Source organism: Balaenoptera acutorostrata, chromosome 2, assembly GCF_949987535.1.
Source record: "Balaenoptera acutorostrata chromosome 2, mBalAcu1.1, whole genome shotgun sequence".
NCBI lineage: Eukaryota > Metazoa > Chordata > Mammalia > Artiodactyla > Balaenopteridae > Balaenoptera > Balaenoptera acutorostrata.
The window spans coordinates 120,614,306-120,902,663 of record NC_080065.1 but is presented as its reverse complement, the minus strand read 5'-3'; the positions used below and the strand labels follow the sequence as shown (position 1 = coordinate 120,902,663).

At 47.2% G+C, this 288,358-nt stretch overlaps 4 protein-coding genes and 1 pseudogene across 7 annotated transcripts; 2 read left to right on the top strand and 3 right to left on the bottom strand.

The window, feature by feature from the left end:
* Window positions 1-129,619: 129,619 nt before the first annotated feature.
* PITX1 (paired like homeodomain 1) lies at window positions 129,620-136,126 on the top strand. The gene is made up of 3 exons (XM_057541025.1): window positions 129,620-130,023; window positions 132,355-132,587; window positions 134,615-136,126. Exons 1-3 carry the CDS (start codon window positions 129,855-129,857, stop codon window positions 135,155-135,157), a joined length of 945 nt encoding a protein of 314 aa, XP_057397008.1. The 5' UTR covers window positions 129,620-129,854; the 3' UTR covers window positions 135,158-136,126.
* A 15,522-nt stretch (window positions 136,127-151,648) lies between these two features.
* Window positions 151,649-194,780, bottom strand: CATSPER3 (cation channel sperm associated 3). Its single transcript, XM_057540853.1, has 10 exons — window positions 194,730-194,780; window positions 193,698-193,982; window positions 189,443-191,761; window positions 187,634-187,787; window positions 167,222-167,461; window positions 154,997-155,179; window positions 154,149-154,289; window positions 153,664-153,783; window positions 152,636-152,793; window positions 151,649-151,790 (listed from the first exon to the last, which is right to left on the bottom strand). The coding sequence occupies exons 3-10, from the start codon at window positions 189,541-189,543 to the stop codon at window positions 151,685-151,687; spliced, it is 1,203 nt and encodes a 400-aa protein (XP_057396836.1). The 5' UTR covers window positions 189,544-191,761; window positions 193,698-193,982; window positions 194,730-194,780; the 3' UTR covers window positions 151,649-151,684.
* A 372-nt stretch (window positions 194,781-195,152) lies between these two features.
* PCBD2 (pterin-4 alpha-carbinolamine dehydratase 2) lies at window positions 195,153-244,224 on the bottom strand. 4 transcript variants are annotated; one of them, XM_057540705.1, is made up of 4 exons: window positions 243,624-244,224; window positions 240,142-240,273; window positions 196,588-196,668; window positions 195,153-195,405 (listed from the first exon to the last, which is right to left on the bottom strand). In XM_057540705.1, the coding sequence occupies exons 1-4, from the start codon at window positions 243,672-243,674 to the stop codon at window positions 195,310-195,312; spliced, it is 360 nt and encodes a 119-aa protein (XP_057396688.1). In that variant the 5' UTR covers window positions 243,675-244,224; the 3' UTR covers window positions 195,153-195,309. The 4 variants fall into 4 exon arrangements, with proteins under 4 accessions (XP_057396688.1, XP_007172231.2, XP_007172232.1 ...); XM_007172169.2 differs by lacking the exon at window positions 243,624-244,224 and adding an exon at window positions 243,403-243,617; XM_007172170.2 differs by lacking the exon at window positions 243,624-244,224 and adding an exon at window positions 231,069-231,123 and having other exon boundaries at window positions 240,142-240,230.
* Window positions 227,353-227,775, top strand: LOC130707040 (40S ribosomal protein S15a-like; annotated as a pseudogene).
* A 2,859-nt stretch (window positions 244,225-247,083) lies between the features above and the next one.
* TXNDC15 (thioredoxin domain containing 15) lies at window positions 247,084-269,707 on the bottom strand. Its single transcript, XM_007172168.3, has 5 exons — window positions 269,539-269,707; window positions 260,760-261,247; window positions 251,582-251,745; window positions 249,506-249,636; window positions 247,084-247,826 (listed from the first exon to the last, which is right to left on the bottom strand). Exons 1-5 carry the CDS (start codon window positions 269,603-269,605, stop codon window positions 247,630-247,632), a joined length of 1,047 nt encoding a protein of 348 aa, XP_007172230.2. The 5' UTR covers window positions 269,606-269,707; the 3' UTR covers window positions 247,084-247,629.
* Window positions 269,708-288,358: the final 18,651 nt, after the last annotated feature.

Below are 288,358 nucleotides of genomic sequence, written 5' to 3'. Positions count from 1 at the left end.
CCAGGCCACAAGAAGAAGGAGTCAACACAGCAAGCATGCACCAGCCATGAGCAGAGGTGTGTGCCTATCTGCAGCAGCTCCCCTTTGTCCCCCAGACCTGGGCAGTCCAGCAGACTCTGGACATGGGTGGAAGAGAGAAGCAGCCTCATCTCTCCCCTGGGTGCCCCCTGTCACCACAAGCCAAGAAGGCCCAGCAGCACAGAACACTCCCTCTTTTATGTCAGAGGAGTGGAGTCAGGGCTTGGCGATGCCACGTGACCTGCATGTGGTGGGTCCAGAAAACGGAGCCGCGTGTGCAGCAGCATTTATACCTGTGTTTAATTTCTGCTTAATAAGACAAGCAAAATGCCCTACCTAAAAGCCCACTGACTGCAGGACACACATTTCCGGATTAACAGCTCTGTTAGAGATGTTTCCAGCAAGCAAATGACCTCTCTGTGATGTCTATAATTATAGCCACATAACATGTAAATCTCAATACACTTAATAAGCAGTTAATACTCTGATATAAAATATTTACATCTCAACCAAATTCATCCTGCATGGAGTAGCCCTGGTTGAGCGAGTTATTAAATCCGTGGCCATCAATCAGTCACCCCCGCTAAACAGAGAACTGAGGGAGCTACACTGAGCTTCCATCCCCCTCTCAGCACAGGCTAATGCCTCCCTGGCCTGGGAGTTTAAATATCACCAAATGCCTTCTGCCCATTGTTCTCCTGGGGGTGGCAGGACCTCTGTCGCGCTGAAGTCATCCCTCCTAGCACCACAGCCAGAAGCCTGAGCGTGCCCATGGATCTGCCCTCCACCTGCACCCCACCTTTGGACTGATACATCTTGAGGACCTACAATGGGTCCTAGGCAAGCTGCCAGGGCTGCCAGGGTGGGAGACGACAGTACACAGGCCCTGCAGGACTCACAACAACACAGCCAACACCACCTTCTAACCCAGCTCAAATGTCACCTCCCCTGAAACCGTCCTGAGCAGCTAGACCACTGCAGCCAGGCATCCCTGATGCCTCTCTCACGCTCCCCACATCCTATCCAGCTGCAATTCCTCTTGGCCTTCCCTTCACAGTGCATCCAGGTTTACCCCCTTTTCATGACCTCCACTGCCTCCCCGCTGGCCTGAGCCTTCACCGTCTCCAGCCAGGATGACTGTAGCCACTTCGCCCCGATCCCGCCAGTCTTGGTGCAACAGAGCAGCCAGAATCTCGGTTTACATTTTAAAAGGATGATTCTGTGTTCAACAACCTGCAATGGCTTCTCATTGCACTCGAAGTTCTTAAGGTGCGTTCAGACTCCGCACCAGAGCTTCTTTGCGGTCTCTGTGCCATGACCCTTAGCAGGCCGGTGATGCCAGAGGACTCATCTTTGGGAAAGGTTTTGCATGCATAAAAAGTACAGAGGGGCTTCCCTGGTGGCGCAGTGGTTGAGAATCTGCCTGCTAATGCAGGGGACACGGGTTCGAGCCCTGGTCTGGGAAGATCCCACATGCCACGGAGCAGCTGGGCCCGTGAGCCACAACTACTGAGCCTGCGCGTCTGGAGCCTGTGCTCCGCAACAGAAGAGGCCGCGATAATGAGAGGCCGGCGCACCGCGATGAAGAGTGGCCCCCGCTTGCCGCAACTAGAGAAAGCCCTCGCACAGAAACAAAGACCCAACACAGCCAAAAATAAATAAATAAATAAATAAATAATAAATAAATAAATAAATAAAGTAGCTATAAAATTAAAAAAAAAAAAAAAAAAAAGTACAGAGCATTGGGCTTCCCTGGTGGCGCAGTGGTTGAGAATCTGCCTGCCAATGCAGGGGACACGGGTTGGAGCCCTGGTCTGGGAAGATCCCACATGCCGCGGAGCAACTGGGCCCGTGAGCCACAACTACTGAGCCTGCGCGTCTGGAGCCTGTGCTCCGCAACAGAAGAGGCCGCGATAATGAGAGGCCGGCGCACCGCGATGAAGAGTGGCCCCCGCTTGCCGCAACTAGAGAAAGCCCTCGCACAGAAACAAAGACCCAACACAGCCAAAAATAAATAAATAAATAAATAAAAAATAAAAATAAAAGAATTCCTTTTAAAAAAAAAAGTACAGAGCATTACAAATGAAACCAATTCCATTGAAATAGTTCATTTTTAAAATGTGTGATACTGTGATATGTATGCATTAAATCATAGGATCTGTGGCTACTGTAAGTTTGAACTAAGGGTGAGAAGAAATATTTCAAGGTATCTGAAACAGTTTTCATGTAGAATAAAAATATCTGTAATTTGCATTGTTGAGAAAGTCACAGGTGGGTTTTTTGCCTGCAATCATAATCGAAAGGTATGCTAAATTTTAGTTAAAGGTTAAGGAAAACAAAGGTGTCCAATTTTTTTGCCATTTAAGCTCAAAGACCCCATGAACTCTATCCATGAGCTCTTCCAGGGTCCAAGCATACTAGGATAAAACCTCTCTCCACATGATCTGCACCACCTCACCTTCTCTCTACCCCAGGGCTCCTCTCCGCTGTGGCCATTCCACTCCAGGCACCCTGTCCTCCAGCTGTTCCTTAAACACATCAGATACATCCTTGCCTTAGGGTTGCCCTTATCTATCAATACACGGATAACTTCTGATAACTTCTTCGTCTCCAAGGCACTGCTCAAATCTTACCCTCTCATGAGAGGTACTCTCTCTGCCCTCAGCATTTCCCAAACCTTGAGTCCTGCTCTGTTTTTTCTGTTTTCTGTAGCATTTATTACCTTCTAACATGCTACATTGTTCACTCATTTATTATAGCTGTTATGTATCCTATTCCCTCCTCTCCTTCTCTCTTCCTCCCCCTTCCCTCTCCACCTCTCTCTTCTCTCTCCTAGAAATGTAAGCTCCTTGAGGATAGAGGTTTTTGTCTATTTTGTTTGGTGATTCACCCCTAGTTCCTAGAATAGGGCCTGGCAGATAATAGGAACCCAAATATGTGCTGGATAAAATATGAATGAATGAATGAATGAATGAACAAACGGCCTCCTCAGTGGTCTCACTCTGCACTAGCCAGTATCCTCTAATCCATCCTTCTCACATCTGATCCCATCACTCCTCTCCTAAGACTCGTCAGGAGCCTCCATCACAGCTGGAACAGAGGCTGACTTCCTACCAAAACTCCCAAGGCCCTCCACATGTGTTGGTCCCTGCCCACCTCTCCAGCCTCATCTCAGCCTTTTATCCTGAACACCCCAGCTCTCCGTACCTACCTTTGTTTTACCATTTTGCAGTCTTCCATTGGTCTCTGTCTCTGTGAGACCGCATGTGGTTCGGTTCACCTTCGGGCCCCCAGAATCCAGCTCTGGGCCTGGTGCCCAGCTAGTGCCCAGGGACTGAGTGATGGATGCGTGAACAAGTGAATAAACTAGTGGATGAACCAGGAGCAGAAGCCGCCTGGCTGCCATGCAGGCAGCAGGCTCACTGACGCCAGGCACACACCCCGGGTGGGGCCAGTCACCCTGACTCCTGACTGAGCATTTCACAGGGGACCCACAGAAGCTGGTTCTCAGTTGGAAGAGATAATCTGGCTAATAACATGTTTAGTTCAGGCACATCCCCTAAACCATATACTTGAAACCTCTGCCTGGGCAAACGTTTATAGCCGGCCTCTGCCCGGATCCCACCTTCACCAACCACAGGCCGGTCCCATCATCCATGGCTCTGTAGCTCTGCCAAGCCAGCCACGGGGCCACAGGCAGGGGCTCAGAGAGGAGCAGCCTCCAGGAGGCCCTGGTGTCCCCAGAGCCACGAGCCCCCACGGCACAGCCCTGCCAACCTCCACCCCTGTGACACCACCTGCTCTTACTTGTGCCAAGAAAGGCGGTTATGCGGGCACAGCAGAAAAGGAGACCCCAAGAAGGCAAACACCAGTCGCTCGCAACTGACAAGTGACATACGGCAGCACCTGGGGAAGCAGGCTCCAGGACCGTGCCAAGCCCATGTGGGGTGATGGTGCTGCGATGACATCTCAGGTGCCACCATCCAGAGGCTCTGTCTGACAGGGTACCAGCCTGGGTGACTCTGGCTTCTGCTACCCCAGACATACCCCCCTCTCTTACTGGCTCCCTTAAAACCATGAACTGACTATAGAAGTTCCCAACTCCAGGGGGACAACCGTGGAGGAGTTATAGACAAGGCTTAGGGCTTCCCTGGTGGCGCAGTGGTTGAGAATCTGCCTGCTAATGCAGGGGACACGGGTTCGAGCCCTGGTCTGGGAAGATCCCACATGCCGCGGAGCAACTAGGCCCGTGTGTCACAACTACTGAGCCTGCACGTCTGGAGCCTGTGCTCCGCAACAAGAGAGGCCACGATAGTGAGAGCCCCGCGCACCGCGATGAAGAGTGGCCCCCACTTGCCGCAGCTAGAGGAAGCCCTCGCACAGAAATGAAGACCCAACACAGCCAAATAAATAAATAAATAAATAAATAAATAAAAAGACAAGGCTTAGAGGGTTGGTGTCAGCCAATGGCCAGACAGCAGAGGGAGCTGAATTGTTCAAGGCTGGGGCTAGGGTCAGGGAGAAGCAGTCACACAAAGGCAAGTCACAGGAAGTGTGATGAGACAGGACTGCCCAACTCCAAACCCCTTTCTCATTACTGTCCTAATTCTGCCACAGTAAGACCTCAGACATCTTAACCTATCAGAGCTGTGCAGTCTGATATGGTAGCTGCTAGTCACATGTAGCTGTGTAAATGAACATTAATTAAAATTAAATAAAATCAAAGTTTAGTTCTTCAGTCATACTAACCACATTTCAAATGCTTAGTAGTCACATGTGGCTAGTGGCTACCATATTGGACAGCCCAGAATAGAGTACTTCCTTCATCGCAGATGAACTTAAATAATGTAATTGCTGTGGAAAAAAGCCCAGTGCAGCGCCTAGCAGATAGTAGATGTTTAATACCCTTCACCCTTCCCATAAACTCCAGTCACTCCTGCGACCCATCACTGCTCATGCTGCCTCCTTGAAGCCCTCTTGGGTAGCAGCTGCCCAGCCCTCACAGCACGCCTCCCTCAGGGCTGAGAGATGGATCACCATCCTCTTTGCTCTGCACTGCCACTTAGCAGCTGTGATGCTGTCACCCTAAATGGAAGCCCTCAGAGGGTAAGGAATTTACTTATAGTTAGGAAATTGGATGCTAACAAACTCATTGAAAGGGCTAGAAAAATTAGCGGTAGATGGGCCTCCAGGAAGACTTCCCAACCCCATTGAGCCTATCTGCCAATCTGAAGGGAGGTGTGGCTGGCAGAGTAACGGCCTCCCAAGTATATCCATGTCTTAAACGCTGAGAACCTGTGAATGTTTTACATTCCATGGCAAAGGGGAATTAAGGTAGTAGATGAAATTATGGTTGCAAATTGGCTGACTTTAAGATAGGGAGAGTATCCTGGATTATCTGGATGGGCCCAATGTGATCACAAGGGCCCTTAAATGTGGTAGATGGAGGCAGAATAGTCAGTGTCAGAATGATGCAGTATGAGAAAGTCATGACCAGCTATTGCTGGCTTTGAAGATGGAAGGGTCCGTGAGCCGAGGCATGGGGTCAGCCTCCAGAAGCTGGAAAAGGCAAGAAAATGGATTCTCACCTAGAGCCTCCAGAAAGGAATGAAGCCCTGATGACAACCTTGATTTTAGCCCAGTGGGACACTTCAGATTGCTGACCTCCAGAACTATAAAATAATAAATCGGTGGTGTGATAATTTGTTACAGCAGCCATGGGAAACTAATACATATTTTGGTACCAAAAGTGGGGAGGGGGGTGTCTCTAACAAATACTTAAAAAAGTGGAAGTGACTTTGGAATTGGGCAGTTACAGAGACTGGAATAATTTTGAGGAGTATGACAGAAAGCCTAGCTTGCCTTGACTTTACTAAACTATTCGTAGAAATACGGACATTAACAGCTCTACTAGAAAGGACTCACAAGGGATGAGAAACATGGTAGGAAAACCTAAATCACCTTAGAGAATACTTAAATTGTTGTGAACAGACTGTTAGTAGAAATATGGATGTTAAAAGTGCTGCAAGTGAGGGCTCAGAAGGAAATTGAGGAAATGTTAGTGGGAACTGGAAGAAAGAGGGTCCTTTGTTATAGAGTGGCAGGAAACTTAGTGGAATTATGCCCTGCAGTTATGTGGAAAGCAGAACTTGCAAGTGACGAACTTGGATATTTGGCTGAGGAGAATTCCAAGAAAAATGTCTAAGGTGTGACCAGGTTTCTTTTTGCTTGCTGCTTGTGGTAAAATGCAAAAGGAAAGAGGTAAACTGAAGGAAGAACTGGTAAACGAGAAGGAACCAGGACTTGATGATTTGAGAAATTCTCGGCCTATCTAGATTCCAAGACACTAAAATTAAGAGATTCAATGTCAGGAAAGCAGGTTCTAGGGTAAAAACTGAGGGTGTGGCTGGACAATCTTTTGCTAGTACCTCAGAAAGGTCAAAAGGTCAGAGTATTCAGTCATACAAAAGGCTCTTTGAAAAGATTAAGTGTGTGACTCATAGATCCCGTCAGCTGTCTCAGCAGAAGCCAAAATAGAGATGAGATTGTCTAGCAAAGACCTGTGGAGGAGGAGACCTACAAAGTTCTTGAGAATGTTATACCAGCAGAAACACTGCCAGTTTGCAATGAAAGGGAAAGAGAGCAGACAAAATGAAAGAAGGCTGTATGAACTCCAAAACTCTCCACACAAGAAACAGGCTGATCAAACTCCTCAGAGGCAAATGTTCCTCAGATGCTACCTTTAATGAAAAAGAAAGGATGACTCAGAGGGTAGAGGCTTGAGCCAAGAGGTTGGAGCCAAGAATCACAGAAGAGGCTTTGAAACCAAAGGGAGTTTGCCCAGCTCAATTTCAAAATTGCTTGGGACCAGTGACCTTTTTTTTTTCTTTAAATTTTCTCCCTTGCTTAACAGAAATTTCTATGACTGTTATCATATGCCTGTACCACCACTGTGTTTGGAGCAGAAAACTTGTTAATTGAATTTCACAGGTTCATAGGTGAAATGGAACTGTGCCTCAGGATGGATTATGGCCAGAGCCTCACTCATATTTGATTTAGTAGGGTATCAGGAAACTGCCACTGGAACTAGTGACTTCAAGAACACACTTCCATAGCTTCAATCCAGGGATGTAAAAGTGCTGTCACTGCCACAAGTGCCTCTTAGCACCCCAAAAAACTGGTGAACAGACACTGGAATTCTGACATGGAAGAATCAACAGCAACATGGCCATGTTTGCTGTTGCCAGGCTTGCTGCCAAGGCAGCAAGAAGATAACCTCCACTTCATCTCTGCCTTCCAAATCTTGTACAAATGTACCTACTTGCATCCAGACTTTAGCTGTAAGAGAATCTGAGACATACAGTTTTTGCTTTATCAACATTTGTATATAGGAAGGTACACTAGAAGGAAGTTGGATGGAGGCCTAGTGCCAATCTACTTCACCCACCAAAGTCAACCATTATGCTAAGTATCGTTTCATTTAATCATCAAGGCAACCCAACAAAATAGACACAAATGTTATTCTCAATTTACAAATGAAGAAATTGAAGCTCAGAGAAGTTAACAGACTCACATAAGACCATACAGCTAGGAAGGAACATGGATAAAACCCAGGATTCTCTGAATTTAAAGTTTATGTTCTTAATCATCACATGCATGTCAGGGTCAACCTGGTCTTTGAAGGATCCAAAATGTAAGGTAGGACATAATGGAGTTGCATATTCACAGTAACAGCAAAAAGTTGCACAAAAACAAACATGATGGACCAAGTGAAGGAAGTAGAAGTCATAAGTCATTACAAACATAAATAGTCCTTAAGAACATGAGACATATCAGGCACTGTTCTAGGTAGTGGGGATACAGTGGTAACCAAAACAGACATGTCTCCTGCTCCTGACTGAATAGATTTACAGTCTGGAGGTGAGAGAGGTGTTAGTCAAATAACCACACAATGAACTCCTATGTACAACCATTTTGAGAACTAGGGAGGAGAGAGGCTCATTGTACTAGTAGAGGGTACAATATGGGGGACCCAGGCCCATGCTGAAAGTCAGAGAAGGCTGCCTTGGAGAAATGACAATTATACCAGGACACTTCTGTCCTCCTAAGCAGAGCTACTGAATTTTAATTGACTTCTCACAGAGGACACCTTAAAAACCCTAATGATAAGTCTTGGGGATGTAATGTACAGTGTGGTGACTATAATAATATTGGATTGGCCAAAAGGTTCCTTTGGTTTTTAAAGTAAAAATAAAAGACACATTTTTCATTTTCACCGAGAAATTTATTGAACAACATATCCATCGTTTTGTTCCCCTACCTTCTGTCATTTTTCAGGCAGCTTCATAATTCCATCTTCCCAAATCTTTTTACCTTTTTTGAGCAAAGAACTCTTCCAGGTGCCTTTTACAGTCTTCCAGGGAATTGAAATTTTTTCCATTAAGAGAATTTGGTAAAGGCCGAAATAAATGGAAATCCTAAGGTGCAGTGTCTGGTGAATATGGCGGATGATTCGGAACTCCCAAGCCAAGCTGTAACAGTTTTTGCCTGGTCATCAAAGAAACATGCAATCTTGAATTACCCGAATGGAAGATTATGCGTTTTCTGTTGATTAATTCCAGACGATTTTCTTTCAGTGCTGCTTTCAGTTGGTCTAAATGGGAGCAGTACTTGTTGGAATTAATCATTTGGTTTTCCGGAAAAAGCTTATAATATAGGACTCCCTTCCAATCCCACCAAATACACAACATCACCTTCTTTGGATGAAGACCGGCCTTTGGTGTGGTTGGTGGTGGTTCATTTAGCTTGCCCCACGATCTCTTCTGTTCCACATTATTGTACAGTATCCGCTTTTCATTGCCCATCACAATTTGTTTTAAAAACAGAACGTTTTCCTTAGTTTAAGTAGAGAATCACATGTGGAAATATGGTCAAGAAGGTTTTTTTCACTTAACTTATGAGGAACCTGAACACCAGAGCGAAGAACATAACCAAGCCAGTGCAAATGATTTTCAACGTTTGATTTGGGTATTTTGAGTATGTTGGCTATCTCCTGCGTGGTATAACGTTGATTACTCTCAATTAATGTCTCGATTTGATCTCTGTCAACTTCAACTGGTCTACCTGACCCTGGAGTGTTATCCAGCAAGAAACTTCCAGCACGAAACTTCACAAACCACTTTTGACACATTCGATCAGTCACAGCACCTTCTCCATACACTGCACAAATCTTTTTTTGTGCTTCAGTTGCGTTTTTACCTTTCTTGAAATAATAAAGCATAATATGCGGAAAATGTTGCTTTTTTTCTTCCTTCAGTATTAAAATGGCTACGCAAAAATTTACCAATTTTGCTAAGTTTTTCTTGTAAAATGCACACTGATATGAGAGCTGTCACAATACAATCTAATAAAATTATTTTTAATGAAGTTAAAGACAACTAAGTACTACTGGAGCCATCTTATGGAAAAAACCAAACGAAATTTTGGCCAACCCAATACTATATCGCATATTTGAAAGTTGCTAAGAGAGTAGATCTTAAAAGTTCTCATCACAAGAAAAGAGTTTTTGTAATTATGCATGGTGATGCATGTTAAGTGGACTTATTACGGTGCTCATTTCACAATATATACAAATATCAAATCATATGTTGTACACCTGAAACTAATATAATGTTGTATGTCCACTATACCTCATTAAAAATTAATAAAACAAAATAAAAACCCTGAATAAAATATTTTTTAATCTTCTCAAAAAAATAGTGAAGAACCACCAGGCCAAAATCTACAGAAAGGAAAGGACATAGAAAGACAAGGCAAACATTCAAAGCTACTTTTGCCCTGAAGTCAATTTCTGATCTAGAAGAAACAGATGCAAAGTTGAACTATAGCTGTGGTGACCTCCTAGGGTGAGAGGGACAAAAGTCAAAGCCTAGTTCCCACCCATGGTGGGTTATTTAATTCCCCACTTACAGTAAGCTGAGTCTCTAAAGAGCTTCACTCAGAGGATAAAACAGAAATAAACTAGCCCTCTTGTGGCTCTGCAGCTTATGTTTCAAATAACCTGAGAGTTCAAGGAATCTCAAGTTTGAATTAACTGGTAGTACCCTCAAAGCCCAGCAGAAGCAAATGAAAATCCTGAAAGAACTGTCCCTAAAATATATTTTCAAAATTAACGATCAGCACACAGTCAAAAGTAATCAGGCACATAAGGACATAAGACACCATGAACCAGACAACTGAAACAGAGTCACAAAAACACTTCAGATAGTAGAATCCTCTCACAATCTGTATCTATAACAATTATGGTCACAAGGTAAATAGTAAAGAAATAAAAAACAGGATGGAAAATATCTACAAGGACAAATGCTCAAAGAACTGAAGGACTGGTAGGAATTAACTAGGTGGGAAGGGCAGGAGAGAGGGGATATGAGCGGAAAGGCATTCCCAGCAAAAGGGCCAGTGCGCTCCATGCTTTATCCAACCATAAGGCCTCTGTATATTAGATACTGTGGGAAGAGGAAGAAAATGAGCAGTAAGGGCAAAGTATGATGTTGAAGAACCAAGATGGGTGGAGGCTGGATTCTGATAAGCACTGTGGTCTCTATCCTGAGAACAACAACTGAAATTTACCATTGAAGGAGCCTTGAGATGTTTCAAATAGAAAGTGAAATGGACAAACTTGGGATTTGGAAGATCTTTCTATTTTCCTGCTCAGCTCCAAAAGGATCCTTTCTCCCTTTGCTGTCTGAGAGCACACAACAATCCTGAGATCCACACTGAGACAGCACTACCGCCCTCGTGAGAACATGGTAACACTGAGGCCCTTTGGGGGACAATGGCCTATCTTGAGGGGCCTATTGAGTCACTTCAGTCTGTCTGGGTTCATTTCATCTGAGGATACAACACACGCATGCACACAAAGTAGGTGGGGTAGTCCCTGTTGGCAAAGTCAACTGGGGTCTCATCACCTAGGCCTCAACGTCCACATCTGTAGGAAGAGTCTCCCAGCACCATGGCCTTGGGCCGTCTGAGCTCCCAGCTGACATGAGTCATGCATCGTCAGCAGGCAAGGCAGTGTGTGTGTGTGTGTGTGTGTGTGTGTGTAGGAGAAGGGGATGGGGCAAGAGGAAGAAGAAGGGCCAAGATTTTCACCCTCCATGCTGAACTGAGCACAGAAGTGCAGTGTGGCTGAGGTTTCAGGGGAGCATTTGCAACTCCCACAAGGTGAGCCACATTTTCTGGGAGGACAAACAAATCTCCCCAGCAGCTCATGAAGCTCCTCCCTCCTCACTCCAGGTGGGAGGCACGGTGGATACATCACACACCCAGAGCCCAGCCACTCCCCCCATACAGCATTCATCACCCCCAGGCCACCAGGCCTTTGTTCCTGCGTGCCAAGGAGCCACCAGCCTGCCCCTCCCCCCCCACAGCAGGCCCCCAGAGGCTCAGGGACAAGTCGTGACCTCATCAGGGACCAATACGCACTCCTGTCCCCTGCTCTGAGCCTGCCAGGGGAGCCCCCAAGGTGCAGCAGGCAGACCACTGTCAGCCCGGGCAGTCCTGGTAGTGGTGGGGCCTTTGAGGGAAAAGTTAATTTCATCAATCAGCCATTGTTGGCCTGCCAAGTGCAGGCTCGTCCTCCCCCCGCTGTGTCACTGGGCACTGTTGACACAGATGTCAACTGTCAAGGGTGCCCTCCGCCTCCCTCCTGCGGCATCCTGCAGGCCCGGCACAAGGGCCTCTGTCGCAATGCTCCCCACTGGCCCCTTGCAAGAACCAAGATTGCCACACCTTCAAAATTGCCAAAACTTGACTGGATACTTCATCATGCGGATGGGCCGTGGAGGCTGCAGCTGACACGGACAGGTATGGCAGATACTTGACTGTTTGCCAGATGACAAATCCCAACTGAGTGAAACCTGCAGACTTCACAGTATCTGCGGTGCATGCTTCCTCCTGCCCTCCCAACAGAAGAGGCCAGTGGTAGCTTTCTGGAGCCCATTTCCAGCATGGGAAGAAAAGGGCCACGTCTCCATAATCTGTGCATCCGTGGGCCCAGCCAGCAGCCTGGAACCATAGCACTGGCTGAGCTGCCCCCATCCCCTTCAGACCCACCCCAAACCTGTTTCTGGGAAAGACTGAGAAACAATGGGTACCATGGGAAACTATGCAGTGAGCCCCCACTGGCCTCCATCCCCATTCCTGCCCTTCACTAGTCCCAGTGGACCTCAGGATAGAGGACAGCTACCCCATGACAATCCATGGATGGACAAGACCATACAATTGCCAGAACATGACAAAGATTCCTGAAACTCACTTAATGCTGGGTCCCAAGGAAAGCTGTTAGAAAATATATGATCCATGGGAAATTTCACTCCATAGGTCACAGCGATTCTGCTGAGTTATTTGTCTTGTTTGTGGTCTCAAAAAAAATCCACAAACCATGGCCAAGGCCATGGGAAAGATACAAGAAGGGAAAGAATTGAGGTCCATTCCTAGTGAGCTCCTAGTCTAGATGGGGACACACGCACACACACACACACACACAGATTGTAGCACAGGTAAGGTATGTCCCCAGTGAATGGGTCAGCGGGGGCCCTGGGGAAGGGAGAGCCCAGTGTGCTGAAGTGGACAAGGCAGGCAGGCTCACCAGGGTAGTTAGGTTTGTTCCAATTTAGCCAGGTGCCATCCAGGAAGAATAACGCCTTAATAAACTGGATGGGAGGAGCACAGTGCCATGTGAGGACATTCAGCCTGGACACACAGACCAGTGGAGACCTCCTGGCATAAGCCACCAGCCACCACTACTGCTCAGAGACCGAGGCCTGCGGGGAAAGGCACTTCTCCAAGAGCAGTCAGCCAAGTGGGAACCAGTGTCCAAGGCTCGGTTGGCTCCAAGGCGTGTCCCTGCCACCACCAAAGGACACTGCACCAATACACCCTGGGCTCTCTCTCACGACACACTATTCTGTGCAGCCCGTGATGCCTTCCCAAGATCAGGCAAGATTTCATCCCTGGAGCCCAATCCCACAGAGCTGTAGCAAGAGGCTGGGGAGAGGGGCAGGAGTGAAGAGCCGAGCGGTGTCCTGGCCTAGCCCAGGCCAGGAGAGGTTGACAGTATAGGTTTGGGGTCTTCTAATTTTGAAACATCAGTGAAAGAAGTATTTCGAAATCTCATTCAATTCTGAAATTTCCTCAAGATAAAACCAAATCTGATTCGGATGAGTTGACACCTTGAACACGGGCACAGGATGTGCCAACCAGTCTCCCCTGTTCTCGCGACCCTGCGGGCTGGCTCCACGGGCCCTACCGTACGGCCTGTCAGAAAACCAGGCTGGCAGTGTGGGGCTCTGCCCAGGGAGAACTCTGCGGGCAGGAGGCAGCTCACACTGGGTAGCAGGCAAGGCTGCTCATGTCCCGGAGTCCTGTGTCTGGCACACGGCAGCATCCAAGGGATGAATATGTGATGCTCTTGCCATCCTGACGCTGTAATTCTAAAAGCCCTTCAGGTGCCTAGTGCCTCAGTTTACCTCTCAAGTGAAGTCAGCCCATGGTTTCCTCCCTCTGAGAAGCTTTACCAGTTGAACCAAAGTATTGCTAAGGAAGACCTCTGAGCTCCACAGACTACACAGCTTTGACCCATGACCAGATCTACACATGTAAAACAAGTCTAGGAGAGGCACAGGCCCAGAGACACTTAAGCAGCTTTCTTTTTCACTGCAAGGAGCAGGTGCTCCGGCAGCTCCCACAGCAAATTGCGGAAGAGCATGCGGAAAGCTACAGAATTGTGGCCACTGACCCTTTGATCCAGAAGGTCCTTCAGAGGGCACGTCCCCCCAGCCCATGGTACTCTGAATACCTGGCTGACACCAAGAACAGTGCCCAGAGGAGGACAGCGGTAGTAGTCTGCTCTGCAGTTGCAGTGAAGAACATTCTGGAAGGCCAGATATTTTCTAAGTCAGGATTTCTTCCCTGGGACAGAGAGACAAGAAATTCAAAGATAACGATCTACAGAGGCAAGGTAGGGTGAGATCCTCCAGGGCTGGCGTAGATTACTTGGGGGTAGCCGCGGTAGGTCCCATCTTAAGATGCCTCCGTTGACAGTACTTGTCTTTATTTTCTAACCGGATGGACATTTAACCATTTTCACACTATGGCAGAACACACGGCTCTACCGGTTGTGCAGCTCAGTCATGACCCAAGTTCCACGTCCATTGAGCAGTTCCACCACGTTTGAGAAATACCTCCCAGCACTGTCCCCTTGTTCAGTGAACTTCTCCTGAGTGCTCGCTGAGCATGGAAGCAGAGGAGCTCCCAGCCCAGTGGGGGCAGGCAGAGCCCTTTCCACTGGAAAATGGGACACTCTCAGGCTGTGCCGCCTCCAGCCCTCTGGCGCTGCTCCCCATCATGGCCGTGAACCCCGCTAAGGCCAACCTGAGGAAGATCTGTGAGACCTCAGCACAGTCAGGAGACCATGGGCTCTGACCCTGAGTCAGCCATGCAAGCAGCTTCACCTCGCTAGGCTTCAGGCATCCCATGTGTAGGATGGGGATACAAGGAGCTGCCCTGGATATTTCCAAGAGTGAGTAAGAGGAGGACCTAAAAGCGATCCCCTTATTACGACTGTTCAGTTCCTCCTACAAAGGAAGGAGGGGGAGCAAGGGGCAAAGGTCCCTTCCTTAGGAAAGCTTCTCAAATCTGTCATCACGTCAATCCAAAGCTGCTCTACGGAGGTTTCCCAGCTGGGCCACCACCGCCTCCTCTCACCAGAGCTGTGCCACAGCCCGAGCTCAGAGCAAGTCACCCCTCCCACCCCAGCAGGAGGCAGGAGAATGACACAACTCAACACCCTGATTAGTCCTGCTCAACTTCTATGCAAGCAGAGTTGGGGCAAAGAGGCAGGTCTCTGCTGTGACTCACCTGCAAACAAGGTCACTATCCGCAAGACCAGGGCTGGTCTGACCTGGAGGTGACCCTGAGGGTTTGAAGGCAGGCCCTCTCTCCACCTGAAAAATCTCTCTCCCAACATTTTTCATAGCTCCAGTTCTCACCATTAGAGTGAATTTTTTTGGATGCTGGAGCTCAAGAAGTCCCATTTAATAACTGTTAATTGTTTTAGTACATGTGCTGGTCATTGTTTTAAACACTCTACATGGATTAACTAATTTAATCTGTATTACAAACCTGTGAGTTAGTATGACCATTTTACAGATGAGGAAAGGACACTTAGAGAGATTAAGAAACATGCCCAAGGTCACAATAGCTAGCAAGTGGCAGATGCAAGAATGAACCCAGGCAGCCTGATTTTAGAGCCCATTACATTCATCTTCACACCACCTAGAGGGGACCTTGCTTGGGAAAGTGGCTTATAAAGCATTTTTCAAAGAGCCCTAGAGTTGCACGGTGTTACCTGGAGAGCCACCAAAGCAAGTAGAAGGATAAGGTGCTGGTCCCCTCCCCCATTTTAATCAATGCAGCTTCCTTAAGCAGAATCTCAATTTTAAAGAGACAGTCTAATTTCACTTGTAAAACGGATCACACCACCAAAAACAGTTCTAAAATTTTCTTCTTTAGGGAATTCCCAGCTTATACTTTAGAGAGCTTCATTCCCATGGGGCCCTCTGATCTAGGGGAGGAGATACAAGGGAAGAGGTCAAGAAGAACTTGGAAACTTCAGAATCCGGCCGAGAACCATCTAACTTGGAGTCTTAGAAACCAAGGGTCCCTTCTTCCTCCCTAACCATCTTGGGCCCAGAAAACACATGGTCACAGGTCCAGAAATGTAAATGGTACCAGCAAATGGGTCAGGGTACACAACCACACACATTCACACACATTCTGTCTGTCTATCTCTCTCTCTCCCTCTCTCTCCGCCCCTCCCCCGGACTCTCTCTCTCCCCTGCCCCTTCTCCCTCCCCCTCTCCCTCCCCCACACACTCCATTTTAGCCTGTCCTCAGCAATGGAGCCAGATGGATGATCCCTGAGAGGTCTTTGGTGTCTGGTCAGCCACACCCTCACAGCGTCCATCCTGGGGCCTCCACCTGGGAGCCGTGAGCCAGGCTCTGACTCAGTGACTGTGTGGCCTGTGGCTCTCCACCTGTCCTCTGTGCTGCAGGGGCCCCATCTGTAAAGGAAGTGTTTGCAGTGGGCTGGAGCTGTCCTGCAGGCCCCAGCCCGCTCCGCCTCAGGAAGGGGCTCAGGTATGTGTGCCCTCTCCCCACTGACCAGCAAGCTCCTGAGGAGCAGTGGGCCACTCTCTGACGCCCTGGGGAGGAGCATGCGGCCTCGAGTGCAACATCCACTGGGCCAATGTGTGCGGCGGGGCTACAGACAGCCTCCCGCAGCAGCTGATCTGGGAGCAGGGGGCCACACGGGGCTTAGCACCAGGTGAGCTGGGGCAGTGAAGCGCAGCAGGTGGACAACGTCCTCAGTCTCTGCTTTCTGGCCATCCGCGTGGACAGCTGTTTCTGCCTCCCTACAGGACCCTCAACTGGCAATGAGCCTGGGTAGACACAGCACCATGGCTGTGATGGGGCCAAATCTCTTCTCCCTTCCTGGGGATAGGGATGACCATGAAGACAAGGAAGGGCTGAGAGGGGTCTAGGGAGAGGAAGTCCAGACCGCCTCTCCCTTCTCAGCCCACTGCTGGGAGCACAGAGAATCCAGGAGCACTGAGAACAAAATCCTGGGAGACTTTCCACTGTTCCCAACTGGGCCCCATCCCCCTTCTCTCTCCTGCTCTTCCTATTCCCCCAGCGAGCCTCCACAAACCACTCAGCCACGACCTCTTGAAGAAGAGCCAAGTTCCTTCTTGCTTTCCCACCTCAAACCACCCACCCCAGGAAGGAGGCATCCAAACCCAGGAAAGCAGGCAACGTCTGTGGCCAGTGATTGAGCAGGAAGAAGACGTGGGAGCAGCTTGCCCAGTGGCCACAACACAGTGTTCCCAAGATGCCTCCAGTGCCACGTGACCCTTCACCTCCTGCGGGGCTGAGGGTCTCCCTCCCTGTACCCCGGGTCCCCACTGATGAGCGCGAGTGTGGTCTGAAGGGCGTTTGTGCAGTGGCAGCTGGAACACACAAGATCCAGAGTGTGGTTTGGTTTGAAATCAAGGAGTGCTGGTTGGAAGAGCTACACCCCATGGAAGGTGAGCCCTCCTACACCAACTACTCTCCAGCCTGCCCAGCAGAGAACTTCAGTCTCACCTGACCAAAGCTGTCGCAGCAGGAAGCTCAGGGGGACTGAGGGGCGTGGTCGGACCCCCTGCCCTGAAAGTGAAGCAGCGGCTGCCAGGGAGTAGAAGGGGCCAAGAGGTCTGTGACGCCGAGCCTTGCTGTCCCCAGAGAGTCAGCTTTGCCCCCGTCTCCCTCAACACCTGCAGCACCCTCAAAGCAAGCCCACGTTCCCCCTCAGATGATGCCCAGGTAAAGATGCTCAGGACACACCCCTCCTGTCCGCATGAAGGAGCCCCCCGGCTCAGCCTGCTCTGCCTCCTAGTAACAACGGTTCAAACCAGGCCCCCAGCCCCACCCCCCCACCGCCCAAATGAGTACCTTTCTCCAACCCCACACTGGCAATTACTCCCAATTACATGATGTGACAAGGCACTGGGACCTTAGCACTTAACTCGGGTCCTGCATTATGCAATGCTTTTAATCCTCTTACTTAAGGTGGAAAACCGATATGACGCTCTGAGTTCACGTGAATGACTGGAAAAAATAATTCTAAGAAATAAAAACATTGCCATCAATATCACCTTACTGGCTCCCTGAAAGGATTAAAAGGATGCATAGTTTGAATTTTCAAATGCCCTCTGCTGAACTCTCCTTGCAAAGGCTCCCTAGGGGGAGAGGGACCGTGCAGGGATTCCCTGGACAGGAGAGTGGTTCCCCTGTGGCTTTGGTGTGAGCTCTATCAGCTAGAATCCGAGGGCCCTCCTCCCTGTGCCCTCAGCCACAGCCAGGACTCTCTGAGTGCCCCCATCCCCTAGAGCACCCAGGGTGCAAAGGCTGGTGCTCCCCCATTCATAAAAAGCCACCCAGAGCCAAAGCCCCATCCCTCCCTCATCCCTAAGGCAGGTCCTACCTTACAAGACTAAGATCCTCAACTGCCCTGTCTTCCGTAATGTCCAGACTTTCTGGAGACGCTCGCAGCACCCACAGGCCACAGAGAACCTCCACAAGAAGGATAGACATTTCTGGGGCTGCTCAGGTCCTGATAAGGTAGGGAGGCCCTCACGGCCCCCATCAGAAGGTCCTAGCACACAACGGGCTCCCCGCTTTCTCCATGATGAGCTGCCAGGCTGCCACACTGCACTGAGTTTACCTATAGCCACTGAACACTCCAATTACCACCCAGCACTAGGTGGGCAGGTGGGCAAGCAACAGGGCCTGCCCTCTGGTATCCACACCCCAGCCCAAGGCCTGGCCTTTGGATGGGAGGGAGCAGCCTGACACCAGCAGGTACAATTACAGTGGCTGGGTCCATTAAACCTTGGGAATAAAGAGCTGGCCAGGTAATTACCCCTAATCCCCTTCGAGCCTTTGTCTGCGAGCGGCACTGCCGTAAGCCTAATGGTGTGAGATAAGTGGCCAGACTCCCCGGCCCTCCCCAGAGCTGCCTCAGGCGGGTCTAGAGTGCGGGCACTCAGTCAGCTCAAGCCCACCAGGATGCCATTCCTAAGAGTCTCCTTTGACAGGACCCTCCACGAAGAGGTAGTCCCCAAGGCCCCCCCAGGACGATGAGGTCCCTGGGGCTACAAGATGGCGGCAGCGTGGCAGTGGAGGAGGAGGAGGAGGATTCCAGGTCCTGGTGGGACCTGGTGTTTGGCCAGGAGGTTTGAGCGAGGAGATTCATGCCACATGGACCCCACAGCCATTTCCATAACCATATTCTGGTCATGTTCAGTCATAATTCCTGCACTCCAGGAGCCATGCACAGGATGGAGATTGTGGTACAAAGCAACTCACCAATAGAATGGCTGGCCCTCAACACTGATGCATGAATGACCTGTCTGCTACAAAGGACTAAGAGGCTTCCGCAGGTGTCGGCCAGCCCCTCCGCTCTTTATAACAACCCTAAGAAGTAGAGGGGCCTCCTAGGACCCTGGATATATATAGCATGCCCTTCATCCTCTGGATCCCATGGCCCCATTCAGCATTTGCATCCTGAGCGGCAGGGGTCACAAACTCAGGAGTCCCCAGGCTGTACCTCAACAGGAGGAGACAGGTCCTACCTGCGCTCTCTCTTATTTTTCTGAAAAGACAGTCCTCCCAGCCCTCTCTCTTTCTCTCTAAACAGAGACACGGGTCCTTACTCATTTAAAAAGCAAAGCTCCTGGTAACTACTGCCACATATTCCTGTTTCTCTAGAGAAGTCTGAAATCCAAATTTTTAGGTAAAAGCCCTCAATTTTCAAATATCAGCAACTAATGCCAACAATTTAAAACACTGGATGAACCAAGCAAATGCGTCCGTTTGCAAGCTCTGCTGTCCTGGATTTGTCTGTTCGGGGGCCCCTCTATCCCACCTCAAATGAAGCTCCTTGAGAACAAGAACCACATCACGCTCTCTGGAGACCCAGCAGCCAGCACAGAGCCTGGCACACAATCAGCGCTCATTAAATGCTGGGTAAAGGAGTCAGTGACTTAATGGTGAAGAAGCCGAGGGCAGAAAGGTTAAGTCCCCTGTACAAGGTGACCCAGCTGGCGAGGACCAAGCAAAGATGAGCAGCCAGGCTCAGGCTCCTGGCTAAGTTCCTGCCACAGCTCGTGTTGCTGTCCTCAGCCCCACTCTACGACATTCACAAAAATAGCCCATCCTGGATTTCACAGGGCTTATTATCCACCAGTGGAATTTAAATTCCAGTGTTTCAAGTTAAATTTTGCAAAGCGTTCCACAACCATCGACCCAGAAGATCATAGACAGCTGGGCTGCAGACCCCTTCCAAGCTTGACATAGTCCATGAGTTGGGTGCAAAGGCCTCAGCAACTCCACAATGCAGGAAGAATGGGCCCACATGAGGAGGAAGGAGACCCCCCTGAATCTATGAGACCCTCTTCTTGTCCAGTCTTCTGGAACCACCAGTAGGAAATGTACATGGAGCCTTTAGGCAACGGCATCCTGACCTGGAGCTCCAGGCGCCAGAGGCTGAATACTCAGCTCCTCACGGCTACCAGACCATGAGGCCAAAGCACAGGAGTTAAACTTCCAGTTCAACATAGCAGCTCGAAGACTGCCTGCATTAGTTACTGTGGGCATAACAACATCACAAAGCTACAAAAAAGGTGTCCACCGGGACTGCAATTTCATCTCAAGTCTCAAATGGGGAAGGACTGAGCTCTTCCAGTCTTATGCCGTTGCTGGCATAATTCAGTTCCTTGCAGCCTGCTGGACTAGGGGTTTCTTGCTGGCTTGCAGCCAGAGGCCACCCTCAGTTCCTAGCTGGTTGTTGGCTGGAGACTGCCCTCAGCTCCCTGCCATGCGGGCTTCCCACATCGCTTCATCAAAGCCAGCTAGGGAGAGAGCCTTCAAGCAAGACTGATGTTACAATCTTATGTAAGATACGGACATGACATCCCATCACCTTTGCCACATTCTGTTAGTCAGAAGGAAGTCACAGGTCCCGAACACACTCAAGGCTGGGGGGATGGAATAAGACATGAGTACCAGGAGGAGGAGATAAATAGGACCATTATATAGTGTCCCACACACTGCCTAACACAAAGCAAAGTATTTTTTTATTGCATCAATCCAAGAGGACCAAGAGAAAAGAAAACAACAGAAGAGCGATGTCAACGCTATTTTGGAAGCCAGCAAATAAATGGATGAGTGATGCGGACAAAGGCTGCAGCATTCCACAGTCTGCTAAGCTAAGGCAGTCCAGGCCAGCCTTCAGAAGCAAGCTGCTGCGGACAGAACCTCAGAAATGCAAGCGACTTAGAGGCGATAGTTGCCTCTGAAAGCAAACAGACTGGTTAAAGTCTTTAAAAGCGGCAAACAGATATGCCCTCCTCGATCCTCATCATCCACGTAAACATTTCTCTTCCAAACTTTCAGAACACAGTAGGTCTATCCTCTGAATCCAGGGACACAAAGCAAAACTGAGGAAAGTGGTGAGGTGCCATTCTGAAAATGGGGATTCTATGAACATTAATGTACTAAATAGCAAAATCCCCCAGTGCCCTTTCTCCTTTTGGCTCCAAGAGTTACATGTATCAGGCTGGAAAATTCCCCCTTGAAACTAACCAGCTCATGAAAACAACTCCCAAAGATACCACTATTTGAGGGTCTCCATGCCCAGAGGACTTCCAACCAGCATGTTCGTGCCTCATCTTAAATATGAGCCAAGAATCACCAGCATCCACCAAAAAGACAGGACAACCAAAAGGAAACAAAAGTAACCCAGAGAAAAAATACAATATAAACAGCAAAGGAAAACTCCAGAGAAAAATACAACACTCTCAGTGAAAGAAGAGAACATAAAGCACATATAAAGTAAAAATTGAAAGCTGTAAAGACGTACAAAGCAAGAGCTCTAAGAAATTTAAAAAAGGAAAACAAGAGTAAAAAATCCAGTAGATGTTTGTAAGATAAAGTTGAAAACATACAGTTTAGAGCAGCAGCTCTCAAAGTGTGGTCCTCAGATACCTAAGGGTTCCTGCAGCCCTTTCAAGGGGCCCATGAAACCAAAATTATTTTTATAATAATACTCAGCCATTAGTCACCTTTTCCACTGAGTTGACGTTTGATGGTACAAGAGCAATTGTGGGTAAAACTCCTGGGGCCTTAACAGAAATCAAGGGGGTGGCAGCAAACTGTACTAGTAGTCACTCTATTCTTCACTGCCACACACTCAAAGTAAAAACTTAATGTCAAGAAATCTTTTCTCAAATATTAACGAAGTAAGTCTTTCAATTCAAGGAAAACAACTGGTAATCTTTGTTACTAACAATAAAATTTGAGCTTTCAAGCAAAATTAGAATTTTAGGAAGCTCATCTAATACCATAAGCTTGAGAGCATACTTTTCTGTTGCGATCAGTGACATTTACAAATCGAAATGTTTGATATTGTATAAAGCAATGTGTCAACATTTCAAAAATCTATAATTCAGTGCACCAGTATTTGCCAAATGATCAATGAATAAGGTTACAAAATCAGGCATAAGGAAAATCCACTCCACGTACGAGATAGACCAATGGATTTTAATGTAACAGAGAACAAGAAGTTTACTGATAAGGTTTCAGATTCTACACTGACACTAACCTTTGAGAACTCACCATGGTAGAGTTTTGTTGTAATATCAAAGAAGATATCCGCAATTATCCGCAAGGGCAATTAGAAATACTCTTCTCTTTTCCAGTACACATCTGAATGAAACCAGACTTTCTTCATATACTTCAATCAAAAAACATATCACAACAGATCCAATGAAGAAACAGGTGAGAATATAGCTATCGCTCTTAAGCCATATAGTTGAAAGAACGGCAAAAATATGAAACAATGTCACGCTTTTTACTAAATTTTTTGCTTTGAAAAATGTATTTATATTTTCATAAATTATGCTATTTATGTTAACATGTAAATGGGTTTATTTATATGAATTAATATTTTTTTAATTTCTGTTTTAAGTTCTAATATGGTGAATATCAATAGGTATAATCTACGTAAATAAAAGGTCTTGGTGATTCTCAATGATCTTTACGACTGTGAATAGATCCTGAGACTAAAAAAGGAATCTGAGGCCAAAAGGTTTGAGAACTACTGCTCTAGAATGTAAAACAATTAAAAAATGGAAATTAGGAGAAAAGGTTAATCAGTGGATCAGTTCAGGAGATTCAACATTTAAAAAAAAAAAAAAAATTCCAGAAAGGAGAAAATGAATGGAGGGTGGAAATTTTTATCAAATAAATCATATAAGGCAAATCCCTACAGCTAAAGTTTCTAGATTTAAAAGTATCCAGCAAGCGCCCAAAACAATGTATTTTTAAAAATTCATATGAAGTGATGGAAATGCGACATTTCTGGACCCTGGTGATAAAGGGATGAGTCTCAAAGCTTCTGGGTGGAGGGAAGGGGAGGAGAAGGAAGGAGTGGTGAGAAACAGTCACCTTCTAAGGGTGGGGACACAGAATAGCACGTGACTTCTCAGGAGAAATGGTAAGCTAGAAGACAATGCAACACTACCTCCAAGTTTCTAAGGAAAAGCAATTTCAACCTAGAATTTTATATTCAACCAAACAACTCATCAACTATAAAAGTCAAACGAAGATACTTTCCGACATGCAAAGCCTCCAAGTTTTTGCCTCCCATGTGCCTTTTCTCAGGAAGATACTGGAAGGTATGCTCCTTGAAAGTGAGAGAGTAAATGGAGAAAGAGAAAGGCATGGAACTCAGGAGACAAGCGATCCAGCAGGAGGCCCTGCATGAGGGTAAAGGGTGAACTCAGATTAGCAGTGGTGCCTACAGAGCCACTATCCAGACTGAAGGAAAAAACAAAACACAGATTAGCTGATGCATTTGAACATATTCAGAAAATACTTAGAGTTTAATCAGAGAATTGGAGGATAAATGGTAATAGAAAACCAAGCAAATGAAAAAGCATGTTGGTTACTATGTACCTAACTTCAAGAAAAACAGAAAGTCTATCAGGAGAAAAGTGATCACAGTACATTACATGGATGTTTACACCACGGTGGGTATAAACACCATCATAACCTGGGTGCTGCCATGTTTCATAAAGACTGGGGAAGGGGAAGTTAATGTGCATCTATTTGATCAGAGGAGAACTGATGTAGGAAATCTTAACCCCCATCTTCCATAATTGAAAATCAAAAATAATAACTAAAAAAAAAAAATCAAGAAAAAGGTAACATAAGTACATTATCTAGAAATATGGTAACTACCAAAAGAAACAACTAAAAGAATTAAAAACAGTTACTTCTAGAAAGCAGAAACCAGAGGTAGGGGGCAGTGGGCTGCTTTTCATTGTAAGCTTATTACTGCTTGGCTATGAATATGTATTCCTTTGATAAAAATAAAAGTCAAATTAAAAAATTACCCAGGCACCAGAAGAGCCAAACTCCCCTCTTCATAGTCTCATTCATAAACATTCCTTGAACTTTTACTTGCCTTTATCCCATAACCACAAGCCAGCCAGTTGTGAGTAGCAAGCATGGCATGATTTGGGGGTACAGGAAATCCAAAGATGTTCCCTCACTCTCCTGTGGCTGACACTGAAGCCACCCCAATAAGCCCTGTCATGGTCATCACCATTCACTGGACCTTAGTACAGAGCATAACATCACCCAGTAAGCTACACACTCTTATTTATCTCCTTTTTTCCAGGTGAGACTGAAGCTCAAACAGCCTAAGAGGCAGGGCCTACTCCCTAGGGTTAGTAGATGGCCGAGGGGGATGTGAATCTAGGTGCTCAGTTTGTCTCTCAAACCCATGCTGTACTTCCAAGCTAACCTTCGCCCCTTGCCGGTGAGGCTTCCGCACCGCCCCCCCCAAACCTCAAGATGGTCACCTGCTCCCCTCAGGACAGTTTTACAGGTCGGCCTATCACCCCTGATACGCTCAATAATTTGCACATGTTTGGAGAAAGTGGCGATATCACTATGAGAGGAGAGGTGGCAGGACAGGCATTATCACACCTCATCTGATAGAGGAGGAAACTGAGACCAGGGAGAAGAAGGGGCCGCCCCGAAGTCACACGACAGGAGGCCAGGTGGCCTGACTCACCTTCTGGTACCCCTTCAGCTATACTGCCAGTAGGCCCCTTCCTTGTCCTCATTCAAGCTTTGGAGTTGGCCTATTTGTAAGGAGGAAGAACTATTCATGGGTTTCCTCAGTCCAGCTTTGGGTTTATTCTTCAGTGAAAATGGTGGCAAGTGGGTGCAAAACAGACACAATGACACCTGGTGTGTTCTCAAGAGAAGAGGTCAGAACACAGTGGGGCTTGGCTGAAGGGGTGGGGGTGACAGGGCTGAGGTCCAGGTGCCAAGACATTCAGGTCTGGGTGTCTGCTGGGAAGCCCAAGAGGATAGAGACACACCTGGATGTCAAAGTGACCCACAGCCTTTAAAGAAAACACTTGGCTTCCCAGAGGGGTCCAGAGCTGTTACTGGGGACCAAAATGGAGCCAAGGGCATGGGGAGGGCATAGAGGATGATCAGCGTCCCCACGGCAATTACTACATCATCTCTCCTCCAGCTCCCAATAGGGCAGCCCAGCTGGGCACAAGGAAGTGTTCTCCCCCCGGCATTTGTTAGATTGAACTGTGCTGGCAACATCCTGCCCGAGTCTTTCCTGATACTGATGACAGGTCACACACAGGGCTGGGCGTAGAGTGGACACTGGTGAATCCCTGCTGAAAGAATCTGTAAACCCACAAAGCCAGTCGCTGCTCTGTGTGGCAGCAAGCCGGCACCACCCACAATATAGGAGGTTCTGGCCTCTTTCTAAAAACAAGGAAATGGTTCCGTGGATACCCACGAGTCTTCTTTCATTCCATCAAAAGGCACACATGTTAAGTTCTCAGACCCGAGGAAGTCCTATAAAGAATCCGTCATCTCCCACCAAAGCCCATACCCTTCTCTCTCTAGACCAGTGCTCCTCAAAGTGTGGTCCCCCAGTTAACAGCAGCAGCAGCACAGGGGCACTTGTTAAAAATGCCAATTTCTAGGACCCACCCCAGACCTAATGAATCAAACTCTAAAGGTCGGTGGGACCCAGAAATCTCTTGTATCAAGCTATGCAGGTGATTCTGACACAAGCTAGTTTGAGAACCACTGCTTGGGATAAAATCCCCCCAATTAAAATCCCTATACAAAGCAGGCTTCTTCCCCTGAATGAGAAAAAGATAGCTGATGTCATCGATCACTCACGATTAACATCCAACTCCTCCAAAATCATTTATTCAGCATCTGTTCTACATATATCTAAGATACCTTCACAGATATGTACGTGTATATAATTATAGAAGAAAAGGGGGAAATATATCTCATATAACTTATTACAATTATGTGTGTGTGTGCTTATGTTTGTGTGTTTTTCCCACCTTCTCCCTAAGATCCTCCAACTTGCTGAGCATGGGACTCAGCTTTCCCTGGATTTTGCCCTCAGGGTTGTTCAGACCCCTCTCAGTGAGCCGGGAGCTAAGCCAGCCACCATCGGCTGAGAGTTCACACCCAGCCCAGCCTCTGGGACTTACGGTCCAAGACTTGTCTGAAAACTCCTAAGGACACGCAGTCCTTCCTTCCTGCACATTTCTTGCTTCCTTCCTTGCCCTCTTCCTGCTCGAGAGTCATATCACATACGTTATGAAATGTACACATTTCAGCACATTTCTCCTGCCTCCCTATCATCCAGCGCCGCTAATTGGGCCTCCACATCTGGCTCCTCCCTCTCTTTTTCCCTGACTAACCTCGCCCCGTCACCTTTCAGAGAGACTCGCGGCTCGGGGCGGCTCACTGTTCAGGGTGCAGCACTGTGTTTCCCTGTTCCCACGTCGCATATGAATCAGGGCCCATGGGAATTTAAGGACAAGTCTGTGTCCTTCCAGCCTGTGTATTCCAGCGGGGTCCCCCTAGGAGCATGCCACAGGCAAGCCCAGCTGGAGACCCGGGCCTGCAACATGGACCCCTCTGAAAGCCTCATGAAAGCATTCCAGGATGTAATAAACCCGTCAAGCCCTGGCTAATTTATATCTAAGTGGATGATTTCCCATTTTTCAGAATGTAAATGTTTAGATTGCAGCATTCCCCTGCCTCGGCATCCGGGGTCCTGGCACGTAAGTGGTGAAATCAGCCCGCTTTTCCACAGGGATCCTTAGATGGAAGAGCTACAATGCCAGCATCCTCCAACTGGGAAGAACTTCCTGCTCTCAATCCGCACGTGTGCAAACCCCACCCCAGAGGCAGTACACCAGCGTTTGCTTAGTGTTGAGAAGTCTCACTCTCACTTTTACAGGGAATGGGAGGAGAAACGGAGTTTTCAAAGGCAGGACCTCAGAGCCGAGAGAGCAACTCAGATTAGCTAGGTATTCCAAGACAGTGTTCCTTTTATACTTCTTTCCAAAATGTTCTTCATTTGCTGTAGCCTCAAATACATTTTATTACATCTTTTCATTGTATAAACAGGCAAGAGAAGTAGATTAGTGGGAATAAATATAACAAAACAATCCAAGGAAACTGTCCAGTTTGGCTGACCGAGCCCCAAGCAGCCCACTGCCCGCTCTGTCCAGGGCTGCATGCACTAACCCATGAGACCCTGCCAGCCAAAACTCTGGGTGGTCCATCAGCAAGGGCAGTCCCCAGCAAAGAGAAGCCCCATAAAGAAAGCCATGAGCCTAGGGAACCACTAATGTCTCTTTGGGTTCTAGACACAGAACCACCAGCTCCCCAAGACCAAGGGAACTCCAGGCAAGAGGCCCCATGATACACTACTGGCATCCAAGGACTTTCACGAGTTCAACCAAACACACCCATCATCCTGGCGCGTTCCATAAAAGGGCATCAAGTAAGTGTTAGCCCTACCAGCCACCAGCAGTTTCCTCACTGGCAAAGTGAGGCTGAGAATGTCTGACCCTCCCCACCTGCAAAGACTGATGTGAGAAGTCCTGAAATGCTGCAGGGGAAGGCTTGAGAGTCCTCGAAGGAAGGCTGCTTCACCTATCCAAGAAGGCAGCATAATGCTGCACCTCAGAGCACTGGCTCTGACGTGAGTCACACTGTCCAGTTTCAGTCCACCAGCTCCTGGCTGTGTGTCCTTGGGGAAGTCACTTCACCTCTCTGAGCCTCAGCTTCTTTTCCAGTAAGATGGAGATGATATAGTATCAATCTCCTAGTATAGTATCAATGATGTTACTGATCATTAACATGGATTGAGTATTTACTAGCCTAAGCCAAAGGGCAGCCAGGTGAGATCACCTGAGAGTGGATTGTGGACCTGGCTGAATGGGCCACTCCCTTGAGTGCACACTGGCTGGATGGTAGCAGACGGTACTCAGGCAGCATTTGTGAAAATGAGTCCCAACAGGAGAGACCTGCAGAGAATGGCTGGGTGGAATGCTGCCACGAGCCAGACCTGCTCCCTGGCACAAATGGGCTCTGACCCACCCGAAGGACCAGACTCATCCATGGCTCTCAGCTCGAGCCAACACCACCCCCTCGGAGCAGCAGAGATGGTTGGTGTAATCATCACTAGGGCCTGCACCTATCCTCAGGACCCACGGGAGAAAGGAGTCAAGTCCATGCGGGGCCCCCCTTCGCAGTCACAGTGCCTGAGCTTTGCCAAGTCACCCGAGGACAAGGTTTTCAGGGAAATGCTCAAAAGTGAGCCCAAGTTCCATCCCAGCTTTGCCCCAGGTCTGAAGCTCAGGGGCAGCGCACAGCTCCACGTCACCTCTGCACCTCTCCAAATCCAACATCCCCTTCAGCCCTGGAGGCTGACCAGGGCACCAAGGGGCCTCCTCCTGTATCAGGGCTCTGCAAACCCAGCCTTGTCCAGCTTCCTGCTCAGCCCCATTTCCCTTCCTGGTCCGGGCTAAGGGGACCAAGCTGTGAGCATTAGCAAGGACCCCCACTCCCAGCCCAATCATTAGCAGACAGCCCGTGCTTCCCCCCTTGGCTTGCCGTGTGACTGCCCCAACACTTCCTGGCCAATCCTGGCCATGCAGCAAAAGCTTTCCCTGGTCCACCATTGGGCAGCCTGGCTAGAGGTTTTATTCCATTAATTTTCATCCTGAGAATTGGAAGCAGCTCTCCTCAGTGCTCCTGTAGGATTTAATGAGCTACCCAACATCACATTTCCCACTGAGGCAGCTTAAACCTGCATTTCACCCCAGGGGTGCTGCCACTCCATCCTGCCCCATGGACACCAGCCTGCGCCAGGCGAGCCCCAGGCTGCACCCAGAGCCAGCATCTCCTCCTCCCTGGGGTCCAGCCTGCTCAAAGCACGGCCAGCAGCTCCAGCCTCCACAGGGGTCTCCGCCAATCCCCTTGGCAGAAAGCAAAGTACAATCTTCTTTGGACCCACGTCCACATCATAGGCACATAAAGGCCTTTATTACCCATAAAGCAAAATTCCTGCAAAGCCTTTCCATCTCGACATGCCACATGCTATAAAATGACTGCTGCTCACACACAGCCCTTGTGCGTGTCAGGGTCTACCCACACACGCTGCAACCAGGGCACGCCCACACCCACCTGACCTGGGAAGGCATGGGGGTCCAAATCCCACCCCTGGCACCCACCAGCTGAGTAATATGGGCCCATCACTTCATCTCATCGAGGCTTATCTCCTTCCTCTGGAACATGGGAGAGCAACAGCGCCTAATTCACCTGACTTGTGTGAAATCCAATTTGCAGTTTATTCATTCATTCAATCACTGATCAAATAGCAAGTCCCCTACCCTGTGCCGGGCCTGCCCTGAGCACAGGAGACACAACACTGACCAGAATCATCCACACCCTCATGGTGGTTCCATTCTAGCAGCAAGTAATGAATGGACTTAAATTTCAGATAATGCGGAGTGCCATGAGCGCAAGGAGACAGGGCGCTCTAGGAGTGCTGGGGGGCGGCTAGTCCAGACTGAGGGTTAGGGAGAGACCAGCTCACGCACACAGGAGCACCACATAGCTAGAAAATGTGTCTACTGTAATAGTATACCATATTAACACATTAAGAATTACACACTATAATGTATAATTATATGTATGATGCAGTATTACCCTGCAGCACAGCGCAGCTGGGCTCCCTGAACTGTGAGGTACCTGCCAAAGCCAAAAGCCTAGGCAGCCTCACGGGAGTGGCCAGGATCTCCGGGGCTTTGCTGCTGCCGCTTCACTATCAGGGATGACTTCTAGGCTCACCCCACAGATAATTATACCTCTCTCGTCCCTACCCCTGCCACCCAAGTCCCCCCGCCCCTCCTCAGACCGAGTCTGCATGACCCCCCAAGAGGGCCGGGACCTCATCTGTCCTGCACAGGGACCAGCACCCAGCAGGTGCTCTGAAAGGCCGAAGGAACTAAGCAGGACTCAGGAGATGCTGCAAGTGCTGCCCAGCCCCCAGAACAGACCCACCTCCCCACGCCCCCAGCCCCAGAGCCAGAGGGAAGGAGCCCCATTTGCCCAGATTGACTGTAACGCTCAGATAGGGCAAGGGACTCCTCCAGCGCCTCTCCATTTCCTGCTCTGCTGGGACTTGCGCTCACCTCAATAACCGGCCCAGAGAGCCCTTCAGCTCACCACGCCTCAGCAACCGGGGTGCCGGGCCAGACCCACTGACCCCATCCAGCAGCCAAGCCCACAGAGGGGCAGTGAGGTCACCCAGAGGTCACACTGGTGTACATCCTGTCCCAAGAGAGACACCATGACCCATCCATGGCTCACCTCCTGCAGGGCCAGACAGGTCTGTCGAGCCCAGGGTGTGTGACAGGCCTTGTACTGCGTGCTTGGCCTGAGGCTGAGCCGATCAGCTGGCATGGGGTCAGAGCAGCACTGGCCCTGTCATCATAGGGGCGAGGGCGACACGTGCCTTCTGCAAACATCCGCCGCACACGCCCTAGGTCGCTATCACAGGGTCCCCTCTGCGAGGAGCAGTCGTGCGCAGCAAGGGTCTGTTGCAAGCGCCCTGACTGAGCAAAATCTCACGGGCGAAAAGAGGGCCATCGTTAGGGGGCTGAGGCGGCCAGGCTGCGGGGGAGGAGGAACAGAAGCCAGGAAGGGTTGAGGCAGGAGACGGAGGTCCTGGGGCCAAGGCTTAATGATACTGACAAGGGCTGAGCTGGGCATGGTGGGTCAGGACACCTGCATCCAGCAGTAGCCAGAGCGAACAGTCAGGGACAACACAGTGAGAGGGGAGTGCCCTTTCCTGAAGCCACAGTCAGGAGAGCCCCCAGGACCAAGAAGAGCAGCCTTCCCGTAAAGCTGGAGGCATGTGGCTCATGGAGACACTTAGCCAAAGGTTCCCCATTATATACCAGAAACCTGCCATCTGCAGATGCCTCTTCCTCCTCCTGCCCTAGGGACCACTTGGAAACCCAGGGCCAGGTGTAAGATCATCCAACTGCCAAGGGGTCATCCTTCTGCCAGGGGGGACCCTGAGCTCTTCGAGGAGAACAGGGTGGTGCTTCCCTCAGGAAACCCCACCAGGACACAGGAGAGTGAAGTCTCCAAAGGGCGTGGGGTCAGGGATGGCACAGCCCCACCCAGCTTACCCGACCTGCTGCAGAGGCCATGGAACAAGGGTTGTCACACATGGCGTGAGCCGGGCACCCTTCCTCTTCCCTCTCCAGTGCTCCGGGCAGTTTGACAAAGCTGCTCAGCCCCACCTTTCAGTGAGGTCAGGGAATGAGCATCCAGCAGGGCTGGGACCCTTAGACCACACCCTTGTCACCTGGGAAACACCTGGGGCCAAAACACTTCAACTCAGCCTCTTGGCAGCTGCCTGATGACACATCAGCTCCAGACCCCAAACTGCAGGGCCAGTAAGATCTCTGACAGGGAGCTGGAAAATCTAACGTTTCCACTTCTTTTCTGGAATGGAAAGGGGTGAGGGTCATGCTACCTCTGCTCACACACCTCCAGAGATGGGACGTGGCCTCAAGGTGGCTGGGCCCCTAAATGACCGCTCTGATAGGAAGTTCCTCCTCCTAGTGAGCTGACAACTGTCTGTTACTTCTGCGGCCCAGCCTCAGACCTGCCCACCGAGGGCATGCCATCAGACAGCCCGTCAGCTACCTAAAGATGCCATGTCCCTCATCATTAATAATCACTGACAGGGTGGTGGCCACGTGCCAGGCGGCGAGCGAGGAGACAGAGAAGTAAGATAAGAGCCCTGCCCTGCCATCTGGTGGGGGAGGAAGCTCTCACAGAGGTGAGCCAAGAACTGTGCAAGCACATGGGGTGCCGCCACCTCTCAGCAGTCAAAGAAGGCTTCACAGAGGAGGCCATGCTCTGAGTGGACCTCCGGTCACCACGTGGGAAAGAACGTCCCAGGTACAGAGAAGAGCAGGTACCCAGCAAGGCCCAGGACTGGTGGGTTCTGAGAAACACAAAGGCCAGAGGCCAGACTAGGACAGGCCTGGGAGCCACTCCCCTACTGTCACCCCCACCAAGTCACCTGCTCCAAGTTCCTGGCCCTTTCTCCAGGGCTCCTAGCTTCTCCCAGCCTCCTGGGCAGCAGAGGATCCTCTGGGGTAGAGAGTTTGCAAAGGTGGCCCTGGTGATGCCCGGCATTCATTCATTCACTCATTCATATTCTCTCTCCCACACACGTACACACTCAATCTCTCTCACCTGCTAGAACCGTCACTAGGCTCAGCTTTGCAGCCTGGGAGGCTTGTCCAGCCACTCACACTCCTCCCTCAGCTCACTGGACTGGTACCAAGTGAACTGAGGTGGGTGGCAGGGGGTGACCCAAGGCGGAGAGCTCAGAGTCTTCTCCCACATTCTGAAACGGCAACCCCCCACCCCCTCGCTACCAGAGCTCATTCACTCAGCAAATATTCATCAAGCTCCTATTCCTCTGTCAACACGGAACAAGTATATTTAAAAATTTCCACCATTAGGTCACCACCATGAATCCCGGCACCCCTCAGACCTCCCAATCCATGGACTCATTGAATACGTGTGGGCCTGCCATCCTGGACCAGCACCACTGTACACACTGGCTACACAGACATAAACCTGAGGCTTGGGGTCCTGGCCTTCACCAAGCTGACTCCCTAGAGGGGAGACAGATAATAAACAAGCAAACAGACAGGATAAGTGTTATGAAGATAAATACGGTGATGTAATAAAGTGAGAGTGGGGGTGGGGAGTGCTTTAGATTGGACGTCAGGCAAAATCTCTCTGAGAGGTGATGTCTGAGCTGAGACCTGAATGACGAGGAGCTTTTCCAAGCAAAAAATCTGGGGAAAGAGTGCTTCCATCAGAGGAAACAGGAAGTGCAAAGGCCCTGAGGTTACTGTTCCAGTAACAGAAAGGCCAGCACTGTTGGTGCTTAGTGAGCAAAGAGGAGCTCTGAAAAGCCATTTACTACCTTTATAAGCTCTTAGGTTTTGATTCTAGGTTAGGCCCGGGGTTTTTCCCTTCACTTTCCCCCTTTAGTACCATCGGGATGGGCTAGGTTGTGCTGCAGTAACTTCTTCCTTTACACCACACACCCACTCCTGGTCAGCTGGGGTTTCTGCCCTGCCTTGTCTTCACTCTGGGGCCTGAGCAGACAGACCAGCTACTCTCTGGAATTCTGTGCCAGAGGGAAGGAGAAAGTAAGACTAATCACACGCCAGGTTTTTACATGGTCACCCTGAACATTAGGGGACAGGGATCCCAGTCCTACCCCGTGGCCAGAAGGAGAAACAGAAACGTGGGAGGCAGGACCTAGGACTACCAGGGCAAATGCTTGTTCACTGGTTGGAATCCTGGGGTCAGCGCTGAAACAGGCCTGTGATCTCCAACAGCATCATCACTGACGGACAGGTGGCAATGTCGCTCCTGAAAGCAGAGACTCATTTTGGCAACGGCAGAGGAAGTGGGTCCTACACCAGGCATCTCCTCTCTCTGTGCCCTGCAGTGGGCCTTTCCTCTGACCAGGTCTCCTGCTAGGTGTACACCCATCATGAGTACCCACCTACGCAGCCCCGCACAGGTGAGCCTCACGTCCTCCTGCCCCTCCTCCTCCTCGCCCAGAGCAGCGCCCAGACACATCATGTTAATCCCTTCATGGGGCAGAAGGTGGTCTGAAGCAGCAGCCTGGAATTAGAAAGGGGTCTTATTTCCCCCATCCTTCCTCAGACTCCAGATTCGCTCCCTTTGCTCTTCTCTCCCACTGCATGGGCCACCGAGCAGAGGACCTCCAGCTCTGATGCAGCCATGCCTCCTCTGGGTGAGGCCAAGAAACTCCCAAAACCATAAAGATGTCCAAACATTGGCCCGGCTTCCTCCAAACAGGCATAAACCGCCTCGCTCACATCCGGGCCCACCGCGCCCCTCCTCTGGGCCTCAGGCACCATCTGGCACCTCCACCCTCCGGCAGGCAGCCCGCAGCTCCATGGTGGCGGAAGTGGGGATGGGAGAGAGACTCGGCCACACCCAACCCCAGCTCCCCCATGGCTCCGGGGGTCGGGGTGCCCTTGACGGTGCCTACCTTCACCCCTCGGCTGAGCAGTGACAGCCTGCACACTGGATTCCGTGCCAAGCCGCCCCAAATCCATTTATTTTTAGTCTGTTTGTTTATCTCATTTCAAGCTAACTCTGTGTCATCACTTGTTATCATAACAGAGAGCACCTGGAAGTGTCTTGGAAAAGCAACAGATAAGCTTTGGAGAGTGCCAGGGATTGCCAGGAACACCAACTGTGTTTCCAGCCTGATGCCCCAGTTGCGACAAAGCAGATTCCTTTCTTCCCTTCACATGAAAAGTCTAATCAAGGTAAGCCAGCCAAGAACGGCTGCCTGGACTCCCAAGACCTTCCTTCCCCCTCATCACCCCTGTGCCTGGTGACGGGACTCACACTCGGTGACGTCAGCCTTGCAGGGGGCTGAGTGCAGGTCCTGGCCAAGCACCAGGTCCCCAGAGTGTCAGCGGTTTCCCTCCACTCCCCATGCCAGCCTTGAGCCAACCCGTCTACCAAGAGCCAGGGCCGCAAGGGATCAGGACAGTCTTGAGGGCTGGACCACACAGTCATCTATTTGGACAGGCCAGGAGGGCACAGGAATAATCATCCTTACCGAGTCCTGCCGAGCCCGTCACCTGAGAGGCCGCAGACAATGGCGGCAGGGCCAGCCTTCTGCTACCACAGCTGGGTGTTGCAGGCCACACAGCAGTCCCCAGGGGGGCTGACCCAGCGTGTCGCCCTCATTCTGATCTGCCTCCCGCAGGGTTCCGAGACCCAAGCCCTCTCTCAGCCTGGCTTCTATCACCACCGTCACCACCATCACAATGGCTCCCCTGGCTAAGCACCTGCTGTACCCGGACCCTGCGCTAGGCTCTTTCCAGACAGCGAGCCTCGTGGCAACCCTCCTCCTCATCACATTAGACCAGTTAAACAGCTTGCCTTGGTCACCATGCAAGTAGCTGCGGAAGCCGAAGCCATCATCTACGTCTTGCTCTGTCTGGCCCTCATCCCTGGTTGTAAAGAAGAAAGGGTGACAGAGAGCCCATTGAGAATGCCTCTCCACCTAGATTCCACCAGGATTCAGGGGCCCAGGTCCAACCTCAGCCAGCGCCTCCCCAGTGGGCACCTACTGCGTGCTAGCCACGTGCGAGGGCCATGCCAGAGACGTGCAAGGAGGAAGCAGCCGTCCCTGCTCTCCAGAGGGCCCAGCCTGGTGGGCAGACCTGTGCCCGGCTCCCAGAGAGAGCGCCAGAACACTTCCGACAGAGTGGGGGCCCCTTCCCTCCCCCTGTCCTCCCTGACCCAGGCTCTCATCACCTCAGACTCCCAACGGCCTTTGGAATCGTCTCCTCTTTTCAGTCCATTGACACATGACCAGGCGGCTCTGACTGTCACTCTCCTGCTCGCTGGAGAACCTTCAGCGGTTCTCATCCCCTTACCCACTCACTCACCAGGTACGGAGCGCCCACCACCTGCTGGGCACTGTGCCGGGAGCCGGGGCTGCAGCGACAGGCAAGACGACAATGCTTGTGTCCTAGCTGAGGGGGCAGCTCGTGCTCTCCAGGGCAAGGCTAGATCTCCAGCGTCCAAGGGCACGAGCTCTGCGCTCAGACCCACAACCTCAAGTCTCACGCCTGCTACCCACTGTGCATGTGGGCTGTGATTATTACCACAACTACCACTGCCACTCTAGTCCCTTGGACCCTGGAGACTGACCCCGAAGTGGCCCCTGGGCAGAGAGAGCCGGTCGCCGTGGCCGGAGAATGACTCCTGGGCGGCGCCTTTGACCTCAGTCTCAGGGGATGTGAGTGTGGAGTAAAGAAACAAGACGATCCCAGGCCCGAGGAGTAGATCTGACAGAGGGCAAAAGGCACAGCGTGTGTCTGGGGAGGGTGGGTTGGCAGATCTGGATGGAGATGGAGTTTGGAGAGGAGAGCTGGAGGCTGGGGCCGGTCAGAGGGGGACTCTGTTCTTATCCATGGAGGCTTCTAGGCGAGCAGTGCCACACCCAGAACTGCCATGAAGGGGAGAAAGTTTGCTAAGGAGCCACAGTGGTCAAGACAGAGAGCTGGGGAGAGACCGGAGTCAGGCGGGAACCAGGCGAGAAGTGCGGAGGGGCCGCCCTTGCGCTGGGGCCCGAGGCACGGAGGGGAGAAGGCAGAGCGTGGAGAACAGGCCTTAAAAACGGAGAGCTCACAAGGGCAGGGGGCGGGAGCAGGTCCACACACTAGACGGACACGTGCGGGGCTCACCCACCATGTAGGCCCTGCAGTACAGAAAGCTCCGGGCAGCGAGGATGCCCTGGCCTGGAGCCTGACAGCTCGGCGAGGAGCAGGGTGTCCCACAGCAGCTGCCCTGGCTCTAAATCCCAAGGGTGGGAAAGCTCTTGACACAACATAGCATCTGCCTCCCTGCCTCCTGATGGATGGGACTGGCCACCAGGCCAGATAGGGAGAGGGCTGGCCCCGACTCTTCCCTTGGCCTAAAGAGTCCAAGTTCTCTTCTCCATCGCCAGAGAGAAATGAAATCAATGCCCTGTCCCCCCAGTACTCCAGACAGGCAGCCCCCTCCTCACCCGACCCTTGGCAGAGTGGCCCTGCCAACCCCGTCCCAGGTCCCCTTTGCCCCTTCCCGACCGGCGTGTGTCACTGAGTGAGCATTCGTTAATGGGCTCTGGAGAGAGCCGACCTGCCAGTGAAGGGACAGGCATGCCACCACTCACATGGCCCTCTGCTTAAACCTGCCCGGGAGCTACGCGTGGCTTTCAACACATGTAAAAGAGCTCAGTCATCCACAACCATATCAACACAGATCAAAACTGCAATGAGATACCACTTTTCATCAATCGGATTGGCAAAGATCAGCACAACTGATACTGCTCCACGTAGGTGGAGATGTGGGGAAGCAAGCCACTCACACCTCATTGGAAAGACAGGAAAGTGGAACGGGGCAACATGGCAGAATCAAGCAAACTTAAAAATGCATATCTGCTTCGATCAGCACTTCCCCTGTAGGGATTTCTCCTGTAGGTGCACATGTTAACTAAGACATTGGCTGTAGCAGCATCTCTTATTATAGCAAAGACAGGAAGCAGCCACAAAGCCCATCCATGGGGCACTGGTCCAAGAATGTATGGTCTGGCTACATAACGGAATAACATGCAGCCAGTAAAAAGAATGAGGCAGCTCTGTGTGAGCTGATACAGGATGAGTGTTGAGATATGCCAAGTATTAAAAGGAAAAAGAACAATCAGGCAGCTCGGCGTATGGAGTACACTGCTATTCAGAAAGAAAAAGTTTGGAGGTATCAGATACATGCACAAGCACTGACCCCTGTATGCTTGACTGAGCACACCTCTGGGAGGGCATAAAGGATGCCCTGGAAACACTGGTTGCCTCTGGGGAAGGGAACTGATGGCTGGAAACAGGCAGAGGGATGCAGATATCACTGTCTACCCTTTTGCACCATATACCCTACACGAGTATCACCCAGTGTCCATATTACCTTAAGGAAATCAACAAGGAACTCTCTTATGGGATAGCATTTCTCATGCCTGCACCCATCTATGTTAGATTTCCCACCCCTACCCCAGGAGATCTCACACAACTGTACCCATGTGCTGTTTTCACCAAATCCCCAGTGCCTGACACTATGCCCAGCACACAGGTGCTCAGCAAAGGGGTTGAGCGCCGGCCCCTCCAGTTCCAGGGTCTCCATCTCTTCCTGGAAGCCAGCAGAGGCCAGAGCTTGCTCTCCTCCGTCAGAAGGATGGGGGGAGGCCGTTGGGCAGTGGACCGGGCCATCAGCCTCCAACTGTATTGCTCCCCCAAAAACACATCCATGAAGCCAGTGCTCCGTATCCTGGAAGGACCCTTGAGGCAGGCAAGGCGCCAGCAGAGCGCCCACAGCGAGCTGCCTGTGGTCCGGGGAATGGCCTCTGTTGACTAATGTCTGTACATAATTCCACCCAGGATGAGTCAACAACAGGGCAGACAGGAGTCTCCACAGGCCGGCCCCAAACCTGTTGAGAAGGTGGGAAGGCAGAGCGTGGGGAGTCCAGACACTGAGAGAGGCCCCCCAGTCCCCTCAGATCAGGATACCTCCACCTGCAGGTACGGACCTTGCTTCCGTGAGGGTCCCCCAGGCCCTGCCACAGGGTCGACTACCCAGGATGGGGAAGGGGCCCTGCCCCTCAGCAGCACCCAGACAGGCCCCTCACTGCAGTGGGCCTCTGATCCATCAGCTGGGCTGGGCCAGCCCACTCCACCAGATTCCACCTAACCACCCTGCAGAGGCGGCCACTGATTATGCAACACCACCATTTATCAAGCCCGTGTCCCGCAGCAAGTCACCGTGACCTGGCAGTGGGCCGAGGGGCTGACCCTTCTTACCCCACTGGGTACCCGCCTGAACAGGCAGGCTTTTCCAGACACTCAGATTCTACCACACCGCTTACTGCCTGGGTCATCTGGGGCCAGCCCTTTTGTTTCTGGTGCCTCAGTTTCCTTGCCTGTCAAATGGGCTCCTGACACCCCCCCTCTCAGGGTTGTTATGAGGACTGAATGGGCTCTTAAGCCCAGTGTACTTAGCACATGGTAAGAGCTCAGTAACTGGCCACTGCCATCAGAATTCCCAGGAAATCCATTCTGTTCTACCTCCCAGGGCCTTCCCTGCAGCATGTAGGTCTGGGCAGGGAGGGGCAAGAGGAGGTCTAAGGAGAGGAAGGCCACTCCCGCCTGGCCTTGGTGCTTTGCAAAGACCAGTAGCAGCACCTCCATCCGTACCTTTGTTTGCTCTCACATCTCGGCTCCCCTGCGCTGGCCTTCCCATCTCCAGCCCCTGCTCCTGGAGCAGCAGCAAATCCTTGTCAGCAAACAGCATGATAATTGCTTCTTGGCAGGGTTTCAAATGATATCACAGGACTGGGCTGCTCAATTTGAGCGAATGGAAAGGGGGAAGGAGGGGCACCCAGCAACTCTCGCAAGAGCCCGGGGTGATGGGTAGCTCCAATTACTAATTAATTGACTGCTCAGATGGAACAAATCTGAAACCCCAACAGGTTGGGCAAGCGAGTCCTGGGCTCCCCGCCAGCCCCTTTCATCAAAAGAGATCAGAGCTCTGGTCCTGACCACCTTCGGGATGGGGAGCCCTGGAGTCCTGCCACCCAGTGTCCAGAGAAGCCAACAGAGCCCATGACCTTGTCCTGGCCAGGAGGCCTCCTGGACCATTCACTCAATCACTTGTCCAGCCAGCATGTGTTGAGCTCCCAGTATTCATTACTGGACTGTAGGCTTCGGGGGGTTGGAGACTCATCTGTAGTACTCCCTGATGCACCCCAGTCCTAGCACAGTGCCTGGCATAAAACAAGAACGAAATGAAATACTGAATACTAAGTATGGTACTAGGTTCTTAGGATACAGTACTGAACAAATGCAGATTCTGGTGCCAGGATCGCTGTCAACCAAATAAACAATTAGAAGCAATACTGCAATCACAGTAAGTGCCATGAAGAGGCCCGCAGAGGCAAGGGAAAGATAATAGTGGAACATGTCCCCAGCTGGGAGGTCAGGGACCCAGACACTAGAGTGAGGAGGGGTCTGGGGTGACTTCTCCCAGCCCCACTCTCCCTGAGCTTCCCCAGCATGGGCACTGGCACCACCCTTCCACCACAGAAGACCACCCACTCAGTGGTCTCACCAGCCAGCAGGTGGGGTAGGGTGTTGGCTGGGAGGATTTCCTGGAGAAATCGTGCCTCCAGGGCACTGCCTGCTGCAGTGGCGGTAACAAGCATGAACAGACACACGGGACCCTGAGACCATATGGGACCCCCAATTCCCCAGGCACTTTGCTTCAGAGACAGGTCATGGTGACATTCGCAGAAGACCCAGACCACCATTCTCAGGGCCTGAATGTCAAAGTGTAGCATCCTCCTCCCCATTTACCTTGTGCTCCTGGGAACTGACAAGGGCATGCTTCTAAAAGAGCATATTTGGGGAGGGTGGGGCACAGGCCTGCATTTGAGTCTCAGGTCTGCTTCTCCTGGCTGTGAGATGCGGGATGAATGACCAAGCTACATTTTCTGTAAGACGGAGTCAAACTGTCAGCAGAGGCCCTGCCACCACGTCACACAGACGAAAAGACAGGCACACAGACCCCTGAGGCTGACCAGTGGTGACTTCCAGCACCCTGTCTTCCTTTTCTGATCATTATTGGGGTATGGTATGGGAAACCAGCCTGGGCCCCAATTTCTGCTTCTCTCTACCCGTCTTTCCACCTGTCCCACATTTTACCATCCCAGGTGTGCATGCCTCCTCTCTGAACCAGGAATCATGCACCTGGGTCCGGGGTCCTTTCACACCCAGAGCTGCCTAATATTTGGAAAGTGGTGAATCTTTTTAAACTATTACCTGTATCAATATTAGTCAGAATTTCTACCAAACAGGAGCTTAAAGGGGGTCATCTGCTTAGAAGGGGGAGGGGGGCTAGGAACTTGTCTAGAAACACAGTATTTTTACATAGATTTTGTGTTTATTTGGGGTCTTTTGGGAGGTGCTGATGGAGGCAGGGGGCAGGGCACCCTTGACACCAGCACTGTTGTTAATAGTAACAACAAAAACCACTTCCGTTGATGCTAGCAAAGCACTGTGCCAAGAGCTTTACATACGACTTCTCACTTAATTCTCTTAATATCCAATTAGGTATTATGCCCATTTTACAGATAAGTAAACCGAGGTTTAGAGAGGCTAAGTAACTTGCCCAAGTTTTTGCAGCTGACTCAGAACGAGAGGCAAGACTTGAACCCAGGTCTGCCAGATGGCAAATCCACCACTGCTGTTAAATGCAACTGCTACCTTCCTGGCCATGCTCCACTCTCCTTCCACTCGAGGACACCCGTCCCACCCGCTCGACCACCCAGGCCGCCAGGCTGCAGCTGGAGGGCTTCAAACTTCAAACTTCCCACAAATGCATTTCTGAGCAGGATCTTTTTTTTTTTTTTTTTTTTTTCCTGGCGGGAGGCTGAAAAGGCTGTTCCTCTTGGTTGCTGCTATCTAGGACTTTTGAAAACATTACAGGGACTCAAAACAACTCAGAAGGTTGGTGGATGCTCGCTCAGGTCTGAGCCCCTGGCTGGGGATCCTCCCCCAAATGAGGAAGTGTGGGAGCTCCTCCAAATTCCCCTCTGAGGACTGTGCTCCCTCCCTGACACACCTGACAGATTCTCTTCCACAGATGCCGGCCCAGCCCCTGGGACCTCACCGCACAATGAGGCCCACACCTGCGAGGAATGTCTGTAAATCCTGGGGCTCTGCACAGGGCAGCCGGAGCACAGGGAACGGCAGCAAATCCCAGGATAAAAGCAGAAGCCATCCTGTTGACAATTCATTCGTCTTTCTCCCCCAAATCCATCCACAACAGAACTGTTAAGCTCATGTTTCCTCTCCTGTTGCAAACAATTGTAAAAATGACTGGTATCTGCCCTCAGTGTAGAGCCTGTCTGCTTCTTCCCCAGGCTAAAGCTTTCTGGAAGGGCTGCATGTGTGAAAAACATGCATTCCCAAGGCACACAGATAATGGTTACTCTTAGAGACCCTAATCACTCAGCTCAGAGATGACAAACGCAAAGGCTGCCAACATAACTGCTGACTTTCTGGAGACTGGAGGCCAGCTGCAGACCCGGGGTTGGGGACCCAAGGGCAGGCAGGCTCAGGGCTGCATCTGGAGACAGGGTTGTTCTACAAGGCATTGTTCTGGCACTCAACCTCCTATAATGAGTCGTCTAGACTCCTGCCTGAGTCTCTCCTGCATCTGTGGCTCTAAAATCTCATCTCAAAGTAGAAATGGTATCTGGGGGAATGGAAGGAGAGTGTAAGGAAGAAAGCTCAGATGGGGCCAGGACAGCTGGTTCTGATCCTGGCTTTGACACTGGCTAAGCTATGCCTTCACCTCTCTGGGCTTTGGTCTTCTCATCTGGCAGTTTGGAACAAAGACCTCTAGGGTCCCACCCAGTCAACATCCCATGAGCGAGACATGCAGATTGAGAGACATTTAAGTCAGAAAGCACACAAGAGCCCAGTGCCGGCAGCCAGTCCCCAGCTAAGCCGGGGGCCGGCGTCTATGGGGCAACTGGGCCCTTGCTAAATATGTACACACAGGGGCTGATGCAGATAACTGAAGAGGAAAACATCTTTTCAGCTTTAAGGGGCCCAAAATTGGTGCACTAATGCACAGATCTTTTTTTTAAACATCAGATGCTACCTATGATGAAAATACCTTCTATTTCTCCCATATCCATTTCCCCTTCTGCCAGCAACAGCCTTAATTTTATTGGAGGATCCATCCTTCCCACACTCTCATTCCACCTAGGGTGGAGCAAAAGTCCCATCTAAGTTCATCAGCGCATGGCCTTCCCCTGGCCAGTAACTGGTTCAGGAGAGGGCACGTGACCGAAGCCAGTCCGATCAGAGTTCTGAGCCCCAGGACCTCCTAGGAATGCTGGGACAAAGATTCCCCATCTCTCCCACTGCACCAAGTAAGAGAGGATGTGGGGAAAGAGCTGCTGCAGTCATCTTTTCACCATGTGGGGCCTGAGAATAGGACTAGCTTCACTGAAAGGAACCAAGGAATGGGGAGGAAGACCCCCTGTCATGGAGACAGTCTGGGTACTGGATCAAGCCACACATGATCTACCCACAGACTACTCAGAGAATATTAAGGAAACATCACATCTGATTGATTCCTCACTTTCCTAATCTTTCTTTGAAGAAGTTCTTTGCCAACTGAGAGAACAGAACGGACTCACAAGCATATCCAGCCAGTTCCCCCAGTTGGAAATGGATTCATTCAATCATCTATTGATTCTACAAATATTTACTGAGTGTCAGCTCTGTGCCATCGATGGTGATCAAGGCACAGTCCCTTCCCTCAAGAACTCTCAGACTGGGGGGACACAACCCCACAGATTGGCAGTTTTGCTGCAGTGTGATGACAATTCTAACAGAGGACATATGGGGGCTGGGGACACACAGCCTCTAACCCAATGGGTGGGTCAAGGAAGGCTTCCCAGGGGGTATCTAAAGGCAACCACATACCCTCTTAGATTTAGAGCAGACAAACCCTTCACTAACTAACCTCAGCAGTCCTCAAAGTGACCCTGTGTCCGTGGCTGGACAGGGATCTCCATCCCCACTTTACAGAGAAAGAGGCAGACACCCAAGAAATGAGGGGGTAGGAATGACCGGTTCAGCCTCACACAGGAAGTTGGGGGCTCATCAGAGAGGAGAACCAAACCTCACTCTATCACGTACGTCACAACATCCTCTCTGACTTGATGACTGTACAGGACTCCAGAATTGGTATCAAAGGGACAAAGACCAGCCATATGCCCCCAGAGGTTGTCTGGGGTCTCTCAGGAAGGTGCCACAGGGAATCACATTAGGCCACGCTGCTGGCCAGGGAGACAGCCCCGCGTGCCCGCTGCCACGACAGCAGCCTTTCTAGACACCTCATCACAGACCCAGGCCAGGTTCCGGGCAGGGCTTTATCATCACGGGGGTCCCGTCGGCAGAGGGAAAGCTTCAGCAGAGCCCTGACCAGCCGCTGCATTTGACCTGGCCTACGAGGATGGCAACGGGTTTGTGGCCACTGACCCGAGGGGAAGGGGTAAGTGCCAGAATCATCCCAACACACAGTCCTTGTGCTGAGGACAATCAGGTCCAGAATAAAAATGAAATTTAATCCTCCCTGCCTTTGTTTCACCACGATATGATGAAGACCAAAAGAAAAGCTATTAAAAGAGATTAAGAGATGGACTTTGGAATCAGAAAGTCCTGAGTTTGAGTCCATTTACTAAGCTGTATATTATGGTTCCTTTAAATAATATTAACAACTAATAAAAAAGTCAGTTAGGGCTTCTGCAACTCAGTTTCCTCATCTGTAAAATGGAGCTGGCACCTACCTGCCATGGCTCACAGGTAGCACAGGTAAAGCACAGAGGGGAGTTTAGTAAATGCTGAATTAACAGTAGTAGTAGTAATACAACTAGCAATACCATCGTTTGATTGTTACTACTATTCCCACATAGAGATGGCCACTCTCCATCCACTTGAGAGAATATACTGGGATAAAACTGGGGACACACTAAATGAAAACAAGAAAGTATCAGGGTCTAGAATAATCCCTTCCCACAAAGCACACTGTGAGGGCAAAAAGTATAATTTCACAAGCACATCCCATGGACCCCCCAGAGCCCCAGAGTGATGGCTACAACAGTGTGGCCTGGCCCCTTCTTGAGTTTTCCTGCACAGCCATATGGGGACCTCTGCCATCAGCAGTCTCAAGGCCAGGGATCAGAACCCTCACTTTCTCTGCCTGTGAGGGGGGCTCTGGACCACTCAAAAGCAGCCTCTCAACATGCTCAGGTCACTAGAGTCCCAAGGCCACCAGCTCTAGGACACCAGAGTGTAACTGTCCCCTCAGTTGCCCCCAACCCTACAGCCCACATTCCCTCAGGCCAAGGGTCAGGAGACCTGGTAGTTTTTTCCCCATCAGGCCTTCAGGAGCCTCCTCTTTCTCCTGTCAGCCTTCTAGAACTCATGCCAGCTGGCCATGGTGCCAGCCTCCTGGAGACTCCTACTGAGGGCCGTCACAGCCCAGGTGACTCCAGCGGCTGGAGGAGGACAGACCAAAGCCACCCTGGTCCCACTGGGAACAAAGAACTCAGCTGTGAGGCCCTGGGCAGGGTGGGAGGGCAGGCCCTGCAGAGATTCACAGATCACATGTCACCAGGCCCCGGGAGGGCAGGCCGCAAACTTCGTGGCCCAGTAGGGGTAAGGAGGAGCCTCGGTCACGTTAAACACCCTCCTTGCCTTGTCTCTTTCCACGCTTTCCCCCGAACAGGCAGCCTCAGGCTCCACGCAGCCTGAAATCCCAACGTCATCCTTCTCCTGGTCCGCCCTTGGGTGTCTCTCCCTGAAGCAACCTGAGCTCCTCAGGCAGCAGCTCCCCGCTGCCTTGCACTCACCGTTAGGTGCCTGTTCCTCAGCTCAGAACAGATCCCTGTTGAGTCTGTTTAGCACCTTCCCCATGCTGGGCACATCTAGCACCCACGATGACCAAGTACGGTCCCTTCCCTCAGGGGCTCATGGGGTAGTTGTAGCAGCACAAACAATGCCAATGGCATCACAATAGCTGCCCCTGAGTGCCTCCTGTGTGCCAGTCACTATGCCAGAGAGGTCTCCTATTCTTAACCTCGCAACTCTGCAAGGTAAGCATTTCATTCCCCATTGCACCGATGAATCAACTGAGGAGTTGGAGAGTTACAGCATCTTCCCCAGGACACATAGAGAGCAAGTGCAGAGCTGAAATAGGAATCCAGGATTGTCTACACAGAAAGAACGTTGACTTTGGGGTTGGCTATTTGCATACCACCTTCACTATTATTTGTTCAATATTATTTCTTTAAATAATATTAACACCAACAGCGTATGTATTATCTGTTGAGCACTTTCTAAATGCTTCACATGCATTAACTCACTTAATTCTCATAACAACCCTAGAGGGAGGGTCTATTATGATATCCCAATTAGACAGGAAGACTGAGCAAAAGTCCAAGGTCTCACAGTCTGTATGGGGCAGAGCCAGGATTTGAACCAGGCAGTCTGGCCCCAAAGCCCCGCTCTTACCAGTGTACTCTGCTGCCACCCACAGACTTCTGGTCTCATCCTTGGTTCTAATACCTGAGAAATCCAGTATCTGAAATCACATATGTTGGTGAACATTTTCTAATAGACATCAAACACAACCATAACTATCAACTTCAATAAAAGTACCCCAAGGGGCCTTCTAGAGTCATTGTGAGTACCACTGGTTGTGTACAGACCACACTCCAGGAAACCTTGTCTTGGGGAGGAGAGGGCCCAGGTAAGAGAACAAGAACCTGAAAGGTCCGCAGCTGTCCCAGAGCCCCCGTCACTCTGACTCTGGGTGGACAATGGCCTGAGGCTTGGGGATCCAGGGCCACCCAGAGGAGGCAGAGATGATGGAGCTCGGACCAATAGCTCAGAAGGAAAGCAGGTCATCAAAGCACTCACACTCTACGCCCGGTGTGTTCTGCCCCATGGAGGCCCGAGGGGGACTGGCCCTGCAGAGGCCAAGTCCCGGAAAGAGTACAGAGGGATCAGAGATGACAGGGCCACCCTTCAGCTCCGCCCTTGGCACCTCCCCCAGAGGAAGTCCCATCACCACACACCCTCCACACACCCTCCTCTCCAGCCAACTCACTCCTTCCTTCTAGCTCTTTCCACAGCAACAGAAGATGATTCTCTTGGTAAACAAAAAACTACTTTTCTTTCTCTCAAATGTCACCTACAATAGGACACTCCCTGCCTGTCGTTTATCCAGGTATTGTTCAAGCCTTGAAGGCCGGTGACCACATCAACCAAGCAGACCTCTCCACCCCCATAGCTGAGACATGGTGTCACTTCACACCACGAAAGACACCGCCTATGTCCTTCCCCAGCTCCAACATGGCAACACCAATGGGTCCATTTCAGGGAAACAAGATATGAGACACTTCAGCCAATGTGCCTGCTTTTTCTTCCTCCCCCACTGTTTCCCAGCTCAGAAACGGCACTGGGTGGTCCCTCCAGTCATTCCTTAGGTGGCAGAGAGCTACCGGACACATGACACATATTGGGCTGCTCCTAGAGACCAAAACCCCATCAAGAAGTAGGAGAATGTACCAGAGGTGGATAACGTTTTGCATAAAGCTCTACCGTTTTCATCATCCCTGGACACTCCAAGGGCCTCGTGTGATGCTGTAGTCTTCAGCTTCGACCACTGTTCTCACTCAACATGCCCAGGGAAAGCCTTGTTCCCGAAGCCCTCCACGCACCAGTTCTCACAAGGACTCGGTTTCCCCAACATCTCTTCCTGCAGCCCCGGCCCCCCAGGCCGAATGTTCCCAGACTATGGAGGAATCAATCAGTCCACTTTGGCCAAATGGTTCCCAAACCACACACCTTCTAAAGATCTACAAGTTTCCTGGGCGATGCCTTAAAGTAGAAGATGCTCCAAACAGGTGTCTCGCCTGAACAGCACCACCACCACTTCTTCCTCCATCACACACCTCTGCAGCCATCCGTCCCCCTCCCCTACCCTGGTCGCGCCTGGGGATCCATTCTGTGTCTTGCTCACTGGGATCTCACATCACACATGCAGCCAGTGTGTGCAAAGGGTTTTCAACCCATTGCTTCTCAGACCCAAATCAGCAATATTGTTGTCTGCTTTCAAGGCGGGAGCAGATAATAATGGTAGTGGCAGGGGTGCCAGGTAAGAGCCTGACACGTGAGAACCTTGCCGTGTTTGACAGCGGAGTCAGCAGGCTCCAGGGAGGAATGTCCTATGGTGTTTCCTTCCTGGGAAGTAGCCCCTGGAAACAGCCAGGAGGGGAGGCCCGGCGCGGCCTCAGCTCAGTCACATTGGGCTGAGGCTCTCAGCTTTGGAGGGCAGAGTCGGCGCCACCCTCTCCTCAGCTGGCAAGCGGAACCGAAGAGCAGCAAAGCTCGGAGTCCCAGACTCCATGAGAGACAGAAGGCTGTGAAGCCCTGGGTTTGGACAGTGGGCAGCCACGTGCGACCCGCTCGCTCCTCTCAGCACCAGGCCCCATCGTGCCCATCCCTGGGCACAGAGAGAAAACGTCCGGGTCAGGGTCGTCAGCCAAACACCAAGTCCCCAGGGAAAAGGCTGCAGCAGAAATACGCTCAGCACCAGTGCCTGCTTCTTTCCACTTGCACATGGCTAAAGGCACACGCCCCGGAGCTGGATGGCCTGGGGCCAGAACCCAGCACTGCAACTCTGGCTGTTTAACCCTGGACAAGGTGTTATTACCCACAGCTGTAAAACGTGGTTAATAATATCCATCTCAGAGACTGGTCGTGAGGGTTAAATGAATTAACATCCATAAGGCACCTAAAACAGTTTTTGGCATACGTATAAGCACTTTTATCAGCCCTATCATTTTTAATTTTCAATTTAATTATCACTACAAGTAGCTCGCAGAGCCCCTGAAACAAATGGCCTCTGAATTTCCGAAGTAAAGTCCCAACTTCTGTCCTACTCATGTGGCACCTTAGGAATCACAGATGACCTAGCTTTGCCTCCCTCTCTGCCCTGCTATCCCCGCCCAGCACATCACACAGCTCCGGGCACACAGCTGGTGCCTGGTCAGCGTCTGCTGAATTGAACCAATGAGATTCCAGGTCTCCCCCTAAGCCCCCTCCCCATGAACTTCTTCTGGGTGTCACTAATCTCTGTCCCCTGGAAAGTGGAGCACAAAGGCTTACATGGTCCTGCCTTTTCAGGAGGCCCATACAAATACAAAGCGCAGCCAGTAAGAAAATGAAACTTTGGGAAACGGGATGGTGACCATGAACAGAGCCAGGGGGACAAGTCCAAAGTGTCCTTTCTTCACCTGTAGAAGTCCCATGGCTGTCTCATATATAGATGACAGGAAAGACATATACAGAAGGGAAACTAAAGCCCCAGGAAGCAGCGTATACAGCATCACAAAGCCCCTCCACCTCTACAGACCTGACGAGTCATCCCAGGGGCATGGGGCTAGGGCTGGGGCTGTGCAGGCGTCACCCCCAGAACTGCTTCCCCAACCAGACACACAGGCTGGAGAATTCCAGAAGGAACGGCGAGTGCCCACATGTCCACACCCTGCAGTGGTAACAGAAATGGAGCCTGCCAGTGTCAAGGCCCCACATTTGCACAGACAGGCACCTGGGTGTTTACATAAGGCCTGCAAGCCCTTCTTGCTTGATGTCAGATGCCAGCAGCACCCGGGGTTTCCATTGCCTAAGAATTCCTAGAGTGAAAACACAGGGCCTGCGCCTCTCTTTTCCACACAGGGGATGCTACGGGGAGGGTGAGCCTTTGGACTGAGTGAGACTCTTGTAAAGCAGCCAGAAGGCAACTGCCCTTAACAAGGAGCCGCGCTCCCCTTCCCACGTGCCTTTATAAGGGCTCCTGCCGCTAATGAGCATTGGAGTAGAAGCAAAGATGGAGAGAGAGAAAAAGGAGCTGCACTGAACTTCCCAGAGCCACAGACCAGCATCTAGATCAGGGAGCGCCCAGCAATGCCAGAAACATGGACTCGTGGGCTAGGGTTCTGAGAGGCATTCCTGGTAACAAGAACTTGACCTTAACCCTGCTGAGCCCTCAGACGTGCCAGTTAAATATGTTCAACTGAGAAACTGCAACTAGAACCCAAGTCTTTGCCATTTTATTCAAAAATGTTTACTTCATGTTTCCCTATTAAATATAAGCAATTTCCCCCTTGTATATATTTGCACCACATTCACACAATGTGTTCCCCATCAACATTTGAATTATGGGCACAGGCCCTGAAATGTTAGTTTTGTGCTAAGATAAATATTGGAATCATTCGCTCTGCTTTTTTGAAGTAGTCAACATCACAATTCGTGATTGAAGAGCGAAGGCACCGTTTGCTTTGTTAAGTAACAAAAGGCTAACAAGCAAGGCTCTTGGAGGGAAAGGGATCACAATGGCCTCCTAGAACCTTCTCACTGCCTTTGTGACTCTTTTATCTGCTGACAATAGACTGGCACAGCTTCTCTGTTGGCATTGGGCAAATCCCCTGAGCCTCTGAACCTGGCCCTGGGAGGATGATTGTGTTCGTGGTGTGCCCGGCACCTGCCACTACTAGCACCGAGGTACAGGTGAAGCCCCAGCACCATCGCCACACCCAGCCCAGGTTTCCTGATGACCTTACATGGAGCCCTAGAAAGAAAAAGCAAGAAAGAGGACGGAGGAAAGGGAGGGAGGCAAGGGAGGGCTCACACACGACCCTGGGAATCAGACCCCTCTCCGATTCCTAAGGGGGCCACGTTGGCTGGAAAAGCACTGGCCCTCTGTTCACGCGCCCCTGCTCCTCCACAGGTGGCTCACCTGAAAGGCCTGCCTCTGTGGGTTGACGAAAGCAAGGGGGCAGCTCAGAAATGCAGTGCACTCCTCTCTGCCACACACGATCTTCCCAAGGGCCATATCTGGGGAAAGCCACAGGGCTCAAATCCAGGCCACCCACAGTCAGCAGCCCACCCCTGGTTCTGGCAATTCCAGTCATTCTGGTCATTTCAAGCTCAAAATGATGCCTGGGCTGGGTCAGGAAGCTTCTCCCTCTGCAGGTGAGGGCACTCTGGGGGTGAAAATTCAAAGAATCTGGCAGCACTTTGCTGAGCCCCCTCCCCTGGACTATTTCTCACAGGTGTCATACACCAATGCTATGAGGGAATCATGGCAGGTGGTAAGAGTCCCGTTTTACAGATGTGAAAACTGAGGCTGAGAGAAGCTTACCCAAGATCAGGTAGCTGGTAAGGGATAGCTCCTCATGCACCCTCCAGAGTCTGTGCATCATATCTGTTCAAGGGATCTGTGTCTATGAATCGCATCATTGGAACTTTCCTCTGTGCTCTAGGAGCTCTGAAAAACTGGTTCGAGGGTCTGTCATCAGTATCAGGTCCTTATAACCTCAGGACCTCAGTTCCCTCAACCGTACAATAAGGGGGCACACTTATCTATCCATAATCATCATTATGTTTAATTATGTCCACAATCATCATTAGGATTGCTGCTACCACCGAAAGTATTAGCACTCCATGGGCTCTTCCAGCTCTAGCTTTCTTACCCTGATCATCCTTTAAAATTATTCAGAGAGCCATGCCCAGCTGAGAGCTGCGCATCACCTAGGGAGCACCTACTACCCCGGTGCCCTTCCCCTCAAAGCTCCTCAAGGTCCCAGCTCAGTAACCGTCACCCCCAGAAACTCAACCAACGAGGCACTGCAGAGCAGAGCTGCGAACGTGCAGCCCTTGAGGCTGGCAGCCTCCCCCCAGCCCTGCCTCACATACTTGCTTCCTGGTAGGAAAAATATGACGCGGTTGGATCTGCCTCAGAGAGCATTAGGTTATGATAATTTGAACTCCATTCAATTATTTCTATTAAATGCATGAGCAGAACACTGTAGCTGGTGGGCTGGATTCTTGGTAAGAAAAGAAAGTGGGTTTATATTTCAAACTGGAAGACATCTCTAACCAAGGGATCCAATGAATGAAGTAACTTTAGACCTCTTCCTCTTTGGCGGTGCTTCACGCAGAAGAGAAATGAGCCTCGGTGACCAGGATTCCGGGTCCATTCTGGGGATGTGCTCGGCTTACACCCAGCTAATTAAATTAAGCCACAGCCACCTCACTCTTACCCGGTCTAGAGAGGGCCCATGAATTATGCTGCCCTGAGCTCCCCACAAATTGCCTCTCCCCGAAGAGGGCTTCACCACTTGAGAAAACACATCCAAGGCGGTGCATGGCGGTGAGGCCGCGGTAATTGGCCCTCCCCTTGGTGCGACCTCTCCCACTTGCCCGCCAGTGGAGAGATAATGAGCAGCCAAAGCACGGGGAGGCTCAGCAAACAGGGTGAGGGAAAGGACTTTGCTCCGGAACCCAGGCCAGCCGGCCAGTCTTGCTCCAGCTAAGCCACAGTGGCAGGAAGCCGTGGGGCAGGGATGAACGGAACCTTCTCCTGGGTGTGGCCTCGCTGCTCCATCCTGGACAAGCTTCTCATAGACCACAAGCCACACTGGCAGGTAGTGACCTGGACGGTGGGCAGTCAGTAGGTCTGCACGTGACACAACCCCTGGGGTGCCATGTGTGAATAGTTGTGTCTGTTACTGGGAGCCCCAGAGTGGAGGCCCCAACTCTGCAGAGTAAGTAAACCAGGCAGGACTTCCTGGAGGAGGAGGAGGAGGAAAGGAATTCCCCATGGGACTCCCACACAGTTATCTCGAGAGGGTCCTTCGCCAGGGCACCTTCCCACGCCACACAGGGCAGGGCACCAGGCAGGGGGAGTTGTTCCAGAGAGTGTCTCTGCCTCTCTGTGTTCCTATTTTTTAATAGTTCCAAGTAACTATTTTTCTGCACAAAGCAAAGAAAAACGTCTCCATCACTGTAGCAATGGAAGTGGCCTCCATTATGTGTGGGAAATCCCCCCGGAGAACAAAGGGAGGAAGATCAGCAAGAGATGTGCAGCAAGGAAAGTAAAGATGCAGACAGGCCTGGGATGGGAAGTTTGCAGAGCGCTAATCCGCCCCGCACCAAGGGACTGATTTTAACAAGGCAGGCTGTTTGCGAGGCGCTGTGGGTTGACTCACACGGGCTGTTGTGTCAGTCTCTTCTGCTTCGTTCTGCATTCAGAATTCTCTTATTCCAGGCTTTCTTATCCAAAAATGACTGTGCCGTGAAAACCAACCCCATTTTGGACAACTCCTGAATCGAAGGGACATTTCTTTACGCGTCACTTCTCTGCAGTGTGCTGCCACTCAGAGAGGCAGGGCGGAGAGGGTGATTTCAGGCTAACTCCCCATCCACATCTGCCTCTGCTCCTCGCTGAGCTGGGGTGAGGACCCTGGGGAAGAGGCTGTGCTCCTCGGCTGAGGGGAAGGCTGGGTAATTGGGCTCTGCAGCTACGAAAAGCCAGCAGCCCACAGGAGAGGCAGGTTCCTCCCTACGATGCTTTCTCCAATGGCTCTCGCCGGATTTGGACAATAGCTATAATAGCAAACATTACTGAGCACCAGGCACTGTGCCAGGCACTTTACATGCACCATTTCATTCTCACAGCAACTCTGAGGAGGGCACCTTTATCCCCTCTTACAGACAAAGAAACGGAGACTTGAAGGACTAGAAAGTGAGTCGAGGTGTCACGGCTGACCCCTGATGGAGCCGGGTTTCCAACACAGTGCTGGCTCCCAAACGCCTATCCTTCTGCCCTCCTGCCTCACAGGCTGTACTTCCATCTGCTCTGTCCCATGGCTGGGCTTTGGGAGGCAGTAGTGCAGGGAGCAGGACTGCGAAGAACTGGTGAGCACAGAGAAAGAAACCCAAGTCTGCTGGGTCTCCCCACTTTCCTGGTAAGCCAGTCCCGGCATGTTCCTGGGAGGGTGGATTCCCAAGTGTGCCAGGGACAAAGCTGCCACAGTCTGTCAACAGAACCCATGTCGGGGAGCAACGCAAGACCTCCCGTGGAGCCTGAGGGGCAGTGTCTGGGAAGCAGCTGGGACATCAGAAACTCGCCCCTCTCTGTACCATCCGATCTGGAGCAGGAGGCAGCCGGCTGGGCCGCTTTCTGAGTCACAGGGGTGTGGGTGATGCCAGGAAGCCAAGCCGAAAACTGACCTTCTCCCTGAGGTCACTGGCTACACAGTGATGGTCACATGGCAAGGATTTGCCAGTGGCTTAACCCACTTCAAAGGGGGCAAGGGCAACCGGATGGGCACGTGATGTGACCAGCATTGGAAAATCCACCAATCCCTTCCTCCAGCAAGGAGGGCCAGCGGACAAGGTCCCCAGCAAAGCCAGCACCACGTGACAAAGGCCAACCGCACACCGGGCACCCATCCACCGGCTCTCAGTCACTGGCATAGGGGATGAGGCAGCCGCACCCTCCTCAGCCGGCATCACTTCTCTCAACTCCCCCAGGTAAACACACGCCTGATTGGCCCTCACTTTGAAATCTGAATCTCCGAGATGGAAACCCAGGGTTGCAAGCGATCAGACTTTGTTAATTTTGCCAGGCATCACCCACGGGACTGAGCACGGCTCTCAGGGTGTGGCCGCCATCAGCCAAACCAGCCACATCTGCTTGCATTTCATTACCAACATGGTAAAGCTTGACTTTCAGCTGACCTTGAAATGCACAAACTCCAGCAGGGGAGGGGGTGGCAGTGGGGGAGAGGAGCCAAGTGAAAGCCGCTAAAAGGAAGCAGAAATAAAACAAGCTGGGGCTGCCCTGTGTCCCCCCAAATTAAAACCAAATGAACATATCAAAGGGCACTTTTCCCAGCTATTTTGGCTCCAACACTACTCAGCTTTAATCAAGTCCCTGGGAGAGAAAGCCTCAAGTGGCTGTAATTTCCTACCTGCCTTCTTCACCTGTGCAGCTCGGGCCTGAATCTGGGAGTTATTTGGGCTGATTTTCCCCTAATGCACAAACCCTGCCACAATGCCTTCTCCCTAAGCCAGGCCTGGCTCCCTAGGCCCTGACAGAGGACGTCAGCCGGCCTGGGCTTTCCAGACCCTGAGGAAGGCAGCAGGCTGGCAGGGAGGGTTCATTCCCCTCTGGGGTGTCTGCTCCAGAGAGGACCTCCACGTAGGCCCCGGCTCTGGCAGACCAGCTCCCGCAGACCAAGAGGACCTATTCACCACTGGCAGGGACAGGATGTCGGAAGCCAAGGATGCTGACCGACAGCTGTGGCCACACCTTTGCCTTCTACCGCGTGGTGCTTCCCGAGCATGGAGGCAAGAGGGCACCCGGGGCCTGCCTCTCAGCCCAAGGCCCAGCTCCCTCCCCCTCGCTGTGGGACAACACGTGAGCCCCGTCCCTTTCTGAGCCCCAGGTGCCCCCTCAGCAGAATAAGAAGACTGGACAAGATCATGAGTGACACAGCTTTTCCTAACACCATTCCCACGTTAATAATAAATACACATACAGCTTCTCTGCAAAGACCCTTCATTCTGGCCTCACAAGAGCCCCCAAAGACAGGAGTTGTTGTGGAAGCCGGAGAGAGGAGGAGGTGGGCTGCCGCAGGCCACCCAGCTGGTAGGCAGTAGAGCTCTCCATCTGTGCCATTCTGCGGTTCCATGATGCCTCTAGGGACCTATCCAGCTCTGGCATTCAGACAGCTACTCAAAGACTCCCGTGATGTTTGCTCCTGGGGAATCTCCCCTAGAGAGATTACAATGTCTTGTGTTCTAGAGCAAGGCCTCAGAGTTCCGGAGCAGAGGAAAAGCAGATGAGAGAGAGAGGAAGCTAGAACAAACAAGAGGCACCATGAGAGCGGCCAGGTGCCAAGCTCCCCCAACCCCACCTACAAAAAGAAGAGCTTCGAGCACTTAGTTAGTGCCTACTGCATACCACGTGCTTTCCATGCTTCATCTCATTCCACCCCCTACGAGCCTCTGAGATAGGAACTATTATCATTCCCATTTGACAGAATCATTTGACAACTATGATTGCTCACCATGTGTCGGGCACTGGATGAGACAGCTGGGGCTCAGAGAGAATCGGTGAGGTGCCCAAGGTCCCGCTTCAAGATGGAGAACAACCTCACATACCAATGGCATTTATGGGAAGAACCCCATAAATATTCCACTTTTTCTTTCTGGGCTTGGCATCCCTCACCACAGAGGCTGCCTTTTTGATGGCGTATTCTAGGAAGCACGGATTACGTACAAGGAAATCCAGCTGTCTGGCTTCAACTGGCCTCCGTGGCCAGCTGCGTCTGGGCCGGCAGTGGGGATGCTATCCTGCCACGCAGCGCGGAGGGATCCACAGCAGGTCTCCCTGATGTGCAGCTGGGCCAGAGATGGTGGCACAGCCCCTGCAGGGCATTGCATATTAGGCACTGGCGGCTCCATAGGCCGGCTCATAGCCACAGCCCGGGGCCCTGTCAGCGGGCAAACCCAGCCCCAGCCCAGCATCCCTACAGGCTGAGGCAAGAGCAGCAAGCCCCGCCCCCATCAAAAATGGGAGCCTCCACACCCCCTGCTCTGAAGGCCCTCCTCCTCCTCCTCCTGTCTATCCTCTCACCCTATCCCCAGGCAGCTCGGAGCCGTGGCCAGATGAGGCATCTTAGACCCTCTTCACAGAAGAGTCAACACCCAGAACAGCCGAGTGATGTGGACTCCCAAGTTTGGCAAGACCTCTAAGCCCAAACTTCTGCCACCACCAACACGCAGCCCTTCCAAGAGTAAAAACGCTGACTTTGGAGTCAGAACGCCCGGGTGCAAATCCTGCTCTGACCTTAACCTCTCTGAGAGTCAGTTTCCTCACTTGTAAAATGAGGATACTAATGGGGCAGGTAGGGCTGAGTCAGCCAAGCAGACTCAGAGAGGAGCTGACTGCAACAGGTGAGGAAGGAAATAGGGGCTAAGCACGTGGAGGGTTGGACCTGCCAACGAGGCATGGTATTGGCACACACTCGGTGCCCCATCAGCATTGGTAGGTGTCTAAGAGAGGTCCCAAAGGGGTGAGGATGACGCCAGGGAACAGAAGGGTATGGGGCAGGCTACCAGCAAGCTTGACTTGAGCACCCACCCAAAACATGTGAGAGGACAGGGGAGCCACCAAACATGCAAAGAGCAACGCCCGGCCCTGTGGCACCCCCAGCTCAGTGGGGCCTCCCTGCCGCAGACAGTTGCCCAACCTGTCCCCGCAGGGCCTTGACTCCTACCCTGAGGTTTATTTCCAAGACCCCAAGGCATGATCTGGCTTCCAGTCAAGGAAGGCCCTTGACCTCTGCCCTCCTTGGCCAGTTCTGGCCTCCAGGCCATAGCACAGGTCCAGCAGGTGTCTCCATGTACCGGAGTCACCTCTGCCCAGCTCAAGGACAAACTCCTGCCGCCACCTTCGTGGGACACTTCTGTGCACTCCAGGCCCTGCTCTGGGGTCCCACAGCCTTGAGGCAGCGTGGGGTGGGGGTGGAGTGGAGGTGAGGACACGGTGGGGAACAGGGATCCCGCTGATCACGAGAACTCGTGGGGACCTGGGATCCTCAACATACACACCCAAGTAAGACTCCCACACCCCAGTCAGGAGTCAGGGCAGGCCCCTCGAGGTGGCTCGACAGCCTGGGTCCACAGGGGTGTGACACTGGGGAACAACCCAGAGGAGATGAAAGCTACTTCTCCCTGCCTGTGAATCCTCTACCCGGCATGGTCCCGAGCTGAGCCATGCAGGAAATGCCACAGTCCTGTCCCAGGTTCAAGTTCAAAGTCCGGCACTTGCCAGCTGTCGGGGAAGCCCTGGGCCACAGCTTCCTCACCTGTGAAATTGGAGGGAGGGGTGCTCAGGGGAGTGAGGAGCTGAAGGGAGCTTCTGGTGGGGTCCCTTCTGCACTCGAGTCCTCTTACCGCCTAGAGTCTTCCTGGGGGCAGAAATCCCCAGGACACCGAGTGTCAAACTGAATGGTCCCAGAGCGAGGGCAGTTCCCCTTTGTAGGGTAAACAAGAGTCAAACCAAAGACCCTTATGGGATCCCTAACGGTGGGAGCCAAGTGTGGTGAGATTCCTGGGCAGGAAGGAGACCCATGGCTCCCTCTAGGATGAGGGCTGGGGTGGGGAAGCATCTCTACCCTGTGCCCCCAAGACAGGTTCCCACTTTGACTAAATTCCCTTTGGGGAGGCAATGACCCCTCTCCCCTGGGTCACAGCAAACACAGCTGCACCAGCCAGGACCGGCTTCCCCATCCTGCAAAGCGGGGCCGACCTGCCACAGAGCAGGCGTGCTGCCCGCAGCTCCACTCGTGTGGGCACAGCTCCGCAGCTGGACGGCTTCTTGACAGTTATTGGCAGGGCCCCCGCTACTGGAGGACGAGCTGGGGGAGGGGAAGCAGGAAGAAAAGCCAATTTTGTTTCCCGGGGAGAACCGATTGCTGCTGACAGCTGTCCATAGGAAAGCAGAGGCACGTGCCCAAGTAATCTAAACTCGAGCGGCCCAGGTCTCCCCTCAACCCAGAAATGAGCTTGTTAGAAGAGCCTGGATCCCGGCCGTTTCCCTTGACAGCTTCCTTCCCCTAATACACGCAGCAAATTGGCAACCTGTCCTCAGGCATTTGCATCCCGTGTCCCTGGAGGGAGATATCTCTATTATTCTGTTTTGGATAAAGGAGGCCGTTTGAGATGACAGGTAGCAAACGCCTCTTTAATAAAGCACGCAAGCGGCCAAAGAGAGCCAGGCTGTGGAGAGGGACTTGACAAATAGGTAGATTTGCAACTCAGGAGCATTAGCAGGGCCAGCAGGAGCAGTGAGCAAGGGAATGTTGGGGCTGTGAGAGAAATCACCCCTTGTTATTCTGATTTAACCGTCTCACTGCTGGAGCCCCCGTCTGCCCCCTCCCAAAGGCAGACTCAGGAAACTACACGGTCTGGCCCAGGACTGCAAGCTGCAGCTTGGTTCTCTGAGCTCGTCACCAGCATGGTGGGTCAAAACTTCCCAATCAGTCTGCAGATCTTTCAAGAATGGTCCCTGCCCTTCCCTCATCTCCATCCCAGTCTGTGCTATTTTTTTTTTTTCGATAATCCCAATTTTAGGGGACTTCCCTGGTGGTTTAGTGGTTAAGACTCCACACTTCCACTGCAGGGAGCGTGGGTTCAATCCCTGGTCGGGGAACTAAGATCCCGCATGCCCCGTGGCGCAGCCAAAAAAAAAAAAAGAATCCCAATTTAAAGAGAAATTAACATTTACTCAGCACTCACCATGTTTCTCCACCGTATTGCCCTAAGTCAGGGAAGCACGTTTGCCTCTTTCGTTTCATTTCCCTTGATGGAACTACTTACTCCATTGCACAAACAGCTTCGCCTCCACTTCTCCCTCCCTGGCCTCTAGCTTCTCCCCCAGCCTTAATCCAAGCCTCTAGCGTCTCCCCCTAGCCTTAATCCAATGGCGCTGGGTTTAAGAAGTTGGGTTCTATCCAGTGAGGAGCTGGCCAATGTATAACAGCCAGCTCTCCCAGAAAATAAGTAAACAAAAACCTGATTTGTAGTGTCTGTCAATTTCTATGGTGTAAATACTCACACTGGCTGATGTTAAGCTTCCAGCGGGATGTCACTGAACTCAGTTGGGCAGAAACAGGCCCAGCCAGCTGTGACGCTTGTGCGAGCTGGCTCCAGCACCCCGCTGATGCAGCTCCCCCCCAGGCTCAGCCCAAGGGAAACACTTGCAACCCTGAATTCGGTGAACACGCACGCACACGCGCGCACACACACACACACACACACACACACACACACACACACACAGCCTCTTCCCCCAGCTCCAGTCATGCCACCCCTCTCACTGCTCCTGCCTGAGCGAACTACAAGAAGGCTTTTCACCAGCGCCACACCAAGGACTCTTCACCTCGGATGATTCAAATCACTGCTCCATCACTTCAGAACACCTGTGTGACTGTGGGCGCCTTTCATAACCACTCTGTGCCTTCGTTTCCACATCTATAAATAGGAATTGTAGCTCACGGGGAACGTGACAGTTAACTGAGGCAACGCGCGGTACAGTACCTGGCCCACGGCAGAGGCTCCGTAATGCTGGCGATCCTCCTCCCCATCGCCCACCGGACAAAGGCGTCTCTGATGTAAACACAACGGGATGCTTGCTCTTCCTCACCCAGGGACTGGCCACGCTGCTCAGGGCTGCCTGCGCAGGACCGGGCGGTCGTCGGGTTCTTGGTGCAGTCGTGGTTGAGCCCAGAGTAGCGCCGTGAACTCCTACCTCTCTTCCTACCCCACCAGCTCTCCTGACGAGGCTCCGGCGTGGCTGCCCTCCACCTCCGTGGTGGCGGCACATTGGAAGCACCTGCGGAGCTCGACCACCTATTGAAGCCAGGTCTCTTATCCACCCAAGATTCTGATTTAACAAATTCAGGGTGCTGACTCAGCATCAGAATTTTTTTAAATCTCTCCAGGTGATTCTCGTGTGCAGGCAAGACTGAGAACCACGTGAAGACTGATAAGCAGGGCTACTCAAAGTAGCAGCTGAGCACCAAATGTGAGTGCTCAGCTCTTGTTCCAAGCAGGCTTGGCCTCAGAGCACATTTGAATGCATCCTTCCTGATGCCGGAAGTTCCCGGCCCAGAGAATTCCTGTGGCTGGAGTGACCCACAGAGACCATGTTACAGAAGGGATTCCAGCAACAAATGGGGCACAGGACTGGGCAGGCTGTAAGGGCTCCCTGACCCGGAATGCCGTGTCTCCATGCAGTCCCCCCGTGCCTGCCTCTAATGCCTGGACTCTTTCCTGCTCCAAGAACCAGCAAGGCTGTGGTCATGTGAAAAGCATTCTTGGGGGTTGTGTGTGCACAGCCAGCATGACTGTACACAGGGGCCTTGACCAAAAGCAGCACACACAATGTCTAGGTGGGTGGCCAAAACCCGAACTGCCCCCTGAAAAAAAAAAAAAAGGGAGTGGAATTGCTGTTTCCCAACGTGCTTCTACAGAATGCTAGTTCTTTGGGCTATCCATCAGGATTAGGGACGGAGATGCTTAGATCAGATACATCTGAAGGGAGCTGGATTAGACAAAGCTAAATCCATCTCTTTACTGTAGGACTTCTTGGAGTCTCGGTGGAATAATGAGCATAGGGCATCTCCAAGAGAAAAGAGGCAGTGCTTCCCAAACTTATTAGACCCTGGAAACTCTTCCCCATATAGTACCTCTCAGGACCAGCAATCCACAACACGTGTTCGGCAAAGGCTCAGGAAGACCCCATGCTAACAGGCCCCGCCATGACATCAGGCAGAAGGGAAGCCTGCCTGTCCCCGTCCTCACTAAAGGATGGTCACCAACAGGAGAAGCTGCTCTAGAAGCACAGGAGGAAGATCCTCAGCCCAGATTTACTCCAGATCCCACAAATAGGCTTGATCAGGCTTGGGCAAAAAGTGGATTATGTAAATACGTATTAGGGGACTTTTTAAACACAGGTTATTCACCCAATTAACTCTAATGGCCCCTCAGAGCTGAGACTATTGTGTAAACACGTGGGGCTGAATGTGGCCTCAGCCCTAAGATTTCCTCAAAAGACGGGGTTTACGAGTCCCCCATAAGGGTTCCCTCTGGGCCCCAACTTGGCAGATAAGTTCATTGCCCGGAAGGGAATTCTTGCCTTAAGTTTGAAAAGGGTAAGAGTAAAAAGAAGGATCCAGCTCCCTTTCGGCAAGTAGGGAACTCTCTGGGTACAGATTTTATATATATCTTCATTGGCCATAAAACATACATTATATGACACAGAACATCTGGTAGCCTCTGGTAGCCTAGCTCTTTCCCAATAATAGGAGAAATTGTAGATTTCTCTCCAGCAGCCACTTACATTCACATATTCTAAATGTTTCCCACTGGATACAACACAACCAGGAGGGCGGCCAAACCCAGACCTGCCTCAGTGAGGCGATGGGAGACCCACCCCAGCTGGCCCTGCTGAGAGCAAGGAGGCCAGGCACACCAGCCCCAGCATGGAGCCCCCAGGAGGATCTGGGCCTCCTCCAGGAGATGAGGCCAGGGTCGACTCCCCAACATAGAGAGCCTTGGAGTCCAAGGGGATGTGTCCATGGTCAAGTCTGCTGACCGATGGTGGTTAGGGGCTAATTTTCTAACCCCAACCAGGAACAAGTCTTCTGAAATCTTCTGGGGCACTAAGGGGCCATGGGAGAGACCTAGAGTCCAAGGGCCCATCCCTGCTGCAGGGAGCTTACACATCTGGGGGGAAACAAGCTGAGGGCTGATCTTCCCTTGGCCACCAACCTACTCTCCATACATACACACATCCAGTCAGAAGAGCCAGAAACGTGGGAGTCACTGTTTCCTCCCCTCCCTCGCTGCCCATGTCCTACCCAATGCCACACCTACTAACCTGACCTCCAGAATATCTCCATGGCCACAGCCTCCACCCCACCAGCCACGTCTCTCCCTTGCCCATCCTCACTGGTCTCCCAGCTTCCTCTCTGGTCCTTCTCTGTCCATTTTTTGCTTTGGGGGATGCAAAAGTGACCAAGTCCCAGTTTGGCATAGAATCCTTCCTACTACTCTTAGGATAAATACCTCACACAGCTCATGACTAATTGGGTCCCACTCACCCTTTTGCCTCCCTCTGCCTAGAACTCTCTTCCCTCCTGTCTCCTCCAAGTTACCTCTCCCTTTGCCTCCAGCATTCAGATCAAGTGTCGTTTCCCCCAGGAACTCAGTATGGGCTCTCACAACTCCTTGGTAGCAGATGACCAAACAAAAATTACTCCCAGTGCCCCGCACTTGGCCCACAGTGGTGTTCAGTAGCTATTTGTTGAATAAAAGGACTTTACTGAGACCAACAAGCAGGGGGACGAGGCATCTACAGGCCTAGCACTGAGAATGGTGGGAGAAGCAGGGAGAGAAGAAAGGGCAGGCACATGCTCCCTTGATTTAGCCCTCCCAGCAATGCTGTGAGGTCAGTGCTATTAAGCGTATAGTAAACAGGCCCAGGGAAGTAACATGCAGAGCCAGGAAGGTGAAGGCAGGATTTGAATCCACCTCTAGCTGACTCCAAAGCCCATGCTCTTTCCCCTACAGGCTTCTACTCAGGGCTCTGTTTAGGGTGCCCGGGGCTCATTCATACTGACAGTGGAAGAGGCCTGGAGGGTCCAAGCAGAGGAATCAGCATGAGCAGAGGCACGGTGGCGTGAGGCAGCCAGTGTGTCTGGGAATTGGGAGAGGGCAGCAGGGCTGAAGGAAGTTCTAGAGAACATAGAACCAAGAGCCAGAGCAGTCTGCAGAGCTGGGTAAGGAGGCCACGACATGCCAGCCTGAGGAGCCTGAGTGTTATCCTGGATGACAGAGAGCATGACCTGAACTTCTCCCCCACGCAGGAGACAGTCACCAGCTGATTCAGCGTTGTAAGCAGGGGAGCCCCATTCAGACCTTTTATCAGATCAGCATCACATCATCAGGCCCAGCACAAAATGAATAAACAAATACATTACTGTTTTTGTTACAATACACTAATGAATGTTTTATTGAATGAATAATACATTCATTCAATAATACATGAATGAATGAATGGCAAATACATTATACTTCTCTCTCAAAAAACGTGCTCTCAATTAGCAGTTAGTATCCCTTTAGGATCTGAGGGGAAATTTTCTCCTGCGCTCAGGACAGTCTTCTGAGAGCCCCCAGGACTGGCTAGGAGGAAGATTTGGGCCCAGAGAGAGTGTTTGAGAATGAACTACATCCCACCACTGCATTCCAAACTCCTCACCCCCCTGCGCTAGGAAGCTACCAGGTAGAGAGCAGTTAGGTTCTCCTGACTATGCTTCGTTTGAGGTGCACTCCCACACCCTCCCCTCTCACCTGCTGCCCAAATGCCCTTTTCCCACTTCACAGGAGACTAAAGCACTGCCAGACTTTTAACACCAGATCTGTATTATCACCCTAACCAGTAGATCTCGGCACGTCTCTTTGGTCCATCGTCACCACAGCTCTCTGTTGGATTACAACCTCCCGCAGGACTGAACAAGCCCGTTTCACGCCTTCGACTGGCAGCCAGCAAGTGCGGGTAAGTACCTAACACCCACTGAGGCCTGAAAGCATCTCCGTTTGTGTTTACATATTGGCTCATTCCCAATCCACCAGGCAACCAACATTTCCTGAGGGCCTACTATGTGCCAGACACTGATGAGAATACAAAATGGTGTGAAATACAAGATTACTGCCTCATTGGATCAACAAGATTTCATCTCATGAAAACTTATAACAACACAAGCTGTAAGGAAAAGTTCTAGAGAAACAGTGTCCCAGGGCAGTTAGTGCTCCAGTACCATGTGAGTGACACAGAAGAACGCTATCAGCATTCAGAAGAGGGAGAGTGCCAGAACTCTGGATGAGGCTGGGGAAGGAAGACTTCACAGAAGAGCCAGAGAAAGATTTGAGCTGAGCCTTAAATCCCAACCAGAGTTTTGATACGTGGATGAAAAGGAGACATCAGTACAGCTGGGCAGAGGGGCCAAGGCAAAAGCACTAAAGAGAGGACTGCCCAGGACTCTGATGGAAAATTGCACCCACAGACCCTGGACAAGGGACACTGTGATTTGGTCCAGACAGCACTGTGGGGACACAATCATTCCAAAGACTAACATCTCTGTGTTATACATGTTTGTATGTGTGTGTGTGTGTGTGTGTGTGTGTGTGTGTGTGTGCGCGCGCGCCCATGCACACACTGCATCTCTGGCCAAGGTGATTATGCAGATCTGAAGCTGAGCCACTTCTCCCACGGGAAGCAGCCAGCAGGCAATACTTAGGGCATGGAAAGCACTACCAGGAGGTGCCAATCTCAACAGCGATGCTTACCAGGCTCTTGTACAACTCCCCTGGCGTCAGCCATGAAGACCATAGGATCAGGGAAGGCCTGACTGGGGCCCCCGCACACCACCCTACAGCACTTCTACAGGGTTTACTGAGGCCTATCTTCAGGGCCATCCCAGGGTTCCAGGAGGTGAGGCTGGGGTTTGACTTGACAGCTTCCTACCACTGTACCTGAGAGCCAAGAGCAGTTCCAGCTGCAGTTCTTACTCACCAGGCCTCATCACAGGGTGTGGATTTTGGAATGTGCCCAAGATGCCCATGCAGGGGGACTTTGGGCAAGTTCTGTCCCTTCTCTGGGCATCAGCTTCTTGATCTAAACATGGCAGGGGTGGACTGTGTGACTTCTTAGGACCCCTCTAGTCTACAACTCTAAGATGCAAAGGAATCATGTAATTCCCCTCTGTTCAGCATTGCGCTGGAGTTCCCGTGGGCACCACTTGACCCACTTACTTCTACAAGGGAGACCGCCCGCCAGCTGTGTCTGCAGTGGAATCTTGTGTTTAACAGCTTGCAGGGGTGTGGGGCACGGGCACAGAGAATCCCATGACCATGCCAACAGGTCAGCTCTGTTATGACCCTGGTTTGGGGATACAAGGTCAGTGAGCTGAGAGTCCCAGACCCGGCTCCCTCTAACTAGGCCTCAGTTTGGGACGAACCTCCACTCCCCATGGCCTCCATTTTCAGTGGTATGAAGTGAGGGCAGTGACCTTCCAGCTGCTATTCTCTAAGCTGCCTCTCCCACATGCCCCGAAGGGTGGGGAGTAGGGTCACCCGGGGCAGGACAGAGTGGTGGGAAGGGCCGGGCTTAGAGGCAAGCATTCCTCGGTCTGATTCCTGGCTGATCCACTTACTACCTTTTTGACCTTGTGTGGCTCATTTATCCTGCAAGCCTTGGCTACACTAGGAACATCGTACCTACACCCTGCAGGGTGTTGGGACAGCTTGGAGATTAAGTATGTCAAGTACCTGAAACATAGCAGGAACTCAATGATTGGTAGTTATTATCAAAAGCACTTTTAAAACCAGGAATACAAGCAGACCAATGGAACAGGAGAAAACTCCATAAACAGACACAAGCACATATGGAAATTTAGTATATGAATCAGGTAGTATTTCCACTTAGTGGAGTTGAAATGGATTATTTAGTAAATGGTGTCAGGACAACTGATTGCTAATTTTTGTTGGTGGCAAGGGAAGGCATAGTCAAATCCATACCTTTCTCCCTGAACTATAACAAATTCTAGATGAAACAGAGATTCAGACGTAAATAATAAAATCTTATAAGTTCTAGAAGAAAACATGGGTGAACAGTTTTTAAATCTTGCAAGGGGGAGGGATGCCTTCTAAGCATGTTATGTGAAAAATTAAAAGTCATAAAGGAGAAAAGTTCAACCACATAAAAACCTAAAACTTCTAATTAACAAAAAATGTTAAATAAGATGTTTTCAAGATATACAACAAAGAGTTACTTGTCAACAAACTTTTATGAACTGGTCTACTGAGTACCAGTTGCTGCATTTCTAACATTCAAAGAGCTCTCACCATTCAGTTCTTTAAAATGAGCCTCCAGTAGAAATATGAGCAAAGGACATGAATAAGCAATTTGTAAAAGAAGCCATAAAAGAGAATGAAATATTGCCATCTGCAGCAACATGGATGGACCTAGAGATTATCATACTAAGTGAAGTAAGTCAGACAAATAGTATATGATGTCACTTATGTGTGGAATCTAAAAATATAATACAAACCAACTTATTTACAAAACAGAAACAGACTCACAGACAGAGAAAACAAACTTATGGTTACCAAAGGGGAAAGGGGAGGGGGAGGGATAAATTAGGAGTATGAGATTCGCAGATACACACTACTATATATAAAATAGGGGCTTCCCTGGTGGCGCAGTGGTTGAGAGTCTGCCTGCCAATGCAGGGGACACGGGTTCGAGCCCTGGTCTGGGAAGATCCCACATGCCGCGGAGCAACTAGGCCCGTGAGCCACAATTACTGAGCCTGCGCATCTGGAGCCTGTCCTCCAAAACAAGAGAGGCCGCGATAGTGAGAGGCCCGCGCACCGTGATGAAGAGTGGCCCCCACTTGCTGCAACTAGAGAAAGCCCTTGCACAGAAACGGAGACCCAACACAGCCATAAATAAATAAATAAATAAATAAAATTAAAAAAAAAAAATCCATGGACTCCCATATGCGTATGTAATAATCCACGAGCTCATTCTATAAAATAGATAACCAGTAAGGATTTACTATATAGCACAGGGAACTATATTCAATATCTTGTAATAACCTATAATGGAAAAGAATCTGAAGCTGTACACGTGAACTAACACAATATTGTAAATCAACTATAGCTAAATTTTAAAAAAAAAGAAATTCAAAACAGCCACTAAGAATCAAATAAATGCAAATAGGCACAATGTATAATTTTTCTACTTCCATATAGGCAAAAAATGAATACACAAACAAAACTGAGGTTGTCTGGGGGTGTCGGGAAACACCTTCTCATGCAGTATGAGTGTCCTTTGAGAGGGACAATTTGGCATCATGTAACAACATAATAAATGTACATACCCTTTGGCCCTACAAAGACATAGACCTACAAAGATGTTCCTTGAAGTTTGTTTATAATAAAGAAAAATTGGAAACAGCAACCTAAATATACATGAAGGGAAGACTAGCCACGTTAAGTTGTGATAGTCACAGAACACTCTGTAACTATGGAAACCAGCCAGAGAGCTGGAAAGCTCAAGGCTCCATCACAAGAGTGGCAGCAAGATGCCATCTGGGAGGTGCGGATGCGGTTGAGCACGGCCCTTGGAAAACAATGGAATGGCTCCACCTTGCCCACTGTGTGAGGGACGGGGTGATATGGCTGGGGTTCTGAGGACCAATCCAGAGAAGAGGCTGCACACACCCAGAGGAGATGACCTTCATGCTCTGGGATGGAGGGCAGGGGGCTTGTGAATCACACCCTGGCCACCTCCCCTCCCCAGGGTGGGGAGGGGAGAGGGTGGCTATACTGTGATTTCCTCCAACATCTCGGGCAGGAAGGCCCCCCATGTTAACAGGTGGGCACGGAGGCCCCAGCATCTGGGTGGAGATATGATAGCTCAGGAGCCAGGCCAACCCCTGGGCAGAGTTTTCCATCCAGGACCCACACGCTGGTCCCAACACATGCAGGGTCCACCTGCTAGATTGGCCACGCCTAAGATCTAGAGGCCTCCTCGGCCCAGGCTTTGGTTCAGAATCCACCCCCTATGTGCACATGGACATGGGTCACGAGGCATCAAAACTAAGGGCCCCATGCAGGTCAGGGAGAAGGCAGGCAAGAAGTACCCAGGGCATAGGAGAATCTGATAAGGCAATTTGAGAGATCAGATCAACTAGCCCAGAGGTTCTCAGGTCTTCCCTGAAGAAGGTCTTAGCATAGAAATCTCTGCTCAAACAAAGGTTAAAATGGAACCCCAGGTAGAAGAGACCCGTGCCCACCCCCAAGGAGGCAGCTGCATGGGCAGGAAGGCTCAGGGGCCGAGGGCTGTGTGCCAGCTCTGTGCTTGCTCCTCTCTGAGAGGAGATGAGGAGGAGAGAGTCCTGCCCTCCAGAAGCACACGACCAGGTGGGGAGAAGGGACTCCACAGAGGCAGGTCAGAGGGGCAGGCACTCACATCGGCCAGCTGAAGGTCAGAGTGGCGCCTGGGACAGGGGCTGCAGACAGTTCAGGAAGGTCTGAAGGTCCAATCTGGGAAACAGGTAAAGTCAACCTTGGAATCCAGGGAAGAAACACCCATAGGACAAGCCCAAAAAGAGGTCCCTGCCAAGAGGTGTCTGAGTCTGTTCTGGCCAGAACATGAGCGGTGATGGGAGAGAGTGTGTGAAAGGGAGCAGGGACAGAACTGGGGAGCCGCCAAGAACTCAAGGAGATAATCATTTAGTAATTTTGCTCTGCCTGGTGAAAGCCAGGGCTGGAACACGGTGGGTCACTCAGCCCACGCTCCCGTGGCAGCCTCTGCACCCTCCAGCCTTCCCTCCCCAGGAGGCAGCACCAGGTAGGATCCTGTGGGGCTGGGCTCTCAGCAAACAGGAGGAAAGGAGGTCAACAGTCACAGGGCTCGCGCTTGGGGCCGTCCCCAGGCAGCGGAGGCTGAGGCTGCAGGAGCACCGTAAGACCTGGCCGCAGATGATGGGAAACCTCTGAAGAGCTTTACCCAGGCCTGGTCTGACGTTGACCAGGTGAGGCCAGAGGATGAGCTAGAGGAAGTGGAAGAGGCTTTACAGAGAGATCACAGGGGTAGAGGAACCGTGGTGAGGCCAGACCCAGGCAGGGGCCGTGGCCATGGAGAGGAGATAAAGACTCAAGAAATACTTCAGAAGCAGAATGGGTGGCAGCAACCTCCACCCAGGCTGGAAACCTGGACGTTTCTTGTCTCTTTCTCATGCCCTTGGCCTAATTAACCCCCACGAGGGTACTGTTCGTGGAAGAGGCAGCAGACCTGGAAAGAGGGTGGGGACAAAGACCGCCAGCCTGAGTGTGGGGTTGGGGGGCACCAGCTACCTGGCGGGACACACACTGCAGTGGCTGGTCATGTCCTGGACTACGACTTCCTCAATGCCACATCCCCTGCTGAGTGCCAAGCACGTGATGGCACACGGCAGGAGCTCAGCCTGACTCGTTCCTGTCAGGAGTGGTGGTCAGGGCAAAGATGGCATCTAGTGAGAGAACTGGGTGTCATCAGCAAACAACGGCAGTGCCTAAGCTTTCTGAGCACTGACCTGCTGTTGGGCAGTGTTCAAGGAGCTTTATAGAGATTAACTCAGTCGGTCCTCATAACCACCCTAGAAGAAAGCACCATTATCATCCCCAGTTTACAGGTGAGGAAACTATGTCTCAGAGAAGTTGAGTGACTTGTTAAAGGTCACGCAGCTTGGAAATTTTAGAGCCAGGACTGGCCCCAGGCAGACTGGTCCCTCTTAACCACAATGCTGTGAAAATAGGCCAAGAGGAGACAGGAGAGTGCACAGAGGGAGAAAAGAAAAGGACCAAGGACAGAGCCCAGGGCAATAGCCATGAACCAGGAGCAGCCAGAAGAAGAGCAAAGCCACCAGCGAGGAGGAAAAAGGAGCAGGAGGAAGTCAGGAGCACTGCCTGGCAGGGTGAGCGCTCAGTAGGTGCTTGAGTGAGTCAATGAACGAATGAGTAAGTGATGGCTAAGGAATGGAGGTGATGCAGACACCAAGAAGCAGACAGTTGCAGGAAAGAGAGTGGGAGCCCCGCTGCAGAGAGGCCAGAAGGGCCCCAGATTTAAAATTGATGAGAAGCTGTCACCACAGCCTGTCCCAGCCCACAGGGCTTGGTGTTCAGTCTGGGGATGGCTGGGCCACAGAAGGCCTCAATCTGCTCTGCATGCCTGAAAAACAGTGCTTTCTCTCCACGCATGGGGACTCTTGCTCTATGCCAAGTTCTTTCAAGTATGCAAAGGATTTGCTCCCCAAACAGTTCGCCGCTATTTCTAAAGCTCACCCTGAAAAATGTTGCCTATTTATAACCAGAAATCACTCCATAACCGAACTGGACAAAGAAGAGTGGCAATTCCATATTGTCTTTGATTTTGTTTTAAATAAGAACTCAGAATTGCGTCCTTGACCACATCCAAGTTACTCCTTTTCCCCATATATGGCCGGATCCACTGATTGCCAGGACAAGCCATGTTTTCCTTATTAAGCAATATACAAAGTTAGCAAACAGAGCCCGCTCACTGCCCCACATCCCAATCCCAACTGTCATCACTGGAGCAAGGGCCTGACCAGGCTGAGAGCATCAGGGGGCCCCAGCAGCAGCAGGCCACAGACCAGAACACTGGACTGGGGGTCGGGGAGCCGGTCCCAGTCTAGCCACCACTGACCCAGGCTCTGGGTATCAACAGCAGTAATGTCTAGCGGGTGCCAAGCTCTGAAAAAAGTGATGCTGAATCCTGATAACAAAGCCTAAGGTGTGAGTATTATTATTCCATCATACAGAGGAGCAGAGTGAGGCATAGAGAGGCCACATGATCTGTTCAAGGTCATCCAGCTGGGATGGCAGAGGTGGAGAAGGACCCATTTCTGTCTGATTTCATAGCCTATTGTCCTTTCAGTTCCCCATGGGTCATCTCTCCTCTCTAGGCTTTGGTTTACCTCTCTGTACCTGAGATGGCTGATAAAATGATTTCTTAACCCCCTCCAACTCTCACGTCAGCACTTGTTCTGTTACAGGGTATCGGAACCTTCCAACGTACCCTCTGGTCAGGGTCCGGAATAGACGAAGAGTAACGGGTATGTGGAGCTACAGCCCCCTGCAGAGTCCTGAGGCAGCAGCGTAGAGCAGCGTGGGACCTCCGCCGCCCATCTGGAACTGAGGACAGTCTCACTCCTCCCCGCTCAGTGCCTCTTGGTTCCCAGGATTTTCCCAGCCCTTCAAGGCCTCCCCCTCCAGGAGCCATTCTGCCCTGCAGAGCCCACAGCATGTCCACGGCCTGCTGTCTGGCCCTCACAAGCCTGCCTTTGACTCCCAGGCCTCTGGAATTGGACACCTAGAACATACAAAGCTGAAGGAATGACTGTGGGATTGGATGGTGGGGTCTGAAAGCTCCATCCTCCCAAGTGGACGAATCCAGTGTGGCCCTGAAACAGAAGGGACTCATGCCCCACTAGGCATCTTTGGAAAGTGCAAGATTGGGGCTGCCTTCTCTGGGTCACGGCTCCTCCTCAGAACCTCCTGGGTGGACAACTGGTTAAACCTGTGGGCTGCGGGGCTCCAGACCAGGTTTCCGGATGTGAATCTCTGGAGGTGGGCATCCAACCTGCATGCTTCACCAGCACCCCGGATTTTACGATGGCATCACTGTCGGAGGACAATGCCTGCTGGTTTCTCCCCTGCCCCTCCTACCTCACATCTTTGGTCCCACCTCCCGCCTCTTCCTCCCCTGTATACGTGAGCCCAAGACATGCAGCCCCCGTAAAATGTGGGGGTCCCCATAAAACGCCACACACTGTGACTTTTCCTTTATAAGTGGCATTTTTTTAGTGTTTTTCACATTAATCTGACAATAATAAACATAAGAATAAACCTGCACTTCAAGATGCTTTTCAAACTCCCAGGAACTACAGCATCTTAATCCACATGGGTTAAAAAGTGAAACTTTTTAGCTCCCACTTTCTTGGGGACCCACCTTCTTTACCTTGCCTTCTGGTTCTGCAGGGGTTACTATCAGTGGATCAGTTCAATGAATCAATTAAATATCAGTTAAGTGAATACACGAATGAATACCTAACCTTTAAGAAGCCAGTCTCAAGCAGTTGATCTGTTTCACATTGCTAAAATTTTTTAAAGATTAGCAAATGTTCTAAGAAATGACTGTTACTCTTGGATTGCAGAAGTGTTTTGTTTTGTTTTGTTTTAAAGATTTATTGATTGATTGAGTGAGTGAGTGATTGCTATGTTGGGTCTTCGTTTCTGTGCTAGGGCTTTCTCTAGTTGTGGCAAGCGGGGGCCACTCTTCATCGCGGTGCACGGGCCTCTCACTATCACGGCCTCTTTTGTTGCGGAGCACAGGCTCCAGACACACAGGCTCAGTAATTGTGGCTCACGGGCCTAGTTGCTCCGCAGCATGTGGGATCTTTCCAGACCAGGGCTCGAACCCGTGTCCCCTGCATTGGCAGGCAGACTCTCAACCACTGCGCCACCAGGGAAGCCCCTTGCAGAAGTGTTTTAATCCATGATGACAGTTTGTCTTGTATCATAACCTGACATCCTTTTTCCAACCAGGCACTGACCGGGTGCAATGGCTTTCTAAAGACACCTCATCTCACCCTGCAACCAGATACCCTTGACCCACTACAGTTCAAAACTATTTCATAGAGGTCAGCTCCCTGGATCCCATCACCACTCAGATTACTTCAGGCATCCTGTCCTTTCTTGTTTTGAGTTAGAACAAAGTGTTCATCATTTTAATTGGTAGGTATGTATTTTTTGTAAAAATTTCAAATGATACAAAAGTGTCTAAAGTAAAACAGGGAAGCCTGATCCCAGCCTGGGTAGATGGGGTGACACCCTCTCCTCTTCTCGGGAGACCCCATAGTCTGCAACACTCTGCTGGCTCCTTTGAAGTCACTGGGTACAGCTCCCACAATTTCATTCCATCTGTGATTCCTGAGACCCAGGCAGGGGTCACCAGGTGCTGGGGGCCCTCACTCTCCTCAACACCAAAACATCTCTGCCTGGCCCCCCACTGTCACTTCTCTCCACTCCAAACTATCTTCCTTATGGTGCCTGATCACCTTTCTTTAACTTTTTTATGTTGACTTATCAAAATTAGCAACACACCTCACTACTCAATACCAGCAAGTGTTCTCCATCCCCAGAGGGAGTTCTTCCATTCCCTCAAGATCCAGACCCTGACTACTTTTCCAGACATAGTCTCCTATCTCACTTCCATGCATCAGCTGAACACCCACACGCCCTCTACACGCCCCTACTCTCCTGTCTTCTTAAATTTGCTCAAGGCTGTCCCACCTGGAAGTCTTCTCTACCCCAACTTCATAGGACCAAACCCCTTCCTCATATGCCATGACTCAACCCATAGGCTCCTTCCTCCATGAAGCCCTGCTCGATGCTCCCAGCTAGAATCCATGGTCAATTGCTCCCTTTCTGACCTGTATAATACCATGAGGAGCCATTCCTCCCATGTCTCCACTCCTCAGGTAGACCATGAACCTCACAGGGTCAGAGACCAGGTCTTATGCCCTTGACTCCTCCATAGACCCTGGCAGCAACAAGGACTTTAGTTGTCTGTTAGACTCACAAATAAACAAAGAACTAAAGGACACTGTGTGGACGGATGGAGCATGAAGTCACTTGAATTGCAAGATACATGCAGCTGAGGAACAGTACGAAAGATGCAAAATGTGCAGGTGCTAAAAATCACGATTCCAACGGAAGCTGGAAAGATTCAGGCTTTCAAGACATGTGCCCTGAGAAACAGCATCCTGGGCAAGGGCAGCAATCCGAGCAAAGTCGGAGGCAAGAAGTAGCAGAAAATGAAGGTGGGGAGCCAGGTCACATTCAGAGGGAACTAAGCTCAAGAAAGAAGTTTGAAGTCAGACTACTGACAGTTTAGAGCCATCAAATTGGATACTGGGGTGATGACTTAACGGGTTGAGTTGAAAAAGAATACATCTCACCTTCTCACATTAGCTCAAGACTTTCTCTCTGCCTGAAATGACCTTCTCTACTTTATCTTCTCAGGATCAAACCTTCCCATCCTCTAGGTTCACAAGCCACCTTCTCCATGAAACCAGAGACTGAAAATCAAAACACAAAATCTCACCATCAGAAGAATCCAAATATCAGGAAAAGTGTCTGATAAGAAGGCTCTAATAGAGGTTCACTGGTTTTTCTCAGTATGGAAAGATAACATTACTCAACTTAATTCAACAATATTTGCCGACATGCAGCATGTGACAGATGCTGTTCCCCACAACCCCGGGATACAGAGTCTGGCCAAATGAACACATATTTACACTTACTAACAAAGAGTGTGGGTGCACCATAAAATAAGAAGGGGAGTAAGAGAAGACTGCCTTATGAAATGACAGTCAAGGGCAAAAGGATTCAATTCACATTAATTTTATTTATTCATTTGAGAAACATACGAATAACCAATACATGCCAGGTATTGAATGCCCAGAAATCGGCCATGCAGAGAGGAGTGAGGTAGAGGGATGGGAACATTCTAGGTAAAAGAAACAGAATCTCCAAAGAGGTCAAAGATAAGAGTCACAGGATCAGGTCCAGCTGCCAAGGAGGTTCAGCCGGATCAGAGAAAGTGGAGATTTGTGAGAGATGATGAAGGCTTGAACTAGAGCAGTGGCAGTGGCTCAGGGGGAGAGAAGTAGACACATTTGGGAGAAAGTATAGAGGCAGAGTCTATAGACCTGGGTTATGGATGCAGAGAGAGGAAACCACAAGCATCCTAAGCAAACCTGACCCTGGGGCTAGATTTCCTGAGACAGCCGTGCTCATGCATCTGACTCCACTATGTACCTGGCCAAGTCAGGGGCCCTGGCTGGTTGCCCAGGATAAGGCCACAGACCAAGATTATTGATCCCCTTACAGCTCCCCCTGTGGGCTGGGTCCTCACCATCAATGTGGACTCTCCAGCTGTCACTGCTGAAGATCAGGACAAAATGAGTCTAAAATCTGAGCCCAGAGTCCCATCCAAGAGACTCAATAGAACATGCTAGCCTGGTATCACATGGCCAGTTTCTGTACCTGTGAATACCAAATGCATACATTCCCTACCAAAAGCAGGAGCCAAGTCCAGACTGCCCACAGACTGGCAAGGACGAGGGGCTGGCAGTGGGGGATAGCTAAGTTGGAACACACCCTGTAGGGCCCAAGAACACCATCCATACCTAAATGGCTCAAATTGGGTTTGGCATGTACTGAATTTCAGTTTGTATGCCAAGGTTCTGGTCCCCCAGGGACACTGGTATAATTAGGCAACCCACGGGCTGGTGGTCAGAGCATAATCCCCAAGAAAATGAGTCTGTCACACAATCCAGTCAGGAGACAGAGTGTAGGGGCTGACACAACTCTTCTCCCATCAGCCAATGCCCAGAGCCCCCAGGATCAGCGGGCATCCATGAGGAGAGCCCAACCCCGCACAGCAAAATTCATCTTTCCGGGACAAGCTGCACTTTGCACCTTCTTGCTCCTCCCTCCTCTACCCCCAGCCCCCTTCACCCTAATTTGTATGCAAAAGCCCCCACTACACACAGGTACAGACAGGCGCCCACACAGACGCATCCCAAGTAGACATCAGTGAGCTATGGCCACACCCTGGTCAGGACCACACTTTCCCCAGGCTGGGCTGGTCCAGGGCACCTTGAGAGTGACAGCTTAGGGGGCAGAACCAGAGGTGAGCAGACCCATGATGGTGGACCCCAGGCCGGTGACGCTCTCAGTTCTGTCCCCAGCCCAGAAGTCTCCAGTAGCCCCAGACTCCTCCATCCAAAGACCTACTGGGTGGCCCTGAGGAATCTCAAGCCCAGCTCACCCGAATGGAACTCAACATTTTCCCCTGCACACCTGCTCCTCCAGCAGGACTGCCCAGCTCCAGGGGTGGCTCCTCCTCACCCGTGTTGTCAAGCAAGAAGCTTGAGGGAGTCAAGCTCACGTCCCCTCCTTTTCCCTCCCCCTCAGCATCCACTCCATCAGCAAGTCGTGCCGATTCCGCCTCCAGTTCTGTCCCTCCCACCTGCTGCCACTGCCTCCCGCCAGGATGACCACAGCAGCTTCCTACCTGGTCCCTCCCTCCAGACCCTTCTCCTTCCCCACAGCGGCCAGGGCGCTCTTCTTAAAGTGCAGATCTTCCCCTGTCAGGTCCGTAACCAAATGCCCGTGCAGGTAAAGCCCTCTGTGTGACTCACCGGTTCTCCCCCTGCCCACCTCTCCCAGTGCCCACCGCCACCCCTCTCCTGGGCCCTCCCTTGCACCCCCCCCCCCCACCGGCGGTGCTGCCCTTCCATCCATTCAGCAGTGCGGACCGTCCCTGCTCACCACACCTTTGCACGTGCCGTTCCCGCCACCTTGACCTCACTTCCTGGCCCCTCTGCTAGGCTTGCCATGAGGACTAGCTTGTGCAGGAAGCCTTCCCCGGCCAGCACTGCTGCATGCTGAGCCCTGTGCCCCCAACAGCCCTGAGGTTCCCACTTCCTTCTCTCCATCTCCTCCCTGCACCACCCAGCGCCAGAGGGAACACTCCATCACAGACAAGTCTACTGGACAGCGCTGCCCTGGACCATTAGCCCCACAAGGGCAGGGACGGAGTCTGTCCTGCCCCTCACTGCCACCCAGTGCCTGGAAGACAGTGGGAAGCTCCATGTGGGCTGAACAGGTGAGGGGGCGGCCGAGAGGGAAAGAAGCAGAGGCAGGCAAGTGGGTCGAGGCCCTTCTCCCGTGTGTAAGGGCTGCGCTTTAATGGGTGAGGGCCTTCCACTTGGGGGCTGGCCATTGGGGGAAGACATCCCATCTAGAGAAGAACCACAGGGCTGGTACAGCAAAGGGAAGGCGGCCACCAGGGACAGGAATGCTCTTCAGCTGGCCCACCCCAGAGTACCAAGCACACAGTGCCCGTCTTCCCTCCCAGTCCAATCCAGAGGGGCAATCTCTCACATGGTGGGCAATCCCCGCCAAACCCTCCCCAGTGAGAGGGAGGCTGCACCCACCCTACCCGGCCTTTCTCCCTGTCAGGCTAGGCAGGAGGGCCAGGCTCCGCCGCGGAGGGTCAATGCTTCGTGGCTAGACCCACAACCCCGAGCCAGCCAGACCTGGCCTTCAGGCCTGCCCAGGGCTTCACACTCCGGATCTCTGGACTCCTCTAGCTCCCTGGGTTCCACCCAAATTCCTGAGGTCTGAATGTTCCCTGAGTCTGTCAGGACACAGGTCAGTGATGGGGAGCTGAGAGAGGAAACACAAGTCACAGACCCATCCTCCCCCCACCAGCCAGACTCCAGCGCCCTACTCCAGAGCTGCCACACCTGAGGGGTCCTCCGACGGCCAGGGGCAGCCCCGCCCTGGCTCCGAGACCTGGGGTGGGCCGGAGGGGCACGGACAGCCCAACAGTCGAGGGGCAAGGTGCCAGCTCCAGTTACCACAGTGTCGTTAAAAGTCAACTGTCTCCCAGGGAGGTGGTTACACGGCTGTTTGCTTTATAATAATTTGTTAAACTGAACATTTTCTATATGTGTTGCATTTCACAATTCCTTAAAGGTTAAAAAAAGAAAAGAAAAGGTAACCGTCTTTGTGGAATGTAAACCCTGGCGAATGCCAAACCTCAGACCGGTGCCAGAATCACCACCCAGGACTTGGCTGCTCACCGGGCCCGGTGCAGAGCAGCCCCATGAGTCAAGCAGCCCAGAGGGTCACGCTGCCCCTGGGACCTGTCAGCGGCAGGCCTGTGCTGATGGGGGACAAGGCTGTGCCCATCTCCAATTAAGTGCTTTTGTCGGGGGAGAGGGGAGAACCTGGGGAGGGCACACTGCTCTCTGGACCACCCACCCCCGACCAGCACTGTGCCTCTTCCCACCGCCACACAGCCTGCCAGCCTCTGGACCCCGGGAACCCACGACGTCCAGGTAGCAAAACTGGGGATGAACCGGGGTGTGAGGACTTCCTTCAGAAGAGAAAATAAAACACCACACAGAAAGCAAGCAGTTCACACAATGGCCACGACACACAGAAAGGCTCAGCCTTACTCTTCAAAGAAATGCAAATCAAAGCAGCAATAAGATACCCTTTTCACCCAACCTACTGGCAACAGTTAAAGGGTGATAAGACAGGAGCAGGTAAAGAGGCAAGGAAAAAAGTCCCTCACTTACCTAGGAGCAGAGTATAAATTGCACATGCCTCTGGAGGGCAATCTGGCACTATCTGCCAGTATCTTATCAGTGCATGTCCATTTGGCAATTCATTTCAAGGAAATACCTAAGGAGACAAAAACACAGGCATGCAAAGATTTGGGTACACTGATAATCAGAGCAGCTCTCTTTACAGTAACAAAAAATTGGAAACATTCTAACTGTCCATTAATAACGGCCTGGATTTACAAGTTATAGTATAACAGAACACGATGCAGCTTGGTAAAGAGAAAGCAGTAGCTCCTAATTTATGAGTGAAAGATGTCCAAGATCTAGTAAGGGGGGGGGGGGAAGGACGGGTTACAGAATAGTACAGTATAGCATGGTTTCACGTATATGTGAAGTGTGTGTGTGTGTTTATACATGTGAGTATTTTGGCATACACACGCGCATAATTCACAAAGGCAAAACTATTGGAAGGATAAATACTTGAGCAGCTATGGATGGAGAAGGCAGACTATGAGGGAGTTTCGGTGACTTTGGATTGCTTCAAATTTTTATAACAATTATGCATTATCAAAGAGGTAATAACGATATCCCATTCCAATAAAGCACTATGTAAGAAAAAAACAGGCCTACACCCCCGTGGACAGGAAGAACAAGAGAAGAAACGACAGCAACAAAATTCTGGAAACTAGAAAGCAGATGGATGAGAGGAACTGACTTCACAGACCTAAGTAAACTAAATCCTACGTCAGCAGTGAAGAAAGCCAAAAAGCTAACTGATGTTCACCCTAGAATTATACAAAGCCTTAGGAATTAGAGGCACCAGGGGCCTGTGAAAGGTAGGGCTGAGAGCAGGACGGCTGGCTGAAAGCCCTTATAACCCACTTTTGGGTGTACAGATCCCCTCTCCAGCTCCCTGCAGCCAGGTGACTGCACTCTCCTTGCTGGCAGAAGACGGGGGGATTCTTTTCTGTGAAGGGTTTAGCACAGGGACTCCGGCTTAGGGACACCAAGCACGGGTGAGAGCAGGAATACCATACCAAAAACAGAGGAATTAAGTGACAGTTTACACTCTGAATGCTGAGACCCCTTCCCTTCTTCCCCCATCAGATTCCCAGAATGCTGGGAGACTGGCAGACATCCTCAAAGCTGCAGAATGGAGGTGGCTTCCCTGGGTCATCCCTCTAGCTCTAGAGAAAAGAGTCAGAAGTCCTACAAAAGGACTGCTGTTCTGTGAACAACACATGTACACAGCTTCCAACCTGCTTTTTAGTGAGTATGAGTGGACAGGCAAGGATTATGAGACATGAGAGGAAATTCTCTGCTATCAAAGATAGAGGACAGGGACTTCCCTGGTGGTGCAGTGGCTAAGAATCCGCCTGCCAATGCAGGGGACACAGGTTCGAGCCCTGGTCCAGGAAGATCCCACACGCCATGGAGCAACTAAGCCCGTGCACCACAACTACTGAGCCTGTGCTCTAGAGCCCACGAGCCACAACTACTGAGCCCACACACCACAACTACTGAAGCCCACGCACCTAGAGCCTGTGCTCCACAACAAGAGAAGCCACCGCAATGAGAAGCCCGTGCACCACAACAAAGAGTAGCTCCCGCTCGCCGCAACTAGAGAAAGCCCACACACAGCAACAAAGACCCAACGCAGCCAAAAATAAATACATAAATAAACAGATTTATTTTAAAAGAAAAGATAGAGGACAAAATAAACAGAATAAAAAAGCAACTTGGAAGAAAGACACAATGCAAGGAGAGTAAAACTTTAAAGAATAATAGTTAATGCAATAAGAAATGATGCTTCCATGAAACCAGAATAGGATGCAACAAAGCAACAGCATGCAGAGAACCAAAGAGTTCTTGGAAATTAAAAATATGACAGCAGAAATGAAAAACTCAGTAGAAGGGATGAGAGATATTGTTGAGAGAATCTCCCAGAAAGAACAGTAAAAAGAAAAGTAAAGGGCTACGCTAAGAGGTTCAGCATCTAAATAATCAGATGTATCAGTTATTACCACAACAACGCTCAATAATAAACAACTGTGATACCTCAGTAGCACACAAGAATAAGCATTTTTTTGCTCATGCACCTGGGATGGTTGCTGATGTTGGCTGAGGGTTGGCTCTGCTGCACATGTCTCTCATCCTCCTCCTGGAACCAGTGGCTAACCTGGGTGTGTTCTTCTCATGGTGATGGCAGCAAGCAAAAGCAAGCAATCTCAGTCCCACAGATGGCTTTCAGTCCTTTGCCTGTATCATGATTACCATCATCCCACTGGCCCAAAGTGAGCCATATGTCTCAGTCCAGAATCAGAGAAGGAAGAACCACAAATTTACATGGCAAGGAACATGGATACAAGGAAGAAGCTATTTCTGCAACTGACCGCATAAGAGATCAAAAAAAAAAAAAAAGAATCAGAAAGGATAGGAAGATATCATAAAATAAATAATTCTCATAGATTTCCTAAAAGTAAAGGACAAAAGTTTCTAGATTAAATAGCCCACTGAGCATCCAGCAGATGAAAGGAAATAGAAGCATACCAAAAATCACAACAAATATCAATTCCAAATCACTGGGAACCAAAAGTTCCTAGGGACTCCCCTGGTGGTCCAATGGCTAAGACTCCACACTCCCAATGCAGGGGGCCCGGGTTCAATCCCTGGTCAGGGAACTAGATCCCACATGTCGCAACTAAAGACCCTGCATGTCCCAACTAAAGATCCTGCATGCCACAACTAAAAAAAAAGATCCCACATGCCGCAACTAAAGATCCCGCATGCCACAATGCAGATCCCGCACACAGCAACGAAGATCCCACTTGTCGCAACAAAGACCCAACACCAAATAAATAAATAAATAACTTTTTTTAAAAAAAAAGAAGTTCTGGGACTTCCCTGGTAGCGCAGTGGTTAAGAATCCGCCTGCCAATGCAGGGGACACGGGTTCGAGCCCTGGTGCAGGAAGATCCCACATGCCGTGGAGCAACTAAGCCCATGAGCCACAACTACTTAGCCTGCACTCTAGAGTCCGCGAGCCACAACTACTGAGCCCACGTGCCACAACTACTGAAGCCCGTGCGCCTAGAGCCCGTGCTCTGCAACAAGAGAAGCCACCACAATGAGAAGCCCATGAACTGCAACAAAGAGTAGCCCCCACTTGCTGCAACTAGAGAAAGCCCGCACACAGCAACAAAGACCCAATGCAGCCATAAATAAATAAATACATAAATAAATTTATTTTTTAAAAAAAAGTTCCTAGAAGCATCTAGAGAGGAAATAGCAACAGGTTTCACACGAAAGATGTGGAGCACCAAAATGGCATCAGAATTTTCAACAGCAACTTCAGAAGCTAAAAGGCAATGGGCAAAGGCTTCAAAATTCTTAAGGAAAATTATTTCCAAATTAGAGTTCTATACCCAGCCAAACTATCAAGCTAAGTGTGAAGGGAAAATAAAGAGTTTGTAACATGTACAAGGTTTAAAAAACCTTACCTCCACCACACACTTTATCAGGAAGCCACAGAGACTGTGCTCTGCCAAAGGCATGGGATACGAGAGACAGGAAATCCTACTTAGAAGAGAAGTGCAACCAATTCCCATGGTGATGGTGAAGGAAAAGCTCAGGATGTATACCAAACACAGAGGAGAGCCAGTCCAGACCACGGCAAGTCAGAAGGCTCCAGGGGAGACTTTCTCAGGGAGATGAACCTCGTAAAATACTCATGTGTCTGAATATACTAAGGAGATTTACATAACTAGGGTATAGTGTACAGACAAAATAGTGATGAATGCATAGAAAATTACACAAATAAAAACAACAATTATTAATTGTGGTGAAACACAAAACATTGTGTAGCCAACGGAAAATACTCATAGTTTCATATGACATAGGCCAAATAGTGTAAACACTGAATGCTGATCTATCAAACATACAATGTAACTCTCCTGGGAGCATGTGGGGCACTATAAGAGGACACGTGTGTAACAAGTGAACAAGAAGTATAAATGCTCACCTTCCACGGTGAGAAGTCAATAGACAAAGCTTAAAACTGAAAAAAGTTAAAGTAGCAATACAAACATGTTTGGTAGAGTTACGGAAGTCAATACCCAAAAAACTCAGATAAAAGGTTGAAATTGGCTGTCCCTAGGAAGTGGAAATGAGGATAGATGAGTATGTAGGGTAAGGGGAGCTTCTTTTTCATAACAAGTGTTGTGTAAGTATTTAATTCATGTTGAACTTCAGTAACAAATGAAAACTAAATTTAAAAAGCAAAAACAAATTCCACCACCACCACCAAAAAAGGAAAAGAAGGATAGAGAAAGCAGCGAGCTTGCCACTGTTGACAGCTCAGACGCCTAGCCATGCCAGGCTGTGGAACAAGTAGAGGGTAAAGAAGCAAGTCATGGGCAGTAGGACCCAGGAGACAGGGACTGAATTCCGAGTGGCTGGATCAGCAAAGGCTTCTGAAAAGCAGGTGATCAATCATTTCTAGTAGAGAGTTAACATGCTCCAGAATTTTTCTATTCATTTCGGAGACCATTCAAAATATTATACCATTTGCAACATTGTTTGAAAAAATGAAAAGTTGGAAACATCCCAGTGTTCATCAATAAAGGACTTACATAAATTGTAAGCCATCCATACAGCGAAACACAAAACAGGTATCTGCAAGGAGGTGGAGCTTTGTGTGCAGATGATGTAGAAAGATGCCCAAGGTGTTACCAAATGAATGCGGAACAATATGTGTCATATGAGTCCATTCGTGTAAATAACAAGTATATATAATATATCCTAGAAAAAATGTTGAACTTTATTCAACCAGCTACTGACAATGGTTGTTTCTGGGAGAGAGACCAAGGCAACTTACACTTTCTATATTACATTCATTTGTTCTTCAAGTATTTATTGAACACCTAAATATGTTATGTACTCTATTGTTTGGACTTCTTATACCGAGTATCAGCAGAAAAAAACCAAAGATTTAGAAATAAGAAAAAAATAAATACTAAAATAATTCAAACTTGTTTTCATTTTTAGAAATAAAATATCATCCAGAGAATATAGGAGAGTGTGGGGGGCCCAGTCAACACGGGCTAGGGAGGGACCACTCCAGAAAGCTGGGAGCCTGTGAGTGGATCCCTCCCCCTGCTTCCTGAGCTGGGAGCCTCGGCCACAGTCGCTGGCAGGCTGTGCTGGCCCTGAAGTGTCTGTCCCGTTGGGAGCAGGACTCTATCTCCCTGGCACCACATGACTGCACCCCAGAGGCCCACTTTGGAACACTTGGCTGGGACCTGGAGAGAGGGACCTAGCTGGCCTGGACCTAGTGAGGCTGGGGTGATGGTCACCATTGCAGTTAAGTGGGGGAGTTCTGTCCCTTGCCTGGGACCTGTCCTTTGCAGCCTGCATGAGGCCCAAGCATCCTTCCGGTCTTGACTAACAGAGTTCCCCTGGTGGTGGGGTTCCAGACTCCTAATAGGCATAAGCTGGGGACCCACCGGTCCTCAGCAGCGTGCAGTGACCGAAGGAGCACAGGCTCTGGGCTCCGCTGCCAACTAGCTGTGTGACTCTGGGAAAGTCCGTGACCACTCTAAACCTCTGTGAACGAAGATAATAACGTCCTCATGGCAGGCCTTCCAGAAGGAGTCATTGGAATAAGCCATGTTAAGTAGCCAGCACAGTGCCCGGTGCCTGGTAGGCGCTCAGCAAAGCCCTATCCTGTTTTCAGAAAGGGGTCCTAAGACTTGCCCACCACAAGGTAGCTCATGTCCCCACTCCCCTTCAAAACGAGCCAAAGCTAAAGTGATCCTGGGGCCTCAGGCACCAGGGGAGGGGGGAGGCCGGGGAGGTGATTGGAGGAGCTGACAACTTGAAAGAATGACAACGTTGGGTAAAAACACAACACCAGAAGGCACCTCACCAGAAAGGCACAGGGCTGTTACCAGGATGACCTTCCGAAGGCAGAGGCAAACCACAGGCTCACATGTAGAAGTGGGGACCATTCCTTGGACTGCACAAGGTGACCCTTCCTGTCAGGAAGGCAGGACGAAGCATTCACAAGATGTTTGCTCCGCAACCCTGAGAGGTAGATATCATTATCCCCATTTTGCAGATAAGGAAACTGACGTTCAATGTAATTTGCCCCAAGCTACCCAGTTAGCAAATGAATTTAGCCTTTAAAAAAAAAAAAAAAAAAAGTTTGCTCTTAAGCACTATCTCAGCTATAAGGAGGACGTCATGCTAATAACGGAGGAATACAAATCAATGTACTAATATTAAATCCCTTCTTTTTTACCTAATAAATAGACATTTTTTAAATTGATAATCCACAGTTAGTGAAAGATGTTGGGAAACAGACATTCTTAGACTCTGCTGATAAGAGTGTAAACAGATAGAGCCTTTCTGGAAAATGATTAGCAATACATGTGACAATTTCAAACATGCGCATTGATTTAGCAACAGCTGTAAAAATTATAAATGGGCATAGCTCTCCAACGCAGCAATTCTACTTCTAGCATTTCTCCTACAGTTATACTTGCACAACTAAACCAAGACATAAGAATGTTCATTGAGGCATGCTCTGTAATAAAAAAAAAAAAAGTCCATTGATAAGAGACTGATACAGCTATGCCATGAAGCTGCCATGCTGATGTCATGCTGTGAAGTTGCCCAGGACACATTATTAAGTAGAACAATCACTGTTCATGCTGTTATAAAAGTAATTAATCAATTTACATTAAAAAGGATACCACATACACACACAAGGATACCTAGAAACTGTTAACAGTGGTTATTTTGAGAGAGCAGAGGTTGAGGGTCTTCAAGTTTTCACTCTATTCCTTCTTGCACTCTTTAAACTTTTCACTCATAAAAAAATAAATATAAATAAATAAATAAATAAAAATAAATAAAAGCACTCATATGATTTAACTCAGAAAACCCACTTCTAAGAATTTATCTCAACAACAAAAAAAATGTGCCTTGCGCTCAACAAATATTTGTTGAATAATAAATGTAAGCAGAGTCTTAACCATCCTTAGCCATAAGGATGTTCACTCATGTTGAGAACACAAACGTAAAAGCAGCCTATACATATCCATCCACAAAATACGGTTCCAGCCAACGAGAGGATGGTCTGCAGCCCTAGAGAAGATGTTCAGGAATATCCAATGGCAGTCACAAACATTCACAATTAAATAAGAGGAAAATCCAGGTTACAAAATGTCATGTAGTTAGCACGATCTCATCTTATATACCAAGGTGGTGCGATCACTAAAAATTTTTCTCTCTCTGAATTTTCTAACTTTCCACAATAATCATATACTGCTTTTTAATAAGGAAAAAATCAGTTTTTTCTTACACATAGATGATAAATTTAGTACAAAGGCTTGGATGAGATGCTTGCCTCCGTATAAAACTAATGGTTTCCATAATCTCAGTAGTGATAAAAAGACTCAGTCATGGGACTTCCCTGGTGGTCCAGTGGTTAAGAATCAGCCTTCCAACGCAGGGGATGTCGGTTCGATCCCTGGTCAGGGAACTAAGATCCCACATGCTGCGGGGCAACTAAGCCTGTGCGCCACAACTACTGAGCTCGCACCTCAACTAGAGCCCACGTGCCGCAAACTACAGAGCCCACGCGCTCTGGAGCCCGTGCCACAACTAGAGAAGAGAAAACCCGCACGCCACAACTAGAGAGAAGCCCACGCACTGCAACGAAATATCCCACGTGCCGCAACTAAGACCCGACACAGCCAAAAATAAAAAAATAAAAATAAATAAATAATACTGAATTTGCCTGTCTGTAAGATGCTTATTGTTATCTAACAAAAACCTGAGGCTGTATAAATCACTCGGTCTGCTTCTGAACTAAGACAGCTTAAGGAATTTCCTGAACAAGGTAAAATAAAGCAATAATATATCATGGATTTATTAAAAAATAAAAGACTCAGTTGTGGAATGCAGTCAGATTTGAATTACTATAAGCATGTTCCAAAGCACCAAGGGACAGGACGATGCCCTAGCTTTGACAAAAGGGCTTGCCCACACATGGATGTGTTCTCAAAATAACAGGTTCCGCATCTCAGGAGTCCCTCTCTCTCTCTGCCCCTGGGTCTCCAGGAGGCCATTAGGGCAGAGGGCCACGTGCCAGGCCAGGAAGGTGGCAGCAGGGGCATGGCCCTGAAATGCCCTGGACCAGGATTCCAGGCCAGTTCTGCTCTGGCAGGCTGGGGGACCTTGCAAGGGTCACATCCCCTCTCCGACTCTGTTATCTTTACGCGTGACAATAACTCCTGCCCTGCCTACCTTACAATAGGCTGATGGAAGGAGCATATGAGAGGCCTACTGCGTGCCCGGCACTGGGGGAGTGTTGTGTGAGCGTGAGTTTATTCCCTGTGGATTCCACGCCCGACTCACGGAGCCAAGACAGACAGCTGGAGATGATCCCAGGAATGCACCGAGGTGGGTTTCCAGCCCAGCCCCACCCTGCACCCATCCCCCCACCACCACCTCTCAGAGCACTCAGCCACACACACCTGCTGTCCCCTCCCTGACACGTCTTTCAGGAAGTCAGTGTCCCAGAGAAAAGCAAACCTCTTGGGTAGCTGCTGGAAGCAACAGTAGCCTTACTGTCCCAGTTATAAGAATCCCTTTGCAAAGAAAGTTTTGACAAAGAGAAAGGCAAAGAGAAAAGGGGGGTTATGACAACAGAAGGGCAGAGCAAACCATTTCAAGTCCTGACACAGGCAAACTGGTTCTTAAAGTCACCTGTCTCTAAACAGGAACGCAAGGCCCTGTCCTGTCACGCCACACAGCTGGGGCACTGTGCGTTGCCAACTGACTTATATAAGCTCGTGAAAACCCCATTCATTTGAGTTCCCTGTTTGCGCAAATAGTGTCAGGGGTGCATCCGAGAACCCTGGCCATCCATCAACGCCGCTGCATTTCCCGGGCTGGCGCTGATTCACCTGGGCCCGAACCCTCACTGTGTACACTCCACCCGAGCTGTGCATCCTGCAGGCAGCTTCTGTCACCACGAGACCTTTCAGACTGCTGGTGCCTCTTTCCCATTTATCAGGCCCACAATAGCTGTATTAATGCAGATGAAACCCTTAGCATTCAGAGCGATAGGAAAAGGGCCCCACTGACTGATAGGATGTGTTGGGTGTTTATTCTGATCAATCGGCCCAACCAAAGCCTGGGGGTTCAGAAACCAATCCTCTGCCAGCATGTCTGCCCTGGAGAGAAGAGAGCCAAGGGTCTTGAGATACCCTTGCAGGAAGCACCCATGCCAGTCCAGAGCAAGAACCTCAAAGTGGGAGAAGGCTGGGGGCCTTAACTCTGCTCCGTGGGTACATGGGGTAGTGAGACCCTAAGAACCCAGGGTCAGCAGCTCCCAGCTAGCTTCAAGCTGCCCCCCTGGTGAATGTGAGGCTCAGGGAGGCTGGCTCAAAACCTCTCAGAGACTCCCATGTCCACACCTAGGGTCAACCACACCCACAGAAGACCTAGTCTGTCCCGATCAATGCCAAGTCATTTACTGAACCCTCAAACAGAAATTCTTCTCTAGAAGTCCATTTAAAAAAGAAAAATACACACATATTCATTTGCAGCCTCAGAGCACAAGTCCCATGGGGCAAGAAGGGTGCAACTGCACACGCACACCGTAGCCAGGATTCAAGGGTATGATTTACAGCTGTGTGATCCAATGCCTTGGACCTACAGAGGAACAAACAACAGGCAAGCCCCATTTGCATACCTGGAAATGAGTTATATTTACTCAGTTACATATCTGACATGAGCTCAGATGAGCAGACAGTACAACACAATCTACTATGATACTTATAAAATTAATGCTTTAAATTCTCAGTCTATATTGATCTTTGCTATCTATGTACATAAATAAATACAGACATATTTAGACATACATGACTACGGTACAAACTCTGACTGAGGTTTACATTAGACAACTGATACTAACACTACCCAAAGAGGCTGGGGAGTGTTAAACAAAAATCTGCAGCGTGGTTCTCACTAAAGCAGCACCCTTAAAAATCAACAGCTGTTGCTTCTGCGATTCCTGGGCAACAAGACCTGGAAGGTCCACTTGGTGAACACAGGCACTTCGGTCCTTTCTCTTTCCCTCCAAAGGAAGTATTTTCCACGGGACCTTGGACCCTAACCACAAATGCGTATCCATGCTGCACGTCTCATTCTGACAGGGAAGACTTAAAGTAAGCCCAATTATTCTTAAGGATGTTCGTTCTTATTTATTAAGCATTTATACGATCTAAATACTGTTCCAAGGGCTGGAGAAGCAGCAGTGAACAGACAGAACAGGCAGGTGCTTAACCTCACAGAGCTCACATTCTAATAAGGAATTTTGCTTTTGCTGATTTGTTTCTTAATCAAGGTGGCAAAGTCCTTTTAACTTCACACTTTTGTCAAGAGTCTGATTTTTCTCGAATACTTAAACCTTGGTTCCAATCAATATACCTATTAAAAAAGCCACATGACCCTGAATTTGGTTCTATAATGAGAAAAGTGACCCATGAATTCTAACACTGGGTCCTATCTTCTGTCTCTGTGTTACCCCAGGCAGGTCAGATGTCAGTCCATGTTCAACATATCTGAATTCCTACCATGCAGCCGTGGGAAAACTTTGAGTGTCAGACCACCCACCAGGAATCCAGAGAGGTCTCAAGACATCTAGCAAGTCCTGAGATGTTTCGGTGATGCCCTCAAAAAAGTTGTACCGGGAGTTAAAACTGTCTCTTAGAAAAACACATCCCTGGATAAAGAGAACTCATTTTGTGGGCTCTAATTGTGGGTTCTAGAGTATATTCCAAAAGGGGAAACAAGAAAGGAGTGCCATGCTCTCCTGGGCATGTGTCACCAGCAGGAGATCTGATCTGGCAGAGCCCAGTGGAGGCTCCAAATGCAGGGCAGCTCTGACACTCAAGGACAAAACTCAACCAGTTCAGCAGGGAGGGGGGCAGGCTACACACCTGGCCCTCCTGTGGGGCGCAGGTTGAGGAGAGGCAATTGGAGGGCAGAGCAGGTAACTGCCTCCCTGCTGGCTTTGGCTCCCAGTCTTTCAGCCCCTCACCTGCCTGACTTCCGGGGGACATCCCTGCTCATCTATGAAAGTGTCAGCCTCTTGCTCCCTCCTCCAGGCGGAGATGGAGCTTTTCAGACTTTTAATCGTTCTTGGATTCAGCTCCCAAGAACCCAGGGACAGGAGGCCCAGCAGAGTTTGCTCAGAACTGAGATAATGTATTTTCTAACCAAAGAACACATCTCAGCTAGTTACTGCCTCATTCACTTTTCTAGAGCGGTTATAATTATAGTATTTGTTTCATAATTGCAGCCTACTTGCACATACAAAATCCCTGAATCTTAAAGTAAATTACAGCTCTCTTTTTGATTTAACAGCCATTGTGCTGCTAGTTTACAAAGAGGAGGTGATCCCTCCAGTTATTATTATAATAATAAGCCTAAGGTGAGCAAAGCTTGAGTTTTCAGCAGGTGACGTGACTTATTAGTACAAAAGAGAATTATCAAAAATGATTTTATTGAACAGCTTAATTACAGATTTCTCAATTCTCGGCTCAAGGGCCGGCGAGAACAACATTTGATCTGCCCTTTTTCTGGCTTGCTGCTGACCTCGGCGTGCATGATGAGGAAATCCACCCTGACTGTGGTCAGTGTCCCTTGCAGGGCATTTGGTATAATGATTTAACCTGGTGACACTAACTTTTCAAGTCCTGTTTAAAGAGGGCTCTGGACTTCTCTGGAGAAAAGAGTGCATGACACACGAGGTTATTCTTTGTCTGGGGCCTATCAAGGAACGTGTGATGGGCTGGGCCTTGGACACCGGTGCTAAGGCAAGCAGAGAGGACAGACATGCGGCAGGGGCCGGGGCAGCAGGACTCGGGCAGGCAGGAAGGCTGCAGGCTGCAGGTTGAAACCTCGTTTTCAACGTGCCTTTCACCTCTGAGTGAGGCCAGAAGCTGACACAGCTGTCAGAGCCCAGACGAGAATGTCTGAAATGACTCCGTGCTGCTATGCAGGGCAGAGGGACTGACAGAGTCACTCCCATCCTGTGAGATGTTTGAGCCAGGTGTGCCCAACAAAAGACCACACCACCGCGCATCTACCTGCAGCGCCCGTGTTTGCTCACCGCCAGCGGGAGGGGCCTCCAGGCCTATGGGGAGTTCACAAATGTCTCTTCACTCCAGGCTACCCGGAAAACAAAACCTTACCTTCTGAGACAGGCACCTCCTTTCCTGCTGGGGGCTGCTAAGAAAGTCTCCAGCCCCAGATCCCTGCGGGCATTCCCAGATAGCGATGCTCTCAGACAAAGGTGAACTCAGGTCCCGCCAGAAGGAAAGCCCCGCACAAGGCCGGAAGCAGAAGCGTGGGTCTTCCCTCCACCTCAGACCCCTGCACCATGGCCCCTGCCTGCCTGCCAAGTCCAAGGCCATTCATCCGACAGCCTTCGACCCAAAACACCTCTTTGCAGAGGCTCCCAATCAGGAGGCCCACTTCCCAGCGCTGGGAGTACAGATGTAACTGACAGGTTGTCATCCCTAGAGATGAGCCCCTTCTATGCCCCAGACTCCAAGCCAGAAGCTGGTGACACATAGAAGGAGAAAGTGGTCTGAGTTCCTGCCCTCAGGAGCTTGTGGTCCAGGGTGGGCTGGAGTTACCCTGCTACTCACTGCCAGTAACATGATCTTAGCCAAGCCCCTTCACCCTGAGCCTCAGCCCTTATCTGGAGAGGTGGACAGAACTATTCTGTTGAATGATGAGATATTGATCAAATGTCTCCAGATGCCACCCATGGGAGGCAGCCTGGCATGTGGTTAAGAGGACAGTAGTCATGGGTTTGGATCCCAGCTCCAGTCCTTACTAGCTGTACCACTGTGGGCAAGTTAGAGACCTCACGCCTGTTTCCTTATGTGCCAAATGGAGATAAGAAGAGTACCTGCCTCCCGGGGGTGATGTGAGAAGTAAACATCTGTCAAACGCTGAGAACAGTGCCTGGCACAGAGCTGACGTTTATGGAGTGCTTATGATCGTTATTGTTGCAACTGTCACTTGTTCTTACAATCACACGACAAACTCGGGATCCAACAGTGAAGACGAGACAGTCCTTGTCACCTAGAGGGGGGAACCGCCCACTTAGGCTTTGCACTGGGTCCTTGAGAGCCCAGGGGAGGGGCCCGATCCAGACTTAGTGGGGATCAGAGAAAGCCCTGGGAGGAAGAGACACCCCAGTTGAGACCTGAAGTCCAGGTAGGTGATAACCAGCCCAGGTCAAGGAGCAGGGATGGGAAGGCAGTCCAGGCAGAGGGAATGGCGTGTGCAAAGGTGCAGAGGTCTGAGGAGCTGGTGAGGGGCGTGTAAGTTGAGGTACTCTCGCCAGACCCCTGTGAGGATGAGGACGATCTGCCCACCAAAGGGCACTGAGAACTTGGCCCCTATACAAGTGCAGGGATTATCTCGTTTGCTTTTCATTAAACCCCAAAATAAACATCTAGAAACAAGTGTTTACTGAGACCCAAGGCAGCTCTGGGCTGGGTCCCGTGGGGCACACAAACTGAATTAGACCCTCCGCCTGGCTCAGGAATCCCAGAGTCCCCGCCCAGACCATGGGACTCGGGCAGAGCCTGCCTGCTTCAGCCAAGGTGTTCACGGCTGCGGGCCCAGAGTTCAGGGGGCTCCCTGGCGAGGCCGGCCCTCTGCCTGGACAGCTCTTCCCTGCCACACACACAGCTGCTCACTGTGGCTGTGTCGCCTGGCACAGGGGCCGGCTGCGCCGTAAGCAGGAGCACCAGCTGCACCTGTAAGGGTCCAGCTGCTCTCTGTTGGACTGAGGTTCGCGTTCATACTTTTAAAGCACAGTTAGTTTCTAGTCTAAAGCCTTTCTCAGAATAGGTGAACTGTCCTCCTGCACCTGGTTTTGTAAGAGGCAGGCAGCCAGGGGACAGGACAGGAGAGCTGGGCCTGGTTACTCGAGGATCTCAGGGCACAGAGGTGTAGAGACCGTACAAGGGTCTCTGCTTGGGCCTTTGTCAGTGGGGCCACCGACAGCCATCCTGGAGCTCGGCTCCGTGGAGCTCGGGGAACCAGGATAACCCAGGTAAGGATGTTGCTCAGCCCTGCCTTGTGGAGACCGTCTGGCAACTGACAGCCCACCTCCCAATCCTGGACCACTATTTCCTTACTATGTGATCTGAGGCATGTCACTTCCCCTCTCTGTGCCTCAGCCGCCTCGCCTGATAGCCCCTACCTCAAGATGTTGTCTTGAGGATTAAAATAAGGAACGTCGAGAGCCCAGGAGGTCCTGGCACAGTCTGGCTCTCAGTAGTGTTAGCTGTCATGACTCCAGTACTCCTCAGGGGGCGAAATGCCAATGGAGAATGTCATGGGCCCCCCAAGCAGCACTGCTTATCTGCCACCACTCCAGGCAAACTCAGGAGCCAATAGAAACAACCATGAACGTGTCTCGCTTATTGGTGGGGTAGCTCTGGGAGGAAAACATTTCATTCAAATTTTATGGACACTTTATTTAAGAGACTTGAGCCAGGCAGACCATCCCTCAAATCTATTCTAAAATCTAAGGCAAGTAAGACAGTAGGGAATGTGGAGTGTAATGCACGTGACAACTAATGTTCATTCAGAACCAAGTCCAGGAGCCGGGGGAGCTGTTCTTGGTGCCCCGTGCACACGCACAGTACCCAGGCTCCCTGTGTACGATCGACCCCTGGGATTCACCACGACAGGGGTTTGATGGGCTCTTCCCCCGTGATATGCTGTGATCGTGAGTCCAATGTTCTACTCCCTCTGCGCCTGCCTCTGGGAAGAAAGGAGTCCCCTCCACAAAGCCCCAAACAGAGAGGCTCAGCCAGGCAGGGTCACTTCTGGGAACCACCCCACGGTCACCAGAGAGCCCGCCTCCCCAGGATGCACTTCCTCACATCCCCAGCGCCCCGGCAGGAGCTCTGCCCCTGCTCTGCCCCTGCTCTGCCCCTGCTCTGCCTTCCTTCTTCCCCTTGGACCGCTGCAGCCCACCCCACAGGCCAGCCCAACCAGCTCGTGCATGGGAGAATTCATACATCTCCCCCAGCGATGACCCCCCAACCTGGGCTCCCACACCCCCCTCCCCAGGGCAGATCCACACGTCCATCACGGAGGTCGCCCCCAGCAGGTGGGCCACGGCCCCTCCCAGCACAGCCAGCGCAGCACCCGGGAGCAGGCACGACTCAGCGCGGCCGGCCAGGCCACTGAACCGCCCCAGAGCCCACACCTTGTAATTAGTCCGTGGGCCTGGGCCGGGGACAAAGGACTGGAAAAGCCAGCAAATGGGATACGTGCGTTAAAACCGGCTCTCCGTGCCAAGTGTGCGACTTAATTACATAGCCCAGGTACTCTCTTCTCTTGTGAACTCTCATGTCAGCCTGTGACGACACAAAAGAAGGATTAAAGACTGCCTGACACAGGCCAGCGAGGCCAAGTCTGCGTCCTGAAAGTGGAGGCCGCCACAAGCCACACCCAGGGCCGGGAGGAGCGTCCCTCCAGAGGCCCCCACGAGAAGAGGTGGCCAGGTACGCGGCAGCCAGGACCTGCGAGAAATTCTGAGTCTACTGCACAACGCCTCGCAACGAGGAAGGCCGTCTAGTACCAAGAAGAAGCCGGACCTCCAGACGGTCCCAGCACCTGCCATCCTCTTGCCTACTCAAGGCTTCTTACACGGTGGCCACCGTCCCAGAAGGCAGTCACACACCTCACGTTACCACCTTCTCTGCAGCAAAGGCCCGCTCACCTGGGCAGAGTAAGCCACCTGGCTGAGATGGCGGAGGCAGAGCCAGGCGTGGTGAACCAAAGGGGTCTCGTCTGGGCCTCTGCCTGAGACCACGACCTGATGGGGGTGCCTCTCACCCTAAAGCCAATCATCCCCACCCCCGCCCCTGTCATGGCCCTCCCAAACCACAACTGGAAAAACCCATGATCACCTCCTAAAGATACCGGGCAGCGAGCCTCAGAGAATCCCAGGGCAAGCCCCAGCACTGCTTCTGCTAAGGTGTGCGCCGGCCCCGGGGAAGGGCAGCTGGCAAAGGCTACTGTTACTATGGACCAGGTATTCTGTTTGGGCAATTTCACCCCAATGCTCTAGAATGCCCCCCAATCCCATCCCACGTGCGTAGAGGGAAAGACAGGGATCCCAGCTTCCCAGGATCTGGCCTAGTTTGGGGGCTAAGATTCATGGCCAAGACTCACAATACTAGAAGCACAATTTCTCCGACTGAAATGGGTGGTTCCAAAGGCGTGGGCTAGCAGAGGGGAGGGAGCAAAACAGGACAGACGAGTCAAGGAAGGGTCTGCCAAGGGGAAGGGTCTCCCAGCTTTGCCCCTGCCCTGCCATGAAGAAGCAGATTAGACCAGGAAGATGCAGGGTCTGACACACATCCCATCCACCCTGTCCTGCAGCCCCTACAAACCTGGGGGTCCTGCACACCCACCGGCCTCAAGGATGGACAGCAGCACAGCCTGGACTGCAGACCTGAGCAAGGGGCCTCTGGAACAGTGGCAGGGGAGCACCCCCATGTGGAGGAGGCCCAGACCCCTCAGCCCCTAAGCCCTACTTGAGGCCCTCGCCATGCCGCCTTTGATGTGCCCGCCAACCCAGCAGCCCTGAGACCCTCTGCATTCCTGGCCCTTCTGAGGTCCCAGCACTGCACCTGTACCATCTGTCCTGGTGGTCAGTGCCTGGTGGGTGCCCCCAGCCAGACCCCCTCAGGCTGTGATGGGCACACCAAGCCCAAGGGGCAGAGACTCGCCAGGACTACACAGCCAGCACTTCTCACTGCCCCAGTGTCTACACAGCTAGCCCTGCTGGTGGACACCACAGCAGGGAGGGGAGCTCTGGGCTGGCAACCTGTTGCCTGGGGTCCAGGCCATGCTGAGAGCCAAGGAAACACCGGAAACACCAAATTAGCTCCATCCGTTGGAGAGCATGGCAAAGCATCATTCCACCTGTTGTAACAACAGCAATAAAATAACGTCCTCAGGGCCTCAGTTTCCTCACCTGTGAAATGGTCACAGCTGTAAGCCCCACCTCAAAGGTAAAGGAAGAGACAGTGCAGGGGAGTGACAGCACACCGCTCAGAATACACGTGCGGCTCTCCCTCTGGGGCTCCTTCTTATTAGTAGGTTCTGATTCTCATGGATGTGTGTCCAGCCTGTGGCTAAGATTAAGTACCCAAATTTGGGAACAACTTACTGTTTCTGTAGATTTAGAGCAGAGTTAAGGAAGTTCCTATAACATCCCTTTCATCACTGGCTTTCCAATTTGCTTTCCTGGGTGGCAAGGAAAAGGTAGAGCATCAAAGGAGTAGGGATGGTGGGAGGCTTGGCCACGCCTGGGAAGGGCGGAGCACCGGGGAAAATAGCCCTGAAGCTGCACTTCCTGGAGTGGGGCAGCCTCCACCTCACCGGCAAACAGGCAAGCAGCCCTGTGATAAGGAGCCTGGTCTAGGCTCAGAGTACCTGGCTTCAAATTTCAGTCCCACAGCCTTCCCTGCTACAAGTTACCAAACCTCCCTGCCTCAGTGTTCACATCTCTAAAATGGGAATCACAATAGCACCTGCCTCTCCGAGTTGCATGTGTGTAAAGGGAGAGTGTGTAAAGGCTGTGGCATAGAGCCTGGCTCATGCCCAGCCCAGTGCAGGCTGGCTGTCACAAAGCCTCCCCATCCCACCATCCCCACTCTACCCACAGAAGGGCCTGTGCTGGGACAGCCAGCCTTCACGGGGCGGCCATAGGGAGGCTGGCGCTCTGCAGTCCTCTTTCCACCCCACCCCTGGGCCTAGGGGCGTAGCCCCACTGTCAGGTGGGGTTGAGGGTGCTGTCTCCACTCTTCACTACCCCACTCCCAATCCTAACCAATCCCCGCACAGGGCTCTTTTGAGGGTTAGGACAGGCAGAGACAGGGAAGTCAGGGAAAACAGGGACGAAACCCAGTCACAAGTGAGAGTCCTAGAATTGTCCCTGTCCAAATGGTAGCAGGTCCAGGGTTCTGGGGGACCTCAACAGAAGGGGCCAAGGCCGGTGGGAAAAGAATCCACAGTCCCAAGGTGGGGTTGTCCTGAGTTAGAGCAGCATCCAAGCACGTCCCTGAGTCCCTCTGCCCAGCCAGGAAGCAGCTGTCCTAAAGGAAAGGTCCTGAGTTTCCCAGCTGAAGACTCTACCCTAAACAGACCCCAGAAACAGTCATACCCCAGGCCTCAGTTTCCTCATCTACAAAATGGGGCAACAGCCACTCTTTATCCCCTCCCCCAGGGCAGTAGGTCCCATCAAAGGAGGTGACAAGTAGCAAAGACCTTGAGACCCACCCAGTCAGCATCCCGACTACAGGGCCATTTCTCTGCAGCCACTGGTGGCCTGGGCGCCAACTGAGGCCAGGCACCAACTGAGGCCAGGGCCCCTGAGCAGAGCTGCAGGAGTGAAGGCTCCAGTCCTGCCCCAGCTCTTCAAGCAGCACAGAATGGACGCAGGAGCCCAGCAGAGAAACTGGGGAGAGAAGGAGAGTGACCAGCCACCCAGAGCATTCAGAGCCAAGGCTCAGCAGGCACTGGGAGTGATGGTGAGGCCACAGCCATGCTCAGAAACAATCCTCAGGCCCCACTGGCCAGCCTCTTGAGGATGACCCTGGACCATGTGGTCCCTCCACCTGATGGGACAAGAGCAAACATGAGACACACTTCTAAAGTGAATTCAAAGAAAATTCTAAAGTTTCCACTCTGAAGACCCTTTTTTAAGAGGACGTCCATGCTATATGGTCCTCACCAAATTGCTGACATGAGCATCTTCACTGTGCCACAACTATTTATTGAGTGCTCGCTGTGTGCCAGGAGCACATCATTTCATTTAGCTAGCACTAGAAGGCAGGTATTAGTATTACCCTCATTTTACAAAGAAAGAAGACAAGGCTCAGAGAGGTGAAGTGAATTACCCTGAGTCACACAGCCAAGAAGTGGCAATGCCCTGACTCCAGAGTCTGTACCAAGGCCACCAAGGCCACCTGGACCACCTAGGCCAGCCCTTCCCTCACTGTAGCCATGAGGACCAGAAGGGCAAGGGGCCCTCAGCAGGTGAGTGGGCGAGACAGACGGTAGGTTAGCATGAGCTGAAATCCAAGCACAAGCCTTAAAACGAAACAGATTGAGATCTAAATTTTAAGTCCGCCACCTACTAGCTCTCCATTTCCTCCTCTCTAAAGTGGAGATGCTCTCGTCCCAAGCTCTTGTGGGGCTGTTGTGAGGTTTAGAACAGCTTACAGGCCTAGCATGTGTCAGCGTGCAGTAAATGCGGGGTCTCACCACTACTCAGAAACCTCTCTCCAACTACCTTGCCTCGTACCCAAGCAGCAGTGGGCTCTCAGGGAGGCGGGGCACCTCCGAGAGGCAGCACCAGTCCATCTGTGCTCCATCAGGCCAATGAGCCACCTGTCTTTCTCTCAGTCCCCATCGTGCAGCTGTGTGCCCCTAAACATGCCCGGAATTCACCAAACACCACAGACGTCATTTAACAAAGCTGCAAACACACATTTGTCAGAACTCCCTGGATCTAATTTTCCCAACAACCAGAAGAGGGAAGGAGCAAGGCAAACAATCACCATCTCTCCGAGATCCAAGGTGTCTTGACTTGTGCGCGTTGGTAGCACAGCGGCGAGCATAGCTCCGAGCATAGCTGCCTTCCAAAGCGTCTTGAGTTGTGGAGCAGCTTTGACCCCAAACAGTGGTGACTTCAGGGACGTCACTGCCCTCTGTAGCTTGTGGCTCCCTTTCTAGAACAACAGTGGCTGGGCTGGGATAGGACATGAGAGTCCAAGGGCTTCAGGCCTGCCCAGCGCAGAGAAAGGCAGAGCTGTCCAACTGAAATACAACACAGGCCACCAGTATAAGCCACATATATAATTTTACATTTCCTACTAGCCACGTTTAAAAAAAAAAAGTAAAAAGAAACATGTGAAATTAAATTTAATAATATATCTCATTTAACCCAAGATACAGAGCATACCAAGTCAACATATAATCAATATTTTTAAATTATTAATGAGATATTTTAGAGCATTTTTTTCACACCAAGTATTTGGAAGTTTGGGTATGTCTCACTGTACATCTCAACCTGGACCAGCTACATCTTAAGTGCTCAGTGGCCATCATGTGGCTAGTGGCTACTGAACTGGATAGTGCTGGTCTGACAGAAGCAGCAGGCATCCTCCTCCTTACACCTAATTTTCCAAGTTTAAAACTGTGAATGCCTTGCTCTCTATTAAAAATAATTATAATTATCGAGCATAAGGGTACTAATTATGGCCTTTTATTGGGTCCTTCCTATGCCCAGGCAAATGCCTCACAATAATCATGTGAGATAGGATTTTACAAAGGAGAAAACTGAGGCACAGAGAGGGCAAGTCATCTGCCCAAGCTCACACAGCTACTAGGTGGTAGAAATGGGATTGGAACCCAGGCAGTCTGAACCCAGAGCCCTTGCTCCTAATCGCTGCTCTACACTGCCTTCTCAGTCCCACCCTTTCCACCTATCCCTTTGGCTACATCTCAAACTGTCTAGGAGGGCAGGGAGGTGCCAGGAGAACAGCTTTAACTGGCTCCCTTCCTCCTCCCCTCAGCTGCCCAGACTGCCACAGCCCAACCTAGGACCCAGGCTCCACTCCAGCCCACTCTCACCCACCACCACCTGGGAGAGTTGGCAGGCTCAGCCCAGGGAGGAGCGACTTCATTCACAGGCTGGTAAAGGGGGTAATTAAACACCCGGCCCACGTCCCCAGCCCCCAGGACCAAGAAACCCAGCCACCTCATCGCCCTGCTGCCAGCCAACAGGCTCAGAGGAATGCCACACAGAATGCGGCAGTGGGCAGAGCAGGGCAAAATCCCCCTTTATAGAGTTATTTTTGCTGTGGAATTTTCACTGGCCTGTAAAATATTTTTATATTTATTACATGTTTAATGGGAACTCCTAGAATCAACAGGGTGTAAATAATGAAAACTAGGACAGTAAAGGTCCCAATAAACCTCGCAACAGCCCTTTGATGCTCCCTGGGAGCTCCAGTTTCTCCTTCCTCCCCAGACCCCATCCTCTGGCTCCGGAGCAAGCCCAGAAGCCCGGGGACACTCAGCAAGCCCATCTTTGGCTCCCAGAAGTTAGGCTCACCTGTCAGCAGGGAGGGCTATGCCACTGGTAGAACCCACTGAACACGCTAAGCGAGAAAGGGCCTATTATGCACTCGGCCAACGCCAGCGCTCAAGGGATCTCGGCCAAGAGAAGACTTGATGAGGGCTTCCTCCTCCCCCACCCCGCGGCCTCTGACAGCTCTCCCAGTCCTGGGTCCCGACGCCAGCCCCGACGGTACAGACTCATGATGGACCATCGTGTTCCCAAGGCCACAGCATCCCGAGGTCTCACTGGGGAATCACAAGTCTTAGGAGAAAGTGTTCCATCCACAAACCCTGACCTCCATGGCTCTGCGGCACCCTGGCCCAGTGTGCCCACGAAAGCTCCCAGTGCCCCTGTCAGCACCCCACTGCCCACATCCCCCTGACACCATGCACAGGACAAAGCCAAGGGGAAGCAGGACCTTACTTCTGTCCCAGGCAGGAGCACAGAGGCACAGAGAAGGGAAGAAACAAACCCAGAGAGTGGGTACCAGTTAGTGGCAGAGCCAAGCTTAGCCTCAGGGCTAGAGACCCCATGGTCAGGGAATGAGACTCAGCCTGAGGCTCTGCCCTACCCAGGCAGGAGCTGTTCTCTCCACACGTCAACAGCAGCCACCCTACCTCTGCCTACCAGGGACCCCGATGAATGGGGACTCCAGCCCTGACAACCCAACCCTCTCCATCCTGGGTCACCACAATGAATGCTGAGCCCAAACCTTCCTCTCCAGAGCCAAGCCCTGCGACCTGCTGCTTCCTCCTCCTGTGTGCCCTTCACACACCTGAACACAGGTAAGCATCCTTTCCCCAGATCCCAGAGCATTCCCATACGGCGAGGTGCCCATCTCCTCACGGCACCAAGCTGCCCAGGCCTCTTACAATGAGGCACCACCCCCAGGAGGACCCGCTGTCCCCTCAACCAATCAGGACACTGAACGTCTATCCATGCGTTTAGAGGTGGCCTTCAGAGATGTTGATTAAGCAACCATAAAATGTGACACAAGTTGACACCAGCTTTGTAGCCAGAATCTCTGCTGCTGAGTCTACTCTGTCCCACGGTGGACAGAATTCAAAAACTGATCTCCTAAACCTAAACACAGCACTTCACACTTCTCCCAGGTAAAGTCCTGCTCGCTAGCTGTGGCCCCAGGGTGCCCACCCGGCCTCCTCAGCACCCATGTGGTCGAGCGCTGCCCCTTCCCAGCCCAGCAGCCTCACCGGCCCGTCAACAAGTCCACACAAGCTGCCCGGCCCCGCTCAGACACTCCCAGCCACACTCGACCCAATAACATCCACGTGTCGGCCCCACCGCGAGGCCGTGGGGACCTACGGGGGAGGAATCCCCGCGGGGCCACCGACAGACAAGCTGGAGGGCGAAGGGCGCGCACCCAGCAGCTCCTCAGACACAAGTCAGGTTGCAGGGGCTCCTCCCCGGGGACAGGTCAGGCGGTGCTCCCGTCTGCAGCGGCTACACCAACAGGAGATTCTTGTCTCTCAACCCCTATAATTATAGTCCCCGGTGTTCGGTTAACACCCGTGTCATTGCAGGGTGTTGGAACAAGCAGACTCTGAGCGAGAAAAATTAAACAAGAGCGTTTGACGAGTGGCCCGTCCCCTGCAGCACCACACTGAGCCAGGCCAAGGGGGACGTGGCTGGGCCTCGTGGGGCCACCTGGAAGGAGCCCTCACTCAGGGCAGGAGGCAGGAGTCTGCGGTAAGGAGGACAACGCCCTGTTTGCGAGAAGAGGTCCCACAAGGGCCTTGGATGGGGGGAGGCTGGGCAGGCCATTGGATGTCTGCTCCCTGAGACTCCCTCATCCGGTGCAGCAGCCGGACGGCAGATGCGGGGCGCAGTGAGGCACCCTCTGGGAGAGGCCTGAGCAGGTGGAGAAACGCAGCAGCCCGCTTCCTCCCGCTCCTACGGTGAGCCTCCAGCGCCTCCCCACCTCCTGAGGAAGCAGGCCACGGAGACAATGGGGGACGTGGGGGTCTGTGCCCAGGGCCTTCTCCAGCCCCACCGTCTCAGCCCAACTCAGCTTTCCCAGACCCCGAGGAGCTGCAACTCAAGACGTCGGCATTGAGCCCCACGTGCAGGGGCTGCCGCGGGGACTTCATCCCTGCCACCCAGTCCCCAGCGGGCTTCAACACCAAGCACTCGACCTCCAGCCCCTGCCCCGCGAAAGCTCGCAATCTGCCAACAAACAGTAATTTGTTGCACTCGTGCACTGGAGCACCCTGCCGCAGACACAGGGTCTGCAGCGTTCTCCCCACCAGCCACTCAGCCCCGCAATTCCCATGGTCCCCAGGTCTCCCCCCATGGGACCAAACTCAGGCCTCACACTAAGGACCAGAGACACGGCCGACTGAGCTAGAACACCGACAACGCTCCCCACTGATCCGTTGCCGTCCCCGTGTAAGCACTTTGTAGCCACTCTCGCTCTCGTGATCCCCACCTAACAGTTGCTGTAACCGTCCCATTTTACAAGTGAGAAAACCAAGGAGGCCCTGAGAGGTTAAGTGACTTGTCTAAAGTGGTAGATCCAGGATTTAAACCCAAGTTTGATCATCTCTAAATCCCAGAGGATATCTGAAGGCAGTCTGGGCTCTTTACAAAGGGCAATTCAGGGAGACCCCCCCAGAGAAGTCTCCCTGAGCTCCCAGGTCCCAGTGCAGGCCCCAGCTGCTTGCTCACCCTCCTCCCGTGCTAAGCCGCGGGGGGCGTGAGGACGGCTCCCCCCCCCACATCCCGCTCAAAGAGAGGCACTGAACAGACTTTGGCTTCCCAGCCCCCGCCATGAGAGAGAACACATGTTTCCTGTGTTCCTTCTCTCCTTGGGCTCTCCCCACATGCTGGAGATATTATTATTATTTATTATTTGCTGAGTGCTGACAGCGTGCTGAGCATCAGGCCTGGGAGCCCAGGCCCTGCCAACACGGCTTACAGTCAGACAGCCTGCATGACACGGTTCCTCGGCCACCAAGATACACACCCAGCTGCCGGGGCTGGCTGCTGGGGACCCAGCCTCCGAGACCCCCCTCTCCTGTCCTCAGCCGCAGCAGCCCATGCCCCTGGGCCTCTCGCACATCCCAGGGGGACGACATCTTTAGTCTGGGCAGCCAGACATTCCAGGGGCTGGGCCTCCAACCCCACGAGGTTGGGGGAGGATTTGCTCAGGGCTGGGCTGGGACGGACCCAGGAGAAAGCCCTGCCGGCAGGGCCTCCTGGGCTCAGCCCGTACTCACACCTGCTGGTAGCTGTGGCAGATCCTAAAAACGCAAGATGGCCATGGCACAAGCCCCTTCTCTCCTGAGCACCCAGCTCACTCTCACCTTCTTCCTCAGAAGAGAGGACTAGAGGCCAGAGTGAGCTCCCGGGGACAGGGAGAACCCCAGGGCCCTGTCCTAGAAGCAGGGCCAGGACTAGGGGGAGGTGAGTGAGGCCCAAATTTCTAGGGGCACAAAATGTAAGCGGGTCCCAAAAAACTCAGCAATCAAGATTAACAATGTTTCCATGCAATATTTTTCATTTAGTTGTTTTTCTGGGGTTTTTATCTTGTTCCTTCATCTGGTACATAGTCCTCTGCCTTTTCATTTTGCCTATCTTTCTGTGAACGTGGTCTTCGTTCCACAGGCTGCAGAACTGTAGTTCTTGCTTCTGCTGTCTGCCCTCTGGTGGATGAGGCTATCTGAGAGGCTTGAGCAAGCTTCCTGGTGGGAGGGACTGGTGGTGGGTAGAGCTGGGTGTTGCTCTGGTGGGCAGAGCTCAGTAACACTTTAAACCACTTGTCTGATAATGGGTGGGGCTGGGTTCCCTCCCTGTTGGTTGTTTGGCCTGAGGCGACCCAGCACTGGAGCCTATCTGGGTCTTTGGTGGGGCTAATGGCAGATTCCGGGAGGGATCACACCAAGAAGTACTCCCCAGAACTTCTGCTGCCAGTGTCCTTGTCCCCACGGTGAGCCACAGCCACCCCTGCCTCTGCAGGAGACCCTCCAACCCTAGCAGGTAGGTCTGGTTCAGTCTCCCCTGAGGTCACTGCTCCTTCCCCTGGGTCCCGATGCACACACTACTTTGTGTGTGCCCTCCAAGAGTGGAGTCTGTGTTTCCCCCAGTCCTGTCGAAGTCCTGCAATCAAATCCCACTAGCCTTCAAAGTCTGATTCTCTAGGAATTCCTCCTCCCGTTGCCGGACCCCCAGGTTGGGAAGCCTGACATGGGGCTCAGAACCTTCACTCCAGTGGGTGGACTTCTGTGGTGTAAGTGTTCTCCAGTTTGCGAGTCACCCACCCAGCAGTTATGGGATTTGATTTTACTGTGATTGCACCCCTCCTACCGTCTCATTGTGGCTTCTCCTTTGTCTTTGGATGTGGGGTATCTTTTTTGGTGAGTTCCAGTGTCTTCCTGTCAGTGATTGTTCAGTTAGTTGTGATTCCGGTGCTCTCACAAGAGGGAGTGAGCGCACGTCCTTCTACTCTGCCATCTTGAACCAATCTCTTCCATGCAATGTTTTTAAAAATCAAAATTAAGGTCAAGAAAAAAATAATTAAGGCCAAAATCCATGATGAATAGAATACCAATATTCTAAGTAAATACAAGATCAGTACTGCTGATTTTTCCTTTGCCTTAGGTTCCAATATGGCTTAACATGGCATTGCTAAGAAGGCCACGTGGGCTGGGGTTGTCGGGGGGGTGGGAGGTGGCTCCCCCAGCCCATCCTCTGCACTGGAGGAATCTCCGTCACCCCTTAGCAATGTCTCCCCGAGTGAGGACTCACAGAGAAGGTCATCGTCCATCCCTGAGGGCCTTCCTGGAGAAAGAAGTACCCAGAGGTCAATGCAGCCTATCGGTATCTAGGGGTGGGATAAGGAGAAGATGTACCTTGGAGCACCTATGCTTCTCTCCCACTCAGATATGGGTGCCCAGCCTCATGCATCTGGAAGGACCACGCGTGAACCAGCCATTGGCCCTGCCCTGGGCAGCTGGGGGGGACCCACCCACATTCCCCCATCGTTATTCCGGACACCCTGGCTTCATTCCAGGCCTTTCTTTCCCCTCAGCTGAATCACTCTTTTACTCATTTCTTTCACAAGGGTCATGTTCACGGTCTCAGGGCCAGACCCCAGGCTGGCCTCAGAGACGGAGCAGTCCTGCTCCACCTTCAGAAGCTCACAGTCAGATGCAGGAGGCGAAGACAAGCTCAGGCCTTGAGGCCACAGCGAGGGGGGCGTGGGAGCCACCTAACCCAGCCAGAAGCAGCGGAGGGCAGGCAAGGGGGCAGGGAGGCCCTCCAGGAGGCTAACCGGGGACAAGCAGGTTTTCACCAGTTTGGGGTGAGGGTAGGATGGAAGGGAGAGGGGGTTCCAGAAGCAAGAGGGAGCCTGGCACGTTTAGGGAACTGCAGGTACCAGGGTCCAGGCACGGGGGAGGCAGGTGAGGCATAGTAAGGTGGCCACCTGAGAAGAGGCTTCTCCACACCCGTTTCTGGTTAGCAGAGTTTCCACGGTTGCAAGTCTTGTGGGGACCTCCACCTTGGAAGCCAAAGAGAAACCCACGCTCCTTTGTTTCTGGCTATGGAGATCCCTGGGACTCTGTGGTGGGCACAGTGATGAACCCCTCCCACCCTGCCACCTGCCCCAAAGATGCCCATATCCTAATCCCCAGAACTTTCCATTATGTAAGTTACATGGCAAAGGGGGGTTTCTGCAAATGTGATTAAGTTCAACAGTCTTGAAATGGGGAAATTAGCCTGGATTGCCTGGTGGGACCCAATCTAATGACACCAGTCCTTAAAAGTGGGGAGCATCTCCCTGCTGTGGTGAGAGAGAAGAGTGATGATGAAAGGACTGTCAGAGAAATGCAATGTTGCTGGCTTTGAAGGTGGAGGAAGGGGCCATGAGCCAAGAAATGCAAGCAGCCTCCGGAAGCTGGAAAAGGCAGGAAAACAGACTGTCCCCTAGAGCCTCCAGATGGAGCACAGCCCTGCCAACACCTTGATCTTAACACAGTGAGACCCTGTCAGCCTCTGACTTACAGAACTGTAAGATGATAAATTTGTGTTGCTTTAAGCCCCTGAATCTCTTGTAATGTATTACAGCAACAATAGAAAACTAATACTGCCCCAGAGCCCTCAGCCGCCCTGCCCTTCCGCCTCCTCATGCTTCTCGACAGAAGGGCCTCCCCATGGGAAGCTGCTGAAAGAGCTCAGCTCTGTGGCTGCTGCAGCCTCTGCTCTCTGAGTAAGCACCTAAGTCTATGCTTAGAGTAGTCCAAGCCCACAGGTAGCCCCAGCCTCCCACCCCTTCCCCAGGGGCCCCGACAGGCCCGTGCTCCACAGCAGAACCTTCTCCCATCAGCCAGCTCAGTCTCCTCGTATCTGGCATGGGCCCGGGCCCAGTCATCCTTCCACAGGGGTCTGGACCACCCAGCCTCTCATCATGGGCACAGTTAATCTCACATCACCCTGCCACGTGCATCTTCCTGAAACAGCAATTTCAACACCTCACTGCCCTGCTGCAAGACTTTCCCTAGCTCCCCAAGGCCTAGAGCAGTGACATGCAAACTGTGTTTCCCAGAACCCTGAGGTCCCTGGGGAGGGGGATGGGGACGGCCTGAAGGGCAGGTGGATGGGGATCAGAAATGCCCCCAGCTGTTCTACAGTCGCGTACAAGCAAGAGTTCACTTTAACAAAGGGGTCTTCATATAGAGAAGAAGTGTAAATATGGTGGCATGCAGGAAAAAGTCACAAACCAGTGACAAAACTCAGCACAGAGTCCCCTCCCCTCACGCCTCACCTCCCCCAGCAGCATCAGTACTTTTGCATCTATAGGTGTGATTGTGGGAATCACATCTGTCCCCCTCTATAGACTGTGAGCTCCATGACAGCGGGGACCAGGTCAGTTTTGTTCCTACCTCGGAACCCCAGAATCAAACATGATGACCGGCACTTTTGAATGGATAATTGAATGACTGAATACTTCCTACCTACCTACACTCACACACACACACACACACACACACAGTAGCCCCAGATCACCTCCTTAGCCTCTCAGCACACTGCCCATAGCACACCTCTGAGATCCACACTTTCTAGGGCCCCTCGACACCCACACTGGAAGTGTTTGGGGGCAGGAGTGGAGTGAAGAGGCTCTCACTCATCTCCTCTCCTCAGATCCTGCCCAGCTCAGGGCTGGACCTGTCCGAGGTGCTAGCAACACCTACCAGCCATCGGCCACCAAAGCCAATGAATGGGGTGGGGTGCAGGTCAGGGGCTCCCCAGTGTCTGTGTGTCTGTAAGCCCTTTCTCAGCTTCCTCTCTGTTCTCTGCTGCCTGCCTATCTGACTGCTGTCAAAGCATTCTCTTTCAGCCCACAGGTTCAGCTCAGGGTAAGGGATCCAAATACAGTAGCACAAGCATGGGGCCACAGGCATTTACAACAGAAAGGTCTCCCCTAGGTCCCCACACCCACCCAGCACCATCCTGGGCAAAGGATCCCCCATGAGCTCAGAGCTGCTTGCACCCTCTAAGCCACTGTGAGGGGCACTGAGGAAAGCACTGGGCAGAGGTGGGGGGCTCGTGTGGGTTTGGTCTAAGTGTCCGAGGCTCCTACCCTCATCTTTCCACGCTCCCATTCAACAGACATCTATCAAACACCTACTATGCACCAAGCATTCTCTGTCCAGCCCCTGGCACAGTGCCCATGCACAGTAGGCACTCAATTCTACTGCCTGCTGCAGCAGTTGCTCCCCAGAAAACTTCCCTGGGCCAGGAAGCTGCATCTGGGCATCCTGACAACCAGCTCAACTCAAGCCTTCACATGCATGTGTGTCTTTATGCGGCAGCAAGAGGCTCCAAGGTCCTGGGAGATACCATCAGAGAGACACTCGGATCTGTGTAGTGTGCAGTGATTCACAGCCGGAGACATCCCTCCCCAGGCTACCGCTGAATTATCAGCACCACCATCTTCAATTACGAGGCTTGTCACTCATCTCCAGCCATCAGAAGGAAGTGAGTGAGGAGATTAATGTCTTTTTAAAAACTGCTTTCATCCCTTAAAAGGATTCCTCCACAGATGCCATTTACAATTCTAAGAGGAAAAGCTTCCCACCCCCTCAGTCATCTTTGATCATATTGCCTCTCCCAAGGCCTTCTCAGGGTTGTAAGGCCACGCAGGAAGCAAGCATGTAGAGCTTGAGAGCCTGTCTGCATAGGTTCAAATCCTAGCTTGGCTGCTTACTGGCTGTATGACCCTGAACAAGTGATTTACCTTTCCCATGCCTCAGTTTCCTCATCTGTAAGATGAAGGGGTAACCACACCTATCTCTCAGACTGTGGGAGGATTCAATGGGCTAATACATGGTAAGCACTCAGTACAGTGCCTGGTACATGGTACATGCTTGGTAAGTATAAGCTGACACTATTTGCTTTCATTATTCCATATCCTTACAACTCCAGGGAATGGATGGATCCTCCCACTTGCTTTGTTGGCATTCACTAATGGCTTTTCTCTGTATGACAATACTCAACAGCTATTTACAGAGAATTAAGCCTTGTGCCAGGAATACAAAGGAAAGTTACGAAGGCCCAGTGGGAAAAGCAGATACAACACTCTAAGAATATGAAACACAAGACATCATCATCAGTGGAGAAAGAGTGACCTGGGAAATCATGCTGGTACAGGTATATCAGACGATAAGACGTTTGGGCTTTGAGGGTTGAATAGGAGTTTATCAGTTGGATCTTACCCTGTCCGAAGCAGGTGTTCCATAAATAGCTAGCGCTTAAATGAGGCAGAGTAGGTGAAGGGCATTCCAGCCCAAGGAAACTGAGGATTTACAGTGTGTTCAAGGATAGAGAAGTGACAGGACATAGTTTAGCCAGAGCAGGAAGTTTACAAGCAGAAAAATAAGTCGAGGCCAAGTTGGGGAAAGGTCTTGAATGCCATACTCAGGGGTCTTGGCTTTATTCCAGGCTCTACAGGGCCATGTCAGAGGAGAAGTGACAAATCAGAGCTGGGTTTAGAAAAATGGCTTGATTTGCAAAGCAGGTGACACAAGACTGAAGACAGCAGACCAGGGAGGAGGTCATGGAAGCTCTGTCTTCACTCATCAACTGAGCCCTGCTCTCCATTTGCCCTTGAACTTTCTTCCTGGTAGAGATGTTCTCAAGTTCACACCCCCAGAGACCCCACACTCCCAGCTATTCTGGTGAAGGACACGGTGCCCACAGCTGCCTGCTATCAGAAGGGGCCCTCAGCCAAGACCTTTTGGGGGGAAATGTTCACGTCTCCATGCAAGTCCCCAGCTGACAGATGGAACTGGCTGAGAGACAAGTTTTAGCCATACATTGGAAAAACCTATGGCAGGCTGGCTTCTGGAATTCCAGAGAACTGACTTTTCAGCACTTAGGGCCTGTGGCTCTTCCTTCTCCCTCCCCCCTCCTAGGTGCCCCCTTCCTTCCCACTCAGCCCAGCTTATCCTGGCTAGTACATTTCTTCCTAAATGCAGGTTGTGATGTTCTGCGTCACGGACACTTGAGAACCCGCCACAGATCAAGCTGTGCTCCTACCTCACCAGCCTGGCAGAGGTGCTGCCAACACTGCCAACACCATCCTGACCATCTGCCCGGAGGCTGGGCCACACTGAGGCAGCTGCCCCAGCAGGCACTAAAATTAGGTGACCCATCAGACCCAGGACATGGTGATCACGGGCAGGCTGCCAAAGCTGCCCAGAGGGTCACTCCTCCCAGCGCAGGACCCGAGGCAGGGCAGAACAAGGGCAGCCCCGTGTCCTTTTACACCCAGGGAAACTGAGGCCTGGAGAAGAGCAGGAATCACTGAAGGGGTGAGAACTTGGATTTTTGTTTATTCCTTTAGGAATTGTCCTTGAGGATGAAAAGTAATACATACCCCTAGTAGAAATGTAAAATATATTCCATGAAGAGATGAGAATTTGAAAACCACAATCCCATCACCTGAGCTAACTTCCACTTATTCTAATATATCTCCCTCCTTCTTTGCAGACTGTTTTACACAACAGAAAACACACTTTACAGCTTATAAAATGTTCCCTTCCTCTACCTAGAATCATTCTGACAAATCATTAAAAATTCTTCATATGCATCAATTTGAATCAATGTACAGTATTCCATTTTATTAATATGCCAAAGAAATCCCCTATCGTTGAAGTTATTTCCCCTTTTGCGCTATTATAAAAAAACACTGCAGTAAACACCTAGGCACATGAATCTTTGTCCACATCTATGCTGATCTCCTCAGGGTGGATTGCCAGCAGTGGAATGAATGGGTCACAAGAGAAGCATATGTTCAGGCTCTTGATACAGACTGCCTGCTCCTTTCCAAAACGCCTCCCCACACATTCCTCTGCCAGCTCTGGCCACAGGTCCTTCCATCCACAGTTTGCTCATTCCTGGGATCATTTCTCTCCAAGGAAGTTTGTGTCTGTAACGCTTGCTTGTCTAACACTGCAGACAAAAGCATCTGTTCAGTGCAACACTTAGCGGCAGTTCCTTTTTCCTAAACTAACCACAGCATCCAGGAGACACAGGAAGTAATCAAGGACCCAGGGACTCAGAGTAGCTACTGCTGTGTATGTGGGCCTTAAATTAGGGGTCAAAGTGAAACCCGTTGATCTGGTCCTTCCAAACAGCCCCAGCGACCTCTCCTACCCCAGCTCACCCCGCTGCACACACCCAGGAAACAATTCTCTTCAGTGATGCTGTCCATCCCCAACAAGGTTAACTGATGACCCAAATTATGACACCAGACCTAAGACAGCAACCCATAAAGCAACTTGGCCAAGAATCAAATTGCCTTTGCATTTCCCAGCAGAGAAACTAAACTCCAGGCTCAGTGTAAATAGGCTGTCTCTGGTCCGACGTCAGCCTCACTGCTGGCAAGTTATGGATGGCACTGCCGTATCACCCGTCATAAATACAGTCCCTTGGTTAAACAAAGCCGACAGTTTTGTGTCAATAACCTTTGAACCACTCAAGCCCAGTGTCAATTGTATTTGTCTTCCAGCTGAGGTTTACTCTAGACTGTTTGCTAAATCAGGCTCATCTGTGGAGATAATTCAACTATATTACAGGCACCAGGCAGACACAAGGGCCCCTACCCCTGCCCCCGGGCCTCCCCCAGGCCTCACAAGGGTCTCCACCGCGGCAGCCTGCATGCTGCCCATTTCCCTAAACACTCAGCAAGTCTCACCAGGAAAGAACAAGAAACAAGGGGAAAGAAGAGACACTGAGGCCAGGATTAGAACCCTGGCACTGCCGCCAGCCCTCTGTGCCACCCCAGCAAAGTGACCCAAGCACAGGAAGCCTCTGTTTTCTCCTGAACGAGGGGAGTACCTAGTCTCCTGAAACATGGAGTCCCTATTTTCAGAGGACTGCTCATGTATCAAATCAGGCCACATGAAGGAATCAGCTCTGGACAGTGATAACCCAGGAAGAGCAGAAATGCAGACTCAGCTCCCAGTGCCGTACAAGAGATGGACGAGCAGAGAGCAAAACCCTCCAAGTGCTGCTGTGTTGAGGAGCAACAACGTGGAGACACCCTGACCTGACTGGGGCGGGCGTGGGTTCCAAACAGATATGACATAATACACAGCTACCTTTTCACAGAAAGGGATACAGCACAGAGACAGCCCAGCTCTGGCCAAGGCGGGGGCAGTTACCCTGGCCACCTGAGGCTGGGCTAATTTGTGCAATTAGCCTGCTGCATGCCAAGCCCTGGGCTGCCGCCAGGGAGACAAGAACTCAGACGAGATTCGTGCTCCCACCGCCAAGGCTCCTCTCACACCCCCTCGGACCACCCCCACCTACCTACCCACCCACCCACCTACCCACCCACCCACCTACCTACCTTCAACAGCTGGAGGCCTCTCAGCCATGACCCAGGGTCTTCACTGCCTTTCACCATCTGGGGGCTTCACCCAAGCCCACTCGCAAGCCCCCCAGCGCCAGGAACCCAAACACCCCCAGTGAGGAAGGGGGAAAGGGTTAGGAGACTACCTCTGCTTCGTCTCAGGGCTATGAAGCTGGGGGCTTGACAGGAGGTTAGGACGGGAGGACTGGGGTGTTAAGGGCTCTGTTTTAATGACCATGAACCTCTCTGGAAAATGAATGAGAAGAAACTCAACAAGGAAACCCCTGTGCGAAATGGAAGGGGCAAAGATAGAACACAGCTGTGTTGTGGTTAACAGAGCTCCAGGCAAGCCAGTCACCCAGCACCGATCTGTAAAATGGGAATTATGCTCTCTGCCCAAAGAGTCACTGCCAAGATCAGACAAAGTGGGGGCCATCGAAGCCTTCCGCGTCTTGAAACACGTCCACAAGCAGAAGGGATGATGGCTGCTGTGGTTAGAAGGCTGTGCTTCCCCTACGTCGACGAGGAGGCAGAGACCCACATCCCGCTCCTGGCTCCACCTCTAACTGCTCTGAGACCCCGGGGAAGTGCCACCCCTCCCTGGGCCGCACTGGAATCGGGAGGGACTTATACAAGGCAGTCTCTAAAGTCCCTTCAGCTCTGATGCCATAGGACGGATTCTGTGATGGGGGTCGACTACCGAGGCCAGCCCACGGCAAGGTGCCCCTTCCCAGAGGTCAGCTCGACCCCTCCCCCATCAATTTGATGGGAGTCACAGAGGAGGTGTTGGCAGAACCAGGGTCAAAGACGTCACCGTCACTCACCTTTGGGAGCCTCACCCCTATCCGGGGATGCGGGGACCCCTCGGGCTTCCACGTCTCATCTCTGCCGACCCCTGGGAGAAGGGAGTGCCGGGACCATCCCTTTACCACCTGGAGGAATAGAAAGAGCAAAGCGGCAGCGTCTGTGCGGAGCGGGGAAGGCAGGAGACATTTATAAATGACCCTCTTAGATGTTTACGAGACACCTTCTGAGAGAAAGCAGAGGAGGAGAAATAAACTTGAAGTAGGGAAACCTGGTTGGTGTCTGAGATGAGCTTTGATAAGCCAGCTGCGCCAGCATTTCTTCTGCTTTTATGGCTACCTTTACGGCCCTGTGTTTGGGACCCTTTATCAGGGGCCGGAAGGAGAGAGCGAGCAAGATCCAAGACAAAAAGCCTTCCCTGGCAACTCCACGAGCAGATCCCACCTCCTCTGGAGATCAAGATAACCCCAGTGTACCTCCCAATCCAGGCACCCAGATCTGGGGTGGACAAGGGATTCCTGAGCATGGCAGGACATTTGCAGAGCCAGGCCCTTGGGCAGCCCCGACTGTGCTGCAGCCACACGACAACAGTGCTGGGACTGGGGTTCTCCTGAGACCACTAGGTAGCCCCAGTCAGGACACTCTGGATCCCTTATCCCAAAACCCACTGACATCAGGAGGGGTGTCTTGGGGTTCCTCCCCCAGCATAACCTGGTGCTTCCTGCTGGGCCTGGGGCTAGGACAGCCTCCCAGACTCACACCCAGGTTGAGGCTGGGGATCTACCATTCTCACCCCCCTGAACTTTCCAGCATTATGTAATGGTTAACAATATGGGGTAGAGAAGGACTCTTCCGTCAAGCAACCAGTTCTGAATCCCAGCTCCTCCCCTTGCTACCTGGGGCGGTAACTCCCTCTGGGCCTTGGTTTTCTCATCTGTTAAATGGTCGGTGCAATCAGTCCCTAACCTTGCAGAACGGGACACACAGAAGGAGCTCAGCAGATAGGAACAGTCTTCAAATTGGGTGCCTGGACGTCCCAGCAGCAAAAGTAGTCAAGATGCCAGTGTTCACGGCTCATCTTCCTAGACTGGCCATGCTCTGGAAGCCTGAAACCTTCCTGTCAGCCTCACCTGAATGATGGTGGCCCAAGCCCCGGCCCCACACGTATGGCAAACCTTACTGGGCTCCTAACATGAGCCACTGTGCTTGGGGGTAGGGGACAGTGTTACGGAAATGGAGAAAGATATAGTCCTGACGCCCAGGAAGTCCACAGTCTGTGGCCAAAAATAAGCCTACAGATTCAGGATATGCGAAGTGCAAAACTCAGAGATGGTGCCAAGGGAGCAGGACAGTAGATAACAAGCATGGTCGGGGAGGGGGCCTGGAGGAGCTACTCAGAAGATGGGTCTCTGGGCTGGGCCTGAAGGAGTGAGTAGGAGTTTGCCAAGAGAAAGAGAAGGAGAAGGAAACCATTCCCTAGTCAATTAATGGCTGGTAATTCGTAGCAGGTGAGCCCCATGGAGGGGAGGCAGCAGGCCCAGGCAGCAGAGGGTAAGAGGAAGCAGTGGACCAGCCTCCACTTAGAAGAGCCTTGAATGGCGGCTGGGCAGCCCCAGCCTAGTGCTAAAGGTGCCAAAGCTGCGGCCCAGGGCAGGTAAAGGGTGTGGGCCAGGTAACAACATCAGTTTAGACTGCTTTGGGGGAACCACTCTTGGGCCACAGCCGAGGACGACAGGGAGAACAGGGTCTTGGAGGAGAATGAACAAGAAAGCAGGTGACGAGGGCACAGCAGGGGGAATGCCCAGGAATCTGGCTCACTCAGAGCTGCCCCCGTGGAACCAGAGAGCCTGCCCTCCTGTAGAGCCACGTGGCCTGACCATTGCGCCCACCGCAGACCTGCTTCTCAAAGGCGTCCAAGAGATCAGAGCCAGGTGCCCGAATGCAGCCCTGGCATCTCCAGAGCCCCGCTGGTGCCACAGACACCCCAGGCCTGGAGGCAGTCACCCGCTGCTGGGCAACCCAGGCACCTCACGGCACAGACACCCCACATGTGCCTCTCCTCTTCTCAGACGATACCCAGGCCCTCGCTTCCGAGGTACTTTGGAGGCAAAACTACATGCTTTTTCCTCCCTGCTCCCAGCTCAGCCCAGCCGCACCAGGCTCCCCTAAGACTGTGCATGCAGCCACCGGAGGCCTGTGGGTCCATCAGCCACAGCCCTGGCTGGGCTCCAGCACGGTTCAGAGCGCACTCCTAGTTCCCTGGCCCAGCAACTCATCTCCCCGTCCAACGCCCTGGACCCTCGCCCTCCATCCTTTCCAAGGGTCCCCCAACAGCTATGTGCTCTGCGGGGACATACCCTCCATCCACCCCCAAGCAGAACCCCAACCTGGCTTCTTTTTTTTAAAACATTATATTTTGGAATAATACAGATTCACAGGAAGTTGCCCAGATAATACAGACAGGCCTGTGAGCCCCTCCCCGTTTCCCCCATGGTTGCATCTTACATTACTATAGTACAACACCAACACTAGGAAACTAACACTGCTATAAAGCATGTGTAGTTCTCATTTTCTCACATGTGTAGATTCATGAAATCACCACCAAAATCAAGATACTGAACAGTTCCATCAGCCCAATCTTTGAGACGGCTTTTTTTTTTATTTATTTAAAGTACATACGATAAAACTTTTTTAAAAAACCAAATCAGGGTGGGGAATGGAGACTGAAGTCAAGAGATTTAGCATCAGACGCACTAGTCAAACAGTCCACACTGGAGCAAAGAGGCAGGTGGGGTAAAACGAACCTTGTTTCCCTCTTCCCACTCTCCTACCACACCCAGGGTCGCCAGAGAGTGGAGGGAGAAACAGAAGCGTGAAAGGGCAGCGAGGAACCCAGACACATGGACCCAGAACCCCGCTCCAGAAAGGCCAGGGCCCTGCATTTCTCCATGCCCCCAACAGGGTGAGCCACCAGCCTTCAGTGAACCAAGGCAGCTCCCCTACCACCTGCAGCCCAGCTACCACCCAAGTCCCTTCTTCCCCTCCTTGAAGGCTGAAGGGGGCTTCTCCATTGCCTCACCATTGCCACAGAGGGACCCCTGGCCAGGTGGGGGCCCCACAGGTTGCTGAATGAAGGAGCATATATGACCCTGGTGAGTCCCTTCCCCTCTTAGGCCCTGAGGCCCCCGGCCCCAACCCCAAAGTAAGGTAGAAGCACAGCCAGGGAAGTTTGGATGATAACTCTGGGTGGGCCTGTGAAAGGGCCCAGGAAGGGGGTCAGCGTCTAGATTTCATCCACCAGGCCTCCTGGCCGCCTCTCCCCTTCCTGAGGGCCCCTGGAGCGGGCTCCTTGGAGAATGTTGGGTACAGGGGCTACAGACTCAATGGGCGTGGAGAGACAGAGGGAGGCACTGGGAGCTCAGGCCAGCCCTCTGGTGTGGGGCCCAGGGATCAAGGGCCCAGGGATCCAGAGCCCAGGGATCCAGGGCCCAGGGATCCAGAGCCCAGGGATCCAGGGCCCAGGGATCCAGATCCCAGGGATACAGGGCGCAGGGATCGAGGGCCCAGGGATCCAGAGCCCAGGGATCCAAGGCCTGGGGATCGAGGGCCTGGGGATCCAGAGCCCAGGGATCAAGGGCCTGGGGATCCAGAGCCCAGGGATCCAGAGCCCAGGGATTGAGGGCCCAGGGATCCAGAGCTGCATGCACTCAGAAAGGAGCTCAGCCCTGTGAAGTCAGCCAGATCACTGGAGTGAAGGCAGGGATTTGGCCTCCCCCCACCACAATTCCAGCACCTCCTTCCCCAGCCCAGAGGAGAAAGCCAGGGCCCTCTGTAGTCCACCTCCCACCCCTCATCCAGACCTGCCTCAACTGTCTCTTGCCCCCTGCCCACCATCCTAGAGCAGAGCCCTGCTCTGGCCTCTTCCCAGCTCAGTCACCCTCAGGGGCTCCCCCTTCCCCTGGGGGATCCCCTGTGCTGACATTCAGAGCCCAGCTGGCCTCTGCAGCCCAGCTCCCATCACAGCCCCGTAAGCACTCAGGCTCGGCCACCCTCAACTAAACTGAACTTAACAGCTTGCCAAACGCTCCCCACATCCCCTGCCTGCGTGTGTTCACCTATCCTGTCCACTTGCCCATACAGCTTCCCCATCTGCTCTGGAGGAAATCTTGCCCATGTCTCAAGAGCCAGTACAAAAATTAGCTCCTCTAGAGAGCCTTCTCCGATCTGCAGGCCCGCTCTACTTCCCCTGTCGGCCACAGTGACCCAGGGGTGCGGGGCTGGCCAAGTATAAAGATCCCATAGTAAGGTGAGGAACCTGAGGCCCAAGCAGGGGAAGTGTCTTGCCTGGCCGCCCTGTACCTCTTTGCTTCTGCCCTCCTCCTTTGAAGACTGGGAGCAGAGAGAGGGAGGTCACCTTGCACACTCCTGGAGGGGGGGAGGGGGCTGGACCCCCTCCAGCCTGGGTATATCCAAGTATCACAAGCTCCCAGAGTCTAGTGCCAGACCAGCTCTGCCTCCTTGGAAGCCTTACCACTGTTGACTACAGCCAAACTTCCTGGTTCCCAGAGGAAGAGGGACCTTGAGATGTGCCAGTCACACTGACCTCCCAGCCTACCCAGGCCCTCTCAGATGGCCCAGCACCTAGGGGCTCCCAGGGAGATGCAGCTCATGGGGCAAGAAGGCTGCCACCGGCATGGTCCAGGCCCTGGCCAACCGGTCCAAGGCGTGAGAGAACGGAGGTCTCCTTCGGCAGAGAACACAGCCGGGACAAGGTCCCATGGAGCCTTCAGGCTGGACTGCTCCTCCTTCCTCACTATTTACGGCCCTCTGGAGGCTGCTTTCCCCTTTGTTCTGCCAAACAAGCTCACTCCTGACTTCCAAGTCAGCCAGGGACTTGGCAAACATTTGTCAAGACTCGTCCCTCACTTTGTGTTTGTCTCCGCGGCAGGGATCTGGGCCCTGTGCGCAGACAAGCGTCACCCCTGGGGCTCGGCGGGGGTCCCCACGTTCTGCAGCCCCGAGGCCCCAGCTGCAGGCATAGCGGGATGGAGTCTCTCCATCCACCGGAAGTCCAGCCTCGTGCCACCCTGCCTGAAATGTCACCCCATCCTCAGTCTCATGCGTGCCCCCCAGGGCAAGAACCCCACGCGGGCCCTGTCAGTCCGACAGTCACACCTAGTGGCAGTGAGTTTGAGGTGTCTGGGAGAGGGGAGGAGGGGGAGCCTGTGCGGACTCAAGGTTCGTGTTGAGGGCGCTGAGTGGGAGCCAGAACCCAACACAAGGAGAGGGAAGGAGCGGCAGCAGCTGCTGCCACCGGCTTACCACCTCCACGTGTCCTGAACTCAGGATCGTGCCACCCAGCCAGCCGAGGTCAGTGTGCCCTGATCAAAGCCGCCAGCTGGGCAGGCAGCCTCCAAAAAGGCAGGTACTCTGCAGAGATGCCAGCCTCAGATTTCATAGTCAATACCAGGGAGCAGACAGATGGAGGCCTGTGCCGGATGGAGGGCCCAGAGGGCAGAGATGTTCTGAGCGGACTGAGTCTCTAGGCCTCAGTTTCCCTATACGCACAGTGCGAACCCCGAGGGAGAGAGCTCATCAGCCTGGAGCCGCACAGGAAGCTGCCTCAGACCCCACAGCGCAGGGCGGGACAGAGGGGGAGGCCCGGGGGGCAGAGAGTCCAGGGCCCAGGCCCACATCCTTCACCTCTCTAGGCCTGCACTTGTTTGATTCCTGGGGACGGAAACAGTGCCTGCTTTACAGATTTGCTCTGAGAACAAAAGGAGCTCATGCACAGAAAGATGTTGGCAAAGGCCCGGCACACACCTGGGCCTTAATCCACAGGAGCTGGTGTTATTGTTACTATCACTCGCCATCTTGGGCAAGTCGCTGAGCCTCTTCCAAGTTCTCCTCTCCCTCATCTATAAAGCGGGCTGACAGCTGGTTGTGATGAGGAAACGCCCTGATACAAAGTGCCCCACACAGGCCTAGCATCCAGCTGGTGTTAAAAAAGCAGCAGGCCCTCTACTCGGATCCAGTAGGTATTTAATTGGTGCTTGCTGACTTGAATCACAAACAGCGAACAGGAAATTTTAAAGGAGCGAGGAACAGCTGACCCATGGAGGTTCTTCCATCAGGATGGAAGGCCACACCTCGGCACCCCCAGGGTCCAGGACCCTCGGAGACGGGCTGGACAGCCTTGTGGAGAGGCTCCTTACTCTGCAGCTTGCAAACTGTGGCCCAGGGAGCCCTGGGGCTCCTCGGGGTGCCTGTAGGGCCAGAAAGGAATGTGGCGGGAGGGCAGATGAGCCCACTTCTACACCTACCCTCAATCAGAGCAGCACTGCATTCATCTATTTAGGAGTCCTGGTAAAGTTGCATCTGAAAAATGTACCTTTCTGCTAGAAGTAATTCAACTTCTTGTTTTTCACATGAAGAAAATAAAGCCCAGAGAGTCCCAAGGGGCCAGGAACCCAGCACCCTGCAGCTGTGGAGGCCCTTTTTGGTAGCTCTTTATGCTGCTCCTCGTGGCAGGTGGGGCAAGAGGGATACAGGGGGCTGTGCCCCTTCCTCAGGTGGATAAGAACATCCAGGCTGAGCCTGCGCTTTGCTAGCTTTGTCATGGCCCTGCCCCTACCCCAGCTCCAGGGCAAACTCCTGCTACACCCACACCTCAGTGGGAAGTTCACTTTCTCCAGGAAGCCTGCCCTGACCCCTAGGTTAGGTTTGCTGCCCCTGTTCTGTCTCCCACAGCCCCTAACCTGCCCCACTTCTAAAGATGCATTCATCTTTAGATCCAATCCCTCATGAAGGATTGCACCAAGATTGTCTATGACCCCTGAGTCCCCAGCACCCCAAACAGTGCCAGCACATGGAGTGGGTGCTATTGAAATTGCCTGATGAATTGCCTGTTGACAAACGGAATGGCGTATAGCCTCCACTGTCTTAATCTGTAAAATGGGTGAATACCACCTCCCACAATGAGAATAATGACTGGCAAGTCAAGGTCTCAAACAGCAGAAGTCTTTCTCCTGCTGCCCTGGGCGGTTCTGAGGGCAGGCAGCCAGGCATTATCACCAGGTTCCTCTGCCATGGCAGAGGTTCACCTCAATGAGCAGAGGCCTGGGCTGGCCATGCTGGGTCCCTTACCAAGACCTCAGGGCACCTCACCCAACAGAGGTGCCTGCCAGGCCAGCACGCACCTTCTCAGCACTAATATTTACATAGGAGATGCAGAGGGGGGAAACACAAAATGCTTCAAAGCACTCCACAGGGGAGAAGGGACCACAAAGCCCTGGGGATCCAGCAGGGGCTCCTGTAGCCAGCCCTGAGCTGACTCCAGGACCTACCAAGGGCTGCTCCTGATGAGCTCATGAGCCTGTGGCTGAGGCCAGGCCCGGCCCTGCACATGTGGCCATCCCTACGCATCCCAGCCCTGCTAGGTAGTAACTCATGGCATCTCCCATTGAACGGCTGAGAAAGTGAGGCTCACAATGATAAGGGGCCAGAACTGCGATTCCCACCCACTCTGCCTCCAGATGAGCCTTGAGTGCCGAGGAGGACCTGGGCCAAAAGTGAACACACAGGATATCTCAAGTCCCCAGGTTCTAACCCACTCAGCCCTGGAAGTGGGGCTGGAGTGCTGGGGGACATAGCTTAGAGAGAAGAATTAGAGGTGCAGGTCCCCAAACAACTATCACAACTCTGCACCAAAACACACTCCCATCTCCCCTCAGGGCAGTCAGCCTGAGGAGCCCGGGGAAAACAGCAGTCACTTTGCAGCCACCAGCTCTATGCATCCAAGGTTCCCATCTGAGGCGGGCAGCCCCGCAACACTGAGGAAGCATCAATATTTCATGGGCAGCTCCCTCCTGGCCTCCAATCGTGTTTTCAATTGTCATGAAACAATTCAGAATTTCCAACTCAGGGCTAATAGGTTGCCCTCAGCCAGTCAGCCAGAGGAGGCAGGGGTAATTATTTTAAAAGCTTCCGACAGGGCTGCTCACTGCGCTGGTTCCCCAGATTGTCTGTTTGCGGCAGTGGCTGTGCCCCTTCGGGCCCTGAATGCCCTGTCTCCCCAGCAGCAGCAGACACCTGGAAGGCTCCTGAAGCACAAGCCACAGAGCCTGTGGGGATGAGAGACACAGACCAGGCCTACAGAAGGGTAAACGGAGGCCCTCTAAAGGGCAGCTCCAGAAAGCAGGGGCCTCAACTTCTCACCTTCATATTTCCCAAGCCAAGCTGTAGCCTCCTGTGCTCCAGGCAGATGGATAGACTGATGGACCAAGAAAGAGACAGATGAAGTGGCCGAGTGAATGCTATTGCAGTATTCTGCTCCTATATCACCTCCTCAGATCCATCCTCCACTACCCAGAGGGAGTGATCTTTCTAATATAAATCTGACCAGATCTCTCACTGTTTAAACCCTTCACCTGCTCCTGTTTGCCTTCAGGAGAACATCCCATCCTCCTAACAAGGATTGTGAAGACCTGTGGTATCTGCTTCCCACTTAATTCTCCAACTTCCTCTTCCCCCATTCTATGCCTTACCACCTGTTCCAGTGCTATTCCACAGTGGGAGGGGAGAGGGGGAGAACTGTTCCAGGCAAACTCAAAGCCTGTATGTCATTCAGGGCCCTTCAACACCAGGCAAATTTCCTCTCCAGCACTGTGCTCCAAATATGGTTATGGGTGGCTGTGTCTGCCTCCTTCGCTCAACCCAAATGAGCAGGAGATATCAGCCTTTGTGTGTCTGCAATCACAGGTACAGAATATGTGCTCTCTAAACTTCTGCTGACTTGACAGAGGCCTGTCCAGGAAGTTTCCAGACCAGGGCTCTTTCCATTATTCCATATAAATGCTGATAGGTCTGCAATGAAAAAAATACTTGAGATGCCCAAATGGTTTCTATTTTTGCTTTGGCTGCCAGGAAGCTCAAAGTGCAATATAATAATGCTCAAAGTAATTAATATCTTACCTGATCCTAGGAGTTCCTCTCTACCTTTAGAGCCTCTAATTCCCTCCTCACAGATGAAAAAGGGAGTACAAATAGATGCCCTTCCTTGATCTAATGATCCATCCCTATATGTGAGTCAGTAGACTCTGAGCCTGCCCTCAGACTTTCTGGTAGTCCTCTACCTCTTCCCATAGATGAATGCAGGAACAATCCTGATGGACTTCAGACTCTCAACAAAGCCAGTGCCTCCCCACTACATTGGAGTGAACTTCTTACCAACACCATCAGCAGCCCTCTGAGAACCTTCACAGGGCAGGGACTTCTTTGGGAACTAACCCATTCCCCTCCACTTGCACCTCAGAGGACTTGTTGCAGGACAGCAGCCAGTATTTTGGAGGGAGTACGATGAGGAGTCCCTAACATGGTGGTGCTCCCTGTCCCATCCTTCTGGGGTGGAGCCTGTGACCCTAGCCTGGCCAGCCACAGCCCTGAGCCACTCTTCCCCACAAATTGATTGGTTCAGCAGTGAGCATGCAAGCTGCACCCAGCCAATCAGCATAGCCAAATTCCTTTGCCCCCCCCCCGCAGGGAGGGTCCTGTGGTTGGCAAGAGAGGCTCAGCCCTGCTCTCAAGGAGCTTACAGGTGGTAGGGGCAATAGGTTTTAATCAATCATTACATAAATACTGATTTCAATACTATTGAAATAAGAGCTATGAAGGGAAAGGACATGCTCCCTGCTTTTATTAGATATTGAAATAAGAAATACCACTTGAAGAATCGATATGCCTTTCTGCATAACTGTGGCGGAAGACATTTGCCCATTATGTTTAGTATGAATTCATGTGACAAATTCAGCTCAGAGTTTTGTACTACGGAGAAAAACTCCGGACTAGAAGAAGCATGTCAGTTTGGAAGGAAAGACAAAGCAAATGCATCAGACAATTCTGCTGACCTTTTTTGGTTAGGTGCCCGGAAGCTCAAAGCTAAACTGATACTAAGGTACAAGGACTGTGTCACTTCTGTTCCTGGTAGATCCAACTCTAACCTTCCTCTCTCTGATGCCTGATTCCTCTGCCTTTAAAGTAGAAATGTGTATGCCCCCAAGATGTCAAAATCTAAAGGGAAAATGTGAAAATTTCTTTTTGGAAGAAGTGAAAATATGATCATAAAAAGCATTTTTGACCTACTCCAGTTCACCAAGAACTTCTAGGCTTTCAGGCCCTGATCCCACTCCACCCCACCCGACCTGCCTGCTCAGCTTCCCTGATCCAAAACTTCCAAGCAGCTAAGCAGGGGATGAGTAGCCGGTCTACTAAATCAGAGAATGAGCCTCCTCTTGCCTGATTCAACCAACATGACCACCCTGGGGAAAGAAGGAAACAAAAATGAGAGCAAACTCTTTTAAAGAGCAAAGCTACCCGGCAGGTATCACCACTTTGAGCCTGCTGCCCACCCCTACACCAGGCCACACCCCTCACCTCCACCATCTCCTAGATTTATCAATGAAGTGAAAACTCTTATTATTCTCCCATTTCACAGGTAGGGAAGCTGAAGCTGGGAGATGTTACGTGATTTGCCCAAGGCCACACAGTTAGTAAAAGACAGACAAGACTCCAACTCTGACCATCGGGTCTCAGAGGCAGCTTTTTGACACCACAGGCTCCGCCTGGGAACAAGGACTTACAGAGAATCACATTCATGGGCCCAATCACCACTGAGAACAAAACGCAGAAAATCGCTGTTGTGCAGGAGGAGAAAGGTTTGATTTCCCAGCGCAAGCACCAGAGTGAATGCCACTGCAGCTAGACAAATGTCTGGCCCTCCATACGTAGTAAGGGCCCAGCGGTTACATTTATGCCCAAAGATGCCCAGGCGCCCAGGGTGTGGGGGGAGGCTGCCTGAGACAAGGTCGGTAGCATCTCAGGTTAGCAGCCCACAGGCCCAGACTGGCCAACAAACCAGTTTCACACATAAAACAGCCAAACTCATGGCAGCGGGAGAAGCAGAGGTTAGAATTCCTGAAGGGCAGGGTCCAAGCCGCGAGATTGCGTTCCAAGTCTGAAATCGGGGGTGTCAGGAACTCAGCTCTTCACCCTTACGATCCTGTGTGCACCAAGTCCCACACACCCACCAAAGAGGTGTTCCCGCTGTTGAGGGTCGAGGGGAGGCTGTGGATTCCCGCAACAGCAGGACAGGGTGCAGGGGCCGCCTTGAGGGCCCGAGTGCCGCGGCCTCTGCGAGCCTTGGTCCGGCAGGCTTCCAGCTTCGGGTGTTAGGAGGGCGTCCGGGGTCTCCGCGTTGCCAGCCGGGTAGCCTTGGAAGCGAGGACCAGAGGGCGCCAGGGCGGGCGCAGGGGGCCGTGGCCTCTCCCGCAGCAGCTGTCGGAGAGAACCAGGCAGGGAGGCACCGCCGGTGACGGCACCTCATGAAACATCGATGCCCGGCCGCTGCACTGCCATCTCCCGGCACCTTTAGCCAAAGCGGCAGCCCTGAGTCCCTTGGCCGTCGGGGGCAGGCTCAGGTGCTCCTGTCCCCGGGGGTAGTCCCAGACTGACTGCCCGCCAGACCCTGTGTCCCATCCCATGGCCCCAGCAGCAGCAGGCTCAGACTGGGCACTTGGGGGAAGCAGGAGCCTGTTTGTCCAATTGGTTTCCAGCACAAGGCTTCACGCGGGATATCTGGCCATGGGTGAAGAACCCAGTCATCTGCGGATGGAACCCAGCTCCCCTCAGTCCGGCTCATCTCCCAGTAGCCACCAGCCAGGGATAGCCACCAACCAGGCCACATAGGTTGAGTCCTCCCCTGTGGAAAGGCCAAGCAGGACGACTGCTGGAGGGTGTGCAGGCAAGGGGCTGGACAAGGGGCCTCAGAAGTCTGTCCTCGTGGGGTCGGTCTCTCCTTTCCTCAACAGCCCAACCCCTGAGGAGGAAGGGGTGGGGGGAGAATCCTCCAAGCAGAGCAGATCGGGAGGTTGTCCCTCCCTAGTAACCCCCCCCCCCATACACAGAGAAACTCTAGAGTCTGTCCTCAACCTCCCTTGGCTGCCAAGCTCTGCGCAGCGGACTCCCCCTGTCAATATGCAAGAGCAGCTCCCTCCCGCAGGCTGAGCAGAAAGGAGGAAAGGTCGACTCTCACAACCCCGGCTCAACCGTCACCTAGCGGGACGTGGGGAAACTCCGACCAGACCCCGACTAAACCGAGATCGGGCTCAGCCCCTCACGTGTCAGGTGGGAAACTGAGCCCGGGGAGAGAAAGCCTACGGGGGCCAGGCCGGGACTCGCAGAGACTTCGTCCGCAAGCGGCCAGGCCCCGCCTCGGCGTGCGCAGTCCCGGGGCGCGCTCAACGGCCTAGGGCCCGGGCCACGAGCCGCGCAGACCCCTGCCTGCGCCCCGAGGGAGGCCGGGACCCCTAGCCGGCGTGACTGCTCGCCGTGCCCTCCGCGCTGGTCCCGGCGAGAGCCTCGCTTCCCCTCCCCCCTTCCCGCCTCCCCAGCTAGTGTCCCCGCCTTCCCCGCGGGCGACGGGCGGCGGCGGCTGGGCAGCGGGAGGAGCGGGCCGAACAGCGGCAGCCGCGTCCTTGCACGCTGGGATGTAGCGAACCAGAAGGGGCCGAAGCTGCGCGCAGAGCCGGAGACGCAGCTGGATCCGGGGCCCTAGCCAGAGTCGAAACCTAAGCCAGAGTCCGTGGCGAGCGAGCCCGGAGCCGAGGAGCCGCACGCGCCGCGCAGCCCGGGTCAGGTAAGAGTCTTTGGGCTAGGGGCGCTGGGTCCCCGCAGTGTTGGGGCGCAAGGAGGTGGTGGTCGAGTTGCGCGCTGCTTGCTCCGGGAGTAGGTGGGGTCCAGCCGGTGGTGCGGGACTGAGCACATCGCGAAGGCCAGGCGCCATCAAGGCAGCTCCAGGAGTTCGTTCCTGCGCCCAGCGCACAATCACAACTGCCATCGTCGGGCGCTACCTCACCTAACCGGTGGACCCACGCCACGCTTTAGCCCTGGGCACCCTAAGAGGGCAAGAGTTTCGGGGGTGCGGGCCCCAGCCCTGCGAAGGGCACAGCCCTGGACGCCCTTCGCAGCCCCTCGTGGTGGCGCGGACCGCTGGGGACCTCTGGGAGAAAGGGCAAGCGAGAGGGCCGCCCGCCGCTCCCCGCAGCACCCAGGAATGGGGGCCCCAGAACGAGCGGAAGCGCTGGCCCCTCTGCACGCGCGGGGACTTCGGCCTTAGCTTCGCGTCAAGAGGGTATTTTTCCTAAACGAAACCGCTTCATTCGTTCGTTCGTTCGTTCATTCGGGCAGCTGTGCCGCAGCAAAGCAACAGACGTGGGCCGGAGCCCCGGCTGTCTTCGCCGCGCACCCCGACGTCCCGCCGCAGTGCTTGGAGGCGCCCCCAGCCCAAAGCGGCCTGCCGGAGCCGCCACCGGTCAGGCTTTTCCTTACCCTGAGAGAAACCCCAAATGCTCTTTGCAAAATCCAATAAAGACATTCCCGCAGCTTCTCCAGGGTTTGGTTGTTGACTCTGGGTTCCGGAGCACACAGCCGCTTCTCTAGAACCGGGTCTCGGAATTCTGAAATTGACCAGCCTCCTAAATCTCAGCCGATTCCACCGTGGTTAAGCGACGGCCTGGTGGCCGGGATCGCAGAAATGGGAACCCCAGGCCGGAATCCTGGTTCCAAGGTTTTCCGATTTAGGAATTCCCTTAATCAAAATATTTGAATCCACTTTTCTGAGAAACTACGGCTCAGGCATTCTCTTGGCAGCCCAGTGGCCTCTGACAGCCACCAGGGCCAGAGGGAGGCAACCGCAGGTTGCTGTCCACTCGGCAGAGGCTACAGGTCTAGGGTAATGACAAAAGCTACAGGCAGCAGGGGCAGCACAGGAGGGGGACTTGCTGGCCTCCTGCCTTTTCCTCAGACTGCTTTGGAACTCCTCACCTCTGCTCAGAAAAGGAAAAGAAGTGGACTGGGGGCATACAGACCCGGCTGCCTGGACGCTAGGATGTAGAGGTGGCTTTTGTTGACCTTCAGGCCAGGTTCAGGGTGCCCTTCTATCAGGAAAGCAGCTGCTGGAAAGAGGAGGCTGTGTACAGCAGAAGCTGACCCTCTGCTTCCCAGTTGTGTGACCGGCCATTGCCACTTTCCTAGCCTTCTCTTCCCCTGGCTCAGCCATTCTCAGGAACTATACAGCAACCAGTGGGCTCCGGTGAGCCATGAGCCTGGAGAGCGATGGGCCCTACCAGCTGCTTACGGAGAGTTCTGAGTTTCATGCTCCCATCAGCACCCCACTCAGCCATACTGCCTGAATACATCTCAGCTCTTCCCACCAGGACAGGCTGGGGAACCCCGACTGAAAGGAAGTCACAGGCTGGGGACCTAAAAGCCTAAAGGATCCAGTGAGATCATTCCCAGCCCCTACCTGAGCACCCCTTTTCTCATCACTCAGAGATTGCTTGCAGTCAAAGAAACAAGAGTTTTTATTGGGGAGGGGGTGTTAGATCTGGCAGAGGAGGTAGGTGGTCCGGGCTGCACTCCCAAAACTGGGTTTTCTAGTTTGAACTTCTCCACAGCCTAAGAGGCTTAGGGCTGGAATGTCCCAGAGAGTCATGGATGGCCCCTGGGGCAAGCCATGGCACATTCCTTTCCTTCTAAAATCCCTTGATTCTGGTGCAAAGATTAGGACAAGGTACCCCTGTGAGTGGGTCGAAGGATGCCCTCCATGAGGACCCTCCAACCACCCTTCCCAAATAAAATTACTAAGCCATTCTTGGGCACAGAGTCTGTTTTCTGTAAGCCCAGTCTCAGGAAGAGTCCCTATGGTGATTATTTCAACCCGACAACAGCCCAGGCTTCTCTGCTGAGCCCAGCCAGGACTCTAAGCCCCAAATTTCCTGAAAGTCACAGAATCATTGCTAGCTCTGTGTGGCCTGGAGGGATGGGGCACATGGCTCCAGCTCCAGTAAGCCCCCTTCCCTTCTCTCCTCATGTCACATCATCAGGTGAGGTGGAGGCTGAAGCAGCAGTCAGGGATCGCTGTGTCCCATGTCAGACATGGGAACTGGCACACAGTGCAGGTCAAGCCTTGTCGAAGGTCAGACAGCAAAGCCAGGGGAACATTGAACCCCTGCTCTTACTCCTGAAAGACAGCTGCCTCCTGTCTCGTGTGTGTGTGTGTGTGTGTGTGTGTGGCGTGTGATATGAGTGTGCAAGAAGCCCCTACTCTGCCTGGGATAGCAGCCAGCGGAGCGAGTGGCTGAGGAAGAAAAGAGAGAGCCCAGGTCCCTTCTCCAGCCAACACCCAGAATCAGGCCAGGGCCTCCTCTAGATCAATCACTTCCTCACCCCTGCTCATTCAGCACTGCCCAGGTCTAGCAGAAAAGACTCCCCTGGGCAGCCCCCACTAGTCTCAGCCCCTCTCTAGGGCTCAGGGCCCCTGGGATATGGAGCTTCACCGGCAATAGTCTGAGCACCTTTCCATCCACACAGCAGGCATTAAGATTTCCAAACATAGGGATTATTGTGACTGCCTGGAGCACTGCCAGAGGCTTGGATCCAGAGCGGCACACAGCAGGTGCTCAATCACTGCATTAAATGCATCAACAGTGAGATACAAGCCCCTCAGACTGAATAGCTAGAGCTGCAGAGTCACAAAACAGTCCCTATCCATGGAAGGCCTCTTTAGCCCCTTTGGGGAGTGGGGGCCTGTGACCCTCAGCCTCTGGATGCCCATAGGCAGACCATTCATTCCATGTCCCCCTCCAGAGGGGCACTGTGTTTCCCACCTTGGCCCAACACTTGGTGGGCTCAGAACACACCCCTGTCAGCCAGATTTTGCGTCAAATAGCATCAGTGTTCTGGGACCCAGAGGCCTGGCTGTGTGTACACATATGTGACTGTACTCGGCAGTCCCCTGTGTGGGCGCAGTATGTGTGTGTCTGTGTGTGCACAGCACACCTGTATGGGTATGCAGTACGTATGAGTACATGCATGCTTTTGTGACCTGTCTATATCCAGGCAGCCTGGGGGGCACACTGTCCGGTCGGGGTAAGGTGGCTAAACGGAAGACAGAGTGTGAAGGGGCACTCCCTGGCATGCTGCAGCACCTGAATACCTCCTTGAAAGGAGGTATCTGCTGCTTCAGGAGATTCAGCTAAAAAATGTGGTAAAAGATGGGGCTGAGGGCAAATGCTAGGCAGCCATACCCCCAATGTACCCCTCCCACCATCCCCCTACACACCAAGTCTGTTTTCACCCTGGGGGTCTCAACTTGGAGAAACTTCCCTTTCGGAGGAAAAGGCTGGAGTTACTGAGGCCCTCCCCCAACCCAAACTCCTGGGATGCATCCTCCCTCTGGCCCCAGCCTCAGACCTTGGCCCCTGTGGCCTCAGGCACCCAGTGAGCGTGGGCCAACCCTAAGGAACTGTGCCTTTTCCCTAGGGCCCAGAGCTGGGGGCCTTGGGCTGAGGCCAAGGGAGCAAGAGGCAGGCCTGGTTCCACCCTGCCCACGCCCCTGCCCTCATAATCCTTACCGAGGAGCTCGGCCTGGGGTGGGGGTGCCTTCCTCTGATAGGGAGCCAGGTGAGGGCAGGGACTGAAGAGGGTCCCAGACCCTGACAGCCTGCACAGTCAGTCCCAAACAGAGACCCCAGGAGGACATGAGGATGCACTAGGCCCTAGGGTGAGGTACTGGGCCTGGAGATTACCACAGTGCTTCACCCCCAGGCCGCTGTCCTGCCCAGTGCTGCTTCTGTCTGGTGGAGCAGACAGATGAGGGGCAGAGGGCAGCCTGGGGTCCAGCTGTGGCTAGAGGAACAGGTCAGGGTCGCACCCTACCACCCGAGCTGTCACCTATTTGCTCAGGACTCTGATGTCTCAAGACCAGTTAACAATTGTTAAGCAAAATCCTTCAGCAAACTTTACTGAAGTAGGAGGATTCAAAGAGGGACTCATTCTTAGGGGTGGGAAGGGGAATGTCTTTGCCTGTGCTCATAGAGTGCCCACTGGTGCCGCAGCTTAGCTACCACTGTGTAGGAGAGAAGCTCAAAGACCATCCTAGGCTTCCTGGGCTGCTGGCCTAGGCTTGAAAACTGCAGTCACCTGGCCTGCCAGGCCTGTGCCTGAAGCTCTGGGAAGCCAAAGTGAGGCCCCAGGCCCTGCGAACTTGCCCTGAGGGGGGCAGAGCCCCATCCTGTGGCAGCCAAGGCCGGGCCTGGCGGATTTGGCCAGACCATTGAAGGTGCAAAACAAGGGGAGACAGCCCTACTGAAGAGGCTCTGGGGCCTGGCAGGGCTCTTGGGGTCTCCTGCTGCACTCGCCAGCGGCCTGGAGCCAACAGAAACGCTTCATCTGATTAGAAGCCATCAGTTCTATCCCAATCCCGGAAAATTGACTGCGGTGCAGAGGGGGAGGCCTGAGAAGCAGCCTTGGGGGAGAGGGTCCAAGCTAATTAGGAGGCAGCATCCGGGGGCCCATTAGAGCGCAGGCTGCTGTCACTCAGCCTGGCTCAGGTCCCGGGAGAAGAGGCCGGGTAAGGAGGGGCCACGGCCCCTCGACGAGGACGCCGCTGGGAGCTGCCAGAATGAGCCCCGGGCTCTGCCCCCACCCTGGCGCTGCCTCGCAGGCGCCCGGTCGGTGCGATCCTCCTTGGTGAACATTCACTCATCCTGGGCTGTTCTCGCCGGGGGCTCGGGACTTCGAGGCGGCCCAGACAGGAGTTGATTCTGAGCGAAACAAGTCATTTGGGGCTTGAGGTGGGCACGAGCCGCGCGGGACTTGCAGGCCAGATGCGTTTCTTTTGTGCGGCCGCAGGAGAACTCAGTGTGTCACCGGGGAAGGAGGGTGAGGCGCAGCGAGGCCGCGGGAGGGGGGAGGCGGCGGGAAGGTGGCTGCAGAGGGGGAGGGCGCGGGCGAGGCAGTGAGGGAGGGAGGGAGGGAGGGCGGCAGAGAGGGCGCGGCGGCGCGGGCGGCTCGGGGCTGGATTCCGCCCGCGCTCCCTCGCTCGCTCGTTCGCTCCCTCCTTCCCTCCCAGCCCCCTCCTTCCCTCCCAGCCCCCTCCCACCCAGGCCCACCCCACCCACCACCCCTGGCGCAGGGACTGCTGGAACCTGGCGTGCGCGCTGTCGCTTTAAGACAGACTCTGCCGGCGCCGTCCGGAGCCTTAGAAACCGGCCCCGGATCGGGAGCCGGAACCGGGGCCGGGCGGGCGGCTGAGGCCCGAGCGGCGGGAGGGCAGCGCGGAGCGCGAAGCCGGGCTCCCGGTCGCGGGAAACCGCTGCCGCTGCCGCCCGCCTGGCCCCGCAGCCCCGGGCGGTCCATGGGGCGGGCGCGGCGTCGTTGCGGGCGCGGGCAGCCCTGGGGGGCGGCCGCTTAGGCGCTGCGCTCTTGTCCTCGCAGGTCGCAGCCAGGGCAGCCGGGCGCGCCCAGCTCCGGCCGCCGGAGCGCCCGCCGCGGTCCCCGCCTCCATGGACGCCTTCAAGGGGGGCATGAGCCTGGAGCGGCTGCCTGAGGGGCTCCGGCCGCCGCCGCCGCCGCCGCACGACATGGGGCCCGCCTTCCACCTAGCCCGCGCGGCCGACCCCCGCGAGCCGCTCGAGAACTCCGCCAGCGAGTCGTCCGACACGGAGCTGCCAGGTAAGCGCGGCTCCCCGCGAGGCGCGCACGGAGCCTACCCGGGTGCAGGGCGCGGGGAGCCGGGAGCAGGGCCTGGCGCCCGCGCCGCACAGTCACGCTCGCTCTACGCCCCAGGAAGCCTCAGGACCTTTCCTTTTCCCATTCTCCACCTGACGGTGAACGCGGACAAGTAGGCGCTTTATGAAGCGGAAATTTAGTGCTTTTCGAAGGCACTTCCACGCGGTGCCCAAGCGCCAAGTGACCTGCAGATGCACGAACCTACAACCGGAGGGTCGGAATGACAGCCCCTCTTGATCGGGAGCAAATAGAACGGGGAGAAAAGTTAGGCTTGCGCAAATGGTTGTCGAAGGGCCGCTTGGACCGAAGGAGAGGAGCAGATCAGAAAGGAATGGGCGGCGGGCGAGAGAAAGTGCCCAGAGAGAGGGAGTACAGACACCCCGACAGACTGTGGGCGACTGACTGAGAGGGAGAGACCTAAGAGAAGGTGGCGGGAAAAGTCGGAAAAGCAAACTGGGGGGGAAGAAAAACAACCTTAAGTAAAGGGAAAAGAGAGGACAGCGAGGGCGAGTGGGCCAAGAGGGGCGACCCGGCTCCGGTTAGGACCCCCTAAAAGAAGGATCCCTGCCCCACGTGCTCCACCGGAGCCCGGAGCCGCCAGGCCGCGGGGCCAGGGCTCCGATTCTGCTCGGCCAAGTCTCCTTCCGCGCTGCCTTTTTGCCCGAGCTCAAGCTTTTTTCCCTGCGCCAGCTACTGGGCCGGCGGGTGGGCGGCGCGGGCAGTGATGAGGCCAGTACCCGGCCCTGCCCGGGGTCCGGGGTCTCCAAACGGCTCCCGCGCTCGCGGTCCTAGTTCGGCGCCGCCGCCGAGCTCCCTACTCCCACGGCCGTGGGCGCCTCTTCTGCGTTCATTTCTTAATCCACCGCTGAGTGTTTCTCTACGAGTTTTTAATCTCTATTTATTTCTGTTTTGCATCCCTAAGTGACTTTCTCTGAGAGGTTCTGTTTGCTTGGTTAAAAAAAACAATCAACGCTGGACTGTACTTCTGTTTTCAAAAGTTTTAACCGTGGCCTTGGTTGTTTTTTATTTTTTAAACCCAGAGAAATACATAGTCATAGATTGCTTTAAAAACCCAAGTCTATGAGAATAAATTTTTTAAATTAACTGTATTTTTCGTTATAGAAAGAATTGCTATACTAGATATATTTCTCTGTAATTTAAAATATCTACATGCAACATTATTCTTCGGGAGATTTTAAAAAGTCAATCCAAAATGGCGCTTTTCTCCGGGATTTTCTCAAAATCCATTTACAGTGATGTTATTTGGGGAATTTAAGTTATCTAACTATAGTGTTGTATTTCCCTGGGATTTAAAAATTATCTCTAGAAGGGCATTATCGGGAAGGGGTTAAAAAAAATCTATCTACAACAGTATATTGATTTTTTTTAAATCCCAGATAAATAAATGCCTGTGTCTGCCTGGAGTTTATACACTTAACAGCACTGTATTTAGTTAGGGGTGTGTTTGCACGGAGGTTTCTGGCTTCTTAATTTGCATTTGCTGTGTTTCTACCTGCCTATTTTTAAGAATTTGTGACCCTTTCTATGTTTTTAGGCATAGAGCTGTGAGCTTTTCTGGGCTTCTGTGTTTTGTTTTTAAATTCTTTTTCTTTATGTTTCAATGTTTCTATAACTGCATGTTGTTTGTGTAGCTTCAAAGAGAGAGAGGCTAGAGCCCCCAGGTCACCTAGACAGAGTCTGTGGGTCTGGGCTGCCTGGCTGCCGCCAGAGGGATTTTCTGTGCCTTGGGACTTGAGGCCCGGAGCTAAGGCCGAGAACCCGGCTGTGTTGTGCCTGCCCGGTGGGGCTCCCACACAGCCCTGGGGAGAAGAAATTGGAGGGGCTGCAGGCCACTGCCTGGCTCTTGCTCCACCCACCCCCCAGCTTCAGGCTAGAAAGATTTGATCCTAGTTCAGAAAAGCAGAGATCCCCTCTGATTTAGAACCCCAAGAGCCCTAAAAAATGTACATTTTCGGGTGCCATCAACAGCAGAGCTCCAGCATGAGCCGAGCTGTGAGAGCAGGCCCTGTGCAGCTAGGAACCTAGGCCCACGTCTCCGACTCCTGGGCTCTTCTCCCAGACGAGCCTGTTCAGAGGTGACTACTGCCTACCCTACCCAGCACAGGCGGGCTTTTTCCAATGGGTACAATTCCAGGGCCCCTGGCGGGAGGGCGGGCCCCACCAGGGCTGACCACGGGCGCTTCGGTGGAGCCGGGATGGGGTGCAAAAGGGCATAAGCCCGAGGTGACCGGCGCCCCGTCCTGCCTGCTTCAGAGAAGGAGCGCAGCGGGGAACCCAAGGGGCCCGAGGACAGCAGTGCGAGCGGCGCAGGCTGCGGCGGTGTTGAGGACCCCGCCAAGAAGAAGAAGCAGCGGCGGCAACGCACGCACTTCACAAGCCAGCAATTGCAAGAGCTGGAGGCCACGTTCCAGAGGAACCGCTACCCGGACATGAGCATGCGGGAGGAGATCGCCGTGTGGACCAACCTCACCGAGCCACGCGTGAGGGTGAGCGCAGGGTGCGCGCCTAAGGGTACCCGCGCAGAAGGCTGCCAGCCGGCCCAGCGCAGCCCTTGAAAGCTTAGACCTGCGCTCAGACTATCACTCTTTCCCACACTCAGACCTGCTCCCTCCCTCCACCGGAGGCGATTCCACCTTAGGCCTCGGTCTACCCAGCTGCTGCAGAGCCGTTCGGTGCTAGCACCCCTCGGCTGCTGCCGCCTCGGATGCCTCTGACCCGCATCCTACCTGACCCTCGGGCTCTACCGCAGCCCCCGCCCAAAGACCTGTGTCCCCAAGGGACGTTCCCCTGCCCTGCAGAGCCCAGCACCCGCTCCGCTGTTACCCCCTAAACTGAGCAGAGGATTCCCCGCCGCTGGGGACCTCCGAGCGGCTGGCGCCTTCCCGCGAAAACGAAAGGGAAAGGCAGATCCTGCCTGGCAGCCTGAGAGAGGCCTTTTAAGAGTGTAGGCTTGGTGGGGGGGGGTCTCAAAACTTCCTAGGGCAGTGGTCCCACCCGCACGCTGCTTCTCCAAAATCTCAGGATATTCTCCACCTGACTCTTTCTCAGCCATTTGGCCAGTCTGTAGCTGAACCCTTTCCCTAATGCCCTTTCCCGTAGGGCTGGGTTCAGGTGAGGAGGGGGGCAGCTCTGGTGGATGAGTGAGCCTCAGGCCGAATCCCTTTGGAGATGTAAGGTCTCCAACTCAAGACAGGACTGCACCCTCCCTCTTCTCACCCCTTGGTTCCCAGTGAAAACATGGCTTTCCTGCCAGAGCAGCAAGAGAATCACTTCTTCTCTGGGTACTGCAAATATTTAATCAGATATTGGGAGCACGTTCCAAGCTAAACCAAAGTCCCACCTGGGCCACAGACTCCCTGCTATAACCCCAGCTCTCACCCCTCCCCAGTCAGGCTGGCCAGCCCAGTGGGATAGAGAGTGAAGACAGCACTCAGTAATCCTGAACTCACTAATCCTGCCTGGGGTTTACGGTGGTACGGGTGGGGTGGGGGTGGAATCAGGCAATGTTAGTGCTGGGGATGGAGAAGGCTGAGATGCAGGGGTCCAGCAAGAGAGGTCGGGATACAGCCCGGGGCTGGTGGAGGGCTGCAGAGGGCAAAGGATTGGGACTAGATGAGGATCGGCAAGCACTGGGAGTTGGGAAAAAAGAGGTTCTCACTGAATTTTGTGAGGAAAAGTGAAGGAGGAGAGTAGAGAGAGACTAGTAAGAAGTGAAAGGAAATTAAATATTTGCAGAAAAACATATTTGGCATATATTTAGGTAGCAGGAAAGAAATTAAATATTTAAGGGAGAAGCAAAAGGATCAAGTATTTCAGAAAACTAAAGAATCAACCATTTAAGAGAAACAGTGAAGGTCAGATATCTGGAAAGAAGAAAAAAACTAAATATTTGCAGAAGAATCAAAAGGATCAAAAAGGGGGGATAACGAAGAAAAATGGACTGTTTGAGGGAGAAGAAAGTGGTTCAGATAGTGGGGTGGACGGAACGAAAATAAACATTTGAGGCAGAAATGATAATATTAAATATTACCAATAAAGATGGAAACAGACTATCTGAGGAATGAAAAATAGACTGAAGAATGAGAGGAGTCGCAAGGTCCTGTTTTTCAGGAAAGAAAACTACCTTTTGTATTCGAGGAAGAAGAAAATGGATGGAGTATTTAGGAGATAGATGGGGAACCGTTTGCGGGAGAAGGCAGAAGATGAACTGGTTGAGAGAGGAAGAAAGAAAACAAATATTTGTTAAAAAAAATAAAAAAGAGGATCCGTATTAGGAGAAGAAACCGGATTTAATTGGGGGAAGAGGATAAAGATCAGAAAAAGGAAAAGACTAATATTTTCTGGAGACAGGAACGGAACCATTATGGAGAGAAGGCAGGGGTGGAAATATCGAAGAAAAGAAACGGTATTCGGAGAGAAGGAAGCGGGCGGAGGCCTCGGGGTGGGGCGGGGGAGGTGGAGGCGTCTTCCCGCCCTCGGCAGCACTTACCCTTCTCCTGTCCCCCTCCCCTAGGTCTGGTTCAAGAACCGGCGAGCCAAGTGGCGGAAGCGCGAGCGTAACCAGCAGCTGGACCTGTGCAAGGGCGGCTACGTGCCGCAGTTCAGCGGCTTGGTGCAGCCCTACGAGGACGTGTACGCCGCTGGCTACTCCTACAACAACTGGGCCGCTAAGAGCCTGGCACCAGCGCCGCTCTCCACCAAGAGCTTCACCTTCTTCAACTCCATGAGCCCGCTGTCGTCGCAGTCCATGTTCTCGGCCCCCAGCTCCATCTCCTCCATGACCATGCCGTCGAGCATGGGCCCGGGCGCTGTGCCCGGCATGCCCAACTCGGGCCTCAACAACATCAACAACCTCACCGGCTCCTCACTTAACTCGGCCATGTCACCGGGCGCCTGCCCATACGGCACACCAGCCTCGCCCTACAGCGTCTACCGGGACACGTGCAACTCGAGCCTAGCCAGCCTGCGGCTCAAGTCAAAGCAGCACTCGTCGTTCGGCTACGGCGGCCTGCAGGGCCCAGCCTCGGGCCTCAATGCGTGCCAGTACAACAGCTGACCGCCCAGCCGGGCCACGCGGGCCGGCGGCCGGCACAGCGCCGGGGCCGGGACCGGGTCGGGTGCGGGCGCGGAGGACCTGGCGCCTGCGCGGCCCCCTGCTCCCCACCTCCCCACCTCCGGCTTGGTTTTGTGTTTGCTTTCCTGGACCCCACTCTGCCCTCCAAAACGAGACAAAGCAAAAAGACGTCGGAGAAAAGTGCCGCGAAAAAACGGATGAGTTGCAATTTTCCTCGGGATGGCGTGGGTGGTGCGTGCTCGCTCGCCCGCTCGCTCGGTGCCCGGTGGGCCACTCTGCGGAGGGGACGCGGCGCGGGAGGCGAGCGCCGAGGCCGGCGGCCCGGAGGAGACGCCCCGTAGCCCGCGTTCCCGCCTGCGAACTGGAGCGCGGACCCCCGGCAAGCCTGGGCCCCGGCCAGGTGCGAACCAAGACGCCCCCCTCCGAGCTGGGCCCGGCCGAGCATACCTTAGCTCGATTCGGATCCAAGTTGGAGCGGGCGTTGGGCCAGGGATGACGGTACCCAGTCCAGGGTCGGGATCTCGCCGTGGAGCCGTACTAATGGCCCCGGCGCGCCTCGAAGAGCCCTTGCCTGCCCCGCGCCCCGGAGGCTTACTTTAAGGCCAAGGAGCCGCAGCTGGCGGTGCGGACGAGGCCGGGAGCATGCGGAGTGCTCGTCTCGGAGCATCCCAGCCCCCAAGCTTCGCCGCAAGCCCAGGCCCTCTCCTCAGCTCCCGGCTAAAAGGTGGCCCGCCTGTCCGGCGAGGAGCCGCCTCCTCACCGCCCGCCGTGCAAGAGTCGAGCCGGGAGAGCTCGGGGAGCGGCCAGGGCCCCACGCCGTGCCCACTTTGCACACCCGCTCTCCGGCCCGCGCCCCTGTTTACAGCGTCCTTGTGTATGTCGGACTGACTGTATAGAATTATAAATCTGTCTATATCGACTTGTCCATGTACATCTATTAAAACCATAGTACGAGCGTGCTAACCACTGCCGAGCCCTGACTGCTTCATTCGGTCTTGGAGGGAAGGCGGGTAGAAAGGGAACTGCACTCCCGTGGGCCCTACAAGTAGGAGAGAAGAGCCGAGGCCGACCCCGCCAGAGGAACCTACCCCCACTTGGCCACCACCATTCCAGACCAGTTCAACCCGGCTCCCTGGAGGGCGCAGCCCGGCGCTCCGAGCTCCCTTTGCGCGCGCGCGCGCAGGCGCGCGCCCGATACTCATTGGCGGTGCGGCTCAGCCTCCCGGCGCCGCGCGCGGGCCGCTCTAGCCTGGACCACCCGCCCTACCCGACCGCCGGATTCTGCAGGCTCTTCCCAGACTGGGTCTGCAGTGACCCTCCAGGCTTTTAGGGTGCTTCGCGGCCTTTGTCTGCTGGGAGCTTGGCGGTGGGAGCCGCTGAGAGCCTCTTTAGACCTGGGGTTGCCTGTTCTCCTATAGGCTCGGTGCCCCCACCTTGAGCCCTAATCTGGATGTTCCAGGAGGACTGAGGGTGCTGGATCCGCCAGAGTCGAGCCAGGGCCTCCAAATCGAAATCCCACCCAGGGGCATATGACTGTTCCGGTGGAAGTGTCCATCACACAGAACTCACTTCTCACTTACTTTCCATGCCAACTTATCGGTTGCTCCCGCCGCCGCCGCCACCCTCCCCCGACTTTTGGAAACTACTGAACAAGACCAGCCTGTAAACTGCCTGTAAATTCTGCTTCCCTTAAGTAAGTCACTTCTAATGGCAAAACAAAATGTCTGCAGCTGTAGCGGGGGAGGAAGGAGGGGTTGGTATTCTGCTTTAGAATCACCTTGTGATTGTCACTGCCCCGGAGCTGGACCCAGGCAAGCCCTAGATGGGAGTGGGGCACAGCCATGGGCTTAGTCATGAGCTAATAGCTGGAGAACCCTATGCACACATTCCTAAACTGGGTCAACACTGCCTCTGAGGTCAGGAGTGTTGTCCCTATTATACAGATGATGGAACCAAGGCTCCATCACACCATGCACTGGGCCAAGGTCACACGGATTCCAAAACCAGGCATCTTTCCACTGGTCTTCTCACCTTCAGATGAGGAGTGAGGGGTCCTTGCTGGAGGATGGCTCAGCCTGATGCTGTAGGACTTGGAGTGAAGGGTTCTGAGAAGGACAGGGCCAGATACACAGGCTGGAGGAGGGAGGAGGGGGGAGGGAAGGTTGGGGCAGGGGGCTGGAGCCAGACCACCCCTCCCCCAACGGCTGCAGTCCAGAGCTCCGACCCCTCACTCTCTGGAAACATAAACACAATCACATCTGGACTCAGAGTGCCTCCCCCAGCCTCACACATCTGCCAAGGCCAGGGGGCCCTGGTCTCAGCTGAGAGCAGGAGGCAGGGGAGACCTAGAAGGAGGTGGGACTGGAGAGAAGTGGGAGGCAGAGAGGCCTCTCTGAAAGTCAGGCCCGGTCTCAGGTGAGAGGAGGGCCGAAGAGGAGCTCTGGTAGAGACTTAGTGTGGAGGTGGGGCCACAGGCCAAACAGCTGCAGCCAGGAGGAAAGGCAGAAGCAGTGCAGAATGACCCCATCATCCATCAAGGACCACGGCCAACAAGGTGAGTGTAGGACCCAGCCTTGGGCCCCCCCCCATCTATTCTGTGCCTGCAGATAGTACCCAGCCCTCCCTAGCTACACCAACTGCAGGGTCATCTCTGGAGGGGGGATGAGGAACACACGGGGTTCTGAAAGTCACGTCCTCTGAGAAAAGGCAGAAAGTCCTAGTCCTGCTCTGCCCGAAGAAGACTGGGGAGGCTTCATATACTGTGCTCCTGCCCTTGGTGCTGGGGATGGAGAAGTGGGAAACAGACACAGTCCCTGCTCTCATGGACAAGTAAACAAACACGTATAATTACAAACTGGGCTGAGTGCTTTTGAAGAAAAAGAACATGGTGTTGTGAGTAAGAAAAAATGAAAGTCCTGCTTCAAACAGGATAGTCAGGCAAGGCTGTTCAGGGGGAGGTGGCGCCATCTCCGTCTTCAGTGGCAAGCGGTATCATATACTGAGCCCATTCGGGGTCCAGGGCCCTCTGCTAAGGGCACGCTTCTCATAGATGAGCCCCTTTTACCTGCACCGCAGCCCTATGAGAACCATCCTCATTATCCCCTTTCCCTGATGAGGCCCCTGAGGCTTAAAGAAGCCACACAGCAGGAAGTGATGGAATGGATTCAAACCCAGTCACTCCCCACTCTCTACCTTCCGCACTGGGCTGCCCCATGCCAAGCACCATGGGCAACATGGCAGGGGAGGGTGTCTGACCTTGAAGAGATCATAATTTCTGCTGGCCACACAGGACTGGCCCGCAGGAAATAGAAAAGCAGATTTGTTCTTACTTGGTACTGACAAAGTGACCCCTAAAGGGCTGCTGCAGATTTAGAGGGGCCATGAATTAGGGACAAGAGGGCAAGAGGCTGGTGCCCAGCACTGGTTTGAAGGCACTGTGGGCACCAAAGGAGAATGGGGTGAGCCACTGTGTGCAACCCCTGTAGTGCCTGGTCATTGAGGGAGAGGAGCCGAGTCACCTCCCCTAGCTTTATGGCCCTCCCTCTGGGCCACCAGAGTCACCTGAAGGGGGAGGGGGAAATCACAGCTGGAAAAGCTGCCTTGCAGAGGGGCATTGCCTGGGGAGTCCAAGCCCTAGAGGTGGCTCTGGGTGGCCCTTCAGCTCCACATGCCTCAGCCTGCTGCTGCCCCATGAAATAGCAGTGGGACCTCAGTCGCCAAGAGGGCCAGTCTGGGAAATGAGAGTGAGGGTGGTTTTCTGCCCAGGGACCTCCCCATTTCCTGGGCCAGTTACTTGGCTCAGGCATCCACAGGAACTTTTGCTGTGGTCTTTGAAAGCGAGAGTTTGAGTTCTGGCGCTACTTCTGAGTTGCCCTGGACAAGAGGCTTAATTAAGGTCTCTGAGCCTGTTTCCTCTTCAGTAAAAGGGAATAACGACAATCACTTCACACAGCTGTCTAAAGGATTAAATGAGATAATGCACATAAAGTGCTGGCATATAGTAAGTGCTCAGTAAATTGTTATTGATGTTGGAATTGTTATTGTTGATGTTATTATTATTAAAGTGAGATGTCTTGCCTCTCCTCCTGAGGGCCCTGTCCCCCACTTTCCACATTAATAGGGCATCTCTTAAGATTCTCAACAGGTCATTTCTGAAAATGTCATTTGGGGCCCAATTTGGATTTCCCTCCAGCTTTGCTGGGTGCCATGAATGTGAGTCATGATTGACAGTCCTGCTGATTTCCCCACCTGCCTTACCTTCCCCACTTCATCCCACCCCTGGAACCATCCTAGACTTGGACCCCCAGTAACCCAGCCTTGGGCCCTCTGTAACTCTCCTGATGGGAATCACATTGGTGTTGGGCTAGGGAGTGGGGGTGGCGAGGGAGAAAATTATAATTCGTGTCCAGGCTGGACTCAGCTGTGCTCTGGGAGAGAGAAAAAGGGCCCCAGTCCCCAGGATTTGCCTTTGCCAAGCTCATTCGGCTAGGTGGGAGAGGAACGGAGGACACAGGTGACAGCTGGGACTGAGGAAGCCCTCGGTGTGGGCAGCAGAATGAGGTGGGCAGGCGGGGACACAGAGAAGCTTCCTGGTGAAGGCAGGGCCCTGGAATATCAACCATGAAATTCAAACTCCTGTCTCGTTCAGTGTTACGGGCTTCTCGTTTCCTAGATGGGCGCTTCCAGTCTGCCTCCCAGGCTTCCTCTCAGCCCTTGACGGTCTGCCTCCTTGCCCCTCTCCCCACAGGAACCCCAGTCTTCACACTCCTGTGTTGCCTTCGCAGGGCCCTGGGCCTTGCCTCCCAACTGGCTGTGCAACCCAGAGCCGGTGCCCACTGATCGAAAGGCTGCAGGGCACCCAGGAGACACAGTGCCAGCGCTCAGCCAGGTTGGGGAGCCTGCGATCCCGTGAATCAGGACACTGCCGAGGAGCAGGTCAGGGTGCAGGAAGCTGCATTTGGAGCAGGGTGGAGGCAGAGGGCAGGATGGCCTTCGTGGCAGATGAAAGCTTCTCTGGGTGATCGGTCACGTGGTCGCACACCTCACTATGCGCCGTCCCCTGCTGTGCGCTGTACGTGTTTTATTTATCTTGTGAGCCTCGTTTTCTAGGTGAGGAAGCTAAGGCTCGGGGTGTCATGTGACCTGTCCAAAGGCACACAGCTTTAGAGCCTTGGATCTCAGCCTGTCTGACTGCAGGCAGAGCCTGTGGCTTAACTTCTGTGGGCACGGCCTCCCGCAGGCAGGGTTGCTGCAGCCCCCGAGAGCCAGGATGTAGCGGCAAACAGGTGTGGACAGCAATGTGTGGAGAGTGTCTGCACATAGTCGGTGCTCAGTAACGATCTGCTGAATAAAAGAAGTGAAGGGCTGCCTTCCTTTATACCTCACTCCACAAGACATATCCTGGCCTTCCTCCCTCTCCCCACTCCTTTCTCTCTTCTCTTGCTTCTTCCCCTCCTCCTCTCACTCCCTCCCTCCCCCCCTCTCAGCACAGGCAGCTCCTGGCGCTGCTTTTAAAAGTGTATCTGAACAACAACAACAACAAAAATTCAAAAATGGGCAAAGGACTTTGAACAGACATTTCCCCAAAGAAGACAAATGGCCAATAAACACACGAAAAGATGCTCAACATCACTAGTCGTTAGGGAAATGCAAATCAAAACCACAATGAGATACCACTACACGTCCATTACGACGGCTCTTACCAAAAAAGCAGAAAATAACAAGTGTTGGTAAGGATGTGGAGAAATTAGAACCTTTGTGCATTGCTGGTAGGAATGCAAAATGGTGCCACTGTGGAAAACAGTATGGTGATTCCCTAAAAAAAATAAACAGAGAATTACTACATGATCCAGAAATTCCACTTCTGGGTACATACCGAAAAGAAACAAAAGCAGGGACTCAAACACATATTTGTACACCCATGTTCATAGCAGAATTATTGACAATAGCCTAAAGGTAGGAGCAACCCATGCCCATCAACAGATGAATAAACAAAATGTGGTATGGTCATACAATGGAGTACTATTCAGCGTTGAAACAGAAGGAAATTCTGACAGACCCTACTACATGGATGAACCTTGAAGACATTATGCTAAGTGAAATAGGCCAGACACAAAAGGACAAACATTGTATGATTGCACTTATATGAGGTACCTGGAATAGGCAAACTCATGCAGACAGAAAGTAGGATGGTGGTTGCCAGGGGCAGGGAGGAGAGGGGAATGGGGAGTTAGTGTTTAATGGGTATAGAGCTTCATTTTGGGATGATGAAAAGGTTCTGGAGATGGATGGTGGTGATGGTTGCACAACAATATGAATGTGCTCAATGTCACTGAACTGTGCACTTTAAAAAAGGTTAAAATGGTAAATTTCATGTTATGTGCATTTTATCACACTTTAAAAAAAAAAAAAAAAGTATATCTGTGTCTATGCCTCTACCTTATCCAGAGAGGCATTCAGAGACTGGTGCCCAGGACTCCTGGGGGCTGAACCCACTACCAGAGCTGGTGTGGTGCTTGCTGGAAAACCTTTCCTTGACGCCCTCTTCAACTGGTACCCTTTGAGGCCCCAGTTACAGCTGAACCCCCTTGTGGCCCTCACCCATCCTCCATCCCTCTGTGCAGCATAGCAGTGGGACCCCATTAAGGACACGTCCCCTACTAAGTGTCTACTATATGGCCAAGAGAAAGTAAATGGGGCCGATGACTTCTCTATAAGTTTAGCATAAAATTAAATAATAGGTTTGCCATTGCCTTTTTTTAAAAACTGAGCTTCTTTGTCAAAACACTAAACAAGGCAAGCTACAGAACATTATATAAGCACGGTACCATTTTTATTTTTACACATGTACAGAGAAATTACTGGATGTGTTAACAAAGTGTTAACACCAGCTACCTTTGGGTGGTGGGAAATAAGGGATTTTTTTTTTTCATTTTTCCTTTCCATGTTTTTTGCACTAAGCATGTATTACTTTTGTCATGATGGAATGAAACATCAAATATTATTTTAAAAATGCAAAGAACTGTGATCTGTAGGACAGGGAGTGGCCTTCTGCCTACAGGTCCCTGTCCTCACCCCAGAGGGGTCAGTCATCACCTCCCTGGGATAATGTGTCAACCCCCAGGATTCAGCCTCACGCTGGGGGCAGGCCAGTGTGACAGGTGGTGTCAAGTAAACCTTTACAGATTTTTATAGAAGTGAAATTTTTGTTTTCAAATACTTTCTTCTTTAAACAGATGCCAAATTAGTAGGTGCCAAGAGGAGTGTTCAGAGAGAAGAAGAATTTGTAATGATCTTGTATATTGCAAAGCAGAGAGAACTCAGTTTAAAAACGGCTCTCCTAAGCCGTAAGGGCGCCCATCCCTGTCCCATTTGTCCCCTCGCTGCATCCCCCAGCCCCGCCCTCCTAATCCTCCAACTCAGCAACCTATTTACACTCTTACCTTGCTTTCACACACACACGTACGCCCACACGCATGCACGCACACACTGTGTGTGCCTGCCAGCCAGCATGATCATGGAATCTTTATTAAAGAGGTCCAAATTACCAAGGTTTTACTGCACTACTAAAAATAGTCATGCTTACTTAGCCTGTTTAATAAGCACACCATTTCTGATTTTTCTGCCTGAGTAAACTGAAACATCATTCCAGAAATACGTTTTTACTGAAACAAGAAAGCTTGATTTTTCCTTCCCTGTTCATACACTCTTCTCCCTCTTTCCCCTTCTGCCTCCTCTCTCCATCCCCTGTGTCCCCCTCAGCTCCCCACCCTTCTCTTTTTGAAATTTCAAAACATAGAGGGGAAAGTAACAGTAATTTGGACTTGGCTTTTACGCAAAATGGACCAATTTTTTTAAGTGTTGGTAATTTGTCCCGAAAATGGATATAGGGAGTTGGGCTGGAAAAGCTTTGAAGAATGGGGTTTTATGAGTGGAAAATGAGGCCTGAGTGTGCGGGAATGTGAGCTTCACCTCCCTCTGTGCCTGGGACAGTGCGGCACATGTGATAATCAGAGCTGAGAGCACCATTACCGCCATTATCACATTATATTATTAGTATTCATCAGAATCAGACAAAGCACATTAACCCATTTAATTGAACAAAGAGCTTAACACCCCAGTGACTTCACGGAAAGTGCTTGGAAAACCCTCCAAGACACTGCAGCCACAAAGCAGCCGGCCACTTTGCCGCATGCCAGGCGGTGGCGGGGCCAGCAAGGGTTTCCCCAAACCGTTCCCGCTGTGGCCTCGCTGGGAACTTTCCAGGACACACTAGAATGGATGCTGATCCCCACCCTTACTGCAGCCTTTTCATGCACACACCTCTCTCTTCCTCTGGGTAGACATGATCTAATAAAGGCTATATTTGGACAAAACACACACACACACACACACACACACACACACACACACACAAGACAGTGTGGCCAAGGACCCCCCCCTCCATCTCCCAAACTAGCACTCCTGCTGAGTCTCGGAAGCTGGTCCTGAGTACAGGCACACACAGTTCATGGCTTCTCCTGAGCTTGGTGCCCACGCCTCCAAAGCTTCTTGCTTCTTCCTCAGTCTCTGCTGAGGCCACCCCCGGGCAGCCCCCCAGGCTCACAGAGACTGGCCCAGCCCATCAAGGCAAGGATACCCACTGAGCCTAGGCTGGGGGAGGTGCCCGGGAGAGGCCAGGGCCCCTCTGGATTCTAGCCCCTGGGCTGGGCTCCTCCCTGGGGTCTGGCTGTCCCTTCCCGGAGCCCGAGTTTCCTCTTCTGTCAGTGGGCACTGGGTCTGCCTGCTTGCCTCTTGGGGTTTGCTGTCAGGCTTTGAAGAGACCATGGACGCGAACAGTATGTAAGGCTTTCAGGTGTGCTGTTGCTTCAGAGGCACAAAATTGTCCTTTATCATCTCACTGACCTCCTGCTGCTAGAGAATCTCTGAGTGGGAAAGCTCTTCCTTGGTCAACATGCCCAGCCTCCTCCCCTCCAGATTCCCCCACAGTGCCCCTGCCAGCTGGCCCACAGAGAAATATCTCGCTTTATGTCACTGGGGACAGTGGCACTCCCAAGGCCTCAGCAGGGATGCTGCACTGCCCCAGATCCTCCACTGGGTCAGGAGCTACCACTTGAGTGAGATGGCATCACCCTCCCACCCTGAAATCCACTTCCACTGGGTCTGGGGCAGCAAGGCACAAGAAGGCCCCACGACAGGCCCAGCCCTGCCAGCCTCTGGGGGGATGAGAACCAGAGACAAGTAGGTCACAGAGGTTAAGAGTGTGGGCTTTGGAGTTAGACAGAGCCTGGGTTCTACTCAGAGCCGTACCACTTACTGCCACATAACCTCTCTAAGCCTCAGTCTCCTCATCTGTACAATGGGGATAAATGTGAAAAGCTATGTGCAATGTTTGGCACTGTGCCTGTGACATGATAGGCTCAAAATAACTCCTGGGTCTCTGCTGCCTGCTTTCTTCCTCCCCCATCAGGACTCTAATGCTGGCAGATGTCAGCCCATCCCTCACTGGCATCCAGGTGTTACAGCATAACCTCTCAGTCCGCGGCCCTCCTCCTGGTTCTAGAGGAATTATGATCTGATTTAAGGTCAGGTATGAAAGTTCAAGGGTGACAGTATGAAAAAGGAGATATCAAGGCTAACCGGAGCAATCTGGGAAGGCTTCCTGTTAGAGGGAGCCTAATGCTGAGTCTTGAAGGACAGGTAGATGGGAATGGGTGTGCAGGAGTGGAGGTGAGAATGAGCTGGGCAAAGGGGAGCCCTGGAAGACATGGGGAGAGGAAAGGGGAGACAGAATAGAGAAGCCTTAAATGCCAGGTGAGGGGGAGCAGGCCATTCTCAGAGAGGAAGCAAGAATCAAATCTGGCCAGGTCACTGCCCTGCTTCAAAATTGCCAAGCTGCGGCACTCAGCATTACGCTCAATGTACTTCCCCAATCTCCCCCCCACCTCGCCCATACTGCAGGCTGTGGCCACACCAGCTTCGCAGCTCCCACCCTCTTTCTTTTGTGCCTGTGGTTCCTTCTGCCTGGAATGCCCTTCCACCTACCACCGGCACAGCTGTGCATGCACATGCATGCACACACACGCACACGCGCACACACCCACGCACACTGCTTAACTTTTTTTTTTTTTTTTGCCCACACCGTGCAGCATGCAGGATCTTAGTTCCCGACCAGGGATCGAATGCGGGCCCCGGTAGTGAAAGTGCGGAGTCCTAACCACTGACCCGCCAGGGAATTCCCAGCATTTTTTTCAAGATGAAAATTGTGTCGTTTCTCCTGATTATAAAATACATATTGATTCTTAAAATTCAAAAAGTTCAGAAAAGTGTGAGGACAAAGTCAAGACCACCAAACCACTACTAATATGATTATCCTTCCAGACATCGCTCAGCACACACACGTGCATGTACACATATGCTACATACACTCACTCAGTGTTACATAAAGGACGTCAGATCACATGTTGCTTTAGAAGCCACTTTTTCAATCATATAATATCAAGAACATCTATTCTTATCAACCAATCGCTATTTTAGGGGCCACATGTATGGACTCATACTAATTCAACCAGTCGCCTCACCAGTGGGCATTAGGTAATTCCTTGATTTCTTTTGCTGTGTTTCTATCACAACAGGCCACAGTAAACATCCTTATCCCTGCATCTCTGTGCATTTGTCATTTGGCTCTTCAGGATAATTTCATAAGCAGAACTGTTGGGCCATAGGAACACATGCATGAAATCTAATCCATATTGCTTTCTGAAAAAGCCACACCTGTTTGCACTGCCAAAGTGAACGGTGGTGCCATCGCCATACCCTGGCCAATACTAGGTTTCGTCTATCGTCCTCGCCACCTGAAAGAGAATATCTCACTGCCACTGTGTGTGTGGTTTCATTTATTTCTCACTTTCTTTTTTTAAAAATACAAATGGTGTCACGTATGTACAGTTCTGCACCTGGCTTTTTCCACCTGACACTTCTTTCACACCTTTTCCACTTGCTTATTCAAGAATCAGGTAACAAGTCACCGACTCAGGTCAAGAACCTCCCAAAGTACCCCCTCTGATGCCCACAGCTTCTCCTCTTGCTGCTGAGGTATCAGTGGGTACAGGAGCAGGCGGGGGGCCAGAAAGGATGGAATACAGCATCCCCACCTAGGAAGCCAGCCTCCTGGGCAGCAATGACGAGGCTGGCTTATCCTGCCTGCTGAGCTCACGCCTGCTCAGCACATCCCATCGGCCGGCCAAGCCTCCCTGTGGGCCTGCTTGACTGAAACCCAGGGAAGGGTGACTTCTAAGCCAAACCCCTCTTCTGCCCAGGCTATAATTTCCTGATTAAGTGCCACACACTGATTGCTTCCTGCTGCCCTTTCCATCTCCGGGGCTCCCAGGGCTCCTGAGCCAGGAGCCGCTGGACCAGCAGACTTCAGAGCTTCCACCAGGCAGCAAGAAAGTGCCAGGAAACTGGCTAAATGAGACCCGTTTGAGGGACCACCTTCCCTCCTCCCAGAGGCAGGCCCTGCTCAGGAGGGAATTAGGGCTTGATTTTTAAGGTTCAAAAAATAGCTTTGATAAGAAGGAACAAGGTTGCTGTGAGACAGTAGAGCAGAGGGGGACATGTGTGGTCTGCGTTCAAATACTAACTGCCCTCCAGTGATGATCTTGCCAAGTAACAATCTCTCTGAGCGCCACTTGCCCACCTATAAGATGAGGATAACAATTCCCTAGAGGACGTTGCACTGTATTATAGCAGGGCAGTTAGAGCCAGACACGCTTGGTTCTTCCCCCTTAGTTATACAGCCTTGGGTAGGTTACATTGCCTCTTCGAACCTCAGTTTTGCCACCTGTTTAATGGGGATAATGAAAGTACCTAAGTGTTGTTATGAGATTCAAATCATATATGTCAAAGTGTCTTAAACAGAACTACTGATAAAACAGAAGGCGGTATTTTCCACAGCCAAAGAGAACAGGCCATACCTTTGGAGCCTCGGCCTGACCTCTGCTTGGACTCCTCCTTCGCTGGCCCAGCAGCATGTATTGAAGAGTCTTTTCATCTCATGCCCCAATCCCAGGCATCAAGGCCCCAGTGGGGAAGGAGGGAGTCAAGGGGCAGCTGTGCTCTCAGGACACTGAGCTCTGGGCAGTGGAGTGCCTCTGCTGTGAAAGGTCATTGCCCCATCACCAGTTTACAAAAGTTGGGGTCAACTTCCAGTTTCCTCAGAGTTTTAGAGCAGACTCTTCATCCCCCTCTGGCCTCTTCCACACTTCCTTTTGAGACCTCAGTTTCATTTTGTAAAATGCCAGTCACATTTGGTGCCACCACCCGCAGGGGTACTTCACCTAGAGGCCTCAGATCACAGCTGGGGGCTCAGTCAGTGGTTCGTAAAGCCCTCTAAACATATCCCAATTTTAGCCTAAGAGGTCCTTATTACACACAGCCATCTTTACGTCACCCAAACATGATGCAGACCCCACATGGTTGAATCTCTTCATAGGGCTCCATTTTTAAAAGACACAGTTCAGGCCTTCCCTGGTGGCACAGTGGTTAAGAATCCGTCTGCCAATGCAGGGGACACGGGTTCGAGCCCTGGTCCGGGAAGATCCCACATGCTGCGGAGCAACTAAGCCCGTGTGCCACAACTACTGAGCCCGCGTGCCACAACAACTGAAGCCCACGTGCCTAGAGCCTGTGCTCCACAACAAGAGAAGCCACCGCAACAAGAGAAGCCACCGCAATGAGAAGCCCGCACACCGCAATGAAGATTAGCCCCCGCTCACTGCAACTAGAGAGAGCCCTTGCGCAGCAACAAAGACCCAACACAGCCAAAATTAAATAAATAAATACATTTTTAAAAATAAAAACAAATAAATAAAAGACACAGTTCAGCAACCAAAAATCACCCCTAAATAATTCCCATCATTATTTGCCTCTCTCAAGGAATATCCAGTTGTCACCCTACAAGGATACCTGCTGTCTCCATTTGTCCCCTTTCCATTCTCACCCTCCAGCTGGGTCGGAGCCTCTGTCCAAAGTCTCTGACTCCCAGCCTTGGCTTTTACTTCCTTCCTCCTCCATGTCCCGGCTCCTATCGTGTAGGTCCAATGAGCCTTGCCCATTACCCTGCTTCTCCACAGTGAAGGAGGAGCCAGGAGCCAACCGAGAAAGCACAGATGCTCCCCTTTCCTTCCAGCTCTCCAGCCCTGCCTCCCCCATCCCCCTAGGGCTGCATCACACCAAGCCTCAAGTGAAATCAGAGCTAGAACTCGGGGAAGGTGCGGCAGGCATGTGGCTGACCAAGCACAGACGAAATTCTTGGTGCAGAGTGTGGGGAAGAGTGGGGTGCTCGTGTGTTGGTAACTCTCACCCCATCACACTGAGCTCCTTTCTCCTAATTTCCCAACCCCTGTGACTAGAATCAGCAACAATTACCTCTCCTTTCTGAGTAGCCTAGTTAGGAATTCAGACCCGTCTTCTCCTGACCTGGTGAAGGGCGGTTCGTTTTACAAGGTGTCCTGTCTCACCCACATTTGGGGAAAACATCAAGATGTGCAGTTTCCAGCGTCTCAGTATTGGATTTTTAGGGACTGTTGGACTGAAGAGGAGCACTTATATTCTCAGTCCTGTCTGGATTTCCATATTATAGAGACTGCTTCCTGCTGGTGGAATCAACAAGCAGTTAAAAAAAAAAAAAAAAAAAATCCAGGCACCTTCCAAACACCCCTAGCCTTGGATTCCATATCCTTCTTACAAGAGCTGGGGGAGGGCCTGGGTGTGACCAGAAGACTCAGACCCAGGTCCCGGGTATCCCACTGCCGCCCCAAACCGCCCAGCTGGCAGGATGGAGATGGGCGAGCCATTTGGGGACAGCTCTGCTGGATCCTGGCGCTGGGGGGAGGAGGAGGAGGGTCCTGCTTTCCACAGCCAGGCCTGGGCAAGCAGAGCCACTTCTGCCCCAAGCAAATCAATTGAAAGCCTTGGCCAAGCCTGTTTGAGTTGGTGAGAGCCCAAGTGGGAATTCCAATCTGCCAGTGTTTGCTCTGCAGGCAAAGAGAGCCAAACAGAAACGCTGCTCTGGGACTTTACACCAAATATCCAGTGGCTTGTTCTGCCAGCAGCGCTGAGCCAGCCCTCTGCACATCACCCTCTCCCAGCTCCCTGCTCTGCGAAAGCCTTCTGCTTGTGCCCTTAAAGGAAGCTTGCCCTCCCACACCACAGCCCCACAGCCCGTGCCTGGGCTTCCCTGCTGGGACCAGGCCCTGCAGGTGCAACCGGCCATCCCGTACCAGCTCCACCTGGACACGCATTCCCCCCCACCCCCAGGTTCCTGATCTCTGCTTCCTGCTCTCAGCTCCATGCTTGCACCTCTCCCGCCCCCACCCCTGCCCCGGCCATCTTGTCACTGGCCCAGACCCTCTCAGCCCCTGATCAGGACAGCCCATGGCAGCTGGCCTCACAGCAGAGGCAGAGCTGACAGCCAGGAAGCACGAACCATAGTTGACTATGTCTTTCTTTTTTTTACACTGTCACATGTATTTTATTTGATCTTTAAAGCTGAACAGTTTTATCAGTTTTATCAGCCCATTTCTCAGACGAAATAGCTGAGGTTTCAAAAGACCAGACACCTTGCCCGAGGTCACCTGATTAAGGAATCCAAGTCTCCTGACTCTAAAACCATGGTACTCACTAACTTGCCTCCCTGCAGAAATGTTTAAATCTTTTGTTCACTCCCAGAGGCCTAGGGCAATTCCCACGATTCCTAGTGACAGCAGGCGGAGGTGGAGGTGTTTCCGCATTCCCGCATGCAACACTGGCACATCCAGTGTGGGCAGTTGGCAACGTCTGCTTTATCCCAGCCCTGAATCGGAGCCACTGCCTGAGGCCTGCATCCTGGGCTGACTGGGCTGCACCCATCAGAGTCCCCCCGGAAGCCCCCAGCCAAGAGTCACCTCCTTCACAGTTAGGTACTGAGTGTACACCCCGCTTACTTCAGGGCCACCTCCCAGGGCACTGGCACAAAGTTCTCTCCACCCGAGGAAGGAGCGAGGCCAGACGCCCTGCCCTCAGAGGGCTCCCCCACTGCACGGCGATGGGTCTCACGCTCCAGAGCAATCCTTCTGGGCACCGTTTCACACAGTTCTCAGTTTGGTCCTGAGTGTGATCATCTGCAAATGGAAATGACCTGAGTATCTTAGAAGACACATGCTCTCTGCATTCAAACAATTACTGTCACTTCCTCAGGGAAATTTTCTCTCCTCTGTTCTGGCCGGATGACTGTCTCCCCTAGATAACCGTGGGCACCAAGAGGGCCAGGACGAGACTGTTGCTTTCTCGTCACAGAACCCCCAGCACCCTGCACAGCTCAGGAAATAGTAGTCGGGTGAATGAAACCATGAGTAACAGCTTCCACCAGCCCTTGTCCTCTGGCCTCAGGGGTGCCGTCATCCAGGCCTGGAGCCCACGGGCCCCCCATGGGACCCTTGTCCAGCCATTCTCAATTCTACATGTTTTCTACTGACCTGACTCCCCAGGGTGGGCCTGGGCACCCAGCTACAGATGCTGGTTTCCCACCCCAGCTCAACCCAGAACTCACTTCTCCTCTAAGAATAGGGCACCATCAAGGTGACAGGCCTCAAGAACACTCCCCAGAAATGGGAGCAGAGGGGGCACTGCCGGGCCTCTGGTCTGGCCGGTCGGGAGCAAAGGGTGCCAGCCACCCTGCCCCACCTGGGCCTTCAGATGGCTCCACGATGGCTGGACCGGGGTGGCGCCAGGACCTTGCCAACTGTGGCAGTCATTTGGCCAGGGATGACACAGAAAACGGCACCTTTCGAGTAAAGAGTTCTAACTAACTTAAGGGGAGGGAGCAGCCCAAAGCGCCCGATGCTGCCACTCCTCTGGCCCCTGCATGAGGTGCCCCCCTGAGCTGCATGCCACACAACAGTATCCTTCCAGTCACGGCTGCACCCCTGGGGCACCACCATCACTGCGAGCCTGGGAGAAGCAGAGTAGAACTCCAAAGAGGGGCCTCCAGGGCTCTGGGTGCACAGAGAGAGCTGTAGCTCTGCCAGGTGTGGGCACGCCCACAAAGATGAGCGCAGCAGAGCTTCCAGGATCACAGGGCCACACCAGCTCAAAGGAGCCACGCACTCTTTATGCGGCCGCTGGACGCCCTTCTCGGTCCGGGGTCCTCAGGTGGCCTTCCCAGGAACCCAGTGGGTCCTTGATGCTGGGGTCAAAGGAGGAGAGAGCCAGCGTGGACCCTAGGTGTGTCTTCTGGTCAGGGTGGGCCTTGAGCCTCCCTCTCCCCACTCCCTACTCCCAAGGTCTGGCTGTGTCATGTGAGGGGGGAATCAGACTTCATGGGCATCTACTCAGGCCCAGTTCCCAAAGGTGGAGAAATGCCATGATCATAGCAGCCGTGAAGAGGCCAACTCAGAAAACCTGTGTTTAATTGGCGGGACAGGGTGTCACAGCCTGCGAGGCCCTCAGTGCCTGGGTGCCCACATCCAGCTACTTCTCCTCGACCTTCTCCAAGGACTGGGACTGCTTCTTCTGGGGCAAGTCTTCAAGCATCAGGCTCAGCACGTGCACGATCTCGTAGTACAGCTCCTGAAGCCTGGAAATGGAGGCGGAGAGGAGGCCTGAGCTCACGAAGGGGGTCCATGCCGCCCTGGCCCTGCCCGCGGCACTCTCGCACCAGCACGTTCACCACTCCTGGTAGGTGTGGGGTCAGGGAAGAGCAAGGACTTCGGAGCCACATAGGGCAGGGCTGGAAGCCCGGCTGTGCCACCCTACCTGTGGCCCCAGGAGTAAAGTCATTTCACCGCATGTGTCAGGTGGGAGGCAACAGACTCCTGGGCTCGGAGTGAGGTGAGCACGTGGAGGTGCCCAGACGCTGCCTGATCCACGCTTGGGCCAACACTGGGCATTCCTAGATGCCCTCCTTTTAGTTCCTCCTGTCTACGAAGCCCTCAAGGCAGCTTTTGTTGAGAAACCAGGCTAATCGTGCTCCTCCCCTTCCTGCAAGTAATGGCCAGAATGACCCCAGCTAACTCACACTGAGCACAGCCCTGGGCCAGGCCAAGCTCAGAGCTTCACACACATTGCTTCCATAGAGTCAGCCCCTCCTGTGCCAGGTAGAAAAGGGACAAAGATTTTGCCAGAGTCACACAGCACCAAGCCAGGAGCTGCAGCTTCTGACTTGCCAGCCAGCGGTGTTCTCTCGGCCCTCCGAAAAGTGCTTGGTGAGGAGGGTCTTGGAGAGTCAGAGGAGCCAGTATTTAAAAACAGGTCAGGGTGGGCTGGGGAGGGCCAGTGGGCAGAGTCTCCCCCAGCCACAGGCCCGTCCGCACAGCAGCCCAGCCCCTGCGCACCGCCAGGAAGGGCCTCGCCCTACCCACCCTGCACATCAGCCATTGCCCCCCTGGGCCTGGGGCCGGGGTCAGCGGGGCTGGGACTGACTTGTAGATGGTAGCATCCTGGTTGTCCACAGTGGACAAGTAGACATCAATGAAGGGTAGGCTCGTGCCAAAATCATCCAAGACCATGGGGTCAGTGTGCCGCAGGGTCTTCTTAAACTTCTCCACCAGCTCAGTGAAACTTTTGTGGTCAACGTTCTTCTGGAGAGGGAAGCATAAAGAGAGCAAGGATGAGGAGGTGGTGACCGGGCTGCACAGGGACCTGGGGACCCTCCATGTGGGGCCCAGGCAGAGGCCTGAGTCCAATCACAGTTCACCCCAACCCCTTCTGGGCCTGGGCCCCCCAACTGAGGTCACCTGGTGAGCCACCATCCCTGACGTGAGGACAGGTGACACGGGACGGAATCGGTGAGAGCCGGAGCGTGGCTCAGCATTTCACCCTGTTCTGGACAAACCTGGGGCACACCAAGACAGGCAGGCGTCTCCACCTCAGAGAGGAGGCTGAGGAGGGAGGCACCGGCCACTTGGGGGAGAAAGGGGCAGCATGCTGTTCAGGACCCGGCCGAGCACCCCGGCAGCTCAGAGCACTTCGGCTGAAAAGAGAGGACTCTCCTCCAGCCCCTCACAGTTGCATCATGCTTGACAGAAAATCTCCAGCCCACCGTGCTCATTCTTGTTCCAGTTTAGAAAAACTGAGGTTAGTAACACCTGTCAGGGCCTCCGTGGCTTCGCCCACTCAGCGGACGGGGACCAAGCCTGCCTGGCACCCAGCGAGTCCTCAGGAACAAGAGAGCTCCAGGCAAAAGGCCCAACAATGGAGTTTTGCCCATGAAGGAGGGAAATATTATAATCACAACACTCAACACTTGAAGAGGTCCAGAGAAATACAAAAATGCAGAGAATAACATCTGACTCTGAAAAGTACAGGGTGGGTGAGTAGCTGACTTACCAAATGCCACAGATGCCTAAGGCTACCCGCCCTCCACGCAGGCCCCAAGGCCCATCTTCCTGACCATTCCTTCAGCCCTGACTGTCCCTCTGCTTGTCCGCCGGCCCGTGGAGACCACTTACCTGTGTCTGCATCAGCTTGCTGACCTCCTCCTGTTGCCGCTTCAAAATCACATGCTTCTCTTCCATGAGTGTCATGTGTCTCTCTAGCATCAGCTCCCGCTCAAACTTTTTGACAGAGTCCTAGAGGGTGGGAGGATGGAGGTAAGATGTGGGCTCTCAGTGCGCACCACTCCCGTCTTCCTTCTTCCCCAGCCTCCCGCTGCTGCTCAGGCCCCTCAGCAGGAGGATCCCCTCACAGGCCAGCCCCCAGCTCAAGCTGCCAACTGTAGCGGCAGTGACTTCCCAAGCACCTATCCTGCAGGCCACCATCATGAGCGAGGGAAAATGCAGGGCTCAGGGAAAAGAGTCAGGGTGGGGTAGAGAGGCACACACCTGGTCACCCCCCCTCCACTTAGGGAGGGAGATAGTTCAGTGTCCTCCCTTGAGACTTGGCCCATCCACCTGCCACACTTACCACTCCCCCATCCTTACAAGCACCCCCTCACCTCAGTGTGAATGATCATCACACCCACGAACATGCTAAGGAAGACGAAGGAGGCAAGCAAGATGAAGATGATGGTGAACGAACGGCTCAGAATAAAATTCCGGGCATCCAGCTGCTGCTGCAGGTCTGTCCAGCCATCGACCTGCTCAGGCAAGGCAGAGTATGCTGAGCGCCTAGGCCCAGAGCGGCAGGCCTCCTCTCACCTACCGTGGGGAGCCCCAGCCCCACCGAGGAGCAGGCCGGCTTCCTTCCACATCAGCCCTGCAACACCCCCTAATCCTCTGACTCCAGGGCATACGTGCTGGCCTGGAGCCGCATGGCACAACTGGGTGGGGGCACTTCTGATCAAGGTACCCTAAGGGCTCTCCTCCAAAAGGCCTTCCATCCTTCCCCAAAAGACAATGCTTCTCTGCCAGGCCCTCCTTTGGAAAGACCCCAATCTTTCCAGAGTCCAGCAGAATCTAGACTTTGAGACTTGGGCTTTGCAGGCTTCTTCTGGGTGGATTTGTGACAGCCTGTTCCCAAAAAGGCTATGTGACATGGGTTTCCCTTCTAAATTAAACTTAATCTGAATGAATTATCTTTTGAAAACTTTTTGAAAGTTTTACACCCCCGTGGGACAAATAAGAATGCTCTAGGGAGTCACAAGATTAGAGATAGTGATGAACTCCTGGCCAGGGCACTGGCCTATCCTTAGTCCTAGGAGGCCAGCCCCCAGCTTCCTCAGCCCAGCTAAGTGTCTGAACATGGGAAAGGCTCCAAGGGAGGCCCAGCATGTCCACATGCGCACACCAGCTGCCAGTCCCTTCTCAAGTCCCCTGCCCCTACCACTGTTCCCAAACACGGTACCGTGGCCAAGCTGAAGAGGGTAAAGAAGGCCAGAGCCAGGTTCCCCCAGTTATTCAGGTCAGCCCTCTCTGGAACTCCAAATAGGCAGAAGCCCAGGACAGCGAAGATGTACATCAGGACGAAGAGCAGGATGAGCACAGAGGCCACGGTGTAGGCTGTCTGCCCCACAGCGGTGATGAGCGTCTGCAAGGCAGAGGCACTGGGGCTAGGCCAGGCTTCAAGGCTGTGTTGGACTCAGAGGACAGAGGTCCAGCCTGTCCCAACACCAGCTGCCCCAGCATCCAGTGCCTTGCCTGGCACATGGCAGATGCTCCATAAATGGTTGGATGAATGAATGAGTGAATGAATGGGAACTGTGCCCAGACTGAGGGCTGGACCAACCTAAGAGTGGTTCACCAATGCCTGGCCTCCACACTCAGTTACCCATGGGTGGATCGCCCATGGTGCCCCAGGTCTCGTGTAGTCTCCCCATCAGCACCGCTAAGCACTCCACTTGAACCCCAGCCTGCCTTTGTGGTCATCCTAAGGTGTCCTGTCCTGCTCCTCAGCTGAGGGCCAGCCCTGAATGCTCTTCCAGGCCGAGGAGGAGTACGGGAACTACCCTGGGAGTGGGAATGAAGAAGGCTGAGAGGAATAGGACTTCTCAATTTTTCTGGGCCCTATTTCACAGGCAGGTCTCCATCTTGTGACCTCAGTCTTCCCCCATGAGATGGGTGTTTGCCTTATCTCCCATGCCTCATCGTTCATTCTCCATGCCCTGGAGTCTTGCATATACATGTTCAGCTACCTTGATACTGTCACAGATACCATGTCAAGGTAGGAAGATGTTCCCATTTCAAGATGCAGGATCAGAGGCTCAAAGAAGCAAAATGCCTTGGTCACAGTCACACGCCGATAGAACGGCAGAGCTGGAACACATTCTCCAGCCCCTTGCCTTGTGCCACCACAGTCAACCACAAAAGCCCCTCTTTCAAAGCCAAGATACTATTTATTGACTTAGCAGTAGGAAAGGAGGTACTGGTGGAGCTGGGACACAGGACAGTGAAGTTTTGACAGTCTGGGGTAAAGTGCAAAACAGAGAGACAACCCAGGAGCACTGGGGCTGCCCTGTATGTGGACCACTTTGGCAGCTGCCTGCAGGGGTGAATGCACACCCGACGCCCCCCCTCCCCTCCTTGGGGGAAGAAAAATCAGTGTTTAGGGATTAATTCCAAAAGAACTGAGCTGTAAAAAATTGCCTCCAATCCTGCAAGAGAGACAGAACTTCTTTCCCAAGACTGCTAAGACTGAAGAGGTAAGAACTCATGAAAAATGCTGCAATGGGACGCAGTCTGCAGGTGAGGTCTTCAGCATGGGGAGGGGCAGGGCCACGTGGAAGAACCTGAGGTACCTTGGAAGGATGAGGGAGAGGCCCCGGCTGGGTCTCCCACTTCCAGGCTAGTGCACAGGCCCAGTGCCACCTGAGGTCAAAGCCAAGCAGCCTCCGGAACAGCTGTGCAGAAAAAGTCACGCTCTCCGGAAGCCTGTGTGGGACTGACTCCTGACTGCTGGTCTTGGCCATGTTCTTCAAGCACCATCCAGACAGGCCCCATTATTCTGCAGTCTAGAAGTTTCAGAAATCTAGTCCCAGGAATGAGCCTCCAAGGTGGGAGAGCCGAGTCCAGGATGTTGGACCACCAGAGAACTCCCAGCCCCATGGAATATTAATCGGTGAGAGCTCTCCAAGAGGTCTCCATCCCAACACTAAGACCCGACTCCATCCAAGGGCCAGCAAGCTCCAGTGCTGGACGCCTCATGCCAAACAACTGGCAAGACAGGAACACAACCCCACCCATTAGCAGTCAGGCTGCCTAAAGTCATACTAAGCTCACAGACACCCCAAAACACACCACCAGGTGCAGCACTGCCCATCAGAGGGACAAGATACAGCCCCACCCACCAGAACACAGGCACCAGTCGCCCCCACCAGGAAGCCTACACAAGTCACTGGACCAACCTCACCCACTGGGGGCAGACAACAGAAGTTAGAGGAACTATGATCCTGCAGCCTGCATAAAGGATACTCCAAACACAGTAAGTTAAACAAAATGAGAAGACAGAGAAATATGCAGCAGATGAAGAGCAAGGTAAAAACCCACAAGACCAAACAAATGAAGAGGAGACAGGCAGTCTATCTGAAAAAGAATTCAGAGTAATGATAGTAAAGATGATCCAAAGTCTTGGAAATAGAATGGAGAAAATACAATAAACGTTTAACGAGGAGCTAGAAGAACTAAAGAGCAAACAAACAGTGATGAACAACACAATAACTGAAATTAAAAATACTCTAGAAGGAATCAATAGCAGAATAACTGAGATAGAAGAACGGATAAGTGAGCTGGAAGATAAAATGGTGGAAATAACTGCCATGGGGCAGAATAAAGAAAAAAGAATGAAAAGAATTGAGGACAGTCTCAGAGACCTCTGGGACAACATTAAATGCACCAACATTCGAAGTATAGGGGTCCAAGAAGAAGAAGAGAAAAAGAAAGGTTCTGAGAAAATATTTGAAGAGATTATAGTCGAAGACTTCCCTAACATGGGAAAGGAAAGAGTCAATCAAATCCAGGAAGCGCAGAGAGTCCCTTACAGGATAAACCCAAGGAGAAACATGCTGAGACACATATTAATCAAACTGTCAAAAATTAAATACAAAGAAAAAATATTAAAGCAGCAAGAGAAAAGCAGCAGATAACATACAAGGGAATCCCCATAAGGTTATCAGATGATTTTTCAGCAGAAACTCTGCAGGCCAGAAGGGAATGGCAGGATATATTTAAAATGATGAAGGGGAGAAACCTACAACCAAGATTACTCTACCCAGCAAGGATCTCATTCAGATTCGATGGAGAAATTAAAACCTTTACAGACAAGCAAAAGCTAAGAGAATTCAGCACCACCAAACCAGCTCTACAGCAAACGCTAAAGGAACTTCTCTAAGCAGGAAACACAAGAGAAGAAAAGGACCTACAAAAACAAACTTGAAACAGTTAAGAAAATGGTAATAGGAACATACATATCGATAATTACCTTAAATGTGAATGGACTAAATGCTCCAACCAAAACATACAGACTGGCTGAATGGATACACAAACAAGACCTGTTTATATGCTGTCTACAAAAGACCCACTTCAGACCAAGGGACACATACAGGCTGAAAGTGAGGGGATGGAAAAAGATATTCCATACAAATGGAAATCAAAAGAAAGCTGGAGTAGCAATACTCATATCAGACAAAATAGACTTTAAAAAAAACACTATTACAAGAGACAAGGAAGGATGCTACATAATGATCAAGGGATCAATCCAAGAAGAAGATACAACAATTGTAAATCTTTATGCACCCAACATAGGAGCACCTCAATACATAAGGCAAATGCTAAGAGCCATAAAAGTGGAAATCAACAGTAACACAATAATAGCAGGGGACTTCAACACCCCACTTACACTAATAGACAGATCATCCAAACAGAAAATAAATAAGGAAACAAAAGCTTTAAATGACACATTAGATCAGATGGACTTAATTGATAGTTATAGGACATTCCATCCAGAAACAATAGAATACACTTTCTTCTCAAGAGCACATGGAACGTTCTCCAGGATAGATCACATCTTGGGTCACAAATCAAGCCTCGGTAAATTTAAGAAAATTGAAATTGTATCAAGCATCTTTTCCAACCACAACGCTATGAGACTAGATATCACTTACAGGGAAAAAAAACTGTAAAACATACAAACACATGGAGGTTAAACAGCACGCTACTAAATAACCAAGAGATCACTGAAGAAATCAAACAGGAAATCAAAAACTACCTAGAAACAAATGACAATGAAAACACAATGATGCAAAACCTATGGGATGCAGCAAAAGCAGTTCTAAGAGGGAAGTTGACAGCAATACAATCCTACCTCAAGAAACAAGAGGGACTTCCCTGGTGGCACAGTGGTTGAGAATGTGCCTGCCAATGCAGGGGACACAAGTTCAACCCCTGGTCCGGGAAGATCCCACATGCCACGGAGCAACTAAGCCCCTGTGCCATGGAAGCCACAACTACTAAGCCCTCGTGCCACAACTACTGAAGCCCGTGTACCTAGATAGAGCCCATGCTCCACAACAAGAGAAGCCACTGCCATGAGAAGCCCGTGCACGGCAATGAAGAGTAGCCCCTGCTCACTGCAACTAGAGAAAGCCCACGTGCAGCAACGAAGACCCAACGGAGACAAAAAAAAAAAGGAAAGAAAAAGAAACAAGAAAAATCTCAAACAACATAACCTTACACCTAAAGCAATTAGAGAAAGAAGAACAAAAAAAAAAAAACCCAAAGCTAGCAGAAGGAAAGAAATCATAAAGATCAGATCAGAAATAAATGAAAAAGAAATGAAGGAAACAATAGTAAAGATTAATAAAACTAAAAGCTGGTTCTTTGGAAGATAAACAAAATGGATAAACCATTAGCCAGACTCATCAGGAAAAAAAGAGAGAAGACTCAAATCAAAAGAATTAGAAATGAAAAAGAAGTAACAACTGACACTGCAGAAATACAAAGGAACATGAGAGACTACTATAAGCAACTATATGCCAGTAAAATGGACAACCTGGAAGAAATGGACAAATTCTTAGAAAAGTACAACCTTCCAAGACTGAATCAGGAAGAAATAGAAAATATGAACAGACCAATCATGAGCACTGAAATTGAAACTGTGATTAAAAATCCTCCAACAAACAAAAGCCCAGGGCCAGATGGCTTCACAGGTGAATTCTATCAAGCATTTAGAGACGAGCTAACACATATCCTTCTAAAACTCTTCCAAAACATAGCAGAGGGAGGAACACTCCCAAACTCATTCTATGAGGTCACCATCACCCTGATACCAAAACCAGACAGAGACACTACAAAAAAAGAAAATTAAAGACCAATATCACTGATGAATATAGATGCAAAAATCCTCAACAAAATACTAGCAAACAGAATCCAACAATACATTAAAAGGATCATACACCATGATCAAGTGGGATTTATCCCAGAGATGCAAGGATTCTTCAATATACGCAAGTCAATCAATGTGATACACCATATTAACAAATTGAAGAATAAAAATCACATGATCATCTCAATAGATGCAGAAAAAGCTTTTGACAAAATTCAACACCCATTTATGATAAAAACTCTCCAGAAAGTGAGCATAGAGGGAACCTATCTCAACGTAAGAAAGGCCATATACGACAAACCCACAGCAAACATCATTCTCAATGGTGAAAAACTGAAAGCATTTCCTCTAAGATCAGGAAAAGAGAAGGATGTCCACTCTCACCACTATTATTCAACATAGTTTTGGAAGTCCTAGCCACAGCAATCAGAGAAGAAAAAGAAGTAAAAGGAATACAAATTGGAAAAGAAGAAGTAAAACTGTCACTGTTTGCAGATGACATGATACTATACATAGAGAATCCTAACGAAGACACCAGAAAACTACTAGAGCTAATCAATGAATTTGGTAAAGTTGCAGGATACAAAATTAATGCACAGAAATCTCTTGCATTGCTATACACTGACAATGAAAGATCAGAAAGAGAAATTAAGGAAACAACCCATTCACCATTGCAACAAAAAGAATAAAATATCTAGGAAAAAACCTATCTAAGGAGGTAAAAGACCTGTACTCAGAAACCTATAAGACACTGATGAAAGAAATCAAAAATGACACAAACAGACGGAGAGATATACCATTGGAAGAATCAATATTGTGAAAATGACTATAATACCCAATCTACAGATTTAATGCAATCCCTATCAAATCACCCATGGCATTTTTTACAGAACCAGAAAAAAAATCTTAAAATTTGTATGGAGACACAAAACATCCCGAACAGCCAAAGCAATCTTGAGGGGAAAAAGAAAAAGGAACTGGAAGAATCAGACTCCCTGATTTCAGACTAAACTACAAAGCTACAGTAATCAAGACAATATGGTACTGGCACAAAAACAGAAATATAGATCAATGGAATAGGATAGAAAGCCCAGAGATAAACCCACATACCTATGGTCAACTAATCTATGACAAGGAGGAAAGGATATACAATGGAGAAAAGACAGTCTCTTCAATAAGTGGTGCTGGGAAAACTGGACAGCTACATGTAAAAGAGTGAAATTAGAACACTCCCTAACACCATGCACAAAAATAAACTCAAAATGGATTAAAGACATAAATGTAAGACTGGGCATTATAAAACTCTTAGAGGAAAACATAGGAAGAACACTCTTTGACATAAATCACAGCAAGATCTTTTTTTGACCCACCTCTAGAGCAATGGAAATAAAAACAAACGTAAACAAATGGGACCTAATGAAACTTAAAAGCTTTTGCACAGCAAAGGAAACTATAAACAAGACAAAAAGACAACCCTCAGAATGGGAGAAATATTTGCAAATGAATCAACGGACAAAAGATTAATCTCCAAAATATACAAGCAGTTCATGCAGCTCAATATTAAAAAAAAACCCAACCCAATCAAAAAGTGGGCAGAAGACCTAAATAGACATCTCTCCAAAGAAGACATACAGATGGCCAAGAGGCACATGAAAAGCCACTCAACATCACTACTTATTAGAGAAATGCAAATCAAAACTACAATGAGGTATCCCCTCACACCAGTCAGAATGGGCATCATCATAAAATCTACAAACAACAAATGCTGGAGAGGGTGTGGAGAAAAGGGAACCCTCTTGCACTGTTGGTGGGAATGTAAATTGGTACAGCCACTATGGAGAATAGTATGGAGGTTCCTTAAAAAACTAAAAATAGAACTACCATATGACCCAGCAATCCCACTACTGGGCATATACCCTGAGAAAACCATAATTCAAAAAGACACATGCACCCCAATGTTCACTGCAGCACTATTTACAATAGCCAGGTCACGGAAGCCACCTAAATGCCCATCGACAGACGAATGGATAAAGAAGATGTGGTACGTATATACAATGGAATATTACTCAGTCATAGAAAGGAATGAAACTGGGTCATTTGTAGAGATGTGGATGGACCTAGAGACTGTCATACAGAGTGAAGTAAGTCAGAAAGAGAAAAACAAATATTGTATATTAATGCATATATGTGGAATCTAGAAAAATGGTATAGATGAACCGGTTTGCAAGGCAGATAGAGACACAGATGTAGAGAACAAATGTATGGACACCAAGGGGGGAAAATGGGGGGGCGGTGGTGGTGGGATGAATCGGGAGATTGGGATTGACATACATAAACTAATATGTATAAAACAGATAACTAATAAGAGCCTGCTGTATAAAAAATAAATAAATAAAGCAAAATTTTTTTAAAAACTAAAAATAGAACTACCATATAACCCAGCAATCCCACTACTGGGCATATACCCTGAGAAAACCATATTTCAAACAGAGTCATGTACCACAATGTTCATTGCAGCTCTATTTACAATAACCAGGACATGGAAGCAACCTAAGTGTCCATCAACAGATGAATGGATAAAAAAGATGTGGCACATATATACAATGGAATATTACTCAGCCATAAAAAGAAACGAAATTGAGTTATTTGTAGTGAGGTGGATGGACCTAGAGTCTGTCATACAGAGTGAAGTAAGTCAGAAAGAGAAAAACAAATACCGTATGCTAACACATATATATGGAATCTAAAAAAAAGAAAAGGTTCTGATGAACCTAGGGGCAGGACAGGAATAAAGACGCAGACGGAGAGAATGGACTTGAGGACATGGTGGGGGATGGGTAAGCTGGGATGAATTGAGGGAGTGGCATGGACATATATACACTACCAAACGTAAAATAGATAGCTAGTGGGAAGCAGCCACATAGCATAGGGAGATCAGCTCAGTGCTTTGTGACCACCTAGAGGGGTGGGATAGGGAGGGTGGGAGGGAGACACAAGAGGGAGGAGATATGGGGATATATGTATATGTAGAGCTGATTCACTTTGTTATAAAGCAGAAACTAACACACCACTGTAAAGCAATTATACTCCAATAAAGATGTTAAAAAAATAAATAAAAATGAAAGATACATGTACCACAGTGTTCATTGCAGCACTATTTACAATAGCCAGGACATGGAAGCAACCTAAATGTCCATCGACAGATGAATGGATAAAGAAGATGTGGCACATATATACAATGGAATATTACTCCGCCATAAAAATAAATGAAATTGAGTTATCTGTAGTGAGGTGGATGGACTTAGAGACTGTCATACAGAGTGAAGTAACTCAGAAAGAGTAGAACAAATACTGTATGCTAAAGCATCTATTTGGAATCTAGAAAAATGGTACTGATGAACCTAGTGGCAGGGCAGGAATAAAGACGGAGATGTAGAGAATGGACTTGAGGACACAGTGGGGGAAAGGGAGGCTGGGATGTAGTGAGAGAGTAGCATGGACATATATACAGTACCAAATGTATACTAGATAGCTAGTGGGAAGCAGCTGCATAGCATAGGGAGATCAGCTCAGTGCTTTGTGACCACCTAGAGGGGTGGGATAGGGAGGGTGGGAGGGAGGCTCAGGAGGGAGGGGATATGGGGATATATTTATTCATATAGCTGATTTGCTTTGTTGTACAGCAGAAAGTAACACAACATTGTAAAGCAGTTATACTCTAATAAAGATGTATGAAAAAAAAAAAGAAATCTAGTCCCATGGATGTTTACCCAGATCCCCATAGGCTGGTAGCTCCTTCCCTGAGCAAGTTCTGCACTTTCTAGGCCTACAGCCTGGCCCCCTGTAGGTGCCTGATTCTGAATTCCCAAATTCTTTGGGGAAGCAACTCCTAACCCCCAGTTCAGCTGCCCTGGGCTGTGAATCAAGCTAGGGCTGCCCTCCTGGCTTTGGGGCATTCTGGGCATGGAGAGGACCTCTTGTCAGGGCAGGTACTTGGGCCCTGCCGCTCTGATGGGTGGCAAGTGATGCACCCCAAAGAGCAGCAGGCAGGGAGGGAGGCGAGGCTGATGCTCTCACTGCAGCCCAGTGTCTGAAGGTGGTTCTTCAGGCTGAAATGCAGATGACCAAGGACAGTGTGGCCCTTGGTTGCCCAGCTAACAGAGCTTCTCTGTGTGCAAAACAGCAAGGAACTATTTCCTCATGGTGCAGGTTTATTGCCATGAGGTGGAAGGCAGAATGTCATTTTAATTCATCAGGGAACAGGAGTCAAGAATGTGCCAGAGTGCCAGCTCTGGGCACTGAGCTGCAGCTCTGTTAGAGCCTCATCTAGACCTCAATGAATATAAATCAGCACAGAGGTGCAAGGCCCCACCGTTGGCACCTCCAGCTCCCCTGGCCAGCTGGCCAGGCTGGTGTACAGAGGGCATGTAATCCAGAGTCACTTTTGGGGTCCAGTGACATCCCAAAACCCATAGAAGAGCTACAACCAGTGGGTCTGATGGTTCCCCAGGGAACAACTTTTGGATACAAGGCTCTGCTTAATGACAGAAAGACCTTGAGGTCAAACATGGACTGTATGTGTATGAACATGCTGTGTCTGCGTGCCCATGGGTGTCTGCATGACCACATGGACCAAAGGCCGAACAGAGGCCTTCGGTCACCAAGCAAGCCAGGCTGAGCTCTGGGATAGGCCTTGGCCAGTGGGGAGGGCTGTGTGCCCTTCACTGGATCCCTGGGCTGTCCCTGCCGGGCGCCAAGACCCAGGCACCTCCAGGCCTTCCCCTCTGACCAGGCTGCCACCACACAATGCACTCAGCAGGCAGCTCGTGCCCTCAGCCTCACAAGGGACAATCTGGGTCACTGCCCCTCCCCCCACTCCCCAAGATGGAAGCCCCTCCTGCCACCAGTCCTTTCTGCTTCCTCCTCCCTGCACAGCCCTGGACTTCCTTTCCCTCAGCCCACCACCATCACCACCTTCCTCTCATGACTCCCGCAGGTCTCTGGCACCTTCATCCCACAGTGATCTCTCTCCTGGCCTTCCCTGTAAAGCCTCTCTTGCCTGAGGACATTGCTCCGCAGCAGCCCTCTAGAGGGAGGCTGCCCATCCCCCACTCACCTGAATCAGGAGGTCATCCCCTACTTTATCCTCGGAGCCCCAGCCTCCGTGGGCAAAGGCCCTGCCTCTGGGCAGGGCCAACCTTCCACCTTCCCACGCCCTGTTGCATCTCGGAATGGCTCCACCCTACCCTGCTGTCATCCTGGGGGCCTTCAGCATCTCTGTGGACACCCACCAACCCCCAGGCCTCTTGGTCCCTTGACTTCCTCGTCTCCAGCGACCCTTGAATCACTTTAGGCCCCTGCTCCCTTGGTGCCCCATACCCGAAAAAATGGCTACAGCCCCCACGGTCTGATTACTCCCTCACTCCGAGGTGCCCGCCACCTGGCACTCACCTCCCAGAGAGCTCCAGTCTTCTTTCCCGTCCACCTGCCTTACTCTCATCCCTCCCTGACATAGACTCCATAGCCCAGCACCTCAAACACTCCCTTCCCCACTTCTAGGACACATTATAGGGTCTGCCTCTAGCCCACGAACAAGGGGAGTCACCCTCAAGTGTAAAAGGAGGGGCGCCATGCTTCGAGGAGCACTTTAGAGATTCCTCCAGCTGCTGAGGCATTTCCGCTCCAGGGCTCTCAGTCGTGTGGGAAGCCATTGCAGGAACCCATGGAAAGGTGAATGGTGATGGAGAAAAAATGATGGCTGTTGGAGGGAAAAGATGTGAACAAGCCAGGAACTATCTAGGAGGCCAGGCTATAGGACTTTGAGAGAGAGAGAGCTCAAAGCCGACACTCAAATTTATGACTTGGCAGTTGACTTGACAGGAGGCACCCATCACCAACAGACAAAATACAGGAGGAGGAGCCAGGTCTTGGGATTTGAGGGTGGGGGTGGGAGGAGAGTGAAGACTTCCGGTTTAGACACGTTGAGTTTGAGGAGTATGTGAGCTATCCAGGAAGCAGTTAGGTCTGAAGTTCAAAGAAAGAGGCGTGGGCAGGTGAAGACCCCTGAAAAGTGCAAAAGGTCACCCAAAGAGAATATAGAGTGAGAAGAGAAGAGAACTCAGGACACAGTCCTGAGAAAACCACACTCATGGGCAAGGCAAAGAAAACACGCACCTGAGAAGTTATGCCTAAGAGGCTGGAGGGAAACCAAGAGAAAGCGGTGACAGGAGGTTGCTGGCAACCTCAGAGGGGCTAGTTACTGGGGAGAGGAGGGAGGAAGCCTGGACACAAATGACAGGTAAGGAAGAGGGACTGGGAGAAGAGACACCCCTTCCAGGAGCCTTGCCGTGAAGAGAAGCAGGAGGATGGGACCATGCTGCTTGGGAGGGGACGCACACAGGTAAGTGACCACATGAAAACAAGATCTGAATGGACGGGGTCTGCAGGAGGAGGAGCTCTTTAACATGCGCCTATTCTCCACTCAGGCCTGGGGCTCCCTTGGGCTCCCATGGGCTCCCTGAGTGTCGGACCTAAGCCCTAGACAGACAGACACCAGGCTGGGCTAGGGGCAACCTCTCAGCAGAACAGGCTGACACACCCTAACTTGTCGAATAGGTCCAAACCAGCCCCTTCCTGGAGAAGCACGGGTACTGACCAGAGCCAGGGCAAACACACCATGTCCAGGATGAATACCTGAGGGCATGTTTGGGGCACCTCTGAGGTTTGTTCTGAAACCTCTGAGCCAAGTAAAGACTGGCCACCCTCTGCCCTCTCAGCAGGAGCAGCACTTCCAGAGCTGCCTGAACAAGTCATGAGACCATTCCCATCAAGAGAAGCAGCAGATTTTTCAATCGTTCGGGGAAAGCAGTGAGTGGCCGAAGCCACCAAAAAGCTGGAGACTCCTGGGCATGTAGTCCAAAGGGTCTGGACCATAAGAAAATCAGTCACTTTGCAACATGGGAGAGAGGAAAAGATCAGATGGTCTTGAGTCAGACACACCTTTCGAAGCTCAGCTCCAGCATCTAACTGCTGAGTGACCTTGGGTCTCAATTTCTTCATCTGTAAAATGGAGCTAGTACCTTTCCTAGAATCGTTTTAAGATTAAATGAGATAACACAGGTAAAGATCAACCTGCCACACAAGAGGACTCAGTCACTGCATGAGAGTAGCAGAATTATCATTCCATCAGGGCCTGATGGGCAGACGGACCCTATCACCTGCACTCCCAGAACCACGGCATCCCATGTCACTCACCCGGATGCCGCGGCTATAGGTGATAAGCTTGAGAATGCGCAGGGACTGTACGCCATCGGCGATGTTGAGGTAGGGGTAGTGCTTGCCCTTGATCTTGCGGAGGCTGTAGGGGATGAAGATGATGATGATAATGATCACATCTAGCAGGTTGTAGCCATCCTTCCAGTAGTTGATGGGGTCCACGTAGAGCTTCATGCAGAACTCGGAGCTATAGATGGACACAAAGATGAGCTCTGAGACCTATAGGGGTGGTAAGGGTGAGAGGGTCAGACCAAGCTGTAGACCTTCCCCCTGCCTGGGCCACCCAATCAGGTGTGTGTGTTGGCGGGGCGAGGGTGGGAGCGGGTGCTCCTAAGTCAGCCACAAGACAGAGAAACCCAGGCAGAGTCCCTGGCACACAGTGGACACAATGTGCCTGATTCCCTTCTCTTTCTGTGTCTTGCCTATCCTGTGGTCCTGAGCTTAGGGCTGGGTTTGACTCAGATAGCTTGGGAATGACTGACTGACAGATGGACAGAATGACTATTGAGGCCCAGTGGGAGGTGCATGTCAGGCAACCTGGATTTCCAAAGAGAAGATCCCAAGAGCCTTCTGGCCAACCTGAATACCCAGACTTTTGGGAAAGGAGATGAACTACTCACACATCTACTTTATTTACTCTATTATCACACATACTTAAAATCAGTTAATTAATCTGCTTCTGAAGAACATTCTGCGCTTTTTTTTCCACTTTTATACTTTATGAAACAATCTTATTCAAATTCTTCTCATGCATCCACAACTCCAGTGGCTTTGATTTTACCAAAAGGTACTTTTTGAGTCATCTAAGTTTTTCCTTATCATCAGTGAATTCATTCAGTGAGGAAGCTTTTATTAAGCATCTACCACATGCCAAGCAAGCACTGTTTCAGGCACAGGGAAATGAGACAGTCAATGAGACAGTCTCATTTTTTTTTTTTTTAGAAGTTACTTTTTTTTTATTGGGAAACCAATGTAACAAACCTAAACTTATTGAAAATGAAATCAGTAACTAAGACTCTGCAGGCCCCATCCCCAACCAGCACCAAGGCATCTATTTGGCCTAACCCCAGTTTCTCTAGTCCCCAAAAGAACAACCATGTGAAGAACCCGGGGTCAACCTCAGGGCACACACTGCAACTCCCTCTACCCCACCCTCAACTGACACACACACCCCGGATCAGCAGGCTAGGTCTAGGCCCAAGGAGGGAATAGTGAGGTTTTCTGGGTGGCAGGGAATCACGCCCCAACCTGCTCAAAACCCCAAGTTAGGAAAGGAAGACTGGCTTGCCCACCTACTCCCTCCCCCCAGTCCCCCCAGACAACAGGCTCACATCCCTGATCGGTAACACTGTGATTCTGAGGTGTCAGTAGGGCTCCCAGTGGCTTCACCAGATTACTGCAAAGGGCCCAGGGGAAGGGGCAGGCATTTACCCTGCCACCTGTTCATTGTTAGCCAGCCAAGCTGCTGCCCTCAGCTTGTGCTGTGGCCCCTCTCGCCTGCAGACACCCACGGCTGGGGACCAGGCGTCCTGCCAGAGAGAAATGAGTCCAGAAGGCCCTTGCTTCCCCAGCCAGGGAGGAAGGATGGCCTGGGAAGCCTGGGACGGCCACACCAGCTTCCTGGCTTCCAAGAAGCTCTTGGGGTGTCACATCTGCCCGATGCCAATGGCTATGAGAATGAGGGTCTGCAGGATAGATCACCACAGCACGCCCAGGAAGCTGACAGTCTAGTAGGGGAGACGGAAATGAATGTTTAGACAAATACATACATAACATCAGACAGGAAGGAAAGTGAAACAGCCAAAGGGGAGAGAGGGGCTGGCCAGGGTGGGGAGGGGCAGGCATGGCAGCTGCTTTAGAAAAGGTGTGAGTGGAGGCCTTGCTAAAGCCAGGGATGGAGCCATAATAAAAACTGGGAGACTACTCCCCAGTGGCGAGTACAAGGACCCTAAGGGGAGAAAGGAACAGCAAAGCCAGCGTGGCAGAACAGAAAGGGGTGAGCAGAGTAGGAGATGCAGTTGGAGGGGCGGGCCATGTAGGGAGGGCCTTGTAGGCCTGGTGAGGGCTGTGAACTTTAACCTCAGCCTTGGAGGAGTTTGAGCAAGGGAGTGATGTGAACTGATTTACATTTTTAAGAGATCTCCGTGGAAAAGAGACCGTGGGGGAACTGGCAGGAATAGCAACTGGGAGGCAAGTTAGGGAGGAGGTGATAGATAGTAGAAGACTCATCATCCAGGCAAGAGACGAGGTTAGATTGTATTGGAGTGGGGGACAGTGTGGAGCTGAAGAGAAGAGGACAGATTCCGGAAGTATTTTGTGGGCAGTAATGACAGGACTTGCTGATGGACTCAGGGATGCACAGGGTAGAGAGAAGGCAAGGAAGACTCTAGTGCTTCACACAGAGCAAATGGGTAAACGCCGATACCTTTAACTGAGATGAGTTTGGGGTGGGGTGAAGGGGGGCTAGAGAGAGTTTCTATTTCCATTTCTAGAGGGAAATAGAAAAGTTATTGAGATACACCACCTTTTAAATATGTCAGATGCTGTCACTGGAAATTGTAACTCAAAGCCACCACTGTCCATTTGGAAAACATTAGGGCAGCTGGTGGTGTTATTTGTCCTGTATACTTATATTTGTGGTCTCCACATAACAACCATTTACATACACTTTTATGTTTGTTAACTACAATGAAACATTTAATATACACAAAAAGGTATAAAGAATAATATAATGAACAACCATATACCACCACCCAGCTTAAGAAATAAAATATTACCATTACAGGCAGAGTCTCGCATTGATCAGATCCCCTTCCCTTCCCACAAAAGTAATCCTATTTTAAATCTTCAGTATGTCTTGCTAGTGTATTTTATACTTTTACCACATACATACCCCTAAAAGTACACAGTATGGTTTTGCATTTTTTATACACTACATAAATTGCATATACATTACAGTATTCTTTGGGTGATTTTTTTTCATTTAAAATTATAAGATTCATCCATGTTGATATATGTAAACCTAGTTTAGTGTTTCACCACTATTTAGCAATTCCACTTATGAAAATACCATAATTTCTTTATCCAGTTACCCACTGAGTGATATTTCGCTTCTTTGTAATTTTTTACTACTGCAAAGAGTATAAAAGTACACAAAGTTTGAGTCAGGTTGCAGGGCCATTTAAAAAGCGGACTTAAGGTCCTTTGCCCCTGGGCCCTCTTCCCAGCCAGATCGTGGGCAAGATGGCTGGGTGTGCAGCATCCTCGAACCCATGAGCAGATCCTCTGTGCCCCTAGGGACTCCAGCCCCTGCCACAGCAGATTCTGAGCACCCCTTGGGCTCCCAGGTGCTGGGCCGCCAGCACCAACTTCTGGAGCACCCAAAATGGAATTCTCCTGTTTGCTAAGATTCTATTGTGCCTGGTGATTCTGATCTGCCTCGATTGCTGATTGAGATGATCTTTGCTGCTATATTCTTTATCATCTATGTGTGTTACCTGCACACTGAGACATAGGCTATCAACTGGCCTTGGAGTGATTTCTTCCAAACCCACATAGTGGTCATCCTCTACCTGATCACCTCAGTCATTGTCCTTGCTGAGAGAAGAAACCACTCCAAAATCATCACAGGAGTACCGAGTCTAATCGCTGGGTGCCTACGTGGCCATGATGCCCGCGTTACCTTCCCCTTGAGGCAGCAGACACAGCTGCCCCACTAACCCTGCAGATTGCCAGCTGTAGCTGAACTCCCTTCATTTCTCTCTGAAACCTGCAAATAACACCTCCATCGAAATAACCCCCTGCCCTTACAACACTCCCAACCAACTCGTAGCCCCATGTTTTACTGTACACATGTGTAGTTTTTCTCTGTTACATACCTAGGAGTGGAATTACCTGATTGTAGAATATGAGCATCTTCAGCTTCACTGGATATTGCCAAATTGTTTTCTGAAGCTATTGTACTAACTTACTTTAATATCAACAATGCTCCTTTTTTTTTTTTAGCATTTTTTAAAAAATATTTATTTTATTTTTGGCTGTGTTGGGTCTTCGTTTCTGTGCGAGGGCTTTCTCTAGTTGCGGCAAGCAGGGGCCACTCTTCATCACGGTGCACGGGCCTCTCACTATCTCGGTCTCTCTTGCTGCGGAGCACAAGCTCCAGATGTGCAGGCTCAGTAGTTGTGGCTCACGGGCTTAGTTGCTCTGTGGCATGTGGGATCTTCCCAGACCACGGCTCAAACCCGTGTCCCCTGCATTGGCAGGCAGATTCTCAACCGCTGCGCCACCAGGGAAGCCCCTCCTTTTTTTTTTTTTATTTCTATTGGAGTATAGTTGTTTTGCAGTGCTATGTTAGTTTCTGCTGTACAGCAAAGTGAATCAGTTATACGTATACATATATCCCCTCTTTTTTAGATTTCCTTCCCATTTAGGTCACCACAGAGCATTGAGTAGAGTTCCCTGTGCTATACATTAGGTTCTCATTAGTTATCTATTTTATACATAGTAGTATATATATATGTCTATTCCAATCTCCCAGTTCATCCCACCCCCACCCCTCCCCGCCTTGGTATCCATAAGTTTGTTCTCTACATCTGTGTCTCTATTTCTGCTTTGCAAATAAGTTCATCTGTACCATTTTTCTAGATTCCACATGTAAGCGATATTATACGATATTTGTTTTTCTCTTTCTGACTTACTTCTGAACAATGCTTTATTTTTTTTTTAACATCCTTACCAATACTTCCTACAGTTGGACTTCTTAATTTTTGTCAATCTGATGAATATGAAATGGTATCTTATTTTTCATTTTGTCATTTCTCTAATTATTAATGAAGTTGGGCATCTTTTTATATGTTTAAATTGTAAATTGCCTGTTCCTAATCTGTTGCCAAATTTTCTGCTAGATTGTTTTGTCTTTTTCTTATTGATTTGGAAGACAATATATCACATACTTTGAATCCTAATCCTTTACCTGTTATATGTGTTTCAAATAGCATCTCCTACTCTGACTTATCTTTTCACCTCTTTAATGATCTTTTGATGAATAGAAATTCAAAGTTTTAATGGAATCAAATTAACCAAACTTTTTCTCCATGGCTTATGTATTTCGTACCTTAAGATACCTTTCCCTCCTGAGATCATATAAATCTATACTTTCTTCTAAAAATTTTAAAGTTTCACTTTTCAAGTTAGGTCTTTTAGCTGTGTATGCTGGAAGGTAAATATCCAATTGTGTTTTTTTCTCTCCACATGTACTGTTTAATGAAGAATTTATCTTCCACCACTCATTTGCAGTGCCATCTGACAGGGGCCAGGTTTTCATACAAGCCAGGTCTGTTTCTGAGCACTCTATCCTGTTCCATTGGTCTATTTGTCTATCCATGCATCATCACCCTGCTTTAATTACTGCAGCATTATAGGAAGTCTTATTACCTGGTAAGTCAAGACTTCTCCCCTTTTCACTTTCAAAACCATCTTGGTTTTTTATATTTCATTCTTTTATCTAAATTTTAGCATCAGCTTTTGGCGACCCATAAAAAAATCCTGCCAGACTTATTGGAATTTTAATGATATAATAGCTTAATTAGGGAAGATTGCATCTTGAAGAAACTAAGCCTTTCTATGCATGATCTGATATACCCTTCCATTTCTTTGTCTTCTTTAATGACCTTTATAGATTTTTTTCCTCCTTAAAAATCACACAAAACTTTAATTAGCTTTGCCTCTAAGTACTTTCTGTATTTTTTTTTTTAATAAATTTATTTATTTATTTTTGGCTGTGTTGGGTCTTCGTTTCTGTGCAAGGGCTTTCTCCAGTTGCGGTGAGCGGGGGCCACTCTTCATCGCAGTGCGCGGGCCTCTCACTGTCGCGGCCTCTCTTGTTGCGGAGCACAGGCTCCAGACGTGCAGGCTAAGTAGTTGTGGCTCATGGGCTTAGTTGCTCCGCGGCATGTGGGATCTTCCCAGACCAGGGCTCCAACCTGTGTCCCCTGCACTGGCAGGCAGATTCTCAACCACTGCGCCACCAGGGAAGCCCTACTTTCTGTATTTTATTAGAAGTGCTATCATTTTTGTTGCTGACATATTAAATATATTTTATTTATTAATCACATATCCACCAAGTTTGCTGGACTTTATTAATTATTTATTAACTTTATTAATTGTATTAACTTTATTAATTAATAATTCTTCCAGATTCTTTTGGGATTTCTATACAGAAATCATAACACCTGTGAATAATGACAGTCTTTTAAAACTTTGTTTCTAATCCTTAATGTTTTTTATTCCTTTTCCTTGTATTACACATTGGCTAAGACGCTAATACAAATCTTGTCAGTAATAACTGGACTACACCTTTAAAGGGAATACTGTTACAGTTTCACCACTGAGTGTGAATTTTGATGTAGGTTTTTCATAGGTACTCTTAATCACTTAAAACAAATCCTTTCTACTCCTAGTTTGCTAAATTTTTATCATGAAAGATATTCATGATAAACTTTTTTCTACATCTCTTAAAGTGATTTTATTGGGGTTTTTACTCCTTTAATATTTTAAGCTGGTTAATAAAATTTCTAGATTTTTCTAATATTCACATTCCTGGAAAACCCCAACTTGGCAATGCTATATTACTTTCCTCATATATTTTTTTAAATTCAGTTTCCTAATATTCTGTTTGGGATTTTTATGCCCAAGCTCATGACACTTGGTGTAATTTTCCTTTTTCATATGGTCATTGTCTAGTTTTGTTTTGGCATGACGGATATACAGTTGTCCCTTGGTATTCCCAGAGGATTGGTTCCAGGACCCCCCTCCCATGGATACCAAAATCCAAGGATGCTCAAGTCCCTTATATAAAAAGGCACAGTATTTGTATATAACCTATGCACATCCTCCCCAAGTACTTTAAAACATCTCTAGATTACTTATAGTACTATACTTGACCTTAGCCAAAAGGCCGAGAAGTGATCTAGATTACATATAGTAATCTAATACTAATACAACATAAATGCTATCTAAATAGTGGTAAATACAATGTAAATTCTATGTAAATAGTTGCCAGGCAAGCGGCAAATTCAAATTTTGCTTTTTGAAATTTTCTGTAACTTTTTTTCTTAGAATACTTTTGATCCCTGGTTGGTTGAATCCACGGATTTGGAAACCACGATACATAGGGCCAACAGTACTGGCTTAACAAAATGAACTGTCTGTGGGCGGGGCAGATATGCTCATTTATCTAATCACTAAAAGCATTTTATATGTTTGGAATTATATCTTCCATGAACGTAAAACCATCTGGTTCAAGTTAGTTTATTTTTGTTTTAGGAGATGGAAAATTTTCATTACTAATCCAATGCTTTATAAACACTAAAGGACATATATGAACACATATTTTTTCAAGTATTTCCTTTTTTATTGAGAGTTTTGTAATTTTTTTCTAGAAAATTATCTTATTTCAGCTAGGTTTTCAAATTTATTGCCATAAAATTATTAGATTTCTGACATCTATTGTAAATAGTGGTAAATGCAATTTCTCTTTTTAATCCCTAACATGATTCAGGGCTTGACTGACAACTTATCATGATTGTCCCATCAATAAAGTTATTTTATAATTATTTTCTATGATCTAACTTTTGGCTTTGTTGATCTGTTTGTGTTGAATCTTTGTTTTCCATTTCATTAATTTTTGCTCTTACCTATTTCCTTTTTTCTACTTTCCTTTTTTTTCCCAATACTTTTCCTTCCTTTTTCTCCCTTTGAATTTTATTCTGTTGCTCTTTTCCAACAGGTCAGCGCAATAATTTTTAAAATTGAGATATAATTCATGTACCATAAAATTCATCATTTTAAAGTGTAGAATTCAGTGGGGAGGGGGTTCATTTTGAGTATTTATTATCTTTAGGTTTTGATTGTGGTAAAATATACATACCATGAAATTGATAATTTTAAAGCATTTTTAGGTATACAACTAATTCAGTGGTATTAAGTACATTCACATTATTATGCAATTATCCCCACTATCCACTCCAAGAACTATTTTACCATCCTAAACAAAAACTCTGTATCTAATAAACAATAATTCCCATTCTCCTCTCTAGCCACCTCATAGTAAACTCTATTCTACTTTCTGTATGAATTTGCCTATTCTAGGTACTTCATATAAGTGCAACCATATAATTTTTGCCCTTTGTGTGTCTAGTTTATATATCACTCAGCATGATGCTTTCAAGGTTCACCCACAATGTAGCATGTATCACAATTGCATTCCTTTTTAGGGCTGAATAATATTCCATTTTATGAATATACCACATCTTCTTTATCCATTCACTGGTTGATGGATACGTGGGTTGCTCCCACCTTTTGGCTATTGAGAATAACGCTGCTATGAACATTGGTGTGCAACTATCTGTATGAGTCCCTGTTTTCAATTTTTGGGGGTATACACCTGGAAGTGGAATTGCTGGATCATATGGTAATTCTATGATTAACTTTTTGAGGAAATACCAAACTAGTTTCTATAGTGGCTGCATGATATCACATTCCAATCAGCAATGCACAAGGGTTCTAATTTCTCCACATCCTCTTCAACACCTGTTATTTTCCATTTTATGGGGGGAGGGGTTTTGTTTGTTTTTATACTAGCTGTCCTAATGGGTGTGAAGTTGTATCTCATTGTGGTTTTGATTTGCATTTCCAATTCTAATGACTAGTGATGTTGAACATCTTTTCATGCGCTTACTGGTCATTTGTATATCTGCTTTGGAGAAATGCCTATTCAAGTCCTTTGCCTGTTTTTGAATTGGGTTTTTGTTGTTGTTGTTGAGTTGTGGAAATTCTTTATATATTCTAGATATTAATCCCTTACCAGATATATAATTTGCAAATATTTTCTCCTATTCTGTGGGTCATATGTTTACTCTCTTGATTGTATCCTTAGATTCACAAATGTTTTTAATTTTGATGAAGTCCAATTTATCTATTTTTTCTTTTGTTTCCTGTGCTTTTGATGTCATATCTAAGAATCCATTGCCAAATCCAAGGTCATAAAGATTTACCCCTATGTTTTCTTCTAAGAGTTTCTTCTAGCTTATATATTTTGGATTTTGATCCATTTTCAGTTAATTTTTTTGTGTGTGTGGCTGCATTGGGTCTTCTTTGCTGCACGTGGGCTTTCTCTAGTTGCGGCAAGTGGGGGCTACTCTTTGTTGCAGTGTGAGGGCTTCTCATTGCAGTGGGTTCTCTTGTTGTGGAGCACGGGCTCCAGGCATGCAGGCTTCAGTAGATGTGGCATGTGGGCTCAGTAGTTGTGGCTTGCGGGCTCTAGAGAGCAGGCTCTGTAGTTGTGGTGCAAGGGCTTACTTGCTCCACAACAAGTGGGATCCTCCTGGACCAGGAATCGAACCTGTGTCCCCTGCATTGGCAGGCAGATTCTTAACCACTGCACCACCAGGGAAGCCCCAAGTTAATTTTTATATATGGTGTGAGGCAGGGGTCTAACTTCACTCTTTTGCATGTGGATATCAAGTTGTCCTACCACCATTTGATGAAAAGATTATTTTTCTCCCCCTGAAAAGTCTTGGCACCCTTGTCAAAAGTCAATTGGCCATAGATATTTGGATTTATTTCTAGAATCTCAATTCTATTCCATAGGTCTATGTCTGTCCTTATGTGAGTACCACACTCTTTTCATTATTGTATCTTTGTAGTAAGTTTTGAAGTCAGAAAGTGCAAGTCCTCCAATTTTGTTCTTCATTTTCAATGTTGTCTTGGCTATTCACATTCATATGAATTTAAGGATCTGCTTTTCAATTTCTTTTTGTAAAGGCTGTTGAAATTTTGATAGGGATTGAATTGAATTTGTAGATCACTTTGGATAGTCCTCTTAACAAGTTTTGTAATCCATGAATAGAGGATGTCTTTCCATTTATTTAGGTCTTATTTAATTTCTTTCAGCAAAGTTGTATAATTTTCAGTATATACATCTCTCATCTCCTTGGCTAAATTTATTCCTAGGTATTTTATTATTTTGAATGCTATTATAAATGGAATTTTCTTAATTTCCTTTTCAGATTGTTCATATTAGTGTATAGAAATACAACTAATTTTTGTTGTTAATCTTGTATCCTGCAACTGTGCTGAATTCATTTAATAGCTCTAATAGTTGAGTTTGTATATGTGTGCATTCTTTAGGATTTTCTATATATAAGATCAAGTCATCTACAAATAAAGATAATTTCAGTTCTTCCTTTCCAATTTGGATAACTTTTAGCTCTTTTTCTTGCCTAAATGCTCTGGCTAGAACTTCCAGTACAATGTTGAATAATGATGAAAGCAGGCATCTGTCTTGTTCCTGATCTTAGCGGAAAGATTTTCAGTCTTCCACCATTGAGTATGATGTTAGTTATGGATTTCTTCATAATTACCCATTATCAAGTCAAGAAATTTTCCTTCTATTTCTAGTTCAAATTGTTTGTTTGGTTGGTTTTTTAATCATGAAAGGGTGTTGGATTTTGCGAAATGCTTTTTCAGCATCTACTGAGATAATTATATCAATTGTTTCCTTCATCCTATTGATGTATTACATTCATTGACTTTTTCTATGTTGAACCACCCTTGCATTCCTGGGATAAATCCCACTTGGTCATGGTGTATAATCTTTTTAAGCATGCTGCTGGGTTCAGATGTAAGTATCTCAAGTATTATTGCACCTATATTCATAAGGGATGTTGGTCTCTAGTTTTCTTGTGATGTCTTTGGCTTTGGTCTCAGGGTAATGTTGGCCTCACGGAATGAATTCAGAAATATTCCCTCTTTTTCTATTTTTGGAAGAGTTTGAGAAGGATTGGCGCTCATTCTTTTTTAAATGCAGAGTAAAATTAACTAGTGAAGACGTCTGGTCCTGTGCATTGCTTTGTTGGGAGGTTTTTTTGATTAGTGATTCTCTTTATTTATAGGTCTGTTTCAGTATGTCTGTTTTCTGTTTCTTCTTGAGTCAGTTTGGTAGTTGGTATGTTTCCAGGATTTTGTCCATTTCATCTAGGTTATCTAATTTGTTGGTGTACAAAGTGTTCATAGTATTCTGCTATAAAACTTTTCTTTTCTATAAGGTCATTTGTAATGTCCCAACTTTCATTTCTGTTATTAGTAATTTAAGTCTTCTTTTTCTTAGTCAATCTAGCTAAAGGCTTATGAATTTTGTTGATCTTTTCAAAGAACTGAATTTTTATTTTATTGACTTTCCTCTATTATTTCTCTATTTTGTTTCTCGCTCTAATCTTTTTCGTTTCCTTTCTTCTGCTAGTTTTGGGTATAGTTTGCTCCTCTTTTTCTAGTTCCTTAAGGTGTAAAATTAGGTTATTAATTTGAGATCTTTCTTCTTTTCTAATGCAGGCATTTACAGGTATAAATATCACTCTGAGCACTGCTTCTGTTGCAACCTGTAAGTTTCATTATGTTGTATTTTCATGTTCATTTGTCTTAAAGTATTTTCTAAATTCCTTTGTGATTTCTTCTTTGACCTATTGGTTATTTAAGAATGTGTTGTTTAAATTCCATATATTTGGAAATTTTCCAGTTTTCCTGCTGTTGCTGATTTTTAGTTTTACTCCATAGTTGTCAGAAAAAATACTCTGTATGATTTCAATATTTTTTAATTTACTGAGACTTGTTTTGTTGCTTAACATATGGTCTATCCTGTAGAATGCTCCATAGGTACTTGAGAAAAACTATTATATCTTATTGATGAACTGACCCTATTGTCAATACATAATGTCCTTCTTTGTCTCTTGTAACATTTTACTTTAATGTCTATTTTGTCTGATATGAGTATACCCAACCCAGCTCTCTTTTGGTTTCTATTTGCATGGAATACCTTCTTGTATTTTTCACTTTCAACCTATTTGTATCTGGATCTCAAGTGAATCTCTTGTAGACAGAATATATTTGGATTTTTTTAAGAATCAATTCTGTCTTAATTGGACAGTTTAATTTACATTTAAAGTAATTACTGATAAGGAAGAAACTACTTCTGCCATTTTGCTATTTATTTAATATATGTCACATCTTTTTTGTTCCTCAGCTCCTCCATTACTGCTTTCTTTGGTGTTTTGGGGTTTTTTTTTTTTTTTGTAGTGTACCACTTTGATTCTTTTCTCATTTCTATTTCTGCATTTTTAAGTTATTTTCTTGGTGGTTATCCTTGAGATTACATTCAACCTCTTAAATGTACAATAATCCATTTTTAACTAATACAACCTTAGCTTCAATAGTATATTAACAATTCTGTTCCTACACAGCTCCATCCCCCTCTTCATGTTTCTGTTGTCACAAAATACATCTGAATACACTGAGTGCCCATTAACTATCTATAATTATTGTTTTATGCATTCATATTTTAAACCATACAAAGAAAGGAGTTACGAACCCAAAATACAATACTGGCTTTTATATTCACCTATGTAGTTACATTTATCAGTGTTCTTTATTTTGTCATAGGGCTTAAGTTACTATCTAGTTTCATTTCCACCTAAAGGACTATCTTTAGCATTTCTTGTAGCACAGGTCTACCAGAAGCAAACTCCCTCAGCTTTTGTTTATCTGGAAATATCTTAATTTCTTCGTCATTTTTTGAAGGATAGTTTTGCTGGATATAGAATTCTTGGTTGACAATATTTTTCTTTCAGTACTTTAAATATGTCATTTCACTGCCACTGTCCTCACAGTTTCTGAGGAGAAATCAGCTGTTAATCTTATGGAGGATTCCTTGTATGTAACAAGTTGCTTCTCTCTTGCTGCTTTCAGGATTCTGTCTTTGTCTTTGACTTTTGACAGCTTGACTATAATGTGTCTCAGTGTGGATCTCTTTGTTTCTCCTTCTTGGAATTCACTGAGATTCTTGGATGTATATATTCTTTATCAAATTTGCAAGGTTTTGGGCCATTATTTCATCAAATATTCGTTCTTCCTCTTTCTCTCTCTCCTCTCCTTCTGGAATGCGTGTGTATGTTGATATGCTTGATGGCGTCCCTCAAGTTTCTTAGACTCTGTTCATTTTTCATCATTCTTTTTTCTTTCTGCTCCTCAGGCTGAGTAAGTCCAATTGATTTGTCTTCAAGTTCCCTGATTATTTCACTGATTATTTCTTCTGACTGCTAAAATCTGCTCTTGAACCCTCTAGTGAATTTTTTAATTATTATATTTTCAGCTCCAGAATTTGTTTCATTCCTTTTTATAATTTCTATTTACTGACATACTCTATTTCCTGAAACACTGTTCTCCTGGTTACCTTTCGCTCTTTGCCTGTGGTTTCCTTTAGGTCTCTGAGCATATTTTACATAGTTGACTTTAAGTCTCTGTCTAGTAATTCCAATGTCTGTGGTTCCTCAGGGACAGTTTCTGTTCATTTCTCCTGTGTAAAAGCCATCCTTTCTTGTTTCTTTGCATGCTTCATAATATTTTTTTGAAAACTGTACATTTTAAATTGTACAATGTGGTAACTCTGGAAATCAAATTCTTCCCTCTCCTCAGGGTTTGTTTTTGTTGCTTTTTGTGGATAGTAGCTGTTTGTTTAGTGACTTGTCTAAACAATTTTTGTAAAGACTGTATTCTTTGTAATGCATGGTCTCTGAAGTCTCTTCTTCTGTAGTTTCTGGTCAGCTAGTAAACAGAGATTTTCTTAAATGCCTCAGGCAAAAAGAGGGAAGGGAGGGAAGGAGAAAGAAGAAAGAGAGAAAGAAAGTAAGGAAGGAAAGAAGGAAGGAAGAGAAAAGGAGAGAGGAAGGGAGGGAGAAGAAAAACTCTCCTGGTCTTTGCAGATGGGCTCTGTGTTGAGGAATTCCTTTAGTGCTAAGCCAGGCCACTTACAACTGTACGTTAGCATTCACTTTGGCCTTGTGCTGAGCCTAAAGATCAGTCACAGTGAAAGCTTGGGATGTTCTCAGTTATTTCCTAAGCATGTGTCTTGTCCTGTGAATGTATGGCATACATGGGAGTTTTTCAATGTCCTCTTTTTCCAAAGAATCTCTCTCCCTGGATTTTCCTCTCAGGCTTTCAGCATATCTATTTTTTGCCTCGAGTGTTATTTTTTTGCTCCAGGTGGCAGTGGGTCATTCATTTGTCTTTCAGTGGTTTTGAGAAATACCCTCTGCATAGCCACCTTTCTGTCCTGAGAAAGTTCCAGATTATCCAAAACAAAGAGAATAGCTTTGGATCAGTCCTTCAGTCAGCCCTCAGATAGGTCAAAACAGACAAACAATTGTTTAAGAACAAAATCTGCTGTGTTGTTTCTGGTCCCACATGGGGAACACAGGCTGCCATCTTCAGAACCATCACCATGCTGAGGAGGGGTGTGGGCCAAAGACAAGTAAAAATGCTACAAAGTTTTCCTACCTTTTTTAAGTTGCACCTTTCTTGATTCAGTGTTCACTCAGTTACTATAAACCTTTGGCTATTTTCCAGAGTTCTGACAGTTTTGCCCCCTTTTTAGGTGTTTCTGTGGACAGATGGCCTCTTGGAGCTACCTACTGTGCATTTTCACTGACATCACTCCTCTCCAGTTTTTCCTTTTTTCCTCTCCATTTTTGAAGGACAGTTTTTTCTAGGTATTGAATTCTTGTTTGACAGTCTTTCTTTCAGCACTTTGAATATGACATCCCTTGCCTTCTGGCCCCTGTGGTTTCGGATGAGAAATCAGCTATTCCTTTTATTGAGGATCCCTTTTATGTAATGAATCACTTCTCTATTGATGGTCTCAAATTCTCCCTTTGTCTTTGTCTTTCAACAAATTGTTTATAGTGTGTCTAGGTGGATCTCTGAGTTTATCCTACTAGGAGTTTGTTGATCTTCTTGCATGTGCAGATTAATATTTTTCATAAAACCTGGGGAGTTTTTGGCCATTATTTCTTCACATATTCTTTCTACCCTTCCTCTCCTCTCCTTCTGTGACACCTATTGCATGCATGTTTGTATGCTTGATGGTGTTTCATGGTTCTCTGCTCATTTTTATTTATTCATTTTACTTTCTGTTCCTCACACTGGAAATCTCAATTGACCTATCTTTCTGTTCTTTAATTCTTTCTACCACTAGCTCAAATCTGCTGTTGAAGTCCTCTCGTGAATTCTTCATTTCAATTATTGTACTTTTCAACTACAGGATTTTTGTTTGGCTCTTTTTAATAATTTCTCTTTACTCATATTCTCTATTTGGTGAGACACTGCCCTCATACTTTCCTTTAGTTCTTTAGATTTGGGGTTTTTTTTTTCAGTTCTTTGAACATATTTATAACAGCTGGTTTGAAATCCTAAGTCCAACAGATGGGCTTCCTTACAACATTTGTAAAATAGTGTTATTAATACACACCTTCCAGGGTGGCTGTTGAGATCATTGAAAATAACATGTATGAAAGCCCCTGGCTAACTATAAAACTGAGAAGTTATTAAGACTCTTAGGGATCCCAATGAAGGTACCAGGAAAGTACTGAGAAGGCCCTGATCTGTCACTTCTAACTAATCTTAAGATTCTTTGCAAGCAGCAAATGAAGGCTAAGGCAGACTTGTAAACTGCTGAGGCATTAAATACATGCCTTGGCAAAGGCTGGGAGACTTATTCGTTCCAGGCATTTAAGGAATACTCTGTTCAATCATTAGCAGACCATCAAGCTAACTGAGCAGAGACTTTGGTGGCCACACATGACAAAGAATATACACTTTATCAAATTAGTTCAGGAAAGTCACTTTAAAAAAGAAAAAAAAGGGGCTTCCCTGGTGGCGCAGTGGTTGAGAATCTGCCTGCTAATGCAGGGGACACAGGTTCAAGCCCTGGTCTGGGAAGATCCCACGTGCCATGGAGCAACTAAGCCCGTGAGCCACAACTACTTAGCCTGCACGTCTGGAGCCTGTGCTCCGCGACAAGAGAGGCTGCAATAGTGAGAGGCCCGCGCACCGCGATGAAGAGTGGCCCCCACTTGCCACAACTAGAGAAAGCCCTCACACAGAAACGAAGACCCAACACAACCAAAAATAAATAAATTAATTTTTTAAAAAAATGGAATGGCAACAACGATAAAACCCTAGGGAGGGGGGAGTATCTGGTTTCCAGAGTTTCCAGTCTTATAAGATTTAAAGTGTCCAATTTTCAACCCCCAAAAAAAGAAATCATGAGACATGCAGAGAAACAATAATGTATGGTCTTTACACAAGAAAAAAAGCTATCAATAGAAACTTTTCTTGACTTGCAGAATTTCCCAGTCTGGATCGTGCTGACTGCACACTCATGTTCCTCTGTCCTCTATTTCCTGAAAATAGGCAGCTGGATGAAAAGCCTTGATCAGATTCAGGTTTGATCTTTTTGGCAAGATTATAGGTTCCGGGACTTCCCTGGTGGCACAGTGGTTAAGAATCCGCCTGCCAATGCAGGGGACACGGGTTTGAGCCCTGGTCTGGGAAGATCCCACATGCCGCAGAGCAACTAAGCCCGTGTGCCAACTACTGAGTCTGCGCTCTAGAGCCCGCAGGCCACAACTACTGAGCCCACGTGCTGCAACAATTGAAGCCTGCATGCCTAGAGCCTGTGCTCCGCAACAAGAGAAGCCACCACAATGAGAAGCCCGTGCACCACAACGAAGAGTAGCCCCTGCTCGCCGCAACTAGAGAAAGCCCGTGTGCACCAATGAAGACCCAACGCAGCCAAAAATAAAATAAATTAAAAAAAAAAAAAAGATTATAGGTTCTGTTCTTTCATAGGAGGCATATAATGTCTGGTTGTCTCTTTTTATGAGGGAAGCAGTCACTAATGGTCAAAATGCCTAAGTCCTATAATTCACTGGGGGTTGAAAAATTGTGATATTCTATCATTTCTTTTTCATTTATTAACTGGGATATTTCTGTAAAGACATGTTTCCCCTTACCTACTATGTGGTTACTCAGTAATACAGTTCATATAAGAAAGGTCAGTAATACTTGATTTTTTCCCTTAATTTAACAGTTTTTGAGATAAAGTATTAGGTCCTTGTCACCATCCAAAAGTGACCTGTTAGCTTTTTTAGTATAATTATAAACTTATGGATTATTTGATGAATTTCAAAATCCAATGTAATTATTATCCTTATTGAGCTCAAAGTGTCCCATCTTTGGCCAGTAGGAGCCTCTTCAAGTTGTCCCCTGAGCCCTTTTGACATGACCCCAGTAATCTTTGATAGCTTCCTTGCTATGTGTACGACAAGATATTCCTAGCTCATCTGGTATATTTTCTGCCCTAGACCTGCAATCAGCCATTTCTCTAAGAATCCCTAGTTTCTTTTAGTGAGAAATGGTATTTCAACATCACATTATGGGACTTCCCTGGTGGTGCAGTGGTTAAGAATCCGTCTGCCAATGCAGGGGACACGGGTTCGATCCCTGGTCCGGAAAGATCCCACATGCCACAGAGCAACTAAGCCCGTGTGCCACTACTGAGCCCATGCTCTGCAACTACTGAAGCCCACGCGCCTAGAGCCCGTGCTCTGCAGTAAGAGAAGCCACCGCAATGAGAAGCCCGCGTACCTCAAAGAAGTGTAGCCCCCACTCGACACAACTACAGAAAGCCCGCACGCAGCAACGAAGACCCAACGCAGCCAAAAATTAATTAATTAATTTTAAAAACAATCACATTATGGGCACTAAGGATGCACAATTGTTAAGTTGGTCATTGTTCTAGGTTTTTCAATGGATAAAGGTAAAATACTTTAGTAGTTTATATTGATACTTCCAATTTAAATGCAGAACTACAGTGCTTTCACTTAATTTTGTCTATATTACATCCATATCTCCTTTTTTCCATGAGTAACCTGGTTCTCAATAACACAGAGGATAATAGAATTAAACTGTCCCATAATTACCCATCTGCTTTATCCTTGTGTTACACACACAACAGTCTCAGAATAATACTACTAATAGCATCACCACAAAGCTGATTTCCGAAAATGGTTAAAAATTTTTTGGGCATTGACTCTCCCCATTCTTACCCATTTTTTTTTTTTTTAAGATATGGCAATTTATTATTTATCTTTATTTATTTATGGCTATGTTGGGTCTTCGTTTCTGTGCGAGGGCTTTCTCTAGTTGTGGCAAGTGGGGGCCACTCTTCATCGCGGTGCGCCGGCCTCTCACTATCGCAGCCTCTCTTGTTGCGGAGCACAGGCTCCAGACACGCAGGCTCAGCAATTGTGGCACACGGGCCCGGTTGCTCCGCGGCATGTGGGATCCTCCCAGACCAGGGCTCGAACCCGTGTCCCCTGCATTGGCAGGCAGATTCTCAGCCACTGCGCCACCAGGGAAGCCCTCTTACCCATTTTTAATCAATACTATATCTTCATTGTCAGAGGATATATTCATTAGGTGCTACATTATCTCCTTGTTCACCCATAATTATGATTAGTTCTATAAATAATCATATTTTTTAATGTCCATTGCCAGTCCTAATGTTGATACTTCTTTAGTCATTTTGGTTGGCTGAAATTATTCTTTACTAGATTCCTAAGGAAGGGCTCATGGGAACAATATTAGCCAAGCTTTTTAACATTGATGATAGGTTGTCTATGTCCTTTATACTTGAAAGTCAGTTTTGCTGGATCTAGAATTCTTGGTTTACATTTTCTTTCCTGAAGTATCTTAAATGTTTTACTCCATTTTCTTTTAGCATAAAGCATTACTATAGCAAAGTGTGATAATAATTAATTTTCTTTTCCTTATAAGCCACTTTGACTAGATGCTTACAATTTCCTCCACACCTCTTTCCTTTGAAGTCCAATAATTTTATTAGAATATGTTCTGGTGTTTGTTGTATAAGTCCATATTCTCAATATGCAACTTTCAAAATATAGTTTCAATTCTTTCATTTCAGGTAACTTTTCTTAGATTTTAGATTTTTTTCTTTTGGCTATGTTGGTCTTAGTTGCGACATGCGGGCTTCTCTCTAGTTGTGGCATGCGGGCTCCAGGGCACATGGGTTCTGTAGTTTGCAGCATACAGGCTCTCTCGTTGAGGTGCACAAGCTCAGTAGTTGTGGTGCACAGGCTTAGCTGCGCTGTGGCATGTGGGATCTTAGTTCCCTGACCAGGGATAAAACCCACGTCCACTGCATTGGAAGGTGGATTCTTTACCACTGGACCACCAGGGAAGTCTCTAGATTTTAGTGTTTATTCTGTTCCTTTACTTTGTTTCTGTTTCTGTTTCAAATTCAGGGACTCCTATTATCCTTAAGTTGGATCATTTTTCCCCAATCTTCAATTTTCATCATTTTCTCTTGAATCCTTTTTATCTCTTCATTTCTTACTGATTTTTAAGAATTTCCCCCACTTAATCGTATATTTCTCTTAAGCTATTATCTGCTGTATCTAATTGTTCTTAGTCTAATTCAGTCTTCATTTTTGAAATGAGTTTCTTTTATTTCTAATTATTTCCTGAGATTTGTCACCTCACTCTTTTCTTTCCTATCTAACATCATTTTCTTAAACATTTACCTTGTTCTGAAATAATACGGTACAGTTTTTATCTGTTTTGTGAACATGTCTTTGTGGTGGGTTTTCATTATCTACAATGATATTATTTTCCACTTTACTCTCTTTTTCCTTATAATAATTTTGTATGGGATTTTACCTCAATCTTTTTCTATTGCACTTTTTTATGTTAAATTAATTTTCTTGGACTTTTAGGAGAAAATGTGATTCTAACTTCAAATATTCCCCCTTGATTTAAAATGTGGTAGCTTGATTTTTAAGGTTTCCTGGTGCTGTTCCCCTCTTCCAATTTTATCTGAACCTCTCTTCCTCCATCTTTGGGTCTCTAACCTGTTCAATTTTCATTCCACTCCCAATACTTCTCCTAAGTGTGGAGCACTGTCCTTGAAAAGAGCTGTGGAGAGTCAGTTTTAAAAGTTTATAGGGTCTGGACTGTTCTAGCCCCTTCATAAATTTCAGGAACCTCTTGTGCTATTCCAGTATTTGATTAGGCAACACCCTTCCTAATATCAACTGCTGTTCTCACATCAGCCCATCATACTTTCCAATGAATACTTACTGACTTCCCTCTGCTTCCTCTCCTACAGATGCTAATACTATGCAGTGTGGCTCTTGGTAAGGATCTCTTGTTAACTAGTTTTGATATAAATCCTGTCCATGGGTTTTTAGTTTTGCTATCAAGTTGCTCTGTTTTTTTAAGAGGGGATTCAGGGAGATTAAAAAACCATGTCACTGCTACTACTGCTGCCACCATCTTCCCAGATATTAGAGTATATTTTAATAGTCCTTAGACTCTTTCTACAGAAAAAACTTTTGAACAAAATGCCTTAAAAATCTTATAACATTTTCAGAAATAAAACAGGTAAAACAGAAGAAAATGGACCCGTTTTTGTCTGCTTACCTCAAAAAGTCTGAACAAGTTGTATCTTGTTTTATAATCAGTCCACAAGACCATAAAAAAGGCATTCGTTGAGACGGTGCTAATCATAATTATCTTAAAGAGACGACTCATTATAACTCTCTTCACAAATGCCTGACACTGAGTATCTTTCCTCCTGTCAAAAATTTGAATAAGAGGTATGATTATCTTATAGCTCTGTTGTAAGGTAATGCACAATGCACACTTTTTTTAGGGACTAGGGTCTGCTTTCCCCCTTCTGTGAATATAAGTCTACATATACTTTAAAATTGCAATGCAATGCTGACTAAATGACCACTGAAATATGTATGACGATTACTGGGTGGGTCTGTCCCCACTCAGTTACTCAGTTCCTCCTCTCTAGACCTGTGAAAAAGAATGGTTACCACTCCATCTCAAGCAAAACAAAGCACCATCTTCATTTACTCATTCAACAAATTTTTATTAAGTGACTACTGTTCAACTCACTCATTTATTCATTCAACAAGTTTTTATTGAATGACTACTACATGCCAGGCAATACAGTAGGCACTTGGGATACAGGTAAGCAAAATTAAGTATTGTCAGTCTAGTAGGGAAAACTGCTAATCAAATAATCAGCCATACAAGTGCTTACAAATCAATTATAAAAAACTGACCACCCTAAGAAAAAATGGGCAAACACACAGTCAACTCATTAAAGAAATATAATGGCATGAAGTTCCCTCCAAAATGTTCCGTAGCACTACTAATCGGGAAGGTACAAATTAAGTAAAACCAGTATTTTGCTTATAAAATTAGCAAAGGCTTAAATGTGATAACATTTAGTGCTGGCAAGAGTGTAGTGCGACGGAGCAGTCTCATAAACTGCCAGGGGAATGTAAATTGACCAACTTTTCTGAAAAGCCTTAGTTCTGTTTGTATCCTCACACCCAAGGAATCTACCCCAAGAGAACACAATCTGAAATGCAAACGGTGACTTTAGCCAAACATGTTTATCCCAGCAATATTTGCTGTGAGAATTTGGAAACAATTTAAAAGTCTAACCAAAAAAAGACAGGTTAAGTACATCATGGCATATCCATTTCATGGAATATTATACAGACACTACAACATGTCTATGCATTTTTCATGATTTAGAAAAATGTTTATGATCCACTGGATAGCAAAATAGAAACAAAGCAAAATAAAAATTCTCTACTCAAAATTATCTCAACTGTGCAAAATAGGTAGAAAAAAATTCAGCATGAAGTATGCCAAAATGTTGATAGTGTCTGCCTACGGATAGTGAGGTTATATAGGTAATTCTTTTTCCTGTTTATTTATATTTATCTGTGCTTTCCAATTTTTCTCAGAGAGTATGTATTACTTTTTCCCCATTATATGTAACAAATGAACCCAGTCTCACGCAGTAAAAAAATATAGATTTATATACTTTTATAACCTATTAAAAACAAGATATATAATTTTCATTATCTGATTTGAAATCAGGTCTATTACCCCAAAATAAGGCTTCAAATTATCTAACATAGTAGCGAATAAAAAAGGACAAAATGGAGTCAAACTAGTCATTCAGTCTACAGGTCAAATAAGAGTGTGACTGAATGTTTGATTAACCAGCCAATTGTGATATGAAAGCAGAGGAAACAACTGTTTGGCTGAGACTTCACCAGCCTCACCAGTTGGAGAAATCAGATTATCCAGGACGAGCCCCTCAGTCTGGGAAGTGGATGAGTGCCTGTGGGAAGAGGCTACGAGACCCAACACTGCCATTTGCACACTTGACAAGCAAGAGAAATAAAAAGTATTTACTGAAATTTCCATAATGTCTCATAGAACAGCAGCGACACATTCTCCAACAGTGAGCTAGAAATGACTCTTGTGTGGTTCTGGTGATAAAAGTGTTGAGACATTTTCCAAATTTTCAATTTTTATTCCTTGCTTTTACCATCCAACAGAAAATCTCTGCTTAGGAATCTCCTCAGCATCTAGATTCCAAGAGGCCTCAGAGAAGGGTCCACAGAGGGCATCGTTGCTTTATGAAGTCACTCTTGGACATTCTGGTATGTTACTAGCCGGCAGGCCCCTGGAGGGGAGAGCTCCCCATTGGTCTACCCACAGATCCTCTCTTGCCAAGGAGACCGAGCACCTCTGTTCAGCAAAAGAGTCACGAGCACCCTGCAATTGTGACGCTCCGGGCTAAAGCTGAGAGACAGGCCAGACAAAAGCCCCTCCTTCAGGAAGTGCTCCCAACTGACAGCCAGAGGCCATTAATAATGTGTTAGAACAGGTTAAGGGTCATGGAAGAGGGGAAAGCAAAATTCTCTGGGCTTCTAAGAGCAAGCGCACACAGCCAGGGCACAGCACTGGAGACACCTGGAAGGACAAGGAAAGATTTTGATGGTTTTGGGGCTGGAACACAAGAAACAGGAGGAGCAGAGGTTATCCATGCCCAGCACTGGCTAATTGGGGACACAGAATGTGCACATATGAACCACCTAAAGAGAGTGTAAGGGACGAGCCTTGGGGTAGAGATGTTTTAGGTACAAGAGCAATAGGGATTTTTGCTCTGTTCAATTTTGGGGATTAATATATTCTCTCGTTCTCCTTCTCCTAGCCCCTTTGACTTCCAAGGCAAATCAAGACAGAGGCTTCTGGGTAGCCCTGTGTTGAATTAAATGTTTAGTTGGCCAAATTGGTCAAATTCCTGGAAACTTAATCCCTTGGGCCATAATAAAAGGAGGTAACCACCTCACCACCTCCACTGCCCCAAGGTGTTCTGAAACAAGTGTATATGACCATCTCACACAGAAAAATACTCTTGTAGGCAAGCGGTATACTGAACTGGGAAATAACATCTTATCAATCTCTCCACTTAAAATCATCAACAGCAAAGCTTTAAGAAACACTTTGATTAATGTCCCCAGGCTTCAAACCTTGGCCTCACCGTCTTATTCTATATTCTCTCCCTCAGGGATCAAGCTCCTCCTACTGCCTCCTTTGGTCATATGCCCCCTGATGCCTTCTGGGCTCCTGCCCACACCCTGACAGTGGCCTCCTGGAGCAGCTGCTCAGAGAGAGCCTGAATCAGTTCTCCATCTCTGTTTCCACCCGCCCCAATTCATCAGTGTGCCTAATCCCTCCGGGCCATATAGGAGGCCCTCGGTAAATGTGTGCTGTGTGAATATACCTCAGGGATCCTTATGCTCACTCAAGTAGCTGAGCCTAGTGGGATTCTATTTCCAGGAATCCCAAGGATACAATACTATGCTTCCGCTCCTTAAGCTCCAAAGCACACTTCTGGGGAGAAATGAAGAAGAGATTAAGAATGTAAAAAATTCTTTCACGATGCTTGGAGGGGTGAGGAAAGATGGCTAGCTGGAAGCAGTCAAGAAGAGACCAGTTGTTCTTGGTGTACAGTATCAGCACAGCCAACCACAGCTGAATGTTTTCTTTTTTTTTTAATTAATTAATTTATGTATTTATTTTTGGCTGCGTTGGGTCTTCATTGGTGCATGCGGGCTTTCTCTAGTTGTGGCGAGCGGGGGCTACTCTTCATTGCAATGCGCAGGCTTCCCATTGCGGTGGCTTCTCTTGTTGCGGAGCACAGGCTCTAGGTGTTCAGTAGTTGTGGCACGTGGGCTCAGTAGTTGTAGCTCATAGGCTCAGTAGTTGTGGCTCGCAGGCTCTAGAGCACAGCCTCAGTAGTTGTGGTGCACGGGCTTAGCTGCTCTGTGGCATGTGGGATCTTCCCAGACCAGGGCTCGAACCCGTGTCCCCTGCATTGGCAGGCAGATTCTTAACCACTGCATCACCAGGGGAGCCCCTGAATGTGTTTTCTGAAGTCACTGATGAAGAAATCTAGTCTGAGACTGGAACTCCAGCTGATGAGTGGACTCAGAGGTAACCAGCTTATCCAGGCCTACTGAAATCACCCGTATCTTCTCGTGGATAGGTGGGCGAGACAGGCACCCTGGATGAGAAGCTAAAGGGCCACCTCTTCTGCCCTTTTAGCAGCAACTCACACTCTCCCTGACTTGGGCAGCACCACCTCAGCCGCACACAGTCAGTAGGCACGGCAGCTTGGTGACTCAAGTCTTCTGACCAAGAGTCATTCCTAGTTACGTGTAACTAGAATTGAAACACAAAGCTCACATATTATATCCAAACCCTATTACAGCTCTTGCTGTTTTGCAGAAATTTTACAAAACTGAAAGTTATAGAGTTCAACTAGTATATTTTTAAACTCTGGATTAGAACGTACACAGACTGCTCCACATTAACACTAGTAGTCCAATACCTCAGCACACTACCAAAGGTCAGGTGTGTGTCCATATGCAACATACATGTTGCTGCTTTTTGTCTCAAGCAAAAACATAAAGAATCATGCTTATTCTATTTATCTGAAGATTTCCTAAATTCTATCAACGTCAGAGAGTAACCACAATTTTCAGAACTTTCACTAACTTCATTTTAGAAAAGGACACTGTCAAATGTGCTGCCCTGATTTATTATCTATGGAGGTCATGCAAAGGGTCATAGGTCATATCTATTTAAACCTCCTCTACTCCAGTGATCATTTAAAAGGAAAATGGAGGGAACCCAAAGCTTGCCACATCAGAGAAACCACTGTCATCACAAAGATTTGGAACAGAAGAAAAGTTGGGGCCTCCAACTTTGGCAATGTCTCTTTTAAGTTGAAATGTCAGGTACTCAGAGCAAGTCTGGGGATTTATCCTGTTGGAATTTACCACAAGGAGTATTACCACAGACTGCTGATATGGGATCTTTGATTCTCTAAAGTTCATGAGTTCCAGCAGATGCAACACCCCTTAACATGGACCTTATGTCAAATCCTCACATAGATGCTACTTAGTAGCTACATTCTCAGGTCCTGACAACTGCAATTATTAGCTGTACCCTGCTCTCTCCACCGTGCCATACACAGTACAGGTTAATAGTTCCTAAGCTGCTCAGACTTACATTCAAAATAGGGGGAAAGGTTTCCATTCAAGGTACAGTGAAACAATTTAAGTGACACCACAAGGGAGCAAACAAACAAATCCAGAAGGTGGAATATTCTACAGGACTCGGTTTTTACAGTAAGTCAATGATATGGAGAGAAAGAGGGAATTGAGGGCAGGAGGCTTGCTCGCTCTAGATTGAAAGCTTAAAGAGACACAACAACCAGATGTGATGGGTGGACTTCATGTGGATCACTGATTAGAACAAAATTACTGTCCAAAGACATTCTTCTTTTTTTTTTTTTTTTAGAAAGGTAATTTTTAATTAATTTATTTATTTATTTATTTTTGGCTGTGTTGGGTCTTCGCCTCTGCGCGAGGGCTTTCTCTAGTTGCAGCGAGCGGGGGACACTCTTCATCGCGGTGCGTGGGCCTCTCACTGTCACGGCCTCTCCTGTTGCGGAGCACGGGCTCCAGACACGCAGGCTCAGTAGTTGTGGCTCACGGGCCCAGTTGCTCAGCGGCATGTGGGATCTTCCCAGACCAGGGCTTGAACCCATGTCCCCTGCATTGGCAGGCGGACCCTCAACCACTGCGCCACCAGGGAAGCCCCCAAAGACATTCTTGACCTTCAGAACAATTTGATTTGGTATTAGGTGATACCAAGAAATCATAGTTTATTTTGTTTGGTGTGATAATGGCATTCTGGTTTCTATAAGAAAATGACCATATTTTCTAGAGATGTTTACTGGAGGATGTAGGGGTAAAATGACATGCTATCTGGGATTTGCTTTTAAATACTTTAGCAAAGAAAAAGGAAATGGGAGATTATATGATGTAACTGGCAAGATCTTGGTAACTGTTAAATCTGGGTGATCAGTACATAAGGGTTGAATGCCCTATTTACTCTATTTTAAAATATGTCTACGTTTTTTTCATGTTTAAAAATTCATGTAGAAAAATTTGAAGCACTGAGCTAGAAATCTTTGGTAATAAAATGTATAAAAGCTCCCAAATCTATAATATGGGAAGAAGTTTATAAAAACACATGGCTTTGCTTTTTCCTCTTTTTTTAAAAAATGTTATTTAATTAATTTATTTACTTATTTACTTTTGGCTGCATCGGGTCTTCATTGCTGTGCGCGGGCTTTCTCTAGTTGTAGTGAGCGGGGGCGACTCTTTGTTGCAGTGCAAGGGCTTCTCATTGCGGTGGCCTTCCCATTGCAGAGCACAGGCTCTAGTTGCGTGGGCTTCAGTAGTTGCAGTGCGTGGGCTCAGTAGTTGCAGCACGCGGGCTCTAGAGCACAGGCTCAGTAGTTGTGGTGCACGGGCTTAGTTGCTCCGCGGCATGTGGGATCTTCCAGGACCAGGGATCGAACCCGTGTCCCCTGCATTGGCAGGTAGATTCTTAACCACTGCGCCACCAGGGAAAGTCCCTGCCTTTTCCTCTTAAAAATTTCAAAGAAGTACAAGTTCTAGTGTCCAGGCTCTGGATCTCCCAGCAGCCACAGAGTCTGGGGTGACTCTTCTCTTTCCCCCACCCCCCGTGTACACTCCACACCTGCAGGGCAAAATGACTATACCTGCCAGGCCAACAGAACCAGCCAAAAACTGGCTTCAGAGAGCTCAGCCTCCTTATCATATTCCCATATGGCTTCTCAGACTAGGGGTCAGGGTTGGTGGGGAGTGGGGAGGATGAGAAGCTTTGCTTGTTGTAACATAGAGTGATTTTTCTGGCCTCTGATGTAAGGCAGGGTATAAAGATGATCCTTGTTAAATCCTACTACTATAAGGCATGTTCCTTGGATAGATACATACACATTCTTTTAATCTACATTTTAATCTCATTAATAACTACCTTCCTGAGTTCCTTCAAAGAACAGTTACTGCAATTTTTAAATAATAGCTTACTTTATATTCCATTTTACTCATGTCAGTGACACATGGAGTAAGCAGAGCTCATGACTGGATAATACCCAAGCAGCTTCGAGCTCAGTGGCTACATACCCTCAGTTCAGGGGTCACAACATGCAAATGATGGGAAAAAATGATCCTTGGTTCCTCCTTCCCTCAGCATGTCAAATAACGGCCTGGCAAGTTGGTCTCTGTGACAGTGAATCCCTTTATTGTCTCACCTTGCTGGAAGCCTTGGACAAGACACTTGTCTTCTTCTTTCTCCCTGTCTGAAAAGGAAGGATAAAACACTAGACAGCTCACCCAATTTTTGAGATCTCTGTAAATTAAGTAACTACTTAAGTAGTAACAACAGCTAAAATCCAAATCAACTTTAGCATCATAAGAATCGTTACATACAGTTAAACCCTTCACCTATAGAGTTCATCATTCTTTTTCTACCTTACAACTGCTCTCCAACACAATGCATTTGTAAAGTCACCATAATCACTTGAATTTCTGGGTTATAAAAATGTGTGAATGCTCCCCCATACCCATTTCTGGTCTTTAAAAATGTTATTTCTCTTTTTTAATATTATTAATAGAATTACCCGGGTTGATTTACCTTATATATGTGATTAGATATAATGAAAAGTACCTCAGGCTCAAGTTTAAATCATTTTTATTTAAGCACTGATTTTACAAAATGTTCAAAAGGTGAACTAAATTTACAGCTTAATTTGTTCATGTGTTGATAAATTGCCTTCAAAATACATTGGAGCTAGATGTGTATATAAGATTTTACATGCGTTTTGGAAGAAATCACACAGAAGCAGCTGCTTTTTCAATAAACTTCGCCAGTTTCACATCTCTTTTGGTCAGTCCTCCGCAGTCATGCGATGTGAGAGTTATCTGAACCTAAGAAAGAGAGAAGCAGCTTTGAAAAACCCTGAGTTGCAATTCATGATGCTCTCCTTTGGTAGTTCAGAAATCAATCTATTACTCAATATTTATCTTTGAGAATTGAGGAGATTAAATGATTTAGAAAATACTACATTATGAATAAGCAATGCATTTCCAAAACCCAGTAAACTCCAGCAGCCTCCTAGGGATAAAAAGGTTCTCTCATAAGAAGGGCAAATGAGCTATCAGAATCTCAAATCTTGACTCTTGGGGAAAAAAAAAAAAGAGAGAGAGAGAGATACTGAGGTACCACTTTAACTCCCATTACTTTAATTACACCAGCTATTTTCAGGCCACTGAGAAAAACTAAGCTATCAAATGTAATATCTTAGCAACCATGTTAAAAAAAAGCCCATTTCCAAATTAGGGAAGTGGGGGTGGGGTGGAGGAACAGACTGTTGCCTCTTGACAAATCAATTAAAAAGCAAAAACAAAATTATGGGCAAAGAGAGGCAACTAGGAAATAAAAGTTTATGCTGGTACCTGTATGCTCTGAATTATTCCAATTAAATCACAAAAATGTGAAATTTTCTTTTTTCAAAGAGGACTTTCAAAGAGATAATAGAAACCTCACAGAAATCTAGATGATAAGAAATTCCACATGGCATGATCACCAAGACAAGGACACTTTTTGGGCAAATGTGATTCTTCTCACTGTGCCCCCTTAAAACTACTTGATGAAGTCTTTTCAGTCTGCTCTTTCTCTTAAGAAGGTCAGTTCCCACTGAGAATAGAGAATTTAATAAATAGTTCCTGAGCAAATTTATTAAATAAGGCCATATCTTTCTTATTTGCTACCATCTCTTTCAATAATTTACCTTAAGAGGGTTTAAAAATTTATCTACATGACAGATATTCAAGTTTAATTCAGGAGTCTAATTTGGCCCAACTTTTCCATACTAGTGTCTATAGAAGGTAAGCATGAAAATAAAGAACTTAGTCACTGTTGTCTTGAGTAGATCTGAACATTTTTTTACTAATTTGCAGTAATACACAGGGATTCTGAGAGAAAGAATAAGAGAATATTTTCCTAAGCACAATGACACTTAGCTGCACAGGATGACAAGCAAGAAAGGAAGAAAGAAGTTTCTTAAACTCCAGAATTATGGTGATTCCAAAATCAGGCAATTCAGTTACCTTGTTGTACACATTGAACCACTCCGGGTGATGATTCATCTTCTCTGCTTGTAGGGCAACTCGGGACATAAAGCCAAAAGCCTGCATAAGATGAAGTCGAAAGTGATGACTGACAGTGCCCCCTGCCCTGGACCTGAGAGAGATACCAGAGCAACCCGACCAGAAAAGACATTGCTAGAATCCTTAGGGAAGCCTGGAGAATCAAATATGAAAGCGAATGCTCTCCACAGAGCTGGGGAAGCAGTGTAGCAAGACTGTGACCTGCTGCTGGATGGTGAAAAACAATCAGGCTCAAATAAACAAACCGGGAAATTGGTCTCACCCAGTGACCTGTCTGGGCTGTTTAATTTTCCTCAGGACGAGACTCTCCAAAAGAAGGAATAATTTCCCTTTAATTCAGTGTCCTGGATCTCACTACCTGGCCCCAAATCTTAGAAGTCACTTTTCTTGCAGCACTGCTCCTTTTGTTTTTAGTGACTGGGTTGCTAACTAAGGCATCGACCACAAAGACTATGGGAAAATGTCTTGTGAGTGTGTCTTAAGTCAAAGCTCCGGTAGAAATGAACAACCATCCCATCCCCCAGGCAGGACAGAAGGGGATGAGAGACTGTTTTCATTGACATCCAGAGTGTAACAGAAAAGATGGGCTTGCCCACTCAGGGTCTTCTTGCTACTGCCCAGCGCTGCCATTTCGAGGAGAAAGCACTCCGCCTCGGGGCAGAGGGCTGCAGAGCCAGCCACAGGCATAAGTGGGGGCCTGTAGGGCACTGTCTTCATACCACAGGGAAAGTGCAAACCTAATTTTGTTAAGCAGAAGGCAAACTTGTCCTGAGAGGAAAAAAACCATCTTTTTTGCTTGCTTTCAAATTTTTATGAGGGTAATTGCAAACAGTAGGAGAGTTTGTCTCTTTCATGTCCAGAAGGCAGAAATACTTGGTAAGACTCTAAGGAAGTGGTACATTAATTACAAAGTTACAGTGGAATTCACAGGCATTACCCATTACAGCCACATAAATAAATATTTAACTTCTTTACCCCTATCCAGAAAAACCAATCTGATGTTAGTTGGGCTATGTTTTTTGGATCACCAAATGACATAAGAGTGCATTTCCAAGTTAACAGAAATATGGAAGATGCCATTTTCAAACAATTCTGTCATTCATAATGGTTCCTATCTCAGAATCGATTTTATTCAGGATAAAGATTTCCATTTTGACACTTAATGCCTGAAGGTCTTCCCTATTAGGAAAAGGAAGGAAGTTCAAGAAAAATCCATTTAACTATGTATGGAATTATCAGTAGGAAAACAATATTCACTCTCCCACCCCTTCTCATTTCATAATTTGATTCTCTATGTGAGGGGAAGGAACAAGTCAAATGAGAAAGTTTGTTTTAATTATTCAAACACAGAGTTAACCTGTATTAAATTATTTGAGAATTTTTACCGTTTGCCTATAATGCCTTATTCTCGTTTAGCTTTAGAAGATTTACAATTTCATCACCACCCTGAGAGACATTAAAGACATGGATTTCTTTCTTTTTTTAAAAAAATATTTATTTATTTGGCTGCACAGGGTCTTCAGTTGTGGCACGCGGGATCTTTTAGTTGTGGCATGCGGGATCTTTAGTTACGGCACACAGGATCTTTTAGTTGTGGCATGCAGTATCTTTAGTTGCAGCACGTGGGATCTTTTAGTTGCAGCATGTGGAATCTTTAGTTGCGGCATGCGGGCTCTTAGTTGCAGCATGCAGGATCTAGTTCCCTGACCACAGATTGAACCCAGGCTCCCTGCATTGGGAGTGCGGAGTTTTAACCACTGGACCACCAGGGAAGTCCCAAGGACATGGATTTCTGAGCCAGGGATTCAAATCCCAATTCTACTACTCAACTGTCATGTGATTTAACTCTGAGCCTCAATTTTCTTATCAATAAAATGGTGATAATAATAAAAAGGTCATGTAATTATTTTTATTTAAAAAAAAGAGAGAGATGGGGATATAAGAACACTTAGCACAGCACCTGGCACAGAATGCACATACTGCTACCACTACTGCTTCTGGCCAAACTACATACCGTAAACCTCACAAAACAATGGTAAATGAAAAGCCCTCCCACAGACTTGAGAATCTAAGATTCCAGTTGCTTTCTCTCCGAAGAATGGCTCTCTCCTTTACCCATGTGCCATAAACAGAGACTGACACACATATACTAGACAAAGAGACAATATACTGTGGAATAACACCTTGATGCAGACTGATTGGGGAAAACAGCTGAATAACAAGAAATCAGGTGCACTGTCTAAGTTCTTAAGCCCTGTAGCCACAATTTCTTTGAACCAAGCTATCCTAAAAGGTCCAAAGTGATGCTTAGAATCCTTTAACATTGCTCAAGAGCCAAATGGATCTACTGAGTGGATGATCTGAACATGATCAGAAGTGCTCCTCAAATCTCTGACCACCAGCATGCTATCAGTGTAGTAGTAAAATCTATTCCATCACAAATATGACTTAAAAGAGAACATCCATATCCTAAGAGGTACATTGATCAAAGAAAAAGCATCTACCCTATCTGCATACAATGTTAAAACATAAAAAGTACATCCAAACACCCTCCAAATTTGTATTTTCCTCAGTTTTGCATATTTCCCTTCAACTGTCACCTAATATTTACATTTAATAAAATATCGAAAAGCCTGATAAACCATTTACACAGGATCCTAATTCTTCCTTAGGGAAAGAATACTCTATCTGTTATGGGAGCAAAAAGATAATTCCAAATCCTTCTTCCATATAACAGAACAAATTAATCTTCCAAACATTTAATTTTTTTAATAAATTTATTTAATTTATTTTATTATTATTATTTTTTGGCTGTGTTGTGTCTTCGTTGCTGCACGCAGGCTTTCTCTAGTTGTGGCGAGCAGGGGCTACCCTTTGTTGTTGTGTGCGGGCTTCTCATTGAGGTGGCTTCTCTTGTTGCGGAGCACAGGCTCTAGGTGCGCAGGCTTCAGTAGTTGTGGCACGCACGCTCAGTAGTTGGCTAGGTGCGCAGGCTTCAGTAGTTGTGGCACACAGGCTCGGTAATTGTGTCTCGCATGGTCTAGAGCACAGGCTCAGTAGTTGTGGCGCACGGGCTTAGTTGCTCCGCGGCATGTGGGATCTTCCCGGACCAGGGCTCGAACCTGTGTCCCCTGCATTGGCAGGCGAATTCTTAACCACTGCACCACCAGGGAAGCCCCAAACATTTATTTCTAAATCCACAAATTAACAACATCCGTAACAGTACACATTCAAATTAAAGTAAAAGAATTTCTGCAAGGCAGTTAGATGAGTAGGTAGGAGAGGGAAAAAGCAAAACCTCAAAGGGGAATTTTGATTATATGGAATACAATAAAGAAGGAATATGACTAAACAGCAAACTTGGCAGACAGTGAAAAGCATCTGTCCCTTCTTTCAAAGATTTATTTTTATAGCCCTAGCTACTTGTTACCAGGATGCCAGTTGGAATCTAAAAGCCTTGAGCTAGCTAAAAGTACAGGCTTTCTAAACCATTCCATCAAAGAAATCTGCTAACAGCCCAAGGCAAAATAGATACCAGCAACCCAGTAAGAAGCTTAGAGAACAGGACTGAGAAAATGGACAAATGAAGTAGAAATCAACACAAGTTTAAAATAATTAGAAAATAATAAATACAGAAAACGAAATACATCTAACATACAGATAATTGTTGTCAATAAGAGAACAACAACTTTAAAAAAAAAAAAACAGAAGAAGAAAGAAAAAAACTGGACATGTAACTCAAGAAAAATTTCCAGAAACAAAAGATTTAAGTCTATAGATCGTAAGAATTCAGCCATGTCTACACATTCTAGTGAAGTCAGTGAACTATGAAGATAAAAAAATTCTTTTGGCATCTAGTCAAATAAAATCAACTCACCTATAATGTTGAAAAGAATCTGGCTGACTTCAAACTTCCACATATCAACATTCAACATACAAGTTAGAGGAGCAATGCCTATGAAGACTTTAGAAAATGAAAGTGTGAAGAATTTTATACCCACAGACTTCCCTGGTGGTTCAGTGGTTAAGAATCTGCCTGCCAATGCAGGGGACACAGGTTCGAGCCCTGGTCCGGGAAGATCCCACGTGCAGCAGAGCAACTAAGCCCGTGTGCCACAACTACTGAGCCTGCGCTCTAGAGCCCGTGAGCCACAACTACTGAGCCTGCGTGCCACAACTACTGAAGCCCGCATGCCTAGAGCCAATGCTCTGCAACAAGAGAAGCCACTGCAGTGAGAAGCCTGCACACCGCAATGAAGAGTAGCCCCCGCTTGCCGCAACTAGAGAAAGCCCGCGCATAGCAACGAAGACCCAATGCAGCCAAAAATAAATAAATAAATAATTTTTTAAAAAAAGAATTTTATACCCAGCTAAACTGTTGTTCAAAATTAATGCAAGAGACATATGTTTTTTAAATGCAGTAACTCAGGGAATAATTTCCATTCACCCTTCTTGAGGAAATTTTTATTAAAGGATGAAATATAAGTAACTAAGAGATGAATGCAGAAACTATACCAAAGGTATTGACAGTGAGTAATAAATTCACTCAGCTCTAGAAATGCATTTTAAACAACTGTGGGGATTATAGTTACAGAATAAAATGTAAATGTTATAAAGTATTAAAAGGGTTAAAGATAATAGAAATAGGGAAGGTAGATGAAAGTTAAAAAAAAATCTTTAAAAGTTGAAAGATCAAGTGTTAAAGATATACTTATATTTAAAAGTATAAAACATAAGCACTAGAACTAAAAAACAATATGAACTAAAATTTTAGTTCCTAAACGGAAAGTAGGAAAAAGTAGAAGTGTAATTTTGATATTGCTTAGCGAGGAGACCACTATCTAAAGAAATGTTAGCTAAATGCTATCTAAAGAAATGGAGGGGGACTTCCCTGGTGGTCCAGTGGTTAAGGCTCCGCGCTTCCAATGCAAGGGGCGTAGGTTTGATCCCTGGTCAGGGAACTAAGATCCCACATGCTGTGCAGTAAGGCCAAATGAATAAATAAATAAATAAAATAACATTTAAAAAAAAAAAAGAAATGGACGATTACATTTGCTAGGTAAAACTATACTTTTAATAGTACCCACAAGAAGAACAAAATTTAGAAGAAAACAAGCACAAAACAACTTAATTCACAATTAAGTAAAGGAAAACACAATTAAAATGCAACAACCCCCCCCCACAATCCATATAATGATTTAAGATAAGGGAGAAAAGAGTATATTGGTTCTGTCATGTTTTATAAGACCAAACATCTTTCCAATCAATAAATGTAAAGAGCCTAAATCCAACCAGTTAAAAGAAGAGAGAACGTTACAATGGATCACAAAGCAAAACTCAACCACTAGAAATAAAAGGACATAGGCAAATGTAATTTCTTTTAAGAAATCATAAGTGTAGGGCTTCCCTGGTGGCGCAGTGGTTGAGAATCTGCCTGCTAATGCAGGGGACACGGGTTCGAGCCCTGGTCTGGGAAGATCCCACATGCCACGGAGCAGCTGGGCCCGTGAGCCACAATTGCTGAGCCTGCGCGTCTGGAGCCTGTGCCCCGCGACGGGAGGGGCCGCGATAGAGAAAGGCCCGCGCACCGCGATGAAGAGCGGTCCCCGCACCGCGATGAAGAGTGGCCCCCGCTTGCCGCAACTGGAGAAAGCCCTCGCACGAACCGAAGACCCAACACAGCCAAAAATAAATAAATAAATAAATAAATAAATAAGAAAATCCTTTGAAAAAAAAAAAAAAGAAATCATAAGTGTAATTTAAATTATAAAGTATATCCACAATGAGGATGAAGACTGAATAACTGTGAATATCTATATTGCAATAACATAGCATCAAAATCAATGAGACAGAAATGACAGGGTTCATGGGCCAAAGAGAAATATTTGTAGATGGAGACTTTAATTCACATCTCTTAAGCCATGGCAGATTAAGTGAATAAAAGTAAGGATACGGACTACTTAAAAACATAATTTAAAAGGTAGATGTAATTGATGTATTTTAAACTCTAAAACTTGAGACTATAGCTTTTAAAATATATTTCGAACATGCACAGAAACCGAATATATATTACCCCACAGAGAAAATCTTAATAATCAAAAAGTAGAAATAGTACTGATACCATTCTCCAATAAAATTAAAAACAAAACTAGGACACTAATGTAGCAAAAAGTACTACCTGAAGAAATTTTAAATCCTTCTTTTAAAACTCTTGGGTCAATGTTCATTGCAGCACTATTTACAATAGCCAGGACATGGAACCAACCTAAACATCCATTGACAGGCGAATGGATAAAGGAGATGTGACATATATATACAATGGAATATTACTCAGCCATAAAAAGAAGCAAAACTGAGTTATTTGTAGTGAGGTGGATGGACCTAGAGTCTGTCATACAGAGTGAAGTAAGTCAGAAAGAGAAAAACATATACCATATGCTAACGTATACATATGGAATCTTAAAAAAAAAAAATGGTACTGATGAACCTAGTTGCAGGGCAGGAATAAAAAGGCAGACATACTGGGAAGATCCCACATGCCGCGGAGCAACCAGGCCCGTGAGCCACAATTGCTGAGCCTGTGCGTCTGGAGCCTGTGCTCCACAACAAGAGAGGCCGCGATAGTGAGAGGCCCGTGCACCGCGATGAAGAGTGGCCCCCACTTGCCACAACTGGAGAAAGCCCTCGCACAGAAACGAAGACCCAACACAGCCATAAATAAATAAATAAATAAATAAAATACTTGTTGAAAACTCAAGGAAAATCAAGTTTCAACACCTTAGATTTAAAAAAAAAAAAAGGAAGAAAAAAGAGGCAGACATAGAGAATGGACTTGAGGACATGGGGTGGGAGGGTGAAGCTGGGGCGACGTGAGAGTAGCATTGACGTATATACACTACTGAATGTAAAATAGTTGGCTGGTGGGAAGCAGCAGCATAGCACAGGGAGATCGGCTCCGTGCTTTGCGTTGACCTAGAGGGGTGGGATAGGGAGGATGGGAGGGAAGCTCAAGAGGGAGGGGATATGGGGCATGTGTATGCATATGGCTGATTCGCTTTGTTGTGCAACAGAAATTAACACAGTATTGTGAAGCAATTATACTCCAATAAAGATCTATTAAAAATAATTTTTTTTAATTAAAGTTGCTGAAAAAAATCAGATAAACAAAACAAAACAAAAAAAAAAAAAAAGAAAAACTCGGGTCAAAAAAGAAATCAATACTAAATAGAAAATAATTATTATTAATTATTATTTCTATTATTTAATAGAAATTAGTAATGTAAGCATTACATATGGATACATCTAAAGCAATAATCAGAGTAAACTTCTTTAAATACTTAAATTATCTTAAATTAATGAACTTTAAAGAATTAAAATAAATTAATTAAATATCCAATCAAGAAAGTAGATAAATAACAAGAAAATAAATTTAGGGAGGAGAGCAGGAATGAATATAAATAAAGGGAAAAGCAAATGTAAATTAATTAGGAAAGAGAAAAAAATGGTATAACTACTGAATCCAGAAGCTGTATCTGGAAGAATTATATAATAGAAAATTGGTTGCTTCCTATAAAAACAAACAAACAGAAAGATAGGGAGAGAAAGTACAGATAAACAAAACAGGAAATGAGAATGGGGAAGAAACTACAGTTACAAGAGAAATTTTAAAACATACAATAAATGAATTTTGAACAAATACAAGGTGTATACAAATAAATTTTAAAACATGGGTAAGATAGTTCTCTGAGAAATAAAAATTATCAAAACTGACCCTAGAAGAGAAATAAATCTAAATAATTAAATAACTGTAAAAGAGAAATGTGTCTAAGAGTGACACCAAAAAGTAACAGTTCCCAATCATTTCACAGAGGAATTCTACCAAACCTATATGGAACAGTTAACTCTAATACTGATTAAACTGTTCCAGAGCAAAGAAAACGAAGGATATTTCCAAATTATTTTTATAAACTACCATAACATTGTCTCCAAATTCTCACAGAGATGGAATATAGTAATGAAACTACAGATTGATCCCATATTAATTGAAATCCTAATAAACAGAACTTTGCAGTACACTGAAAGAACAAACACAATGACCAAATAGGATATATTTTAAGAATGCAAGGATGGTTCAATATTAGGGAATTATTAATATAATTTACCATATTAATAAATCAAAAGAGAAAAATCATATATGACTTCCATAAATTCTGAGAAGATATTTGATAAATTCAGTATTTATTATGTATTAAAGTTCTTAACGAAATAAGAATATATGGGCCCCTCCTTAAATGACAGACTATATTCGCAGTTCAAAAGGCAACATCTTTCTTAATGGGGAAACACATTGAAGTCAAGAATAAAAGAAGCCAAAAAAATGTCAATAGCCTTCTTATAAACACAATGAATCAGAAAATACACTGGAAGAAAAGTTCCCATCTAAAATGGCACCAAAAATTATCCAGGAGTAACCTTAATAAGAAATGCATAAATTCTACATGCAAAAAACTTTAAACCACTACTAAAAAATAGGCGGTGGCACGGTGGTTAAGAATCTGCCTGCCATTGCAGGGGACACGGGTTTGAGCCCTGGTCCGGGAAGATCCCACATGCCACGGAGCAACTGAGCCTGTGCGCCACAACTAGAGCCTGTGCTCTAGAGCCCGTGAGCCACAACTACTGAGCCCACGTGCCACAACTACTGAAGCCCGTGCGCCTGGAGCCCGTGCTCCACAACAAAAGAAGCCACCACAATGAGAAGCCCACACACCGCAACGAAGGGTAGCCCCCGCTCACCACAACTACAGAAAGCCTGCGCGCAGCAACAAAGACCTAACGCAGCCAAAAATAAATAAAAATAAATAAATAAATTTTTAAAAAATAGATAAATCTTACTAAACTAAATTTTTTTCTGTGTGACAATAAAAGTCAACAAATTAAAAGACAACAAACTGTATTTGCAGTATACATTTCCTTAGCATATCAAGAGATCTTATACAAATTAATAAGAAAAAAACCAAACACCCAATTTTTTCTAAGTGGGCAAAGGACATAATAGATAACAGAGAAAAGAAATCAAATGGTTCTTAAACATAAAAACTGCTCCATCTCATACATAAGAGGAGTACAAATTAAAATAAGTTACATGTCAATTTTATCTCAATAAATCGGGGTGGAGGGAACTAAGTTAAACCTATCAGTTTGGCAAAGATCAAAAAGTTTGATAATATTCTGTTAGTGAAGATACAGGAGAAAAGGCACTCTCATATTTTTGGTGAAAATAAATTGATATAATAATCACTATGGAAGAGAATACAACAACATTTATCAAAATTAAAAATGCCTATGCCCTTAGGAAAAAATACGATTACGTCTTTCAGCCAAGCAATTCCACTTCTAGGAATTTGTCCTGCAGACATACTCACACATAAATTACAAGAATGGTCACTGCAGCACAGCCTGTACAGCGACAGTCTCGAAAGAGCCAAATGTCCATCAATAGAGAGCTGATTAAAATGTATTATGGTACATTTATTCACTGGAATACTATGTAGCCATTAAGAAGAAAGAGAAAACTCTTTATCCTCTGACTAGAAATACCTCCGAGATATATTACTAAATGGGAAAAAATGCATAACAATAGTCTATAAATTGTATAAAAAGAAAAGAAAAGAAAGTATGTGCATTAATATCTCTGGAATGATATATAAGGATCTGGGAATAGTGAATGATGGGGGGTGGAGAGGGAGAACTGGGTGGTTGAGAATCAGGAACAGGAAGAGGCTTACTATACTCCTTGGTACCTTTTGACTTTTGAACCAATATATACATGATCTACTTTAAAAGTTAGTCAGCTTGGGAAAAAATGAAGAAGCCATGCAAATGAAGGTCTCACTGTAAAGGGAGCTGGGATCCTGCGATGTATGTATGTAACCTGGTTCATATTAAAATATTTTGGCTCACATTAACTTCTTAACATATGCCTACCTGTTTAGGTGGGTTTTTAGTGCCAATTTATAGCATAGTTTGTCTATGAGCCATGTTCTCCTGAGCCACGGCCATTTCAAACAAACATATGTCCAACAAATAGCATATAATGGCTGATAATGGTTTCAGTCTTTCCTCTATTGCAAATTACAAACGTTTTATGAACAAGTCCATGAATGCATGATGAAGTATGACTTTTTAAGTCACTCTGCCATTTTATGGAATGTAAGCATTACAATCACAGTAAATTGGGCCAATGAAGTTTGTCATTTGGAAATCTCCAAACCATCAGCAATTAAAAGATTTTTCCATGAACCCCAAATCAAGTATTCTTTGGGAAGTTTAATTTTTCTTAAAGTTCCTTTTGTTTCAGTTTATTCCATGAAAATATGAAAGACTATCAGATGCACAAAACCGAAACAAAAATCCTGTATTGATCTGTGAAATGTTTAACAGCACCCTGAATTTAAAACGCAGCTTCAGTCCAAATAACATGATTTATTAAAGTTCTAAGACTTAACTTCTAGCACATATTTACAATATGAATCTGTCATTACTCAGAGCAATTCTCTTTGATATGTTCTTTAAATCAGCTGCCTTTTATATTTTGATTATAGACTATTTTAATTATGCAGTAAAAAAGAACATATCTCCCACTAAGAAAATGAGCACCAGCAACTCCAAAGTAATTTCCCCAGTACAATCTCCATTAAGCCTCTAAATACTTCCTTTACTAATTCAATGAATTAGAACTCTATTGTTTATGAATCACCTTTATGTTTGTAGGCCTATAACCCTTCTTTTATAAAATACAATTGCTATGGAAGGAAACGATATTTATGTCTGATTAGAAATGAAAACACTATTACATAAATCAGTTTGGGCATTTCTTCACGTCTTGAAACATGATCGGCAATTTAGTCTAATTGGTGATCAAGGAAACTATCTTGTGATCAATTAAAGTAATTACCAAATTCCGGCAACACAACCTACCTTAATTTCAGCTAGAGTCTGCACTTCTTCAACTTTAATTAAAAATAATGAAAATTATTAAGCAAAATGCACAGCAAGATCATTGCCAAGCACGCACATGTCACAGGACAGGACCTTCCCTTGGTGTTGGTGACTGATCAATCACATAAACATTGCTTGGTGCACCAAGGAAAGGCATTCTTTGCCCCCAGAATATGATTACATGTCTCACGATGACTTTCTCTGAAAAACACTCAACTGTTCTAGCCACTGCAAAGGGAACATCAGATCTTAATCTGCAGGCAACAGACGAATATTCTCAACTTGCAACACAAGAAATGTGAGGAGCAGATCCAACCAAAGATGTGTTTGATCATGCTTTTTTTCTCCAAACTGTCACTGGTATTTTGACACAGTGGTCAATTGCAGAGGCTTTAGGGTCAGAGACCTAGGTTCAAGTCCTGGCTCTGCTATTCACTAGCTATGTGACCTCAGAGACATTGCTTAACATTTGAAATGAGTCTCAGTTTCCTCATATGTTTAAAGGGGATAATTCATGTAACAAACTTTACAGTATGACAGGCATTCTATTAGGCACTCAGTTAATGCTAGTGTTTATTATCATCAACAACACTTTAACATTATAGTGTCTATGGCCTGGAAAGGAAGAATTCCTTTCCAAACCCAGTACAAGAACAATAGGAAGGCCAAAGAAATCCACCTTTGCAAGGCTGAGAAAACCAGAAACATATTTAGAACGGTTTCTCGATGTATCCTCAGAAGAAGATTTCCAGTGGAACTGGCAATCTGTCAGTGAGCTTCTTAGCCAAACAGGTGACTCACATCTCCTTGAGAAGCCAAACTGAAGGCCTTGCCTGCAGACCATCCCCTAGGCAGTCCGGTGTGTGTGTGTCTGGGCAGACAACCCCCGCCGATCCAGGGCCCCTAGGCTACCTGCCTTCTACGCGCTCTACTGCAGAGCCCAACATTTCCAACAACTCAGGCCAAGAATACCCAACTCTGAAGCTAAAACTGGCTTCCCCAGGCACTTGAGACAATGTCCACAAGCTACTGAAAGAGCAGCCCGCTCTTCTGTGCCTTAGGCTGAATTAGTGCCCCCTCAGTTGTGGCAATAAGTACACCACCTGTGAGATAGCACACTCACTTCTAAACATTACTTTCAAAAGCTGTACTCACAGAGCCATAATATTTTAGAGCCGTTAAAATAAGTTCCTAAGTCATCATATTTTTTGCAATAATCATAATATCCTAATTAGGCCACTTTGAAAAATAAGGCAGCTCTTTTAGCTAATTACATGGTACTACCCTCAATGTATACTGTTAAATGAAAAAGCAAGGTGCAAAACAGTTTTCTTTGCAGAATCAGGATTTATAATTACATTAGTAAACTCCTCCTGAATTCCTAGGGAGACTACTGTTTGATAAAGGTCTACTACTATGAATCCACTCTTCTCAAGGCAGCAGAGTTAAGCAACATAAACACCTGTACACACAATTTTACCTAAGAGTCCTTCGTTTTTGTTCCATTTTCAGTGAAACTTCTCTAACTAGATAAGTTTCACACAGCTTTCTGTGCCAAAAAGACGTTCTGACCAAGATGACCACAAGCTGACAACACCTCTTCCCTGAAAAGACACCACTCATTTCCGAATTCCTCTGCGCATATATTTAAATTACATTTCCCCATATCATCATCAGCTACTACTGGGCAGACCAACAGCTAAATCTGATTAGCTCTTTCTAGAATTTCTCACAATCCTTTAGTTTTGCTCTCTTGGAATCAGCACATTTCACCAGCTTTCTATCCATCCTTTCCCCCTAAAGCAGACCAAAACAATGGTTTCAAAATCACCCGAGAGGAATCCACCAGAGAAGCCATTAACACTGATTTCCCTAATGTCAAAATAACTTCTGATGCCTCACTGTTCACTGCTGCTATTCATTATTGCCAATCAGTTGCCTCAGAAAAGTCCTGTTGGAGGTTTTTTTCCTAATCTGCTGATAATCCATATTTATTAGCTTTCAGGAGTCTTACGGGGGAGAGGTATGGCAAAGACTACCAAGGTTTTTTGTTTGTTTTGTTTTAGCAACCCTGTAAGAATTACAATTTACACTCCTTCATATTGTGATCATTATAAAATTTATAAAAATTCAAATTTATATAGAAAAATATCCCTAGGATTCAACTTCATGCATCCAAACCACTACGATATATGGAGTATCTGGCCAAATACATTTTTTTTAATGGAATAAAAAAATGGAATAATATGCAAAATGGCAGTCTTCTCCCTATCTTTTCTTCTTTATAATCAACTGGTTCCTTTTAAGAGATGCAACTAGTACTTACACTATATAATTCCAGTTTATATCTGACGGGAAACTGCCTTGCCTTATTATATATATAAGGTTGTATATGCACCTAATTTTAAAAAGAGAAAGAGAGAAAAGACAAAATGGTTTCTTTCTGCCCAAACTGGGATGTGTTATATTAAACTGAAAGTCAAGATCCGGTAACAATAACCAAAAGGGTGGAGGAAGAAAACAAGGGCTCAGGGCAAAAAGAACACCCACTCCCCTACCATCTGGGCGTGGGGACACTCAAAAAGCATTTTAAAGAAACAAAGCAGTATCTGATCTGGCTTAATGGTACAGTAAATACATTTTCTACAAGCGGTACACATTTTGTAAAACAGTCTCATTCCACTTCACAAAATATCCGATGGTATAAAAAGGTCTGCACATTGGTGAATTCATACTTATCCTTTCTTTTACTTATTTTTAAACAAGAATCAAGTCTCCTTGTAAGAGTTTTTAGGTACAGTTTTAGCAACATTTGCCAATATTTTCTGTAGGAAAAATACATCACCCAAATATTCAAGCCCCATCAGACATCCTGATCATTCCACAGAGGACATCCAGTGATAGACGGCTGCAATGCATCACTGGAAGAAAACAGCCTGCCAGACCCGCTTCTCAGAAAACGATGCCAATCCAGAAGAAGCCCGCTGTGGAAACACACCATCCCATAAGTCGTCTGTATTTATTTGTTTCAAAGTGCACACACAGGCTATGAACTTGGAAAGGTCCCTGAACCTGTCAGTCTCCAGACGCTGAGCTGAAGCAAACCACAAATATATTCCGAATTTATCCTCAATCCGTTATGATGAGGCTTAAGGAGAGCTCTCTTCCTACCCTTACTGATTGAAACTAGGTACATTTTTGGTTTTGTGTTCTAAACAGTATTACTAAAGAATTAAAAGGAAAATATCAGGGCTTGAGGCACAAAGAGAGTAAAAAAAGCTTAGCACTTACCCTATTTTTGGTATCAAAAGATCACAAGGTCTGCTGGGGGGTGTCATCGTATCCCGAAAAGTTCTAATCCCAGCTCTGCCTCATTCTATGGCCTTAAGCAAATCCTAAATCTGTCTCACTTCTCCCAGCCTTTGTAAATCGGAGGCTCTACTAATTCTTAAGTTCACTGTAAGTGTACGGAGGTCTCATAAGAACACGCAGAGTGCTTTGCACAAAAAATGTGCTACTGTGTGGAACACTGAAAAGGTTCCAATTTGCTTGAATCCTACACAAAGTAATTTTACTCCATTTTTTTAATCTAGAAATTTTGCTCTGTGTAGCCAAATAAATTTAGATGCATCCTGAATACAAATGAAAAACTCTCTGTGTTTAAAATTCACAAATAACTCTAATAACTGAGAAGACAGTAATGAATAGAGGAAACACTTAAAAGAATAAATGGTTACTTAAATCAATTCTTTTTGTAATATTCTTACATAAATTACCTTAACTTCAGCTGTTGATCAAGTAGGGTTTTGGGGTTTGGGTTGTTTTTTTGCTTTTTTTAAAATAACTCACAAAATCCTGAAAGAAAAAGAAACGGTTTGTTTTCCTTGGCGTATGTAAATGGGAAAGTTTTTCTCCTCCTTAGAGCAGGCTCCCATACGGTTCCACCACAGAGCAGTTGCCTTCTCTGTGCAGGTGAGGGCTGACGGGCAGGCAGCACACAGCAAAGCTCCATCTCCGCACCAAGACCTGCACAGCTCACTTACAATCCCATCAGAGGAAAAGAACACAACTAGCTCTAAAACACTAGGACAAAGAAAGCATACAGATCCTGATGGAGTGAGAGTGCTTTGCCATTTGATGCAACTGCGAAAGAGAAATTCTTCCCTTTTGTTTTTATAAGTTTATTATTTCATACCTATGCAAATCATACTTTATATATTAGGCAATAATATTTGAGAAATACTCAAGTCAAATTAAAGGCTTCAATAGCCTTGCCAAAAGCACTGTGATTTTCCTATAAAAAAATTATTCCAATTTGTTGATCTTACATAGGATGAAACATACTGTAACAATCTTCATAATTTATGTCCTGTTGGGACACAATGATTTAAAGTAACATAATACAGAGCCGCATCATGGCTAATCTAAACCACCTGACCAGATAAACACCAGCTTCCCTTCTCTCTTCAGCAAGGGCATTTCTGTTTATTGTCATATCATTTCCTCATTCTAGGAACATGCAGAATAAATGCAGCCAACCTGCATTTCAGTGGGAGGCTGAGCTGGCCTTTCCCATGTCAGGAGGTTTGTGCGCACACAGGTACCAGTACAATGTCAAGGGCTTACAAGACAGAAAACAATCCAAGAATTCCACCCTCAAAATCATTTACAGTGAAGCAAATATGGATTCATCCAGTACAATCTGGACCAGGTGTGGTGTTATAAACCACAGTCTTTGGGCTTTTTTTTTTTTTTATAATGTCACTGAAGAGGTAATTTTTTAAAACAAATTATGGGGCTTACTATGAGCCAAACTTTTATAAATGCTTCAATCATGCCTCTTGCCATGCTCACAGGCACTCATGATCTGATTAACCAAACTGAAATGCCCAAATTAACCAACATATTTTGGGGAGGAGGAATCCTGATAGAAGAGAAAGACAAAGAACCCATATACGGCACTAACCATGGCCATTTCTGGTACACAACTGCACAGGCAGATTTCAAATTGTGAGGTTTCTCTAGGGTCCAAATCCCTTCGCCCTCCTCCCATATGCAAACCTTACTGGGCAGAGGGAGGTTTTCAAGGGGACTTAAGGGAAGGTTTAAAGTTTCAATCGTGAAAGAAAAAGTGCAGGAACACATGTGCATTCAGCAGATAACAATTCACTGAAAATATTTTAAATCAAAACAAAACGCCTGTCTGACCAAATTTTTATAAACTTGGTTGGGGAAGAGGAAAACAAACAATTGTATAAGGGTGGTTTCAAATATTGCTTTCTGCTATTACTGAGAATTTTCAAAGCTTTTCATGCTCCATTGGAAACAGCTCTGCTTCACAAGCTGTTCTGGTTGGTCCAGCCAAAGAAATCGTCTGATACACTTTATTATAAGTTTATCGATTTGCTTACCCAGGCAAATATATTTAATTATCTTTGCCCATGAAGACCAATGTAAAATAGGATTCCTCCACTGAAAGCAATGAGATTACTTAAACACAAGTGGATGAGACAGAACTAGCAGATACTAGGCAACTGCATCCCAACCCCAGCTCCACTGAAGTCCACACTACAACATCCTAACTCAAGTCCACCAGTCCCTGAATGCGCAGAAGCTAAGCCAACTTGACTAGCACCATTTTTCAGTCTCACCCGTATCTGCAGAGGAAAGGAGACAGCAAGTAGTTACATTTCTATCACAATCTGGAGCTTTTTTGATTTGCGAAATTAAGGGAAAATACCATTTTGGAATATCCTTTTTCAGGCAATAGACATAAAATAACTTAGGTTTGAACACTATTGCACATTTATAAAAATTTAAGGTAATAAATTACAAATCTGCAGTATCATGGGTGACATTCCAAGTAAGTGCTATCAACAGTGAATTGTGGTAAAAAGTAGATCTTTTCTGCCCTAAAGTACTCACTACCTGGACTGAGGCCCCACTTGCACTCCATCTTTGCACCTTATGTACACCCTCGCAGATTTCCAGAACCACTTCAAAATCAGCTCATGCTGCTCTGAAGTCACAAGGGCTTAGGTCACCATGTCACTGGCTTCATGCATGGACAGGGGTTCTCTAAGGACAAAGAGCCTTGTCACTGGGCTACTATGTGACTGTCCCCAAGCCCTGACCTTTGCACAATCCTGAACCTTAATTTTTTATTAATCTGTATACCAGAAGGTTATCCCAGCAATTCCATTTTTAGATCTATACCTTAAGGACACTCTCACACCTGTCCACAAGGAAATATAAGGATGCATGTTACAAAACTTACTGTAGTAATGAACATCAGAAAGAACAAATACCCATCAATAGGGAAATAGATCAACTGTGGGTAACTTATTTAATTTTTAAATTGATTTGCAGAGGAAAAGAACATTTTAAAAACACACTTAAAAAAAATTTTTTTAATTTTAAAAACTAAAAAAAACAAAACACATCTACTGTAACAGAAGCATACAATGAGATGTAAAGACTATCAGTCCAAGAATCCAAAACCTGGGTTCTAGACCCAGACCTTGAGCAAGCTACATGTCTTGGCTAGGTTGAGATTCCCATCTGGACATAGGGAGATGATGTGTACCAACTGCATAGCACAGTGCCCTCACACACACAGTCAAGTTCAATGAAAAAGAATATTAGCTAATAAGAATAGCAGCAGCATACAATGGAATAACTATACAGCCATAAAAAATAATGAAATAATGCCATGTGCAGCAACAACATGGATGGACCTAGAGATTACCATACTAAGTGAAGTAAGTCAGAAAGAGAAAAACAAATACCGTATGCTATCACTTATATGTGGAATCTAAAATATGACACAAATAATAATAAATATGTCACAAAGGAACTTATCTACGAAACAGAAACGGAGTCACAGACATAAAGAACAGACTTGTGCTCACCAAGGAGGAAGGGGGGTGGGGGAAGGATGGAATGGGAGTTTGGGGTGAGCAGATGCAAACTATTATATAGAGGATGGATACACGACAAGGTCCTACTGTATAGCACAGGGAACCATATTCAATATCCTGTGATAAACCATAATGGAAAAAAATATGAAAAAGAGTACACATATATGTATAACTGAATCACTTTGCTGTATAGCCAAAATTAACACAACAATGTAAACAACTTCAATAAATTTTTAAATGATAACAATAATAATAATAATAGCACCACCTAATAGACACAAGGAACAATTTACCTCTGATTACTTCCTGATTATTTCAGCATTAACCATAAATTGTTTTTTCATTTACTTGGATACACCTGAGGAGACTCCTTTCTGATTAAGTAGCACCCTCTGAACATAATTAATTCTTGCTGACTCTGTATGGATCATCGTCTATCGCAGGGGCTGAAATACCACTGATTCTCACTGTTCCATTCTGGATAAAGAAGGAAAGGGGAAAACCCAAAGGGCATTTAAAAAAACCACCACTCCAGGCCAGGCATTCACACAACCCCGCAAACAGGCTGACCCTTCCTGTTTTGCAGAGGAGAGAACTGAGGCTCCAAGATGAGCCAACCACCTAACAAAAAGTGAGGCTGGGATTCGAATTCAAGCATGCCCAACTCCAAAGCCTCCGTGTGGGTTCAGGACAAACCTCTCATGTCAGATTATACTTTTTCCATTTCTTCCTTTTACCTAAAAGCTAATTATAGCAAAACTAAGTTTCCTGTAATTTTTATTCTAAAAACTTAATTACAAGAGAAAAATAAAGCATTATAGAAGGTTTAGAGAAAGAAGTAAAAAACTATTCTATATTTTGTTTTTATTTTTTCCCTGTGCCCTTTTTCCCACAACTGTCATGATAATATTCTTTTATACTGTGGATCCTGAACCATCTTATTACATTAAAACATCCTACCCATTCTCCATGTGGCTCCGTGGTCTTCTTTACTTATTTTTAGAAGCTGCATAGAATGGATAACTTCCTCTTATAGAAACTATTTCACGTAAATAGTTCAATCACGTAGAAGAGAGACATGTATACAAATACGTCTTTTTAAGCCAAGCCTTCTGAACATAGATTCTTTTTTTTAACTGAAGTACAGTTTATTTATGTTTCACGTGTACAGCAAAGTGATTCAGTTGTGTGTATATATATATATTCTTTTTCAGATTCTTTTCCATTATAGGTTATTACAAGATATTGAAAAGATTCTTTGAATTCTCTAACAATGCACATTGTGGAATTTCAGAGGTAAAACTGAGGAACAACTGTATAACTGGGGGTTTATGGAACAAATGAGAAGCCTTTTTTTAAATCCTTTTTTTCAAAGTCCAGTGAGAACAGTAGACTGCATAATAAAGTCTTCTTTAACTGAGCGCTTATTAAAGCAACCGATTAGTTCAGGTATTAACTGTCTGCTGTGCCAAAACCATGACAACTGAAACTGTTAGAACAAATACTCCACCCACCAAACTGGAAACGGCAGGGTCATCAAATCCTCCAGTGTGCAGGCAGTGTGCCCTGTGGAAAGATCCCCAGAGTAGCCTTCTCTGGGACCTGAGTTCTTATCCTCAAATATTTCTCCCAGCCACATGTGACTGTGGGCACACCACCCAACTTTCTTTTTTTCCCTTTTTTTTTTTTTTTTTTGGCCGCGCAACGCGGCTTATGAGATCTTAGTTTCCCAACCAGGGATCGAACCCGGGCCCCCCGCAGTGAGAGCACGGAGCACTACCTGCTGGTGGGAAATTCCCACCACCCAACTTTCACACTGAGCTCCCCAATTTGCCCAGGAGAAGACTACTCACTGAGGGGCAGAGAGAAGGCCCAGGAGTCAGGATACAAAAGAGCTCTGTTTTCGTCTTTAGTGCCTAGAGAACAGAGTACTGCTCTGAAATGACCTGCATCTTAAGTTTTCAAAATTATGATATTGGTAGAGTTTCAAAATGAAGTCAAAGTCTCCATTACCCTCTTGGTTTGCCTAATCTCCCTCAAGCACCCAGTGAAAACTTGGGGCCATGCCTACCCTGGTTTCTGAGATGTATTCTTCATGGAAACCTTGAGAGTTATGGCCAGTTGCAAATCCCGGGTTATAATAAAACAAAAAATATGCTGATCTGTAAATACGGGGAGTGGGCATGAGGTCAGAAATAAACAGGGGGTGGTTCTGAAAGAAAGGCACAATCCAGAGAGCCATGTTTCACAAGACCAACAGGGTCGGAACTGGCAGGGACTGTAGCCCAAATCCCCAAGGCTCAGAAAAACATGCCTTACAATTTTCAGTTTGAATTTGTTTTCCTTACAAAAAAAGGTGTGCTGCTTTAACTTTAAATCTCTCTGGACTCATGCAGTATGATATGGAAAAGTGCCCGAAAAGTCCTGTGATACAGAAAGACCCAGAAGGGAAAGTGAGAACTCCCACCTTGGATAGTTACTCCTCCCTCTCAGCCCTGGCCTCCTCACGTGGGAGGAAGGGGGTAGACCAGTGATGGCAGGGCTCCTCCCACTGTGTGACAACGACCAGCATAAGGAGATAAGTGCTGTGTTCCCTGGTGATAAAAAAAAAAACAAAAAGGATTCTTCTCATTGCACGGACTGGGGTTTTCCTAAGCCAGCAACCATATTGTTTAGGAAGTGAGAGTTTGTTTCTTCATGGTAGTTAGGAAAGAACCTGGAGTTCTCTGTCTGGCATAAATGACCTATTTGGGACCTCAGAAGTGTTTTTACAAGCTCCAGTAGAACTTTAAGGTAGTTAAGTGTCCAATTTATCTTTCAGTTTCATATATTGTGAGAACAGACCCCAAGTCACAAATGTCTGTCTCAGCCTTTCACAGAGAGCACTTTTGAACCACCTTATGTGTTTTTCTTATGTGTTTGTTTCCTTCTTTAGATGCATCAGAGGTTTTAGGCCTAGAGATCGTGTCTTCACACGACAGATGCTGCACAGGATTTAAGTGGTCTGTGCGTTTTGGCACAGACTGGGGCGCTCTGCATCACCCTTTCTCCTGACTGCCTCAGATTTTGGTAAAATCCCCGTCAAAAATGATGAAGGTTCCTACGACCCAGAAGATGCCCCTTACATATTACACAGGCATTAACAGGTTATGGATACAAGGTTCTAAAAATTCCAGAATCTCAAAAAACAAACAGAAACAAAATCCAAAACCTGAATATAAGAAAATCATGACTACATTAATATAAGCATGTAATAAAGTTAGAAATTCTATCTGGCCACCTTCTTATTGTGTACCACTTTCTAAGAAGGCAGGGCCATACTGAATAATGACAACTAAAAGACACACATATGCCTTTTTGAGAAGGTTCAAGGTTGGTGTTTTCTCTCAAAATTCAATACTATTCAGTATTTTCTTCCAATATATTTCCTTTAAACATCAAATATGGTCAGGTATATTCCAAATAAGATTTTTTTTTAAAGACTAAAAGGATACTTATAATAATGGATTTAAGAAAAATCTGCTCACAAATCTGACAATAGAGAAAATGAAGGTTAAATTATTATAGCCAGCATTTATATCATTCCATTTAAATAAAGATTTTGATTTTAGAAGTAGAGGTAGGCTCTATTTTATTTTAAAAATTTCAAAAATTAACGCTAAATAAAGAGGTTTTTTTTCTTTTTGGTGCAACACCTTTCTTTTGCCACTTATAATTTTATGAGTTAGTAATAAATGACTTTGGTTACATCAAAACAAATGGGAAATGGTTTGGGTTTTGATGCAATTTTTTAAAAGCTCGTAATAAGTTCCTTTACAGCACTCTAAATATATATTTTTTAAAGTAATTAAAATTTCCAAACATAATGTTTGAATTTCAGACAGAATTCAAGTATTCCTAACTTGACAGCCTCCTAACTCTATTCCTTCCCCCTCTCCGCCCCACACTACCTCAGCTCAGCACCACTTCCCAGCCTCCACTCTCACACAGAAGCAAGTCAAAGGTTAATTTCCATTCTAAGTCAAACTCTAATCCAAACTCTAATCCTGTGCTCCCAAAGTACCCCACCCAATACACAAAACTATCATGCAGTCTTCTCCAAAGTGGGAAGTTTGTAAAAGGGTGACAACACTCGACAAATAGTGAAAATCAGCTATAAAACTCAAAAATTCCACAGATACCCACACCATACTATAGACATAAAATGGTTAGTCAGCGAAAAAACTACTTCAGTATATCTCTACTGCCATTTCTTTGTGAGGAAATGACTTTTAAAAGCTAGTCAAAGAACCATGAGAGGTAAGGCTAACAGAGCCACTGCTGGTTTCACTTCTGGCACCCAGAGTCTATGGCAGCAGTGATGGATCCCGAAACATGCGTGACGATCAACACTGAAAGGTAGCAACATCGTAGGCATGAAGACTCCAGGAACTGCAGACCAGAATCAAAACCTCGAACCCCACACTCACAGAGCTAAAACGTTTCCTCATGTGAGGAAGAGAACTACCACTAACAATTTTTGGAAATAATATTTGAATCTTGGCTCAACTGGATAATTTTGTTCTGCACCAAAACCAATTCCATTCAAATTCCCAAAGTCTATGAGCAGATTCGTACTAATTTCAAGACATAGTTTCCTTCCAAACCCAATGAAATGAAAGGCAGAAACCAGCAAACGAAAAAAAAAAAAAAAAATTAAATAACATATATAAGATGGCTTGCCATTTTATGAAAAACAAATGAAGAATTACACTCACATCACACTGATAAACTGAGAGGCTGCCAGTGGTTTTCAGGGCAGATGTAACATTTTAACAAATGTGATTGTTTGTGAACGAAATAATTCTGATCAAAAACTTAATTGCAGCCAAAGTGAGCCCTGGGCTGTGTCACCATAATCCATTTTGACAGGAAGCAGTGAGTGGAGATTCCTACTGTGAACGGAGCACATGTGAAAGGTCAGCTTTGGCCTGGAACTTCAAAACCGTTAACGTGTAAAACAGTGTGCATTAGAGCCCGGAACGGCTAACCACTGGATTAGCGGATGTCCGCTGTGTGGGTCTGATGTGCTTTTGGCAGGTAATGGTTAATTTGTAAATAGGCAATGTATTGTAACTTTCTTCCTTGCCTCTTCCCAACATTTACCAGCAGAACCCATTCTTAATTAGAGTTCCAGAATATTACAATGTTAGGCTTATAACACGGCCTCATTATAAGAAAGTCCTTGTTTTTGAAATAAAACTTATTTTTAATAATTTAGTGAAGGAAAAGTTACATGTATTTTTAAAACGTTTGTTGATATAATGAATGAAAAAATTTTTCATGTAAAATGAATACATTTGTTCACCAATAGCAACTGTATTATAAAAGCCAAAATTTGCCAAATGAGAATTTCATTACAAGAAATGTATAATATACTCACATATTATAATATGAAAAACTAATTACACAATACTATTTTGCATGGCTTAAAACAAAATTCTAAATAAAAATGCAGTTAATACCAGCTTTCATTTTTCAATGAAACTTATGAAAGAACCAAGCTAAATACTGCCTTATAAGCCAATGCATGCAAAAGTGCTTTATACAAATTTAGTGCTATAAAATTGGTTCATTTGGCTTTAAATAAGTCATTTCTCCCATATCTAAACCACCTGAGGTAATATGGCATTAATGAGTGATAAAAGCTGGCACTGTGCACTTCCATGATTATTTCAGGATTTAACTCATTTCTGAGTTGAGGGGAAATAATACTTCTCTCTGAAAATAAGCAGATCTTCTACAATAAGTTTTACTTCTATTCTCAAAATCAGCCTTCTAAGGTTGTATCTCTGGCCACTGGACAGATGCAGCTCCTGGGCCCTTTGCAGACTAAATACAGAAATCTTGAAGGTGGCTACGTGGCAAGGGTAGCCTCATTGCCAGCAATCTCATGATTCCTATCCCCTTCAGAATGTCCACTGACACCTTCAGAAACAAAATCACATGTGCTACTGACTGCAATGGAAGGCTGAGGAGAAAAAAGAATCAAGGTCGGCAAAAGAAGTTACCAATTTCTTATGTTTCTGCTTTCCATACAGGATCTGAAAACAAAACCTTCAGCATATTTGGAAGATTCAGAATCTCCCTAACAGTCTGCTTCTGAAAGTATGGAATGTACACATTTACCAACCACCTTCCTGGTCTCTAAGCCCTGGGACACAGCCCCTGACCTTCAAGGAGCTTACAGCACGGTAGGAGAGGGCAGATAATCAGCCATGAAGACCTGGCAAGAAGTAAAGGAGGTAGAGAGGAAGCAAGCAAGAGAGGTTGTGTGAGCAAGTGGTGCTGGGCATATCCATCTTATATTTTCACCCCTCTTTTCCACAGATGCAATAGCAAGCCAGATTCACCAGGAGAGCACCTAATTTCCCGTAGGAGCTAAATTTATCCTAGGTACACGAATAAAGAAGAGATGTGTAATTCACCAAAAACATATTTTAGAAGGTTCCAAATTGGTCAGTAAGGTATTTTCTTATACTGTTAAGTGACTGATTACACCTGGTAACACTAAGTGTATATAATTTTAGCTTCACTCCTAATCGCTTTTTCCATCACCACAACCTTTTCAGCATAATAATTCTTGGCCACCATTCCACTTCCTTCGTGAGGCTCAGGCTCAAAGAAGCTTACGAACTTCCCTCCAGAAAGATTACCGACAGAGTGGGAAGTGCCCCACACTGAGCTCCAACTTAAAATGGGCATGCCCACTCAGGGTTAGGGACCCTGTGCTGAGGTGCATGTGCCCCACCCTCAGTGCCAACACTTAGGATTCTCTGACTCAGGAGCAAGATTATTGCTAAGGCAATTACAACTACTGATCAAGAAAGAGATGCTGCTATTTCTTAATTGGTTTATATTTGTTTACATGTCTTAAAAACAGATGTCCAGAAGGTTGAACTTATACTTTAATTCAGTTCTGGACTGTGAGCTAAGTTTTCACAAATACAAAGAAATATGTTGTTACCGGTTTCTTTTTAAGGACCCATGTTCTAATGGGAGGACACTGAAGAAATTCATCATTGAATTCTTATTTGTAGGAGCAGATTCTCTGTAACCTGTAAATTATTTTGACTTATGGTGAATCATTATTGTATTCATAAATGCTGAAGAGCTGGTGAACAACATGATATAATGACACCCCAAAATAATTTTATAACTGCAGGTGTGCAAATCATAACATGTGGGAGATGACTCAAAGGATAATGGGGAATAAAACAGTTTAGGAAGGGTCACATAAAGAAGGGAAAGGAGCGAGGGCACGTACCGCAACTTTCCAAGATGTCTTTAAAACCAAACTACTCGTTTAGAGGCAGACGCAGTGGAGCAGTCAGGCATGGGCAGCAGAGTCGACAGTTACATTTAAACAAGCAAAGGCAAAATGCTCCATAATTCACAACAACCCAATCACACTGCTCATTCTTTTGAGGTTAAATGCTACTGACATAAGCTACACCTGAATCCAATCAGTGCAGAGACGTTGAGAAGATTCACACGAAAGGACTAAATTTGTCACAAATGGGTTGGTTTCCGATCTTAATGTAGCCAAGTTGCTTTACTCTGACCTCTATTGAACAAATCAACTTAATGGGCACTAGGAGTGCTATAAAACTTAACAATGGAGTGATTTTTAACTTTTAAAATATAGTTATGAAGCAAAATGTTGGATAGCTTCTACAATACTGGAAATCAAATTAAATCTAGATGTTTTTTAACAGTCTTGACAGATATAATCCTAGTTACCATGTAAATTTATGGTAAGCTGCTGTGATATTAGCCACAGGTGCTACTTTTAATATATGAGCCGCATCTGGCTGGGAATAGAATTTCTCAGAGGACTGAAAATGACCTCACTATCAGACAATGGAAGGGAAAAATCAAGACCACTGTGGCATATAAAAAACTGAAGATGTGGTCCACAACTAAATATTTCACATAAAATTCATTTTAACTCTGCAGTTGTAGGTTAAAAGATATTATGTTTTCAATATTTAAGAGGCGTAGATATACTTCAACCAAACAGCCAAAAGATTAAGAATGTAAGTCAGTTATGAATACCCTGGCTACGTATATAATACTAGTTTTCCATCCTTTGATCAATGTCGGGAAAAATGATGCACTAAGACTTGAAAAGAAAATTCTTTCATGGTTCCCAAGCACAAAACATGATTAGATACCACCAAGCATACCAAACCAAGATGTAACAATTACTGATCTCTAAGCAGCAACTCTCCAGCGCCTGGCCAACATCACTGGTTGGGTTTTTAAAGTTCTTTGGAGCCATTCATCACGCCCAAGAAAACATTCTCATGAGGTGAAATTTTTAAAAAATCATTACAAGTAATCACCATTCTAAGTCTGAGAACCAGCAATATCACCACAGACAAATACAAAGAGAAAAACACAAGTTTCTCTTACCTACCCAATTCAAAAATAAAAAGAAGAATATGTATAAAATATACGATTGTTTCCTTTTAAGAAACCCTTTCTGAACCACTCAAAACCCATCATTTGCTAGAGAACTGGCAAGTGTGGAAATGTGATAGAGGATTTACAAAGATTGAATTTCCTATGAAATAACTCTTCCCAAATTAAACAAGCCTTTGTTATCTGAAAAAAATCTCTACAAGAGAAATATTTCTATGAAAATATTCCCTACACCATTGCCCTAAGCTGTGAGAATGGTAGCTACAAAGCCCTATAACATAACATTTTCCTTCTGACCTTCTCAAGTAACTTGAAGGGCTTGATTTTTTAGCTTCAACAGATCAATTCAATCTAGATGATGATTTCTATTTACTTTAACAAGTAATTGGATCTATGCCTGATCTCAATGGGCATCAAGATCCTGAGTGTCTTTAGCAAGAAGAACCTGGTATGATTCCCTGATACTTTTGTGATCAATGGACGGCATTTATATGGAGCATTTAGAAAAGGTAGGCTCACAGAGTCTCATCTGTGGTTAGTTATGATAGAAAGGCACTGGTTAAATTAAATATGGCCTTTCCTTTCAGTGGAATACTCTATATATCCCACCATTAAAAATCATGAAGTAAAATACTTTACTGACAGGGAAAAATGGTCACCATACATAAAGTGAGAAAAAGCAACTGAGCAAAAAAGCATCTACAATATGACTCCAAATATATATACAAACATATGTACATACATACATACTCACAAAATACACATTCACACATACTGCTTTTTAAGTGGGCAGAAGGTATATTTTTCTTCTTCGTACTTTTCTGTGTCTTCCTAATTATAAAACATACTATGCAGTCAGGAAAAAAAAATGTATTTATTAACAAGCTAAACAGACCACACAAACGAAACAGGGTGCTATCATTCCCGTAAGAGAGAGAGGCCTGGCTGATCTCTGTGGGGTATGAGTAATCCATAAACGTTAAACCCTTCTATTTAAAGCTTGCAGTTTTAAACAAATAGGAAGATGGAAGAGACTCATTCTCAAGCTTACACAACAGAATCACAGTTTAAGACATTTAGAATTACAGTGGCCCTCTCTTCTACACACCTGTATCCACAACTGTATGGTCAGTGGCTCAGAAAGCTGGGGTCTCTCAGTGCAGAAGTTTATCTTCTCTACACCGAGTTCTAATTTGCCAAGTTAAGTTTTTAGCTGATCTTTGCAGACCTTTTATCTGGAAGAGACTTCCCCCTCCAGGTAGAAGTTGACCTCCAATCTGTAACTGACTTAGGACAAATAACTGATCAATCAAGTATTATAAACTAATGCTTTCAGGGCAGGGCATGGGAACCACGTAGCAATTTACAGGTCAAATTCCTATCAGTAGCTGGCTATCCTTTTCTTCAAAATATGCAAAGAACACATTGCCTCTTTTAAGCCCTCCAAAATAAACACTGTTTCCTAAATAGAACAAAGAAACAGACTCAATTTTGAACAGCAGAGTTGTTCATTCAAAGGTCTAGGACATTCCTAAATAGAACAGCAATCCATATCCTGAATTACCCCACAACCCTTCAAAATATAGACTTGGGTTAGAGAAGGGCTGTGGCCTTAGAGTAAGTGGGAAGCCTGGCCTTGGAAGGACGGCGCCTCACTGCTTCATCTGTACGTTTGAGCAGGTTCCTTCTTACCATTAGTAACCTGCGCTTCCTAATACGCAACCCTGCAAGGCTGCTGGAAAGCTTCAATGAAACCACCTACATTATTTCCCAGGTCACCCAACAATGAGCTACTAACGCCTGGAAAACACTCATTAGTTCATAAAATACTTTGTGACTCTCCAAACTGTCAGAAAGAAAACTGACTTGGCTGCATTTCTGGTAAATAATGCAACATTAAAGAGTTACCTGTACTACAGGTATGACCTTAAAAACCTGTATTACAGAGTGACCTTAAGGCAACATTTTTACATCAAAAACTTTTTAAATAATTCCTAAAAAAATGTATCAAATAAACTTTTAAAACTTTTTTGTCTGGAACGCCACCAAGTTATGATTTAAAAAAAAGAAAGAAAAGAAAAGAAGATCAGCCAAGAGGGCTGGACCAGTGGTCCCAGAAAAGGAAAGGAATCTGACATTAAAAGAACTGTCGTGAAACAAAAATGAGTGCCTAGTGGGTAACAGGTAGAAGGGCTGCAGCAGCGTGGCGCTCTGTGGAGTCCTGGCAGAACCCGCTGCAGTCCCTCAGGACACCGAGATTTACAAAAGACTGGGTGTGGGTGGTCGGAGCTGTGGAGGCACAACACCCAGTAAGTGCCAACCTCAGCCTCTCCTTGTTGGAGGTGATTTACTAGCCATGCCACAAGTGGCCCATTTCTTTCTCCGACACTTCAAAACTGCCTGCAGAACAGAGGCACAATCAATGCTGTTCTTCTGGGAAGGGTGCCACGGCCCTAAAGATCATCCCATCATACATAACAACTTAGCAGCCAAGTAAGTTGGTCACTGTTAGGAAACATCTGTGTTTAAGGAGTAAGGAAACGAGAGGGAGGAGAAGTCCCTGGTGAGAAAGGGTTTTAGGTAGTGACCTGTAGGAGACAAAAGCACTATGCTCCCCTGGGGCTAAGGGCGCTGACTAGGATCACCTATGTGAGCCCAATCAAGGGGCTTCGTGTATTCAGATTACCTAGGTAACACTGGGAGGGCACTGTGGGAGAGGTACACAAGCACAACCCAAGTCTTCGCCCTCAAGGCACTTATATGTTAGATGCAGAGAGACAAAAGTAAGTAGTCACATTCCTCTGTTGCATGATTTAAGCTGCACTTACATCCTAATTCCGCCACTGGTTCACTGTCAACTTCACCACTGGGCCTCAATAGCCTCATCCGTCCTAGCGCTAACCTTCACAGGTTTAATATCAAAACAAGGCTGAAAGAAAACCACAAATAGGATAATGCAAGGGCTGAATTACAAACAGAAAGAACAGACAAGAGACTAATGTCTGTGGCTACAAAGATCTATGTAAGGCACATGAGCTCCACTTCCTCTCCAGTCCGCCCTGCACCCCCATCCCACACAAACCATCCTTCCTATGGCCATTGATGACCTCCATGTTGCTTAATGCGTGATCATCTTTTGGTACTCATCTTACTTGGAGTGTCAGCAGAACTGATTCCTCTCTCCCTTTTTTGAAAAAATTTATTTATTTAATTTGTTTATTTTTGGCTGCATTGGATTTTCGTTGCTGCGCACGGGCCTTCTCTAGTTGCGGCGAGCGGGGGCTACCCTTTCGTTGCAGAGTGCGGGCTTCTCATTGCTGTGGCTTCTCTTGTTGCAGAGCACAGGCTCTAGGCTCGCAGGCTTCAGTAGTTGTGGCACGCGGGCTCAGTAGTTGTGGCTCATGGGCTCTAGAGCACAGGCTAAGTAGTTGTGGCACATGGGCTTAGTTGTTCCACGGCATGTGGGATCTTCCCGGACCAAGGCTCGAACCCGTGTCCCCTGCATTGGTAGGCAGATTCTTAACCATCGCGCCACCAGGGAAGCCCCCTCTCTCCCTTTTAAAACATCATCTTCTTCTGGATTCTGTGTACAACACTGGCCTGATTTTCTTCCTATTTCACTATAAAGTCTTTCTCAGTCTTCTGCCAACACTTCCTCGTCTATCCAACCCCTAAATGGACTGAGTTCTGAGCCCTCTTCTCTTCTCACACTATAATTTCTGCCTGGGTAACCTCATCTATTACATTGGCTTGGTTCCATACACACCTATGTCTCCCCAATTATCTACAACCCAGACACAAAACTACCTTCTTAGGGTTGACACTGGGATGTCTCATAGCAACGCACACGTAACAATATCCATACCAGAAACCTTGATCCCTGCACACCAATCCTGTTCCTTTCCCACACCTCCCCAGCTCAGTAAATGTCCCTTCCAACCACTCAGTTCCTCAGGTTCTAAACCTGGAAGTCATACTTAACACTCCCTGCTCTTCTTCCTCACCACCCATCACCACTCCTCCCTTGTAGAGAAACTTGGGTTTTCTCTTGATATTTTTATTCCCTGTAAGTGTTATGTGTGGCATCATTGGTTCCTGCTCATATAAACTACTAAAAGCAGCTCCAACCTCTATACCTCTCTGCTTCCCCTCTGTCACTATCCAGTCCAGAATCTCCTGCTGGGTCCACCTAGTGATGATGTCTCACCTGGATGAATGCAACAGCCTCCTTACTATTCTCCTCATGTGATTTTTTGCCCCCTCCCACCTCCACTTCATCCTCTAAGTCCTCAAACAGCCTGCCCACTTCCCATAACACCACGGCCTCACCCCTCCTGTCCTCTTCCTGTCACCTTTCTGGGCCGCCATATTGGTGCATGTGAATGTCCTGGCTGATGCTCTCAAGAACATCAATGATGCCAAAGAGATGCAAACACCAGGTTCTTACTAGACTGTGCTCCAAAGTCATCGTCCAGTTTCTAACAGTAATAACGAAGAATGGTTACACTGGCGAATCTGAAATCACTGATGACCACAGAGCTGGGAAAATTGTTGTGAACCTCATGGGCAGGTTAAACAAGTGTGGAGTGATCAGTCCCAGATTTGATGTGCAACTCAAAGATCTAAAAAAATGGCAGATTGCCCATTTGGTTTCATTATACTGACAACCTCAGCTGGCATCATGGACAGAGAAGCAGCAAAACAAAACACAGGAAAGAAAATCCCGGGATTCTTTTCCTAGGGATGTAGTACACACGTGCAAATGAAATGCCTCAATGGACAAAGGAAATAAAAGAAAAAGAAAATGCATCAGCTCATCAGTTCCTTAGAGAGGTCTTCCCTGACAGCTCTCCTCCAGCTGAATTTGGTTTTCCCATGTTCTCTCTCTCAGCTGTCTCTTCTGCTGCAGAGGCAGTATCCACACTGGCAAATGGAAGGGGTTGCCTGGATCAAATCCCAGCTCCACTGTGGGGCCCTGGGCAAGTCACTTAATCTAAACTTCGGTACCCTCATCTGTAAAATGAGGTAAATATCCTCTTCAAGACACGGTTTTGTGAGGATTAAATGAATAAATACATGTAAAGTCCTTACAACATAGTGCCTGGCCCAAAGTTGGAGTGTTCATTAAGCATTAGCTATTAGGATGTTTCTTCATGGCACTTACCATAACTGGCAATTATATATGCATTATTTTCTTTGTTTATGCTCTCCCTCCCCTACTATACTATAAGTGTTAGCTCCAGTTCCAGTATGGCCACTAATGTTTTTGCCCCCCTGTCCTTGGCTTCCCCACTTCTTCAGTGAAAGGGACGACTAGCTGACCTCTCAGGTACCTTACAGTTCTAATCTCTAACAGACTAAAGAGGCCTCTTACAGAGAAGTAATGAGAGGTAAGGTTAGAGACTGTGGGCAGCTTTGAAAACCTCTGAGAAGATGATGTCTTGTAAGACGTAACAGAAAGGAACTGGGATTTTCTGAGCAGAGACCAACTTGGTCACAGTAAAACAGCATGCAGGCCAATGAAGGCAGAGAGGGCCTAGAAGTAAAAAGCCATGAGGAAGCTCCTGCCAGAGCGCTAGGGGGAGGAGAGGTGCACCCAGACCAAGCACAGTCCCTGACCAGTTCCTGGTGACTGATCACCAAGATAATTCTTCAGTTTCACGTCTGGGTGCTTGAGAGAATGGTGGTCCTGCTGAGACAAACAAACAAGTTTCTTTTAGGAAACTTTCTTGTAGGAAAGACAGAAAGACAAGAGTTTGCCTTCAGATACCTTAAAGCTGAGGCAATGCTGAACGAGGGAGAGAGCACCACAAGGACCCTCCATGCCAATCTTTAGCCCAGCTCACTGAACCAATCTTAGGGCCCTCACTTCCCCCACACATTACAAATAAGATGTGCCCTCTTTCTCCCTGTCCCTGACCACCTGCTGACCCCTCCCCCGTAGCTCCTTCCTTCAAAAAAACCTATCAGACCTATCAAAACTCCCCCTCTCCAGGCAGACTTCCTGGATTGCACCTTTCAGCTTCTTAGTATTTCAGATTTTAGTGCCCAGTTAGCATGACAATTTTAAAAATCAACTATCAGGACTTCCCTGGTGGTCCAGCGGGTAAGACTCCGTGCTCTCAATTCAGGGGGCCCGGGTTTGATCCCTGGTCAGGGAACTAGATCCCGCATGCATGCCACAACTAAGAAGTCCGCGTGCCACAAGTAAAGATCCCGCATGCCACAACTAAGACCCGGCACAACAGAAATAAATAAATAAATAGATAAATATTTTTTAAAATCAACTATCAATATCTTATACAAGGCAGATGTTCCACCTCCCCAACAAAACTGGGAATTCTTCTGGGCGGGAACGGAATCAGTTGCTTCTTTTGCATCTTCCTCCTTCCACGCCTTGGGCCCAGAGCAGTGCCAGCCCCTCAGTGGTTGCTGGCTCAAGGACCTCACTACGCTCTCTGATCCTGACAGAGCCAGGCCCTCTGGCTCTCAGTGGGGAGACCACGTGGCTCCCAGCCCAGCCCCGACTGGGTCTGCTCCAGGCACCTGGTGCATGTCCATGGCCAGTGCTGCAGTGGCGAGGACAGGGCATTTGAAGTCAGTTTGATGAATGATATGGTAGAAGGCCACAATCCTGCCTTACTGGCTGAGAGCACAGGAGCAAACTGATTCATTAGTGGCGTTTGCTGTTTTGATAAGACTGATTTTAACGATACAATTAAATGACGTCTGATCAACAGTGATACCCGGGTTGCTCCCGCACAAGCACAGCTTTGTTTGTCCTAGCTGGTGAACAGCCCCTTTCTCAGGGAAGTATTGTCAAACCCATCTAAGGCAGAAAAGAAATCCAACAAGCAGTCCTTGGAAAACAAGATATCCCCCAGAAGAAATCAAAAAATAAACAAAAACACCTTTCTATATCACAGTAGGATCTAAAAATGTTGCTGTGGGAACCAGAGATGAGTCTGGCGCCTACTAACTGTGACATGACCCCGTGTGACCACAGCAAGTCCATGATCACAGTCTGGTTCTGTGTCCTTCTGTAAAATTCAGAGGACTAATTTTAGTGAATTAGTTAGAATGGCCCATTCCAGCCTGGATCAGAAGGGCAATATGATGGTAAATTATCTGCAAAACAGGGAAGAGGATGCATTGCTTTGTTTTGTTTAAAAGGATGTAGAGAAAAGATCAACACACAGAGAGCTCAGAGCCAGGGTGAGCTCTGGTAGGCCTCCTGAGGTGAGAAAGCCACTGGTCACCACCTGGCCACAGAAACGTGAGTGCAGCGTTGTAGCTGCTGCTCGGAAGAGCTGATAAAGAGTTGATAAAGCCTCTTCATCAGGCACCCAAGGTCCGTATTTCAAAACAGCTGAATGCAAGTTTCTATGTCATGGCCCTAATGCACCAAAACTCTATTGACAAAACTCTTGCTGTGCAAACCTAAACACTATTGATAATGGCTGTACTGAAACAATGGAGTGGCATACCAAAGAAAAACAGAAACAGAACAGAAAACAAGACCAAAATACTTTTAAGTGATTACTTAAGGTCTCCTTAAATTATTTTCCGTAATTATCGAGCCAGCAGTCCATTGTTATTAATTCATATTCAGCCTATTTAAGCGGTACCAGCAACGCAGGCTGAAAACAAATGCCTCAGTAATTTCCTAACTTTTGAGTGTTATTTTCTTGTCAGTTAAATTTAAAGCAGCCCATTTGTGACCACATTATACCAAGTTAATCTCATCTAAAGTGCTTCACAAACCCTAACAGCTACACTAAGGTTTTATACTAATGAAAGCAATTTACATAAATGAAATTTATGTCAATGCATTTCATGACAAATTTTTTATTTTATAATAATTATAGTACTTATATGATAACATCTGTTGATAGTCACAGTCTAAACCTGGCAAAGATTTAAATCCACAACATTTTCCATGCATCATGTACATTATCTGTGAAAAGCAATAAAAAAAAGTAATGAATGCATTAATCATACCAATATCATCTGCAAAGCATAAATCTGAAATACCTTTCACGTCAGCTCAAACTGCTTTTTATTTTTTACACATCTGATTTTACGCCATCTGTAAAAGGGCAAGACAAAGACTTTTGAGGAAATTATATTTCTTGGCTGTTTGACTTTTACAAAATACTCAGGCGAAGTTGTGTAAACAGAAGGTTTACTATACTACTAAGAAAAAACGATGCAGTTAAAAGTCCATTTTTATTAGAGGATGGTGTAATGACCACAGCATTTTCACATTGCAGTGTGGTGTCATATTTGCATTTTTTACACCTGTTTTACATTTCCCCTCATCTATCTATCACATGTGTTTTTACAAATACACATCAGCTCTAAACCTCTTCTATGACATAAACAGCAGAAGCAAGACTCCAAATGATAACATTTTAGGCTCTAATTTCCCTACCCTGGTGGATACCAAACCAACGTCCCAGCCACCACCTGACAACATCAGCGTGTCCTGCCCGGGGCTCCCCGGGACTCCAGCAATAACTTCAAAGTGAAAACCAACATGAATACACCACGCAGATATTCTTACTAGCTTCCCAAATTTCAGGTAAAGTTTACTAAAAGGTAGCGTCTCTACTCTCTACACCAATGACAACTGTGAACACTTTCTCAGGTTTCTAGTTGGCTAAAAAAGCCCATCAGTGGGCACATGTTAAGAGCAAGCAACTGGTGTGATAATCAGACAAGTTTTCACTTTCCCTGGCTCCCAGACACACAGATAATAGCCTAAACTTTAAAAGCAAAATGACACTTTCTAACCTATATGATGCCAAAGCCTTAGGAACACCCTCACTGAGAGCGTTTCTTTACCCTCACCAGGCAGTGAATATCCACTTTCAAGAGCGCTCAGATGTGACATTTATATTACTGAATTACTGACTCATAACTTAATGAACAATAAAAACTGAACTAATTCGTTCGCAAGGAGAGTGCCTGAGACCTCCACCCATGTCCTTCGAGGATCGTTAAGATTTTCATTAACAGTTGTCTGTCTTCTGGTATCAACAAGCCTTTGACTTCACTAAGTGTTTCAGAATGTTAACCATAAGCCTATTATCAAATTCCTCAATAAAACATCTTTACAAAGTAAGTCAGCAACAGTAACTTTCAACTGCTCTACAGCAGGAGCTCCAGGCACAGGAATAGAAACCATTTTACAAACCCCAAACTCACATATGGTGGGTGTTACTGCTGCTAGACACACAGAACCCCACTCCTCCACCATCGTCACCACCGCGAGGCCATTCAGAAGCCCTCTCCCTAGTCCAGTGCCAGAAATCTTTTAACAGCAGCAGTTACATTAACCAAAATGTGCTGAACAAGACATAGCACAAATAGAGCTTGGACCCTGCCCTGTGAGAGATACTCAACTTGGACAAGCTATTAAGACTGAACCATGTAAAAGAGCCATTTTTGTAGGTCAAATCTGGCTGAATATCAGCCAGTTCATAAGATTCCATCTAACAAAATCGAATACCCTGCAGGCAGGCCCCCCTAATAAAGCACAGACAAGGTACAGGAGCTCCTCCTGGAATGCAGAGAATTACAGTTCTTTCTCACAAAGCTCAGTCCCTCTCTCATGAATCAAACCTGCTCTCCATTACCAAGTGGAAACTCCTTATCTCCTCCACCCAGAACTCTTCATTCACCCAGAAGGTACCAAACTAGGTCAGCTGCCCCACCCCCACCCTTACCTTTTCCTGATACTAAGTTTGTTTCTGCACTGAACAGGGGTGGTCCAGTATCCAAGAATGAGAGACTGGGGACAGCCTTCCCAGGGGGCTGTGATGCCGCCTGGCCCACCTGGGCTCCTGCCCTGGAGGGCTCCACCTGCTGGCATCTGGAGTAGCTGTTGCCTGGGTTCAAAGCCTCATCTTCTAAACCTGCTTCCAAAGCATAAAATTTCCTCTGATTTTTTTTTTTTTTTTAATTTTTGGCTGCTTTGGGTCTTCGTTGCTGCCCACAGTCTTTCTCTAGTTGCGGCGAGTGGGGGCTACTCTTTGTTGCAGTGCACGGGCTTCTCACTGCAGTGGCTTCTCTTGTTGCAGAGCATGGGCTCTAGGCATGTGGGCTTCAGTAGTTGTGGCTTGCAGGCTCAGTAGTTGTGGCTCGCGGGCTCTAGAGTGCAGGCTCAGCAGTCGTGGCACAAGGGCTTAGTTGCTCCACGGCATGTGGGATCTTCCCAGACCAGGGCTCGAACCCGTGTCCCCTGCATTGGCAGGCGGATTCTTAACCACTGCGTCACCAGGGAAACCCATTTCCTCTGATTTTGTAAGCTTCCCACTTGTCCCCACATGACAATGCCTAACAAAATGTATCTTTATGGAAGGCTCACACCCACATTTCTAACTGACATTTTGTTCTTTCAACACTATTACCCTGCAGTTGCCAAACACCTAAGAATACGTTTACATGTCACTCAGAGACCTCTCCCTCCTTATGTCTACATGAACAGAAGAAAAGCAAAACTCCTTTACAAATGCCAACCCCACCCTAAGTCCAAGTACTCCAAGTGTCGCAACTTCCTGCCTCGGCCCTGGCACTGCCATGCTCGGAATACTCATGGAGTCTCACCATTACTTTTGCACCGCCACCGAGGAAAGACAGTGGGCTAACAGCAACCAAAACCCACGGCCACTTCATCCACCTACGCCATTAGGATCCCTCGGGAATTTTCACATTTATATTCACTAAGTATTTGCGCCGATCTGAGCTATCAAATGCATGTGGACTCTTTGGAACTAACCATATCTTGGAATAAAACCTCTAAGAGGAAAAAAGTCCAAATATATTTTACTAGCTACTTCTTATGGTAAAACCTAGAATAACCCAAAGCTTTGAGAAGTAGCTTTTCCATCCAGGGTCAATGAAAAGGTTTCTAAAATGTATGGTTCAATTTCTATAGTAATAAAAGAAATGGATTCTAAAGCAAACTTATAATACCATTTCACACACGCTACATAAGCAAACCACTTAAAAACTGTAACACCCCGGACTTCCCAGGTGGTCCAATGGTTGAGATTCCGCGCTTCCACTGCAGGGGGCGCAGGTTCCATCCCTGGTCGGGGAACTAACATCCCACACGCTGCGAGGCACGGCCAAAAAAAAAAAAAAACAGTAACACCCAACAAGTGTAATCTTACTCCTGAAGATTTACTGTAAGTAAAAAGACAAGACTATGTAAAGAACTGGAAAATGTTCTTACCCTACTGAGCAAACAAAACAGAACATTTTTTACCTATATATTCAGCAAAGACTAAAAAAAAATACCTGCTAATACCCAGTGTGAAGTCTCATAGGGGAGATGGGGGTCATCAGCTCTGACCACAGCTCCCTCCAGCGTGTAAAGTTGAGGCCAGGAGAGGTGCTGTCACATGCAGCACAGTGGGCCTCCCCTAACTCCTGCTAAGGGCAGGGCTGCAGTGAGGGAGACATGGTCTTAGCAAGGCATACACACGCATGTGGAAACGCCTGCTCACAATAAAAAGTTACAGGTTCACAGGCTAGAGTGGACATCTTCTCATACCCATCTGGCATACACAGGGGACGGTACCTAGAAGATAAATTTCTAGATTCGTACAATGGGTATTGTTGGTCAATGGGTATTTTAAAAGTTGATAGACATCACCCAATTGCTCTCCAAAAACGTTATATTACTTGACACTCCGACCTCTTCACTCTCCATCTCCCACATCACGACTGCACTTCCCTCCTCACCAGCTTAGACTCCAAAGTCCAATGTTTTGACCCTCCCTTGCACACATCCTTAGTTTCCTTGCCCCCTGTTCCTCCACTGTACTCATCTGGCAAAGTTCAGCCCTTGTTAACAGCTCATACAACTCAATAACAAAGAAAACAAACAACCCATTAGAAAAATGGGCTGAAGACCTAAACAGACGTTTCTCCAAAGAAGACATACAGATGGCCAACAGGCACATGAAAAGATGCTCAACATCATTACTTATTAGAGAAATGCAAATCAAAACTACAATGAGGTACCACCTCACACCAGTAAGAATGGCCACCATGAAAAAGTCTACAAATAACAAATGCTGGAGAGGGTGTGGAGAAAACGAAACCTTCCTACACTGTTAGTGGGAATGTAAATTGGTGCAGCCACTATGGAAAACAGTTTGGAGGTTGCTCAAAAAAACTAAAAATAGAGTTGCCATATGATCCAGCAATCCCACTCCTGAGCATATATCAGGACAAAACTATAATTCAGAAGGATACATGCATCCCCCGATGTTCATTGCAGCACTATTTACAATAGTCAAGACATGGAAACAACGTAAACGTCCCCTGACAGATGAATGGATAAAGAAGATGTGGTACATATCTACAATGGAATATTACTCAGCCATAAAAAAGAATGAAATAATGCCATTTGCAACAACGTGGATGGACCTAGAGATTATTATACTAAGTGAAGTAAGTCAGAAAGAGAAAGACAAATATCATATGCTATCACTTATATGTGGAATCTAAAATACAACATAAATGAACCTATGCACGAAACAGAAAGACTCAGAGACATAGAGGACAGACTTGTGGTTGCCAAGGAAGAAGGGGGTGGGGGAGGGATAGACTGGGAGTTTGTGTTTAATAGACGCAAACTATTACATAGAGAGTGGATAAACAACAAGGTCCTACTGTACAGCACAGGGATATCATGTGATAAACCATAATAGAAAAGAATTTGAAAAAGAATATGTGTGTGTGTGTGCACGTGCACGCGTGTATACAGCTGAATCACCATACAGCAGAAATTAACACAACATTGTAAATCAACTATACCTCAATAAAATAAATTTAAAAAAAAAAAAAGTTCAGCCCTTGTTAAGCCCAATCCTGCACCTACTCCAAGCCTGTGCCCAAGCAGCTGAACATGGCTGGACAAAACACACAAGATCTTCACCTTAAATGTTCGCCCATAAATCTCCAGTGACACTGAGAACTGCCCAGCAACCGACCACATTTCACAGTTCCTTCACTGTCTTAGTCTCTAAGAGGACTATTTCATGCCTTTTCCTATTTTCCCAGATCTCCAACACTCCTCCCTCCCACCCCGACTCATTCTCAACTGATGACTTCACTAAAAAAAAATAGAAGCAATCAGAAGAGAAAACTACCTCTTCTTCCCAAGACAAACGTGGCAACCTACGTGCATCTGTACACATACACTCAGCCTCTTTCCTATCACAATGGATGTACCGTGCCTGCACCTCCACCTGCCCTCTTTTGCCGATCCAGGACAATTATCCCCTCTGACGGCTCTCAAACTGTTATCCCCAGCCTGAACTCTGACCTCGTATCACCAACTGCCGATCCAATATTGCCACTTGGGTGACTGGTAAGTTATCTCAAACCTGACATGTCCAAAACGGAATTCTTAATTCCCTACCCTGCTCTCCACTCCACTTTCCCCAGCCAAGTAAATGGTACCAGTGGCACCACCCTTTACCCTACAGCTTGAACCAAAACCTTGGGACCATCCTGGACCCTCTCCTTCCCCCACATCCAATCTAACAGCAAGTCTGGACTGTTCTATCTTTAAAATAAATGAGAAATCCTGCGTTTCTCTCCACACTCCACTGCTTCCCCCATAGTCTCTCACCATCTCTTGCCTAGCCTATCACATGGCAACCTATACATTCTGCCTGCTGCCACTCTTGCCCTTCTACCATCTGTTCACAGCAGAACAGCCAGGGTGATCTTTTTAGCACATAAACTGAATAATGGCACTTCCCTGCCTGAAATCCTCCAAGAGCTTTCCTTCACAGAATAAAATCCAACTCCTTGCACAAGGCTCCAGTGCTCTGGCCCCTCCCTCTCTTCGGCCTCTTCTCCTTTCTGTCCACTCCAGAAACTGGCCCCCTGGCTCTTCCTCAATCACACCAAGATCACTCCTGCTCCAGGAATTTGGTACTTGCTGTCTCTCCACCAGAAATGCTCTTCCTTCGGTCTTCACATGCTCAGCTCCCTCACATTACACAGGTCTCAGATGTTCCCTCCCCAGAGAGGCCTTTCCAGCCCCCCCCCATCTTAAATAGTGTGCTCACCCCTCTGTCACTCTCCATCCCAATATTCTACTTTATTCTCCCTCATGACTTAATCACTATGTGAAATTATATTATTTGTTCATTTGTTTATTGTCTATCTTCTCTGCTAGAAAGGGAGCTACATGAGCTTAGAATAGTGCCTGGCACAGAGAAGGTGCTTAATAAATATCTGTTAATGAATATTACTTTTACAATAAAAATTAAACTACTTTAAAAAAATTTAACTGCTTGTACAATTGCCACATTGTGAATAAACTATACATATGGAGAAAGACTAGAAGAGAAGAGGTAAAAAGATGGAAGTAGTTGCAATGGGAAAATTTTTATTTACACCATCCTATTTTAATGTTTTATATCATTGCTTTATAATTTTAAAAAATACCTTTTCTGTATTGAAAAATAAATGAAAGATAAGTGAGGATCCATCAGTGCCAGAGGGTCATCACTCTAAACATTAGTTGCGAAAAAGGGAAAAGCAGCCCTGACACCTGGCAGCTGGCCTGGACTACCACCTAGGCCTCCAAGTTGCTAGCAGCCAGCCGGGTACTCAAACCTAGGCCTCGGTGCTGAACAGCAACAGCAACATCAGACAAGGCCACTCTGTGACCATGAAGGATTAGGACAAAAATAAAACCACTCTTGTAATGATTATTGTAATCATGACAATAATGTAATGCAGAGTATCACAGATATCACTCTGCAATGATATCTCAACACAAACAAAACACGAACATTGTCCAAATCACAAAATACCAAACACCCGCCTCTCCTGGCTAATAAGTGACTGTTGCTTCTTTACCAGTTTCAGCTTTGGCCCCACTTTAGTCCATTCTCCCTCTAGGTAAGATTTATTAAAATAGTGAATCATAGAAGAGCCCATTTGCAGACAGCACCCAACCCAGAGCAAAGCTCTGATCCTTAAAGACTCCAAAATCACCAACACCAGCCCAAATCCGGTAGTAAGTCTTTCCAACACCGTCTTCCTGAGATGCCCCACAGTTCCCTATGGTGTGCACCCTTCCTCACCGCAACAAGCAATAAGCCTAACTTGTTCAGCTATTGGTATGTTCCTGGTGGTCTTTGGCTGGTGGGCACTGACACTTGTCATGACATCAGTTGCCACTACAGGCCATTACATGCAGAAGTCATAGGAGCCTGGCTAGAAAACCAACCCCAGGATATAATATCAGTGCTGGTTCTCTGAATACATTCCCTGACATCAGCTGATTTTCTTGTCGTCTGCCTCTTTCTCCTAAAAGGTGAGTGGGGCGGGGGGCGGGCGGGGGGGGGGAAGCCAAGAAAATTATATGTCCTGGTGAATAACGTTACAATTGATCAAGGATACCCTGCACAGCTTCCCTTCCCCCCACCATTTCCGAAAGTACCCTGAGCACAAGGTTAGAGTGGGTCTGGATGACTGACTCATGCGCAGAGTCTAAGGCAACACTACTCAAGTACTTTAAGCCACATGTTCAAGCGCAATAAATTAGCCCAGGCTTAAAGAATTTTAATAAGCTTGGAAAATGCTACCTAGAGCTTATGCACAAGCTTACTGTACCAGTGGGATTCCCTGCCACCAGCCACAGAGGGCTAAGCCCCTGACAAGAGCCATTGAGCATGTGGGGCAGCAGCGACAAGGAGTCGGCTTGGTCCAGGTTTCCTCAGGAGCCGGAGACACAGCAGAAGGCTGGTAGCCAGATGGATGGAGACCAGAACAGGGCATGCAGCACAGTGGAGCCAACGGCATTTACTAGGAAAACGTGTCAAGGTTTCTTTGGTGGAAATCTGGTCCTCACACACCCTTCCAGAAATGAGCAAACACTGTAATCAATGTCTGCATTTATCAAATGCTTGTTTGTACCCAGAACTGTGTTATGTACAACAGACAGTTATTTAAGCCAACGGGATCTCTGCCTTCTAGATGCTGACACATAATATAAATAAAAACAATAAATCTGTCCAGAGGATTATCAAACTAACTGAACAATCATGGAATAGTCTAAAGCACTGACCTTATATAAATGCAATGGAGTAAGAACTGATGGGAGATGACTCTCTAAACAGGGTGGGGCCCTAATGGAACAGTTCCCCTGTTAAGGCTGAATATCCAAGGCAGGGACCAGCTTTTAAGAAAAGCTTCAGGACTTCCCTGGTGGTGCAGTGGTTAAGAATCCGCCTGCCAATGCAGGGGACACGGGTTCGAGCCCTGTTCCGGAAAGATCCCATAGGCTGCGGAGTAACTAAGCCCGTGCGCCACAGCTACTGAGCCTGCGCTCTAGAGCCTGCGAGCCACAACTACTTAAGCCCACGTGCCTAGAGCCCATGCTCTGCAACAAGAGAAGCCACTGCAATGAGAAGCCCGCACACCGCAACGAAGAGTAGCCCCCGCTCACCACAACTAGAGAAAGCCCACGCGCAGCAACGAAGACCCAACACAGCCATAAATAAATAAATAAATAAATTTATTTATTAGAAAGAAAGAAAACCTTCAAGGGCTGGCTATTGGGCTTGGAGAAAATGAGCCAATCTGAGAAGAGGGTGCAGCTTGGGAGATGATTTAGAGACAGAAATGCAACTATAAGGAGAAAGAAAACTTGACAACCATCCAAGAAAAGTAGGGGAAATTAGTCAAGCAGGTGTATATTTCTCAACCGTTTCTACTCATGTCCCCTTCTGATCAGTATAAAAAGCTCACACTCTCTGTTAATGTTACTCAAAATTTGAAAGGAAATTAAATATCCTAACCAACACCAAATCAGAGCAATAGTGGTTTCAGAATCTGATTTTCCAAATCACGCAAATCACCCTCTTCCCCTAGAGCTGAGAATCACCCAGTTGGGTGGTAGCAACTGTCAACAAGGAAGGAGTAACTATCACTGAATTCTTAAGGAAAAAAGGATTTGGATCTTGGATCCACAGGGCACCAGACAACCAGTAGTATTAGAAAGAGTTACAGCCTAAGGTGACAAAAATAGACCATGGCACAAGCAGGAATATGTAATAATTACCTGATTAAAATTTTTGAAAGAGAACTCTTTGTAGATGGCATCTCTCTCACTTAATTCTGACCATCCTGCTGCTTTAAGGTCAAGTATAACTCGGTTCCTCTCCTCTGCTGTCAACCAGTGAGCATCTGCTGACTATGAAAAGAACACATTTAATACATGAAATGTAGAGGTTTGGTTAAATTCAAATAAATTTACTGCTCTTTACCTTATGTAGAGATGTGGAAAAAAGTCTTAAGGGCAACAACTTCTAACCATCTTTGACTCCTTTGTTCTCAAAATACAAAATTCTCAAAAAACAGACAAAAACAAGGCTAGCTCTGTACAGAATAAGCTGTCTCCATTGTATGTGGGTTTATCACCCCTTACATACGCCTCAAACTGTACAATTCAGCTTCTCTGGTTTATTACAGACACAGCTGAGATCAACCATTTGTCCATCTTACCAAAGATCATCACCAATGGCCAGCACTCCAGGACTTGGGAAACTGCGGCCAACACACCCACCCGAGGAAACCCTGCAAGTCCATCGGCAGAACCAGGATTGGAACCCAGGGCTCTAAACTCCTGGTCTGCTGCTCTTTGGATGGTCCCACAGCACCTTAGTAGCCTTCAGTCCTTACTCACATGAGTCTCAACTATCTGGGTTCACCATCCCCTTTCAATTGTAATGAAAACCAACCCTCAAAGAGAAAAAACAAATGCACATTTACAGGGGATTTTGTATAATAACTTCTGGGTGTCCACAGACCCTCTGGACTACAGGTAAAAAGCCCCTGCTTTAGTGGAGTGAGTTTTCTCAGAAACACCGGTAAGACAAACTCCCTTAACTGTCTGGCCAGAGCACTGCCCAGTCGGAAGCACTTGTGCGCAACTGTCCACCTTGTTCCTACTCATCCTGGTGATGATATTCCCAAATCCGGAATTCTATTGGTTAACAGGCCCACACTTTCCATGCTATTTGTTTTTTAACTGAGAGAACTCTAAGCAGCATGTCAGACAGAAGATAAGGACACTCCAGGAGAAGTCAGAAGAGCTATGCTCTCGCTCTGGCATAAGTGCCCACCAGTACCTCCTGCCTTCCCTATATGCAGGGTTACTATCGTCTCAGATGAGGGAGGGACTGGCACCCAGAAAGACTGAACTAATGTGAGGGCTCCTTATCAAAGGGCAACCGGGGGCTGAGCTGTATCCTCTGCCATGAAACTTCAACTCATTCCCACTTCAGAAATCCTACAACCCTTTATCACGGACATCAGTGTAATTAAGAAGGCAAAGTAAGTAACCTTAAAGACAACTTATTCTACAAGGAGGACAAAAGGATGCTAATGAGCCAATTTTCTAGTTTCTCTTCCTTGCTAGGCCAGCTACCCTGCCCTACAACTAACAAAAGAGAAAGTGAGAATACCTCTTAATTAAGGAAAAACATTTAAAGGCTTGTTATCAAAAACCATTTACTGGGCTTCCCTGGTGGCGCAGTGGTTGAGAATCTGCCTGCTAATGCAGGGGACACGGGTTCGAGCCCAGGTCTGGGAAGATCCCACGTGCCGCGGAGCGGCTGGGCCCGTGAGCCACAATTGCTGAGCCTGCGCGTCTGGAGCCTGTGCCCCGTGACGGGAGGGGCCGCGATAGAGAAAGGCCCGCGCACCGCGATGAAGAGCGGTCCCCGCACCGCGATGAAGAGTGGCCCCCGCTTGCCGCGACTGGAGAGGGCCCTCGCACGAACCGGAGACCCAACACAGCCAAAAATAAATAAATAAATAAATAAATAAATAAGAAAATCCTTTAAAAAAAAAAAAAAAAAAAAAAACCATTTACTGTTAAGAACCAATGTATCGATTAGCTTTACAATGACAGCTCTGAAAAATTTCACAGAAAGACCTGCTACAGGAAATAAGCTAACATTTTTATTAAATAAAAATTTTAACTCAACTCAAACTATTTTGGAATCACTGAGTAGCTGCAAAGAAAACTATGAACCATGTTGTGGGCAATGCCGCAGTCACCCGGAGTCTGTGGAGCACACGCTGAGCTGTTTTCCTCCGCCCTCTCCACCATCCACATCCCCAGTGAGGTCAATGTGTGCTCACCACAGATGTCTGCCTAGGAACAGGGACCGTGTTCAGGACTGTGAAATGGAGGCACTTCACCTACATAACACAAATGGTCCCCCTGGGGACATACCCTCTGCGGAACCCTTTGTGGTGGACTTTTTTTTTTTTTCCTGTGGGAGGTGTGGGGAGAGACAGGGGAAAGCATAGGATTTGGAGAGCAACCTTGATTCGAAGCCTAGCTTTGTTTCAGCTGTGGGTGCTGAATTAATCACTTAGCCTCTCACTGAGTAGCAGCGTTCTACAGTGGGGATGTTACAATATCCACCTGCCCAGATTTTTTTAAAGGCTTAAAGAGATCTTAAGTGTGAAGGCACCCAGCAGGGAGCCTGGCACGTGGCAGCCACTCCAATCGCGGCTGCTCATTCATCCCTACCCAAACCCCATAATTTTACTTGATCACCAGCTCCCTAGACACAGGTATGCCTTGGGACACGCCTAGGTGACAGTAAGCACCCATCTCGCGTTCTCACCGTAAACTGCCAAATGGGCTCTGGCAAGCAATCTAAGAAAATGAAATGGTGAGTTTAATGCAGTATTTTCCCACTAGGTGGTGCTGCAAGTTAAAAATTTCCCTCGCGTTAACTTACCCCCCAATATGTTAACTTCTAAAGCGGGGAAACGGACAGGACGCCCCTCGGAAGAGGAAAGAATCAATGTGCAACCAAAAAAATAATTTATTGGTAATTCCTCAAAAAAATTAACACCAAGGCAAATGAGTTAATTCAACATTCAGTGCCCCGTTCACAGCAAGCGAGCCGAGACGGAGACGGTGCCTGCTCTCACCGAGCGCACAATCTAGAGGACCCAACGCCACCTTAATCACATAAAGAGTCCCTAACCGTGAAATATTTTCACAACTACTTTTCGTATTCACTTTTTTTTTTTTTAACGAAAGTCGTCCTGGTTTGTTTTCCGGTTGGCAATTTCGTAGGCTACGACGAAATTCTAGGCCAAGGGAAAACTGTCAGATGCTGCGGCCACCCTTGTCTCAGACCAGCGCGTCGGGCAGGTGCCAGGTGCCCAAACGTGGCTACCCAAAGTCCGAGCCCGAAGGCCCGGCCCACTTCGGGGCCTGCCCCGGTCCCTCCGCCCCTCGGCCGGCACGCCGGGGCCTCGCCCTCCTCCCGCACCGCGAGCCCTCGGCACTCACCATGGCCGCGAGGCTCTGGCTCCTGCCCCGCAGCGCCGCGAACCAACGCCGCGTCGCCCCTCGCGCCCCCAGCGCCGCAGCCATAATCTCTGGCCGCGGGCTGCCCGGCGCGCTGCCTGCCCGCCCCTGCCCGGAGTCAGGGGCCGAGCGGGCAGCTCCCAGCCACGGCCCAGGACTTGCCGCACAACCCGGCCCCGCGCCGCGCAGGCCCAGACGCGGACCTGCCCCGGAAGGCCCCCAGGTGCTTCAATGGCCGGCGACGCTGCTGGCATCTAGGCGGACGCGCGGCAGGCCCCCGGCAGGCCTCCGCAGGCCCAGATGCTGTCAGCCCCGGCTCTGCGGCCCATCCCCGTCATCCCCGCCCGGTGCCGGGTTTCCCGCCTGTGCGAGAGCGGTAGGCGGCCTGGCGAGGCGATGAGGATGGACCTCCGCTTCGCTCTCCGGTGTCCGGGCCTCGGGTTGTCGCCGACCGTCTGACCGCGCTGGGCTCCCTTCTGGGCGGTGGGGCGAACAGTCTGCGCAGGCAGGGGCAGGAACAGATGAGCTGCAGAGGGGCGGGGGGTGATTGGGGACCACTCCCCTCTGCTCGCGGTTGAGTGAACCATAGTGATCCACTTAAGGGCCTTATAAGGCAGGGAGCCGCCGGTTGGAAAGTGAGCTCTGCTCTGTTATTTGCCCTGGGCAAACTGGCTCATCTGTCTTTGCCTAGATAAAATAATTTGGAAAACCTAGCTCATAGTGCTCTCTAAAAGGTAGCACACGCACGGTACACAGGCACCTCGGAGATACATGTGGACAGATTTAGATAAATTTTTTTTATATATTTTTCGACAAAAGTAGTATTCTTTCTTTTTTATATTTGTATTAGTATTTCATTCTCTTATCATCATTCCTTTTTTTGCCTTTTTTTCTTTTTGAGGTGTAATTCACATACCATAAAATTCACCCTTTAAAGTGTACAATTCAGTGCTTTTTAGTATATTCACTTGTATCTTTTTTTACTAAATAGTTTAAGCAAATCAATAATATAAGCAGTTTTGCAGAGGACATAGCAATACACTCAAGAATATTTTTTTAAAACGAGTCCATTTAAGTTCAACTTAGCAGTTGCTAGCATTTGGTTTTATTTCTCATGTGGACTTGGGAAAAATAAAACCTGTTTACCCAAAAGTCTAAAATTCAGACTTATGGCCCAACCCATCTTCTTCGCTTTTGCCCACTTGATGAAAACTCAGCAGAGCAATCTTGCTGTAGACCTTCATCAGATGTCACTGGTCTCAAGGCATTTATCTAAGACATTCTAGTTTCCTTTGCCTGATGCCTTAGGTGGACAGAGACAAGGGTTGGAATTAGAAATTGTATTTCCAATATTTACTTTGGGTTTTTAGGATTATGAAAAATGCTATAGAAACTTGCTCATTAAAGTGAGAACTGAGAAATGAACTGGTAGTTGTGAGGTAACAAGTTGGAGACCCCTCATCATTTTCATTAGTTTGCTTTCATCATTCTCCTTCCCTAACACCACTGTACGAGACTGTGGCATGTCAGCTCCAGTCATGAAAGCAGCAGCAGGATGCTAGTTAGGGCCCAGGGGAAGTGATGCCCACCAGTAGGGGCTGTGAATGCCCTGCCCTCACATGTAGGTCTCTTAGCAGGATTTAAGTCCCTTAGCAAAGATTTACTGGCCACATCCTCTGTAATGGACACTGTTGAGAAAAGCAGTCTCCTGCTCACAGTCTTTCACGTAAGAATAGGCCTTGGACCTGGAACACTTCCTTACCAAAAAAGAGCCCACACAGACTGTGCCAGGCTTATCAGCCTGTGAAGGTATCCTTCCCTCTTTCAGACTGAATGTGTGCTTCTTTGTTCTGCTTAAGCATGGATGTCAATGACCTTGGGGCACACAATGCTATGGCACTAGAGGGGTGCTCTTTAGACATAGGCTGGGGGTGAGGGACACCCATGAGCCACTCTGCACACTACTGTGACTGATCTTGCTGTCTCTAAGTGAATAAAAACACTTCCACCCAGTGCTTGACCATGTGGTTTTCCTTGGCAACTCTGATACCAAGAAGTCATGGACAGAAGTGTTTGGACTTATATCCCTGGTGGCTGGCATTGTGATGATCCTTGCTGTCCTCCATGTACTTGCAGTCCCCTCCTGGCATTGGTTCCTGGGACACGGTGTTCTCGACAGACATGCTTGGCTTGGGGTGGTTTAGCTGGTCTTGGACCACTTCCTTCCCCCGTCTGCTTCCCTTTCCCTCAACACCAGTGCTTCCGGAAGGCTGACCCTCTACACTTGAACCCCCCCCTCCAGGGAGCAGCCCTGCTCCACATTTCCCTCCAGGGGAAACTCTGTAGCTTGTCTGAGCTAAGTGTCAGAAGCAAAGCCATGGATCTGCTGGTCATCCTGGGAGCCTTTCCTCACCCTCCAGACTAGAACAGGGCCCCATTACATATCAAACAATATGGAAATTCCTGTATCCTTGATAGGATAACTCCCACTCTTGGAATTTGCCCCCGAGGAAATAAGACTATATACACAACCATAAATCCAGCAAAAGAGGACAGGTTAGGTAAGTAATGCTGAATCTATTCAAAGGCCTATTATGTAGCCATGGTTAGGAAAACTATTACCAACAGTGAAATATTTATCATCTGTTAAGCAAAAGAAGAAAAAAACAGACGCTATATCATGACTACAAGTATGGGAAACACACATAAGAGAAAGACTGGAGTGATAGGCATACGATGGTTGCCTGAGCCATGGCAGAGAGGCAGGACTGGGTACCAACCCACATAGAGGCTCTGGAGTCAGAATGCTTAGGTTTGAAGCTGGGTTCCACCACTGGAAGCTGTATAACCAAGAGCAAGTTATTTAGGGCCTCATTTACTCATTTTAGAGTGGTGTCAATCTCAGAGGGCTATTGTACAGAGAAATGAAACGGTGTATGTCAAGCACCTCAAACAGTAGCTGGCACACACAGTAATATTCAAATGTTGGTTATTATTATAAAAGATGGAATAACTAGAGGGCTCTTTTCTTATACGTACAGATAAACATATACGTGAAGGTTCAAATCCCAGCTTCATCAATGTACTGTGTATGTAACCTAGGTAAGTTATTTAACCTCAATATGCCTGTTTGCTCATTTGTAAAATGGAAGTAATAATGGTACTGTTCTGAGCTATGGTCCCCTCCTGCCAGTGACTACCCCAGCCAGAGCTGTCCACAGCATGACACATAACATTGTAAACTCTCAACCAATGTTACACTCTTGAGAAGGAGACTCATCTAAGGTTCTGTTTTTATAGAATTTAGGATGCCTTATGAACTATTCTATCTAAAGCTCTGGAAATGATCAGTATAAAAGTAGTTTATCATTATGTAGTCAGCTGTCATATCTGAATTTAAGGGATCTTTTAGAAACAGCTTTTCAAAAAGTTTATGTAAATTACATGTTATCTCTTTTCTACATGTATCCTAAACTAGACTAGAATCAACTTGTGGGCAACAACAGTACTTTATATTTCTTTTGACTCTCACTAAACCTAGCACAATTCCAAGAACATTTTTAGGTTTAATTAGTGCATGCTGATTAATATCTGCCTTACCCAGAAACAACTTCTTAAACCACTTCAAATGCTTTCAGTAAAATCAGAGATCATGAACACCAAGGTATTTGACTCTTTATTTTCCCATTGGTTGCTACTTGTAAGGGCACACTTATCGATCCTAATTATTCTTCCCATAAAAGAACACTTTCCTGCTTACTGACTCTGGGAGAGAAATGGCAAATGAACAGAAAACTAACTTTCTTAGACATATACAAGAAATCAAGTCTTCTAAAACTATAATCTGAAAGTCCTATTTCTGCCTCTATATAGTAAGCATACTGTCATTCTACTCACTATTCCACCAGAATACATCTTCACATGTCAAACTGGATTACTCACTTAAGTACTGGGTAATGTTCAAGTAGTAAAAACAAGAATTTTTACTGAATGTTATGGAATATTTTTGTATTTGCTTATTATAATACTAGTTAGAAACAACAGTTTATAATTTTTTACACATTCAACAGTTCAACAAACACATGATTCTTTCAATCTGACTGAGGTTGTAAGTCAGTGCTTCACTGGAGAAAATGTATGAAATTGCAGCGTTAATTTCTGAAATGAAGGATTGAAATTCTTCTTTCCAACTCTCCTTTGAGTCTATCACTACTCTGCATGTTCCTGCTCTTGTCCTGGAATTAGCCATCGAATACTCTCAGTTCGAATGGTAGCATACATAATAAAACTAATTAAAAAGAATAAGGAAAATACAAGCAACCAGTCTACATTTTTTATCAAAGTGCTGGGAAGAGGACCTATTTGGTCAGCTTGAGTTACCACCACATTTTTCTTGGCTTCTATACCTGAAAGAGAAATCAGTTGTTTCAAATGAGATAGAAAACATACCCACTACAGAATTTTCTTAAGTATTCTGCATGGTATGCAAAATGATATGCAGTCTTAAAATAAACACCACAGTTAGTATATCTGGGATGGGTTTCACTTGCCTGTCAGTGTAATCTGTAACTTGCCCTTCACCCCACCACATCAAAGAAGCAGGAATCCATTCAGCTGTTCAAAGCTAAAACACCAGAATTTCAGTGAACTCACCAGAAAGGTCTTAGTCAGTGCACTGTATGAGTTGTCTTTTGTTCTCTTTCAAGACCAATGTTCAACAACTAGTAAAGCTATTCTCAGGAGTCTACAGAATGTTTTCACAGGGTAAGTAATGCTAAATTCAAAATGCTTTTAAATAATTTACTGAAAGAATTGTTAGGGGACTTCCCTGGCAGTCCAGTGGTTAAGACTCCACGCTTCCACTGCAGGGTGCGGGTTCATTCCCTGGTCGGGGAACTAAGATCCCGCATGCCATGTGGCACGGCCAAAAAAAAAAAAAAAAGAGTTAAGCTGAGCTCATTTAAAAAAAAAAAAAAAGAAGAATTGTTAGAACAACTAACCACCACTGGGATCAGTGATTACCAAAGATGCTGTGACTCCTAGATTTCATTTGGTTCTAAGTTTTCTGAGAGCACTGAGCAAAATGGCTCCCCCTGTCCATATCAATCTAAACGACAACCAGGGGTCCAGGACAAGACTTGGAATAACTAACTACCTGGTAAGAAGCCTTTTATTCCTATGAGGTAACTCAGTTCTTTGTTCTTCTGTGTTAGATATAAGTCATTACATGCAGCTAAGAATATATGGAAGGTATGTTATAATTTTTATTTACTTCCAGTGAATATATTTCAGGAAGAAGAGGGGTGCTCATAACTGAGGCATTAAAGCTTTTGAGGGATGAATTTTCCAACAAAGGAAATTTCATCAATGTACAGTGCTCAAAGTTTTACAGGATAAAAATAAGGCCCTATGTTTTGGCAAATATTAAGGAATTAAAACAGCATCTACAAATGAATTAATAAATAGAACTCTATACAGCAATAAACATGAATAAAACACAACCATACACAACAATGCAGATGAATCCCATAAACATAATGGTCAGTGGAATCAGCCAGACGTGGAAGGATCCATACTGTAGGTCTCCGTTAATATAAAGGTCAAAAACAAGGAACACTACACTATGGTGTTAGGAGTGAAGATGGTGGTTATCCTTGGGGAGGACAGGAGTGACAGTGCTGAAAGGGGACTGGTGATGTTCTCTTTCTGAGTACTGGTTACTCTGTGAAAATTCAATGCCATGTACACTAGTGATTGATGCATATTTTTGTGTAAATATTATACTTAAATGAATAATGTATGTAAAACAGTATCTAGAGGTATATAGTATGTGAATTTTATCTCAATAAAGCTGTTATATTTTTTAAAGGTATCTATAATCATATTAGTATTACCTATTCATGTTAAGCTTGCCACTGACTGGGAGAAATTTAACAGGATCTTAACATTTCATTAGAAAAGAAGTTTTATATCCCAAAGCCAATCTTGAATCCTTCACTTAAGGATAATACTGTAGCAGATCCGAACCCACAGAAGGCACATTCCTCCAGCAATAAAATGTCTTCTTCTACAGTGTTCTACATACCTGTCTGGTTAAAAATGAAGATTTTCAGCGTTTCCAATGTTCGGTCTGTATGATTAAATCTAGCCATTGGTTTAGCCCCTTGAAATAACAAGATGTTAGGAACAGCTACAGTGCCAAACCTCGTAGAAAGGCTACAAGAGAGAGAAGTCCGTCAGAAAACCTGAATTGACAGTGGGCTTCCTCACACAATTACCATATCAGAATGGATGGAAATAAATGAGAAAGGATCAGTTTCCTGTGACCTATGGAGGCTTCTGATATTGAAACAATAGGCTTGTAGTTTCTCCTGACAGCCTTCCTCGTGGGTCATGGTTGGGGGCATTCGTGTTCTGTTCTGAGTTGCTTTCTATTACAACATGGAGCTGCCCATGACACAATTATTCCACTAGTTCTGTTTTTAACAGCCAAAATAGATCAGACCAGAAAATTCTAATTTATGAACAAAGCACACTATGTCAATTTACCTAACAGAAGAAATTTCAGACTCTGCAGAATGCCCATCTCCAACCCTCATAAAAGATTCAACTTAAGCATTTAGGTTAGTGAGTTGGTGCAAAGGAATCTACAACCTAACAAACACACCAGGAAGTTCACAATTAAGGCAGGACAATTCAGAAGTAATAGGACCTGAGCAGTACTGTTTCACTTTTACAGAATACAGAGTAGTGGTATAAGCTCCAGAGTCAAAACGCTCAGGGTTCAAGCCTCAGTTCTGCCACTGAACCAGCTGTGTGACCTTTGGGCAGATTATTTAACCTTTTTAAGCCTCAGTTACCCCCAGAAGTAAAATGGTAATATCGTATGATCAGGAGTTTTTCTTTTGTAAACATGCTGTAACATAAATATTAACATATGAGGCAAACACAGGTCCCACGCCATACAGTTAAGAGCAAGTATCCTCTATTCTCCATAATTGAGGCACCATACCAGGCACTGAGAAGGATGCATGGAGATGAAGAAGGAACAGAGGAGATGATAAAAGCCTGCAGGGATTGGGGGGCAGCATGGGGGTTGGTATCAGACCCATAACCAAACAGCACTAAGCAGGTGCTTGGAGCCAGCCCTGCTGGCTTGGGGGCAGTGGAGAGCCCAGTCAAAGCTGGACAATGACCTTGAATGTCCTTCCAATCAGTCTGTAACCTTGGGCCTGGCCACTGAGATCTTTCCCTGAAGGCTTTGTGGGAATTACTAATTTGTTGGGCAATTTCTTCATAAACAGCTTCAGGTAAACACTGGCAGTTCCATTACCCACCCTGAAAATCACTGCCTCATTTTCACCACCAACTTGACTATCTTCCAGACTTTCCAAATTTATTCACACACAACCTCCTTGTGACCTGCTAATAAGCAGCATCTGACTTAGAGGAGGAGGGGAGTACACAGTTTATAACCCCAGGCACAGTCACAGGGGAAATATACAACATCTGCACAAAGTTCTTTGTAACTTACCTTATTGAACATTCAGAAAAGACAAAACCCTACTGAACAATATGAAAGAATATAAAGCAAGGGTAAATGTATTTCAAAGGCCTAAAATAATTCGTCAAATTTATTGAATGTCTACTAAGAACACGCATGCAAGAATAAATGTAAGCATGAAGAAAGAAAAGGAAGGAGGGAAAGAAGGAAAGAAAAAAATAAAAAGGAAAGAAAGAAATCCTTAGTAGACATAAAACGGATGCCGAGAGTTAGGCTGCCAGGGTGAGAACCTAAGCTGCAGATGAAAGTCACAAAGGAAGACCCTACTCAGGATGCTAATTTTGCTAATTCAGTCTGGCGCGGACCCTAAAACGTCCTCTGCCCCAACCCCTGCCATCAGGCAGAGCCATCACTGAATTCCACCACACAGAGAACAGTCTTTCTTCTCAAGGGGCCTCCAGAAAGTCTCCCTCGGGAATGTGACAATCCTCACTAGTCACACTTGTTTCTCCCTCCCTCAGTTCCATTTCAAAGCTCAAGCTCAAACCTACTTCCTCTGCTCCTAACTTAACTGATTACGACCTCCAAGTAACTGCAACCATCATCCAACAGGATGAGGCAGAAACCCCACTAAGAGAAGATACTAAGGGAAGATACCTGCTGTGCTGAGATGCATCCAGTGCCAAAAAGTGAAGAGCTGGAAACGCGCGGGGCAGAGAGTTAAAATGAGGGGCCAAACTGGCAGAAAATCGGCACCAAGGGGTGTAAAACAGGACTAGAGTGCAGTCACTACCGTTTGGGTTGAGAAAATCCATAAGGTCCTGTGGCAAAAGAAACAAAGTGTTAAAGTCAGCAGTACAGGATGTGCACTTTTTCTGGAAGGATACACAAGAAACAGGAACCACCGCTGCCGTCAAGGGAGAGGAGGTAGGGGCAGGGACGGGAGGGAGACAGTAGTACAGCTCCCCAAGAACCTTCTGGATTGGAACCATAGGGATCCATGGGTCAGCAGAAAAGTACTATCAAATGACATGTTATAAACTTTCCTCCAAGGTTTCTTTCTTTTTTTTTAATTGAAGTATATAGTTGATTTACAATGTTGTGTTAATTTCTTTTCCATTATGGTTTATCAGAGGATATTAAATACAGTTTCCTGTGCTATACAGCAGGACGTTGTTGTTTATCTACTCTCTATGTGATAGTTTGCGTCTACTAATCACAAACTCCCAGTCTATCCCTCCCCCACCCCCTTCTTCCTTGGCAACCACAAGTCTGTCCTCTATGTCTGTGAGTCTGTTTCTGTTTCGTGGATAGGTTCATTTATGTTGTATTTTAGATTCCACATATAAGTGATAGCATATGATATTTGTCTTTCTCTTTCTGACTTACTTCACTTAGTCTAATAATCTCTAGGTCCATCTATATTGATGCAAATGGCATTATTTCATTCTTTTTTATGGCTGAGTAATATTCCATTGTATATATGTACCACATCTTCTTTATCCATTCCTCTGTCAGTGGACATTCAGGCTGTTTCCATGTCTTGGCTATTGTGAATAGTGCTGCTATGAACATAGGGGTGCATGTATGTTCTTTTTTTTTTTTTTTTGGCTGCACTGTGTGGCATGCAGGATCTTAGTTCCCCGACCATGAATTGAACCTGCACCCCCACCCCCTGCAGTGGAAGCATGGAGTCTTAACCACTGGACTGCCAGGGAAGTCCCAGCATGTATTTTTTTGAATTATAGTTTTGTCTGGATATATGCCCAGTAGTGGGATTGCTGGATCATATGGTAGTTCTATTTTTAGTTTTTTGAGGAACCTCCATACTGTCTCCATAGTGGCTGCACCAATTTACATTCCCACCAAGAGTGTAGGAGGGGTCCTCCTCTAGGCTTTCTTAATATTACTATAGAGCAATTTTAATATTTTTCATAATTCATCAACTCATATACTAAGTACTCACAGAGTACAGGCCACGGTCCCAACTTTGGAATTCTGCATCTCATACAATCTAACAACATTATTAAAGCACTGTGGTCTCAGGCCCAAACTATCATCTCAGCAGCTCCAAGTCTGTACTAAGCAGTCAGATCCATGTATTTGACCAAAGGTTAGTTCAGTTTGAGGGTGCACCATCCATGCCACCACCAAAACTCAGACTGCTCAAACTGCTTTCTCCTGGTCATGTGTGTGACACCCATTAAAAGGCCACAGAGCTGAGGCACAGCATTCACCAGGCACTGAGGGGAGGGTGCAAGGCCAGTGCTGACACCTGCCTCAGAGGGGCACTCAACATACCATATGTACCCTCATTTAAAATAAGGAATCACATCTCTCAGAGCTAGGATTCTTCTCTTACATAAGCAGCCTGAATTCATTCTGCTCTCTGGCTTTAACAATCTTACAGAAAATGTCAGTTGGTATCCCAGTATTCTCTTTAGAATCACCATTTAGCCAACTAGCTGGAAAAGCATGGCTGGGCTGGACAAATTAGTCAGCTCTCAGTCCAGAGTAAACACTAGATTCACAGTCTTTGGAGGAAAAAAAACTTTTCACCAATATAACATACTTCACGGAGGTATAGAACCAAGATGATGGAGTACAAGGACGTGATCTCACTCCCTCTTGTGAGAACACCAGAATCACAACTAACTGCTGAACAATCATCGACAGGAAGACACTGGAACTCACCAAAAAAGATACCCCACATCCAAAGACAAAGGAGAATCCACAATGAGATGGTAGGAGGGGCGCAATCACAATAAAATCAAATCCCATAACTGCTGGGTGGGTGACTCACAAACTGGAGAACACTTATACTACAGAAGTCCACCCCCTGGAGTGAAGGCTCTGAGCCCCACATCAGGCTTCCCAACCTGGGGGTCCAGCAGTGGGAGGAGGAATTCCTAGAGAATCAGGCTTGAAGCCTAGCAGGATTTGACTACAGGACTCTGACAGGACTGGGGGAAACAGAAACTCCACTCTTGGAGGGCACACACAAAGTAGTGTGCACATCGGGACCCAGGGGAAGGAGCAGTGACCCCAGGGGAGACTGAACCAGACCTACCTGCTAGTGTTGGAGGGTCTCGGGCAGAGGCGGGGGGTGGCTGTGGCTCACCGTGGGGACAAGGACACTGACAGCAGAAGTTCTGGGAAGTACTTCTTGGCGTGAGCCTTCCCAGAATCCTCCATTAGTCCCACCAAAGAGCAGGGTAGGCTCCAGTGTTGGGTCACCTCGGGCCAAACAACCAACAGGGAGGGAACCCAGCTCCACACATAAGCAGACAAGCAGATTAAAGTTTTACTGAGCTCTGCCAACCAGAGCAACACCCAGCTCTACCCACCACCAGTCCCTCCCATCAGGAAACTTGCTCAAGCCTCTTAGATAGCCTCATCCACCAGAGGGCAGACAGCAGAAGCGAGAAGAACTACAATCCTGCACCTTGTGGAACAAAAACCACATACACAGAAAGACAGACAAGATGAAAAGGCAGAGGGCTATGTACCAGATGAAGGAACAAGATAAAACCCCAGAAAAACAACTAAATGAAGTGGAGATAGGCAACCTTCCAGAAAAAGAATTCAGAATAATGATAGTGAAGGTGATCCAGGACCTCGGAAAATGAATGGAAGCAAAGATCGAGAAGATGCAAGAAATGTTTAGTAAAGACCTAGAAGAATTAAAGAACAAACAAACAGAGATGAACAATACAATAACTGAAATGAAAACTACACTAGAAGGAATCAATAGCAGAATAACTGAGGCAGAAGAACAGATAAGTGACCTGGAAGACAGAATGGTGGAATTCACTGCTGTGGAACAGAATAAAGAAAAAAGAATGAAAAGAAATGAAGACAGCCTAAGAGACCTCTGGGACAACATTAAATGCAACAACATTCGCATTATATGGGTCCTAGAAGGAGAAGAGAGAGAGAAAGGACCCGAGAAAATATTTGAAGAGATTAATAGTTGAAAACTTCCCTAACATGGGAAAGGAAATAGCCACCCAAGTCCAGGAAGTGCAGAGACTCCCATACAGGATACACCCAAGGAGAAACATGCTGAGACACACAGTAATCAAATTGGCAAGAATTAAAGACAAAGAAAAATTATTGAAAGCAGCAAGGGAAAAATGACAAATAACATACAAGGGAACTCCCATAAGGTTAACAGCTGATTTCTCAGCAGAGACTCTACAAGCCAGAAGGGAGTGGCATGATATACTTAAAGTGATGAAAGGGAAGAAACTACAACCAAGATTACTCTACCCAGCAAGGATCTCATTCAAATTCGATGGAGAAATCAAAAGGTTTACAGACAAGCAAAAGCTAAGAGAATTCAGCACCACCAAACCAGCTCTACAGCAAATGCTAAAGGAACTTCTCTAAGTGGGAAACACAAGAGAAGAAAAGGACCTACAAAAACAACCCCAAAACAATTAAGAAAATGGTAATAGGAACATACATATCAATAATTACCTTAAACGTGAATGGATTAAATGCTCCAACCAAAAGACAAAGGCTTGCTGAATGGATACAAAAACAAGACCCATATATATGCTGTCTACAAGAGACCCACTTCAGACCTAGGGACACATACAGACTGAAAGTAGGGGATGGAAAAAGATACTTCCATGCAAATGGAAATCAAAAGAAAGCTGGAGTAGCTATACTCATATCAGATAAAATAGACTTTAAAATAAAGAATGCTACAAGAGACAAGGAAGGACATTACATAATGATGAAGGGATCAATCCAAGAAGAAGATATAACAATTATAAATATATATGCACCCAACATAGGAGCACCTCAATACATAAGGCAACTGCTAACAGCTATAAAAGAGAAAATCGACAGTAACACAATAATAGTGGGGGACATTAACACCTCACTTACACCAACGGACAGATCATACAAAATGAAAATAAATAAGGAAACAGAAGCTTTAAATGACACAATAGACCAGATATATTTAATTGATATTTATAGGACATTCCATCCAAAAACAGCAGATTACACTTTCTCCTCAAGTGCGCATGGAACATGCTCCAGGATAGATCACATCTTGGGTCACAAATCAAGCCTCAGTAAATTTAAGAAAATTGAAATCATATCAAGCATCTTTTCTGACCACAACGCTATGAGATGAGAAATGAATTACAGGGAAAAAAACGTAAAAAACACAAACACATGGAGGCTAAACAATACATTACTAAATAACCAAAAGATCACTGAAGAAATCAAAGAGGAAATCAAAAAATACCTAGAGACAAATGACAATGAAGACATGACAATCCAAAACCTATGGGATGCAGCAAAAGCAGTTCTAAGAGGGAAGTTTATAGCTATACAAGCCTACCTAAAGAAACAAGAAAAATCTCAAATAAACAATCTAACCTTACACCTAAAGGAACTAGAGAAAGAAGAACAAAAAAACCCAAAGTTAGCAAAAGGAAAGATATCATAAAGATCAGAGCAAAAATAAATGAAATAGAAACAAAGAAAACAATAGCAAAGATCAATAAAACTAAAAGCTGGTTCTTTGAGAAGATAAACAAAATGGATAAACCATTAGCCAGACTCATCAAGAAAAAGAGGGAGAGGACTCAAGTCAATAAAATTAGAAATGAAAGAGGAGAAGTTACAAAAGACACCGCAGAAATACAAAGCATCCTAAGAGACTACTACAAGCAACTCTATGCCAATAAAATGGACAACCTGGAAGAAATGGACAAATTCTTAGAAAGGTATAACCCTCCAAGACTGAACCAGGAATAAACAGAAAATATGAACAGACCAATCACAAGTAATGAAATTGAAACTGATTAAAAATCTTCCAACAAACAAAAGTCCAGGACTTCACAGATGAATTCTATCAAACATTTAGAGAAGAGCTAACACCCATCCTTCTCAAACTCTTCCAAAAAATTGCAGAGGAAGGAACACTCCCAAACTCATTCTATGAGGCCACCATCACCCTGACACCAAAACCAGACAAAGATACTACAAAAAAAGAAAATTACAGGGGCTTCCCTGGTGGCGCAGTGGTTGAGAATCTGCCTGCCAATGCAGGGGACACGGGTTCAAGCCCTGGTCTGGGAAGATCCCACATGCCGCGGAGCAACTAGGCCCGTGAGCCACAATTACTGAGGCTGCGCGTCTGGAGCCTGTGCTCCACAACAAGAGAGGCCGCGATAGTGAGAGGCCCGCGCACCGTGATGAAGAGTGGCCCCCGCTTGCCACAACTGGAGAAAGCCCTCGCACAGAAACGAAGACCAACACAGCCATAAATAAATAAATAAATAAAATTAAAAAAAAAAAAAAGAAAATTACAGACCAATATCACTGATGAATATAGATGCAAAAATCCTCAACAAGATACTAGCAAACAGAATCCAACAGCACATTAAAAGGATCATACACCATGATCAAGTGGGATTTATCCCAGGGATGCAAGGATTCTTCAATATACACAAATCAATCAATGTGATACACCATCTTAACAAATTGAAGAAAAACCATATGATCATCTCAATAGATGCAGAAAAAGCTTTTGACAAAATTCAACACCCATTTATGATAAAAACTCTCCAGAAAGTGGGCATAGAGGGAACCTACCTCAACATAATAAAGGCCATACATGACAAACCCACAGCAAACATCATTCTCAGTGGTGAAAAATTGAAAGCATTTCCTCTAAGATCAGGAAAAGAGAAGGATGTCCACTCTCACCACTATTATTCAACATAGTTTTGGAAGTCCTAGCCACGGCAATCAGAGAAGAAAAAGAAGTAAAAGGAATACAAATTGGAAAAGAAGAAGTAAAACTGTCACTGTTTGCAGATGACATGATACTATACATAGGGAATCCTAAAGATGCCACCAGAAAACTACTAGGGCTAATCAGTGAATTTGGTAAAGTTGCAGGATACAAAGTTAATGCACAGAAATCTCTTGCATTCCTATACACTAATGATGAAAAATCTGAAAGAGAAATTAAGGAAACACTCCCATTTACCACTGCAACAAAAAGAATAAAATACCTAGGAATAAACCTACCTAAGGAGACAAAAGACCTGTATGCAGAAAACTACAAGACACTAATGAAAGAAATTAATGATACCAACAGATGGAGAGATATACCATGTTCTTGGATCGGAAGAATCAATATTGTGAAAATGACTATACTACCCAAAGCAATCTACAGATTCAATGCAATCCCTATCAAATTACCAATGGCATTTTTTACGGAACTAGAACAAAAAAATCTTAAAATTTGTATGGAGACACAAAAGACCCCGAATAGCCAAAGCAGTCTTGAGGGAAAAAAACCAAGCTGGAGGAATCAGACTCCCTGACTTCAGACTATACTACAAAGCTACAGTAATCAAGACAATATGGTACTGGCACAAAAACAGAAATATAGATCAATGGAACAAGATAGAAAGCACAGAGATAAACCCACGCACCTATGGTCAACTAATCTATGACAAAGGAGGCAAGGATATACAATGGAGAAAAGACGGTCTCTTCAATAAGTGGTTCTGGGAAAACTGGACAGTTACATGTAAAAGAATGAAATTAGAACACTCCCTAACACCATACACAAAAATAAACTCAAAATGGATTAGAGACCTAAATGTAAGACCGGACACTATAAAACTCTTAGATGAAAACGTAGGAAGAACACTCTTTGACATAAATCACAGCAAGATCTTTTTTGATCCACCTCCTAGAGTAATGGAAATAAAAACAAAAATAAACAAATGGGACCTAATGAAACTTCAAAGCTTTTGCACAGCAAAGGAAACCATAAACAAGATGAAAAGACAACCCTCAGAATGGGGGAAAATATTTGCAAATGAATCAACGGACAAAGGATTAATCTCCAAAATATATAAACAGTTCATGCAGCTCAATGTTAAAAAAACAAACAACCGAATCCAAAAATGGGCAGAAGACCTAAATAAACACTTCTCCAAAGAAGACATACAGATGGCCAACAAGCACATGAAAAGCTGCTCAACATCACTAATTATTAGAGAAATGCAAATCAAAACTACAGTGAGGTATCACCTCACACCAGTTAGAATGGGCACCATCAGAAAATCTACAAACAACAAATGCTGGAGAGGGTGTGGAGAAAAGGGAACCCTCTTGCACTGTTGGTGGGAATGTAAATTGATACAGCCACTATGGAGAACAGTATGGAGGTTCTTTAAAAAACTAAAAATAGAACTACCATATGACCCAGCATTCCCACTACTGGGCATATACCCTGAGAAAACCATAATTCAAAAAGACACATGCACCCCAATGTTCACTGCAGCACTATTTACAATAGCCAAGTCATGGAAGCAACCTAAATGCCCATCAACAGACGAATGGATAAAGAAGATGTGGTACATATATACAATGGAATATTACTCAGCCATAAAAAGGAATGAAATTGGGTCATTTGTTGCAACGTGGATGGATCTAGAGACTGTCATACAGAGTGAAGTGAGTCACAAAGAGAAAAACAAATATTGTATATTAATGCATATACGTGGCACCTAGGAAAATGGTACAGATGAACCAGTTTGCAGGGCAGAAATTGAGACACAGATGTAGAGAACAAACGCATGGACACCAAGGGGGGAAAGTGGCGGAGGTGGGGGGTGGTGGTGGTGGTGTGATGAACTGGGCGATTGGGATTGACATGTATACACTGATGTGTATAAAACTGATGACTAATAAGAACCTGCTGTATAAAAAAAATTTTTTTTTAAATAAAACAAACAAAAAAAACCCCGCCATACTTCACAACCTAAGTGTCCATCGACAGATGCATGGATAAAGAAGATGTGGCACATATATACAATGGAATATTACTCAGCCATTAAAAGAAACGAAAGTGAGTTATTTGTAGTGAGGTGGATGGACCTAGAGACTGTCATACAGAGTGAAATAAGTCAGAAAGAGAAAAACAAATACCATATGCTAACTCATATATATGGAATCTAAAAAAAAACAGAATGGTCCTGATGAACCTAGGGGCAGGACAGGAATAAAGATGCAGACGTAGAGAATGGACTTGAGGACACGGGAGGGGGAAGGGTAAGCTGGGACGACGTGAGAGAGTGGCATGGACATATATACACTACCAAATGTATAACAGATAGCTAGTGGGAAGCAGCCGCATAGCACAGGGAGATCAGCTCGGTGCTTTGTGACCACCTAGAGGGGTGGGATAGGGAGGGTGGGAGGGAGGGAGCCACAAGAGGGAGGGGATATGGGGATATATGTATATGTATAGCTGATTCACTTTGTTATACAGCAGAAACTAACACAACATTGTAAAGCAATTATACTCCAGTAAAGATGTTAAAAAAAAAAAAAATATATATATATATATATATATGTATAAAACATACTTCTCAGGGACATGACTAGTCTAAACAATGCTAAATTACAATTTTAGTAATTCAGATATTTTATTTTTATGCCTCCATAACAAATACCTCATTTAGAAGAAGAAGAATGCTATGATTCTGATACCAAGCACCTATCTGTCCATTGGGATTTTTATCATGAGACTTGGTGGTGAGATTAACCCAAGGCTGACTAGGTTTAGGCCGCCTAAAAAGCATATTCGACACTAGTTATATCTCCTCCTTTTCCTACAAACATCACAGAAAGCCAGGTGAATTTTCACTGATGCAGCCATTAAATGCTATCCCACTTAACAATATGATAAAGATTATGACTCCCCATTTGAAAGTTGATAGAGTATTAAATCGTAAAATCAATGTGCAGAAAAGGAGAAAAGCACTAAATACTTTTGTCTTACCTGTGACATATTTAAAATTTTCAGAGTGAAATTTTCTAATCCCGTCACATTCCTCTCCTCACAGTTCACCTTCGGGGATTTCAGACTTTCGGTGGTATTGGCGTCTTCTGTCGGGGGTGGGTCAGATTCCACCACTTCGGGCTCTGCGTAGTACTCCTCTTCTCTCTCCGGGAAGCTGGCTCCAGCGCTGTCCAGAGAGAAGAGGCTCTCCCGGGGGTTGCACCTCGAGTCCTCCTCCCCTCCAGCCCTGCAGGTGCCGCCGCTGGGCTCTGGGCTCAGTTTGTCCTCGGCTTCCCCAGGAATCACAGACAACATTACCATGTGTTCACCATCAGCGTCCAGCCCCAGCACTGCCTCGGCCTCTTCTGCAGACAGGTCCTGGCCCACTGGGTCACGGGAAGGCACCTCCTCACTCGTGTACCCAGCCCCCACCTGGAATGGGTAAGCAGGCTGCTCCTCTGACCATAAGTGACCTCTTTTCTCTGCAACTAAAACATGCCACTATGTTCACAGTCACATCTAACTTCAAAATAAATGAATCCCAAAGAATTACAGTTCTCCAATATGAAATTTTCCCCTCCAGAGTAAAAAGTTACCTTCCCATTAAACTATCACAGAGCCACCCATCATTCTCCAGGTCATGAAGAAGATCACAAGGAGATACTAGATTAATGAATGCCAAGAAGTGGACAAACACATAGCTTCATGCAAAACCTGCTGCTTGCCATGCGGATTACAAGCAAAAACATTCCACTGTAGACATCCAATTAGGAAAATATAATACAAACACTTTAACAATTTAGTTTCTTTGATGAGACTATCCAAGAAAATAATGATGGCTTTATGGAAGACTCTACCATGGCAAAGCATCTTTGCACCCATTATAACAGCTCTGTGAGATGGGCAGCACAAGGGTTATCATCCCGACTTAACAGATGAGGTACAGAGAGGTTCAGTGTAATGCCCAATGGCACACAGCCAGTAAGCAGCAGAGCCAGGTCTAAGAGCGAAGTCTTCTGACTGCTACTCCAGAGCGGGCCTTACCCTCCCCACATGATACCTCGGAGGGCTGCTGGGCCACACTGCCCAAAGAATGCTACTAGAGCCAGCTCCTTCCTGAGGTGGCCTCTACAGCTGACCTCTGCTCTCCTGCCTGCTGCCCTTGGGCTACTGCCCTCAGGAGTGCTAAAGGTGCACCAAGCAGAGCAGGGGCAGCAGCAGGGAGAAGAGGAGGAGGATTTTCCTCTCACTTTGGAGCCACTAGATGCGGCTTGGGCCAAAGGTTCAGGTAAGGGGAGAGTCCTGGGCAGTCTCATACATCCATCCAGCAAGCTCCACTCACCTCTGTACAATGACTCCTGCCCTCCACCTCTCATGATCTCAACGACAGCCGCCAGACTCCAAGCCAGGCACTGACCAGGGGAAACGAATGAGCCCAGCTGCACTCAGACAAGCCCACCACTGGCTGGGGAGCCACCAGCTGTATAATGAGCTCTGCCTGCAAACAGCATGTCTAGCAGAGTGTGAATGACCAACTGGCTTCAAAGCTGGGGAGGGATCTGGGAACTTCCTAAGGTATGCACATTTGTATAACATCTCAAAGAATATCTCCATAGATGTTTGCAGGTTCATTCAGCAATTCAAAAACACTCTCTGGGAATTTGCTTCAGGCTAAGTGGAGTAACAGGAACCAGATTTACTCTCCCTCCTGAAATGACCCAAAAAACAGCCAAATATGTGAAACAACAGTTTCAGGAGACTAGCAATGAGACAAGGAAGGACAGTGAACAGGAAGCAAATGAGAAGAGCCCTACAAATGCTCTAGCTTACTGCCTGAGAGAGTTCCTGCCCTGTCTCAGGGAGGGCCCAGCTGACTTCTCAAGTTGAGATGGAACTGAGGGTCCAGAAAGACCAAGAAGCTAGAGTTTGCAGGACAGAATACTGGAGATGGGAGAGCTGCAGAAAGAGGACTCTGGAGATCTGTGGAGGGGGTCCCGCCTTGAGTATACTGGTCCACATATGCCTGTAAGTGAACTACCCCAAGCCAGGGAAAGAACCACTCAAAGGGATTAGAGGTAACAGTACCCAACAGCCACAGAAAGCTGGGAATAGTACCTGTCCCCACCCACTAGCTTGGGAAACCTCCTAAGTCACAGGGCACTGGGGAGAGTACGCGAAAGGGACTTGCCTCAGCAGTGGGGCCCAATTAACCCTAAAGTAAATACAGCTCTGCTTCCATCTAGCAAACCTTAAAAGTGAGAATCAAACTGTGTTCAAGTAACTTAACTGTATCCCAGAACAAAGCTCAAGAATATTTATAGGAATACTAAAATATCTAGCACTCAACCAGGTAAAATTTACTTCTGGCATCCAATCAAAGATTACCAGGCATGCAAAGAAGCAGGGAAATTCTCATTATCCATAATGAGAATAATCAACCAAACCTGACCCAGAACTTGTACAGATGTCAGAATTATTAGATGAGGCTATCAAAACAGCAATAACTGCATTACATATGTTTAAAAAGTTAAGTAGATATAGACAACATAACATATAAAAAAAGACCCAAATCAAAATGCAAATCAAAACCACAATGAGATATCACCTCACACATGTTAGAATGGCTATTATCAAAAAGACAAGAAATGACAAATGTTGGTATGCATGTGGACAAAGGGGAACCCTTGTGCACTATCAGTGAGAACGTAAATTGGTGCAGCCACTAAGGAAAACAGTATGGAAGTTCCTCAAAAAATAAAAAACAGAACTACCATATGATCCAGCAATTCCACTTCTGGGCATTTATCCAAAGAAAATGAAAACACTCACCTGAAAAGGTACATGCACCCCCATGTTCACTGTAGCATTATTTACAAAAGCCAAGACATGGAAGCAATTGATAGATGCATAGATAAAGAAAATGTGAGATATATATACATATATTTGTATATGTATATGTGTGTGTATATATATATGTATATGTATTATGTGTATATATATGTATATATATGTATATGTATATATAAAAAGAATATTATTCAGCCATTTAAAAACAAGAAATCTTGCCATTTGCAACAAGATGTACAGACCTTGAGGGCATTATGCTAAGTGAAATAAATCAGAGAAAGACAAATACTGTATTATCTCACTTAAATGTAGAATCTAAAAACCAACAAACAACAACAAAAAAACCCACAAGCTCATACAGAAAACAGTTTGGTGGTTGACAGAGGTGGTGGGTAGGGGGTGGGCAAAATGGGTGAAGATTGTCAAAAAGTACAAACTTCCAGTTATAAAATAAGTAAGTCATGGGGATATAATGCACAGCATGGTAACTATAGTTAATTATACTATACTGTATATTTGAAAGTTGCTAAGAGAGTAGTAAACCTTAAAAGGTCTCATCCAAAGAAAAAAATTGTATAACTGCGTGTGATGGTGGATTTTAACCAGACTTATTGTGGTGATCATTTTACAATATATATATATCGAATGATTATGTTGTACAACTGAAACTACTATAATGTTATATATCAATTATATCTCAATAATAATTTTTTAAAAGACCCAAATTATACTTCTAGCAATGAAAATTACAAGGTCTGAGATGAAAACTGCACTGGATGGGATTCATAGCAGATTAGACATTACAGAAGAAAAGAGTAGTTAACTTAAGGCATAGCAATAGAACCAATACAAAATGAAACACACAATGAAAAAAAGAATCTCCCCCTAAATTAAGAGTGACAGTGAGCTGTGGGACAATTTCAAGTGGTCTCATGTACAGATAATTGGAGTACCCAAAAGAGAGAAGTAAATGGGGGAAAACAGAAAAAGTAATTGAAGAAACAATAACCAAAAACTTTACAAACCTGATGAAAACTATAAATCCATAGATCCAAGAAACTCAACAAACTACACCAAGATACATCATAATCAAACTGATCAAAACCAGTGATAAAGAAAAAATCTTAAAAGCAGCCGGAGAAAAAAGACATGCTATGTATAGAGGAACAAAGACAAGGATGACAGCAGATTTCTCATTGGAAACTGCAAGCAAGAAGAGCAGCATCTTTAAAGTACTGAAAGGAAAAAAACTATAAACCTAGAATTCTATACCCAGCAAAAATATCTTTCAAAAACAAAGGCAAAATAAATACGTTTTCAGACATACAAAAGCTGAAACAATTCATAACCAGCAGACCTACACGACAAGAATCTGAAATGAACTTATTCAGGCAATAAAAAAATGATACCAGATGGAAATGTGGATCCACACAAAAGAATGAATAGCATCAGAAATGGTAACTACATAAATAAATATATACAATTCTTTCTGAAAGTCTAGCTCTGAAGGGGAAAAGAAAGACCCGGTAGTTGTTATGGGCAGGCAGGGGACTAAGGGAAATTTTCGTTTTGGTTTTTAGGACACAGGTTTTACTTCTCTCTTTTGGGTACTCCAAATTTAAGGATATATAAAGCTCATGGGAAAGTGAGTAAGCAGGGAGAGGTGACAATACAGGTTAGAGAGGGCAGAGTACAGGGCTTGAGAAGCAAGGTAGGTCCTTGACAGAAGAGGGTCAAGCACTTCTTTGCCTATGACCTAGAGAAGGGGCTGGGTGCCTGGGCAAGGAGCTCTGTCAATGGGGTGCGGATGGCAGTCTTTCTGTAGCCTTTGGTTGATAAACATGTACTGCTTGTATAATCATAAGTAAAAACAAACAAACATGTTTACTAGATCGTCCTTAAGTCAGAACAGGAAATGAAGCCAGAGAGGCTAAAAGTCTGGAGAAGAACAAAGGGTGCCAGATTTGGGAACAACTCTACTCCCAAATGCACCAGCTCTGCAGAGATCTCTCTCTGAACCTAATCAACATTCTAGGCCCTCTAAAGTAAATGGAGAATGCCAATATCCTAAAAGAATCTCAAGAGAAAAAAATGAGGGCACAAAATAGAATCTGGTCCTTCTGATCACCTTCATGTAAAACTGGATAGATGTCCCTTACAGAAAATCAAAAGGAAGTCTGAGTGATGCAGAGAGCTAGAATTTTGAGTCAGGAGTGTTGTTTTTCCCTCCTGTGAAGATATTTAAGTTGAGAGGACAAATTAGGAACAAAAAAAAAAATTCTCACACCCTCAGGTACCATTTTTTTCATTTAAGCATTGGGAAGAAAGGAAACATTGAATTATTCCACTCTAAGAAATGACCTACCGTGTGAGAGCCATTGAACCCTCCCATGGTAATGTGCCTTTTAAAAGAGATTGCTTCGCAATGTCAATAATCTGATTATATTGGGCTTCCCTGGTGGCACAGTGGTTGAGAATCTGCCTGCCAATGCAGGGGACACGGGTTCGAGCCCTGGTCTGGGAAGATCCCACATGCCGCGGAGCGGCTGGGCCCGTGGGCCACAGCTACTGAGCCTGCACGTCTGGAGCCTGTGCTCCACAACAAGAGAGGCCGCGATAGTGAGAGGCCTGCGCATCGCGATGAAGAGTGGCCCCCGCTTGCCGCAACTAGAGAAAGCCCTCGCACAGAAACGAAGACCCAACACAGCAAAAAATAAATAATAAATAAATAATAAATTAAAAAAATTAAAAAAAAAAATAATAATAATAATCTGATTATAGTTTGAGCCATGCATAAAGTGGACATTATTGCACTACTGGCAGCAAGGAATATGTTTGGAGAACAGGGGCGAGGGGACCACCCCAACTCTGCCAAGGAGCCCTAGCCTGCGTCAGCTCCTTCATACCCTTCCAGTTGTTCTCAAAAGACTCTCTACCAGCCACAGGTTTTTTTCCATAATGGCTTCTGTGGCAGGGGAGCCAACTGGGGAGGACCAAAAACAGCTGGGGGTTAGAGGGGCAGCAACCCGTACTTTCCATAGGAAATTTTCAGTGTGTGCATCTAACAAATGGAGAAAATACCACTGAAATGCAGACATTCATAGGGCTACCATGCAGATTAAATGAGAAAAGACGTATATGGTCCCTGGCACATGGTAAGCACTCCATAAATGGCTACAGTGATGGTGATGATGATGATGATGATGATAATGGTTATGACTGATGTTTACAATTCAAAGAGATGGACGGGAACCACAATTAGGTCCTATTAATTCCTCTGCTAAATACACTCTGGATCCATCCACTTCTCCCAACCCACTCACACCCCTCAGCCCAGGCCACAGTCATCTCTCACTTGGACAACTGCTGCAACCACCAAAATGGTCTTCCTGGTTGGCCCTCTATCCCCTCTCCAAACCCTTCTCCTCACAGCATCCAAGTGAAACTGAAAGTCAAAGGCAAATGTGATCATGTCACTCCCCTGCTAAAACCCTTTCAATGGCTTCCCCCTACCCTGTGAATGAATCCATGCTCTGTAGCATGACTACCAGGCCCCAGGTGATAAGGCCTCTGTCCATACTCCCAACAGGTGCCACTAGACATTTCTGGTCCCTGATCACTCACACCCTCCTCCCCATACCTCAGAACTGTCCTGAGGGCTGTTTCTCTGCCAGGAGCCCTCCCTCCACTCCCTCTCTTCTTCTGGCTAATCTGACACATCCTTCAGATCTCACCCTAAACTTCACTTCTGTGAACTTCACCCTCCTAGAACCTCATACCAGAAGGGTCTTCCATTACAGCATTCCATAATGCCCTGGGGCTCTCCTTGAAGCATTTTCCACTCTTGTGGAAAATTTACTTAATTATTTGTGGTCATTTAATGCCTGCCTTCCCCATCAGACAGGAGGGTGGACGTATTTCTCTGCTTGCTCTCCACGGCACCCAGAGTGCCTAACAGAGCATATGGCATATGACGGGTGCTCAGTCAGAATCTGCTAGTTGACTGTCTAGTGAAGACAGGTGTGGGGTGTTGAAGTCCGGGGTTGGCACCCATTCCTTGACACCTGGACAGCACTGCCACCTCCAGTTGCTAATTTGCCAGTGGTATCCTCTGCAGAAAAAAAGCCTTGGATTTTCAGCCACCCCCAAAAGGAACCAGCTGGTGAAGCTTCCTCAGTCCTCACCCCATTCATGGCCTGGCCATGATGACCAGTGACCCACCCCATGGCTGGTGTTATCCTCAGGTCTGTATGACGTGACCCTCCCTGCCAGGTAGGCTCACTGACTGCCGAATCAGCCAGGGTTCTGCCAGGAAACAGCACATGCAACTTGGACAATTGGAGGAGAACTTAATAAAGGTACCTCCAACATGTGAGCTGGGTGTAGAGAAACCAAAAACAATGGTAAGGAATCCCAAGGTCAATAACAGCAGAGGGGGAGCCAGTTACCACTCATAGACCTTAAGAGTCCAGAGGCAGAAGCCTTGAAACAGAGAGGACAGCCTTCTAGAAGCCCTAACTTTCAGTAGAGGGACACAGCCAACCTGTGATATCCCCAAGGGAGGGAGCTGAGAGAATCAATACCCTGACCTCACTCTCCCTTCATGCCAACACAACAGAAGCCAGAAGACAGAAGAGCCAGTTGTTTATTCCATACCGGACAGCTACTCAGGGCACAGAGCAGGGTGGAGAAGGCTGAAGAATGATCTGAGAGACAAACAGAAGATATCCAGCACATGCTGTCCCCTCTCTGAGGCTGGTGGTTAAGTGTAGCGACAGAGAAATGTAGTACAGAGGTTTGACTGTGAGGTCAGGCAGACAGAGGCTTGAATTGTAGCTTCTCAACTTCTGCTGTTGGACCTTGGTAAAAGACTTAGGGGATGCTGAGTCTCAGTTTACTCATCCATCAAATGGGGACAATAACAACATACATTTCATAAGCATTTAAAGACTAAATAAGATGATGCTCAAAAAGCACTAAGCACACTGCCTGGCACATAATGAGTGTTTTCATTACTTTTCATTACTCAGCAAGCCGGCTCCCCTGCCTCTTTCCAGGACACGGCAGGGAAAGGAAAGATCTGTGTATTCCTGTTAAGTTTTGAATGACAAAAAAGGCCAAAGGGTCTGGACTTTAATAGGGCTCTGCGGAGTGGGGCAAAGAAGCAATGGGAGTAAGGCCTCCACTCCTGGGCCCAGCCATGCCTCCAGGTGGCTGCCTTCCCCACGGAGGGACCCTGAGAGCATGCCCTGGCAAGCAGCAAGTTACCCTGGGAGTCTGCTGTGTTTTTCTCATCTGTCCTTCACAGGCACCTGAGCAAAAGTGACCTTCTTAGGAAAGTGGTCCAGCAGGCTGCAAAGTAAAGCATGGGCTTTGCAGTCAGAGATACAGGCTCTGCCAATTATCAGAATCGCAAACGTAGGCAGACTACTTAGCCTCTCTGAGCTCAGCATCTTCATCTGTAAAACACGGACACTCACGGAATCTATCTCATAGGGTCGGTGGGAGGGCTAAATAAGATAATGATAGAAAGCACTATGCACAGTTCCTGGCTCCTAATAAGGGCACCATAGAGGTCGGCTATTCGTTATGATGATTATCATTAATAATAAAGTGCTCAGCACATGGGGGTACGCCTCAGTAAGCGCTAATACACGGTTCCTCCCGACTGAGTCACCTGCTCAGGGGCCTGAACATGGCCCGGGCATCCCGCCCCGCCGTGCCCTACCCCGGACCGCGAGCGGGGACCACTGGGGGAAGGAGGTCGGGATAACCCGGGGAGAGGCGCTCTAGGGGGCGCCAGGAAGAGGCGAGGCGCGCAGCGCGGGCCTTCGCGCAGGTAAAAGAGCGTCGCCCGGGGAGACAGCCACCTCGCCGGTCATTTCACGCACAGCCGCCCGCGCCGCCGCCCACGGCCCCAGCCCGCACTCACCCTCCTGGCCGCGGGCGGGAGGCCCCAGCACCCACAGCAGTACCTGCCACCAGCCAAGGAGCCGCATGGTGCAGGGCGGGCAGCGGCCCCACCACCCAGGCCGAAGGGCAACCGGCGCACAGCGACGCGAGTCGCGCTCCTTGCCGGCGGAAGGCTTGGGGAGGAGAGCCCGGGAGCGCGGGCGCGGCCCCGCGCCGCCATCTTAGCAGCTGGCAGCTGCCGCGGGCGCCATCTTGGAGCCGGGCGGCCGCCTATGGTCTGTGGCCTGTGCTGTGGGGCTCGGGGCTGTTTGGGAGCCAAGCGCCCGCCATCTCAGGTCTTTTCGAAGTTTCCTGACCCTCAGGTCCTGGGCGGGGTTCCGGCAGAGGCCCGTTGCCGTTTTTCTTCACCCGGCAATCGGGGCCGGGCGGCCGGCAGCACACCCTGCGCCCGCCCAGCGCTTCGTTCCCGGGCCAGAAAGGCCTGGAAGCGTCCTCCTGGAGTGCCCCATCCAGGGTCAGATCCCTTTCCTCACCCATATTATCCTTCCCAGGTTGCCAGATAAAACACAGGATGCCCAGTTAAATTTGAATTTCACATAAACAACGAATAATTTTTACTATAAGAGACCGACCGAGGCTAGGCTGCGGTAGTTTTGCTATAGTAAATTTTCTAGTGGTCCCAGGAGGATCTGACACAGTGGACAACATGGGTGGAAGAGCCCACATTCTTGATCACTACATTCATCTTTTGACCAACAACCTCCCTCTCCCCCAACAGTGTAGTAGCAAATATTTTCTTCTTTAAATTATTCTCTCCCATACCCTCCATACTGGTTTTGAAGGTCATGATAAAGCCAGTGGGACAGAGGATTAAGGGGATTTAGGCTTAATGAAAAGGAGGCTGATTTGACTCATCTGGACACTCCAACGTGGATGCCCTGTGGTTACAACTCCTTCCTTTTTGTTATGTCCTTTTCCCTCTCTGTGTTTTGGTTGTTTGGACAGATGCACTTACAGATGTTAGACTTGTTGCCTTTCGATAAATACTATATATACAATCTCTGATGGAAACTCAATGAATACAGCCAACAGGATAGAATGCGAATTTGACTGTCTCGCCACCAGGTGGCACATGCACTTATTTGCAGTGAGAAAATTGCATTCAGGTTTGAAACTTTGATTTTAGTTTCGTTTCTAGGGGGTAAAAAAGTTGACATCATCCTCTTCCTTTGGCTGCGATGAACTCTATACACCAACACCATACAGCCTGGGGATTGTTCATACAAGAATCTGATAATAATTGGAATTGTTCTTCACAGCTACACACCTGCACTCCTGGTGTTTTGTCCCCCTTGATAGGTTTGCCTAAATTTTTTTTATCTATTGAGTCATGAGGACCTCTTTGTCTCTCTCCCTCCCTCTCTCTCATCAACAGACAAGTATTTACTTTCATTTAGATCACTGTGGCAAAGTGTATTTTCCAAAGCTTGCCACAAAAATATTCCCCATCCCACATGCTGCTGTGCAACGTAATTTTGCCACTGCCCCATCAATAGGTAGAATCTAATTCCCCTCCCCTTGAATCTGGGTGGTCCTGTGATTCACATATAACCAAGAGCATGTGGCAGTGTATGAAATGATCCTGTATGACTTCTGAGGCTACACAGCTTTATCCTTTTTTGCTGGAAGTTTTGCACAGGCGTTCTGAGCCACTAAGTAAGTAGATGGACTGTCCTGAGGCTGTATGCTCTGAGGAAGTTCAAACTAGCTTGCATAGGGAAGCTGTGACACTTCAAGAAGAGAAATGCCCACCATCACCAGCTGAGCCTGGCCCCATTCTGTTGCAGCTTCGGCAACCATTGGACTACTACTGCCTGAGAGACCATAGCCAGAGATGCACAGCTTGAGCTCTTTCCAAATCCCTGACCCACAGAAACAGAAATTTTAAAAATGTCATTTTAAAAATGGTTCTGAAGAACCTAGGGGCAGGACAGGAATAAAGATGCAGACGTAAAAAAAAAAAAAAAAAAAAAAAAAAAGATGCAGACGTAGAGAATGGGCTTGAGGACAAAGGGAGGGGGAAGGGTAAGCTGGGACGAAGTGAGAGAGTGGCATGGACTTATATATACACTACCAAATGTAAAACAGATAGCTAGTGGGAAGCAGCCGCATAGCACAGGGAGATCAGCTCGGTGCTCTGTGACCACCTAGAGGGGTGGGATAGGGAGGGTGGGAGGGAGACGCAGGAGAGAAGGGGATACGGGGATATGTGTATACGTATGGCTGATTCACTTTGTTATAAAGCAGAAGTTAATGCACCATTGTAGAGCAATTATACTCCAATAAAGATGTTGAAAAAAATTGTTATTTTAAGTCACTAAGTTTTTGGTGATTTTTTAAATAGAATAGATAACTGGATTGTGTTATTTTGTAATGTAATACCTTTAATCTGAAGAGGATATTTAATTAATTTAATAAATCAATACTTTGGGCATGTATTCACATAGTTATTCTTCCAAGCTCCTTTCCTGTCTTTATCATTTTAATTTTGTATTTTGATGGACTTAAGATGACCCAATGTACTCATTATTATTTCATCAATACTGGATATGCTTTGCAGTTATAACAAAAGGAGATTAAACTAAGCTCCTTCAATAATTAAGTAGCCTCCCAAGATATTTAAGAGACTTGTGTCCTGAAGCACAAGGTAGATCAGGCAATGTATAGTAGTTAAGAAAACTCTAAAAAAAAAAAAAAAAATCACAGGCCATACCCTAAGTTTCATTCCTAATCAAAACCATGCTTTACTTTGATGTACATGAGATGCTACCTGGCATAATCACAAGTATAAACCTCAACTGTAAAACAAGGAGACCTCTGCATTTCTTTTTTTTTTTTTTTTAATGTTTTCTTTTTTTTTTAATTTATTTATTTTATTTATTTATTTTTGGCTGCATTGGGTCTTCGTTGCTGTGCGCGGGCTTTCTCTAGCTGCAGAGAGCGGGGGCTACTCTTCATTGCGGTGCATGGGCTTCTCATTGCGGTGGCTTCTCTTGTTGCGGAGCACGGGCTCTAGAGCACAGGCTCAGTAGTTGTGGTGCAAGGGCTTAGTTGCTCCGCAGCATGTGGGATCTTCCCGGACCAGGGCTCGAACCCCTGTCCCCTGCATTGGCAGGCAGATTCTTAACCACTGCTCCACCAGGGAAGCCCCAACCTCTGCATTTCTGATCTGGGTATTAAGCCCTTGGCATTTATGATTTCACTCAGATGGCTTTCTCCCAGAGATATCATTCTTATTTGACTCATTAGGAAACTAAAGCCAGAGAAAATGGGTCAGTGTCACATAGGGAGTTTCTGACAGAGCTGAAGCTAGAAAATCAATCTGAATTCAAAACTTTTTACACTGATATACAACCAGTAACCCATTTCAAATGTTATCACACTGTTAACCAATACTTCATAATAGCTTGTGTAATAAATATTAGATTTAACTAAATTGATTGTGTTTAAAAGCTAATGAGAAGGATCCTACTGAGAGAGGTTTCAGATACAGGAGAGAGGATAATTTCTGAGGAAAAAGTACGGTGGGATCCAAAGAGGGATAAACTAGAGACAGTAAGAGGAATATTTCCTCCATTGTAATAGGAGGAAAGGATGAATGCAGATAAGCTATTTTCTCTGTCAAGAAGAAAGGTGGTCTGCTGAGAGAGAGCATGTGGTAATCTAAGTATCTAAGGAGAGTGGAGAGTGGAAATCTGAAATAACTTAAATAAAGAATGGCATGAGAGCTGACTAAGGATACTGCTAAGATAGTGCTGGGGATCCAGCTGTGGTTGCAAAGCAGGAATTTATAGTGGCAAATGGCAGTTAAGCATTTTTCTCCAATAGCATTTAGCAGCCCTGGAGTAAAAGGGAGCCAGAATTAGCCCAGAGTTAGTGTTTTGCCAGGCTTGCATGATGGAAAGTCCGCGGCGGGGGTTAGGGGGGAGTTAGTTGAAGATAATGATAGTTGCTAATGTCCTTATTGGTATAGTTGTGTCTTAACATCATTTTGAAAGGGAAATCTTATGAGTTGGTTATTCCTTAGGTACATGAGTACTTAGTATAACCTAACAATCATGTACAATCAGTGTATTGATTATCTAGTGTTGCATAACAAATTACCCAAAACTTTGTCTTAAAATAGTAATAATCATTTATTATCTCACACCATTTATGTGGGTAAGGAATTCAGAAATGTCTTACTTGGGTGGTTCTAGCTCAGGATCTCTCATGCGATTGCAGTCAAGATGTTGGCTTGGGCTGCAGTTACTTGTAGGCTTGACTGGGGCTGGAAGATCTGCTTCCAAGATGGCAAGTTGACACTGACTGTTGGTAGGATGGCTCAGTTCTTAACCATGTGGATCTCTCCATAGGAGAGTTTCTATGTTCTAATGATATGACAGATGGCTTCCCCCAGACCAAGTGATCCAAGGGAGCAATGATAAATGCAGTCTATTATGTCCTAGACTCAAAAATCACACATCGGGACTTCCCTGGTGGTGCAGTGGTTAAGAATCTGCCTGCCAATGCAGGAAACATGGGTTCGATCCCTGGTCCAGGAAGATCCCACATGCCACAGAGCAACTAATCCCGTGTGCCACAACTACTGAGCCCGCGAGCCACAACTACTGAGCCCGCATGCCACAACTACTGGAGCCCATGCGCCTAGAGCCTGTGCTCCGCAATGAGAGAAGCCACCGCAATGAAAAGCCCATGCGCCACAACTAGAGAAAGCCCGCACACAGCAACAAAGACCCAACGCAGCCAAAAATAAATAAATAAATAAATAAAATAAATTTTAAAAAAGAAATCACACATCATCATTTCTGCAATATCCTATTGGCTATACATTTTACCATGTACAATGTAGGAGGGGACAACACAAGGACATAAATACCGGGAGGTGAGGATCACTAGGAGCCATATGGGAGGCTGGCTTACCACAACTGAGTAATAAGATGTGAATACCTATAGTATTAATACTTGATGATGTTATAGTAATAAGAAAATAACATAAAAAATACTTATCCAAGCCATTACCTAATGGTCAATTACCTACTTACCTAATATGTTCTTCCTCCCCTTTTCAATTCATTGAATCTGATTTTTTTGAGATGTACTTGAGCTTACAACAGATTTGAGAAGTTCTGTTTAGGAAATGTCAAATCCTCAAGCAATAAAGAAATCCATAAATTATGATTCAACTTACTGTGTTTGATAGTATACCCAACATAGCATTTGGAGATACTGATTCACTAATCCCACCTTCAAAATATTAAAACTGACATAAAAATGGTGACTATAAAAAAGGACAGGGAGTTCCCTGGTGGTCCAGGGGTTAGGACTCAGGACTTTCACTACCATGGCCTGGGGTTCAATCCCTGGTCAGGGAACTAAGATTCCACAAGCCCCATGGCATGGCCAAAAAAACCCAAAAGGACAATAGGCTATATATCTTTTGTTTTAAAAACTAACACATGCTTTCTAGCACATGCTAGAATACTCTTTGACATAAATTATAGCAATATTTTTTTGGGTCTATCTCTTAAAGCAAAGGAAATAAAAGCAAAATAAACAAGTGGGGCTAATCAGACTTAAAAGCTTTTGCAGAGCAAAAGAAATCATCAACAACCTACTGAATGGGAGAAAATATTTGCGTATGATATGACTGATAAGGGATTAATATCCAAAATATATAAACAGCTCATAGAACTCAACATCAAGAAGCAAACAACCCAATTAAAAAATGAGCAGAAGACATGAATAGACATTTCAGAGAAGACATACTGATGACCAACAGGCACATGAAAAGATGCTCAATGTCATTAATCATCAGAGAATTGCAAATTAAAACTACAATGAGATATCACCTCACACCTGACAGGATGGCTGTCATCAAAAAGACCACAAATAACAAGTGTTGGCAAGGATACAGAGAAAAGAGAACTCTCATACACTGTTGGTGGGAACGTAAACTGGAGCAACTGCTGTGGAAAACAGTATGTTTCCCAAAAAACTAAAAACAGAACTACCATATGACCCAGCACTTCCACTCCTGGGTATATATCTGAAAAAAACAAAAACACTAATTTGAAAAGATACATGCACCTCAATGTTTACAGCAGCATTATTTACAGTTGCCAAGATATGGAAGCAGCCTAAGTGTCCACCAGCAGACGAATGGATAAAGAAGATGTGGTGTATATATGTACAATGGAATACTATTCAGCCATAAAAAAGAATTTTTGCCATTTGCAACAACATGGATGGACTTGGAGGGTATTATGGTAAGTGAAATATGTCATACAGAGAAAGACAAATACTGTATAATATCACTTATAAGTGGAATCTAAAAAATAATACAAACTAGTAAATATAACAAAAAGGAAACAGATTCACAGATATAGAGAACAAACTAGTGGTTATCAGTGGGGAGAGGGAAGGGGGAGGGGCACGACAGGGGTAGGGCATTAAGAGGTACAAACTATTATGTATAAAATAAACAAGCTACAAGGATATATTGTACAATACAGGGAAGATAGCCAATATTTTATAACTATAAATGGAATATAACCTTTAAAAATTATGAATTACTGTGTTTTACACCTGTAACTTTTATAATACTGCACATCAACTATATCTCAATCTTTTAACAAGTAAACAAAAAAAAAAACAGTACACGCAATTCTTAAGAAGGAAAAAAAAATCATTCAAGTCTTGGAAGTATCCTTACAGTCAAGTCTTCCAAGCAAGAATAACTGTGCAGGGACTACCCTGGTGGTCCAGTGGCTAGGACTCCGAGCTCCCAATGCAGGGGGCCCAGGTTCAACCCCTGGTCAGGGAATTAGATCCCACATGCCACAACTAAGATCCAGCATGCCACAACTAAAGATCCTTCATACCGCAACTAAAAAAGATCCCAGAGACTTCCCTGGTGGCACAGTGGTTAAGAATCCGCCTGCCAATGCAGGGGACACGGGTTCGAGCCCTGGTCCGGGAAGATCCCACATGCGCAGTGCAACTAAGCCCATGCGCCACAACTACTGAGCCTGCACTCTAGAGCCCGCAAGCCACAACTACTGAGCCCGCGTGCCTCGAGCCCGTGCTCCGCAACAAGAGAAGCCACTGCAATAAGAAGCCCGCGCGCCACCACGAAGAGTAGTCCCCACTCGCTACAACTAGAGAAAGACTGCATGCAGCAATGAAGACCCAACGCAGCCAAAAAGAAATAAATAAAATAAAATAAATAAATTTATTAAAAAAAAAAAAAAGATCCCAGGTGCCGCAACTAAAAAAGATCCCTCGTGCCGCAACTAAGACCCGGCACTGCCAAATAAATAAATATTAAAAAATATAATAATAACTGTGCAGAGAATTTCCTGGCGGTCCAGTGGTTGGGACTCCGCACTTTCACTGCTGAGGGTGCGGGTTCGATCACTGGTTGGGGAACTAAGATCCCACAAGCTGCAAGTCGCAGCCAAAGGAAAAAAAAAAGAACAACTGTGCATCAATTGATGTTCCTCTTCTTTCTCTTGTCCATTCCCCACTCCAGATAACCTTCAGATAATGTGAAAGTTAAAGGAATATCTTGTGATATTGCCTGATGTTCTGCTAATACAGATAACAAAATGCCCAAATCAATGGGCACGTTTTACAAATTTGAAAATTCAACATCTGCTTTCATTTTATTGATACTTTCATGTTAAAAGACCTTTTAGAATGTATAACAAAAGTTAAAATTATCATACTAAAATATGTCACGTGATGGGTTAAGTATTTTAGTTTGGTTATATATCCCATATAATTCTTGCAATATCTCTGGCATAGACATTATATACATTTTTTTTAAATGAAGAAAATAAAAGAGTAAGTAATTTGTCTAAGGTCCCACGTTAAATGGCAGAGCTTGAATTTGAACCTGAAACTAAACTCTGTCAGTATGCCAAATTGCCCAAATGCATTAGTAAGTCTCCTACATATGAAGGAGTTCCATTCCAAGAGCACATTCGTAAGTCCAATTTGTTCCTAAGTCCAATTTGTTCGTAAGTCCAATTTGTTCCTAGCCTAGGTACTCAACTAACACAATCGGCTATGTAGTACTGTACTGTAATCGGTTTATAATAATTTTCACACAAATAATACACAAAAAACAAACACAAAAAATACAGAAAACATTTTTAATCTTACAGTACAGTACCTTGACAAGTACAGTAGTACAGTACAACAGCTGGCATACATGGCCTGGCATCGAGGGAACAGGCAAGAAGAGTTACTGACTAGAGGAGGGGGAGGAGGTGGGAGATGGTAGAGCTGAAGGATCGTCAGCAATGCGAGACAGAGGGCCAGCTGCAATTTCACTCACGCCTGACGCTGATGGCACAGGTTCTGGTTCCTTGCTAGATTCAATTCTATCTACCCTCTTGAAAAACCGATCCAGCGATGTCTGGTTAGTACTGTACCAGCTACATCACCGCTGCTTTTACACTTGCTTCCGGATATCCCGGGCTTGAAATAAAGATACTGTACTACTGTACTCTATACAGTACTGTACAGTATACGAAAACACAACCACTTGTAGAGGACGCACGCGTGTGACAATGTACACCAGACATGTGAACTAATTAAGTGATTCAACATGTGAACCCACGTTTGCATCGTTGAAAGTTCGTATTATGTAGGGGACTTATTGTATTCTCATTTAATTCTCACTACAAACCCATCTCTCAGGCTTAGAAAGATTAAGCAACAACCTGAGAAAGGTCATAAACTACTGAGTGGCTGTGCAGGACTCAAATCCAGGTCCATCTCTAAATCCAATGTGTTTTGCTATAAACATAGAAATTAAAAGTAACACATATTATAAATATCAAATTAGGAATATGAAACAAATAATTTACTGAAATAGGCAGTGAGTGCCCTAGAACAACATTTTACCAGTAGTCAATATATCTATTCCAAATCAGGGTTCAAACTTTTCACAAACGCCAGATCAATAATATCTAACTTCATATAAGCTAACTGCAACAAAAGTATTACTTTGTCAAATGCCATGAAGAGAACAAATCTTTATTCAAATACCTCTGCTCTCATTGGGAAGCTGCTGTGTGGGGTGCTATGGCAGGGGTGAAGGGGAGAGAGAAAAAGGTTTAGAGGATGCTTTACAAGAGCAGGAAACTGGCCATTGGTAAGATATCCGTGTGCAGAGGAGGACTATAATTTGAAAACAAAAGTAATATGTTTAGCCATATTTCATTCACACTTCTAAAGTCTGCTCAAAGGGATACCCAAGAATCTGAAGTTTACTTGGAACAGATCTCAGGCCAGATGTTGTACTTCAAACTAGTGCCTTTTTTTTCTCTTCGCTTTCCTTCCTCATCCCACCTTTCTTTAAATATCCTCTGTTTATAAAAATCTTTTTAAAGATAATAGTGTCATTGTAAGGATTCTTTCAAACAGTTTAAATATTTTGTAAAATAGCAATTCTAGAAAATAAAGAAAATTCTTCTAAAACCCATACACCCTAAAATTCAAAGTAGAGCACATTGCTTCCCTAAACTGCATTGCTAAGTCAAAAGATGCTTTTTTGTGAGTCTGGGACATCTTATACAAAAATGCAAGGAAGCAGACAAAGAATATTAGGGCTATGCCAAAATGATTGAGGAGCCAAACTGGCTCCTACAAGCCAAAGATGGAACAATTTGAGCATAAAAATGAATAATTTCAATAGAAGGAGATATATCATATGTGTTAGAATCCATGAGTTCATATTGAAAAATATTTTTAAACCTTTAATGAACCAAAATTATGTCAGTGATTCTCAGTTTCTGTTTGAAAGTAGAGAAATAATGATTATTTGACTGGTTTCCCTATCATTTCATGAACTAGGTGTTCTCACCTACACTATCAGCCAGGTTGGGTCCTGCTGTCTCTTGAGTGAGGCTCATTTAGGTGAAAGCAGCCAACTGATACTGAGAATGTGGGGCTCAGAAGTCTCCAGCACCCTCAGCTAGTGACCAGTGAAGACAGCATGCTCACTCTCTGTTGCTGAAAATGGAATGAAGGAACTTTTAGGATTTAATAACTCCTTTAAAGAGAAACACCTGTATCCATGCCTGGAACAGAGCTCACACTTCAATACTGATCTGCAAATGAGTATGGTTTTTTGGTTTGTTTTTGTTTTTTTTTTGTTTTTAATTGAAGTGTAGTTGATTTACAATATATGTTATTTTAAGGTGTATAACATAGGGATTCAACATTTTATAGATTATACTCCATTTAAAGTTATTACAGGACTTCCCTGGCGGTCCAGTGGTTAGGACTCCATGCTTCCACTGCAGGGGGCACGGATTCGATCCCTGGTCAGGGAACTAAAATCCCGCATGCTACACAGTGCAGCCAAAAAATTAAAATAAAATAAAATAAAATAAAGTTATTACAAACAAAGGCAGAACACTCTGTAAATCACAGCAAGATCTTTTTTGATCCACCTACTGGAGTAATGAAAATAAAAATAAACAAATGGGACCTAATTAAACGTAAAAGCTTTTGCACAGCAAAGGAAACCATAAACAAAACAAAAAGACAACCCACAGAATGGGAGAAAATATTTGCATATGAAGTGACCGACAAGGGATTAATTTCCAAAATATACAAACAGCTCATGCAGCTCAATATTAAAAAAAAAAAAAAACCCAATCCAAAAATTGGCAGAGGATCTAAATAGACATTTCTCCAAAGAAGAGAGACAGATGGCCAAAAAGCACATGAAAAGATGCTCAACGTCACTAATTACTAGAGAAATGCAAATAAAAACTGCAATGAGGTATCACCTCACACCAGTCACAATGGCCATCATCAAAAAATCTACAAACAATAAATGCTGGAGAGGGTGTGGAGAAAAGGGAACCCTTCTACACTGTTGGTGGGAATGTAAATTGATACAGCCACTATGGAGAACAGTATGGAGGTTCCTTAAAAGACTAAAAATACAACTACCATATGACCCAGCAATCCCACTCCTGGGCATATACCTAGAGAAAACCATAATTCGAAAAAATACATGCACACCAATGTTCATTGCAGAACTATTTACAATAGCCAGGATATGGAAGCAACCTAAATGTCCATCAACTGAGGAATGGATAAAGAAGATGTGGTACGTATATACCGTGGAATATTACTCAGTCATAAAGAGAACAAAATAATGCCATTTGCAGCAATGTGGATGGACTTAGAGATTGTCATACTGAGTGAAGTAAGTCAGACACAGAAAGACAAATATCATATGATATTGCTTATATGTGGAATCTAAAAAAAAAGGGTACAACTGAACTTATTTACAAAACAGAAGTAGAGTCACGGATGTAGAAAACAAACTTATGGTTACCAGGGGATAAGGGGAGGGATGGCGAGGAGGATAAATTGGGAGACTGGGATTGACACATACACACTACTATATGTAAAACGGGTAACTAATAAGAACCTGCTGTATAGCACAGGGAACTCTATTCAATACTCTGTAATGGCCTATATGGGAAAAGACTCTAAAAAAAAAAAAAAAAGAGTGGATATATGTATATGTATAACTGATTCACTTTGCTGTACACCTGAAACTAACACAACACTGTAAATGAAATATACTCCAATAAAAATTTTTAAAAAATAAAGTTATTACAAAATAATGGCTATATTTCCATATGCTATACAATATACCCTTGTTTATTTATTTTATACATAGTAGTTTGTATCTCTTAACCCTATACCCTTATTTGCCTCTCCCGCCTTCCCTCTCCCCACTAGTAAAAAAGAAATTTTAACCACCTAATCACCTTTGGAAGATGCTAGAGGACTAACTCATTATTCTGAAAACTGATAGGTAAAAGGAAAGAATTAGGTGTTTATGTGTCCTTCCCACACAAAGTTTATTTCAGGGTAACCAAATATTTGACAAGGGGAAGCTTATTTGTATAGAAATATTTGAGCCAATTAAAGAAACAATAGAATTTTAAATTGCCATTTAGCAGCCCCTAATGAAATAATGAAGCTAGGCCATCATCAAAGGCTACTATGATGGTTAATTTTACGTGTCAACCTGCCTGGGCTAAGGGATGCCCAGATAGCAGGTAAAACATTATTTCTGGGTGTGGCTGCAAGGGTGTCTCTGGAAGAGATTAGCATTTGACTAGGTAGACTGAGAAAAGATCACCCTCACCAGTGCAGGTGGGCATCGTCCAGTCTGTTGAGGATTTGAATAGAAGAAAGTGGTAGAAATAGGGCAAATTTTCTTTTTAACTTGAGCTGGAACATCCATTTTTTCTTGTCCTCAGACATTGGCGCTCCTGGTTTTCAGGTCTTTGGACTTGGAGCGGGACTTGCATCATTGGCCCCCCAATTCTTGAGCCTTTGGACTGGGACTAAAACCCCTGGCTCCCTGGTTTTCAGGCCTTTAGAATCAGACTGAATTACACCACCAGCTTCCTGGTTCTCTAGCTTGCAGATGGCAGATCATGGAACTTCTTGGCCTCCTTAATCTCATGAGCCAATTCCTGTAATATATCTTTATCTATCTATCTATCTATCTATCTATCTATAGCTATTAAAACCATTAAGTGAAAAGCTGAAGAGGAATTTTTAAACGGATGAATCAGGCTAAGAACACTTTAATATCACCATAAAAGACAATCAGTTATTATGGACAAACTAATATGATGAAATAGGAAGTGCAAAACACTACCTAAGATGGACAAAAAATCAACATGGAATCTCATCACACCTCTAGAGCTCACTACCAATTTACAGAAAATACAGGAGTTAGAGAACTTCAAATAACACCATGGGAGGGACTTCCTGGGTGGCACAGTGGTTAGGAATCCACCTGCCAATGCAGGGGACACGGGTTTGATCCCTGGTCCTGGAAGCTCCCACATGCCGTGGAGCAACTAAGCCCATGCACCACAACTACTTAGCCTGCGCTCTAGAGCCCATGAGCCACAACTACTGAGCCCACACGCTGCAACTACTGAAGCCCACATGCCTAGAGCCCATGCTCCGCAACAAGAGAAGCCACCGCAATGAGAAGCCCGCGCACTGCAACAAAGAGGAGCCCCCGCTCGCTGCAACTAGAGAAAGCCCACACGCAGCAACGAAGACCCAATACAACCAAAAAATAAATAAACTTTTTAAATAAATAAATAAACAAATAACACCATGAAAATGCAATCAACAAAATTCAGAATTTGGGGGGAAATGACCTAGTTTCTTCAACAAATAAATTACAAGAGGGGAAAAAGAGAAATGGAATCCATAAGAGACACTTAAGAAACATAGAGATTGAATGCAGCTGGGCACCTTGTTTGGATGGTAGTTCTAACACTTATGTGACAAAAATTATTAAGAAAATATTAGCAAACAAAATCCAGCAATATATAAAAGGAATTATAAACCATGGGTCCCAGGAATACAAAAATGGTTTAACATCCAAAAAAATCTATTAATGTAATATACCATATTGAACTATTTGTTCAATAATGTAGAATAAACCACATGATCAATTGATGCAGAAAAAGCATTTACAAAATTCCACACCCAATCATGATTTAAAAAAAAAAAAACTTTCAAAAAACTAGGAACAAAGGGAACTTCCTCTTAAAAATATCTACCATAAACATACAGCTAACATTACACTTAATGACGAAAGACTGAATGTTTTCCTGCTAACAACAGGACTAAGGCAATGATGTCCACTCTATTTCTATTCAACACCGTATTGAAGGTTCTAGCCAGTGCAGTAAGCAATGAAAAGAAATTAAAGGTGTAGAGTTTGGAAAGAAAGAACAACTGTCCTCATTCAGAGATGGCATGATTTTGTATGTAGAAAATCCTATGGAAACTCCCCAGAAAACTACCAGAAATACTATGTACGTTTAGCAAGGTTGCCAGATACAAGATCAATATACAAAATGGACTGTATTTCTGCATACCAGCAACAAACAACACTTAAAGTGAAATAAAGAAAACAATTCCATTTATAATATCATCAAAAATAATAAAATATCGGGACTTCCCTGGTGGTCCAGCGGTTAAGACTCCGCGCTCCCAATGCAGGGGGTCCGGGATTTGATCCCTGGTCAGGGAACTAGATCCCGCATGCTGCCACTAAAGAGCCCGCGTGCTGCAACAAAGACCCAGCGCAGCCAAATAAATAAATAAATAAATATTTTTTTAAAAAATAATAAAATATCTAGGAATAAGTTTAACAAAATAAGTGGAGGTTTTATACACTGAAATCTATAAAACACTGCTGAGAGAAATCAAGGAATACCTAAGCCAATGGAGAGATATACCATGTTCTTAAATTGGAATATTGTTATGATGGCACATCTTTCCAAATTAACCTATAGATACAATATAATCCCTAACAAAATAATGGGGATTCGTAGAAACTGACAATCGTATCCTAAAATCTATAAGGAAACATAAAGACCAAAATAGCCAAAACAATTTCAAGGAAGAAAAACAAAAGGACGAAGACTTACACTACCTGATTTCAAAACTTATTATAAAACTATATAAGTCAAGGAAGTGTAGTACTGGCATAAGTACTAGCATATAAATCAATGGGATAGACAAGAAAGGCCAGATATAAACTTATACATTTATGGTCAATGGATTCTCAATAAACATGCCAAAGTAATTCAGTGGGGGAAAGGATAGTCTTATGGTGCTGGAATAATTGGTTAGACATACAAAATACAACGAACTGTACACTTACAATGGGTGAATTTTTTGGTATGTAAATTATACTTCAATAAAGGGCAATTAAATAATTTTTTCTTACAATTATCGGAAAATTAGGACAATTTTTTTGTTTTTGTCCACACCGTATAGCTTGCGGGATCTTAGTTCCCTGACCAGGGATTGAACCGGGGTCCCCGGCAGTGGAAGCGCTGAGTCCTAACCACTGGGCCGCTAGGGAATTCCAAAATTAGGACAATTTTAACACTGTCTGGATACTTGGTGATATCTAGGAATTATTATTTTTCAAAGTGTAATAATGGTATCATGCTTATGTGTTTTAGAAAGTCTTTAGTTTTAGATTTATGTATTGAAATATTTTAGGATGACATGATATGATTTGGAGAATTTGCTTCAAAATAATTGAGGGGGAAAGAGAGTGGGTAGGGATATAGATTAAAAAACAAAAGACAGGTCTTGAATTTTTAATTACTAAAGCTTGGTGATGGCCACATGGAGGGTCATTATACTCTTATTTTTACTAAGTTTTGTGAAAGTTTGTAATTTCCAAAATTAAACAGAATTTTTACAAAGACTTCTTCTGTATGTGCTGTTTTTGTTACAGTCCTACAGTTACTCCAAAAAAATCATGATCAGTTTCAGTCATCAGCCATTCTGCACCTGGCATATTGAGGGTGCATAACACTTGGCAGCTATTATTTGTTTCTTTATGTGACAGAGGGAGCACGATAGCCACAGAAGTAGCTCCCAACATGATCTAAAAGCCAGAGTCATCACGATTTATGAATGATCTCTTATCTGATACTTTTTTTCTTAATTTACTTTTTATTGAAGTATAGTTGATGTACAATGTTGTGTTAGTTTCTAGTGTATAGCAAAGTAATTCAGTTATACATATACACTTTTTCATATTCTTTTCCATTATGGTTTGTTACAGGATTATCTGATACTTCTGAGCTTATAAGAGAATAAGCACAATAACCAGTTTTTCTGTGGAAATTCATCTAAAAACAAGCCTAAAGCTTAGGACTAAGCAGATGGGCTGGAGTTTCACTGGCTCTGTGCTAAAATTAATTAGCTAGTTTGAGAGATAAAGCATGTTAAAATATCAATTCAGAACAAATAAAAATTGCATTACATGGTTTAAGTTCTACATATTAAGGCATCTGTTTTCTAGTATGCGTTCCTAGAGGTTAGGGACTTGTGTCTTGTTCAGTATATGAGCTGCTACATTGTACAGGAGATGCTCAACAGTTACTAAGGTTGTTGAATTTATTAGGTCAGTTGAAAGCTTGGGAAAATTACCAATTAAAGTGGGGTTTTTTTTACCTAAAATATAATAAACTATTTTCAGAAGTGGTCCCCACATCTGTTAGAATGGCTATTATCAAAAAGACAAGAAATAACAACCATTGGAAAGGATGTGGAGAAAAGGGAACACTTGTGCACTGTCAGTGGGAACGTAAACTGCTGCAGCCACTGTGGAAAACAGTATGGAGGTTCCTCAAAAAATTAAAAATAGAACTACCACGTGATCTCGTAATTCCACTCTGGCTATTTATCCAAAGAAAGTGAAAACATTAACATGAAAAGATATATGCACTCCCATGTTCATTGCCGCATTATTTACAATGGCCAAGATATGGAAACAACCTAAGAGTCCACTGACAGAAGAATGGATAAAGAAAACATGGCATATAGAAATAGAAATCTATATATCACGTTTATCTATACACCGAAATACTATTCAGTCATAAAATAGAATAAAATCTTGCCATTTGCGACAACATGGATGGACCCTTAGGGTATTAAGCTGAGTGAAATAAGTCAGACAGAGAAAGACAAATACTGTAAGATCTCACTTTTACGTGGAACCTACGAAACAAAAATCAAAACCAAGCTTACAGAGAACAGACTGGTGTGCGACAGATTGGTAGGGGGTGGGGTGTGGGCTAAAGGGGTGAGTGGAGTCAAAAGGTACCAACTTCCAGTTATAAAATAAATAAGTCACGGGGATGTAATGTGCAGCATGGTGAACATAGTTAATAATATTATGTTGCATATTTGAAAGCTGCTAGATTTTTAAAAAGTTCTCATCACAAGAAAAAAAGAATTCTGGGGCTTCCCTGGTGGCGCAGCGGTTGAGAATCTGCCTGCCAATGCAGGGGACACGGGTTCGAGCCCCAGTCTGGGAAGATCCCACATGCCGCAGAGCAACTGGGCCCGTGAGCCACAACTGCTGAGCCTGCGCGTCTGGAGCCTGTGCTCCGCAACAAGAGAGGCCACGACAGTGAGAGGCCCGCGCACCGCGATGAAGAGTGGCCCCCGCTTGCCACAACTAGAGAAAGCCCTCGCACAGAAACGAAGACCCAACACAGCCAAAAATAAATATAAATTAAAAAAAAAATTAAAAAAAAAAAAGCTTTAAAAGAAAGAATTCTGCAACTATGGATGGTGATGGATGTTAACTAGACTTACTGTGATCATTTCACAATATATACAAATAGCAAATCAGTATGTTGTACACCTGAAACTAATATGTTAAAAAAAAAAAAGAGTAGCTCCTTTTGGCCCCACACCCTCCACCAGCAATTAAAAACAGTATTTACTTTCATTTACAAAGGGACAGATCTTGAGCTATACCAGGAGAAATATAACCCCTCGATATAGGCAGGGACATCTTAATCTGTCGTATGTATTTGGCTTGGATATACTCTATCTAACCAACTCCCCCTACCATGTGTGCATGTGCATGCACACACTCACTTGCTCCCTAGCCTACTTAATACTACGTCACCACTCATTGACTCCTCTCTTTCCATTACTGACACCAAGTTTTATTAACTACCTATTTCAGATCAGTCTGTCCACTTCTCTCTTCCTCACTGCCTGATCTTAATCTGAATATCTCAACTCAAATGAGACTTTACCACTGTGCCTGCCTCTGATTTTCCTCCTCCAAGCCAACCTAAACTACAACTGTGAGTGTCATTCCCTTATTTAAAACCTTCCAATGGCTTGCCATTGTCCTCAAAAGGAAACAGAAACTCTTTAAATTGATTTTCAGGGCTCTTCTATGATCTGGTCCATTTCATCTCCACTTCTCAACCCTTGTTCACCACCACCACTTACCATACACAATAATTTGTTTAAAGAATTTCATATACACAATTCTTCCAGGTCTGTGTATGTGTATGTTGTTTTTCCTGTCCCTAATACTCTCCCCCTCCTCCACACACCAATCCATCTTTCAGCTCCCAGCTTAAACGTCATTTTGAGCACTCTCATAGCCCACCTCATTTACCCCAGAAACAGTATTCATCATATTGTATAATTTTCTGTTTACTTGTAGTAGTCTAGTGCACCCAGAAGAGTGTTTGGCTCAACGATGGTATGCAAATATTCAGTAAATTAACAATTTTTTTAAATGACACCTAATAATCACTTAAATTAGCTTCAGAACCCTCAATTTGGTTTCATGTAATCTGTAGGATTTTGCTTCTTCATTCTACCCCAACTTCAGCCCACAACCCTTACTTACCTATAGAGATGTGGTAGAGATTGCCACTAAAATCCATTCTCTCCTTGTGTAACTAGACCTGGCTGCCCAAGTAGAGACTACACTTCCCAGTGCCTCTTGTAGCTATATGTATTCATGTGACCAACCTACTGTCAAAAGAATGTGAGAAGTTATATAACTTATTTACTTAAAACAGCTTAGACTTCCAAAGCCCATCAATTCAGGGGCTAAAATGAAAACAACTGAGTAATCTCAGAAGCCATATTTTGAAAACAGCAAAGTCAGTTAGAGCCCAGGTCCTTGAAAGACTGCATGGAGGACAGCACAGGACACTTAAGTGGTGAGAAATGTGCTAGCCTTATCAGAGCCATCACATTTTGGGGTCTCTTTGTTACAACTATAACTACTATAAGGCCTAATACACAGGATACAGAAAGGCACGTGAAATGGGAGACTTCAGATTTTCAGAAAAACTACAGAGACCGAATAAAATAAAGATTAAAATTTCCAATATCAAAAACAG

Coding starts and splice junctions, on each gene's coding strand:
- CATSPER3 (XM_057540853.1), bottom strand. CDS start 189,543: ATGTCTCAACACTTTTATCACCAGAACCACACAAGAGTCATTTCTAGC. Junction 167,462..187,633: donor ACTTGTTCAGACTTTTTGAG/GTAAGCAGACAA, acceptor CCACCCCTATAG/GTCTCAGAGCTCATCTTTGT. Junction 153,784..154,148: donor TGATGATCATTCACACTGAG/GTGAGGGGGTGC, acceptor CCCACCCTCTAG/GACTCTGTCAAAAAGTTTGA.
- PCBD2 (XM_007172169.2), bottom strand. CDS start 243,486: ATGGCTGCGGCGCTGGGGGCGCGAGGGGCGACGCGGCGTTGGTTCGCG. Junction 240,274..243,402: donor GCCAGAGCCTCGCGGCCATG/GTGAGTGCCGAG, acceptor TTCTTTTCATAG/TCAGCAGATGCTCACTGGTT. Junction 195,406..196,587: donor GGTTCAATGTGTACAACAAG/GTAACTGAATTG, acceptor TCTCTTTCTTAG/GTTCAGATAACTCTCACATC.
- PITX1 (XM_057541025.1), top strand. CDS start 129,855: ATGGACGCCTTCAAGGGGGGCATGAGCCTGGAGCGGCTGCCTGAGGGG. Junction 130,024..132,354: donor GTCCGACACGGAGCTGCCAG/GTAAGCGCGGCT, acceptor TGCCTGCTTCAG/AGAAGGAGCGCAGCGGGGAA. Junction 132,588..134,614: donor TCACCGAGCCACGCGTGAGG/GTGAGCGCAGGG, acceptor CCCCTCCCCTAG/GTCTGGTTCAAGAACCGGCG.
- TXNDC15 (XM_007172168.3), bottom strand. CDS start 269,605: ATGCGGCTCCTTGGCTGGTGGCAGGTACTGCTGTGGGTGCTGGGGCCT. Junction 261,248..269,538: donor TCCCGCCCGCGGCCAGGAGG/GTGAGTGCGGGC, acceptor GGCATGTTTTAG/TTGCAGAGAAAAGAGGTCAC. Junction 249,637..251,581: donor GATGCATCTCAGCACAGCAG/GTATCTTCCCTT, acceptor TCTCTCTTGTAG/CCTTTCTACGAGGTTTGGCA.